The 251373-nt window shown below is 39.7% G+C and overlaps 13 protein-coding genes across 39 annotated transcripts; 6 read left to right on the top strand and 7 right to left on the bottom strand.

The window, feature by feature from the left end:
• The first annotated feature begins 6250 nt into the window (after nt 1-6250).
• LOC102685614 (archaemetzincin-2) lies at nt 6251-16949 on the top strand. 3 transcript variants are annotated; one of them, XM_015356116.2, is made up of 7 exons: nt 6251-6812; nt 8393-8688; nt 9449-9622; nt 9867-9995; nt 12435-12598; nt 14768-14944; nt 15505-16949. In XM_015356116.2, exons 2-7 carry the CDS (start codon nt 8406-8408, stop codon nt 15640-15642), a joined length of 1065 nt encoding a protein of 354 aa, XP_015211602.2. In that variant the 5' UTR covers nt 6251-6812; nt 8393-8405; the 3' UTR covers nt 15643-16949. The 3 variants fall into 3 exon arrangements, with proteins under 3 accessions (XP_015211602.2, XP_006635456.2, XP_015211603.2); XM_006635393.3 differs by having other exon boundaries at nt 6252-6373; XM_015356117.2 differs by lacking the exon at nt 6251-6812 and adding an exon at nt 6860-7647.
• slc16a6b (solute carrier family 16 member 6b) lies at nt 16950-35185 on the bottom strand. 6 transcript variants are annotated; one of them, XM_069194516.1, is made up of 6 exons: nt 35105-35185; nt 27781-28035; nt 24824-24967; nt 22707-22835; nt 20572-21447; nt 16950-20183 (listed from the first exon to the last, which is right to left on the bottom strand). In XM_069194516.1, exons 2-6 carry the CDS (start codon nt 28016-28018, stop codon nt 19900-19902), a joined length of 1671 nt encoding a protein of 556 aa, XP_069050617.1. In that variant the 5' UTR covers nt 28019-28035; nt 35105-35185; the 3' UTR covers nt 16950-19899. The 6 variants fall into 6 exon arrangements, with proteins under 6 accessions (XP_069050617.1, XP_006635455.1, XP_015211591.1 ...); XM_006635392.3 differs by lacking the exon at nt 35105-35185 and adding an exon at nt 31913-32288 and having other exon boundaries at nt 27781-28032; XM_015356105.2 differs by lacking the exon at nt 35105-35185 and adding an exon at nt 31913-32287.
• On the top strand, nt 32406-52420 carry LOC102685202 (arylsulfatase G). 5 transcript variants are annotated; one of them, XM_015356110.2, is made up of 12 exons: nt 32406-33200; nt 36981-37520; nt 39592-39779; nt 41115-41162; nt 42020-42131; nt 43245-43382; nt 45536-45732; nt 46863-46943; nt 48556-48664; nt 49534-49672; nt 51275-51365; nt 51550-52420. In XM_015356110.2, the coding sequence occupies exons 2-12, from the start codon at nt 37294-37296 to the stop codon at nt 51825-51827; spliced, it is 1608 nt and encodes a 535-aa protein (XP_015211596.2). In that variant the 5' UTR covers nt 32406-33200; nt 36981-37293; the 3' UTR covers nt 51828-52420. The 5 variants fall into 5 exon arrangements, with proteins under 5 accessions (XP_015211596.2, XP_015211595.2, XP_015211594.2 ...); XM_015356109.2 differs by having other exon boundaries at nt 36876-37520; XM_015356108.2 differs by having other exon boundaries at nt 36862-37520.
• On the bottom strand, nt 50254-75942 carry wipi1 (WD repeat domain, phosphoinositide interacting 1). 6 transcript variants are annotated; one of them, XM_015356112.2, is made up of 14 exons: nt 75583-75942; nt 74164-74246; nt 72012-72181; nt 69819-69915; nt 69087-69184; nt 68647-68739; nt 68176-68246; nt 66999-67106; nt 66125-66289; nt 65083-65190; nt 64415-64545; nt 63399-63499; nt 51407-51562; nt 50254-50592 (listed from the first exon to the last, which is right to left on the bottom strand). In XM_015356112.2, exons 1-13 carry the CDS (start codon nt 75657-75659, stop codon nt 51434-51436), a joined length of 1431 nt encoding a protein of 476 aa, XP_015211598.1. In that variant the 5' UTR covers nt 75660-75942; the 3' UTR covers nt 50254-50592; nt 51407-51433. The 6 variants fall into 6 exon arrangements, 5 of the variants coding, with proteins under 5 accessions (XP_015211598.1, XP_015211599.1, XP_015211601.1 ...); XM_015356113.2 differs by having other exon boundaries at nt 50255-50592; nt 72012-72178; XR_001479420.2 differs by lacking the exons at nt 50254-50592; nt 51407-51562 and adding an exon at nt 58786-59350 and having other exon boundaries at nt 61339-63499.
• A 4266-nt stretch (nt 75943-80208) lies between these two features.
• LOC102684806 (actin-related protein 2/3 complex subunit 1A-A) lies at nt 80209-89379 on the bottom strand. The gene is made up of 10 exons (XM_015356303.2): nt 89249-89379; nt 87806-87919; nt 87144-87248; nt 85730-85958; nt 85374-85481; nt 84742-84948; nt 83122-83197; nt 82333-82526; nt 80843-80933; nt 80209-80515 (listed from the first exon to the last, which is right to left on the bottom strand). Exons 2-10 carry the CDS (start codon nt 87867-87869, stop codon nt 80510-80512), a joined length of 1080 nt encoding a protein of 359 aa, XP_015211789.1. The 5' UTR covers nt 87870-87919; nt 89249-89379; the 3' UTR covers nt 80209-80509.
• A 980-nt stretch (nt 89380-90359) lies between these two features.
• prkar1ab (protein kinase, cAMP-dependent, regulatory, type I, alpha (tissue specific extinguisher 1) b) lies at nt 90360-102417 on the top strand. 3 transcript variants are annotated; one of them, XM_015356302.2, is made up of 12 exons: nt 90360-90490; nt 91525-91573; nt 93712-93894; nt 94352-94519; nt 94845-94936; nt 95026-95087; nt 95240-95286; nt 97011-97169; nt 97938-97998; nt 98332-98453; nt 98767-98848; nt 99192-102417. In XM_015356302.2, the coding sequence occupies exons 3-12, from the start codon at nt 93721-93723 to the stop codon at nt 99362-99364; spliced, it is 1140 nt and encodes a 379-aa protein (XP_015211788.1). In that variant the 5' UTR covers nt 90360-90490; nt 91525-91573; nt 93712-93720; the 3' UTR covers nt 99365-102417. The 3 variants fall into 3 exon arrangements, with proteins under 3 accessions (XP_015211788.1, XP_015211787.1, XP_006635204.1); XM_015356301.2 differs by having other exon boundaries at nt 91525-91611; XM_006635141.3 differs by lacking the exon at nt 91525-91573 and having other exon boundaries at nt 90361-90490.
• A 3166-nt stretch (nt 102418-105583) lies between these two features.
• fam20a (FAM20A golgi associated secretory pathway pseudokinase) lies at nt 105584-125570 on the bottom strand. Its single transcript, XM_006635388.3, has 11 exons — nt 125017-125570; nt 117184-117377; nt 116475-116525; nt 114367-114445; nt 113546-113638; nt 109801-109916; nt 108662-108842; nt 107979-108088; nt 106716-106797; nt 106553-106612; nt 105584-106137 (listed from the first exon to the last, which is right to left on the bottom strand). The coding sequence occupies exons 1-11, from the start codon at nt 125403-125405 to the stop codon at nt 105882-105884; spliced, it is 1611 nt and encodes a 536-aa protein (XP_006635451.2). The 5' UTR covers nt 125406-125570; the 3' UTR covers nt 105584-105881.
• A 5136-nt stretch (nt 125571-130706) lies between these two features.
• Nucleotides 130707-156216, bottom strand: LOC102684414 (cilia- and flagella-associated protein 337). The gene is made up of 21 exons (XM_015355964.2): nt 155819-156216; nt 151516-151783; nt 149911-150057; nt 149138-149260; nt 148283-148454; nt 148141-148187; nt 147206-147343; nt 146344-146532; nt 143955-144146; nt 143189-143449; nt 142724-142888; nt 141101-141250; nt 140571-140755; nt 139890-139994; nt 139403-139542; nt 138851-138996; nt 138097-138314; nt 135968-136164; nt 133755-133852; nt 132511-132657; nt 130707-131608 (listed from the first exon to the last, which is right to left on the bottom strand). The coding sequence occupies exons 1-21, from the start codon at nt 155890-155892 to the stop codon at nt 131426-131428; spliced, it is 3345 nt and encodes a 1114-aa protein (XP_015211450.2). The 5' UTR covers nt 155893-156216; the 3' UTR covers nt 130707-131425.
• Nucleotides 156217-162234: 6018 nt separating this feature from the next.
• On the top strand, nt 162235-177096 carry lrrc45 (leucine rich repeat containing 45). 2 transcript variants are annotated; one of them, XM_015355917.2, is made up of 19 exons: nt 162235-162401; nt 163399-163672; nt 164182-164243; nt 164665-164735; nt 165040-165218; nt 165970-166098; nt 166349-166461; nt 166558-166614; nt 166712-166770; nt 167090-167167; nt 168939-169074; nt 169326-169403; nt 169896-170007; nt 170434-170504; nt 171468-171560; nt 171990-172082; nt 174260-174433; nt 175175-175322; nt 175762-177096. In XM_015355917.2, exons 2-19 carry the CDS (start codon nt 163441-163443, stop codon nt 175956-175958), a joined length of 2082 nt encoding a protein of 693 aa, XP_015211403.2. In that variant the 5' UTR covers nt 162235-162401; nt 163399-163440; the 3' UTR covers nt 175959-177096. The 2 variants fall into 2 exon arrangements, with proteins under 2 accessions (XP_015211403.2, XP_006635203.2); XM_006635140.3 differs by lacking the exon at nt 166558-166614.
• Nucleotides 177097-178674: 1578 nt separating this feature from the next.
• LOC102686683 (Rac family small GTPase 3) lies at nt 178675-196684 on the top strand. The gene is made up of 6 exons (XM_006635139.3): nt 178675-178873; nt 187815-187886; nt 188832-188949; nt 190852-190914; nt 191907-192066; nt 194116-196684. Exons 1-6 carry the CDS (start codon nt 178839-178841, stop codon nt 194244-194246), a joined length of 579 nt encoding a protein of 192 aa, XP_006635202.1. The 5' UTR covers nt 178675-178838; the 3' UTR covers nt 194247-196684.
• An 830-nt stretch (nt 196685-197514) lies between these two features.
• On the bottom strand, nt 197515-207820 carry dcxr (dicarbonyl/L-xylulose reductase). 3 transcript variants are annotated; one of them, XM_069194515.1, is made up of 10 exons: nt 206811-207820; nt 203671-203750; nt 202345-202442; nt 201245-201399; nt 199746-199788; nt 199561-199660; nt 199022-199086; nt 198316-198433; nt 197796-197932; nt 197515-197688 (listed from the first exon to the last, which is right to left on the bottom strand). In XM_069194515.1, the coding sequence occupies exons 2-9, from the start codon at nt 203720-203722 to the stop codon at nt 197829-197831; spliced, it is 735 nt and encodes a 244-aa protein (XP_069050616.1). In that variant the 5' UTR covers nt 203723-203750; nt 206811-207820; the 3' UTR covers nt 197515-197688; nt 197796-197828. The 3 variants fall into 3 exon arrangements, with proteins under 3 accessions (XP_069050616.1, XP_015211985.1, XP_006635201.1); XM_015356499.2 differs by lacking the exon at nt 206811-207820 and adding an exon at nt 203882-204118; XM_006635138.3 differs by lacking the exon at nt 206811-207820 and adding an exon at nt 203971-204117.
• Nucleotides 207821-207907: 87 nt separating this feature from the next.
• Nucleotides 207908-219560, bottom strand: rfng (RFNG O-fucosylpeptide 3-beta-N-acetylglucosaminyltransferase). Of its 2 annotated transcripts, XM_006635386.3 has the most exons (9): nt 219184-219560; nt 215898-216499; nt 212381-212429; nt 211741-211843; nt 211074-211227; nt 210496-210581; nt 209969-210134; nt 209481-209566; nt 207908-209063 (listed from the first exon to the last, which is right to left on the bottom strand). In XM_006635386.3, the coding sequence occupies exons 2-9, from the start codon at nt 216417-216419 to the stop codon at nt 208997-208999; spliced, it is 1233 nt and encodes a 410-aa protein (XP_006635449.2). In that variant the 5' UTR covers nt 216420-216499; nt 219184-219560; the 3' UTR covers nt 207908-208996. The 2 variants fall into 2 exon arrangements, with proteins under 2 accessions (XP_006635449.2, XP_015212260.2); XM_015356774.2 differs by lacking the exon at nt 215898-216499 and having other exon boundaries at nt 219184-219558.
• Nucleotides 219561-221764: 2204 nt separating this feature from the next.
• Nucleotides 221765-239618, top strand: gps1 (G protein pathway suppressor 1). 5 transcript variants are annotated; one of them, XM_015356664.2, is made up of 16 exons: nt 221775-221850; nt 222605-222702; nt 223662-223862; nt 227607-227699; nt 228487-228668; nt 229070-229234; nt 229765-229900; nt 230714-230791; nt 230894-230954; nt 232156-232241; nt 232812-232906; nt 233326-233431; nt 235692-235772; nt 236738-236875; nt 238418-238569; nt 239025-239618. In XM_015356664.2, exons 2-16 carry the CDS (start codon nt 222685-222687, stop codon nt 239083-239085), a joined length of 1653 nt encoding a protein of 550 aa, XP_015212150.1. In that variant the 5' UTR covers nt 221775-221850; nt 222605-222684; the 3' UTR covers nt 239086-239618. The 5 variants fall into 5 exon arrangements, with proteins under 5 accessions (XP_006635200.2, XP_015212149.1, XP_015212154.1 ...); XM_006635137.3 differs by lacking the exon at nt 222605-222702 and having other exon boundaries at nt 221765-221850; nt 238418-238552; XM_015356663.2 differs by lacking the exon at nt 222605-222702 and having other exon boundaries at nt 221765-221850.
• Nucleotides 239619-251373: the final 11755 nt, after the last annotated feature.

Raw genomic sequence — 251373 nt, 5'->3', positions numbered from 1 at the left:
GACCTGTATATGTGCTGGAGACTATCTGTACAGTATATGCGTGAATATTCATTAATATGTGATTTTTTGTAATGGTTATATCTGGAGGAGCAAGACAGTCAATCAGACATATCACATTATGTGACTGAAATCGCAATTTTAATATGCAAGCAGACAGCTACTAAATTATCAGCATAGCAACTTGTGGAGCTCTACTCACAATGTAAACGTGTATTTTTTTTATATTAGGGACAGATATTTAAATATCCCTCCCTGTGCCCATATGACCTGTATGCACCAGGCCAATGATGGCAGGAAGTCACTTTGGCTGGACACTGATTGTGACTGGTGAGTGGTCATTGAGTCAGCAATGGTTCACTGTTGACTAATTTCAGGATTAATTTTGAATGTCCTGTTTTCAATTTAAAGGACAATTAGGGATATTTTTTATCCATTCATTTTCTAAACACTTTGTCCATTACAGGGTGAAGGGGGAGCCAGGGCCTATCCCAGCAAGCAATGGGCACAAAGCAAGGCACACATGAACACACACACTCACACCAGGGCCGGTTTTCCCAGAATGCCAACTAATCTTCTTGTAGTACAGCTTACAGTACATCTTTGGATTGTGCAAGGAAACCAGAGCATCTGGAGGAAACCCACACGAACACAAACTGAACCCAGGACCCTGGTGCTGTGAGGCGGCAATGCTATCCACTGTGCTACCATGATGTCTGCCTATTTATTAGATCTCATTTATATATCCATGCTGAAATTAGTGTCTTTAAAAAAGAAGCATGTTAAAGGATGATTTAAAGGAAAAAGAGAAAAATTGAACTGTCTTCACAGTGCACCACAAGGCTCTAAGTGATGGTTGTCTTTTTAAATTCATATGTATAGACTCCCTCTATCTGAAAATCTATACTGCCAATCTTCATTGGCTCATGGTTTGGGATGTATTATTTCAAAGATCAAAATTACTAAAACAAAAAGCTTTCCAGGTACCAAATTTCTCAAAGTGAACAAGCAAAAAATTGAGAGAAAAGTCAGGATTTGTCCATGTAAAACCTGCTATTGTTGTGTCATTTCACCACAATATTCTCTCTCTTTCTTTGCCATCTTACATTATAAAGCCTGCTACTAGATTAATCCTCCTCTGTTAAAAATGAAAGGAACAAACAGCTGTTTTTGAAGAATCACAAGAGAAAAGATCTGCTCTACATCGTGATCCCAATCTCATTACCATCTGTGCAATCCCATTGCTACGTGTCATGTTGATCAGTACTGAGGGTAAGTCAGATTAACCTTGTGAAGTGCACCGTCCTTCCTGAAGGACAGTCTCCTCAGATGCTATCTGGCTAAGCTGGGAGGAGAGGACAAGAAGAAGGGGTAGACAAATAGGTAGGTAGGTCCCTTTGCAGGCTATAAAGGCCCATGGGGGGATGGGGGCAAGGGCCGCCATTTTTCTTTGACCATCAGACACTGGAGGTGGAGGTGATGTGGTCAGCATCACGCTCTGGCCAGCCTCTGAATCCCGGTACTCATTTGGAAAGCAGGCTGAGTGAACCTGGGAGCCGTCTGGAAGGAATTAGATCAAGATAAATCACTTTAGCCCCTACCTGGGATTGAACCCAGGACCTTCCGGCCAGGAGCTAGGCAACTATCTGACTGTACTGTTTTTTTATTGATGTCATATGACTGCGCATAGTCACATTAAAGATGGCAGAAATCAAAGAATTTCTCACTTGTTTTGTTTTTTAATGGCTTTTGCTGTTGCGTATTTAGAGTGACCGTCTCAAAGACTTTACTCCTTTGTGTTCTTCAGTTTGGAAGTGTGTTCACTAGGCCAACTGCGGGGATGTTTCTGTAGACCGAACAAAAAATAAAACAAGTATCTTACAGTATGTAATTTGATGCAATGGAATATCTAACTATGTACACTGTACAGTATATATTTGCACGTCTGTAATTTTCCAGAGACGCATCTAAACTGTACTTCATAATACTGTACTATACATGTCCTTACTGTTAAAACTGCTTGCAATATAACAGGCCACATATAACATTTGAAAACATCAGTGGGCTAATATTTCGTTTTGAATTTAAAAATGATGAACTATTATATAATAAATAATACAGTTTACATACAGTATTACAGTGGTGAATAGTGATGGTGCTTCACAGATCCTGGCTCCTGAGTTTGATTCCAGACTGGGGCTCTTGTTTCTGTGGGTTTTGCCTGTTCTCTCCATGTTTTCTGTGCACAGATTTCCTTCTTCCTCTCAACAACTTGCTGATTAAAATGTGTCTCTAAATGGCCTGTCTGTGCAAAGGTGAGTGCCCTGCACTGGACCAGTATCGTGCCCAGGAGGAAGTCCTACCTTGTGCCCTGTGCTTCCAGAATAGGCTCTGGCTTGCCACGACCCTTATCAGGAATAAGGAGCTGTGATAGCGGATTATTAATTACTGTTAGAAAAGTCATCATTTTTTATTTCATTTTCATTTCTTACTTCTTTCTGTTGCCATAATAATTGCAGTGCTGTTGCTGTAAAAGGTGCATGAGATGCAATCAGCTGTACTAGGAAGTGTGCCTCAGCTTCTGAAATTGACCTCCCAGCATCCACTGGGAGATTTAAAGGCCCTGGAGCACAGAAGCAGGAAGGAGTTGAGTCATCACTCACATGAACGCTCAGGAGACTTCACTGTGACACCATGTCCAGCTGAACAAGTGTCTTCAGATTGCCTATGACATAGATCCATTTACTGAAATAGTACCTATACCTTCAGAGCTGACTCCTGCTCAGCTATACAAGCATTTGAATTTATTACAGTTTGTTTGCATTGACGTTCTAATTAGTTAATGTTTAAATAAAGCCACTTATAACTAGTATGCGAATTCCTGATTTGCTATTCTTATTGCAGTTAGGATTCTCATTTCCATTCAAACTCGGGAGCTAAATTAATCTCGACAGTCGAATTAACATCGGGGTTAATTTGGGATGTATTATTAGAAATGCTGTTTTTCAAGTAATTGAGAAGGTAGATTGTATTTGTTTCTGTAATAGTCTTTAAAACATCATCTACAGTCTCAAGAAATGTTTTCACCGTCACTGTTAGCCGTGTTGCGCGTTTTTGCCTGCTTGGCTGTTGTTCAGGATTATTCAGGGCTGGCTGGGTTTTCACCTTTCATTAAAGCGAAATCAGGGAATGGGGGAGATCATCCCATCTTCCACGAATGAACGTTATCGCATCTGGAGAGAACTGAGATGACCAAAAGACTTGTGTAGACGTCGGGAGAGTTCCCGGTCGTAATTTTCCGTAATAAATCCATATCACACACGATAACGCGGATCATCTAAAGCCAGGACGCTGGCCACTTTACCAACGTAAAGTACTTAAAATCTTACTTAAATCTTTGCCTTTAATAATGCTATTTGCATAATATTCGCAAGGGACCGTCTGAAAATATTGTTGTTGTTTTTTGTCTAATAAGCACACACCGTTGTTATCATTGTCACTATATTATTACTAAATTTACAATTTAATAACAGTATTAGTCGTTGTGGTATTATTACTAGTATGATTAGTATTCGTCAGGCGGATGTCTTTTTTCAAGGTGATTTACAGTTTTTAGTACAACTGCATGACGCGAAGTGAAGCGATGTCAATTGAAAGGTTAGCTGTAAAAACGCCTAAGAAGCAAGCGCAGTGGTCTAACTGGGAGCAACATGGAACATGGGAAACAAAATTTCAGATAGCTTCACAGAGAATCAAAAACGGAACACAGGATACACAGATGGCAAACAAGGTGCATGATTATAATATAGTACACGTTAAGACAGAGCCATATAGAATAACTACGGGCAAGCTGTCCTTTAATGGTTCCGAAGTATTCAGCAATGTAAAATTGGTAAAAGTGCCCTTGATTGTTGTCAGAGCCTCTTATCATCATGTTTCAGTAATTAGTATTAAAAGTGATTAGTATTGCTGCCTCACAGTACAGCCTTCAATTTCAGACCTGGGGTGCTGTCTGTGTGGAGTTTGCATGTTCCCCATGCGAGCACGAGTTTCCCCCATGTGCTCCAGTTTCCTCCCACAATGCAAAATCATGTCTGTAGGATAATTGGCTTCTGGGGAACTTGGCCCTGCTGTGAGTGTGTGCATGTCTGTGTTTGTGTCTGTATGTTTGCCCTGTGATGCACTCGTGTCCTGCCCAGGGTGTACCCTGCCTTCCACCCCTTGCCAGAAAAGGCGCCAGCTCCCTTGTGACCCTGAATTGGGAAAAGCAAGTTAGAAAATGGATGGATGGACTTACCCACCATGCAGGTTAATTTTTAATGAATCACAAAATAACAAAACAGACATCTTCCATTTTCCAAGCACAGGGCATGGGAGGCATTACTGACATCAACATAGATCAGAGAACACAGATGACTGCACTGTGGTCTGTAACTTTACCATATTTCACATGAGAAGGACTCATCCTTCCATAAATATCTTAAATCGGAGTGTTTACCCGTTTGGTGTCCTGGCTAAACTTCCCCCTGGGCTTTACCAGTCATGGTCTCCTAATAATCCCCATTTACGAACTGGCTTGGTCACTCTGCTCTCCTCCCCACTGAGAGCTGGTGTGTGGGGAGCGTACTGGTGCACTATGGCTGCCGTCGCATCATCCAGGTGGGGGCTACACTGGTGACGGTGGAGGGGAGTCCTCTTTACCTGTAAAGCGCTTTGAGTGAAGTGTCTAGAAAGGCGCTATATCAGTGTAAGGAATTATTCTTATTTATTATTAAATCATTCAGTTCCATTCCTGAGGGTACAAGTGTGCCTCTCAGAACCTGTAGAATATGTGTGCAGCTTAGCTGCAGCTGCCCCAGTAACCAGGCTTTTTCATTTGTTTTTACATGTGCAGCTTAAGTCATGTTCTGTCCTTTCTCCTAGGGGCATGAAAAATTTGAGTGCAGACAGCATATGGAAAGCTAAAAAAAAAAACAGGATCTAAACTACCTTAGTAGCATATGTTGTTGGCAGGTAACAATGATTACTTTAAAACCTCTTGGCCCTTTTGAGAAGCTCAGATTATTTTCAGTTAAATTTGTGTTTTATTCAGAATGTGTTCCATGACCTGCGATGCAGAGCTCATAATGATTCATACTTTTAGAGATAGCCATTCCGTACTTGGCACCATTGACCACAACACAGCCTGTCACTGAGCCATCTTACTGTACATTCACATTGATCAGAAACTTCAAAAACATGATCCTAGTAATTCCAAGAATAAAATATGCAGCCAATATGAAGTGTTGGTAATCCATCACATTTTTAAGCAAATTAATTTAGGCTCTGTATTTCTCATCATTGCCATAATAAATTCCCCCATACACAACCATAAAGGTAGAAAGTAGATTTTTTACTACAAAATAGAGATATACTGTATCAGGACTGACTGTTCCAAATGTTTAATAGAATAGAATTGTTTCCACATAAAGACAAAATTATTGAGTGAAAAACGTAGAACAATGTAGAACATCTAAGACACCATTATTAAATTTTAACATACTGTATATTTCCGCCCAGCACAGATCATACTGAAAGCATAAACCATACAAAACTTCCATCTCAAACACCAGAAGCGTGCGACTCGCTGTAAAAGCGAGACTTGGTGGAAACGAATACGCGCCTAGGTGTTATGTGCTGAGGTACTGCTGCTACATCTGAACTCTTGAACACCGACTTGTGGGGTATTGCACGCACAACTGAAACCGTGCTCACCAGCTGGAGTACAGTAAGCCGTGTTTGATGTGGTATTAGTCTGCCTCTTATTTCCAGTAAGCTAACGTTTACTCTGAATATCAGGACACGGCGCTACTAGAAGTTAAAAACCGCGAATTTTTCATATTATAGAATACCTAAATCGATTTTGGCTACATTAACACAATTTTCTTGAAATTGTGAAGTAAAGAAAAATAAGATATTTGTAAAAAAAAAATGGGAATGTTTTTTTTAATCTCAAACCGAGGGAAACAGTACCTTTATTTCCACATATTTAATTATGTATGTGGTTTATGTATTTGTTATTTGTACATTAATTGTATTAATATTGCTTATAATGAGTATATTTATATTTACATTTCACAGATCTATAGAAACATTACCATGCTTACAACGTAAATCACGTTACTTTTATTTTAAAAGTTAAAAGTTACTTTTATTTTTAAAAATTACTGAACGCTTTCAACGTTTTTTGCACAGGCAGGACGTTTAGAGACGTTCCCCAATCGTAATCCGATACGGGTTCGCGAGACAGTTCTCACTTCTCTGGTTTGCCGTTCAGCGTTTCAGTTCACAACCCGGTCAGCATTACGGTTTTACGAGAAGACTCGACTTGCAATAAGTAAATACGATTAATGCAACAGTTTTTGTTTTGCCTTATTTGTATCATAGTTTTTGAAAGTGGCTGGTGTCGCATAATCGGTGAAAAGAAGTGCGTCACTGGTCACACAGGAGGGGACTGCTCTTCAGTGCTGGATGAAGTGGCTCACCTGAGATCATCGAAAGCGCTTTGAGATCCTTTGGGAATGAATTATTGACTTTGCATTGTGGACAAATTAACGGTGGTTTTGTAGATATGGCAGTTATTGCAGCACATTATTTAATTTTTTTGAAGTATTCGGGCGTCTTTCGTTTCGTTTTGTAGTATTATTTGGGCCTCAGAAACCATTGTACCCTTCGAATTAAAACGGAAAACAATGTTTGGTTTTTCTGCTTGCTTCTTTTCTGCTCTGGCGTTTTTGCTAGGTTCAGACTGATTCTCTCGATATTAAAAAGCAAAGGTAATGTTATTGTTGTTGTTGTTGTTGTTGTTGTTTTTCAAAACAAAGCTTTTTTAGAATACCATGTTTAAATTATCATGTATTATGCCGTCTTTGGGTTTGCAAGCAATTGCGCAATACCACTGATAAACCGACGGAAAATGAAGAACACAAAAGACGAGCTATTTCTTATTATTTTAAGGGAAGATTATTGGAAAACGGAACAGTTTTTTCTTAGAAAGTTGGAAATGGCACAAAAGTTTTCAGGTGGAACAGAACCTCAGCAGGATAATGTAAACAGCAGGGCTACAGAATACCATTGCTTTCTGTCAGGTGTACAGTATGAGGTCTGTTCGCTGGAGAATCCTCCCCGCATATGAGGCACCACTGTAACGAATGTTCCCGTTCTGTTGGCAATCCTGTTTTGTCTTTAATTGTACTGTGGTAAGATCACTTTTGCACGTCGCTAGGTGACAAGATCTGTCGCTGTTTGCTACAGGGCTCCAGATGTTGCTGTGGTTTCTTCGTGCAGTTTCACCCCAGATATGGTTTTTCAGAAGTTGCTGAAGTAGTTTTGGCAGTACTTCCGTCATGTAGACGTGCGTGCCAGTAACATCTGACCCGACACTGATGCGGTTTGATTGCGGTGGCGTGTGTTTGTAGCTCCACGCCGTCTGAACTCAGTATCATTGAAAGGAAACTCCCAAGAGGCCAGCTGGTAGATAGCATTTGTTTAAGAAGAACTGGAAGAACAGTGGTCCACTGTTATTTTGAAATATCACTGGGTTTTGGTGGGTTATGAACATGAGGGAGGACTAATGCTTTGGGATGGAATAGATAGCTTTTCATACAAATGGTAAGACTGACGTACTTAAGCCTGAAACAGTTTTTCCTTGGTGGGTGGTGTGCTCCGGTTTTCTAACACCTTTCAAAGACATGCTAACTAGGTTATTTGGGTTGTGTAAATTTTCCCTGTCCACGTGGGTGTCAGTGCCCTGTGATGAACTGGTTTAATCCTGCCTTGTTGCTTTGTGAGTCTGGGATAGGCTGCAGATTGGAATGACGTAGACTGCTTTCTGATGAGGGATGGATGATTTGTGCATGCTGTTTCAAGACAGTCATCCATAGAAGATGCTTTACAAGGTTCGGGGATCATTGCAGCTATAATGGGCCCAACAACAACCTAACATCCATCTGTCCATTTTCGAACCTCTTTTTCCAATTCAAGATTGCATGATACGCTGAGCGTAATTCGGCAAGCAACGAGCGCGAGGCAGGATGCACCCTGGACAAGGATGCCAGGCCATCACAGGGCACGCGCAGACACAAACACACACTCACACCAGGGTAGGATTTCCTACTGTAGAACTGTACCAGTTATCCTACCAGTATGTGTTTGGATAGTGGGATTAAACCAGAGCACCTGAAGGAAACCCATATGACCGTGAGGAGAACATAGAAACTCTATGCAGATTATACCCCAGGTCTGGAATTGAACCCAGGGCCCCAGCTCTGCAAGGCACCTGTACTCACCACGGCTCCACCATGCCCCCCACCTCCTGATTTTTCTGAGCCCATCTGTGGTCCTGTGTTCTCTCTAGAGCGGCAGTGCAGATGCAGGTGATCCAGCACTCAGCAGAGAGACTGCGCCTGGCTTTGGTCTCTAACCGGAAAGACCTGATCCAGCACTTCCAGAAGTATACCAGGGAGGAGAAGCGACTTCTGGAGGAAGGCCTTTACCCTGACAGCACCCTGTTCAAGCCCATCACCCTGCACTCGGACTCGGACTGGATCAGTTCGCACCCGGAGCCGCCTCAGGACTTCCAGCAATACTACTGCAACCCTTACCGCAACACACCCGTCAAGGGGCGCAACACGATCTACATCCAGACTGTGGGTGAGATGCTGGTTTGATCACACAATTGATTTTTTTTTTATTGTTGAGTTTAAGTTCTGTACGTTCTTGAGCAACAAGTAGCTATATTGCGATCTTGCCACTGCTGTCCTGCCCACGTGCTTCAAACACCCTGATCTGTACATGTATCTAATCTTGCTATAGTTGTAGTTTAGGAGGTGGAAGCCAAGCATCCAATGGTGTAATGCATTTTCTGATCAGGTTGGTTTATTCATCCATGGTAAATGTTGTAGTACTGTACATGGGTGTTGAATAGGTAGAGCTGACAGCTGTCACTATGTAATCCTACCACACCTGTTGGCCTTTAGATGTCTGCTAAACAGCTAAAACAAGATGAGTAATTGTTTTGAAGAAATTAATTTCAGTCTTTCAAGAAACAGCCAAACGCAACAGCATCTTTTCCAATGTAAATGCATGGTTAGTCCCCCACAGTTGCTTCTCTGCAATTCCTGCTATTTGCTGGGTCTAAAAAGGAGCAGCTTCACACAGGGTGTGTCTGGTCGTTGAAAAGTGAAAGTAAAGTGATCTGTTTCCTTACTACATGCGCATGAAAAAATAATTTGAGCTGGATTCATACCCCTCAGATTATCGTGATTAAAGCAGAAATTGAAAGTGGTTTAACCATTCTGATTACAGCTTTTAAGAGCAGGTAGGGAGGGAGGATGGCAGTCAATGTCAAAAGCTGATAGCACTGCATAAGTGGCAGATGTTTTGTTCTTCTGAAGCGTCTGTGCCTGTGCAGGCTCGTTTGGTGAGGGTGAAGCTGCCACACTCCGGTATGTGGGCTGGCTGCGAGAATACTGCGAGGCCTTCTATTATGGGCTGTCCGTGAAGCTGCTGGAGCCTGTCCCTGTGTCCGCCACTGGCTGTGCCTTCAGAATCAATGAGTACACCCACAATCTGCAGATTAACACTGGTGAGTACCTTTCTCCTCACAGCCCTACCCGTGTTTCCACCTCCCGTCTCTTGTTTTCATCCATCACCCTTACATTTCCTTTTCTCTTTTTAACAGTAGCATCAAGTTTGGAGACCCCTGTGTTAACATACAGATGTACTACTCAAAATCTGGTGCACATGTTCACATGCGTATACAAGGCGTACATAATGATAGACAAGTTATAAGATAGACGTAGTCCAAAAATGGCAGCCTTTTCTTCCAGGTGATCTGCTGAGCTACTTGAAAAAGAAGAAACCAAAAGACGCCTTCTGCATTGTGGGGATCACCATGATTGACCTGTACCCCGAAGACTCCTGGAACTTTGTGTTTGGCCAAGCATCGCTCACTAAAGGTAACAAGGATCGCCTTTCACTCATTGTGCAGACTAGTAGGGGGGAGACAGAAATGGGATTATAGAGCAGTAACTTAAAAGGCTAATGGGAGTAAAAAAGACTCAAAGGGTTGTATCTGAGTTGGATTGATATTTCTTTAGAATGTTAATTACCCTTTACCTTACTTTTTAAATTTTCTCCTTTTTTGTTGATTAAATACATAAAAAAGTAGAAACAATAACAGGGTTTTTATGTCACTGCTTCCACCAAAAACCCCTGCACCCACACAGGGAGAATGAGGTATAGAAAGTGGAGTGATGTACAGAAAGCTGGAGCTCTAGGATGATAAACTTGCAAACATAAGAGATACCATTCTAGTCAGCAGTAACCACTATTCATAGTCGAACATGTCTGTTTAGAGCTGATCTGGGGGGCTGCGGTGGCTCTGTGGCTAAGGATCTGCGCCTGTGGCTGGAAGGTTGCTGGTTCATATCCCTTGGCTGGCACAGGAATTCTACTCCATTGGGCCCCTGAGTGAGGCCCTTAACCCCAGCTGCTCCAGGGGTGCCGTATAAATGGCTGACCCTGCGCTCTGACCCCAAGCTTCTTTCCCTGTCCATGTGTCTCATGGAGAGCAAGTGGGGGTATGCAAAAAGACAAATTTCTAATACAAGAACTTGTATATGGCCAATAAAGTCATCTAATCTTATCCGATCTAAGCTCGAGTGACAGAAAAGGATTGGTGGTGTTAGTCTCTTTGATGCTTAATTGACACTTTTTAGCGTCTTTATCTTTTTGATTTACCACATCCTTCCTATCATTTAAATTAGAAACTGAAGACTGGACTGAAATCCTTCCAGTGTTTGAGACGGTATAAAATATTCAGAGAAAGATTGTTTAGAAAGTTAAGATTACCTTCTTTCATGTATATAGTATAGGGAAACTGCTATTTTAACGGTAGTAATGCTGGATCTTCCCATTACTGCCAGTTCACACAACTTCTTGAGATAATGATTAAAACAGCAGAATGTGCAGAAAATGCATGAGAACTAATCCCGATTTCATTAATGCACTTCTCCGGTTACACCACTAGAGAGCAAAATAAGACAGTAATGTGCGGCTAAAGTGGATAATTAAATATTGACTCCAGCAAAGAGAGTTATAGATAGATACTCATCTTTTGAACTCTCTTATTTGTATGTGCTTTAAAGTGAGGTCTGTTAGCTAAAGCACCATGACTTCGGAAACGTTGGAGAAATTTTCTAATGAAAGATCTGAATATATCTCTTATCACATAAGCATTACTGATCAATAATCGATAGGTAAATCAACATCAGTGGTCGTATCAATGTTGATGAGTGAAGCATATGTGATGTTAGATGTACAGTCCCGTCAATAGTCGCTTTAATAAATCGTAAATTACTTGCATTCCTCACACCTTTAAGACAAATGTTGAGTACTGTTAAGCTACTGAGGGCAAGATACTAGAGCTCTTTTACATGAGGTGTGGTACCGCACATGGACAGGAGATGGAGCTATTGTCAAACAACGAGACTACTTGTATACACAAGGGACTTTTTCAGTGTGCTGGCAAATTGTAATTCCACCTGAGCTCTCAGATACTTAACTGATCTCACTTTTGCTTAATTAGTCAATTTCAACACATATGGCCAGTTTTCTTAGCTGCTGCAAATCCAAATACACCTTTGAAACCTGCCAGAATGAGACCCTCCAGAGTAGACGTTGTTCATTCCTCATTTTAAACATAATGTATTCCTTCAGGAGAACTTATTACAGTGCATGTTTCTGATATGCATTCAGGAAACAGCTGTTGACAGGTCCAAAGAGCATGGTGTCATAAAGGCTTTGATTGGCTGGCAGTGACTACAAACTTAAAGTAAATTGTAGTAGGTTGTAAAAGATCTGTATAGAATTGAGATTTTTTTTTTAGGATATCACTTATTTTTTCTGAAAAGTTAAATCAGCAATACACTCATTCCTAGGGCAGCACAGTGGCACAGTGACTTGGGGCATTCAGTTCTGGACCTGGGGTGCTATCTGCTTAAAGCTTTTAAATTCTCCCAATATTCCCAGTACTCCGGGTGCTCCAGTCTCCTCCCACAGTAAAAATAATATACTTGTAGATTAATTGGCATCTGGGAAAATTGACCCTTTTGTAACTGTGTACTTGTTTGCGTCTCTGTGGCTAGCCTGTGATAGCCTAGCATCCAGTCCAGGGTGTATCCTGCTTTGGGCCTGTTGCTTGCTGGGATAGGCTGTGGCTCTCCTGTGACCCTGAATTGGAAGAAGCGGTTAGAAAATGGATAGATGGACGCTTGATCCTTTTCACAGATTTCCTATTCTGCACATCTGTCTTCAGCCACTGTGCAGTTCAGAGACCTGTACCATTGTGATTTCCACAAGAGCTTGTTGAGTTTGTGCCATTTCCTTCTCTGCAGGAATGGGCATCTTCAGTTTTGCCAGGTATGATGACAACTTCTACAGCAGGAGCTACAAAGGCCGCCTGCAGAAGGGCAGAAAGGTGTCTCCACAGGATTACTCTGTGTTTGATGGCTACTACACTCCACCAATCACGAGCACCCTGCTGCTGAGGTCATGCAAGGTCAGCCTGCCCCCAAACAGTACTCTTCATGTTTAAAAGACATGAAGAATAACACTACTCTTAGAAGACATTCCTAATAACACTACTAAAGGTCTACTAAAAGAGCTATTGTGAAAGCAAGTTAGACCAGACGTTGATAGCTCAGGTTCAAGAACTGCCAGTTGTGCCTTCGGGGGTTGGTTGGGCATGAGTTGACAGTGGTATTGGCTTGCTGCACAACATAGACATCTGGGAATTTGTTCTCGGCCACCAGTTCAGCCAGTTTTAACTGTCCTATGGATTCTTCGAGTGGATAAGTGATTAGTTATAGGATTCAAGTGAGAGTCTTAAAATAAAGTGTACCTGTTCTGCCACTCGTCAGTATGAGGTTCATTGACATTGAGCCAATTTAGTTACAAACGTGTGTTTTTTCTGGGAGCGGTAAAAAATATATCAATATGTGGAATAAATAGTTGTGTCTAGTCTTTGCATTTTCTCAATTATCTGTAAGCCAGTAAGAAACCTTAAAAAATGTTTGTTTTTTTTAATGACAAAATAAGATTTCATTCCTTTTATTTAATTATGGCAGAAGGGGACCATCCTATCAGGGTTGAAGAAAGCATTGAGCTGCTTTGTTCCCAATGAAAAGAGCTAATCTGCCATTAGACAGTTCAGAACAATTTCGCTTCTAGTGATCTCACTTCTAAGTGTGGTGGGGAAGCTTTTCCTCTCCATTTTTGCCACAAAGTTGGCAATATACAGGACCTGCCGGTTGTCTGGCTGGACCTGGCCAATGCATGTGGGTCCATTCCACACAGTTTGAATTTGGGTTGCAGTGGAGCACTACCATATCCCACTTCAAAGTAATTATTACCAGTTGTTTTGGGGGAATTAAGCTACAGTTTATGTCAGCACGATTTACATCAAGATAACAAGAGTTAGAGAAAAGGAATTGTAACAGGCTGCACAATCTCCCCTGTCTTCATCATGGGAACGAACCTCATATAACAGCAGCAAGATAACAACCCCATGGACCACAAATGCAATCAGGTACCCACCAACCAGTCCTTACTGGGTTCATGGATGATTTCACTGTAACAACTACATCCCATGTGCAAGTGAAGTGGGTTTTGAAAGCACTGGAGGACATGAAAACCTGGGTGAAAATTAAGTTGAAACTAAAGAAGTTAAGATGCATGGTAATCAGAAAAGTACTGTAGGGGTACTCTAGATACAGTTAAATGCTTGGGAAAGTGGTTCGTCAAGACAGACTGAGAAAGTATCAGAAACGCACAACAGCACCATGGCACCAAGACAAGTTCTTGATCACACTCGTAGAGAAAGAGAGACAGATGACACAGCAAACTCAGGGAGGTCTAAAAATAAAGTGGCAGCAATCTGGAAGGAGAGAAGCTAACAAGGTCAAGTAAAATCAAAGATTCTGTCTTGCATAAAGCTCCCTTGTGGGACATGAGGTTGGACCATGGAGGAAGGCTGCAGTTTTCTGAGGTTCTTTAAACAATCCTGAGGCCAGGGTGAAGCGGTCCCCTGAGGTGACAATGATCATCCTCATTGAGCTGATGGTGATGTGGGAGGAAGGATGTGAGGAAGCTTTTCGGTGGAAAAGTGTCGAATATGAAGGTCTAGTACAAGACTGTAGAAGGAAAGGGCGGCAGACATTGTTCTTCCTGCTTGGAGGTTAGTGCAGAGGAGTCCCCGCACAATTAGTATGGAGAATGCTAAGTGCTGTTGGGCTGACTGGGAGGGACAGAAAGACAGCCTTTCGATATTTCGGAGAGGCAGAGGAGAGAGCCTCATTCTGGCTCTGGAACAGGAGAGAGGAGTTAAGCTGGAGGCTAGGAGGAGAATGGCTGAGACTGGCTATCACTGCTGACCCGCCAGCAGGAAGGAGTTATGGATAAGGGTCAAAATGCCTGATGAAAGCTGGCTTCCATCTGTCTACATCAGTTTCTGGCCAACAGCAATAGTCAGTGAGGTTTGATCCCAGAGAATTTAAAAGCCATTTCATTGGCAAGACACCCTGCTTTTGAGAAAGATGTAATCAATCAATTACCTTTAATAAAACCTTTAAATACGATGTACAATTTGAAAGTTTCGGTGTATTCCTATTTTTAGCACAAAATTATTTTGACTTATTGCTGTTCTGGTGTGCCTCTGTGTCCCTGATAGACTCTCACTCATGAGATTGGCCACATCTTCGGGATTCAGCACTGCCAGTGGATGCAGTGTGTGATGCAGGGCTCCAATCACCTGGAGGAATCAGATCGCCGGCCACTGGATCTCTGCCCTGTGTGTCTGCGCAAACTACAGACAGCCATGGGATTTAAGATTGCTGAGAGGTACAAGGTGGGTGACTATGATAGAGAAACATCAGAGCATCAGACAGTCCATCCAATGCAGTAAAATCAAATCTGGTGTGTAACTGATGGAGCTGATTCACCACCAAATCAAGTTTTATTGATTTCTTAACAATAATCCACAATTATTGGATAGATATTTATTGGAGCTGATGTGTGTCCAGTTTTATAGAACTGATAAGTCAAAGGAACGATAGGTCTTGTTTATGATTTGAATTTTATTTTTAAATCTTATGTGGAATCGTTTCATGCCGTCTTTGAAAAATGTTTTCCTTTAACATTCAAAATGAAGCCAATGTCTCCTAAGTCTTTCAGCTCTCTTATGTGACCACATGAAGCAAATAACGTTAGCAATGAAGTGACTTTGTGGAAACAGTTTAGTTTCTTGTATGTGATGGCAGCTTCAGTTCTATGCTGTTGTGAGAGAGATGAGGAAGCTGTCTGTTCTCAGTCACACCCTTCCCTGTTCTCATGGCCAGTTTGAAGGTGTGGTAGTTGGTAGTCACAGGGAACTGGAAGCTATGTTTGTGCTGTGGTATTTCTTTGCAGGCCCTGCTGCGATGGATTGAAGAGGGCTCCAACACAGGGGAGGCAGGGACCTCTTCGGCAAAACCCACAGAGGCTTTTGAAGCATCCCGGCAGTGGCTGATGAAGTGCTTGTCAGTGTTGGAGGACGAAATCTTTTAGCACTGTTTCTGTGTTTGAAATGTGCAGCACGTTTCCCAGTTCTGAGTCAGTCGGTATCCAGCTACAAGGTGCAGCGCTAGCTTGGCCACTGATGTATGAGACTTAGTAACATCCTCTTTTTTTCTCCTTGATCTCCCATTGGTCTGTGTGCTATGCCAAGGAGTAAGCAATCCTTATTTTCCACAAATGGAGAAGAACCAAAGATGAAACATCTGGGAAACAGCTTGAATTGCAAATTGAGACCTGCGTGCTTCAGTAAAAATTAATTGGACATCTCAGTCAGAAAACTGTCTATATCCGAATGTTTATATGATATGACACATTCAGACCTTACTACAGGAGGTCTGTAGTAAGATCAGGAGGTCTACCCATGAGTAATGAAGGAAGAATGCTGCTTTGTTTTTTTAGCCAGTTAAGAAAAAAAAACACTACTTTTGAATTGTAGATGTTTCACAGGCCACTTCACATATTTTCCAGTGGTTTTATGTGCTGGTCTGTTTTCTTTAAGGGTTTAGATCTCTGAGATTTGTTATGCCTATATCCTGCCGGAAAATGTGATTCACTTTAGACTGGAGGTAAAGTGATGTTCAGGGTGATTCAGAAATGACCTTGATTGCTTCATTTTATTCTAGTTGCTTATTACCTCATAAAGCTCGATACACATTCTGACAAATCTGGATGATTGTCCCCACCGACATGTAGAAACTCGGCAAACTTTCCAGCACCACAGATGTAGAAACTGCTCCCATGTATGGAAATTTAACTTCCTTCTTGTAAAGAATACATGGCTGCCAAAAATCACAGTAGCTAACTTCAACATAGAGTATTTGCAACTCCATAAGTGCCACTGATCTATGAAGTAAGGACTCTGTGGTTGTTCCCAACATAGGCAAGCAAGATAATAAATGTTTATTTATACAATTCCTGCCAAAGAGATGGAATTCTGAGTGGAAGAAACATAATGTGAGAAATTGTATATATTGCTTTTTGGGAACAGTGAACTCCTGATTTGTGTTTTATTTTAGCAAACTAAGCGCATCTGTAATTTATTAACTGGGTCTATGATTGTTTTCCTAACCTCAGGATCTCATTGATGTTTATCTGTGGATGTTTGTCTGGAGGAAACATCCACTGTGGAAATGGAAATAAGTGTGTAGTGTGAAGTCACACGTGAGTTTTTCTCGCTTTTATTAAGTAGGTAATTTCTAGTCAAAACTCATATTTGCTATTACATATGTATGTTATGTACCCTAGTTTTTGATTGTCTTATGTTGATTATGTTAAGTAAAAGAACACATCTCTTTGGATCTGTTTTTTCATTTTTATTGGAAAAGAAAAAGTTCAGTAGTCAACAGTGCAGCATTATGCCAGGTCTAACACATTTTACACTTTTTACAAATAAAAATGCCCATGACATAATGTGCCTGTGTTTCTGAATTGAAATCTAGCAAAAAAGATAAAATCTACACTTGCCACCTTTTATGCACAGGTACAAATAACCCATGAGGAAAGTTCAGCTAGTAAAGAGTTTGCCCCTGTGCCCGTAGACGATATAGACTTAAACACACATGGTTTATTTGGTTTGAACTGTAGATAAAATACTGCACCCAAAAAGAGTTAAAAAAATGTCTGGGAGTTGATACTCTAATCTCTCCTTATTTCTACAAAACCTGCTTGTGCGTTTCATTTTTGCATCCCTCTCTCCAACCCGTTTTTGCTTGTGCAGCAGTTGCCTGCTCATTCTTAGTTATAGGAGGCCGCCGACAACCCCTTCCTTACAGATGGGAAGTCACCTTAGTGTTTGGACTACTGAACCTAATGCTCTTACGTCTTGCTGTTCTTATTAAAAATGACTTGCAACACACAACTTTTCTTGTTGGCATGCCTTGTGGAGTATGGGATATGTGTATACAACATCTTCTACTACATAATGGCAGCTGCAGTACTTTAATACTACAGTTCAAATCTGTGGATCATAGTGAATGCTAATAAATACACATTTGTTCTTCTTTAGGGTGACGGCAGTAGAATCAAGTTGAGCACAATTAAAAAATATAAATTAAAAATGTACAATTTTTGTATGAACTAATAATACTGTTAAATATATTGCCTCATAGTTTTTGTCCAGTGTAGTGTAGCTTATTTCCTATGCAGAAGGAAAGTTACAGTCAACAAGACAGAAAAAACATTTGGCTGTAAAATATATTTAAAAAGATTAAAAAATGAATACTGAAGAGTTCTTATTGGTCCACTTCAGTGCTATAATAAATATAACAGAAATTAAATTCAAGTGCTGCATATTCAGAGCTCGGTGGTTAACATTAAAACCAAAAAAGAAGACATTTTGTTTTTTTCACAAATTACCTGCTTTTTCCTGTTCACAATACCTCTGAACTTTGTGGATACATCATGAATTTACTTTCTTTTTTAAACTATAATCTGACATAGTTTTTTTGTATTCATGTAGCCTACTTCATTCTTAGGCAGCTACAGTCAATAACAATTATCTTCCATTTTAACCTTAAAGTGAATGGGTTCATCTTTAATATGACCACATGTTCACTTTGCTTGTGTTGTTCTGGATAATGTTCCTTTACTCAGGTTATAAATACAGATGTCTGCACGAATGATACCCAGAGAAAATAGAGCTGGTTTTTCAGATGGGCCATGTTTGTTGGTTCAACCTATTACCCTGTAAACGATTACAAAAAATTACAAAAATGCAGCAATGAAGTCAGTCAGCTTCACTGTCTAGAAGACTTCCACTTCTGTGACCATTTTAGTAGAAGCCTCCTTCTAGTACAGTAACGTGGATAGTCAGGCTACATGACAACTGCTTACCTACCGAATAATGAGTTCAGTATAATGCTTCAGTTCTGAAAAATATTGTGAAACCTCTTAAGAAAAAGAATAAAATCATTCACCATCTATATAGCCTCCACTGGACACCTGTTGTTGAAGTTAAACCATTACTGCATTGGTCAGCTTCAACACTAAACTGAGATATTCAGGTAATACTACACTGAATTTCAACACATATGTTTTGATTTCTCACAAAATAACCTTATTTCGAAAGTTACGGTGTGTCTGAAAATGAGGCATATTAAAAGCAACACATCTGAACAAACACAAGTATTCAATACAGATCAAATTCAAACACCAGATACAGCCTTTCCAGGACACACTCCGCACCCAGTCTTTTTCTGTACTGTTACAGCGCTAAACGGGGGTTGGTCCAAACAACTTAAAAAATAAATAAAAACCACAACACTGCTGCCTTTACTCACACATTTCTCACTGGTTCTTTTAGAACAGAAGAGGGATTTGAGCCTTTTTATAAGCTTGCTTGGTTCCTAATGTATCTCACTCTGGCCGTAGTGCCATTAAGATCACATTCGTCATGAAACCAGTTTTGGTATCTGTCAGACTGCACCAAGTGAAACTCTCGAGAGCTGTCAGTGGAATAGAGAATCAATGGCCTTTATCCTCTTCATCATGGATGTAAATTAATTATAACTACCACAGTGTGCAGCCTGTTTGTTTCTTCATTTACTTTAAATCTGCCTGTCTGTAAAATCTACAGCTTCAAATGGCATTTATTGGATTTTTTGCCAGGTCTCTATGAGATATTTGCAAGGTCTTCCAGAGAGTGTTGCTCTCCTCTGAAATTATTTTCAGTAATGTAAAATTTTCATTTACCTTCAAGCAGTCAAAGAATCTCTGACTGCTTGTTGTTTGGCCTGCAGCCCTACAGCAACCACAGGGAAAATGTAGGCAATAAACAGGTCACCATGGACCGTGAGCTGCAGGCATGCAGCAGACAGTGATTCTTCAGGGTCCCCTTTGGTCAGTGTGTGCAAAATAATTGAGGCAGTAGCCTCTCTCATACTTTACAATGCCTTTGGTCATGTGCAAAACAGTTTGCCTCAGCAGCCTTAATTCCCTGAAAAATTCAAAAACATGTAGATTCAGCATTTTATACTTTAAGATCAGTGACCAAATGGGGCATCCTTCTACTGTTTTATCTCTTACTTATCCATAAATGCCATTTGAAGCTGTTAGTTCTGAAGTGGTACTGTAGCTTGAATAAAACAGCATTTTGCTGCACAGGTGGCATGCAAGTTCTGATTTCAAGTTCTTCCTAAGAATTGTGCACGATTTTGCATGAAAGGTTTCTTTAGATGGTGTTTTCTTTTCTCAAGGCTTCTGGAGTCTTTCTGTGTCCAAGGGAGTCGCTCCTGCAGGTCTTGAGCATCCTCAGACCACACTGTCCTCCGGCTGAATTTTGCGAGGGCTTTCCTCTGAGGCGAGGTCCACTTCCAGGAAGTCCTCGGGCACGTCCGTGGAGACTTGACTGTCCTGAGAAACGCCATCACGGCTGGGAGCCCTTAGGCTCTCCTTCCGTCGTCGCTCTCTCCTCGCCTGGCACATACCAGTCTTTGCTGGACGCACAAAGCCCAGAAACACAGCCCCCAGGCCCATACCCACTGCACATGAGTAAAATGCAGACCCATAATTCTGAGTTTTGTCCACCAAGAAACCTACATGAAAAGGTAAGTAAAAAAAAACTGTCAGTTCTGTTGCAATCAATAATAGCTTTAGTTAAGCTGCAGTCAAACTTAAGATTTCGCTATTGCTATGATTTGACTGTGTTTTTCTGTAAAGTAGAATTATCATTAAATATGCATACACCATACTTGGAGGTGAGATCAATTTAAATGTTATGTTAAGATTCCAGGATACAGGAAAATTGCAATCATAAGAATCTTATCTTCCTCTTGACTGTTATGCATTTTACTGGAAATGTATATTATCTTTCCTGTGAATTCAATCTTCTGATTATTTTTACATTTTTCCTCAATGCTGGGGGTATTCTGAGGAACACGTACTCGAGAAACAAGAAAAGCAAGCTGATATCTGGGCTCTTACCTCCCAGGGGTGGACCTGCCAGCCCTGCGAAGCTCTGGATGAAGACATAGACCCCTACAGCTGAGGGCATACGGTCAATGCCCACCACATCGTCCTCTGCCAGCATGGGGATGTGGGTGGATGCCACAGTACCCAGTAGAAAGCCATAGAGCATACAGCAGATCATCAGTCCCCAGAAGTCAGTTACGAAGGTGAAGATCAGCAGCACAAGGGCCAGCAGCACCACGCAGATCAGCAGGATGTAAATCTTGCGGATGGGCCTCTTGTTGAGGACCCAGCCTATGGAGATCCGGCCGAAGATCTCCGCCACGGCCATGGCACACAGCATGTAGGCAGCCTGCTCCCTCTCGATGCCCCTGCTCACACTCAGCTCGATGACGTACAGCTGGGGGGCGAAGAAGCCCAGCGTGGCGAAGAGCCCAAACAGAGCGTAGAAGATGAAGCTGCAGTCCTTCAGCACGGCGAAGTCCAGCAGCTTGGCTTGAGGGGGCTTCGGCTGCTCGGTCTCCTCCTGCTTCACTAGCACTGGGGTCTCAGGAAGCATCCCCTTCGCTTCCTCGTCCAGCTCCACCTTCTTCCCCTGCACCTCCAGGCCCCCTGATTTCTGGCTCCCGGCCAGATCAGTCCGTGAGGTAGATAAGGACTGGACACCAGAGTCCACAGAGCCGATGGAGGACCGGGTGTTCTCATTTTCCAGCATGTACTCCATCTCCATCTGCTTTACTGTGGGGTCCTTGGACTCCTCTTCCTCCACAGGCTTAGGCTTAATGGTAATTGGTCGCAGCAGCAGCCCACAGAGGATGATGCTGGACTGTAAGGCTCCAATCACTACCAGACAGTAACGCCAGCCTATCTGGTCTTTCAAGGCGGTAAAGGCTGAAAACCCACAGGGAACTGAGTTAAACAAAATCCAAAGCACATCCTAAAAACATACTGCTCTCTATTCTCTAACTTTTTATATAATATTCGAGTATTATTAAACCACAGGTGACTCTGAGGATACATACTTAAAGAGAGGTCTAGGCATTTGAAAGATGTTGTGTCATGTGAAAATTGAACACTGCTTCCTAGGATGAATCAACATATAGTAAACTTTGGAAAACTATGAATATTTTAATAAATAATACTTAATTAAATGTATGAGTTTAATAACTGGATCAAACAAAGGGTGGCAACGGTAATGACTGTAAGTGTTTTGCTAACATTCTGTTTGTATGGTATGCATGAAGACAAAATTGTTGTATCCGACGACAACGGGACAAAAGCAAATATATGTAGACTCCTTTAACTGTTACAGGAAAAGGTTTGAGAACCACAAAGAAAAGCTCTAGAATGTGCTTATACCTTTTAACATAGCTATTATATATACAGTAGATGGGTCTACTGAGACAATTCTTGGAGCACACATCTCAAAATGTGACAGTGCTTGTACTCCTTATTGCCATTTAAGATAACAGAGATATTTAAACCACTGGTGCAAATGTATCAAATTGCATATATATATATGAAAATACTTCAGTTAGAAAGTCTCTCAGAAACTATCCTTATAAAACACCATTTCGATGATCAGATCATTTTATATAATAGATAAAAGAAAGAATAAAACCTTAATTTAACAAATGGTTATTTGAGAACATATTGTAAATGCTCATTTACAGTTCTGACATAGAGAGCACCCATGTATACGGCCGGGTACACAGAGGTATAAAGCTAGAAACAAGTCATGCAGAAAAACGTAGAGAAAAGAAAGTCAGGAGCCTATCCCAGGAAGAAACGGAAGCAAGGCAGGATACACTCTGGATGGGATGCCAGTCCATCCTAGAACACACACAGACACAATCACACACACTCTCACACCTGGGCCAGTTTCCAGGAAGACAACCTACCAGCATGATCTGGGACCACGGGAGGAAACTGGAGCACCCAGAGGAAACCCACACGAACTGCTAACCACTGCGCTCCTGTGCCTACCCCCATATGACCTCAATTTTCAGAACTGTTTTTTTATAAATTCATGAAGATGACTAACAGGCATCACATGTACACCCTTATTTACATGTAGGAGTAGCGCAGTACTTATTTGTAGGACTTCCCCCTGTGCTGAGTCTCTAGCAGTGCCGGAGAGCTGGTCTCACCTGGAGCGAACGCAAACACGGAGAATGACTCTCCGGTGGACGCGACTGCTGTAACGAGGGAGCGGCGCTTTGTGAAGTACTGGGAGAGAATGGTGACGGTGGGCAGGAAGGTGAGGCAGTATCCCAGGCCTGTAAACAGACATGAGAGAGCAAGGTGACAGCCACTGCGCCGGCAGGCAGGCAGGCAGCGCATCTACTTTATCGCTAACATGTCTCTACACAGGAACACAGGATCACACTGGGGCTGTAACCTTGGGCTGTGGGGCTGCTTCCCAGTACAGGCGAACAAACCCTGAAAGAGAATTATATTAAAAGGAGACAAAAAAAGAAAAAAAAACAAGAAAAGTCTGTTGTTAGGAATTAGCCATTGGAGGAAACAAAAAATCAGATTCCTGGAAAATCTAGCAGTGCAATGCATTGTAACTGCAAACTCCAAAGAGGCTATTAAAAAAGAACAAAATGAACAGTACAGGATTGAGGAGACAGGTCTTATTCTTTTAAATTAGGCTTCGTTTTAGCATATTTTTTAACAGTTAAAACTTGCGGCTTTAAAACCAATGTCTTGGTATGTATCCACCCAGACCTCTGGGTACTGGCCGCAAGGAGTTAATTCATGTGCATGCAGGTTACGTTTTTTGATTGATAGTAAGTGATATCCACAAATCAATACATTCAGAAAAGACAGCTGCCAAACAAAATCAGCCCACAGCACTGCTAGGATTCCCATGAAAGACATTCATATAAGGCAACTTTTCTTCAAATTAGAAAGCGACTTTAGTAGGTGTTAGATGTTCTCATCTATATCTGGGTCTGTCCACCAATATTCTAAGCTGGTGCTATGCACATGTAGACCCAGACCACTGAGAATCCCCAGGATGCTTTGTCAGCTCCTCCTTTTCTAATACATGAATCCTCAATCTCCTCCAGATCAAGCTAATGGCAGGTAAAAAAATCTATACCCTGTAAAATTACTCTTAATCTTTTGAGCTTTAAATGACTTTCAGATATTGATCATCCCATTTGATCTCCCTGGCAGGCAATTAAAAGACATCTGCTTACTCTAACACATTCTCTGTCACACTTGGACTTCCCAGAAGTACTGGGCAGATCAAGAATTGACAATGTGCCTCTTCAGTGTGGTCTGAACCATCTACAACTTTCTTCACTCATGTCTAATCAATGGCTTTTTTAGAAATAAATTTTAAGGCGCTCATTCCCAAGTATTAAGGGGGAAAAGATAGTCCTTTCCCATTCCTGTTGTTTGTCGCCTTTGAAAAAAACAAAAGTTGTATGTTATTTAAGCAGGACTCTGAAAAAGAATTATTTACAGCCATGTCAATGCATACTATTTTTAGTGCACAAAATGCATCATTATTTATATTAAAAGGGATTCAAATGAATAGTGATCTACAAAAAAGAGTAATTTGCACCAAATTTAATGACAAGAAAACATTTTCAAACTTCCCAATAATAATAATAAGCAATGCTGATAATGGAATTCAAGACGTTTAAGGTTGTCTGTTTTTTTTTCAAAACGTTGTTGGTTGCTTTTTAATTATTTGTTCTATGCAGAAATGGTGCACATTACACTTGGAGCACATTTGCTGGTAAATCTGTTCCATCATAGATGTGCCGTTTCATTCATATGCTCTTCCCCTACCCAGGGGTTATTTAAGCAAAAATATTCATCAAGAGCCTTTAGAGCCACTGCATCTCCCTTACATGGCTGCCATGGAACCTGTAAATGTGTTTGAGACTGAAGACTTGATCATTAGTTAGTCCTGCAAAACATGGGAATCAGTTTAAGTTTATCACTCAGAGATCTGCTGTAATGCTACAACAGATTATGTCAAAGTTAGCCTTTTGTGACCAATTGGTCTGTTTGTGAGTTAAAGCCATTGCAATGTACAGACCACAGAGGCTGATCGAGTGAGTAACAGAGATTGAAAACATACTGCCTGGAGTATTTGCCTATCATCCAGAACCTCTCTCTATGTTCTAATATATCCACCCAGCCCACAATTTATTGATGAAGTTGATGATTTCATTTGAGATTGCTGCCTGTCTAACATAATATGGTCCCACTACAGTAGGGTTGGGCATCCCAGTCTATTTACCTGAAATGATTCCTACTGCGATGTACATCTCCACAATGGAGTTGGTGAAAGCAGCTGCAATCGTGCCCAGGCTGATGAGAAATCCTCCCAGCATGACAACTGGCCGATATCCAAAACGATTGCTCATTACAGAGGAGAGGGGAGCTGTAGGCACAAGACACTTCAATTTAGACTCTTTCATAGACTTATTAGACTTCTGTTAGACCCATTCTAACACAGTAGGAACTCACTGCCATAAGAAAGCTAGAAGTAGACACATAAACAGCCTTCATGGTCATCTTCCCAAAACGATCAGTATTAAAATACAATAGCCTTTGCACAGTTCTTTTAAAACTGCTTGTATGTAAGTATGAGGGTTTATACTATACTTCCTACTTGCATTACAGTTTTACTCACCAGGATACAATTAAAGTAAAAGCATCATCTATGACATTTCGAAGAACTTAAGATTATCAGATATCCTTCCTTAAGTACTATTATGAAAAGAACTGAAATACTGAGACATGATAGAACATGATGTTTTTTGTTAAAGCTGTGATTACTCAAACAATCTTGACAAAGAAAAATGCTGAAGGAAGACCCTTGCAGCTCAAACTGGGCCCTCTAGCTTATTAGCAGTCCTGACAGTTTCGTCTAGTCTTTCTTTGTATATTGGCGCCGACAGGACTCCTAGTTCGATTCTAATTCCTGCAACACTTCACAGGAAGTGACCTGTATTCAAGAAGTCAAGACTTCAGACTTGGACTGCTGTGAAGATCTGCAGTGAAACAAATGATGGCTCAAATAAATAACCAAACAACAGGTTAGACCAATCCTGTAAGTTTTAAGTCTCTTGGCAGTGTTTTTTTAAACACTTCCCACACAACCCATCATGTCTGAACATTTAAAATTTGTTTCCAAGCTACAGGTATAATTTTGTCCTGGAACTCGGGAGTCATTCAAGGGAAATTCTCTAAAAAAACACAGCTGTATCTCTGCTGGCTGCTTGCTGGCAGTAGATACAGCCTGCTAGCACGTGCTGACCAAGAAATGACATCAGCCGTGACCTTTAAGGCAGAACATGGGAATGGCTCCAAATTTCACAAGAAAACTAGTTTAAACTGGTGTCTGATGTAGAACACCGGGCTCCAGGAAGAGGAAGTGGGACGTCCTCTTCTAATCCCTTGGTTGCTATGGCTGCCACCATAAGAAAGTTCATCTTTGGCAACAGGAAGTAATGACAGCTGTGAACAAGCTCCATAGTCAAATGCTGACCTGTTGGTCCCAAGAAATAAGGGTCTAGAAAGGAATCTGCTAAATGTAAAGAAATTATAAGCTTTCCAAGCTTAATGAAGTAAGTGCAACCCTCAGATTTACTCACACTGAGAATGTGAAAAACTCTATTTTATAGAGTTTGTTATTTTTATTATTTTTTTAATTGGTTATTTGTTTCAAAAAGCTGTATGACCAAAATCCACTGGTAAGGCTTGATGGATTGTAAAACATTTGGAACTTTCTTATATATATTAAATAAGTTTAGCTGTTTGTACATTTTAAAGTATACGTACACATATCTCCAAAGCGTACTGGATTTTTCCTGGAAAGTGGTCTGAGTGTAATTTAGCCAAAGAACCATGTTTTGCTTTGAGCTATTTATTTCTGCAGGGTGACTGATTGTGCACAGTGGCTGTGTAAAAACATTGTAGCTGTTGCCTGGCAGCATGAATATGCTCTATGGAGATCAATTATTTCTAAGAGACACTCCTGTTTTCACATTGACTGTGAAAAACCCTAGATGTCGCTGTTCTGTAACACGTTGTGAAAACTGCACTGTGAAAATTACAAACAATTGGCTTTGGCATCTTAAAACGTGTCTCTTCTTCGCAGGACTGATGGTCTTACTTATAGTCTAACACCCAATGTCCAAAACCTTCTAAAGTATTTTAAGGGAAATCTAAAAATGTGTTGAATGTTTGGATGCGGATGGAAGGAAACAAAGCCAAGAACAGACAAACTTCTGGAAAGGCAAACTGTTCTTCTTGTTTAAATTAAAGCAAAAGGAAGCTCATACCAGGGAAGAGATGACATGCATGCCTGATAACTCTTCTAGCTGTTCCACCTACACTGGGTGTATGGTGTCATCGATGATGGAGGCTTTTCAATTCTCTACTGTCCTGACGCTAACTCTGGGAAACTTTGGCTTATGTAGTCAGCGTTTCCCACATGATTCAGCTGGCATTACTGTTAGACTGAAGAGAAAAGGATTCACCACAGTCAGCTGGTCTGAGTGCTTATGTCTTTTTAAACGTGAATGACCCTGAAAAGCACTTTGTGTGCCTTGGGTGAGATCAGCAAGGCTCTTGTCTGACTTAGATCAGCTTACTAGGGACAGTGAGGGTGTACTTGTGGTCATGCAAAGAATCAGGTTCCCTTGTAGGACAAACCCCTGTGTATTCTTATAAGCTTGAATCATGTAAATAAACTGCACAACGTTCAATACATTTTAGTTCTTGTTTCTGTTCAGGTTTCACACTAAGCTTTACCAAGATCATTGGGTCGAACTGCACTATTTAAGACAATTAAACATCACATGTATGTTCAAGGACCGCACTGAATCACTGAAAGATTACAGGATAACAGGATAGAATGATTCACCAATCCACTCAGCTCAAGTAATAAGATGTATTCCTGCTCCACCCACGATCCCCTAGTGCCAATACATTTTAAATGTAATTAATGCATGCAAAGACTGCTGGTCCTTAAGGTGGGGAGACTCACTGACCTATAAAGAGCACAAAAGCAATTTTGTGTTCATCTAAAACAAATAATGAACTCATCTTCCTCTGGAAATAGCAGACATACTGTGGTCCAGTTGATGAACTTCAGGTACTGAAGCCAACATGCTCTGATGATCACGAAGATTTCCTTGCACCCGGAGCTTATTTTGGAAAAGAGTCTTTAGTTACTTGGTGACTCACCTGTGAAGGTCATGACGAAGACGCAGATGGAGATGACCCAGGACACCCGGCTGTTTGACTCGTTGAAGTGGCTCATGATGTCCTGAAGGAAGATCCCGAAGCTCTTGATCACACCGTAGGTGAAGACCTCCACGATGAAGAAGGCCACCGCCACCACCCAGCCCCAGCCTCCATCAGGGACCTCAGAGTACACTTGGGTCCCCATGCCCACCTTCACTTTGTTTATCCACCCCGTCATGCTTGGCTCTTCAACTGCTGGGGGAAGAAGACACAAAGAACAGGGCAAACTGAAGGTGCTTCAAAAAGGATCAAAACAGATTTCCATACGGAAAAAAAACCCACATCATTTCTAATCTCTCAGAATTCCTACTTCTTCAACATTTTTTAACACTACAGTGGTCGGCTGTGCTCTGTCCTATCCCACATTCCTAACATCTTTTGTCTTTTCTGTAACAAGTATAGTAAAGAATGATAGAAATCACACCTGAAGAAGGCTCCACGGCCGAAACGTTGTGTTCTCTTTCTTCTTTTTTTCAGCATGGAATAAATCTATTACTTGTTCCTAGTAAAGAATGATCTATCTACTTGTCTTGTTACTAGATAAACCAAGGGTATACAGGTATATCCAACTATTATAGAACCATGGCTACGATTTCATATCCAGCTTTGTCACTGCCCTGCATTTCTATACTGAAGGCAATTCAAGTGTTTCTTTGCTTTTTCCAATGGCATCAATCATATAAGTATATGTTCCAAACGCAAAGCTATGTAAAAATCAAAAAGTGCCCAGCTTGTGAGGGCCTGCTGCAGCACAGTGATCTATCTGTTTTCCTGGAGCTACTGCAGTCCAGACCTGCCAGTTTGAGTAAAAGCCATTAGTGCTGAGCACAAAGGGTAAGGTGAGGTTATGCAGTGAAAGAGCTATTATCTAACAATGCAGTGTTCTGGAGCCTTTTACCCAGCAAGTCACCACAAGCATGTGTCACAAAATGGCTTGCTCACATAAAAGTGTCCATTTGCAGTATGGCTTCTATAGAGCAGTAAGTTGCCCCTGGAGCAGTTTCATAAAACCTTCTCCAAGTAGTAAGCTCCACAATTGTATTACAGAACACAGGCAGATGATGTAACCTACAATTTGTCACAAGCAGCAGAAAGATTGACTTCCTAGAAAACATGAATTCCTGTACTTGCATACCAGTTCTGTAGTACAGCAGGTTTTCTCCAGAGCTAAACTCTGTCAAGCCAAAGACTTCAATTATATCAAAGTACCTGTATCAGGATATCAGGGAAAACAAATGTTCCATTTTTTGGGAATGTGAGTAATGTGATCAACTGAAATGTCTCATAAAAATTGAAGCTGTTATGAAAATTTCTGAGTTCTGTTTCTTGTGGTTCAAGGAATGGCTCTGACCAACAGATAATGCTAAGAAACCCCACGCACTATTTTTTTATTTTGATCTGTGAATATGTGTCATGTAACTAATGAAAATTGCAGAAATTGAAGGAGACCCTGGATTGCAAGTTAGCATTTTGGTGCATTTAAAGTTTTTTCAGACCTGTTAGGACTATTTAGAGAGATACACTGACAAAAAAAGAAGAAAACCTCACAGAACAATGGAGTATACTGGCCATTTTTTGAAAATGTGTATAAGTAGTATAAAGCTTCATTCATAATTTATCTATTATTTTTCAAAGTCTTAAATGGCACATTCCAATCTCCATTCAGATCATTATTATTTGAAAAACCAAGTCACTTATTACAGTCTACTCTATTTAAAAATGCATCAGAGCACCAGTTTTCTAATTAGCAGAAAACTATATGAGAACATTATACATGAGCTAAATTCATATTTAGCCAGGGGACAAGAATGGAAGAAATTCTGCTGTCATATATTTGTATTAATGGGCTGTGACAGTGTTATGTTAATGTGAAAAAAGACTTTATTCAGAACATAGCATCTTGCAAAAAAAGGCAGGGAGCATGCCAGAGGCTATTCAAAGAAGGGGCTAAGAATACCTCCACAATCGTCCCATTTAAACTGCTTTATTTGATGTAACCAAGCTCCCTTTCCCCAAATTACGGCACAACCTGCGTTATAGACAGGAGTATTCAAGTTTCTCCAATTCTCAAGCAGCCTACGCCTAGGGCTGTACTGTAATATGTAAATCAGGGCTCTTCTCCAATCCTGACAACAGTTTTTCATATCACTAATTCCCTTATTTCCTCCTTTGTCACAATGGCTGAAGTAAAACAGTCTTTCTCAGCTCTTAAAAGAGACAAAGGGTATACCTTACAGTAATGGAAGTGAAGGGAACAGACTATTAGTTGCTTTTAGAGTCTATTCATAAGCAGAGAATGCACTCCAGTTTTGCCACAGGGTGCGAGGGGGGGTGGGGGGCACCACTTTATACCCTCCTACAGGTGAATTTACCCATACTGTGAGACACGTAAGCAAAGGACACACAAGAACAGCTCACTGCCTTCTCAAGCCACATCTTTCCTCTCACTCCCAAGGGCTCCAGCATCCCACAGTTCTGTCTTTCTGACACCCTCTAGAGAGCTGGTCCCGCACAAGCCCGAATACCAAAGAGAAATGGGGATAGACCATTCCACCCAACAACCTCGTGTGGTTTAAAAAAAAAAAAGGTGACAAAGGAAAAACACAGGTAGACAGCTGCCTCTATGGGAATGGCGTTCACAATTCAGTCTGGACCCGACTCATAGTTTAAGAACAGGCACTACAAGGAATCGTTAGTTACGGATCCCCTGTACAGGTAAAGTGGCGCTTGGCTTGCTGGTCACATGAAGCGAAAGTGGCGCCCCCAGGTGGCCAGTACTTAATGCGACAGACACGTGTCGAGCAAAGCTGAACAATGGAATGTATTGAGTTCATACAGCAGATACCTTCCAATTAAATTGAACGTTTTATAATTGCACGAATTCATTACAGTAAATAAAAATCATCAATCACAAGCATTAATCGATTACCCTCCCTGCTTGCTGAAAAGACCGGCCACATAATTTTTAAGTGTAAAAACTTATTTGCAACTCATTTCCTACACATTGTTAATGACCAGATATTCAATTATGGAGCCAACAAATTTACGTTACACAATACCAAATTTCAGATTGAATCAAATGAACAGGATAATAATATTTCGTTAATATACGAAGGTGTTTCTTCGTAAAGATTGTTGTAATGTGTACATCAAAATAAGTTAATAAAAGGCCACGTTAGGCAACACGAACGAATCACTGTCCTTTTTCATCACCATACTGGTGATGAAAATCCCTGAAAATATGCTGGCGAAAAATAAAAGTGATAGCATCTTACTAATACAGTAGATTCAATAAAAAAAACAAGTATCCTGAAACTGAAATGTGTTACATGTGATGCAATAGCAATCCTTAAAACACACCCCACGCGGTCACTTTTATATTCAGCGGGACGAGAGGGCTTGCACGCTGTTAAAACACGAACATTTTCGGTATTGCAGTGTTAAAGGGCTCAAGTAAGATAATCAATAGACGGGTCCTCTAAAATCATCCCTCTTTCGTATAAAGATGAGTATATTTAAAGGCAATATTTGACGTCTGCGGTTTATAGTCACTCCGGTTCAATGACTAAATGCAGCAACGCGTTGCTGCGGCAAAGCTGCTCTGTCCTGCTGATGATGTCAAAACTCCGGCAAGTTGCGCCACTCAGCCACTGCGGGACGAAACAATTATAACACAACCGGCACCGCCGAGTCTGCTCATACAGCTGCCGGCTCCGCACCAGTACAATTCTGAACATTTTCAGCCCATCATTATTTCTAAATAGCAACTGCACTTGGCTTGTCATTTCGTTAGTAAAATACGCTGAAATAGCCATGACAATGTAAACTGCTTGGCTCCCCAAACAGCCTCTCGGTGAAAGTACTGTGGCCAGTGCCCCTCAAGAACTTTTGCTTCACACATTTTGCAAACCCGTCTTCCGTAGAAAATAATCTAAAAAAAAATACAGACATTTTCATAAGAACTGTGATTCTAAAACCTTATTGGAAGAATTAGATTGAAAAAGAAACCTTAGTTCTTATCTCTTTTTCTGTATATCGCAGAATCGAAGTAACGTTCAGTCATTTAACTTACCTCTTCGGGAGAGAAAGGGTAAGCGGCTTCAAAATTAGCAACGAAGTGCACAGTGAGCCAAAATGCCTTTATACAGCCCCTGCCTTGTATTAAGTTAACATTTTACCCAATTCTGGAGTAATTTTAACCCCTTCCTTTCCAATAAAAATAAGGATGCTCTGGAGATTTTAGTTTTAAACTACCAAATGCCGCAATTTCACCCCAAAAAATCATTTAGTTATTCTTCCAGCTTGCACCTTTCTTCTTTATAATAAACCTAACCTCCCCGTGGTCTGGCTTCCCTTCAATGTCCCCGAATTTCTGTTTTCTCTCTTGTTTCATAGCTTTTTATACCGGCTCAAGCCGGTCCAACATACACGCGCGGGAGCGCGCCTGTGATGCTGTCTCCGCAGAGCGCGCAGCGCTGTTCACAGTGCGCCACAGCGCAGTGTAACCCGCAGTTCGGCCACCCCTGCGATTCGCATACCATAAACCTGAATTTCCACTGCCAGGAGCACCGTTTAATGCCACAGACAACAAAATTATCTCATATAGCAGCGTAGGGAAATAACGAATACCTAGAAAATGCAGTATCAGTACCAGGGACTGCTAAAAATGTTCCTGTTGTTAGTTCAGCAACCATGTTTAGTCACAGTGGGCTCTTTACAGAGACCAAGGTTTTCACAGACCCTGTTTAGCACAAGTCGTGGTATCGGACTAACTACCCAATGTAATATCGGATAAACAAGCCTGGGAACTATACCTAATTATTGAATTATTATCTTAAAGAGGAACATATGAGAATACCTGCAAGCTGGTGGTGTTCATGATATCAAGTCGCTGTTTATTCATTTGACGTTTTAAGTGGAGGTGTACAAGGTTTCGGAAAAAAAACGCCTTTTTTATTAATGTAATTTGTATTATCCCCTTTGTCGGAGTTCGCGTGCAGTTTGAAATGCCTTCAAATTAAGTCGATGAGAAACTGTACACGTGTCTCCTCTAGGCTAGAGCAAATGGGAGTTTTTCCCATTAACACGAATCCGAACTTCCTCCACCGTGCAGCAGGAAAGGGTGTACGCGTTTGTTTTGGGGCAGCGTTGACACATGGCCCTGTGGGAAGAAAGGGGGCCTGTGAGAAAGTAGGTCAGCCTTATCCACAACGGCTACACAAGACATCTCCAGTCAGACACAGCTAAGGCGACTCTTCCCAGCGTGGCGCGGCCGGGAACGCGCATTGCGAGTGGGAGGAGGAAGCCGGTGCCTGATGTTTGAACGAGCGAGGCGGTGAGCTGTCGTCCGGGTAGAACAGGTTTGTTCCAGTTTGAGATACTGTACAAGTAAATAAATGCGTCGAGTGAGGTTTAAACCCCTCCCCGTTGATCATGTAAAAAATATTGATAACGAATTTCTTCGTTTATATGCCGTAGAGTCGATTCTGAGCCTTTGTGTGCTGCTGATGGTATATTTTAACGTCATGTATTGTCTCCGTGGTTTATAAACACCTTTGCAAAACTAGATTTGAATGGTCCGCACTCCAGTCCTCGGCGAAAAGCTTATCGACGTGTACTGTATTAATAAAAAGATACATTTTCCCCCTTCTGTGCAGTTATCAGTTTGTTACTTGACCTGTTCCATGTTTGCACTTGCCGTGCTCGATATTTTAGCAGATGTTGTTTCCTTAATGCAATCTTGCAATTTCACTGGTGGACAGCTCCTTAACTGGAAGCTGGTGTGTGAAAGACAACATTTAGCAACGATTGTGTAAATAAATTGTAGCAAGAAGGAACGGGAAGTCTGTGTTACAACGTACTTTAAATAAAGGTTCGCGTTTCTTGTTTCTGTGTACATCTGAATCGCCCACAGTGTTTTTTGTGCAATTCGAAAACTGCAAGGATTTATACTGATCAGACATATATCGTATCGTTAAATACGATGGTGGTCTATATTAAACATGTTTCAAATCAGCCTTAATTTTGATTCTTGCAAAATTATGTTGTTGTTGTTTTTGTTGTATTATTGGTTGTATTGAGGAATCCTTTGTAATTTTAAAAATGGTCAACCTTTAAATTTGTATTTACTGACGGTCAACAAATATGAATTGAAGAAGCCGTAAAGAGGGTTTAAAGGTTGTGGAAAATGTCCTGTTTATGAAATATTATGATACCTCTAAATCCTGCAGGACAATGGCTCTCCAACACCAGGGTTTGAAATTCCTGTTTCATAGTATTATCGTACCATCAGAAATATACAACGAGTTTCGTACAGTAACGTTTACACCCACATTATGAACAGTATCGCATGTACTACAGTACTTCCTCAGGAGACAAGTTCAAAGGATGCAGTCATGATGAGTTAGCATGTTAGCTAGAGGGAAGGTTCAGTATGCAGGTTGTCAACCGGAGTTGTAAACAGAGATTTCTTAAGAAGCGTCCACTCCTTCCTGTCCTTTGAATTTAGCAGAGGGAAGGGTGTATGATGGATGATGCCAGTACTGGGAAGCAGACTTCCTTACATAGATGAAATGAGAGATTAGACAGTTAAAATAACTGAAGTTTGTGGCAATAATACTCATTAAGGAAAAAGTCAGTTGCTTTTACTTAGGCCGGTAATACTAGTATGGGAATTCTGGCAGTTACTGTATATGTCCTATAGAAAATGGGCATTCCTGTGTTTTGTATTGCAGTGTACCCAGTGGTGAATTACATATTTACATCCATCCATTTTCTAAGGTCCTTATTCGATTCAGGTTTGAGGGAGGAGCCACAGCCAATCCTGGCAAGCAACGGACATAGGGCAGGATAGACCCTGGATGGGATACCAGACTATTACAGGGCACATGATGTACTCACACAGACATGCACGCACTCACATCAGGGACAATTACCCCAAAAGCCATGTAACCTACAGTACCTGTATGTCTTTGGACTGTGGGAGGAAACCCACAGGAACACAGGGAGAGCGTGCAAACTCCACACAGCTCCCCAGGTCCACCGCACTGTACCGCCCACTATCACAGCTGCATGTGTAAAATAACCATTTTGCCATTTGACAGACAGTTTTACAGAAATGCAGTAAGATGCAGGAAAAAAATATCACAAAAGATCCTTGCAGTGCATATTCTGTGAAACAAACACAACCTAATTTACAGGATTAAACAAGAATAAATTGACATGTAAGCTCCAACGCTACTGTACTGTGTAAGAGCCGGCTTACCAGAGCAGGTGACGTCACCGCCCTTCCCTGTGATAGCAGGACTACAGCTACTGGGCTGTAGAGAGATCTCTCTTTGGCTCACCGGGCTGGGTCCCTGTTGAGTGACGTGGGAGTCCTGGGTTTGAGCCCCCGACGGTGGGGGGCTGACCTAATGCGGCAAGGGCGCCCGCCTGAACCCCCGTTGCGTTACACTACATTAGAGAAAACACACCAATCAAGATTTTGTACAAACCTCCACTCTTACTGTAAACACTAAACCTAATATAGTTCAAACTTTTTCACCCAGAGGTGCCTAGTTATATACTATCTGTGTATTATTCCCAGGCCTTTCTTTGTAACCAGAAGACATGAAATGCCTATTACCATTTATTTCTCATTATTGTCATCTGAATTTGAGCTCTTACCTTTGTTGATGAATGATAGAAGCAGCTCTTTGCCCGGTTGTTTAAAGTCCTCGCTAGCTGTCTGATTACTTGAAGGGGGATCAAGTGTGGGGTTGAGTAAAGTAACTTGCATAGGGTTAAAAAAAGTAACTTCATTTACATGGAGGATATGTTCTAGAAACTGCTGGGGTCAGGTTGCAGTTGTGCACTTTCTCAGTGAGAAGCATTTAACATATGCTTGGAGCGGTCTGATGAAACAGTCAGAGGTCACTTTGTTCCATAAGTTATATGTCTTTAAAAAAAGGGTAGCTTCCGTTCAGCTTGCTTGTGCCTGGAAAACCTAACTAGAGGCTGTCACACCTCTTCACTACAGTTCAGAGGTATTATCAGTATTTTATTATTATTTTGTACTCCAATCACCCTTTGCTATTTAGTACAGTAAGTGGAAACTGCAGTTTTAACCATCTTTATTCTTAGCGATAGTGTATTAGTAGTGTAGTCTAATACGGTAGTGCATTAGTATCTAGCATTAATTAGAGCTACTTTAATTTGGACACTAATACACTACTGTATTTACTTGCACCAAATATAATTTTTGTAAAATAATCAATTTTGTCTCAGGTGGTTTTCTGTGTTTGCCTCAAATGTACATGGCAACTGATTCCATATGGCCCATGATGCTATTCTTTATCTTTCCAAGCACTACAGACTAAATAAACAAACCAGACAACAGCAGAACCACAGACACACTAGTTCACTGCAGAAATTCATACTATGTGCTGATTATTTAAACAATATTTCACTAAAAAAGATAGTTTACACTTGTTTGTTATTGCTTGCAGTTATTGTTTACAATAATTGTATGCTAATTGCTAATATGCTAATTCTGTTACATGTCTGTTTTCAATTAACCATTGAAGGCTAACTGGAAACATCTGCAGTTGGTTTCCTTGTTACATTAAATTGCCAGAAAATTCTAGGAATATAACCAGTAATTAAGAAGAGTACATTTGAAAAAAAAACATTGGTGATTAACAATGAGTGTTATCATGAGTGGCGACTGTATATTTAACTGTTACAAATTTAACTTAATTTAAATTGTCAAGACATCATAATTTTAGTAAAGGAAATACATTTGACACAATGCAATAAAATGAGCTGTAAGCATGAAAAACTGAATGGAGCTACAAGGGTAGTTCTATCCTTGAATTAAATAGGTTGTTAAGTTGAATTGTATTCTTTTCTGTCATCACTAAATCAACTGACTTTTTTGTGATATGAGGTAATTATGTATTATTACAGCTATTTTATGGTTAATAGAGAGTTCCAGAATTGAGTGTAAAAAATCAATGTTACTAAACATTGTTATCTGAGAAAATATTTTCCAGGGAGACAAACCTTAAATGAGAGCGCCGACCTTCAGCACAAGAGATGTGATCCTTTCTCCTGCCTGTCAGACTTGTCTCAAAATTCTACATCCCATGTTTTCCAAGACTTCCTCATTCTGCACTCTTCCTGATGAGCAGCAATCCTACAGAGTAAAGAAAGAGAAGTCAGTGTCAGTTACTTGAAACATCTGACATCTTCTGATGTGAAGTTCCTTCTGTAAAACAAACCTTAACCAGCAAAATCATCTGACCGATGGCCTGAGGCTTCATCATTATCTAATGATAATCATATGAGGGGAGACTGGTTTGTTTCACCCTACTTAAAGAAGTGGACCAATATCAGAGTGAAAGAAATATTGAGGCAGAACAGTGTGTGACAGAGCAGACTGTTCCAGTGCTGCTCAGAAGAGAGAGAGAGATGCCAGCAGTTTCAGTACCTCTCTTGCTCTCTGGAGCTGTGTTCACTGCACTTGTGTACTTTACCACTAACCACCTTGGGAGACGAGACACAGACAGCTACCTGAAAAAGAAACCAAACTTCATCATTGTCCTGGCTGATGACATCGGATGGGGAGATCTGGGACTGAACAGGCCGGGAATGAACCACACCCCCAATCTGGACCGTATGGCCCAGGAAGGCATGAGGTGAAGTATTGAACACTAGTGGGACTCATTGTGTTAATTTCAGTGTCCCATAAACTTACACCTGTAGTTGAATTTGTTTAGGGGGTTATTTTATAAATATACTGCTGTGGAATTAAGTTAGGGGTTTTTGAGTTGCTTTTGGTTTTATAACCAGGAAATCTGCAGTGTCTTGGTCTATGATTGTTTTCCTCTCTCTGATATTCAGCTGCTGGTTTTCAATTGCAGCTGTGTCTTTATTGAAATATATCCTTCATTGAACTAACAACCTGCTTGGTTAAAATCTCTGCAAGTTTTTTTTCTGCCCAAAGACTAGAGATTTTAAGAAACACAATAGTTAAAAGGCAACTTCCCACACGTTTAGGAACTGAAAGTAAAAGGGTTCAAAATAAACCTATTATTAAGCCTTCAGTTATTAAAAATAATTATTATAAATTATTTTGATAAGGGATCTTCCAGGTCTGTTGGCAGGGTTATCTGAGTGAATGTGTGTTCTATATTAGTTGCAAACTCACTCAGTGAGTTTCTGAATGAGTGCTTGGGGTGGGTACTGTTCTGTATACTGTTTCATTCAGGACAAGAATAACCTGTAGCTGCAGAGTGCTATATACAGTACAACTGATTGCTTTTCACACAGTTCTTTAAGTTCATCCTCAAATTGTTCGAACTGTTCAAGGGCCTTTTTGAAAGAGTAAGATCTGGCAAAGAGATGTAATATTAAGACACTCCAGGGAATGTTTTGCTAGGGCTTTTCAGTGTGTTTTGTAATGCTTTTCACCATGGTGACCAGAGAAACAGGGTGTTTTACTTACCACATCGAAATACTGTAATTATTCACTGAATCTGACAATTTCTTCATGTTTTATAAAGGTAAAATAGATGCTTCTTTAAGAAGAATATGTTTTGGCTTCTGTGTTGGTAAATGCAGATTTGGCTGTGCATATTAAAAAGATAAATGGATGTGAAGCTGTAATTTACTGCTAAATTCCTTTTATCTGGTTATTTTGTATCATGAAAATATTAGACTTTGTTTTCAAAAGTGTAGTTTTCTCAAGTGTTGATAGCCTAGCTGTTGTGTTGTTCATTGCGAATTGATAAGTAATAGCAATATAGAAGCAGTATCCAATTTAAGTTTTATCTTGAGGATACAAATATAGAGAACCCCTAAACCTTAGTGTTGAAGAGGTAAATCTCAGGTCTGAAAGTCTTGATCTGCATTTGAATCCTGGTGATGCGGTGGTGCCGTGGTGAGCACTGCGGCCTTGCAGAGCTGGGACCAGGGTTCAGGGGTGTCATCTGCGTTTAGCTTGTATGTTCTTCAAGTTCCTCCCACTGTCCAAACATATACTGGCAGCTTAATTGGCCTCTGGGAAAATTGGCCCTGGTGTGGGTGACTGTGTTTGTGTCTGTCTGCCCTGCAATAGACTGTCCAGGGTGTGCTGTGTTTTGTGCCTGTTGCTTGTTGGAATAGGCGCCGACTCCCCTGCGACCCTGAATTGGAAAAAAACAGTTACAAAATGGGTGGATACATTTGAATACAATGACGCATAATTGCCCCTTTTAATTTTTTGGGGCATTATGCATGCTGTTCACTACACATGTGCAGGTCCTCTTTTAGGGCTGCTGCTTTGCCTTAATCAACATCCAGTTAGTCCAGAGTGCTACCTGTGTGATAATGCAGTCTTCTAACAGTTTTGTTTCCAAGGATTCTGTTACTTGTGCCTTTTTATTCCTGAGGCATCGATCCTGGCTTCCATTAACCCCCTTCTAAAATCTCAACACTGAAACTGTAATACTTCGTTTTGGCAGAAGATGTTTGGTGTCACGCAGAAATGGTTATTATTTAACTAGGTTTGGTGTAAGCTAGGTTTGGTGTAAGCTTGTGATCCAACAAGGATTCCAGGGCTGGCTGATTTGTTTAGCACTCTGTAAGTTAGCCCTTCATAATCCCTTGCCGGATCTGCTTATGCTTAAAACCATTTGTCTTTTCTGAACTTGGGATCCGTAGCAGCTGCAGAGCTGTTGACCTGCTGGGTAGAACTCAAGCATCCCTCCTGTCCACTTGTCCTTTCAGGTTCACGGACTTTCACTCCCCAGCCTCCACCTGCTCTCCCTCACGAGCCGCTCTGCTGACGGGGAGACACGGCCTGCGCAATGGGGTGACGCACAACTTCGCTGTGGGGTCAGTAGGGGGGCTCCCCCTCAATGAGACTGTGCTCGCTGAGGTCCTGCAGGCTGCTGGGTACTACACAGCCATGATTGGTGAGAAGCCAGCTGCTGTGTAATACAGTGCATAGAAAATGCAGTGGTGTTAAATATAAAATTGCAGGTTGTAGTTAACAGAAATAAACTAGTCTGACAACACTGTCTCCCTGTTTTTGTGACCTTTTCCCACCCTCCTTATATTTCACATTGATGTAGCTCTATAGCTGAGATTTAGTTTAAGGAGTATAATAATGTTTGTGATAGCACAATGCAGAACAGCACTCAAATACATTATATGAAATCTTTTTCATGAACGCAAAAGAATGGTATGGTGGTGCAGTGGTTAGTATTACTGCCTTGCAGCGCTGGGCCCTGTGTGTTTGTTTGTGCCCTGTGATAGACTGGCATCTTGACCAGGGTGTCATCTTGTGCCTGTTGCTTGTCAGGATGGGCTCCAGCTCCCCTGTGACCCTGTATTGGATAAAGACTTTAAAAATGGATGGATAGATTAATCCAAGATCCTGAAAAAACTGAAATACAAGGATCTTTAGAGTACAAATATTTTACAAGACAATTTGGTTTATTACACGGTGTATTTTATTTCAGTAGTAAAGTAGGGTAACATTCAACACAGATAATAGAATTGTAAGAAAGAATTCAGAAACAGAAGCACCAGTGAAATGTTGAGTGGGGAAAAACTATTGTATCACAACATGATATTAAAGTTGATGTTGGCTTGAAAACAGTTGTAAGTCAAGGCAATAACTCTTGGGTTTGCTTTAACGAGTGGTGTTTTAAAAACAGCTGGTTTAATACTAGAATTGGCTTGATGAATGAAAAGGCAGAGTTACATTGACATCCTTTTCGTTTTTTTTAAATCTAAGGGCTGCATTGAAATCACTGTGATGTCTGTTCTCTTACACAGCAATATTAGCAATACACTGCTAATATGATATATCAAGTCGATGGGCTTCAGCACCTTGGATAGCTCACATACAAAAGATTCTGCTTTTGTGTTCATCGACAGTCCAGATGTGCCGTGAGAGATAAAATCCAGATTAAGTCCTGTGTCTTTAAAGAGCTGATCACCCCTATTTCAGTGCCATCAAGAAAAAAAAAACTGCAACACAAAGAAGAGCAATGCATCAGCCCATTTCCAGCGTATCACATTTCTTTGAATTTGACTTACTTTTTTTGTCATGTGATTTTTGCATGTTATTCCCGATTCACCCTTCTCTGTTTGAGGTCAGTGTGATCCCAGTGATTCTGGCCACAGCTGAGCAGTTAATTTGATTGGAGATCCCCCCCCCCCCATGCTGCAACATGGACGTAAGCAAGTACACGCATGTAGTATTAAAAGAAAACATCTTTTGTATATTTTTATCTCTGCAGGGAAATGGCATCTAGGACATCGTGGCCCATATCATCCAAGTCACCGGGGTGAGTGAGTTAAAAATTTGAGTGTGTAATTCCTCTCTCACAAGGCAGTGCTTTTCCGATAAACCTATTTTTTATTTAACATTGTTAAAGGAAATATTTTTTTCTTTATGCAATCAAAGTCCCTTTTTAAAAAATTGGCACTGGCTTTGGGCTTCAGAACATAATTTAGTTACCAAATGAATGCATGTTAAAATCCAGTCCTTCACTTGTTTTGTTCCCCAGTGTTTTTTTTTTTAAGACACACTTTCTGATTGGTGATAGAATTACCACCCTCTTTCAAAATAAGTGTTTGGAATTGTTCCGGGAGAAGGATGATATTGACAGTGGCCAACGTTTTTGTTTTTATCTGACTGGTGTGAGGATTGTTTTTGTGAACCGAAGGTTTCTATTAAAGAACTGCTTATCTTTTTTTTTTTATTTGTTTGTTTTTGTTGGAACTAGGACAAAGTCTTTTGGCGTTTGAATTCTGTCCTTCATCTCAGAATTCATTCCAACAAGGCAGCACACCAACAAAACATTTGTTTAAATTGTGAATTTCTTGATCTGTCTTTATACTAAATACTTCAATGCCAATACTGTATTTTTAAGTTTAATGTTTTAAAAACCTATGCATATTTAATATAGTAATGTCCACATTTTGTGTTTGAAGTCCCTCAAATTTGAACAATTCCTCTATAACAGAGAGTGAATTTAGAGGTTTGAAACTGCCAGTATAATGTACTGTTCTGTGAACAGCTTAGCCTTTAATTGCAAACTGTTTATGACACAAGCTCTCCTCATTTGTTACTTTTTCACGTTCTCTTACTCGTTCTGTTATGCAAGTGACAGTCACAGGAAGTCTTCCATGTTTCCTGCAGGTTTTGATTACTATTTCGGAATTCCCTACAGCAATGACATGGGCTGCACAGACACTCCAGGCTATGACATTCCGAGTTGCCCACCGTGTGCCAGGGATCCACTGTTAGACGGGTACGCTGCAATAGACAAGCCTGCTGATTTTGGAAATATTCCTGTGGAAGAATAGAGTTGTACTCTTAATGGCTTGAACATTAGTACTCCTCAGCTGAATAGTGTGGGCCTCTGTGAGCAGTCAGAGCAGCTTGAAGAGGCTGTGGCACACATTCCACCAGATTGTGAAATATTTGCAGCCCAGTTCTGCTCAGTTCATCTTGTAGGATTGCGTTCAGTTAAGGTTGTGATGAATGAAATGGTGTATGAGATTGCAAAGCACATTTTTTCAGTTCCAACAATTGTCAAAAGCACGGAGATTTGGGAATTGTATCCCGCCTAGTAAATAATGGTGGACATCTCTCCCATTGATTCCACTGTGCATTACCTGTCACGGAGAGAGAATGACAATTTATTATATTGTGAGCATGCATTCTTTAGAATTCTGTAATTGGTGGCCAATTAGATGTCTGTATCATATAACTAACACAGCAATGCCTCCATAGTGAGAGGAATTGAAGTGTTTTTGCCACATGGGTTTAAATCAGTTATTTTATGTCACAGCTGTTTGACTAAATGCCAGAAATTCAGGAGGCTCTCAAGTGTTCAGCTAACAGGAGTACTCTACAAGAACCTTAGTGAAAAGGGCTGGTTAGGAGGTTTCCTAAAAGGCTCTAATTAAAAAAGCACAATCATTTTCCTAACTACTGAATTATGAGACTGAATAAATGAAAATGTAGACATGTAAGTATATACCTTCCTTTGAAACACAATAGTAATTCTCTGATGTACCCTTTATCAGTGTCTTGTTTCTAATCCTATATTTAAGATCTTCCTCAAATAGACTCACAGTATTATGACCCATGATTTCATTATCAAATCTTAAGATACCCTGTTAGTTAGCATGCCTGTGTAATGATTGTATAACTCAGAATTACATGAATTTTTATAGTTTCTATAGTTCTTATAGCTAATAAAGTTTAAGGCAGTTCAAGCTGGTAGCTGTGTCAGTAGGTTGCAAAGGAACAGGTAAAGGTTTATTCCATGCTGAAAGGAAAATAAAAGAGACAACATTTTGTCTCACCTGAGGCAATCAGTCAAAAAATAAAAAATACCTTTATGATTTTCTTCTAGTGATGAGCACAAAGAATGTTATTCCAGAATCGCACTTCCTCTGTTTGAGAATTTGAGGATTGTGGAACAACCGCTTAACCTGTGGACTCTGGCAGAACAGTACACACAGAAAGCCATTGATATAATCCACCATGCCAGGTAAGCTTGTATGGTAAGCAGCCATCAATTCTGGGAAATCATCTGTATTTTTTGTACTGGAGCCAAAGGCTTAACTTGTCAAAACTCTGGAAAAGATTTATATGCTGTCTTTCATCTCCAGTTCTGGTGTTCCTGTACACTTTATAGTAAACCTGCTCAGGTTAAAACAACATATATGTAACCCACAAGTGCTCATTTGTTTTGCTTTACTATATATAATTAACCTATCTTGTTTGGTTAACATCCTTGTTCAGATCACTTTTGAACTTCAGGGGAAATCACTGTAGAAAACAACAACCCAACTGCTTTCCTTTTAAGTTACATTTTTAATTCCAGTTTTAAAGGGGGAATAAATCATGTTTTCATTCATGGTAAATGGAACCATTTTATTACAATAATAGTACCTTAATGGAACCAACATTAATGTGCTATTATTGTAAGGGGCAGGTACATGAAGATTTTTATCAGCTGGAAAACATACACTATCCTGATATACTGTACATTTTTAATTTTTCAATAATATCTAATGCTCTCATATTCCATAAATATGAGGCATACATTAAGTAATATGTTCATTTCTGTTTTAGCAGAAATCAATGGCTTTCATAGTTTTTGAGTGGTGCTCCCAATATCACCAACAATACAACACAGCAATTTGGCTGTGTTCCTGTACAGCCTTGTACAGCATGTCCCTGTTCAGTGTTTGTAATTTAACTTTGATTAAGAAATGCAAAATGCACACACACCACAGTAAATTAAACTGCCACCAAACCAATATTTGTGTTTCCAGATGTCGGTAAGTCAGTATGCACTATAAAGATAGCATTGCCATGGTTTCACAGCATTAACTAATCTTTCCAAACCCCAGCCAGGAAAGCAGTAAAAAATAGGACCTGCTTCAGGTGGCACAGGTCATTTTGTGTAGCTTTTTCTTTTTACTGACCAGTTCAATGACTGGTTAAGTACTGAAGTTGGTTCTGTGAGAGAGGTGCCTGCTCACAGAAAAGAATAGGCTCTAAATACAGTCTAAATAAGTCTGCCTCCAGCTGAAATAATTTCCTAAGATAAAGGAAACATGGGCCTGAGGCAGGAGCGCTCCTGCACTTGTTGAGACCTCAGCTGTTCACTGCCATAAACGGTGATGAGAAACAGAACCTGATTGTGGAATCTGCCACAGTCAGAGCTCTGGTAGAGGATAGAAATCCCCATCAGAAACAACATCATAGAAAAAAAACTTTATAGAAAATCCCTTAAACATTTTATCATCTTTTCCCCTAGTTTAATGAGACTGTAAATGCAGACTGTACATTATTTTTCCGTCCTGAGTTATTAACCAAACACAAAACATTACACTGTAAAAACCCTGGTGTGTATTTTTATGCATTATATCATGTTTTTCCATATAGTGTAATGCAGAAGCAGGCGGTTTCTGTGCTTAATGAAAAAGGAAACTTGGCCTTTAAATGTTCCTAAAATGCTGTATGTATAACTTAGTTCCCAAGGCTTCGCATGAACATTTTGTTTGAAGGATCTAGAACTAAAGCCTCATTTAAGTGCTGATGTTTGCAAGGAAACTTAAACCAGCAGCTGAATAAACCCAGGTGCCTTTATTAATTCAGGGAGGCAGACGTCATTGACATGGATTTCATGCAGTCTTCTATATTCGTAGAGCACATTCCGATCCAAATTGAAAAGGGTGAAAAGCTTATATGTGTAATGAAGTGTTAAGCAAAACCAGCTACTAGTGCACCCTAACCTCTTTTTTTGTCATTCATTTAACACCTTTATTCAAAGAGGCTGTTGAATGACAACAGTGAGACTGCCACGGTGCCCTGTGTCAATTGAAGTCTCAGATCAGTACAATACAAGTCAGAAGGCCAGTGGGAAAATAAGATAGTGACAGAACTAAGCCATGATTCATTCCCAGCTGGACCTTGCTACCACTTCCTGGAAAAATTGGATGCAGCCTCAGTGTATTCTGTATATTTTCTACAGCTGAAATTTAGATACTTGATCGTACACAAGCTATGCTGTGATTCATGAGTGTGAAATCAAACCAGCAATGCTCCAGAGATAACAGCCGTCCATTTGTTGAGAATGTGGAACATGTTACAGTGGTTGACTGGGAATCCCTTGGGATCTGTTTCCTGCAGGGCAAGTGGTCAGTCCTTCTTCCTGTATGTCGCTCTGGCCCACATGCATGTGCCTTTGTCTGCAGCCTCTCGAGAGCCAAGCATAACCCATATAGATCCCTATGCAGCCAGTCTGGAAGAGATGGACAGCTTTGTCGGCAGGATAAAAACAGCCTCTGATGCCAGCGATAAAGAAAACACGCTCATCTGGTTTACTGGTACAGTGTGTGTACATTAACAGCCCACATCTTCTTTTGCTTTTGAGTCACTTAAGGTTTATTGGATTAGAAGACCAGTCCTGGCCATTCTTATTTATTTTAATCTTAGTAAACCCTTTGAGCTTTTTACTGCTAAAAGAGAAATGGATATTTTCGTTTTGGGTTAAGAACATGTGTTCGCTTCAATTAAGGTTCCATTATAGGAACCAACAAGACTTGCTGGAATGAAAACTCAGCAGTCACTGGGGTTATGAAAAGTTAAATTAATGTATTTATCCTTTGAATTACAATTTTTTTTTTGCAGGTGTGAAAATAAACATATAAATCTTACAAATCTGCCATGTCCTAAGACAATGGGTGTCACTACAAAATTCTAAATACTGTCATATTTTGATAGATCCCACTTTTATGGGCTACAGAATGAACAGTGGAATTTCTCAATTTTTTTAATATTTATTCACTAATGTTGAGCTTCTTTTATCTAATGCAGAATATCAACTTAATTTAGATGTTTTCATTTCCACCTCCGTGCAGTACTATCATTACCCTTTGTTCGTGACAGTGCTTATTGAATGATCTCCAGTGGGAACATGTTATAGAAGATGTGGGGCACATTTTGAGACTGTTTTCCATTGCAACAGCTTTTTTAGTAAACCACTAATTCATTTTAATCTGGTGATATTTGGTAGTGATTAAAAAATTAATTACTTGAACATTCATTCTTCAGTCATTCTTTTTGGGTTTATTTTAAACAGAAGCATTAGGACCACTGCCTTGGAAATAGTAAAGTGAGTTGCCAAGGTAACAAATGCTGGATTAAGGGACTTTTGCATTACTTAGTTGTACCCCCTGAAATAGATTTTCTACTAATTCTGCTTTAATGCCTAAATAGTAATGGTTCAGTGAAATATGGTTACTTTTTTATATGAACTCATGCTTTGTTCATTTGGTAATTTTTATTTATGTCCGTAATTACAAAGTATACAAATGAACAAAGTAGTTGACAATAACTATTTAAGGATTTTAAGCGCTTAATTTTAGTAACTAAAACTCATTTTATAATCCTGATACATCACAAACAACATCATAATATTCCTCATCTGATTCTGCCGTGTCTTTGTCTTTCCCAGGTGACAATGGGCCCTGGGAAAAGAAATGCCAGTTTTCAGGAAGTGTGGGCCCTTTCTTGGGAAGGTGGCAGACAGATAGAGGTAAATACTGGAATCCTGCTTTATGAAGTGAAAGCTGAAAATCTGGGAGCCATTACCTGTTTGCACCCTTATCATTATTCTGTATTCATAGTTAGAGAGAGTACTATATTACAATTTATATACTCATACAGTGATAAGTGAAAATTGTTTTGTAAAATTAAGCCTTTATTTCCTTGTCACCAATCAACATTGTTTTTTTGTGTTGCATATGTATTTAAAAATGTTTGTGTTACATATATATTGGAGTATAAAAGCTGCATTAGTATCTGTTTCATTTTGATTGTGGGCAGAGTTCTTGTTAAAATAAAAATTGAAAAAGATTATGATAATCTCTTCTTTATCTGTATAAGTAAAGTACAGAGGTTGGGAATTATGTCAGAGTACTTTGCTGAAGTGCCTTCAAAGTAATAATCCAAAACACAGGGCTAGCGCAAACTCCGCAGACCTATTAAATTAACGTTCTTGTGTGTGTATTTTACATCTAACCAGAATGAACAGTTTGCTTGACTTATTTGTGCCTCTTGTTTTTCCTTTGGGTTCGGTAAGGAACTTCTCAATCGATATACCCTAGCTTCTAGCTTCTATACAAATTACAGTGGAACAAGTAGAGGTTTATACCGTGAAAATACGTTTTCTTTTCAGAAAAGTTGTTGTATTTCCAGAAACCTTATTTACTGATCTCTTCTTGCAGAAAATGCCCAGCTACTTACTGTACATTAGTGAGACAGGAAGGAGACTGGGAGACCGCTTCAGGGAACCTGTCAGGGCTGTGAGGATCAAAGATCTCTCCAATCCCATAGTCTCCCATTTCACCTCGGACGGCCATGATCATACTGATCTCTCCGTCTGCATTTTCACAGAGGGGTTTTACAACTCCTATCGCAGAAAGACATACAAAACCAAAATTATCCTGAAACTAGGATCACACCTTCCCCCTTCTCTCATCAACAGGCTCGTTTCCTTCTAATCCTGTCTATTCATTTGCAGGTTTTGACTTCACACCTTTCTTCACTGCTCTTGACTTCACACCACCTGAATGTCGATACTCAATTTAATTCAAGATGCTTTATAGGCATGACCAATTAGTAAAATCAGTATTGCCAAAGCAAAACAAATACAGTGAATTCCAAGTTCTAAGAAGAAATGAAAAGACAGAAGTTAAATGATTTAATAAAGTTTTCTTTGACTTTGACTGTTGACCCACAAATTCGATAAAAAAACTAAATCTTTCAATGAATGAGTCAATGAAACAGCAGTTATGATGGACTGGTGGGATAGGCTCTGGTACCTCCCAGACCCTGAATTGGATAAAGCAGTTAGAAAATAGATGAATGAAATTACAATTTGAAGTTTAGAGCTTTCTGGGGGATACGGTGTAGCCAATGAGTTTAGTTAAATATCGAAGATGGTGCTTTGATTTGGCTGAATTTTCAGGGAATGGCAGTTACACAAACATTTTCTTTCTTTCTGATTGAGACAATCTGTACCAGACTTGCCTTCGAATACTCAGTCATCATATGTCAAAAATTTGAAATAAATTATTGTGTCACAGAGACATGGACTTCCAACCAAATTCTTATTTTTCATTTTTTGTTTTTTTTTTGTTTACCAGGTGGGAGTTCAGCTAAGCGAACTACATGGGAAGGAGGGCACCGTGTGCCCACAATCGCATACTGGCCAGGCAAGATACCAGCCAACGTCACCAGCAGTGCCCTGCTCAGGTAGTGAGCTCAGAGTCTGGATAAGGGGGTCTGAAACTGTAACACTTAGCATTCAAATCTTGCAGATAAGACATGACAAGCATGATTTTCTTGTTCTTTGCTCGGTGCACAGCACGTCAAATGGAGAAGTGACAAATTGCTTCACCGATGATATTAAGATATAAATTTAGGGAGGCCAGATGCTATTTAGCCAGGACACCAAGGTTAGCACTCCCAGTCTTTTGAAAAATGCTGTAGTATCTTTAATGACCCACATAGTCAGGACTTCGGTTTAATGTCTCATCTGCCATACAGCACCTTCTGCCACATCTGCAAAATGGTGTCCCAAGTTACCGTACTGTAGAATTGGTTTTATAAAAAAGAGCGCCACCTACTGCTACACTGTGAGCAGCTGGCGGGTTTTACTTAGTGGTCCCACAGAGCTGACAAGGTCAGCCTTCCTTTGCTTCATAGATCTGTTCATATATCCGATTAGAATGTGGTAAAGCAGTTGCTTAATATGAAGATATGTATCTACCTATTTCTGTACTGTAGATTGCCTACAATTATTGTTTGATGGTAGCTTATTTTTTAAAAACATTTTTGTAAAACATTATACTTTAAGAAGGAGGATTTTTCTTTTAATAAATCAAAGACTGGACATTTATCAAAAGCATTAGAATTCGGAAACAAGGTCTCCTTGGAAGATGGGAATCTTGGTATGTCCAGAATCATGGTTAAACCTGTAGAAATACAACTTCAGTAGTACTATTTGCATACATCCCGGAGGAGTTTAAATGTAGTGACATAATTAAAAAACTTTATGTGGCCTGTGATGTGAGTTTGTTTTTTTTTGTCTGTGTGCATGTCATCACCATTTTTTAAGACAGGACACTTCTCTCACATAGCGGTCTGGATATCTTCCCCACTGTGTTGTCTTTGGCTGGGGAAAGCCTACCCTCGCAGAGACAGTATGATGGGATTGATGTGACTAAAGTCTTACTCCACCAGTCAGATACCGGACACAAGGTAAAGCTCATGGACAAACAACACCCCAACAAGCTCATTTGCTTTAAGACTGTTCCGGGTTGTAACTGTACTGAAGTGCAGATCATAACACTGTGTTTCACCTATTTTGTTTAAGTTATTTCCCAATACTCATGTGATCAGGGTGCATTTATTTAGGGTAGGAAAAGCCACAGCTAAAGGTCCTGTGATAACAATATACTGTACAAGTGGTGGTGATATTTGATCTGTGTGGTTTTACAAAAATAGGGAGTAGCAGCTCCTCTATTTATTAGTTAGAGAAACACCCAAACTACAGTTAGGAAAAGGCTATTCAGAAGATTATGTGGTTTTCATATAAAATTACCTGAGGGAAAGGTTATTGATTTTACTGCCTCATTAAGCCTTCCCTTAAACAATACGGATAAAACAGCCTTATTTTTCTCAAATGCCTCATTTAGAAGAACCTTCTCAATTTTCTCTTGTGTCCTCAGGTCAAAGCCTCCTTTTTGAGCTCAAAGCACAATAATTATTTTTGACTGACAAAGTTGGTCTTAACAGTTTTATTCAACTCAAAAAGGACACTGGGCGAAACTGAGAAGGACAATGCTGCAAAATTGAAGAAAGAGACACTTCAAACAATTGTGGAGCAAATGCTTTTCTTTTCATACATTTATGTAGGGAACTCTAGGGCAATGCTAGGACCGTGCCCAGAGATACAAATGATGTATGTTCTTTGGAATTTGTTTCCCTTTTTTGGAAAAAATGAACAAAAAAACAAGGTTAAGTTTAATTGAATCGATGAACAGAGATTTTGGACAAATAGGGACATACGTGATGTCTATCTTAGCTGTAGTGCTGAACCTGCTACATGAAATAAAGAAATGCAGCCATTTAGTCTGTGGGTCAGGATACAGGTAGGTAAGAGTGAATGAAAACAGCACCTAGATGGGAAACAAGAAGCAGTTTAGTGACCTCAAATCACATTAAATCTGAATCCTCAAAGAGTAAATTAGAAGGGTTCTGCACTAGGGATCATGTAGTACAGAGCCCTGGAGCAAAATTTGAAAATGTGCTTTGTTTACTTTTGATAAGTTCTTCACTGAAGTAAAAATCTCCTTAAATTATCTGGCATCTCAGACACTTGCATTTATTAGATTTTTAAATCGCTTCTTACTAATTAATTGTAATATAGTTTCAGTAAATTTCCAAACTGTAAATTTCCAACCCACTTTAATAAATTACTTAGACCCCCTGCATTTCTAAAAAGGTTTGAGCTTCATTGGTAGTTTTTTTCTTAATTCAAGTTACATTGTTGTGCTAGATAAAACTCTGTTGCACCAGATTTTCAGGTAGAACATGTTTAAAAACATTGAGTATTGCATGTGACCTGAATGGAATTATTTCTGTTTCATAACCTGTACCTTTGTGACCATTTTTGTGCAAGTTTTTTATGCACACCAAAGTCTGAGGTGGACATCATGTGGAATGTACTGTAGATTGAGTTGAAGGTCTTTTTTTGGAATCAGTCCTCTAGCCTATCTGTTGTTTTTCCTCGACATCATGCACATGTGTTTGAGCTCCATTTAATCTGTGCTTTTTTCTCTCCCCTGTGTGCCCCCACAGAGTCTTTTCCACCCCAACAGTGGTGCAGCAGGGCACTTCGGAGATCTCCAGACAGTCAGGCTGGGGCAGTACAAGGCATTTTATATTACAGGTACAGTATGGGCTTTATTAAGGCTGTCCATTTTAACTCACCTGGAGAAGTGTGAAGCAGATGTTGATTTAGGGAGCCCTCTTAGCCTCAGGAAGTGAAATCTGGAAGCCATGAATACGGTCATTGGAAGAGAAGAGGGTAAAGGCAATCCGGTGAGCGTGACCAGGTGACTTCTCTCTTTCAGGGGCAGCAGAGGCCTGTGGTGGGGGGACAGGACAGGAGATGGTTCATGACCCCCCTCTTATCTTTGACCTGTCCCGGGATGAAGGGGAAGGTGTGCCCTTGGACAGCAGCAGTGCAGAGTACAGCATGGTCCTGGAGAGGGTGGAGAAGGAACGGCAGGCAGTGCTGACAGACATTGCCATGGACAATGTGTCCAGGGCCGACTATGCCATCGACCCCTCTGCCGCACCCTGCTGTGACCGGAGTCATGTCGCCTGCCGGTGTCGGGGACTGGAATGAGGGCTTGGCATGGTACTGGGCACTGGTCAAGTGCTTTGTTTAGGAAGTTTCCTTTTTATGCGATTCAGCAGTAAACTGGGATTTTTAGTGGTGAATGGACACTGTATTGGCAATTTAAGTGCCTGCTTGATGATAAATAAATCAGCTCTCTGCACTTCTTATGCCCAGTGCAGTCCGGGTACAGTCCTCTTAGCAGAGCCAGTTTTCTCTGGTGCCGTAGCTCTGCAAACTCCCATGAGAAAGTTGTTCTTCTGAAAAGGAAACAGTCTTCAAATGTTAATCTTCCTTGCTCTCTGTGGCTTGCATTAGCAGTGCTGACGATAGCAGGCTGAGAGAGGCGTGTTAGGGTTAGGTTATGAAACAGGAGATTTAATGTGACCTTTTCAAACCTACAAACCCTGCCATGCTGTGATAGACCCAGTGTTCTCAAGTAATCTGTTAACTCAGTATTGACAAAACGCAAATATTTAAAAGACTTCAGTCACTTCTTCCTTCAGTCCTTTGCAACATGTTTTTAATTTGACAAACTATTTTTCTACTTACTCAAAATTGTGACTCCTCCCTATATAAAATAAAGCATGAGCTGAAAACAGGTCATAACATTGTTGTACTTTCTTAATTAACAGCAACTGAAAGAAATAATACATTAAACTTGATACCTTTGCTTCCTCTTTATATAAACTGGTAGGAAAAGGAGTAGACGGTGTTTAGCATGCATATGAGACAGATGATATTTGGGTCTTTTGTGTGTGACAGTACAGTGTCAAAACTCTGATTATGGCACAAAACTGTTCCCAGGTTCTCAAATTCTTTTGTGATAGAACAAATGTAAAAAGGAAAAGAATCTTTGATAAAAGGCTAAATTGAACATTTTTCTACGCATGAGTAGAAAAGAAGGTGGGTTTTAGTTTTTTTTTACTCTTCACTCTGTGGACTTTAAAATGTTTGCTCCTTCATTTTTTAAAATAAAAGCACCTTATAAAAAAAGTGAAAACTCTGGCTGGATTTACTGCCTCACATTCTGCACTAGGAGACAAAGAGCCTATATGTTAAGAACAGAACTATCTATATACAGAATACATATCTCATAGAATAGTCTTGACATACAGACACAGCTGGTCAGTGTCACATTTCAACCAGAGGCATTCTGTGAAGCTCTTAATAATATATAGCTTGTAATATTTCGGCTATATATATAGTACAAAAATATTCAGTTGTGTCTCCGAGTTGGAACCAAGTATAACCTTTGGACCACTGTTTGGGAGGTACAGGTCTGGTTATTCCAGTTTTATGATTAAAGTTTATTTACCAGTGCAACGAACCTCCCATCAAAACAGCTTGTTTGCATGGAACAAACAAGATGCAGGAATGTGCCAATCTGAGGATGGCATGTGAAGGATTGTGAGTTATGCTTCTGGAGTTATGAGAGTGCCATGTAGAAGGTGAATCATAGGAAATATGAGATATGAGTACTAGAGGGTTTGGGAAAATGTGTGTGAGTGAGGTACGACTGCACATTTTCACATGGGATTTGAGCAACACAATTGCAAATGCAGACAGTGCACTAATTTGTTTGTGGTCTTTGTGAACAAGGCATGGAGACAGAAAGAGAGACAATTATCTGAGGAGAATCTTATGGAGAAAATACCCATAACTAGATCATCGGTTTCGAGAAGCGGGTAGGCACCTGTGTCTGTAGCATACAGAAAAGGAGTACAAGCATCTCTCGGTTATGAGAACAGAAGTTTGTTTAGCCAACATTCAGGATTTAGCAATCCCTAAGGACCCAATTGGATCTGACTGAAATGAAGTCAGGCAAGGCCATCTGTAGCTCTAAGTGCTTTAAAGCTCCTGTCTTTCTTTTCTGTGGTTGAAAAGAAAGCAACTATCTGATATTTCCCCCTGATAGAGGAAAAAGGTAGCAAACTCTCCACTTATTATCGAGCAGTAGCCCTGGCCAAACAAGACCTGTTTAATAACAGCTTACACAGTTACTGTTATGCCAATTAAGATCACAGAGACAATGTAAGGTGATTCTCTCAAACCCTGGAATGGGAATGGTTAGTAACGTCTGCTGCCTATAAGTCTTGAATGGGATTTGTGCTTACCCCAAGAGGGAGTTTAAAATGGAGAAGTACTGTACAAAGGATCAGTCTCGACTAAAGTACTACAAGTTGGCAATGTTATCTTGTCTCTGATACAGACTGTGTTAGGAGATCTCCAGGAAAACGGACTCAAGTAGCTGGGTGACTCCGAAAAGGTGGAGGAGCAAAGGTTAGCTCTTCCCAAGACTATTGGGAGCTAAGGTCAGCAAAGCAATAGTGAATATTAGATGCTATTAAATCCCTTGAAAATGGGATACTTCTGGGAGAAATTCAGCGAAATCACTATACCAGAGCAGAGCATGAGACAGCTATTTCTCTTAACCCCGGAAGGGGACAAGGTGAGATGAGTTATGGTTACAAACTGCATGGTGTGTAGGACAGGGAAAGTATCTTAGTGAGACTATATGCCGGAGGCGACTGTCAGTACCCCCAAAACTCTGAGTCTATGAGCGAAGGGTTAAGGGATTCCGCAGTGGGTAAGCCCTTGTGAAGCGTTAGTTGGTTAAAAAGGAATTTTCCTTAAATCAGTGACCAAAGAACCTAAAGCCCTGATCTCAGGTGGTACAGTAGCTGAGAAGTTTCCTGGAAGGAGTTTCAGGCTTAAATTTGAGTAACAGTAGGACATGTCTCAGGGCTTCCTACTGATAAAGCCATGGTATGCCAAGTTGCAGCAGTATATGAATGCCTGAGCACGGAGTCCAAGAGGAAAAGGTTAGAGGATCCCATAGAGTTTGAGCTCTAAGGTGTAGTTAGATTAGTTACAAGGGAGCATTAATATCAGATAATCAAATAATCTCAGAAGAGATTATTTAACATAGAATAAGGAAATAAATAGGTAGTGTATCCAGTTCCATGCACAGTATGGTAGAGTATGTGATCCTAGAGTAAGCAAGATTTGGGAAGGAGTTCAAGTCTTAGCTGACATTTTCCCAAGAGTCATGCTCTGACCAGACCAACGAAGAAATACTCCATTTTAAGTCAGCCAAAAGTGCAGCAAAATGAAGTCTGGTAACAGAAATACCATAAATCTGTCACACGATATGAAAAAAAGGTGTCGACGTGGTGACGTATTAGATCTGTTAGATCATCAGGACTTGGACTTTGTTTCCAGATTCCCGTTGTGGACATAAGCCTTGTTAATTATTAAAAATAAGTCTTCAGTGTATTAACTTCTTGGGCTGTTGTGGAGCAGTATAAATATGAAAGTGAAGGCAATTTATTCAAACTAAGAAGTCTTGAAAGAAGCAGTTTACGTATAAATATAACACAGGTTGAAAATGTTTAAATCCTCTTTCTGCAAGACAAGCAGCTACCTGGATCTTTTACAGGTCGCTTATTGTAGGAAACATTTCTGCAAAAGGTTCCATAGAAAAAAAATAAAATGTCCTCTGTATTGTATTTCTGTCTTATAAAAGTGCTTTTAAAAGCACAAGTGTATCTACACATCACTGTTTTCAAGGGAAGAACCCAATGAAAAATAAAACAGGACTACAAATGACAGCTTGTACCTGTAACAAACCTTTTTAATTTACAAGTTTTGTTAATTATTCTAGTAAATATTGAGTAGAAAATATCGTCTTGTACAATATTTGCACAAATGCATAAGCCATGTTGATGAGACGTTCTGCTTTGGCATTTGAAATAATAGTAGAAAACTGTAAGAAAGATTATACTGTTATATTACTTGAGTGTTTTGAACCTCTTGAGTCTATCCACATACAAATTTGAATTAACTGTTGTTTACTCCCAGATTGTAGTTTAGTTTCAAGGTTGCATAGTTCAGGGGTTTGGGAAGTCCTTGACATAATTTGATAGGCCCTGGGTGTTTTGTGTTGATAGGGAAGATAGCTCCTTTTTTCACAGCACTTAGTGAAATTCATGTGAAAAAAAATAAGCAATGTGTCATAACTTTAGGAAGAACCAATGATTAAGTAAACTGGACTTTGCTTGTTTCTAAGTGATCGCTCATTAACAAAACACATTCAGAGAAAACCTGAACATTAACCTGACCTGACATTGTGTTAAAAAAAGATCTGGAATACAGGGTTCTGTGAAAGAAACAGACAATGCAGAGGTGTTCTGGGATGGTGAAACTATGGAGGGGACCTAGGCTGATCAAATTAAGGCTACGATTTTGCAAACTTTTGTCATAGGATTCTTTAAAAAAGCGTTTGATATACAAAAGCAAAACAAACCACACATTAACAATTATTGTTTTAGTTAAAGTGTGCAATGTGTAATGTAGTCAGTGGTGGCTTTGTGATAGATTTGTGATTCATTAATGATGAATTGTGCTGCTTTATAGGCATGTGAGGCTCAGTGAGTTAAGGGTACCTGAAAAATTACAGCCTTGCACTGTACTGAGGTGCATCACAGGTGCTGTCAGTGTAGTAGTGTGCTTTTCTCTTGCAGGCAAGAGTGGAGCCTAGATGAGAGAGGTTGAATCTTGGATACTGCCTGCACCTTGACAGAAGAGGGGCATTCACAGTGTGTTTGAATGCACTCTTGGTGCAAGAATTAACTAGAAGAGTAAGTGCTTGGGAAAACTACTGGTCATTAAGGTTAATGCTCCATTGTCTCCGAGTTAGTAACTTTTATGGACAAATACTGTAGGTGACATGGAACGAATTGATTTCTCCAGTATAAGAAACAGGTAGAACTGAGTGACTACAAAAGAACTCATGTTGGTTGTTTTAGTGGAACAGTGTTAAAAAGGCAACTGGAAAGGAAGATAATTATGTAGCCTTCGCTGAACAAACAAAAGTGACTTGCCGGCAGTATTGGACTCATGGGGCTGAATGCCAGCATTGTCCCACAGCAAACGACATGGCAAGACTATGGAAAGTCTTGGCAAAGCCTCATTTTTTAGAACTTTACAAAATATTGAGCTCCGAATGTGAAAAATGGGCCTGGAAAGCCTTCATTTTCAATGAGCTAGTCAAAAACGTAACCGCATGAACATAGCAATCAAGTTGATCTCAGCGGCCTCATGTTTCTCAAAAACTTGCCAGCAATGATGCAATTTTACATGAGCTCACCACACCCTATAGTTCAGAATGGTACCTCACTGTAGGACACCCATGAAATGCCAGGTTTACAAGAAAATGATGGGTAATGGATGGCACTACTAGTCTTTGATAGACTTGATAAAAGAGATATTGAAATAACAAAATTCCTTTGATTACATACCAGATATTAAATGAAAAAGGGGAGAAACAGAATTCCCAAATATTGTTTAAGATCCACGTCTCTTATGTCCAACATGATTCTTGCCTGTTGTGGTCCATTTTTGCCTTGAATGTGTTCAGTGAGACTCTCCTATCTACTATGAAAGAATTGAACATTACCCCTTTTGTTTGTATTAAGCATATTATTTTTATCTGTAGCTATGCATCAGCTAACAATTCATGCCCTACCACGTTCAGGAGAAAATAATCTGCAGCATACATTTATATGGAAACTGTGCATAGCATGCAAATTGTCTTGTTACATTTATTTGTGTACTAGACTAAAATGTGGACCAAAGAACACTTGTAGAGTCAATGTAAACCAGCTGTTAATTAAATCTGAATTTATCTGGTAACTTTAAAAAAAGACATGGAGGCAAAAATGGCTGTTTAACATTAAAATATATGAGAAGGACACTCAAGACCACTGTCCCCTAGTTAAGTATTGAGTGCTTAATAGAATGTCAGATTTTGACCTAAGGAAAAAAAATAACTTTTGTCTGTATTTGCATTTGCAAATCATAACATGATGTAAGCTTCCATGGTCACACACAAGGAGAAGTCTAGTATGAATGAAGACCACTTTTTACATCATCCCCTAGTATTAAATCCATCTGAATAATCTAAAAATGAAAGAACTGAAAAATGTTCGCAACACTGGTCAATACGAACTAAAGCTTTAAGTGTTCTGTATATCTTGTGAATGTGTTTTCTTTTCCTTTTTAGGTTAGCCCAGTATCCCTTTTGACCCCTGCTTCTCCACACCCAGTACTATGGGACAGTTTTTAGGTGGAAATAATGTGTGGTTTATAGTTTATAGGACGAGAACTGAGATGGGTGTTTGTTTCTAAATAACAACCCCTGTGTCAGGAAGACTCAGTGTAAACAACTGATGTCAACAAGTTAATCAAAAGCTACACATTCATGAGGGAACTGTTATCTTTGCTGGTCCTGCTCTGGCTGAGCCTGTTCACGCTAAGACATCAGGGCTGAACAGGAAACCCAAGCCCATTTCAAGAGCCATGTTATCTGATGAGAACACCCTGTTCACACGAACACGCCTCTGAAAAGCATATGCCTACAATTACACATGTTGTGAAATACATAGCTCCTAGGAAGAGAAACTCTTTTGCTTTTGGTGCTAGGCACGTTTTTCAGGTTCTGTATGTTCTTTTCCTGTATACTGTAGGTCACGATGGATTCATATTCAAATATCAGGAATTTTGTCCAAGTAATTGTCCATGTTATTTGTGAAAATCAAATCACATGAAACGGTCAAATGGACTTATTGATTGTAGGAGCTAATACTTTGTTTTATAATGCACCCAGTATAGATGTACATCATTCTGTATTGTAGCACAAACACCTTGGTAAAGCTGACCCCATCTGTCTGGGACCAGTATTGACAGACACAAACCAGGACCGATTTTACAGAAGCCAATTAACCAACCCATTTGTCTTTGAACTGTAGGATGAAACCCCCACAAACAGGAAAAAATACAAACTCCACGCAGATTGCGCCCCAGGAACTTATCACAGTTCATTCAGGTCTCGGTATTGATTCGCATTTTTCATCTTCAAAGTAGTTCAAATAGGGTACAAGACAAAACTCAATCACGGCGAACAAAGGATTTGCATCATTTTATTTCTATTTTGAGCTCCACGTTTTTTGGTTTTGTGCAACGTCCTTGCAAAACACTTTTGCACAGTTACAAATAACATTGTAGACATGTACAAAACAATCCACCAGCGTGGTGTACAATGGGACATATGGAAATGTTACCAAAACAGGCTAAAAAACACATACAGAGCAAAAACAGAAGTTTAATTCCTTATTCTTTTGATTAAATACTATTACAATATCAATACTATCTAATTATAAACATATTGGTCAAGTAACTCTTAACACATGGTTATAATTCAGTTCAGTCATGCACCTAATTCATATAACACACCCGTCTGGAGTTGAGCTAAAAGACCCAGGTCTGGTCTTAAAAGATACTATTTTTCTCTATTTTCTTGTTTTTTTTTTTAAAATGTAGCACCCTGCAAATTTGCTTTTTTTTCCCCCTGGCTCATGCATAGCCAATCTTCTGGCTTCAGGTTTAGCCTTCTGTCCGGTGTCAAATGTCCTCTAATCTCACGTCCATCTCGCTTTGCCAGCCCGAGTCCCGTCACGGCACGAATTTATCTACCAAAACCAAAACAGAGCTTTATTGTTCCTGCAGCCCCAACACGAGGGTGTGTTATAAACAGATTAGTGCACAGTAGTGAAATCCTACCCACTCTGATTTTGCCTGTTAGCACAGTGGGTGTGCTCATTTGCTCAAGGAGAATTAGTGCCTTTTTCTCCTTGATAGAGACTTCACTGAGCTGTTGCCTGAGAGACTAAAATTTATTTTTTCACATAGAGTCTTAATCCCTGGATATTGCAATCCAGGACAGGCTTCTTAATAAGACCCTAAATAATAAATAAAACACTAATAACCACTCTCATAAATTAACATAATGGCTGATAGTAAGGGGTTAAAAAGACAAAAATGAAGATACAAAAATCCTAGTGTATGTCTCATTGAAGTTAATTCTCTGTAAGGAAGGGTGATATAGATTCACATTGTAAAGTCTGGTTTAGATTTTGGGAAATCCTTTACGCAGATATTTCCAGCCACAAATGCTGACTGGCCCTCTATGTTCACAGACGGGAGAGACAATATGAGTCAGGAGTAAAACATCACTATTCCAGCAGCTGGATAGTTTTTAACAGAGATTACACAAGTTTTGCATTTTCAAAAATGTCTTTCTCTTGGAATACGGATGAATTTAAACCACCAGTTTTAGGGTTATACAGACATGTTATAAACACTGAGAGGCCTTGGGCTAGCACACAGTTTGAGTCTGGTCGAAAGTAGGACAGCAGCAGATTTCCATCCCCCCTTTGTTGTAAACATGAGGAGTGTAACCTTGACTTCTTCCGGCTCAGATGTAAAGCCAAGCAACAGTGTGTTGCCTAGAAGCTTTGGTTTCAGTACACATTGTCTGAGCACAGTCTGTTATGGAATGACAAGAGATATTATCCCTGTCCCATGCATGAGTGCTGTTCTTTCACTGAAAAGACATTTGCATCAAATATGTGGCCCACAAGAGTTTTCTTTTCCCTTTAATACCATCTTATTGATGGTAACGTACCTGCCTCTTCTGCAGGTAAATGAAAAATATATTATTTTTATTATAAGTATGATACATATGTTACAAGCATTCAAGAAATGACTTTCATTTCATGCAAAGAACATTTTTAATGTTGCTTTAATCTGAATGTCCTACTTTTTGTTCCCAGCATGTGTATACTTTTTATTTTCAAAAATAATAAAAATGGTGATAATAATTGTAAAGTTTTTTATAATAAGGGTGATGGAAAACTTCATTATCAGATTGATTAACTGAACATGAGCGTTAATGAAGTTCACTAACCAATAACTTCCTCTGATGAAATCTGATGCAGGTGTCTCATAAAATAAGAATTAGTGAACCCTTTTCTTCTTATTTCAGTGTCTATGCTAAACCACATCTCTTTTTACATCTGTGCAGTGTGTCACATTTATGACTGAATTTGTGGTAGGGGCCACTAGTCTTTCTATTGACTCAAAACCCCTAAAGGCCAAGTTATTAGCCTTGTGAGTGTTCAATGAGGATAGCAGGACTTTCCTATGGAAAAAATTAAAACATCTGTCTTTGCTCTAATAACAGATATGGCTTAGTAGTTCTAAAAAAAACCCACAAATTTAAAGAAGCATTATTTATGTCCCTCATCTCTCAGGCCCAGTCTTTAAATTCTTAAATATTTGTACCAAAATCCATGTAAAATGGCTGGGATATTTTTAATAGGGTGCTTTTTTATTACAACCACCACTTTTGAAGTACATAAACCCTTTTTTAATGCTTGTTTTAATCATCTAGTTGCAGTTTATAGTTCTCTCATGAGGTTTCTGTGAAAATAGGGGAAGAGATTAATTAAAAGCAGTCTCTAAGATTAATATATATAGGAATCCATTCTTCATCTTGTGAGTAAATTGAGTGTATACCGCAGCGCCTTCTAGTGGCTTTGCCAAGAAAATAAGACAATAGGCTGAGTATTACAGAACTTCATCCAAGAGGTGCAATAAGAATAATGACAAACTTAACTTGAAAAGTGGTCGGATGTTTCTCATGGTCACAGACAAACAAACCAAAGGATGAAAACAAAAAAACAAATTAATGTTCACATTTAGTTCATGAAATGTTTTCCTGAACACATTGGTTTTACTGACCTTTGAATTTCACCAGAGAAAATGTGGAATTTCCCTTTCTGTATTATTTGGTTGGTATGGAAGATAAGTTCCACAAAGACAGACAAGATGAGCATGGCGTTTTTTCCTTTCCTCATGAATGTTTACTGTTACTTAAATCAACTAAGTACTGTACATTTTTTTAAAATATTTTTTTATAAGTGCCCACAGTAACATGTCAGTATACCAAAGGACTTTACAAATGGGATATCTTTTACAACTAAGTAAAACTTCCAAATCAATATTGAACTCAATATTTAAAAAACCTTAAGTTTCATATATACTGGGTGATTGTGATATGATCATGCAATACCTCTTTGCAATCTATGAGATCCTAATTTAAACACTGCACTGTAAAAATTTTAATTGAACCAATTGTTTTAAACTCTTTTTTAAAAAAAGGATGAAAATATGGTGTCTTGACATGTGAAGCAGATGTAGTGAATATTTCGGACTTGGTACCATCACACAAGCACGAGATGCACATAAATAAAAAAAATCCTCCCTTAGACGAGGAGAACTGTTTAAATTCCAGTATTTTGTCACTGATTCAGGAAGTATAAATGACATGTTTAACAACTAATGAGCCAAAAGGACCGTTGTTCTCCAGTCCAGATTCCAGTCAGCTGCTTCCTGCAAGCTTATGAAGCCTTTCAGTGAAAGGGGTTCACCTGAGAGATGGTGCTCAGGATAAGGAGTTATGTACTGGCCTGTCTCGGTTCCTGACAGGTCATAATGCTTGAGAAGGTTTCAGTTCTCAGGAGCAGGAAGTGCACTGTCCAGTTCATCTCTTCTAATCCTGTCCCTATCCTAGGCTCTTAGTGCATAAAGGATTCAGACCTGCAACTTCCCGATAACACAACTCACTGTGCATTCCATAAAAACTGCTTAATCTGCTTTCTAGCTGAATACAAATGACAGGTGTGCATGGCCTGTTTTTGACTCTCCAATAGTTTTTAACATGCCCACTGAAGAGGAGGAGTGCCAGCACTCATGAACGGCTTTCCTGGTGGAGCGACTCTGAAGCCCTGAGCTTGGTCTTTTCTCCAGCCTTTGGCGTTTTGCTTGAAAAAGTCAAAGAAAAGGCTAACGGGTTGTCCTTGCTGTGACCTCAGCTCCTAACTTACTGCCGTTCGCCTTCACCCTGTGGGAAATGTTAGCTAGATTAGCTGCCTGACTAATAAACTAAACTACAAAAGCAAGTATTAATCAAGCCCAAATAATCCCTTTAGTTATTCCTATACATATAATGCCTTTTTCATATAGTATGCTTGAAAAAGTAAAAATGTTAATCACTCTACTTTTATGATGTGCATTTTCATCACCTAAAAAAAGGTTTGTTCACCTACTGTATGCTACGGTACATTGTGCAGCCTTGAAATGTCCTGCCGCAGAGATTAATAATGTAACATATACAGTACCAACACGAGCACAATTCCCTGTATACAAACACTGCTGATGGACAGCACTGTAGACAATGGCACTGTAGCCATTGGCTTCCTCCGTCCTGTACCTCTTCATTTCTTAACTCTAATGCAAATTAAGTCTGTGATTAGTTAAGTCAGTTAACCAGCCTCAAATATAAAATAGTATTTTTGGGCTATAGTATAAAAAATAATATAGAGAAAACAAAGAGGTCAGTAGGAGCTCAGTACTGTACATTTCACCTTAGGGTACATTGTACAAAGGAAGCCGAGGAACAGCGCTGGTTTTCTGTGCTGGTCTGTGCTGTGCGGGCAAGAGGGGAGGGGTGTAACTACAAAGGCCAGGGACAGAAGCAGTCTGGGTATGTAGGTCCTCTCCCGCCCAGCTGTAGCTTGGGGTATGGAGAGCCTCAGGGCAATGGGGCTCTGAGAGGGGAGGCAGTGTTCAGCAGGCTGGTGGACACAGGCAGGGTTAGTTATTCAGAATGCTCACAGGAGGAAACTCATTCTCATCATCCAGGCACACCGGGCCAGCGGCGAACTCATGCTCCGGGATCAGCTCTCCTTTCTTTGTGCCTCCATCCTCCGAGTAACCTGGGCAAGGAACACGGCTTAATCACCTGAGGCTAGGGGCAGGATTCAAGCAATTCCCCTCAGTCATTAATCATCACTTTACAATACATAAACCAGGCAAAACACTGAATACTCCCAGGGCTTTCTCTGTTTTTTTGTATAACTATATAACTAAGAAGTTTTCTTTACTCAGGTTAAGTGGAATAGAAACTCTTTATTCCCAGTTCAGTTCAGTTATTCTTGCATAAACATAGCTGCCTTTTCTACTTTATTCATTTAGTTTTTTTCCCCCTTTTAGAATTTTGAATTTGGAATCACCAATTATTTTTTTCATGTCTCTGCTAGGAGCTAGAACCCGCAATTGCACACAGGAAAGAATGAGGGAGAGTGGGTGGAGTCCATGAAGATGTCCACCTACCAACCACTTGTCTTTTAGCACAGCATAGGCAACACAGCCCTGCAAAGGTGCATCCACTGGAGAAGAGGCAATAAAAGCACCCCTACAGCATTGTGGGTACTGTGTTGCTGAGGGAGCCCAGTCTAATTCCACCCTACTCTCGGCAGGATCTAGCCAACTGTACAACACTGTTAGGTGAATCATGATCAAGCTAGTGACGTAACCCAGGCTCGAACCCATGACACCAGAGCACAGCCTGCAGTTAGAAAAGTGCCTTTACTGGCTGAATCACTTGCATGGCTCCTTAGATTTGTCTTTCTGATTGAATTTGTTGCAAATTGAAGTCTGTTGAAGTCTACTGCGGCCTGTTTCCAGATTTCTTTTTTCATTATAGTTGGAAGCACATCTACCCATGATCATAAAAATCAAAACTTTCTGAAGAATAAAAAACATTTGTTTGTCAACCGGTAGCTATGAACTGCCCTCCTGCTACTGCGTGTGGGGATGCAGGGGTCAAAGGTCAACGATCCCGGGCTTACCTGTGAGGGCTGTGGAGGAAGGCACTGCAGTGGGGATGGCGACAGTGGCAGCATAGGACTGGCAGGCTGGAGGTGCCACTCTGCTCTCAGACTCCTCAGACTCTGCCCAGTCCTGGTCTGAGCCAAGCAGCCTGGAGGGCAGACATTGATGAAACTGAGCTAAAGAAGCAACCAATGATAAGCAAAGAAGCTAGAACATAAGAGGGATAGATGCGTAGAGGAGCCATTTAAGGAAGTTTCGTCTCCTCTGTAAGCTTACAAGTATTCAGTTAGAAACATACATGAAAACAGAAACAAAAGGGGGCAATAGTTAACACATCTTTACACAGACTTGGAGGAAAAAACTGGAGGGTGAAGCTGCAGTTACTGATTTGTTCTTTCAAGGAAAGGATTTGTTAAATGACGAGTGAATAGCAAACTGGGGTTCAGGCTTGCTTTCCTGACCGCTTTCTTCAGTAACTTTTCTTGTTTTCCTTTATTCAAGTTCACCATGGTACAGTGCAGCAAAAACAGCTTAAATTGCAATAAAGCACTGTGGTGTAACACCAGTTTCAGGAAACCACAGTGCTGACATTAAAAGGCATGTTACAAGGGCAGTAGACTCGGGTAAACTGTGACAATGCTGTGGACTTCTTCACTCTGGCCATCATTTCCTGTGCGAGTTTTACCTGTGTTTCTTCACCAGCATGCACTCACCCCCGTCCTGGGGGTCTAGGTTGTAGATGTACAGGTGTCCGTCAGAGGAGGCAACCAACAGGCGTGGCAGCTTCTGGATCCTGAAAATCACAGAAAGACCTTTACAACCTTCAACCCAAGACAGGAAGCTGCCACCTTTAGGAACTGCTACATGGTCATTTAGAAAGAGCAGGTCAGGCTTTGACTGAAAGTAACACGTGTTGTGGAAAGCATTTGACCAAACCAGATTACATCGTCAGTTAAGTGAGCAGCAATGCCAAGTAATCAGAGGAACCAAAAAAAGGAAACCAACTAGTAGCAAACATTTCTCAAACGGGCATGACTTAAATGTTCCACAAGTTATGAAGAAATTTCCTCCAAAATGACTGATAAGATAAGGTCATAAGGCAGATAAGGCAGCAGCTTGCTGTGTGGTTCCAGATGAGAGTAGCAGGTTCTAATGTGGTGCACTTCGCTCCCATCTCATTAGAAAAGCCAGGATAGGCACGCTCAGGTCTGCCATTATTTCCTTGGGTGAAGGGACCCCTTGTTTCATGCAAAAATGAAAAAAATAGCAGATAGAAGGAGAAGCAAAGTGGGCACAGAACATGCGTTATGAGGCATTGTGTCCTGACCAGGCCCAGCCTTGCATAGCTTCTTGATTACGAGGTGGTAATGTAGCTGTTTAAAAACTATGCAACATGACACAGGTTGCATAGAGAGATCTATACTGTATATGTTACAGTATGATGACTACTAAGGAGCAGAGTTTGGCTGACACACTTCGGAACAGGTCACTGAAATTCACTAAACTGGACATGTGTGTGTATGTGGTAGTACAGTAAGGGTCAAGGTCACAACAGCCAACTGTCCTCTCGGCTGTTGGGAAGCAGCACAAAGAAAGCAGGGCAGGAAACGCCATCAAAAGGATTTGGGCCAGAGATGGAGGATAAATAGTGGGGTGCTTGATTGATGAGGTACAGGCACAGACATGGGCGCGTGGAGTTCTAGCTTGGATGAGGGGGGGTGACTCACGTGGCGAGGGCACAGACATTCTTCTGGCCAAAAATGTTGAGCCGCACAGTGGCAAAGGCGCGGTCTTGATTCATCATGTCGGACACCTGCGCCGGGAGGTAGTTGCTGGCCGCTGAGAACATCTTGCCCACGTAGGCAGACCAGGTGGGAGACTCTTCCTCGCAACTGAAATGACACGCGGCCAGTGACAGGGCAGGTCAGCGAGGAGAGAAGCAGCAAACCATGGAACAAGGGCACCTCACTCATAACAAGATAAGACGGGGTGCAAAAACGAGGTGGCCATTTGAACTACGGGGTCCATCTGATTTCTAGTAGAAGATTGGTCAGAGGATCTGTTTTTTTAAAGAAGCCAGAGTATCAGCTACAATTAGCTGACTGGGTAGCTTCTCATATGACTGAGACCTTCAAGCAAAAAAAAAACAATTTTTGTGTGGAGGAGATTTTTTTCTTTTACATTGTGCAAATGGTGTGCAGGTTTCAAAGAAACTCTGAAAGGTACCGTTCAGGGTTCTTTTTCATGCTAACTGATAATTATAGGATTGGATCAGCCACCCAGAGTTTGGGCTTGGGTTTGATGATCTCGACAGGCAAAGAGTTATTGCAAATATTGTATTTACAATAAACTGAGCAGGAAGAGGCAGTTTCCCGGGTTTTCCCAGAAAGAACTGTGCCAAGCCTACTCATTCCTGCCCCCTTGTGGCTATGAAACACACCATCTCCATGTCAACGCATATAAGCAACACTCCTAGTCTTATTCAAAATGATCTCTTGCACATAATTCTGATTTATTGTGCAGTAAAGGACACATTACCCTTGCTTGGATAAATAAAAACAAGCCAAGGCAGAGAGAGAGAAAAAATAGGGAAGTGTCTACCTGGGACTGTGCTGCTCCAGTTTGAAAATGTGCACGGTCTCAGTGTTGCTGGAAGCACACAGGAATTGGGCATCTGCGCTGAAGGATAGGGAGCTGATGTTCACGTACCTGCAGAAACAACTACTGATCAGCTGGGCTTCTCCTGCTTCTCTTTTATGTCATACTGGATCATAACAGTAAAGGACAACAGAGCCATGGGGACTCCTCTCCACCACCACCAATGTGTAGCCCCCTCCTGGATGATGAGATGGCAGCCAAAGTGCACCAGTATGCTCACCGCACACCAGCAATCAGTGGGGATGGAAACACAGAAATGAAGCCAATTCATAGATGGGGATTTTTAGGCGGCCATGATCGGTAATGGCTAGGGGAGAATTTAGTCAGGACGCTGGGGTAACACCTCTACACTTTTGCCTTAGGATTTTTAAAGACCACAGAGAGTCAGAACTTTAGTTTTACATCTCATCTGAAGGATGGCACCTTTTTTTACTGTATAGTGTCCCCTGTCACTATGCTGTTCCATTAGGACCCACAGGGGTGCAGGGCCCCACTAACACCTCTTCCAGCAGCAACCTTAGGTTTTCCCAGGAGGTCCCCCATCCAGGTACTGCCAAGGCTCACAGCTGCTGAGCTTCAGCGGGTTGCCAGTTGTGAGCTGCAGGCTGAAATAGCTTCTGAAGCTCAAAAGCTCAAAAATGTCTGCAGACAACAAACCACTAGAGCAGACTAAATAACAGATTTCCACATCCTACATCAATCCAAACAATGAAACACTCACCACGATTGTTTTTAACTCTGCAGTTTATATTGGCTGTTAGCCAAAGCGTTTCCCAGGGTATTTCTCGAAAACAGTAAGGGTTTTAACCCCGGCCAGTGCCCTGGCCAAATCCCCATTTATGAACTGGCTTCATCTGTTCTCGACCCAATGATAGCTGGTGTGTGGGGAGCGTACTGGTGCAGTATGACTGCCATCTCATCATCCAGGTGGGGCTACACATTGGTGGTGGTGGAGGGGTCTCCATTACCTGTAAAGCGCTTTCAGTGGAGTGACCAGAAAAGTTATATGTAAGTGTAAGAATTATTATTATTGTTATTATTGTAACCACATATAGAAGTCAATCTGCAGAGAGTGTGTCTAAACTAGTGTGTGTCCACCTTTTATCTCTTGTGCACTGACCTTTTCATCCCTCGACGGAACTCGAACAGCTTTTGTCCCTCGGGGATGGTGAAGACTCTGATCACAGTGCCCTGCGACAGCAACGCAGCAGTTACAACACGCTTCTTAACACGCTAACGATCCGCCACCAAGCACGCTGCTGCATACTGCTGGGGAGCACTTACTGACCGTGGGGTTTACGGAGGAGACAGGGTTTTAATGGGTGTGGGGGAATAGCTCATGAAGTCCCATATATCCCTCCTTCAATGTAAAGCAGTAGCAGCACTTTGCTTCTTAAATCAGGGTCAAAAGGAGAGAAGCCATTAGCCAAAGGCTCTCTGTTAAATCAAATCTCAGGGCCTGCAAATGCAAAAAAAAAAAGATGGGAGAAAGGCCTCAACAGGGTTGTGCTCCAGCGAGAAAGCAGAACAAGGCCGAAAGATTGAAGATGAGGAAGAACAGAGGAAAGGAAGGGGCAGGGGTCTCCCTTACCCTTTCTGAGGCACTGCCCAGCTTGGTGCCCGAGGAGTTGAAGGTCACAGCAGCGAGGGGACTATCATGGGCTGGAATCATGGTCACAGTGCTCTGTGGAGACAGATTGACAACCCCAGAGACCATCAGTACGCAGGTCCCACTGTCTTTGCACAGAATTACTCCATATATGGCTTTTTAACTGTGTCAAATCCTGAGTTCTGTTTGGATGATACTGTTGTTAGTTTTATGTTTTACAAGAGCAAGGCACTATGGCATTTGTCATGAATCTCGCAGCATATTGCAACGCAAACCTCCATGCTTAATTACCAAATTCAGCCGCTCTCCTTTAAACCATTTGCACAGTGCCAAGTCCATTTCCTTTTTCTACTATATCTGAAGGATTTTCCAGGAAAGCCTCAGCTGCACGGAATTTCTATACCCTAGTAAGCCACACTCACCAGGTTGTTGGCATCGTACACGATGATCTCTCCAATGGTGGAACTGCCAGGGTAAGCCAGGTAGGAGTTGGAATGGTTAGTGGAGAGAGCGCACAGACCTGGGGACACAAGAAGAGGGCTCTCACTGCCAGGAGGGGAGGGTATCACATCATGATGCGCATTTTTCCCAGGTGCACTCTGAAGCTGAAGCAGAGGGAGGCTTGGCCTGGTGCCCCCGAACTGGAGCCCCAGTGTCTATGTAGTGTATTAAATGTCACTGATGTCACTATAACAAGCTGAGCTGGGGGAGAAAGGGAGCAACTTTTTTTTTTCATTAACAGATAATTCTCACGTCCAAGTTGTCTCACTCTTAAACCAGGAGTGATTGATGTAATAAATGACCAAAAAGTAAGAGATTTTTTATTCCCAACCTTCTGACATACAACTTCAAAATACCAAGGTGCTACAGATTCGATAAAGGTGGCTTGACAATTAAGGTTTAATTCTTTGTAATGTGGTATTTGAATGCCTGTTTAATCTGAACCCTGGTAAGTGTTATGCTTCGAGCATGCTTGAGAATGTTTTTACTTGCTTCTCATGGTTTAGCGGTTGTGTTTGACATCATGACTTTCACAATGTCCAGCGGGGGCGTTCTGGCAAAGCTTGTTGGGATATTTGCTTACAACCAAGCAAGCGGCCTTCATGTTGTTTTCTGTTTGACCGTAGCAGTGCAGCATGGGTACAGTTACATACCTGTTGGATTGGGAGGAGTGTTGAGGAGGGTTTTCAGAAGCTTCATGTCCTTTATGTTGTGAATGTAAATGGATTCTTCCAGACAAACTATCAGCCTCTGTTACAAAAAGAACCCAAAATAAAGTGTTCAAGCACCCAACAATCTGAAACAATATAATAAAAGTAATGGGCTCTCTTAAGGAAAGTGTGCCTCAGGAGTAATTTAAAGAATGCTCGGATTTGCACGTCTGTGTCCCTCAAAGTGCCAGCTCTGCTGTGAGACCTGTGAGACCTGTGATATTTGGTTATTCAGAGAAAATGCCTGCTGTAAATGGCTACCTGGACCTGACAGACCTCTGGGGAGTATATACTACAGATGGGGCAGAGGTGTAATAAATTCCTGACAGAACAATAGATATCTTCCAGATTATTCAAGGCTGAAAAAAAAATTCAAACTTCCATTATTCGCATTTTCTTGTTCAAGTTCAGTTGGAGAAAAAATCCTGCTGGAGATGTGCAGTTATGGGTCATACCAGTTGTTCACAGGAAAGTGAAATATTGTGCACCATGTTCAGTCTAATTTTAATGGATTCCACAACAGGTCCAGACACAACTTTCCTCTTACTGACTTTGGAATAAGCAGGGAGATTGAGAGACGTGTCTAACCAAGACCTCATGTTCACAGTCTGCTACAGCAGTGAGCAGAGTTATATGCAATTCACAGTACTGCCAAAGTGCGCTGTTCATATTCTCAATCTTCACCAAAACAGATTCATAGCTTTTCTTTAAGATAACATAGAAATATTACCAAAAACCACTTGGCAGTGGCCACTAACTAAATCAGGAACCATAATAAATGCCATGATGTAATATGAATACTTGATCCGGAACAAGTGATAAGTCCAGGGTTTTTCTGAATAATATTCTGTTTTTAAGTTTAATGTCAAGTAACAGATTAGAAAATATAGATTTTTGAAAAAGCAGCCTTCAAACTAATAACTGACAAGCAGTTGGTTTCTCTCCCCACTGCAGACACAGTTGATGTAACTTGAGTGAGGTACTTAACCCCATTTGTCTTCTTAGGACCAGCAAAATTGTGGGTAACCCCTGCCTCCCACCCTTGAGGTAGTCATGTGATCTCTAGTGCACTTAACATGAATGAAACCAGGATGAGCTCTAGCCTAATGAGTCACTCTAGTATTTTACTTTTTTCTTTATTAAAATAAAGTGCACTTGCTGCTTTTAAGAGACTGTACTGCACTGCGTGTTTAAGTAAATGTATTTTTAATGCTACCAGGATTAGAAATAGTCTTAAATTAGGACAAAAATAAATTAGAAAACGTTTCTGCAGGTGGGTTGGACTGGGTAAAGGAAATGGTTCAGGGGGACTTCCTTACTTTCGAAAATGAAACTGTCGTTATTCTTGATCTGGATATTTGAATACCAGTACTAGGTAATGCAAGAGGTTTTACTTACATTTCTCTGTTAGTGTGTACAAGCTGTGCTGTGCAAAATAAACAGGCCCTAAGAGCTGAAGTTTTCTTCCATTTTGACTCAGTAGTTAAAGGTCTGGAACGGCTGCAGCGGTGAATTGCTAATCTTTTCCAGGCAATGAATCTACTTTATTGGAATCTGTTTCAGCTGCTTGTTTCAAATGATTCCATTTGTGGACTGAAGTTAAATCTGCTCTTAAGGGCTGGGCCATCTGTATTTCAGATAGTCAGGAGATTCATTTGAAAAAGGAACTGCAGGTCAATAAAGCTGTCATGTCAGCATGACAATTCAGTTGCATCAATGAGACAGAACTGAGTTAAATTTGGACATTTAAAGCAGTATAAGCTTGTCAATGCCTAGACTTTGGACATGGTAGAAACTGTTTAAGAATGAATGAAGCCCTTAAGAGGCCAGTGATGTCCCATATCTACTATTCACATTTGACACACAAGTAAGTAGTTGCATCTGATCATTCAAACAGACAGGCCATCATATGTAGGTAGCTTCAAATGTGAAAATAATTAACAGTAAAAACAGTAATCATTTTTGGAATTGGGTAGCTTTGCTTTTTGTTTAGGGAAGAAACATAAAATATCTTGTCTCCTAAAAAAAAGAAGCACAATCGCCATGTCTGGTGTGTGCCTCACCCATGGTAGAGCACCGAGACCAGCTAAGAGATGGCATGCTGCACAGAGTGACTCCGGACTCCGGAGATCCTACCTGCCGGTTCAGCCTCACAGCCAGGATGTTGTTGGAGTAGCTATAGTTGCAGATCTCTGTGCCTTTCTTGAAGTGATAGACGTTCATACGGCGAGGCATGGACAGGCTGACCACCACCACCAGACTGCTAGAGAAGAGGCGCTCCACAATGTAGACCTCAGGGGTTTCTGCTAAGCAGGGAGGCAACCGACAGGCCATCAGCCTCAAATACTGCATACCATCACCACATAGGCACGACCCACAGCTTCACACAATTCATTTTAAACAAACTTCAACTCTGGTTCGATACAGGCTACTGTACTGTCTGCATTAACAGTTTTAATTACTTCCATTTGCACAGTACTTTCATTTGTATAGTACTGTTAAAGCCTAAAGAATCCCCAAATGCTTCACACGTAGGAGTGATCCCACTGCTTCCACCAGTGAACTATGGCACCCATCTACTGTACTGTAGGTGATGTGCAGCAGCCATTACATGCCGGTAGTCCCACTACACAGCACTACTCAGGCAGAGAACTGAAAATTAATTTCACCAATTGAATTGGGGACGCCAATGAGGAGTTTAAGCAGGAAGTTAACCATCCCACCCTTTTTGAAGATTACCAGGAGATCTTTAATGATCAAGCACTCAGAAATAATTTTAAAGTGTCATCTGGGGAATAGTACCTCATACACCACAGTGGCTTCAGTCACTGCAATGGGGTAGTGATCTGGAAGTTCTAGCCCAGGGCACAAAGTACCACTTACTGCTCCACCTACACCACAACAGCAGCAACCTGATCTCCCATCCTAGTACTAAACAGAGCCAGCCTTGATTATCCTACCAGGTCTGACTACCAAGCAACAATGCTGTACATGACATAAACCCCACCGACCCAACCAGAAATGAAAGCAGGAACCAAAGGCACAAGTGGAAAACAATGTGCATTTAGGATTGAGGATGCAATAGTTCTTTACATGCAGAGCTGTTGAATCATCTATTCAACCATCCTGTGGAGGCCCATTTCCTCAGATCCTTCAGGAAATAGCTAGATGATATCCTCGAGTCAATCAGCTATGTATGTGAAATCAAAGGAGCCAGGCAGATCTTTCATATGTTCTTAATACAAATCTTGGTAGAATCTATAAGAGTTTACATTAGCGGTGCCCAACTTCGGGCCTTAAGGGCAGGTTTTTTAGGTTTTCAGCTTCTCAAGAACAAAGAAAGGCTTCAACTGTCCTGTTGAGGATAATAATGAGTAATTAAGTAATTAAGGACTCAGGTGGAAGTAAGATTGGAACCTTCTGGCCATCTAGCACTGGAATTGTGCACATCTGATTTATACATTTTTTTTTTCCACATAAATATTTATGAACATGAGTTGATAACATAAATGAATGTAAAACACATGCGGAACAATTCAGCACTCTCACACAAGTTAATTAGAAATGGAAGGCACAAGAAAACTGTCTTGCAAAGTAAGATGTACAACACAAGATCGACCTCTGAGCTCAGAGCAGCATGCCTTTGCTATAACGTAAAAGACACCCGCAGAGTGTACAACCCACAGCAATAAAAGCCACAGAAAAACAGATTTTCTAAAGAAAGTGCAACACGAATTAAGCCCACAAGAATCTCCCTCCACAGCCTGTTTCACACCTGCAGCCGAACCAAGAGGTGAGGGTGCATATTGTCACCAGCTAAACCAACAGCCCATCCACCATGAACAGCTTGGGCATAGTGTCTTAATGAAAAAGACTTCTGTTGATCTGACCTTGTCTCAGTTTTCTCGAGCTAAGGGCAGAAGGGAAAAGTAAAATAAAATGATTAGTTTGTGTTGTATCGATAATGAGCACATCACTGGTACAGCTGTGAACCTGCCGGCATCCAAAGAACAGAGGCTTTTCTGTGTTCTTATCATAACAGTGTTGTGAGTTAGAGGGTGTCTCTCTTCCAGTGGCAGAGCCACACTCCCTTGAGCAAGAACTCTGCAGCTGGGCCACATGTCACTTCGAAGGGGAGACCTCCTTCATCAACAGCTGCCATACTGCACACTGATGCTGCCTGCCACTTGAAGCCAGTGTGGAAATATGTAAAAAAAACGTGTGATTAACCTGATATCGAAGGGGAGGGAGGAAGGTTGCAACTTGTGAAAGAAGCAGAAGTACTTACTGCTTTCATGAATAAGGTCCAGACCATCCACGGCAGTAACAGAAAAGAGCTTGTAGCCATCCTTGGTCCCAACAGCCAGCGATCTAGATCAGAAGGGGTGCAAACAGTCAATGACCACTTCTCCAAGCCCTGAACTTCATAGCTATTGAATCCTTTCATGACTGGCTACTCCTATTTTTTATTACAGGAACCTCTTGTCTTTTCTTCTTAGATTCTCGATGTTCATGGTAAAAAAAACAGATCCAGAAGAAAATACAGTATTTTCTTTAAAGATCTTCTAAAACTCTGTCTTTGGCCATGTACGTGCTAGAGAAGTACTACTATTGAAACCACAGTGCCTACTGAAGCCAGCACAGCACTGAGATTCTCCCCTGCCTAGTTTTATCAACCTCAGGCAGAAGGGATCTCCTCAAAAAAGCATTTAATTTTTTGAGAAGCTAGTAACAACCCCACTGTTTCATATTATAAGCATTACAAAAATTTGCTATATTTAGATTTAGATCTTTAATGGAAACACTTCTTTTTTGTTGTTTTTTTGCCTCAGGTATCCCTCCTCCACCTCATTTCCTTCTTTGTAGTTCCCCCTTGGTTAACTCCTCACCCTGAAAGGGGATGTGCTTCCTCATCCTATAACCAGGAAGCTGCCCCTTAGTCAGGCAGGTCAAACCTAAACTTTTATACTTAAATACTCAATAATCATTCATAAATCACTGATTCCCCTGGTGAAGTTTACAATGTGCCTTGGAAAGGCAAAAAAAAAACCAATAGAAAATACACAAATGTTCCCATTCTCCTCAAAGATCTGATGTATGGACTATTGGGAAGGTGTGAAATCAGCCCACATCAGAACTTAAAAAGTTCTAGTGGGGTGTGAGGAAAAAAGCCCCATCAAGCCTCAGCAGAGAGGTTTGATTTCCCGTGCAGAGAATACGATTAGACTTCTATGATCAGTTAATATTTGGAAACGCATAACGTGACAAAACTCCCATGTACGGAAATCCCTGATCGAAGCGCAGTCGTGAGACCTGGCATGCATCTTATTTCAGAAACGCTGACAGACAAGCCTCGGGACGGTGTCGTACTGTAATACAGAGTAAACGAAACTGCATTTGCGTTGCTTCTAACTTTCAGACATCAATCTAACAACGCGGCAGTGCGTTAGGAATCCGAACTATTAATCCTTTAAAACAGGTTATGTAACAATAGTTTTCTTCAGGTTTATGCATTGAATCAGCCAATTCCCCTACAAGACATAGCAATAGATTTTGACCACTTAGCCATTATAGAATAATTTCACACTCGCGGTTATGTGTACTCTGTAATTAAATACAGAATTTTACTGTCTGTATTATGCAACTGCAGTCTAAACTAATGAGAATCAGCTGAGTCTGTGTCAGCACTAGCGAAATTGAGTCTTACGTGGTGTCTTGATTGAAGGAAGCGCAGATCAACCCCGCCACCCCGCCGGGACCTGCAGCCCCCTCTCCTGTCTCCATGCCGATTCCCAGCTCCCACCCTCCCTACCTCCGCCTCGGATCGGAGGCCTGGGATCGGTTCGGCTTTTTTTCAAAATCACTTCCAGTTGGAGATCCACCTATGACTAGCGATCTTACGTTACAGACCCTTGCTTTCTTCTCTTGTTTACTGGAGCCAGACAGATACGGTACGAGAACGCCCTTATTTTTGGTCTATATATTTTTTTTTATTTCAGAACTCCAGAAGCATAACTAGAAGAGGCGAAAATGAACTGCAGCAAAACAAAAACAGCTGACAGCTTGTGACATCACTTTAAGGGTCACGCTGCTGTTGGCTGGGGAGGGAAGTCACCCTCCTACCTTTTTGCGGAGGATTCCGATTGGCCAAGCCTAACCAAACGCTGTTCCGATTGGCCAAGGTGTGACTACGAAGGTAAAGGGGGAGTTGAGTTGGTTAGCCCCGCCCATTCCAGCAGGGCTGATTTCGATTTGCTGAGAATTATTCCAGTCCCGGCACGAGGCTTTGTTTTGGTTACCTGGTATCTTTGAAGCCGACAAGTTTAAAGATAAGTAATCGAAGAGCCCTGTAGTTTGACCAAGCATTAATGAATTAAGACATTTGTCCTGGGGAATTTGAATGCTCTGAAAGAATCAGATGGGGCCTTTTCACTGCATCTCAATTTGTGGAACCTGAAATTTTAGACTTAAGCCAAAGAAAGCAAAAATGTCGGAGCGCTACAGTTGGCCATCGCTATTTCCGTAAACGTGTTGCTTTATAGTGTCAGATACAGCCGGACGCTTTAGTTGCATCAACAGTAAAATCCCTTCGATTACGGAAAGCGACTTGCACGCTACGTGGCGACTGAAAATACTTATTTTTAAGCAGTATCGAGGGTGCAGTATTATAAGCAACAGCGGACATTTCTAAAAAATAATTGCAACTGAGATCTAGTACTCCTAAGTAGGGAAGGGGATCCCCTCGGATTCAGGATGCAAGCGATGTTTTGGGGGGCTCCCTTCGCGCCATTTTTTGGGGTTCGGGGGAACAAAGGAGACACTGAATTAATATGCCGGTGTTTTATTTAAACTGGAAAGCGGTATCCGCCTTTTTAAATGCGCTAATGCAGTGAAAATCTTTCTTCCACTGTCGGGGGCGCATGATTTGTCTGTCTGCCGGTGCACAGGCGCAGTATTAAAATGATATGTAACGAACAAGAAAGGGAGACACCACAGCCTGTCTGCACTCTTTCGGTTTTCCCCGTCTTGAAGAAAGATAACTTAAGTTTTTATTCATAGGGAAGACTTACACCGCGAGACAGTTTTAACACGCTCGCTGCCTGTGTGACTCTGTAATCTTATTATCCCGTTATTTTTATTGAGAAAATAAGTAATAATCAGTAATTGTTCTTCTGTTTTGTCTTAATTATACAATCTAAATGGTAGAGGGAAACCTAAGTAAACAGGAGAAGACAGTTTGCTTTGTTCTTGCTTTGTTCTTTTTTTAAAAAATAATTTAACCGTAAGCATAAAAATTAAACTAGTCTCATCGGCATACATTGTTATCCCCTTCAGATTTAAATACAGCTCTCTCCTCCAAATGAAACTCGCACACCAAATACAGGTCTGATCCTATACATGCTCACAGCAAATTTCAGCCAGATTGGGTCTGTCAGTCCTAAAATACTCATGGGATACGCTTTCAGACAGCTGCTAATATCGCACAGTCTGCCTGTATAATTGTTACCTACACTACACCTTAGAAACAAAACAGAATTATACTTTGTTAATTGTTTTCTTTATTTTTACAAGCTGGCTGCTTAAGTTGCTTCAACAGTAAAATCCAAAAAGCTGCCGTTGGTTGTACAGGATTTAATTCCCAGACAATACATGTGGTCCAAGAAACTGCAGGCATCACACACAGCCTGTAACACAAAAATGGAAAAAGAAGAAGATAAGTATTGTGCAGTGTTGCATCTCAGGAAACAAATCCAATATCAAATGTGCCAAGAACACACCCACTTTCTTTCCAAATCATGGTGCAGAAATGTTTTGTTGGTTATTTAGGTTTATTGTTTTTGATGCAAAATACAAGTCTTTTTCGGTGATTTCCTGTTTTTCTGTTCTACCTGTAATGAGTTATTGACACCTCATAAAATCATAAAAACAATTAGCTATGTTTTCAAGTACTGAAGTTGTAAGATCTTCAATAACGTTTAATTCTCATAATTTAATCTTACAGTATTTTGTTCATGCGTCTTTTCCTGTGCCTGATGTCTGCAATTGAATTTTTAGAAATGGCAAGTTCCTATTTTACTTACACTGTTTGTGGCTCCTGAAATTCCAGTCTTCCACTGAAGCTGAATCATACAGCTGCCTGCATCCACTGACCATGTGTCACACAGCTCCTGGTTACAGAGACTTCCATTGATCCTGTGTCTTTTGTTGCAACCTTTAGTCTGTGAGGAATCCTTTTGGATGTTTCCACATAATGAATCAAATGCTCAATGATTAACTTAATATATACTTTCCCCCTTTCTCCTGTAACAGGTCAATATATTTCCCACCAATGTTTGCGATGACAAGAAATCCTGATCTAATTTCCTTCCTTTTAATAATAATAATAATAATAATAATAATAATAATAATAATAATAATAATAATAATAATAATAATAATAATAATAACGTTTCTTTATTAGCCCAATACAATTTCTTGCTTTAGGAATTTGTCTTTTCTTTTCTTTGCTGAACTCTGGCATCTTGTCGATGCACCTTGTCTCCAACTTTAAAAGTTGTTCTTTTTCTCCCTCCGACTTCTGTTTCTTTCTCTGCCCTGTTCAGTGATTCTCTCGAATAAAGAACCCACATTTTCCTGCAGTGCAATGCATTGAGCTACCAGGTCTTCTAATGGCAACATGTCTGCTTCTGAACCAACCTGACAAATATGATGAGAATGTAACATTTAATTGGAAGTGTAAAAAAACGTGCACAAGATCTAAAATATTGTTACAGCTTTAAGCCCGTATCACACTACATTACTCGACACGGCTTCTAGTCGGACAGCATGTCAAATTTAATGACTGCGATTGCGAATCTCACTGCCTTTCCTTTCCTAGAGGGTGTCAAATTATACGACTAGGAATCGCAGGGGGTGACTACGACTTTTCATCATGGTTCCAAATCCAAATCTCGTATTGCACCACGAAAGTACCGCGAGGTGGCCTCGTTTTGGCAGCCTATCAACGTGGAGCACCGCACTAAAGTAAACAAACAACATGGAGAACAAGCACGTAACATCTTGAAAAATGTAACACCCACGTTGTTAATCATCTTCAAAAATGTCATTCTTCTTTAAAAATATAGAACAAGTTTACAAAAATAAAACCACAGTTAAAAATGTAAAACACCTTTAAAACAAATATTGTAAAAAAATTAATATTGCACTATAATATGTAATATAATGGGTACATTATCTCACAAGTACACATCTGGCTGACTGCCCACCCCTACGACTTGGGACTCTCTACGAGAAAATCAAACCAGAGTCGCAGAGAGTCATAGGGGCTATTAAGAGCGCTTTGACTGAGTCGCTGGGGGTGTCACACTACACACTTGATGGTAAAGGGAACGCGCTGCTACTCTCTAAACTCTGTGATTTTCTTACGATTATGTAAATGAAGGCTACGACTGAAAATCCTAGGAAAAGTCTTGTAGTGTGACACCTGGCATTAGGTGACCTAGGAGCGTCTCATAGATTTAAGATAGTGACACTGGGAAGAGAAAACAAAGAACATGGTTATGTTATGGCACTGAATATACAGTAAGACAACAACATACTACTACTACTAATAATAATAATAATAATTGCTTACTTATATAGCGCTTTTCTGGACACTACACTCAAAGCGCTTTACAGGTAATGGGGACTCCCCTCCACCACCACCAATATGCAGCATCCACCTGGATGATGTGACAGCAGCCATAGTGCGCCAGATCGCTCACCACACACCAGCTCTCAGTACTGTACTTTATATACAATATGTATTCTATTATACACAGGTATAGAACAATTATGAAACTGATTATAATGTGACATGAGATCCTCCCATTAACATAAGCCAAATTCACATTCGTTATGTTTTATCATAGGTTTCTACAATGAGTAGATGAATAAAAAAACATTTGTTATTGTATGCAAATGTTTTAAAAGCAACATACAATAGTAAACACTATTATTTAGCATTTGGAAACCTTGTTATTTGATCTCTTATAATATCCAGTAAGGGAAAATGTGGCTCTTTTTGTGGTTCCTTTCCATTTTGTTTTGACTGTGTTTATACTGTAATTACTGATAACAAGATGGTCTATTGACAAAGGTAATTGTGTAGTCCTTAAATTATTTATCTCATTGTTAGATTTTTATGTGAGATTTATTGATTTATAAAAGCTATCAATCAAATTTCCATTGTTTTATAGAAAAAATGCTGACTGTAAAAGTTAGAAGCATACAGTGAATGCAAGATTGATCAGAATAGTGCCGTGATCCAGTTAAGAAAGAAATTAAAGATTACTTTTATGTTTGTATTGTCTTTGAAAGTTTTTTTTTATTTTTAGTCTTTGGAGACATTTTCCTTGGACAATATTAGACATTTATTTTTGTAAGCATATTTCGAAAAGCAACAGAAAATGTACAATTTACTGTAAAACTCCACACTCATAACAAGTTCAAATTTCCAAAAACACTCTATGTTGTTCCTCTTATTTCATCAAAGCTATAATGCCATTCTTAGCTTCTAATATTTGTAGCCTCAGAAGATGGAATTTGGCCTCTAGGAGTACAGCAGCATCTCATGGATCGAGCCTTTTAAAGGTTCAGTGCTGTGGAAAAAAAGAGGTGGGATTAGTATATTCTGAACACAAGTGCTGTGATCATACGGAGTGTATCACACCATTTAATCCAAAGTAAATTGCAGCAGAGCGGCAACACAGTCTCTCGTAAGCAGGGTTTCATGTCATGTTTAATGTCATGCTTTTGAAAAGCAGGAGTTTAAAGTTAACCTTCCCTTTCCTTTGAAAGCGAAGTTTCACTAATCAACGAGCTGTGGACAAACACGTACACCTCTAGCTTGCCCAACCACTGCAACACAAAACTTTAGTGCAAATGTGTGAACTCACAGGGGTGTCATCCATTTTAGGAGAGTTTACCTTAAAATCCCAGACCACCATGGCTCCATCCAGACCCACACTACTGAACGTCTCCACCTTGGATTTTTCCCCCTTGACAATACACAGCTGACTGCAACAGAGAACCACACCAGTTATTTTTTATCCAAAGTGATGCACAGTTAAATTACTTACTGTAATCTGCACACAAATGATAGCACCAGTTTACACATCTGGGTTTGCTGGATGAATCTGGGTGAAGTACAGTACCTTGATCAAGGGGACAGCATCAGTGTCCCTACCTAAGATGCAAACTTGATTCCAATCCTGCAATGTTGCCTTTTTAATTTGATATAAAACACTTAAATGTCCCCTAACAGGAGAGCCATTGCAACACTGGTGGAGCCACGGATGTGAGCAAGACAGGATTGGCTGGGACCCTTATAAAATTGCCTGATTGCCCTTGATGTTTCCACTGTAATTACAGGACAGTGCCTGGACTCTCAATTGTTGAGAACAACTGCTGCTTTAGAAACCAGGCGAAAATCGCAGACTGACCAGACTTGAAAATGGTCACAATGGGCGTTGCTTTTTAACTTGTACATTTAATGTTTCAAGAGTAACTTGAGTAACATGAGTGTTATTTGTACTCCTGACAGTCCCAAACATGTTGATTTCTATTTGCCATTCTAGCAGCTGGTAATGTGTAGAAGAAATACAGGAAAATGAAAGCAGATTCACAGCAGTTACTTTTAAAAGGTCATCAAACTGCCATTTAAAGCCTGTTGGACTACTTTGGAGTCATTTGGGTAACGTTTTGAACACAGTTTTTCAAGGCAAGGTTTTTGATATACAGTACAGTATGTTGTGGAAGTGCCTGAAGTAGGGTTAGGGTTAGGTTTTGAGCAACACCTAGACATTTTGTGATGCATTTGCTGTGCTCGGGGACACACACGAAAAGCAGTAAAAGTGTTGTTTTGTTAATTCTTTGAAAAATTAATTTGGCCCGATTTTTGTTTTTGCTAAGCCGCGCACCTGTCAATCAAATCTGGTCAAAGGTCAAAAGTTTAAAAACAATCTTGTAGTGAAATGCATTCACTGCTTAAATCAGCTTTGAGGTTGTCAAATGCAAAGATATAGAGCATCAGGAAAAGAAGAAGGGAGAAAAACATCAAACCAATTTTGTTTTAAACCAATATTAAGTCCAATGTGTGAATATCGTATGCGAATGTGTTTGGCATACACTTTACTCTGATTTTTCTGCTTCATCAAAATCGTTTTTTACTAAACAGGGGATTTGTAAATTTGGATTGAGGCACTCATGTCTTTTCTGCTGGAATACTTTAATGCATCATGTTTCTTCAACTGACCTGAATGAACTTGACCTTTACTGATGAAAATTTATGGAATTCCATGCTCTAAGTTGCTTTCAGTACATATTAATTTAAATGTATATAAATATAACTTGTGATTGTGAATCTTTCTTTTTCTTTTTAAAGCAATGTGGTAGAAAAAGACATGCTGCCTCTCACGTGATGCTATTCTGGTGCAGAGTCTCCTGTTCGTTATTGTCCTCCTCAGCGGTGGCTTTCTTGTCCAGATTGCGGAAGTGCTGCATAGCTGACATGCTGGCTTTGGAGCTCTGTTTGGGGACAGTCAGCTTCTTAACAAACTTCAGGGAGCCCACTCCTGTGTAGGAGAACTGATGAGGGTAGCAGTCATGTCCCTGGGACAAAGGAAAAGAGAATTATGACAGATAATACTTTGCATACTGGATAGATGGAAAAGAATTAGGACAAGTACAGTTTTATCCCATGTATCAGTAAGAAGCAAAACGAAGGTAAACACTGAATAATGAGTGAGAACTGTTACTGACCCCAGCTTCCTCTTTTCCATCTTTTCAGATGGGAAATAAAGTGACTAGAACTGTTTTGAGTCTAGAAACCTTTAAAGAAGTGACTTACGACAAGTTGTCCCTGTGAAACAATTATAAATTTTAATAGTAATGTTTAAGAAGACAGAAGTTAGTGTATTAGTTAAAAACCTGTTTGCTGATCACACTAGAGAAAATGTCCCATGCCTTTTGCATTGTAACAACTACAGAGAGACTGATTTTGCTTTTATCCCCCTTATGCTGTGGGGTGTTTGTAGTTTTTCAAGTAACAATCCACACAAACAGATGATGGTACATATGGAATGTTTGTACATCCACCTGGACGAGTGAACTAACCATTTATTAATCTGGAAGCCTGCTTACAATATTTTAGTGGACCCAAAATAGTGAATAGCTGCGCTAGATCTAGTGTTTGAGTCAGTCTTACCGCAGCCACAATCTCAGTCTCACTGAGGTACAGCACACTGAGAAGAGGGAGGTGTTCTGTGTTGAGCTGGGTCACCCTGAAACACATAACGCAGACAAAGAAAATCATTTCAATGAAATCCGGTAAAAATAGACACTGGGAGTTGAATATTGTAAGTGCTGCATTTTTAAAATGTGCCTTCAGTGAGAGTCTCTGTTGCTTTTGATTTTGGTGTAAAGTTTTATTTTTCAGTTTTGTTTTCTATTCCAATATATACTGTACAAGGAATGTAGGATGGATACTAACTGTTGTGTAGCAATGAAACATGTCCTTTCCCTGTCCTGAGCTATTTTAATTGTTTATTTAAATCTCTACTAGTAAGTGATAAACTACTTGTTTCTTATCACTGTACTGATGTGCTGATGTGTACTGAGTGTGTTGTACCTCAATTTCCCTTCGGGATCAATGAAGTCTTATCTATATTCTATCAAGACGGGAGAGCGCCATCTATTGGTCTGCCAACATAGTCCACACACAGTTATGCTACTGCCAGCAAAATAATGTAATTTCCTTGCCAAGACCTCAATCAGAGCTTTAAGGTTTCTCTGGTCTACTGCATATGCTCTTCCAACATCACATGAGAGAAGAAGAGTCGGGAGTCATCAGAGAATGCCACCCTTTGCCAGCATCTAGGTGGATGTCATCTGTGTTGATGTACAAAGTGCATTCCCAGAGTGAGCTCCCTCTCTCTCACAATGAGTCAAGGCATAACTACAGCCTCAATACAATTCATAAGTCTGCATGTCTTCATCTGTATATGTGCAGACAAGTACTCAGGACTGCCGGTGTTCACACATTACCTTTGAGCATGCAAACGTTGCATTTCTTAAGTGTTTTGGTATTCAGGGCATTTCTGAAAAAAGTAGGGTGTCCTGGTCATATTCCCCCTGGCCTTTACCAATCATGACCTCCTATTAATCTCCATCTATGAACTGGATTCATCCCTCCGTTCTCCTCCCCACTGATCGCTGATGTGTGGTGAGGGGACTGGTGCCCTTTGGCTGCCATCTCATCATTCAAGCGGGGGCTAATAAACAGGTGTTGGCAGAGGGGAGTCCCATTAACTGTATTCTTTGAGTGGAGTGTCCAGAAAACTCCCCTTCTGATTCAGGAATTTAAAGGGTTAGAAAATAATGAGCCAAGTAAGACCAACTAGGATGTTAAACAGAATGATTCTATTATGGAAACAAGTCCTTGGAATACGCTTGTTGTTTTCTTGAAAAAATAACCTGACTAGATTCATCATTCCTGACATTTCTTCCTAAATTACAGATCGGACTTCAAATAACATGTTTTGTTCATAGTCCCCTTAGCTTATCCTGTAAAATAGACACTCACTTAAAAGAAGGGGGATTTGACCTCCCACATGATAGGAAAGCTTATCAAAGTTGAGAGATACAGCCTACTTTCTGCATGTGTGTTCATCACACCTGTTACTCTTTCAACTCTTTTGCTTCTGTCTTTGAACAGTCTGTCATCTGTTGTTGATAATTTAGCAGTGAAATAAAAGGAAATGCAGCATCAAGCCTGAAAGCTGAAAACAGGTCTAATTGTAGGGAGAAGAACAGTGCCTGTACTCACTCCTTGCCCTTAGATGCATCAGCCACACTGATGTTGCTGTTGTGACTGACCCAGGCCAGGCTATCCCCAGAGGGTGAGAAGCAGACACTGTGCACCCATCCCCCACAGTCCCTTTGGTCCAGGAGCACCTCCCCGAATGGCATCTTGGAACCCCAGGCTGTGGGGCTCGGCTTTTCCTCGATGTCCTTGATGTAAGCTGAGAAAACCCTGTCAGTGTAGCACAGAAGACAGAATCACCAGTTACCCTCATCACGTTGCAAATCCCATTAAAAGAAATCAAGTCACAGGTGCTGAACACTCCTGTGCAATGAGGGATGCAGCATCCTGTCCTCCAGCTTTTTTCACTAAAATGCCTTTTCTGCTTTAAAACCAAATCTGTGGGTGATCTTCTGCTGAGATTTTAGCCGTTTCAATGTATAGCCAACCTCTTAATGGCAATTAAAGATTGCTGCATGACAAGCTTGTTTTGTTGATGCTCGTAACACATGTAACCCTGTTTGTCAGTAAGATGTCTAAGACTTTGCACAGCAGTGTGATTGAGCACTTAGCAATGGTGCTACGGCAACAACATGAATCTACATTTCCTTCCCTGTTTTGTGCTGTTGTGGTGGGGGGGGCTCGGAGACCCTGACCTGCAGTGAAAGTCTGCAGAGCCAGCAGCCAGGAGGAAATTATTGGGGTGCCAGTCAAGACTCAGAATGGTGGAGCAGATAGGTTTCTTGATGTGCTTGCTCAGCCACCTGGAAATCAAATGAAGACATTATCTGTGAATATCAAGAGCCACAGATGGCTAGAATTTACAACAGCAAAAAAGAAAGACTGAAATCACAGCTAGAGGTTTCTGGTTGGAAACAGAATGCGAGTTCTTCTTTGTGTGGCAGTACAGTATGTCAGAACACAGTAGCAGAGTCTGCATTTCTGCCAGCTTAAAAACAGGTGACAAAAAACAGAGGCGAAGAAAATCACACACCCTCTTCATCGCACTCACCAGTTGTTCCCCTTATCAAAGTAACAAACGGAGATGATTCTCGCCCCACTGCCCAAAGCAAATTTGTTCCCTAGTGGAGACCACTTGACACAGGTGGCGGCCCTATTGATCCGAACCAGCACCAGGGTGGGCTTCCATACCATACCCTCCTCTTTCAGGGTCCACACATAGGCATTTCTGTCAGAGGCACAGGTCACAATGAGGTTGGACTGGGGAGCCCAGTCTATACCTGAAAGCACACACACAGGCTAAACCTATAACATTGCCCCAGTACTATGATCATAGCTGATCATGAGTTGTTCCCAAAAACTAAAGCATTCAGATAATGAAATGTTACATACAATCATGATACCAAAAGAAAGCTTTTTGACGTTAACATGGCAATGATGTTAAATTATGTAATGTATTTGAAAGACCTCATTTAGAATACTGTACACAGGGTTAGTCATTACATTTCAAAAAGGACATATCTACACTGGAGTCAGTCCGAAGAGGTTAGAGAAACTGAATTTCTTCAGTCTCGAATGAATTCAAGTGTGAGGGTTCTTGATTTAAGTATTCCAAATTCTCTAAGGTAATGACGAAGTCAAATCAATGGACGTCTTCACAGACAACTGTGAAATGTGACCCAGAAGACATCAGTGAATACCACCAAGGGGAAGTTAATGTAAGAAAGAAAAGCACTTGGCTGTACACAAAGCGTTGTGGGGAACTGGAACAAGCCATCCAACCACAAAACTTTTATTTCATTTCAAAACATAATACACTCAGCAATATTTATGTTAATTCCCTGATTTCCGTCTAGAAATGCGTGGATAGGGTCCTCTGATCTATCACCTGCTAGCAACCAAGAAGTTACTTGGGCCAAACAGACAGCCTGTTCTGAAAGTCTTATGTTCTTGAAAGAGTCTGTTTCTACCTCTTGATCATTAACATTTTCTATATTATCCCATGTTTACAATAAAGTGCAGTGAAGACTTGAAATGTAAAAACACATGCTGTATGTACAGTATGTGTGAACTGATTGAATAGAAGTCAAAACAAAGTGCTGAAGAATGTACTCTGTGCAAGAGAGAATGCTGTGTCCAAAACTGACAGAAAAGGAATTTATGTTTTAAAAGATAGCAAGGTTATACATAATGAGAAACATTACAGTCCTGACTTCCATGACTATTTTTAAATTTTGTTTCTTTATTTAAAACTTGAGACTTTAATCACAATTGCATATGTACTGTATATACAGTATAAAAGTGTTTCAGTTACCTTAATACAAGGATGCAACAGCTGCATGTTTTGATTTTCTATGTATTTGGTTGCTGCTCTGTGATGCACAGAGGCCACACTGCTTCAAACAATTAACTATTTTAAAGGTTATGTCGATTCAGTCATAGATTCTTCTCCAAAGTTGCACTACCTGTGATGCGACCACTGTGCTCTTTCAGCTCATGGATCTTATTCCATTCTTTCCCCTTTTTCTGGTAAATGTGGACCTCATTATTGTTGGGACTGATGGCGATTTCTGCAAGGGGAAAAAATATTAAACATATTGCATTGCTTACATACAGTATAGTATTTACTGAACTAACGATTCTGGCTCTCACGTCGTGGCATTTTAGCCCATTAAAAGTGTGATATCAAGTTCACTAATCACCGCCCCACAAAAGAAAGATGAGACTTTTAAACACTTTTCCTCACCAACAGAAAAAAATCTATTCAGTTTCAGGCTATTTTTCCCTTATAAGTAAACCATCTAAACTTTTTCATGAGAAAACATACTCAAAGACCTCCTGAATGTCTGTTAAGGCAGAAAGACATAGGCATGTAACAGAAACTATTTATGGCCCAAATAGAAAGATACAGACAAAAGTGTTGAGCAAAGACCTAAAATGGTGGTGCTGGATATTACGTGGAATAGGCTCAGGTTCCCTTGCGACTCTGTATTGGATACAGCAGTTAGAAAATAGATCGGTAGATAGATATTACACAGGCTTGACAAAATCATTGTACAATGCATAGAGGATGGACCCCTAAGACTGGAGTAGGATGAAGCTGCTCGACCAGTTTTTTTTTACTTACGAGTTCGGTCTTTATTCCAGGCATGACATGACAACGGATCAAGTCCGAAGCTGTACAGAGACATGTTTCAACAAGGGAGGCTCTTGGAATGTGTTGTCCAGGATTTTGAGCACCCTGCAGCAAGAGCACAGAGAAGCACATCAATAAAGCAAGAAACCCTGCCTACTTTTGACAGCACCCTGCATAGCCTTAGAACTTCATGAGCATATTTTTGTATTCACTGAGTCTTTCACATCAGCATGGAAAATATAACTGTTTAAGACTATTGTGTGTAAAGTTAAGCTCCTTTTGAGGGAAATTAAAAGTTTAAGAAATATAAAAAGACCTTTATAGTGGTCTATTTATAAATAACCTGAATAATAAGCTTGTATTCCATTCCATGCAAGTGTAATCTGCAGTATTCTTGGCTCTAGTGACAGTGGTATAGCTGTTTTTACACAGTTCTTACTTTTCATGACAAAGCAAAAAAAGTTGGGTCAATTGGGTTATAAATCTTTACTTGAATATCATACATTGGGTCTTCATTCCAAATTTACATTCAACAGATCTTTAGTGCAAAGCTGGGAGATTGTGAGGCACTGAGATCGAGTTGCCTTTAAGACAGAACGACACACCTGTTTTTTTTCCCTGTGTTTTTCCAATGATAAGATTGTGCCAGTTCTTCTCAAACTTTGCTTTTTCTTGCACCCTGTTAAAAAGCAGGCTAACCACCATTTCGTAACTGTGAATTTAGATTTCAGAGCATTGAATGATATATCTATATATTTTTAAATTAGTCAAAGCTGTGTAGCTTAAATCTTCATGGTGCTTTCTTATCTCACTATTCTCAGATGTTTCTTTTATATTGATCCTTACTTCTTTAGAACTAAGACCCTAATGTATTGTGTGATAAGATCATTTAATTGACACAAGATCCACAGAAAACACTTAATTGGTCATATAACATTTCCTGTATTAGGAATTTGTCATTTTGCATACCCCAACTTGCTCTGCATGAGACACACAGACAAGGAGAGAAGCTTGGGGTCAGAGCACAGGGTCAGCCACTTACACAGTGCCCCTGGAGCAGTTATGGTTAAGGGCCTTGCTCAGGGGCCCAACGGAATAGGATTCCCCTGCCAGCCGCGGGATACGAACCAGCAACCTTCCAGCCACAGGCACAAATCCTTAGCTACAGAGCCACTGCACCAAACTGGGTATTAATATAAATACAGTACACTGTGCTGCCTTATTAGCCTGACAGTCCCATAAAGATGTCCACTGTTGGACCTGGTAGTTCGACACAGTCACACTTCACTAAGGGAACACAGTACACTGTAAGTAGGTGTTTTACATGCACCTAAGATAAAAAAGAGTATTGTTCGTGTGGATTTAAAAAAAATGCGTACCTCCCCAGAAGCAGACACAATTTACAAAAGAACATGAAATGGTAGTGGCACTCACCCTGCAGGGACGGCGGCTGTATGGCAGTGGAGTGACTGAGTCAGTAATGCTGAGGACACTGGTTTGCCTAATTTCCCCACACCTGAGAAATTCTGTGGTTGGGCTGTATTTCTGGACTCCAGACAGTCAATAGGAATGGAGGTGTGTTCAGGGACGGGCCAGCACAGGCAGCCGTGAGGGAGGAGAGAGATGGGAAGAGAAGGAGGGGGTTGTGTTTTCAGCCCTCGGCAAACTCCTGGAATTTGCCAAGAGGAGGAGTGGTGTGTTTAAGTACAAGTAAAAGAGTATAATTCTGACAGGAATGCCAGTAGCAACATGGTAAACGCTGAAGACTAAATCAACTCTCTGTTTATGAACTTCCTCAAAGTGTCTATTTATAGTCTCTGGTATGTGTTTCTGTGTTGCTCTGTAGTCCATTGGGATGACTTTAAAAGCATGTGAATATTTCAGCCTGGTCTCTTTGTAGTTTTCTCTGTTCAAAACTAAAAACAAAATTGTTTAAATAATTTATTTTTGCATTTTAGAGAAGAACACTCAGAACATTTTGGCCTGGGAACATGAATCACCCCCAAGGAAGGATTTTCAAATCTGTTTAAGAAAAATTGCTTCTTCCGAGTAGATTGAAATAGATTCCTCAGATGTAATTTAATAATTTGACACACAAATGTGGCTTGAAATGTTGTAAACATGCATTAAAACATTTTTAAAGAATAGGTATATATTTCATAATGCTGTTATCCAATGGTTTTGTCAGTAAGTAAAGGTGATATCTAAATTTCAACACTACCTCAGTTAACCTTGATCTGTTATTATGGGATTGGGTAAATGGTTAAAAGAGTCTTCTTTAGAGTTGAATCACAGCATATGTATTTTAAATAAAATGAGAGAGATTAAAAATACATATTTCCAACGGAGAACCACGTTTTTCGTCTCCACAAGAAGGACAATAATAATATACATTAACCATTGCTGTGTTTTACCACTTCCGGTACAAATCCTGACGCCAGATTCTTGTTCTGACGTCATGAATTCGTTCAAACTTGCCCTTTAAGGTTGCTAAGGGTTACAGCTATCGTGTCAGAACGAGGCCAATTGACGTCAATGGTCGCTTGTGATTGGTCCTGCCACGTTTCCGGTGGGGCAGCCATCCAAGGACTGGGGAAAAGCGAAGCGAGGAGTTTTTTTCAGTGTCAGTGAGAAAATATAGGCCAACGAACGGAAACGTAAATTCTAACGGCTTGGGTAAGTCGTTGGCCGTCTGTTTTGTAAGGCTTCTTTGTCAGATACTGGAGTTATGTACGAGAGCGAATTGCGAGAAACCGCTAGTCGTGTCGTCTGCGCCTCCCGTTTGTTATGATAGCTTTTCAAGATGGCGTCACTAGGAAGAGGGCTCTGCGGCCCCAAAATATGTTTACGCGACTCTCAAAGTTCTCTTTACCCTCGCGAGCCTTCGCGTAAGAAACTTCTAAAAGGATTTGTATATTTATTGGATAGTTACGTGTCCTATTGAAGATGGCGTTTCTTCCGTTAATTTGATACCCCCTCGTTTGATGGCGAGAGCCTGCTGTCAGATGCTGTTTACAGACGCTCACCGCTATGTTGTCAGTTCGGTCAAAGACTCTCGACTGTGCCCCATTTTATTTCGGAAATCGCGACAAATTCGGAAGGCAAAAGACCGTTGAAATTACCTAACGTTTATACTGCCTTGGAGACCCTAATGTCTCCTGTTTTATATTTGATGTGGAGTGATCTCGATGTTGATGATTATCTTACATGCACAGAGCAGTGTGTCGGTTAACTTTTTCCTCGTTTGCTGTATAGATTTTTATAATGGCATCAGTACCCATTGAAATGTAGGAGTGTGTTTTTTCCACTCATAACCAAAAAAAAATAAAACAAGTACTTGACAAGTCGTTGATGTTTTAGCTTATCATGGGTTTACATTTTATGCTAATTATTGAAGTTTATAATCACTTTAAATGTTTTGTGACAGTCACATAAACGCTTACAGCTGACACCGGTTTTGTTGAAATTATAAGATAGAACCCAGTTTAATATGCAAAGTCGAGTTATACAAACATGCAAGCGACGTATAACTTTTGATATTCTGCATGTTGTGTGTTTCAGTTTTGTTGTATGGTGTTGAGATCATTTTGTCAAGCTTTGATATACAGTGCAGTGCTGAGACAGTGGCCTGTCTGATAGATCATTAAATTCTTTATTCGTTTGGAAAAGTTATATCGTGCAATTTAGTGAAATATTTTGTTTTTAAACAGATCCTGATTTGCAGCTAGAGGTCTGGCGGCCAGGTCCTGTGATATCGTGGTATAACACAGATCGGAGTTTTATTCAGTAGCAAGTCGGTGAGATAAGAAAACAAAATTGGAATATTTAAAACAACACAGCCCCCTTTACTAATAAGATGGAGCATGAGGTGCAGTTAGACAGTTCAAACTGTAATGACCTTTACTTGTTTAATAAAAATTGTTTCTAAATATAACGGAGAGAGGGCAGAGTATCTGTATTTAAATGGATTTTCAACAAGTTTTAATCTATTTTCAAGATTTCCATATTTTTTTCCTGTATTTGTCGGGTGTTTTAGCATTCCGGCTATTTTAGTTCTTTGTTTTTTTGTGCAGGAAAACTAAAATTGATTTTAAACTGTTTAATGAAATTAGCAGAAAGTTGTTTTAAAAATTAACTTTTTGATATTTAGTAAATCAATAGGGTTTGTTAATATTTCTGCAATGAAGGAATCCTCTATAGTTTCCTAATTTACTACTGACTTATGTGGCTTCCATTTTTATCCAAAGCAATTTATGTTTGCACCTGTTTATACAGCTGGGTATTTTGCTGGAACAGTATATATGAAATACCTTGCACAAAGGTACAACAGCGGTGTCTCACCTGTGTTGAAGTGTACATAATGATCTGGAACAAAATTATTTTTTTCTTTACAAAAATAAACAGCAGCAAATGGCAAGATTGTGAATATTTGAAAATAGAAAATATTTAAAATTTAAGTGTCATTTTTTGTCTAGATACATCTGTGAATATGATCAACTACCACAAAGGCTTATGAGTAATTTATGTATACATAAATTGAATTCTACTTTTGATGGGAGTTTTCTGCCAAGTTTTACCCACTCTAAGCAAGAAACACAAGTTCAGAGGAAGCAGACCTTAGATTTACATGTGCTTACTATGTTGTATTTGAACATGTGACATTATATACACATGTATATATATTTATTCACTTGCATATATCGTTACTGATTGGCATGGATAATTATTTTGTGTAAGGCAGGAAACTGAGCAAAGATTTAACATTTTTGCAGCCCTGCTTCAACATTTTTCTATACTCATTTCATCCTCTCTGTAGTGCTTTTAATCTTTTGTAACTTTTTAAGTTTCTTATATTTGATTTAAGAAAATTGGTTTAAGAACTTTTAATACATTATCTTAATTTTATTTTTGACTATGTACATAAATAGGCAAATCTTAAAGAGATTCGTATTGACCTGAATCCAAGCAGCAGTGCACTGTTAAGCAAGGTGGTGCTCTAATAATGATCTGTTGAGGAACAGAATGAATTAGTACACTCGCTTTATCTGTTTTGTTTTAGTAGCATGTTCAAATAAGTAATTTCTTAATATCTGCTTAATGATTTAAAGTTATGGAATTATTTTCATTGGTTTTAAGAAAGTTGCTTTTGGGTTTAAGTATTAAGTATATTAAGACAAGCCAATAAAGACAGGCAGGTCTTCAACATTTCTAATGACATTTCAGCACAGTTCACTTTGTTGCAAACAAAGCTAAAATGTGAAAAAGAGGCCTTCTCTGGCATATGTTCAATAGCTTACAGAGATCATGGGTCAATAGTTGAGGCCACCATTAAATCTATCCTGGTATGGAGCAGTTAAAAAAGAGCTGTTTCCTTTTTTGGTTGATAGTAGCTCCGGATGTACTGCACGTTCATGCTGTTGGTTGACTTCTGTGGTTAATAGATAGAAGAGAGATGTTCAATGGAAAGAAACTTTGCATTTATTAACATGCTGATCTGAAAGCCACATTTTTGATAGTATTTTGTGTTTAGGTTCTCACCAAAGATCTTGCAGTCTAAACAACAGGAGTATGTTTCAAACCTGAGCAAACTTTTACACTTCATATGTAAGGCTACATGAACAGTTTTGTCTTAAACACTTTCACTCTTTGTATGAAGGATTTAAGTGTCTTCACTTACATGTTTTGTGCGTTATCTTTGAATTTAAGTAAAGAAATAAGTAATAACTACATTTGATTTTGAAATAATTGTTCTTGCATTAAATTTAGAACTGAATTCCTTTCTCCCATTTTGAATTATTGTGTTCATGCAAAGAGAAGGATACAAGGATGCCAGGCTTGTTGTGGATTTCCCTTTAACTCTTTGGGTGTTTTATTTGTTGCTGGTCTGAACTGATCAGGAGGCAACCATGGCGTCTGGCAGCACGAGCAGCGATGAGGAGAGGAGCCTGCGGGAGTGTGAGCTCTATGTGCAGAAACACAACATCCAGCAGCTGCTCAAGGACTGCATTGTCCAGCTGTGCACTTCTCGGCCCGACCGGCCCATGGCCTTCCTCAGAGACTACTTCGAGAGACGTGAGAAGGTCAGCACTCTCGTTGTGCTCAAGCTGTGCATGAATGATTCCTATTGTCAGGCTAAATGAATAACCAAATGAGTAAAAAGATCATAAAGCAATCTTAGAAGTAATACGTGTAAGCTAAGCTAATGAGTTTCATTTTTTTTGTGCGGAACCTTTGTGTCACTGGCTAAAATTCTTTTAAGGGATTATCGGTAGGGGGAAAAACATGTTGAGCATGCCCTCTCTTTCAAATACATGATTTGAATTTGACTTTCAAACTCCTTAATTGTCAGTGAAGGTTTCCATTGTTGTGTACTATTATTTGAAAAATGTCTGTATATTAATTTTATCAATTGGACAGGCAAACTGAATAATAGCTTTTCTTTATGTAGTTGGATAAATTAGTTGAACATAAGAGCACAACAAATTCAAGAATGTTCTAATTCCTCAGCTGAGCTAGTGGCTGTTTATCGCTTTTTAGGAGGAGGCGAAGCAGATTCTCAGCCAGCAGAAGTCAAGCTCTCGCTCAGATTCACGGGAGGATGAGATTTCTCCTCCGATGAACCCTGTCGTGAAGGGTCGCCGACGTCGCGGGGCTATCAGTGCCGAGGTCTACACCGAGGAGGACGCTGCCTCCTACGTCAGAAAGGTAAACATGATAAATGACGGTCAGTAAGGTGCAGACTTGCTTCCTCAGGTGTGCTGTATGTACAGTTAACCATCAGTGTTAGATTCATTTCAAATTACAGCTCTCACTTTAAAATTATCATTGTAAATAAGCTGTGTGGTAGGTTTTCAAAATAAGTGTTACTTTGGAACCCAAAAGGCAATAAAACAGCATTTTCCCTCTATAGCATCCGAGAAAGTAGACATGAGCAATATAATGTTTATTACCTGACAAAAAGGAAATCTGCAATTGAAGACTGAAATTGTGTATTAATGTAGTTTTTAATTTGTACATTTAACATTTTCAGGTTATTCCAAAAGACTACAAAACAATGGCAGCCCTGGCTAAAGCCATTGAAAAGAATGTACTTTTTGCACATCTTGACGATAATGAGAGAAGGTAAGTGGATGCTGTGTTTTAATAAGAGTGCAAATACTGCCTGTAGTGATACTCATTGCAATAATTCATACTGCTTCACTTGATTTTAGTGACATCTTTGATGCCATGTTTCCAGTCACCTATATTGCAGGAGAGACTGTTATTCAGCAAGGTAAGTTGCTTTTTAAATGTGTGGACCCTGTAAAGTTCATTCTTTATAGTTTGGTTGAATCCCTTTCAAATTCAATGACCAAAAAAAGTATTGGATTATACATTTGCATAGCCTGCACAGTACCGTTTACCATTTATTTTTATTTCCTTTAGGCGATGAAGGTGATAACTTCTATGTCATTGACCAAGGTGAAATGGATGTAAGTTTTTTTTTGTTAGCCAGGCTTTTTAATAAAATGGTTTTCCATCATTTCACATGCTAACTTTTCAAGTTGAAGAAAAATGACACAGGGCTCATAGAAATCCACTGTTACTGCTGTGGTTTAAATACTTAATGAAATCCCATTTTAAATCTTGACTCAGACCTGTTCTGTTTAGATAAAGGTGTCTTTCCTGAGGTAACCGTAAATCTTATGAACAGTTTTGTCATTTCTCTGTGTAGTTATTTGTGGATTGTAAACAGAAGTATTACTTTAAAGCAAAGTTGTCAATACAGAAGGAATTTAAAATGCTCAGAATAATAATAATAATAAACTTTATTTTATATAGCGCCTTTAAAGGTGGCTTCTCAAAGTGCTTTACAGGATGACAATAACAATAAATAAGAAGACTACAACAAAAAATAAGAAGATTTCACAAGATAGGACACAATTATAATTACAACAATAACAATAGAGGAGACCGTGGAAGGTGGTATTAAGAAGAGCAGAGGGGTGAAGAATGGAACCTGTTAAGTAAAGGCTTTTCTGAAGAAGAAGGTTTTGAGTCTGGATTTGAAGGAGTTTAGAGAAGGTGACTCTCTAATATCCTTGGGCAAAGAGTTCTAGAGCTTGGAGGCATAGCAGGAGAAGGCCCTGTCGCCCATACAATGTAGACGGGCTTGGGGGACAGGAAGGAGGGCAGAATTTGAAGAGCGGAGGTTGCGAGGTGGGGAGTGGGGCGATAAAAGTTCAGACAGGTATTGAGGTGCCAAGCCATGTAAAGCCTTATAGGTGAGCATGAGGATTTTAAAGTCTACGCGGAATTTGACCGAAAGCCAGTGCAAGGACTCCAGGATAGGAGTAATGTGAACACTTGCACTAGACCTGGTCAGGATTCTGGCTGCTGAATTTTGGACATACTGCAGCTTGTTCAGAGTAGATTTAGATACCCCGGGGAGTAGAGCATTGCAGTAGTCAATTCGAGAGAATACAAATATGTTGATCAGCTTTTCAGCCACAGTTAGTGATAGCATAGGGCGTAGTCTTGCGATTTCTAAGGTGAAAAAAAGAGGTTTGACAGTATGGTGTACATGTGGGTCGAATGTTAAGCCAGAATCGAATATAACCCCAAGGTTTTTCAATTTTGATTGAAGCTCAAGTACAGAGCCATCTACAGACAGGGTTACAGGACTGGCTTTACGAAGTTGATGGGGGGTACCAATAAGCATGACTTCAGTCTTGTCACAGTTAAGATGAAGGACGTTTTGAGTCATCCAATTTTTTTTATGTCAGAGATGCAATTATATAGAATAGAGACAGCCACATCAGCGTCGGGTTTGGTATGGATGTATATTTGAGTATCGTCAGTGTAAAAATGAAAGCTGAGGCCATGTGATCTTAAAAGCTGACCAAGTGGGAACACGTAAATTCTGAAGAGCAAGGGGCCCAGTATTGAGCCCTGGGGGACACCAGACATGACAAGACCAATTTCAGACCTGTACCCATTGAGAGAGACAAAGTGACAGCGATCAGTGAGGTAAGACTTAAACCATTTGAGGGCAGTGTCAGAGACTCCAAACACAGTCTCGAGACGAGAAAGTAAGATGTTATGGTCAACAGTGTCAAAGGCAGCACTGAGATCAAGAAGGATGAGTATGGAAAGAGAACCAGAATCATAAAAGGTTCTGTCTTGGATGTCTACTAATTCTTTGCTCTTACTGTAGGTGTATGTAAACAACGAATGGGTGACCAGCATTGGGGAGGGAGGCAGTTTTGGAGAGCTGGCCCTGATCTACGGCACTCCCAGGGCGGCCACTGTGAGAGCAAAGACAAATGTGAAGCTATGGGGCATTGACAGAGACAGCTACAGGAGGATATTGATGGTAAGGATTTAATGCAGTCGTTAAAAATTTGTGCTAGGTCTTTTATGACTTTCAGTTTTTTCAGTCAAGGAGTGTTTTTAAGCAGCCTAACTTTGAAGTTCTCCATTTTGTTTATGCTGGCAGGAAGATGAGAGAGCTTGTAATATCGATCAGATATACATTAAGAGCTTCTCATCATGAAACGGACGTGGCCTTGAATCAGTTTCTTTAGTTGCTCTGGCAAAGCAACAACCTTTGGGGTCTTTGTGATAAATGCTAGTATAGCATTGATACAAAATGGAGGTGATTATTTCATCTAAAGCTCACTTAAGTAGAATTTTTATTTAAAGTTTAGGTTTATTCTGTAATGACCTAGCTGTTTTTTTAACAGCTGGATGTCTGGTTTTTACTTCTTAGTCAAATGTATTGGATAAATAGAAGATTTGTGTGAATCATCATCATGCCTTTGTTTTGTTATGGTACTTTTGTGTTAATAAGTTGCAGACATTGGAAAAGGTCAAAACTATATATAAATAATAAGAGCTTATCATACATTGACTTTATTGGAGTTGTGCAATTATATCAGGAATTGGACCATAAACCATAAAGTGAGGGTCTGTGTCTCTGACTGTTTGTGGAAGGATATTATCTAAATGAAATAAAGAGACAATTGAGAGATTTACCAGATGGGTTTAATGGTAGGTCAAAATGTGAAATTTCTAAATACTGTTTTTTTAACATTAGGACATCATTGTTTCCGTTAGGTTGAATAAAATGTTCATTTTGCAGGGAAGCACTTTGAGAAAGAGGAAAATGTATGAAGAATTCCTTAGTAAAGTGTCAATTTTAGGTAAGAATATACTCTTATAAATATTGCTTTGGCTTTGTGTGTTTAAACGTGTAACAGAAATGCAGTGAATCAAATGAAAGCTCAAGTCTTAAGTTTTCTTCCTGTTCATATGAATAGCTGTTTTATGGCTGTCTCGGACACGTGATTTTTAATAGCAAAAAAACTTTTATGCTAATAAAATATAAAAAAAATACATTTTGGTATAAATATTTAAAAAATCATTTCTGATACAATCAATGCCAGCTGTCCAAGGGGGTGCTGATTGTATTACACTCTAGCATCAGTGCTATAGATAGTACTCTTATTTATAGCTCTTCTCCTTTTTTTCCACAGAGTCTTTGGATAAATGGGAGCGCTTGACAGTGGCAGACGCCTTGGAACCTGTACAGTTTGAGGATGGACAAAAGATTGTGGTTCAGGGAGAGCCTGGAGATGAATTTTTCATCATTCTGGAGGTATTGCGTTTTGAATTGAGCATTTGTTTTTCTCACTAGCGAATTATAAATGTTCTCTTACATGGTATGTATAGTAGATTCTTTCACTTTTTTTTTTACTTGTTTTCCCCTTCCATTTGAAGTTAGGCTATCAATCATCCTGTATGGTACTGTGTGTGAACAAATTGGTGATCTCTGACATATTGTAGTGCTGTGGGTATTACTGATTAATTGGCTCACTGGCATATGTGTAAATCACAGGGATTATTTTATGTTATGGTTGAGAATCCAGTTTTAAAATGTTCTTTCTTTTCATTTTGAATTGCTTTTACAGGGTACTGCAGCTGTGTTGCAGCGCAGGTCAGAAAATGAAGAGTTTGTGGAAGTCGGAAGGCTGGGCCCTTCAGATTATTTTGGTGAGAATATCTTTGAGTATACTTCTTTTTGTTATTGGAATGCTTGAATTTTATAAATGGCAGAAAAATGAAAAGGATTTTCATCTTTTAATGGAAATGTATTTCACATTCCATTATACTCAATGTTGACATGTGCATATATACTTGGTATATACCATTTTTTAGTACTTAAAGGCTGTAAGTAATAAGATCCACAAACTCTAAATATTAAATAAATACTCTGTGAATAAATACCTTTGTATTAATCTATGAAGAAATACATGAGTGGTTTAAAATGTATTCCTTGAAAGTGCTTGTATCATCCACTTTTTCAAGGCTTAATTTTCTGTTTTGTTAATTACAGGAGAGATAGCTCTGTTAATGAATCGTCCTCGAGCTGCCACTGTGGTTGCCCGTGGGCCTTTGAAGTGTGTGAAGCTTGACCGACCTCGGTTTGAAAGAGTCCTGGGTCCGTGTTCAGATATTCTAAAGCGAAACATCCAACAGTACAACAGCTTTGTATCATTGTCTGTCTGAGGATAGCTTCTTCCCTTCATACAGGGTCCACCAATGCAATCTGCTTTATTTTTGTTTGTTTCACATTTTTCGACGCCCAGCTTTCCACCAGCATCACTGCTTTGTCTGTCTGTGTTTACACGTACCCAGTGCAACATAATACATTTATATGCATTGTGTCTTTTCCACATGACCGCATTTCTAGCATTCTTTAAAAAATGAACAAAACCTCAATGAATCTTTCCCACCATTTCTTTTCATCAATGTGCAGATGAGTGCAGTGTCAGATCTGTTTGACTTGGTTTGAACGAGTGATATTGCTGATAGAAGCTACATTAGAAGAAGCCGACATAGAGAGGGACAGGGCAGATATTTTAAAACTGTTAAGTGTTTCAAGGCTAAAAACTTTTTAAGAATCTTTTGAAGTAATGTTACTGTTTAGTATTTTGAAATTTGGCATCTGTAGCTAAAAGCAAGTGAACCACTGTCTTTTCATGTTTTATAATGGTTTGTTTTAAGGGTACTAGAAGTGACACCAGTACGACCTAGGTGACATACTCTGCCATTTTATTTTAATAGTTGTGTGCACACACATATATATATATAATGGTTTAAATAACCATAATCAATATTTTTGCACAGTTCCAGTGGTATAAAAAATGCATACAGTGTTTTGCACCTGCTTATTTTCATTTCTGCAGTTAATATTGTACTAATGTTGTGTCATCTAAACGCATAAATGTATGCTTTTAAATATTCCCTCCTTCATGTCATACTTGGGTTCTTCTTGTAATTTGTTTCAACAAGTTACCCATTCATTTTTTCTATTCATAGATCCTGAAGAGAGAGGAAAGGGTGTCTAATTTTAATCTTTCCTGTATGTTGTTTTTTGGCTTGAGTCAGTAACATCTAACCGAACAGAATATTTTAGGTATAAAATGTATAGCTACCATGCTAGTGCCAAATATTAAATGATGGTTCTTAGCAATGATGCAAACCAGGATCTGATAGAAAGGGGCAATATATATATTTTGCTCTCCTGTATTTATGGCAGAAGAACAGATGTTAGAAAAGTAGAGAAAATATTAAAGGAGTACAGTAAGTTGGCTGATGGCAATAGTTCCTTTACTGTAATAAACAATGAGCACCATACTGTAAGAATAGAGAACTGACACCTTATCGTGTTTCTGTGGCTTTGGCATTTGGTTGCTAAGGCAAATTGGCAGATTTATAATGAAATAATGTGACCGAGTATAGTGAGGAAAAGATCAAAGATTAAGAAAAGAGGCACCCCCCAGACTTATCATTGACAACAATGAAAAGGTTTTACACATAAGCTTAAGAGTAAAAACTTAGAATGAAAGTTTTTATTAAATGTTTAAGATGATTAATTTAATCTTACTGTTATCAAAAAGAAGGAAAAACTCATCATTGAGTCTTAAATGTTATTTCAGTATTTACCGATTTTTGTGTTACTTTTCTCAGTATGTACCAAATGATGAGCAGTTTTTATCATATTCCACAGTCCTGTAATATGTGTAATCATGATATATACTTTTATTATTGCATATAGAATGATTTAGAGTAGGATTGTAGTTGGGAGTGACAGCAAGCTATAAGCAACTCAGTGAAAAGTTTAAAGTTTTTTTTAAAAAATGCTTATTTTTCCATAAATTATATTTTATGTGCCCAGTGCCATGACTTTACTAAACAATATTAGGTCTGTTATTAGCAAAGGAAAATCACATCATGTAGTTACATCTTTGTCAGTCATGGGTCAATTTTTATGCACATTTATTCATGATTTATTTTATTAAAACTTAACCTCCAAGTGTTTGAATATTTTTTCTTGCTAAATATCATAAGTGATGGAGAAGTAATAAAAACTGTGAAATTAGCATTTAAGTAAAACAAAACTTCGTATTCCACCAGATCATGTTCTATGTAGACAGTATGTTGTGTGCAGAATAGGATGATTATTCTACTGTCAGAACTGAAGAAAACTTTTACCAGTAAAGCGCATTTATAAGAAAAGGTCAGTTTTTTATTATTTTTTATGTTTATTTTCTGACACCAAAATTTGAACTAAACTGTGTTAAAATAAATGAGAATTATCCATAATAAATATAGCATCGGTTGAGAAATGTTGAAATACATTTCAGTTGTTCTTCTGTATGTGATCTAGACCCTTGTGGAGATTGGGCTCTACTGGGAAAAGTGTTTATTATGGCAAAGAAAGATGTCAATTAGTCCAGAAGTCATCAGATGGAACAATCTAGAGTTCTGTTGCATAAATACTTTTGTAAATGTGAAAGTGATATAATTGAGATAACAGCTGGATACAGTTTAATGAAAAGCTCTTCTGAGTATTCAAAGAGGGTAATACTTGAAGTACCTTTACAAATGATGGGAGAAATATTTCTAAGTCTCTGTTACACAGTTTCAAGAATTAAAATACTTTTGTCCAAAGTAGTTTTTATCAGAAATCCAAATTCTTACCAAGTTTTCCTGGGATACTTGTGGTCCTGATAACTTGGTTATTATATTGGTTTTACGCAGTTATATTTACCTCCTTTTATATGAACAGATGTGCAGTAAAATAAACTGTAGAATACAATAAACATGACAAATTGAAAGATGATTATCATGAATATTTAAGCATTTTTTCCCCACAGTGGAATATTTTCATTTTCTTTTGTCCTTTTTGTCGGCTTGCTAGTCTTTATTTAAACAATTTTATGATGAAGCAGCCGTTGCATTTTTTAGTTAATTATTAATCGCAGTTATAGCTTTACCAGTCTGTGCAATCCAAGTATGTAAGTACAAAAACAAAAATTGACATAGTTTGCCTTAGCTAATGTAATCAGGGCTTAGAAAATCCTGCTAGCCCATCCTTCAACAAGTTTGTGAAGCCTGCAGTCCTGAGAGCTGCTGGTAATCAGAGGACCATTTTTTCTATTGTTATCCAATGACTGTATAAGGTTTGATTAACTGTATGTGCTCAAATTATAATCCTTTTGGTATAGATTGTCCTAATGGCAGGTCAAGCAATAAAAAAAGATTTAAATTCTTAAGTCTAGACCGTGTTTATTTGTTCATTTATGCATTATTCGTCTTTATGGTGTTTTTATGGTTAGTGTGTAACCTGTACCATGATTCTCACACTAAAACAAGTTAGTATTTTTATTGTTGTCTGGGATGTTACGTGACTGCGTGTCTTCTTGTTAAAATATTTTCATATTTCCCATCTGTATATGTCTCCTTCATTAAATTTCATGTTAAGGCCTGGATTTTTATTCTGCATACTTCATAGAACTAGATTTTAAGTGAACTTTGCATATTTGAAGTTGTAGTGGTATGTGAAAAACTAAGGTTGCTGCTGGAAGAGGTGTTAGTGGGGTCAGCAGGGGGCGCTCACCCTGCGGTCTGTGTGGGTCCTAATTCCCCAGTATAGTGACGGGGACACTGTACTGTAAAACAGGTGCCGTCCTTCAGATGAGACGTAAAACCAAGGTCCTGACTCTCTGTGGTCATTAAAAATCCCAGGGTGTTTCTCGAAAAGAGTAGGGGTGTAACCCAGGCGTCCTGGCCAAATTTCCCATTGGCCCTTACCAATCATGGCCTCCTCATAATCCCCCTCTATGAATTGGCTTCATCACTCTGCTCTCCTCCCCACTGATCGCTAATGTGTGGTGAACGTTCTGGCGCACTATAGCTGCCGTCGCATCATCCAGGTGGGACTGCACACTGGTGGTGGTGGAGGGGAAACCCCATTACCTGTAAAGCGCTTTGAGTGGAGTGTCCAGAAAAGCGCTATATAAGTGTAAACAATTATATTATTATTATTATTATGTGTGCACTCAGGCACACCACTAGATGGCAGCAGAATATAAGCGTTGTATGCTTAATGTGTACCTCTGGTTTTAACAATGAGAAAAATATTCTCTAGCTCTGTATATTTGATTTTTTTTATCTATATGAAATGGTTTTGTACCTTTTCTCATTTTTCAAAAAAGGATAAAGCAATAACATGCTTTTGTTTCTGCATACATGCTTATGAATAAAATGTAGTGGATGAATCAGCAATTTAACTTCCAGGACAGACATTTTACTATGATGTTTTTTTTTTTTTTAGTTTAACGTCCACCTTTTTAACTAGTGCGAACGGTAATAACGGTAGTGATATCCTTAGATCTTTTAAAGCATTTGACCTCCTTTGTTAGTATTTTTCAGGAAAGCCACTTTTAAAATAGCCTCTCACAACCACAATAGAAGCAAATAAACAATTAAATTCAAAAAGGCTTTGGTCAAAGACAAAGGTATCAAAAGTGCTTCCTACAAAATGAAGACAATATTAAGCCTTACTGTATTTAGGTGTGATTAATGAGGTCTAACTACATTAGCATTGTTTTTATTCCGAAAAACGCTAACAAGTATGAATATTATTTGATCATTTTTTGGTGAAAAAAGTAAAAATAGCCGAGACATTTCTGAGATCCAGAACGGACTACAAGAGAAGACGTTTTTTAAAATGTTTTTTGCTACACAAACGGGTTACGTTCGTAAAAAGTGGTGACATCACATAAGATTTTATACGTCAAACTTACATTACAATATTCAGATGTCGTATAATTCAGTTTGGACTCAGTGTTCTGTTCTGATAAATGGCGTTAATGTATTATTTCTGTTCTGTCAGAATTAAGACTTTCTGCCCAGTATTAAAGCATTGCTAATTTTCTTGTACATATTAATAATGTTTCTTGTTTGAAGCTTGCTTTATTAGTATCAGTAACATGTTCATTACTTCCACAGCCCACCCATTCGCAGTTTTAAATGCACATCTTCTGGTTCGTGTTTGCTTTTTATTTTGAAGAAGTCCATTGGGCTGAGTTTGCTAGTGTCTTTTCAGTCTTCTACATTCAAGCATAAAAAACATTCAGTTATTTTAATCTCTCAGTCTAGGGTGTTACTTTTAAGATCAGGAATGTGTCTGGTTCATATTTGAACTGATTTTAGAACAGTAACATCTTTTTCATGACATGACCAAAATTGTATGCAGTATTCTGGTAATTAAATGTTAATTTAAACAGTAGCAACACAGCTTGTATAAAGTAGGCTCTTACTTGTTGAAGACAAAGTTGCAGTAACTGTTGTAGTGGCAGCCCGTGTCTGAATTGTTTCTTTCATTTTTCCTTATGTTCATAACTTTAAATATCAGGAATTAAAAAATGGCAAGGAAAAGAGTAGAGCTCAGCTTTTGTTCAGAGCTTGCATTGTAAGAAAAAAGCAACCACCACAGCAGAAAAAAAAAACATTGAGAGACTTTTAGGACCTTGGTTAACAAACAGTGCTTGTGACCAGTAAACAGCAGTGCTTGAACCACAGTTTTTCTGCATTGGAATTAAATGTTTTGCAACGAGGTGTTTTTGATACCACACTAAACCCTAGGGCTCTTTTTTGATGAGTCAGCTAGGAATTAGCGGCTTCAGTCTGTCTGGAACCCATAAAACATTAGACTGCAAGATGTTTAATAGGTATCACTTTCCCAGGGAGACGAGACTCTTAACTAATGCTTTTATACATTTTTACCTTTTCTTGCTTCTTGTGGAGAAGAGCCTGTAATAATTTTTAAAAAGTCAAACTACTGCGTTTTATGGTTCAGTAACATTGAAAACCATGGCAACATGGCAGAAAATGTAGTTTAACAGTATGGAAACAAATGTAGCCAGCTGCACTTAACTGAGATGTTTCATCATGGAGCATTTTGTGGAAATCTATTTTTTGGTTTTAAGACTTAAAAGTATTTGCTGTCACCTCAGGTTAATGTCTTCTGAAAACTCTGATATTCTACTCAACTGTTTTTCCTGTTTACTACATCTTGCCCAAAGCTCAGTTGCTTTGTTTGGGCAATGCAAGAACCACAGTTTTTTGGGTGTGGTTTTACTGTAATAGTATGACGTGCTGTAACAATTCTGTTTCTCCAGCTTATTAAGAATTACTGTGCCCATAGTACTTCTGTAAACTGCAGTGATGAGAGAATAAAGTGGCTGCTTTTTGTTTGTTCTATTGCTTTAGTAGTACTTTAGTTTTTGAAATTGTATGTTTTGTGTAGACCATTGCATAACAGAGAAGAATTGAAGTATGGCTTATTTCTTTGGACCCCTTGGGCTGGCATGTGAAAACCTTTCTCATTAGAGGTGAAGGAATTCAGAAAGCATATTAAATGGGCACAGACTGAACTTAAATTGACATTTTTATTTTATCACTTCCTGTTCCCACTTCCCACATCACAGCCTGCTCCCAGAACAGTAAGAAACTGTTGACTGTGCTTTTAAAATTAAATTAAATCTTTCTGGGGTTCCAGGCTGCAGAGCAATTGAAAAATCTGAAATCCAACACATTTGATAAGGGTTCGAGGTAATAAAAATTAGGAAAAAATGGAGACGTCTTAAGTTATCCAGTGCTTGTTCTTGGTGCTTACTAACAAAGGGGATAGTCCTCTTTCCCACGATCCTCCGCTTCTTCCTCTTGGTCAGTGCTATCTGCTGATGGGGTTCACTGTCCTCTTCGATTCAATGAAGTCCTCAGCCACCACTTGTGCCTCGCCCAGCCTTTTCACACACTTCTGCACCGTCCTGAGAACATACTGCAGACGGCGGTCCAGCGCGATGAGGTGAGGCTCGGTCAAGATGGGGCGGAGGCCATCCCGTAGCAGTGACTCCCGCATGACGTCACTCAGCCTGTACTGCGGCTGCGACAGTAGCTTCAGGCGGAGAAGAGTGGACCGCTTGATTCTGGCACACAAAGGGCGGGAGAGGAGGTCACACCAGGAAGGCTCTGAGGTTGGTTCACGTGCTAAGAGCATAGTATTAGTAATCTCTTAAAGAATATGCTTCTGTTTGAACACCTGCACTTGAGTGCCTTACGTGACAATTGTAAGAGGTGAAAGTCGTGTCCATTAAGAGTCACACAAAGGGATTATTTAAAAAACAAACCATTAATCATTCCTTCCATTTTCTAGCCACTTTATGCAATGAATTAGCTTCATCACTCTGTTCTCCTCCTCAGTGGTAGCTGGTGAGTGGTGAGCATACTGGCACAATCACACACACACACACACACACACTCCCAGAAGCCTTTCGAAAAATGTTCAGAAAATTTTCAGTTATATTGTCATAAATTAAAAGAGCTTAGAAATACAGTACTTACACGCAGCACTGAATCAGGGGAGCTAAGATTGAGATCTCATCACGGGAATGTCTGCCAAATCTGTAATCAATACATGTCAGTACATCACAACAGGGAGGCTGTAGGGTATTTGAAAACAAAGCAGGCAAAGAACATTGGACCATGAGTTTATTGATCTACATACCCTCTGGCATTGTCAAAGTGAAGGAGAAACCCGTCATCTCCAAACTTTGTGAAGATCTCATAGTGGTGGCGGTCCATATTTCCTAAGGGAAAACAAAAGAAGCCAAGGTTAATATGACAGCCAACTAAAATGTTACTGCTTGTTGGAGTTGGAATGGAAATGAAAATTAACTGTTGCTGGCCACAAATGACTGACATTAACCAAACAAAGGAACAAGTAATAGGTTTATTCCATGCTGCAAACATGTTTTCTTTCTTCTCTTTTCAGCATGGAATAAACCTATTACTTGTTCCTTTGCAGCCTACGCATGCTGACGCAGCTACCCACCTGAATTAACTCAACAACATGAAAAACATTAAAATAAAAAAATATAATGTAAGCTGGTATATTTCAGTGTTCCTATAGTTATGTTCCATGTTTTTGGTGTTTAATGTTTTTAGCATATGTTATTCCATTAAATTCAACTTTGAATTTATTTCAAAAAAATATTTTTTTTTTATTTCAAAAAGATGTTAAATTCGGATAATTATAATATGAGAATAATTTCACTACTATCTTTCACTACTGGTCATCCACTGTGTTTTGCCTTCTCAATCCCTTACAGTGCTAGAGCAACTTTTACTCATCCTGCTTGCTAGTGATATGTTAACATTTATTTTCACAAAGTGTTGAACGAAGAGTCCCAGCAATATCATTTTCACCAGAATAGAAATGAAGGTATGGTACACTAATCACAACTACAACATTTAAAATAACTGACTGGTTAAGGGTAGCACAGTGGTGAGCATTCCTGCCTTGCAGTGCTGAGGCTCTGGGTTCAGTTCTGGGCCTGAGGTGCTGTCCTCATGGAGTGTGTATGTTCTCCCATTCTCCCTGTGTATGTTCTCCAAGGTGTATACTACTGTGCACCTGTTACTTGCTGGGATGGGCTCTGCCCCCTCCCCAATCCTGAACTGAATAAAGCAGTTAGAAGATGGAAGGATAGATAATGGATAATGATAGAAACCCCATTCTGTGCACAGAAGCTAATCAATATACCAGATCTAACACACAGTGATTGTAACTACCATTTAAGGAGAGGAATATCATTTCAGAATGAACACCAGTAAATTACTGGTAAATAACACAGAGAAGCCAAACTCACTTTTTCAGTAAAACTTTTACTATACGCTATGTTCAGTGGTTGGTTTTGCACTGCACATTATTAATAAGTCTCTTGGCAGATGATTGAGAATCATCTACAGTTCCTGTCGCATTGTGTACCTATTAGGAAGTCAAATATGGCCATGTCAATGATGTTCAGCAGTCTATTTCCAGTGTTGTACGGGTAGAGTTGCTTGACAACATCACAGTAGAATGGATTCACTTCCCATCTGGAAAAAGACAGGCATAAGAGATTTCAAATGCAGTGATGCAAATATGACTTTTTAAGTGATTCCAAACAGACATCAGGGCAGGTACATTCATGGAGGTGCTCAAAGAGTGCAAGCTGTGACATAATTGTACCATCAAACAAGAATAGCTGACCTCACACTCAACCCCACGTTTTTTCTTTTGCAGAAATGGAAAATGGGGATAATCTGACCCTGCAACTGGTTCTTGAGGTTTGTGAATTGTAGTGTGCTCGTTTTGTATCACTTCAAATAAATTCAGGAGTAAAAGCAGGACTTTCAAAGAAATGTTACTCTAAAAGTCAGAAACAAATAAAGAATAAAAGTATAGCATTGCTGTAACATGAATGTGAAGGCTTACTTTAAAATGTTCACATGTTAAGACCTGGTGATCTCATAATGTGCGAGAATACAAACCATTAGAGCTGTAGGCTGTGTTCCCTGCAGGAGTTCGTATGGGTTTAGGATTGGTGACATGCAGGGAGTGTTTGCTGAAGCTTCTTGTGAGGAGTGCTTTTTAAGGCGATAACTTCGCTGTATTTTGCTAGCCCTTACTCTTCTTTTCCTGCAAAGTTATAGGATCTGATCCAGGGATTGGGGATGGAAAGGCGGGGAGCGATGGTCAGCCCAGGCAAGTAGGCCGACAAGGAGCCCTCCAGCATGTCGGGATTCCCACACACCGCGTACTCCGTCTTGCACACGTACAGGCACTTCGCAAAGAAGCAGGTGTTGTTGGCTGTAAGAGGGGGCGTAGAATTAGACAGTGACTGCACTTTAAACTGCTTTGGGGCCAATCAGGGTAAAGTACAGAAGGTCTGTTCTTGCAGGCTTCTATTTAGACTGCTGTTTTAAGTTCAGCTTTACCACTTTACAAAATGGGCCCAGAGAAGCATGGAAAGTTGGGGATTGGTGACTGATTTCTCAGTTTGTCCCCTGTCCATGGCCATTTCTGAGTCACGGTACTTCATCAGATGATCAGGCATAAATTGTGATCGCCAGGTCAACCTGTTTCTGGCTCATCCAGCTACGTTTTTCTAAATGCTCGTTCAGTCAATGCAAGTCTAGCCAACTACTAATCTTTTCTGCCCCAGTTGATTAAATTACAGAACCAAGGTCAGCCTTCAAACCAAAAACTACAGTGCAGATTTGCATGAAATTATTTTTTGGGGGATCTGAGGTTTTCCTAAAATATATAATCTTTCTATAATCCTTCTGCTTGAGGCAAAACATTGCACATGTCACAGATTTATCTGTGGGTCTTTCAAAGCACTTAACACTAAATATGTATTGCTGGCCTTCATGTAATTCTTCTGGTTATTCTTTAACTTCTCTGTTTGCTCTAAAGACTGTATCAATTTGCTGAGGTCACTCAGTCTTTCACCACATCAGAATATGGTCAGAAATGGGCCAGCTGAAATGGGATTCAGCTGTACTTTAGTAATGTAAACAAGTTTATTTGCAAAGTAAACCTGTTTATCCATGAGTCAGAATTCAGGGTCTTTACCAAAGGAGACTGTGTTTTATAGAAGCCAATGAGAACCCATTTGAGTTGCAAGAAGAAAGATTAATCAGTAGCACGTAGACGACCTATAGCTTTGTGTTAGAGCCCACTGTGTCCTACATTGATTAAGCACACGTGAACAGAGGGAAGGGGAGGTGGCTGTTAACATCCAGATAGATTTGCCAAAACTCACCAGGAGAGGTGAAGAAGACACTCCTCAGGTCTTCGTTCCGTGTTGTGTAGAGGATTTCTTGAGTAATGTTAACCAATCTCCCAGCCACGGGCGGCACTCTGCGAAAGTCTAGTATTCTGTCGGGGAGGAGAAAAGAGAAACAACAAAGACCTTAGTCACCTAAAGACATCAGATTGTGATTCTTTTTCCTTTACTGACATGGTGATGAGTCCTAGGGTAGGGGTTGTGTGTTTACATACTGTAGGTCAATATATGTCCTACCTGTCCCACCGGAGAATTAGAGAATATCCTTAATAGCAGGGATATTACAGTAGGCGCCATTATACAGTATGTACTGCGACAGACTGCCACATCAATACCATTAAATCCTCGCAGATATCCACTCAGCCAACAGCAGCTGATGCAGCTCTTCATGAGATGTGGATAACAGTACAAAAGCTTCATGTGGTCTGAATTGTTTTTAATCCAGCAACCACTGTCCATGAACATTTGAAGTTGTGCAAAGTGACTCATTTCCTAGGTCTGCTATTGTGTTCTATGTTTCTCCAAAGGCACACGTACCTACAATAAGGCCTCATAAGATCTCTTAACTCCGCCATTTTCTCCATGGCACTGCACACTGACGAAACTTCACTGATCTGCTGCTGCTTTTCCATTTACAGGAATCATGAGACACAGCACATACTGGCCCTTTCCCACTATTTTGGGCAGGATGGGTCTTGTGGAATTAAGCATTCTCTAATAGTTTGGTAGGGTATACTTTTTCCAGATTGGTTTGTAGACAGTTAAGTAAACTGGAAGCTGAGGAGACAGCATTCAAATCTTAAATTACATCCATGTAGTCCCTTTGCGAATTTCCACTTCTTAGACTGTACAGTATAGGTTCACTTAGTGCATGCTGACATTTTGTCTAAGACTTTAGATATTTTTTTTCATGTTCCTGCTATAAACACCAGGGATGTGAGTTGCATTGTGAGAGCTGCCAGTCTGAGAAGTTAATTAGATGCTGCCTGGCACAGAGTTCCTAATCTCTCTCCTCATAAGTATTTATTCCAGCCCTGAGTGTTGGTGTGGAAACCTTTGCCTTGGCTTGCCTCTTTAGTACCACTATTGTAATTCAGTGCATGAAAGTACAAAAGCCATTACACCACACTTCCTCCTCGCCATAAATCTCAGTCACATCAGCCATGCCTTCCAGTCATGTTCTATTTTATTTTTGTAGGGTGTGGGAAGGGGCAGATCTTGAATAGTGCTGTAAATCATGCCTGGTTTTACACTATGTGGTGGAGCATTTGAAAACCCTCATATTGTATATTTATGTATCAAACCTAATCCAGAATCCTGGATGCTGTGACCAGTGCATTAGATCAAATGTATACTGATTTCTGACTTTTGCACTAACTGGTTGAGTCACGATCATCTAGACCTGGAACACTATGTAAAGAGTTGTGCTTGATCTTTAAAATCTAGAGAAAATTGAAGTATTGAAAGGACAACATTATTTAGGCTGTAAAGCAACCTATCCTATGAGAAACGATAAATGATTTCCTGAATTCACAACAATTAGAATTCCACCCATTGGTCTTAAGAAAATAAAAGTCATATCATGTACCAGACTGCTTTAAACAAGGTCAAGGCAGGGCACACCAGTCCATCTCAGGGCAAGTATAAGCCAATCATACATGGGGACAATTTGGAAGTCACAGTAAAATCCAAGGGGGGAAATTTGGCCCGGGCTACGCTTATCGAGAAATGCCCGGGGATCTTTAAAGACCACTCAGAATCAGGACCTCGGTATAACATCTCATCTGAAAGACGGCACCCACTACAGTATAGTGTCCATGCCACTATACCGGGGCATTAGGACCTATACAGACCTCAGGGTGGGCGCCCCCCACTGGTCCCACTAGCACCACTTCCAGCAGCAACCATAGTTTCCCAGGAGGTCTCCCAAACTGTTACTGACCAGGCTCAACCCTGCTTAGCTTCAGTGGGTAGCCAGTTGAGAGCTGCAGGGTGATATAACTGATACTGTAGGTATCGGAAGTAAATAGATAGTGGAGCAATTGTAAAAATCATTCCATGCATGTCCTACATGCCTGCTGTATGCCATCACTTTTGAATCAGGAACGTTTCATCCGACTTACATGATGGGCTGGAGACCTCTTGACACCAAGGTCTACCTAACTACTGAGAGTCACAACAGCCTCACTCGACTAGTAGTATTTGTTCATGATCAGAGTGGTTGGATAGGTATAGACTGAGCTGAAAAGTGGAGTGGTGAGCAACTAAGTGTGCCCACTAATGGCTTTTCTTCTGTCATATTCTTATATTTATCATTTAATGAAATCCATTGTCTTTTTAGTTTTTGTCAAGTTTTGTTTTCTTTCATTCTTCATCCTTAGTGCTGTCTTTTCGTGCTAGTGATGCTTGCCAAAACTGCAACTATTGCTGAATTCCCCGTGGTAAAATAATGGCACTGAACTTCTGAAAGTGTTTCAAGAAACACAGCCATAAATTAATTGCTAACAGTTATTGATATTAAGTGTTCCTGGTAACACTTAACCCCAAAAGATGAAAGCCCCAAAAGCTTTTAGATTCTTTTCACCTTATTATCTAACCTTCTTAATTCTTATATTGGCCCTTTAGTTTATTTTCACAAATGTATAATTGTGGTATAGCAAAGAACCAGAAGTCTGCTAATAAAAGAGAAGTGTATTCAAAATGGCAGGAAATGGAATAAAAGGGTACCTGCTCCTAAAAATCAAGGATTTATGCATGCATAACAAATCTGTCTTATTGCATAGATTTAGTGCACAAAAGTTCTTTTAAATATTTTTAAGTGTACGTATTTGCCTTTGAATGCCAATTTATTTTATCCATCCATTTTCTAATCACTTCTTCGAATTTCAGGATCATGGAGGAGCCAAAACCTATCCCGGCAAACGACAGACGCAAGGCAGGATACACCCTGGACAGGATGCCAGTCCATCACAGGCCACCCACAGATACAAACACAGAACATGCACACACTCCCACCAAAAGGAAAGGGCCAGTCTTCCCAGAAGCCAATTTACATACCAGTATGTCTTTGGACTGTGGAAGAAAACTGGAACACAGGAAGAAACCCATGCACACACAGGGAGAAAATACAAATTACGCCGGTTATTTTACCACACAAATTGGTTTTACTGTGTCATGCTGCAGTAACGTTTTACCAGAAACATTAAACCCTTAGTTAATGTGTAACAAGTGGCAGTAGATGCCTAGCTCATTTTAATAATTGTAGAAGACAATGTAATAGAGACCAGCCATTTAGCAATTTAGCAATTGGGTATTTAAAACCCAATATTAAAATGGCATTTTGAAGGATATGAATGCCTATATACTGTATATAGTATGTATTCATTTGTATTCCAAAAACTTAAATATAATATACTTGTCCATTATGAACTACTGTATTGTGATCAGGAATACCATTCTGAGTAGCAATTTTGTTTTGAGATTTTGTATTCAAGGTAAGTATGAAGATGCAATAATGACCAGCACATTTTCTGGGGTAGCAAATTTTCATTATTTTTAACCCCCTTATGCAAATCAGAAATTAAAACTTGAATGATTTTCAATTACTTTCCAGTGTATTTCATGAGAGAATTTCCTAAGAATATTGTAAAAAGTGAAATCCATAGTACAAAATCTTTTGGAAAGTGAATTTGGGAATAATAAAGTGTGAGAGGGAGATTACCTGTCCAGGTGAAAAGCAGCTATTTCAGCATTGTGTCTTTGAAAGTCCACAAAATAAAAGAAATCCTCTGGGGTCTCCTCATCTCTTTCCTGCCTGAGTAAGAAGAGAGTCATGAGGCCTTGAGCACAGCAGGTTCGATCTATGGTGGTTGGTGCTCATATCAGGCAGCAGTAGACAAATACGTCCAGTTCTGATCAAGGTAGCTAGCATTATTTGTTATTGTAACGATTCAAGGTTCGGCTGAACTGTTTAACGGTTGAAACATCATCCAGATGCCCTACGTTGGATCCCTAACTAACAGGAGTTTGTTCCTCAGGCCCTGGCATCTAACATGCTTACTGGGTCTCTTGAAGTTGTAAGCAGTTTTGCAGTTCTTTACCAAACAGTGAAAGCCATTTACTGGATGTTCTGACTGGATTAGTTTATCCTTTCTTCACAGCCAAGTTCTGGTTTAAGTCTCTAAAATGGATTTGGAGCACTAAGGGCTGGAGGTGGGAGCCTTATGAGTTGTAACCAAATTCTAACACTAATTATGAAGGCTGAAATAAACCTGCCAATGTGTGCTAGCTTCACAAGGGCTCCAGAACTAGTAGTTATGCAGGACTACAATATTTATATTCTGGGAATAGTAGACTAATGAAGTGCCTATATTACTTGCTTGAATTGGCTGATTGTGTTTCATAAATCTGAAGATCGAGACTTTAATAGTGTCAATACATTTAAGGATTTAAAGTTCCATTCTGAGTATTTCCTGACATAAGTCTGACCTCCTATATCTTTAGGGCAGAGATAAACTGGTTCTTTTCTCAAGGAGAGCGTACCTTCTGGGTTTGAACATGGCCTTGCTGAAGTCCTGGAACTTCAGGGCCAGCTTCAGGTGGTGCCCACTTGGCTTCACCACTGGGGGAAGAGACGATGAGACCATAAGAACAGGTTCTCCTGACACTTGGTCTCCTGTATTCATATCCATTCAGCTCTCTTTCAGTATTTCCTGTTTTTAAAACATTATGTTACTAATCAAAGAATATAATTCCAATGTTTTATTTTTAATTCTAGCTATTGCTTTATAATACTGTATTCAACACTCATTCATACACAATAATAATAATTGCTAACACTTATATAATTCTATTCTGGACACTCCACTCAAAGCGCTTTACAGGTAATGGGGACTCCCCTCCACCACCACCAATGTGCAGCCCCACCTGGATGATGTGACGGCAGCCATAGTGCGCCAGAATGCTCACCACACATCAGATATCAGTGTGGAGGAGAACAGAGTAATGAAGCCAGTTCATGTATGGGGCTTATTAGGAGGCCATGATTGGTAAGGGCCAATGGGAAATTTGGCCAGGACGCCAGGGTTACACCCCTACTCTTTTCGAGAAAAGCCATAGGATTTTTAGTGACCACAGGGAGTCAGTTTTACGTCTCATCGAGAGGACAGCACTCTTTTACAGTACAGTGTCCCTTTCACTATACTGGGGCATTAGGACCCACACAGACCACAGGGTGAGCACCGCCTGCTGGCCCCACTAGCACCTCTTCCAGCAGCAACCTCAGTTTTTCCCAGGAGGTCTCATATCCACTGCTTAGCTTCAGTGGGGCTGTCAGTTGTGAGTTGCAGGGTTAAACCTGTATGGCAGCTGGCTGCTAGATTATTATGTAATACAAACTGTACTTGCTTTTCACTAGATATGGCCAATTTAATGGAACATTCATTATCCTATTCTTGTACCAGACATGTCTAAACTTCACAATGATAATCACTTCACTCACTGGCGTTTTCATTTGTTTGCTCTTTTTTTGGTTTTGTCAAAAGATATTGCGTGCTTCTGCTACTTACCACATAGGGGCCTGGGGCTGTGGTGTTGTCTGAACACTTTATTGCCTTGATAGTTTACATACTTGATTTAAAAGCAAAAAACAATGTACCAATATGCATTGAAATGTGCATTACTGCTTGGTGAGATTGGATCTCAGCTTTGGTTGAAGGGTGAAAGACATCCTCAAAAATACTCATCAGTCTTTGATATAACTGTGGCTTGGAAGAGGGACTTTAACTTAAGGAAAACTGGCAGTGGAGCTAAACTTCTCAGGCTTGGAATGCCTTCACATGCTCAGCTCATATTCATTTGTGCATGACTGCAGTTTGAGAGATAGTGCCAGCAGAGTTTTCTCTTGTGTGGAAGACAGTGCAGGAGAATCCTGCATAAGCAGGAGGAATTGTCCTCTCACACGCTCACACTGATCAGGGTCAGGATTTAAAGACCAGATTTCCGGAGGGGGGAAATAAAATCTTATAGCTACCATTATAATCATGTGGGCACTTCAGCAGTAACCCAATGTACAGTCACATTTCAGGGCACATACAGTACTGTACAGACACACACACTCACACCAGGGCCAATTTTACCACAAGCCAGTTAACCCACTTTATTGAACCAGGACCCCCAGAACTGTGAGACACTAATGCTAACCACAACACCACTCAGAAATAATATTAAGTATCTTATTCAGAAGATGCCAAGGATATTTGATTTTAGGTCATACTTAACGTCAGGAATGCTTACAGTTGATTAATGTATACAACAGTAGTATTTCTATTGTTTCACATTTCCCTAGTATCTGGATACTTTAAATATTCTAACAGAACTCTAGATTTTGTCTAGGCCTTCTAGTGAAAGTTGTTCATGTTACACAAGTGATACTGTTCTGCTAAAGAAATATAAATCTTATTTTTAAATAAAAAAATAAAACATTTTTCTGAAAAACAAACATGCAATCTGTAATCTAGTTAAAAATTGAAGAATTGGTTTGGTTTCAATTTCTGCTTTAAAATTAAAGAATGTTTTTGAAGACAGTATCTAGATAATCTAAAAGATATGAGTTTCTCTGGAAACCTTAATGTCTCACAAAGGCTTTTTACCTTGAGAGCAGTCACACATGCCTTTGAGAATTTTCTCATCTTGAGTGTAATCTGTGTGAGAAAGAAAAAAAATATTTGGAAAGGGGATCATTGTTAATGTGGACCATGTTTGTTTTGGATACCATAGAAAACTAACCATGTACACTTCTTTTGAAATACAGTCTAGTGTAACCTGTAGGTGAACACTGGTGTATATATCTAGATATGGGACACCAGTCAGATCACCTTGCTGACGACAATCTCAAACTCTGACTCCTACAGGAAGCTGAAAGAGGGGTATTTGTATTACAAAGTACCCACATAAACTAAGAATTTAATCTGGCATGTGAAGAAAATCTGTCATGCTGCCTCAGAGACATGTATTTTCATATTTTTACCAAAAGAAAGCATGCTTCAGTATGTTAAAATATACACATAAATGTGCAATCTTAAATTGACTGCTGTATCTGATACATTGGAAAATGTGTCTAACATTTAAGAGAAGTTTAAATTAATCAAAATGGTTTAATGGTTTAAAACAAAGAGCTGCCTGAAGTAACTGCAGAATGCTGTAAGAGTATAATATCAATATTATTCTATATGGTTTGACCTGGGAAGTGTGCTGGGAGCCGGGATATTTGTTTTTCAGGTGAATTAACCTCGCTTTGTTCCAATATGATTCAGTGTCTGTTTCTCTCTGTTTTCGGCAGGGCAGGTTGGACTTTCTCACCTGCGCTGATAATGGGGGTGCTCCCCAGGTCTCGCAGCAGCTGATCAATACTGGGATCATCACGGGAGTACAGAGCATAGCGGTTTATTCCCAGGTGGAACTTTACCCAGCTGGCTTCGGGGTCAAAGGTCACGGTATTAGAGGGGAAGGAAATATTGATAGCTGCTGCCGCTGCACTGTAATACTTCTGATGTCTGTTGAGGAAAGAGAAACACAAGAATATTTCCACAGGCGGTGTAAGGGACACTGCTGTCAGGGACCAAAACTTTATCTCATTTTGACAAAGACCTGTGACGCTAGAGACTTCAGAAACAGCAGGAGCACACAAATCGTAGGACGTAAATGGAAACTAACTCAAAACTCAACACAGGAACCATTTTTTAACACAAAGGGTGGTGGGCATTTGAAGCAAGCTATCCGGTCATGTTGTTGAAATTTATCTCCTGCTTTTTGCAAGTCGTGGCTGGTCAAGATCCTTGGATCAATTACTGTACAGTGGCTGTTAGTAACCAAACAAACTAAATGGGACAAATGGCCTCCTCCATTTGTATAAACAGTCCATCTTGCACCTGCATTTGAAGATTGCTAGTTTATGAGAGATGCAGTGGCTACATCAACGACTGTGCTTGATTTAACTAAATGACAATCAGTGAAATGAGGAAAGACTAATTGACTTTAGTAATGTTTTGAAGAGCATTGATTTGCTCTGATTTTTTCATGTGCCCTGCCATAGAATTGTTTTGTCCTCAAGTCCGTGCTAATTTTTAAGGCTGCGGTACACTGTGACTTGTGCCCAATACTTTTATCTTGATTTAGATTCTTGTACTCTGAAGCTCTGAAAGCCTTTCACCCTCAATGTACATTCTTGACATTTGTGGTGTTCAATAACTACTACTCTGAGCTGTAGACTTCACAATACATTTTCCCTCTTTGCCATTACAAGGCTAGATTTGTTCTTGGATTTCTTGGGTCTGCAGTTAAACACGATTGTAAAATAATCTGTTGTCGTTTGTACTAAGCCCAAAATGCTGATATATCTTTTTACATATTTAGTTTGAGATTTCTGGATTTCTAGATTTTGCAATGCAATCCACAGGCTGGCCTCAGGGATAATCTCAAGGCAGACTAGCACTGTTCACATCTACTGTGATCTTTTCCCCCCTATACTATTAAGGGTAGGAAGAGTTCAGTCTGATTACACATTACCTGGGCGCAATACCGCAGACAGATTACAAAAATTACATCTATGCTGCAACACGTTTATTATGTCCTCCAAGTAAGTGCAATGGAGTGAGTCACAAAATGACTGGTTGTACCCACTCGAAACAGGACATGGCCTGCTGCAGTCCTGTCTTCATGGCTAGTCCTAATCGGCACAGCTCTCTCTGTCAGAACCACAGCACAGTGTGGTCACAGTGGATTTTACGCACACATACACACCAGTTACTGGCAGCTTCTTCTTAAGGTTATTTTTAAAGGGTTTTGCTTATGCTGTACCTTAGCACAATTGCGATAATTATATCAATTAAAAAAACCCCACTGAAGATAAACATACATTTTTGCACGGGATGTATTTTTAGTGGCAATGTATTGGGAGCCCACACAGAAACTGAAACACTTAGAAAGGTGCTTTCCCTGGAGTTCTCACATGTATTCACAGAATACATGTTTTCTACACAGAGACTACACATAGGTAAATGCTTATGAGCTCTTTTTTAGAATTTGTGTGTGGTCAAAGACATGGTCAAGAACTTCCACAGTTTAACCATAACATTATTCTTTTATGGGGTTTGGAGACAAACTGCCCCCCTTTCACTTTCCATGCAATTTCTTTGAAGTCATTCAGTTTTGTTTTTCTCAATCGATCACCTTGTGTGATTTTACTTCAAATACTTGTGGATACAATCCTAATCTTAAAATCACCAATGTTCCTGATTCAACTTCTAAACCCTCAGCTCTGACTTCTCAGAAAGCATTTCACCTTCTCCAGGATTACCTTAGCTATATTTTCAATTGGAAGGGCCAAATATCTAATTTCTCCCTAGTTATTTATTAACACTATTTTTGAACTTCAAGTACTGCAGTGGGGAAGCATTAGAGAGTGTGACAAATGTAGAAGGGAATAAGTTCAAAATTCAAATTCAAATTTTTCGATAATGTGTTTTTGCTCTTTTGCTCTGTTTGCATGTTTGTTTTGGAAGAAGTCTAGCCATACTGCTTTACAGTCCCTTGTGGCTGCCCTGGCAATTAGAAACATTTTTGCCACAGGTCACAAAACAGGCTCCTCTCACAATACTGAGAGATTGCACAACATGTCCTAATTTACATGTTTATCCAGATTCCCTGCTTCGCAATGGAAAAGCATTCCAATACTTGTGTATTGTACTATTGCTGAAGCCAGGTCTGAGGTTTAATTTACTTGACTTGTGTAAGTGGGACATTTTGAACTACAATCAGCACACTGCACATGCGTCTTCCATACATGTGCTGTGATTCCAAAAGTACCACTCTGAATGTGTTGGGTTATTCCTGTACTTTTGTAGTATATTTTCAGTTTGGAGTTGATCATAGCACTTTGTGAGAGGGGATTTAATTCCTGATATGACAAGTCACAAACTGAATTCATTATGTGTTTGTATTCTGTAGTTTTGTAACTCATCTCTATATTATAAATCCCATTCTAAATCTTTATTTTAAATCCCGAGAGTGTGTGATTGTTAAACTGATGCTTCTGCCTTTTGTGTTTGTTTTAGTTACTCCTAACACAGTGCAGAAATACTCTAACGGGACTGTTAAGAGATGTCTGAAGTGCAGGATATATCCCATTTGCCAGATCTGCTATCTGCTGTACCACACCTGAAGAAAATTTGACATTCTTTCAAAGGAGACAAAGTGGTCATAATCTCCTCTTTGTACAGAATGAATAACCCACAGTTATTAAAAACGTCAGATACAATTTCTGAATGAACCTAAAATGGGGAAAGTGTTAAAGATCTACCTAGTTTGTTTTGTCATCTGATCCTTAAATGTATCACATGGGTTTTAGCTCCCTTCCAAGATCGTGTTTTTTCTCTGTTTATCCATATCACGCAAACTTTTAGGATCCCTGGAGAGGCGAAATCAACCTAATTCCCACCCTTTCCTGCTCTCATGGTGCAGCAAGCTGTGTAATTCTAAAGCTCTGGTCAGGGTTTGGTTTCCTTGTGCATACTGGGTGTGTGAAATACAGAGAGCCAAAGGCATGCATGGAGACATTGCTGCATCATCCTTGTGAGCACAGTAAGGCAATATAAAGTAGTCAGAGTTGAAATCAGGGTCCCAATTAGACTAAAGTGCCCCGGACTTCTCCCCTCAGATGTTATAAGTTATCCTACTTAATGGACACCCTCATAGCGTTGAACAGAGAGGGTCAAGGAGAAGCTTTTCTTAGCCCATTTCTCTGCAACATTGGAACATCACCTAACAAGGTTCGTTGAAAGAATGATTTCCTGTAACAGGACAATCCCCTGCTTTTAATTTTACAGTCTTCACAGTTGTTGCTTTATTCCCCTATTGTTGTTTTTCAAGAGCAAGATGACAAGCAAACCGAATAACGCTGCGTTTCTTTAAAAATAGCAGAGACTACAGAGAGCAGAGATTGTGAATCTTTATGGTATCTTGTTCTGAACTGGAATGCTGGGATTCTGGCCAGATGAGTGAGTCCCTGCTTGGTGACCAACATCACAGCTGTGTAACATACGCCAGGAAGGAGCCACTTCCTGAGAGTCAATGCCCCTGCCCTCAATGGCTCCTCACCACAATGAGAAAGCATGTAAATGTATTTATTTTATTTATTAGTACTTTTCGAGAAACTCCAAGCATGGTACAATAGCACACAACATACTGTATAAAACAGAAGCAAAAAGAAAATGAAAGAAAAAGTGCAGTGAAATGACTTACTGAAACCAAGGGTAACTTTGTAAATTGGTTTTGAGTGGATGGTAGGGCACCTTTTGTGTGGAGCCTCCTCCAGACTGGTAAGTAAATCCTTCATCTTGTTCTAAACCATCTAGCACCTTACATGTACAGTATGCCAAAGAACTAGATAGGCAATTCCAGGTTTTCCTGGAACCCCGTTAATGTTATGGAGACATGTGTTCATGCAGATTACTTTAAATTAATACAAAGATGGTTGAATTCTGATCATATTCTGAAACCTATTTTGTACTTTAGGTAGAGTATACCCGAGTAAACAACTGATAACAGTAGTAGACCTTTAATAAAGTCAATTAAGACAAGGCATATTTCGTGGTCACACCATGGCTTTTACTGAACAATATTATGTAAGATGCCCCTGTGATATTCCTAATATTCACCTCAAATTTCAGCACAGCCAAAAACGACATTAAAGAAAGCAATACTGTGATGCTGATGATGGGAGTATTTGAGGAAAACCTTGGTCTTTCAGTTTACCCTAAGACTAAGAGCTTGGCTGCATCCTCATCTTAATGTTAGACAGATCAGCAAATGTTGCGGTGGTAAACAGATACAGTATTAGTATATAGATGTTTTGGAATTAGATATGAGAGTCATCAACATAGCAGTGATACCCAAATGATAACAAATAATATGACCGACCTGGGGGCATCATGTAAATACTGATGTTCCAGCACAGAACATCCTGAGTAAGTGAAGAACATCAGCCATGATTAACTAATTAGCTGCTGGCTTTCAAACAGAACCAAACCAATGCCAATGAAGGGGACTGCTAGTATCACTAATGTGCTCTGACCTTTTAAGAGCTCATTGAGTGCACAATAAGATTATAATTGAGCTGCTACCTCCTGTGACAGTTTTTTTTTCACGAAAAGGTAAATGGTGGAGGTTGTTAAGCACTTGGCTGGACTGGCCAGTTGTATCTCACACCAGTGTGATAGCAGGAGACTTCAAGCCTGCAGGCACAGGATGAGATTTTAGAAACTCGTTGATGAGGCTAATAACAAATAGATAAATAGCTGGTAAGATAACTTCGTGTAGGGATATAGGAATAGTGTCCAGGGTAGAGGGAGTAGATCACATTTCAGCTACCATCGCAGATAAATAAGCGGAGCAAAAAGCAGTAAACTGGGAGATATGCGTGATTATGTTACAGTGCCTTGCGAAAGTATTCGGCCCCCTTGAACTTTTCAACCTTTTGCCACATTTCAGGCTTCAAACATAAAGATATAATTTTTTTATTTTATGTGAAGAATCACCAACAAGTGGGACACAATTGTGAAGTGGAACGAAATCTATTGGATTTTTGAAACTTTTTTAACTAATAAAAAAATGAAAAGTGGGGCGTGCAAAATTATTCGGCCCCTTTACTTTCAGTGCAGCAAACTCACTCCAGACGTTCAGCGAGGATCTCTGAATGATCCAATGTTGTCCTAAATGACTGATGGTGATAAATAGAATCCACCTGTGTGTAATCAAGTCTCTGTATAAATGCACCTGCTCTGTGATAGTCTCAAGGTTCTGTTGAAAGCGCAGAGAGCATCATGAAGACCAAGGAACACACCAGGCAGGTCCGTAATACTGTTGTGGAGAAGTTTAAAGCCGGATTTGGATACAAAAAGATTTCCCAAGCTTCAAACATCCCAAGGAGCACTGTGCAAGCGATCATCTTGAAATGGAAGGAGTATCAGACCACTGCAAATCTACCAAGACCTGGCCGTCCCTCTAAACTTTCAGCTCAGACAAGGAGAAGACTGATCAGAGATGCAGCCAAGAGGCCCATGATCACTCTGGATGAACTGCAGAGAACTACAGCTGAGGTGGGAGAGTCTGTCCATAGGACAACAATCAGTCTTACACTGCACAAATCTGGCCTTTATGGAAGAGTGGCAAGAAGAAAGCCATTTCTCAAAGATATCCATAAAAAGTCTCGTCTAAAGTTTGCCACAAGCCACCTGGGAGACACCCCAAACATGTGGAAGAAGGTGCTCTGGTCAGATGAAACCAAAATCGAACTTTTTGGCCACAATGCAAAACGATATGTTTGGCGTAAAAGCAACACAGCTCATCACCCTCAACACACCATCCCCACTGTCAAACATTGTGGTGGCAGCATCATGGTTTGGGCCTGCTTTTCTTCAGCAGGGACAGGGAAGATGGTTAAAATTGAGGGGAAGATGGATGCAGCCAAATACAGGTCCATTCTGGATGAAAACCTGTTGGAGTCTGCAAAAGACCTGAAACTGGGACGGAGATTTATCTTCCGACAAGACAATGATCCCAAACATACAGCAAAATCTACAAAGGAATGGTTCACAAATAAACGTATCCAGGTGTTTGAATGGCCAAGTCAAAGTCCAGACCTGAATCCAAACGAGAATCTGTGGAAAGAGCTGAAAACTGCTGTTCACAAACGCTCTCCATCCAACCTCACTGAGCTCGAGCTGTTTTGCAAGGAAGAATGGGCAAGAATTTCAGTCTCTCGATGTGCAAAACTGATAGAGACATACCCCAAGCGACTTGCAGCTGTAATCGCAGCAAAAGGTGGCTCTACAAAGTATTAACGCAAGGGGGCCGAATAATTTTGCACGCCCCACTTTTCATTTTTTTATTAGTTAAAAAAGTTTCGTTCCACTTCACAATTGTGTCCCACTTGTTGGTGATTCTTCACATAAAATAAAAAAATTATATCTTTATGTTTGAAGCCTGAAATGTGGCAAAAGGTTGAAAAGTTCAAGGGGGCCGAATACTTTCGCAAGGCACTGTATATTGTTCAGCAGAGAGAGGAAAAGCAGACCCACTGGCTGGATTTAGGATGTGCAGATAGTGGAGAAAAAGGCTACAGGACTACTGCAAATCATTCAAAAAGAGTGGAATACAGAAGGAGGGTCCTGCCTCCTGAAGCATCCTTATGGCCTGCTGATGTTGGTGCTGATGTAGGCCTATAGATGCACAGCCAGCCTCATCTTCCTCCATCAATGCTCAGAACTCATAAACTGCAGTTCTTTTGTGTGCAGAGAAAGAACCAACCAAAGAAAGGTGAACTTTAATAAATCTACCTATGTATAAACGTTATCAATGAATCTATATTTTATTCTAGGTATGGTTTAGTTTTACAGATTCCACATCCATCCTTTTTTTAACTACAGTACACCATCCAATTCCAGGTCATGGGAGAGCTGGACCCTATCTGGCTAAGCAACAGGCACAAGACAGGATACACCCTGGATGGGACGCCGGTCCATCACAGGGCACACACTCACACCTAGGGCCAATTTTACTTTCACATCCGTGGTACATATATTAGATTTCTACAGTATTGTCTAAATGAAATCCTGCAGCAAAGAAAAGCCGGATCCTGATGTACTTCTCTTTTGTTAAGAGTCATGTTATCTGTTACACCAGTTATACCAGTTCTTTCCTGCTCCCACTCCCTTGCTGTACCTACAGTACCAATGTGCCGTATATGTATGCATATTCTACTGACAGTATTTTTGGGCTTCCAGCTTTGGGTAGACATTAATACAGGAAGTGTAATTGTATTGCCCAAATAGAGAATTATGAACCCAAGAATGATTCACCTTCCAGAAAAGCAAAGAGTTAATATTTCTCTTTAGTTGTGCTGCTGCTTTTATCAGTACTGTTTGAACATGGACTAAAGTTTGGAGAAAAGGGTCTAAAAAGCTCTTTTTATTTTCTTGATCAAACATCCATTACTGTGCACTCACCCTTCATGCTTAAAGCGTTACTCGTTTCACCTGCTTTGGAAGAGCTGCAACCTGTGGAATGTATTGTTCAAAGATTCTCCCTGGAGAATTAGAATGAGGTTGTTTTAAGAGGGTGAGAATGGCCCTGTACCTGTTCCATCGGGACACTTTCCTCTTGTAGTAGCTCATCGATTCCTGTGGCTGGAGCAGGGTCTCGTCTGGCCCTAGGCGCGGAGTGCGGATGTTGTATAATGGGTGGGTGAAAAGCTGCTCCAGTTTGGATCCCGATCTCACCGTCTGAGACTCGGGGGAAGTTGGCATCCCATCTGATCCCCGTGGAGGACTTCTGGCAGTCATGGAAGTGTTGTGCCAGTGACCCGTGAGCTTGTCGCCAGTGCTGCTGGCCGGAGAATCCCGACAAGTGCATTCATTCCCAAAGTACTTCTCCTGCAGTTTGGGTAGAAGGACAAAGTAAATGTCGGCAGTGAGAATGGTCGTGAGGATGGCAGACACCAGCAGCCTATCTCTTCTCATCCACATGATCGTGGCGTGTTCGGCTCTCTGCAGACTCTCTGGCTTCCCCCTGCTAGCATTCCTGATCTGGCATCCAGTGCTTCTGTCCTGCCAGACTGTACTGAGACAGCAGCAGCAGCAGCAGCATTTCGCAGCTCCTAGGCAACATTCCAGCTGCACCTTCCCACTTCCCTGTAGACTCAGCCCCCGTTCGCACTGTGAGCCAGTCAGAGAGACGGCAGGAGGAACCAGGCGAAATCAAAGGGCTGGTGGATTGCAAGCAAACAGGGAAATGAGCAAACCAGGATCTCCAGCGATGAGGGCAAAGTTTTCCTTCTTTGTTTTTTCAGCATGTTTGTGGAATCCAGCATTGCCTCTGGTTTAGATTAGCACCTTCTATTCTTTCCTTTCTACTCATTTTTTTCCCTCTTTAGCTTCCTCAGAAGTGTACGCACTGTACAAATGTTCGTTTTTTGGCAACTGAGAGGCACAAAACACACTTCTAAGTTTGGAATGCCATTTGTCATCTGGGGGGTGTCAAGCAGAACATGTACAGAGGTGGATCTTATGTTGTCATTGTTCCTGGTGTTATAAAAAAAGAATACAATTGATCTTCAGCATACCATTTCTTAACCTTGTCAAATGTTACTGTAGTATTGGGACAGTTCATAATAATGAAGGTATTGAATGGGATGGTTAAGATATGTATTGTAAGATAACATAGTATTACATTTTCAATTAAATTCAATTTATTTTTATATAGCGCCTTTCACAACAAGGTTGCCCCAAGGCGCTTAAAGTACTATAGCACTGATAATAAGTAAAGTAACAGTAATAAGAAAAGAAGCATGATTTTGTAAATATTCAAATTAGAAAAGATCATGACCTTTTTACAATTCATAGCACTTTCTGTTAAACGTTAACCCATTAACACAAAACAATTTTAAGTAGAAAATTAATATACGTGTATCGCTACATATTTTACTGCAGTTTGGAAGCATTAAATATGCTAGTAAATATTTTGTACCTTATTGTATTTTTTAAAATGAAATACAAATGTTTATCTTCTGATGAAGAAGGAAATTCCTTTATATGATGCAATGATTTCCCAGTCATAGATCAAAGAATAATTCATAATTGCCAGGTGTGCAGTTTGGGTAGACCTCTGATTATCAAGTGCTGATCGTGAGAGCTGTGGCAAGTCTTTGCAGTGTGGAATGTTTCATGGTTATTAGGAGTCTATTTTCACTGAATAGTTTCATTGTCAAAGTCGATGACAAGTGCCTGGGACATTATTCTTCTTCGAAGGTTTCTTATGAGGTCAGAGACTAACACTTTATGCAAAATAGATTCAATTTCGGCCACTTATTTTCAGGATCTCAGAATGGCACACACACGGAGGAAAATTACACAGACTACAGGGTCTCACCAAGACATTTGCTGCACACAAAACCAAAGCAGCATACAAAAGTCTAGTGTGACATTTTTGTCACTGCTTTATGGCACTGACACATTGATGGATCTCTCATTTCACTTTTAGATGTCCATCAACGTGGTGTCACTCCTGGGTTGGGAGCTGCCCACTGCCTGCGGTTGCCATGGGTAACTTCAACATTCCCATGAGCACTCACATTCCATCCCAGCCCCTGAGGACTAGGTCAGGCTGTCTATCTGTACATCCCTTGTCTTTCACTGATACAGTGCTCTGACATTGAGCTACCTGGAACAGTGGAAATCCCTGCCTGCTTCATGCACCTGTCTTTATGCGACTCTGATTCTCCGAAATGCCACTTTTATTTCGACTTCCAGAATCTCCTGAAGTTAGCGCCATTTCTGTCCTGTCAGCTACACTGCAGCAGGCTGCCCTGTCTGCCTTTATTCTCCAGGCTTCCAGTCAGCCTCACAGCTCCTGGCTTCCCAGGCCACACATTCCAGTCAGCCATTTTCCTGACTGGACTTTATCCAAACAAACATAAAGTTTGTTTGACAGGTGCTCCTCTGCCCCTTCAGGGATTCGATCACAGCCACTAATCTAAACATCACTCCCAAGACAGCTTCAAGGCTCTGCTGCATCCAAGGGTTGTGTCGAATTATAGGGGTCATTTCAACACTATCCAAGATCCTGAGGGAGGTTTTGTCACCTTCTACTACACATATGGTCCCAGGAAAAAAACGTTTATGTGTAGTTTCTGAGTTCACATGGGCTTTCTTCGAAGTTCTTCCTCGCAGCTCCCAGTGATACACTGGCTAGGTGTGACAGGCTGTTCTAAACTGTCCACTACTCTGTAATCCTGAGGTCCAGAGGTGGTGCAGCCATCTGCTTTCAAGCCCATCCTGCATTTGATGCTTTTGGTTTCCAAGACCCTGATCAGGATAAGTGACTCATAATGGATGGACATCAGGACTTGATGTTAGATAGGAGGCCAATTTTTTTTAGTGTTTAAGCTAAAAGGATTTTACTTAGAGGACCCCCAATTAAATTATCTGACTTTACCATTCACTAACTGGGCATTACCTGAGATTCTTGTACTGTACCTTTAAACAAGATACCGTACTTCACTCCAATTGCTCCAGTAAATGCCTTGCAAGATAAATGCAGTCTCCTGGTCATCCTTGTAAATGAGAAATGATTTAAAAAGGATTTTTTTAAACCCTTGTTCTCAAGGCTGGGTGATCAGTTGGATAGCAGCTCAATGGACACACTCCAGCTCTTGAGGGCACCTTCAGCTGCGTTTTTTTGTGACTTCCCGGGGTTTTTTTTCTTTTGCTTTCCCACTTTGCAGTATAGGCTATTTTTATTTAGAGAAGTGCTGCTTTGAATGATGTTGCCCACTCTCATATCAGTTCATTAACTATTTTTTTTTGTTTTGGATAAATCTATTGGGGTTCTCCAGTGGCTCACACATTAAACGTTCTTCCGACTACAGGGTGAGGCCAGGTTTCAGCCTGAGTCAATAGGAACCCCCAAAAGTTGCCAGTGAGCCTAAAAGTGTTGCTGGTGAAAGCTGCGTCATTCCTCCAGTCAATGCTAAATATGCTGTAGTGGCTGAGGATCTCGTGATAAATCACAGATGGCACAACTGAAGAGAACATCCAAAGCCTTCATTACTACCCCTTTATGTGAGGAGTTTAGTAGTATAGCTGAGCTGATTCCTTATTGCTTGTTCTTGATCCTGATTGCAAGATTACTATCGATTTTCAGGCACGATCATTTTTGCTGTGTGGCTAAACATCTGTTTCATGAGGCTGGGTGGAGACAGAGATTCCCTTAGATCATGCTTTTTTGTGTGTATTTACAGACAATGTTCTCATGGAAAGAAGTGCTACCATTTCATATTTTTCTAGTGCAAAAACTGAGACAGAACAGTCTGATGCTTTGTGTCTTAATTAGCTCGATTCATTGCTTTTTACTATACATTGGTTGTACAGTACCTTGGAAAAGGCAAAAAGCAGCAAAGAAAATAAGGCAGAATTTTTGTTTAATTGTGATTCTGAATGGGGGGGAGGAGTTTTAAAAAATGAACTGGTGATTCTTGCTTTTGATCAATGATGATCAATGTTTTTAGACTGATTATTCAGTCAGCGTGGCCTGGGCATGATAGGTGGATTAAGGACAGTGTTCCTGTGCAGTGCTGTCATAAGAAACAGCTTAAGAAAGAACAGAGCGAGACCTGGTCAGGAGGGTTTTGTCATATCCTGGGGGGACTAGGGGAGACATTTCACCTTCTAAAATGGTTTTGCAGCAAAGGCATCTGAAAACTGAATCATATGTATGTATTCCAAGAGTGGAAAGCAAACCAACATTCTTTTAAACTACAGCCCTAGATATAAAAAGCCAAAAATATTCATCGTCAGAGGTGCTGGCAGAAAAAAAATTAAACTGGGATGAAGCCAGCACAACATATTTCATCTTGGCTGTTTCCACCAAAAACGCCTGTGTCTTTTGGGGGATTAGAAATAACATCCACTCAGAAAGAAGAAGCTGAAGAGAGATCCATATGAGAAAGAGGTTTAAGATACTGCCTATACACAGTATCTTAAGATATCTTAAGTGGTTTAAGATACTGTGATGTACTTAAATATGCATTTTGGTGCAGGTCTGTATAATGTTCTTCACACCAGCCATGGGTCACCTGCTATTAAGAGTGTCTATTTGTTGGGCTGAGACCTCCAATATTTTGTTCAGCAGATGAATTTTGCTGTAACTTGTAATTAAGATTTGGACATGATGTACAATATCAGGAGCTGTTTGGTGAACTGCTTATTTATGTGCAATTTTGTAGAGCTCTATTGAAGTAGAAAATCCCCATCTGCTGAACCCGGTGTTGAGTAATAAATCACATTTTCTCTTTTCAAGTGTTGCTAAAAGACCTGTCACAACTAGACAAGAATTTTTGTTCAAGTGTGTTACTAAGAAAGGCATAGAAAATATAATAATCTTATAGTAAATGACTACTGTTTGGCACCTGTTACTGCGTCATTGAAAGAAACACATTCTGCACTTGAAATTGTACATTATGAAATTATATGTTACAAGCACAGCACCAAACAGGCAGAAGCTTGTAAACAACATATTAGCGTTCTGTGAACTATATTTCTGCAGTGCATTTGTAATCATAACCATAATTTTTTTTTTTATCAGCCGTGTAGAATGTGATTTCTCTCCCATGTGGAATCTTGCAGCGTGGGTGGGCAGGCTGTATATTCCGTTTCAGTCTTGCTTGGTTCCAGCCACTTCCATCTTTAAATAGACGCTGGGGAGCAAGTTCAGGAAAGTCAGACTGGCTTTGGTTCTGTGCAAGACCACATGCCGGCAGTAGTAGTTGATCTTGTGGGTAGAACACATTTAAAATCTCCAATGAGCTGCTACAGCCTTGAGCCTTCTGGGTCCTCAACACCTGTCTCATTTTACCCCAGTCAGGTACCCTACATACCACCTTCATAACAAAGTGGTCAAGACCATTACTGGATTGATTGGGATTGTGCCAGTATTAGAGCTGGTTTATAAGTTGACCTAATACAACAAAGAGTATTGTTAAAAATGAGCACTTTGGAGGATTAATATGTGGATCACAGACAAATGGCACCATGGGGAATTTGTTGAAATGGACAACTACAACACAAATCCAAGGGAACTACATCGGCTCGGTCTGAACACTGTGTATGATGGCTTATGTGAATGGAAGGACATGGTACACTACTGTAAAAGTGAGTTCAGGTCCACAGTCATTGTCCATGGTTGGATCATGGGGAGGAAAACTACTTGTGTATGAGATGTCTTTGTGCTGCGGTGCATAGTTTTCACAAAACAGTTGTTTGAAGTGGGTCAACTAACTTTTATAAAAACCTTGTACTTAAACTTTAAATTACCATATAATCTCATAGATGTGACACAAATTTCAGACTGCCACCATGTTTGTGAGATTCTGAATGACGACTTTGTCATTAATAATTCTGTTTGAGCTCACTTGATCTTCCATAAAATAATAAGACAGGAAAGTATCTGTGAACATTTCAGATCTACTGCATATGAAAAGTAAGGATATTGCTAGGTTTATATCTAAAGCAGCAACTTCAGAATTCATTTCACAAATCTTTTATCCTAAATTTAATTGAATTGTATATTTGCATTTGAGGGGCAACTGTATTGGAATACATTGTATAGTTTGTTTTCAGGTGTTTGGACCACAACGTCGGCAATCAACTGTTGTAGAGTAATGTGATTTTCTTACCAAATGTGAGAAGTGTTTGACTCTTCAAACATGGCAGCTCTTAAGAGAGTTCCAAAAATAGAGTCCCTGAGGAATTTCATGACAACAGATTTGAAACTGAATATACTGCTGAGGAACCTCAGTCAATAAAATACAAAATACTTTTTTTTTAAATCCACCGCTGTCATATGACGAAAGACAGCGGTTCTCAGAGTTCATACAGGTTTTCTGTGGTGGATTGTCTGCCATTGAAGTGGTTTACTCTGCTTTGAGCCAGCTGCTGAGGTGTGTCCATAAGGAAGAGGGTGGTGGAGTGGCTCAAGACCTTAGCTTTCTTTAGTCCAGAGGCAGCCTGCTCCTGACAATGGTTCTGTCCGGGTCTTCAGCTTGGTCATTATCCGAGCTACGACTTGTCAGTGGTAGAGACTTCAGATCAGCCTCATTTACACACTTCAGCCCTTTGCTCAGCATCCAAGGGCTCATGGGTAAATCACAGGGCAGCTGCAGCTCCTGGCATTCCTAATGGAAGAAAGAGAGCAAGGGGGGAATTACCTTGTGCTGACCCCCTGTACAGCATGTCCATGTATTCTCATACAGGCTGTACTTTCTTTGCTCAATTCTCCTTTAAACGCGGCAGGATTTCAGATCTGGGCAAAGTTCTTCCCAACAGCCTTAATGTTCCAAAATCAGAGACATGTCAACAGGAAAGATTTCAAAATACATTTTAATTTCTGTTTGTGCATTTCTGTTCTAGGTTTGACACATGTAATTATTCTATTTTATTATATTACGCCACAGCAATGCCCGAATGGATTTTATTGCAAGACTTCGGTGGTGGTCTTATAGCTGACTTCAGTGCTTGCAGACGCAAGCAAAGGCTGAAGAAGAGCTGAGAAAATGGATCAGAAATTTGTCACATTCATTCCTCTTTGCTCACAGCCTAGAGAATAAATCTTTTATCTGTTTTTCCACTCTCTCTTTCTCTGCCAGTGAGACCAAGATTTGCCCTAGATGTACATCTAATAAACCAGACCTTGGCTTGCATAAGAACAACAGAGGCAGCAAAAAAGATGCAATTTGCCCCCTCTTGCTCATGTAGTAACCTATAAATCTGACAGTCTAATCTAGCCATTTCTTATCAGAGTGCTGGACAAATAAACCTTTTGTGTATGGAGCTACAGCAACAGATAGACAACCAGCTAGTTCTGGCCCTGACAGTCCACTAAATTAGTGCATTTCTTCTGACACTGGTTCTCAGTCCATCAGTTATTTGCTGTGTGTGAAAAAGCATAGAGCAATGCTACACCTCCTCCTCCGCAGTCTTTATGGTCATTATTATTGACAGGGTTACACAGAGGAAACTGGATTGGTGAACAGATCAAGAGGAAACAAGAGATCAAAGGTTCGTTCGTGGGACTCACTGGAGTAGCCAGAGCTTGGAAGGGCGTGCAGACACTCCCAACGCGGGCGAGCTTCCTGGAGTCAATGTCTCCGAATGCCAGGCGACGCTCAAGTCGAGCCACTGTCTTCCTCAGAAGACCCTGTTCAACCTGCACTCCCAGAGCACTCTGGGAAATGTGACAGCAGAAGGCCTGAGTCTCTGGCCCAGTTCTCAAGGTATGAATCAATCAGGACTGAAATAGCACTCATTCCACCTTGAAGCTTCTTCCATTCAATATTACTACTATTTATGTATTATTATTGAATATAATAACTACTACTAATTTACCATAATTTAAGCCTTTTTAAAAGTATGTTAAAGCCCTTAGTTTGTACAATGTATGATACAGTGTAGAAACGTAAGATTTCATTAAAATTTCAATATTTTACATCCCTCATTAACATGTCGGAACACATTTTTATGATGATTTCATGATGTTGTGGAAAATGTGTTGCAGATTTAAAAATAAGTACATTATCATATGTTAGTACTCAATAAAGAGCAATGACTCTTTAAGTAATAACTGTATTCCACTCTTTATTTGATTTATTTGATCAATTTTTACCTTTAAAAGGAACAACGAAACCATGCCTAACCACACAATATTTATTGAGTGGTTAGGCATGGGAAGTTTTGGCTTAACTCACTTGGTTGAGGGCCAATGCTGGCTGTAAGACGAGGAAATTAGAACTCCCAAACATGATAGAGAAGCTGACTAAAGGGGAGATGCAAATGTAGCTGGGTGGAGGAGGGATGCATTTGACAAATTTGAGGAAGAGAAGTTTACTTAAGGTATTTATAGCCTTTGGGAAATGATGTCAAGGATGATTACCAGTTAGGGCAGCTGAGATGAAAGAGACCTTGGTTGTTGTCATCCCTGCCGAATGTTCGTTGAATACTCTTTTTAAAAAATGTATTTTGAAAATTACATATAGTATCTCACTTTGTGTTGGGCTGAAGTTGTGAGGCATTTCATTGATGACGCTAGAATCTCATTTGGAATTACTAGCGTCTATCAGGCCAATCAGAATAGCATCACGTCTCTCACTGACATCATTCCAGGCTTGCAGGAACCTGGGAGTCACCTCTGCACTGAACTGACCCTGGGTTAAAGACTATTTAAGCAATGTTACCACACTGCAATTTGGGGTTTATGCTTTAGGGCACAAACTGTGCTAAAACTGTGCTAACAGCATTATAGGTGGAACCAGGCTGTATTCTCACCTTGGTGTGTGGTGCCTTGGCAGGATTGTCCAAGAGGCCGGAGGCTGGGCCTTCTGCCTCCCTGGAGTCCAGTGAAGAAATGAAAGACTGTGTGAAGCCTGGAAATTGTAAAACAAACCTTAGCTTACCATAGAAATATAGAATTGTGTTCTGATGTCACCCATTTTAGCAACTTCATGGACACTGCATTCATTAATCAATGAATTAAAGAATGGTGCATATCGTATAGATAAAGCTACTAGAAAAAAATGTTTTGCAAACTTTTTTGTCATTGCTTAATCTAATCTGAGTAGGCTTTACTGTGTCCTGAGCTGTGCCAGTAAGACAAAAAAAAACCTCATAAACCTCCCCCATATTTTTTGCTGAGCTGCCTCGTTAGACATTTTAACACAGGGTTTTGCAACTCTGAAGTAAACATCCTGCAGTTGGGGCTGACTAGGATTATCTGTTTAAAAATTACACACATCACCCAGTTCTAAGAGGTAATCTAAACCATGAACCCAGACACCTAATTCACTCCAAACTGTGTCTAGACATTAAAAAGCAGTAGTGCACACCCTGCTAATTTCATCTCTCTGCCACGAATGTCGTTTCACAGTTTTTCTCCTAACCTGCCACTCTCCTTCCAGGACTGTCTCGGCTCCCACCGATAGCTTTTTTTGGCAGACCAAAGAACCAGGAAACAGCACAGGAAGTTCCCCTACAAACCCGTGTCTGTCTGATGGGGGACTTAAATTTGCTTTTCACCTGAGGCCATTACAGAACATCACTCGCAGTTGAAGGAGTGACAGAATGTAAAATTGATGGCTAATATTCAGCCTAGTGAAAACCTCTCTTGATAGCTGTATTATTTATATTTAGCTATAGTTAATTATAACTTACTCCTTATAACTTATTGTTCTTTTTCATTTGTGAAATTGGTTTAGAATATAGTGTTCTTTCCAATGAATGAACAAAAAAATCAATGAGTGTCTGTTAGGCCCATATCCTTTTCATACTGTAAAAGTAATCTACACCTGGATGTGCAGGAAATGTGTAACACACAACAGGCCTGAAGAAGATAGAGTATGCTTGGTTAGTCTGTATCAGTGATGAGGTTCATTAAGGACAGTAGTTTCCCCACCCTGTCACTGTGACGCATTTAAAATTGCACATGCTGCCTCGAGCCCCAACTTCAGCATCTTACCGAAACCAAATGAGTTGTTAGTGTGGTTGATTGTAATGGTAAGTGAGCACTATGCTATTGAAGACATTTGCGGTTCATGTTTCCCGTGAATGTGGGACTGTTTATAAAAGGCCAGGCCTCTGAGCGACTGAAGGGACCTGACTGGCCAGGAGGGAGGGGTCCCAGTTTTCCCTGCAGCTGTCACGCAGATTGTGGCTGGCAGTAATATTTTGACAGACTCTGTTTTTCACATCCTTCACAAACACTTTGCTGCAGTTTCTATTACACACAGATGTTAAATGTAAAAAAAAATCTTGAACTCTGAGTAAAAGATTGAGCAAAAGCTTTCCAAGAACAATATTGCTGGTTTTTGAGCTGCTCCGATGGTTTTATTAATTCCATATCTTGGATTGCCTTACTGTTGCAGCTGGACCCTGTGGGATGCCCAATAGGAAATGGTTCTCTGAGCTGTCAACATCTTTTTCCCGATGTTTCAACGGAGCCCAGTCAAAATACTTTCAGCTCTTCCTTTTTTTGATCTGTATTTTTCCAAAGCTGCGTATTTCTAAGAAATGTTATTATGTGTACTGTTGACATTTTTTCAGATTGTAAGATTCCTCCTAATGCTCTCCTCGCACTGTTTGTATGATCCTATGATCCTGACATAAGCAAATGTGAACAAAGATTTAAACCGAGGCTTTGATTTTGTAACAAAGCATTACTCCTTATACTGTATATGTAAATAGGTTTGTGACAGTATATTCATGTCATGGTTGGGAAGAGCTGGCGTTAATGTGAGGTTGTCAGAGCCTCTTCAGTAAACAGTCCTTTGTTAAATTCTTTTTTTTTTGTGATCAGTTTAACGTTTGACCAAATACTAAAACGTCAAAAATTCCCTTTGTCAAGAGCAAAGCATGGAATAACAAAAATACTTTGGCAATATAGCCCAGAGATATACACAGAGAGATACACAGAGAGATGAAGAAAGGTAGAGTGTTAGTAAAGAAAGTGGAAAAAAAACACATTTGTCAGATCTGTTTTACTGTGCCTGCACAACGTTCAGAGTCTTCTTCTTGCTGGGCTCCATCCTTCCAGATTGTCTCCCCACTCTGGCCTGATGCCTCCTCCTGAATCAATCTTTGCTCTTTGCTCGGAGACAGGCCACTGACAGACTGCTGTCTAACACCAGTCTTCTCCTCTTCTTCCTCCTCTTTCTCTATTTCCCTGGTATCTCTCCAGGGGTCTCTGCAAGATGTACAGTAGCAACGATGAGAAAAATAACCATTAAAGAAAAGCCTCAAATATGACCAACTATTTCATTTTGATACAGCTTTCGGTTATGTTTTTCCCTGTCTTTTCTAAAAACCTGTCTTTTCCCAACAAGGACCTTTTTTATCTTCCATCTTCTCACAGAGAAGGACTGAAGATCATGAGGGTGCCCTCCAATTTCATACTCCAACCAGATCTTCCTGGGTAATTCTGATGACCTATATTCTAGAAGCTAGTAAAAATAAAATGAGGTGATCCTGCCTTCTTTTTTGTTCTTATACATAAGAATTTGACAATCAATTTTATTTTTCTACCAATCCAATCCATTTTGGATCACAAGTTCTATACAACTCAGATTTGTGACTGCTGCTCCTGTAACTCTTAGATGGCATTGTGGCACACAGATATGCTGCTTGATCAGGCCCACCTACAAACCCGTTTGATGCTTTGCAGTCATTGCAAGTTCCACAATACCTGAAAGTATCAGTGCATTTCTCAGTCACTGCAAGGATGAAGGTACCCAGCAGGTCTTTGCCAGAAAACCAAGAGAGCCCTGGCTGACTAACCCCTCTCAACCACGTGTGCAGAACCACTGCAGAAATCCTCATCATAGTCACTTGCTGACATATCCCAGACTTGGACCAACAACCTCTGGACACTGGGGCTCAACCTGTATTTTGAGCAAGCATACATGTTGAGTCATGAGGGAGACAAACCATTCCTTTCTCTGCCAAAAAGTGCTCTGCTTACAATTCTGGGGGTTTATTTATCTCCTGGTATAAGTGCTGTTGATTGAGGGGTAATAGTCTTTGATACTGCACTTTGTGGAGTACAGGTACGTCTAGGTTATTTCATTTCTTCACTTCATTGCACCATACTCTAGGCTGCCATAACCAGGAACTTTTGTCCCCGAGGGGCGCAGCTGTTTTCCTGCTGTGGTCAGTGCCCACATGCTGCAATCACTGTACCTCTCAGGCAGTGTGGACTGATTATCTGGGCCACCCGTGGGTGTGTGCGGTTGAAATATTAAGTTTTTATGTGGACCGCAGGTACCAGCAGTTGTGCTTTTACTCCTATCAGACAAGCCACAGAATTGCAGGAAAAAACTTGAACATTATACCACATTAATAATACGGCCAGTTACAATGGGTAACTTTCTCCATCCACACCTACTGACAGCCTCTGCTCCCCCATCTGGTTCCAATTAACTATAATTATTGCTAGACCATCACAACACTTACAGTACTCTACAAGTGTATTTGTTTGAGTCGTCTGGCTGCAGTGACAGGGTTTTTTTTTCTATTTTGGCAGCTATCACGAAAGCTCTGCTGTCTGTCACTCCCATTGTTCGGGGTTAGATCTGTTTTTGGGTTGTTTTTGTGCTTTTTGCCCATTTTGACTCAAGTCAGACAGAACATTCCCACAGCAGTTGCAGTGATGCAATGTAGAGCTGAGCTACCAAGATTGAAACCACGCCCAAAGATTCGATCAGGGAGTTTAAAGGATTAGTGGCCCATTATCTCATGAGTCATTCAAATAAGTTTTTTTTATTTTCACACTAAACTCCCAGTTTCATGAACTCTTTATCAATTACCTACAAGAGATAAAAGTTGCATTTTTTTTCTTATTTGTCGTTACAAATGAAATTTCAAGAGCATGTGTTGTTCAATGTGGCTGAACATGATTAGGACTCAAATACTACTGTGTATTTGTACTGTTTGTATTTATTTTTTTCTAGCACAATAATTTACCGTCTATATAAGTGGATTAATGCCTGCAGGTACTCACAATCTTTTCCACTGAGGTCTAAACCCACTGGAGTTTAGAGTAGATGTAATGTAGTTAAATAACTGTTTAAGCAGCAGGTGAGATGGCAGGGAATAAGTGACTGTGCTATAGTCCAAGTACCTGGGATGTTGATATGTAGATGGGTTATTCAGGTTCCATTTCTTCTTCTGTCCAAATGTGCCCACGTAACACCCATTGCAGGACCACAGCCGAGCAGTCTGGTCTGAGGAGGCACTGACCAGGAAGAGCTGGGAGCTGAAGAGCAGCAGCTCCATGCTGACCACTGTGCTGTCATGGGCTCTCCAGCAGTACAGCAGGGGAGGGCAGCCATTGACTGCCTGGTGGGAACAGGTCAGGGTTGTTTAATGACAGGGGCTTGAGTTATACTTTTGTTGCTACTAAGATCTGCAGAGGCATGCTTAGGGGAAATACAGTACATATTGTGTAGGAAGGTAGCACTTTCATCTTTCCTATGGAGTTTTGTGTATGGTAGTAGATAAACTCAAATATTAAAGACACTTAAAATGTACTAAATTATAAAAGCAGTTTACCTCATGACATGAGCTGCAAGCCTGTAAACATTTATTTACAAACACACACACATTACAGAAGTTGATCTTACTGTGTTAAGCCAATTAGTATAATTCAGTGTTCTTGAGGAGGTATATGTGTGTGATGTACATTATGTCTTAGGTAAAGTCATAAGCTCTTCAATCTCATGTAGATGACCATCCCATTCTGTTGTAAATTGTTATTCTTCAGCCCACATGGGACAGTGTGACACATACAGACAGGAAGTAAATTGAGAGGACTAAACGTTTGTTTTTTTTACATTAGCCATATTTTACTGTATGTAATGACTTGTGAGCTTTACCTTATCGCCAGGCTGTAGCCTGAACTCAGAGATGTCCCACACCTGTATGAAGCCTGCAGTGTCCCCAGACATGAGGAGGCTGTTCTCCTGGTCTGTACACAACCCCAGAACAGACTCATCTGTTCTCTTTGGGGCATAGAACTGCCCTGAAATAGGATATCATAGTGCCGTCAGTGACAATATGTTTAAGATGCATCTTGATTTACTGAATCAGATGAAAGCAGAAACTTAAAATTTGAAAAGATTTTCTTCTGTTTTATAAAGTGGGGGATAACAGGTGAGATAGGGGCAATTTCAGAACTTGTAAAATTTAACTTTAAAAGAGGCCAAACCAATCATTGCAGAAATTCGGCAGTGACATTTGTATCACTCCCTGCCTCTCTTATCAAAAAGAGGACTAATCTCCTGTTGTTTTTCATTGACCTCTTTTAAACTTGACCAGTCAGTTTATTCATGGGGTCCACATCTTCACCTGTGTAGAGCTCAGTGTATTTGGCATTCACTTTGGTGTTGACTCTGCAGTCTTCAGTGTGCAGCTTCTCCATGAGTTACCGTGTTTACGAGGTGATCCCATCACGCTCCACCAACAGAGGAAGCCTGCCTCTGAGCTGACGAGGAGCGGCCCATTTCTGCACTTCCTGTCCTCGGCACGGAACTTCAGAAACAACAGCTTATCCACTGGAGGCTCAGCCCTGACAGCAGAGAATCACATGAAAATGGAAAGTATGGGAGGCTGAGAAAGTGAACAAGGTGCTGTATCTTTGACTGCTTCTGCCATCAATTCAGTATTTATTTTCCAGAACACTTAGCAGGCTTTATATTTAGGGGGTTCGGCCTATAGTAGCAGATGGGTTACTTCTCCACTTTCATTATTTTTTCAGTACAACACAGGTGAATTAGTCCAGTTTAGTGCCATTGTCTTTCCAATGTGTGAAGAACACAAGAGGGACCTCCATGTCTTTTTGTGACAAGCTGTGTCATTTATTTTTAGTCATAAGTGGGCTTCTTTCTGATTTCAATTTCTTACTCTTTACTTTACCCCTCGTCCCAGGCGTGAGCTCTTCTGTGTCTGGAGTTGGGTCTGGGCTGCATCGTTTTGCTGGTGGGCTCATCTGAGGTGTTGAGAGTCACGCCAGGGCTGTCTCTGTACAAGATAAATAGAAGGAGGTTGTGGAGCAGAGATGCTCAGTAATGGAATAGGAGCTCTGTGTGGAAAACTAAGCTGCTGCAAGTGGTGTTGGTGCACTAGTAGGTGACAATCACCCCTCATGACCAGAATTTCCAACAAAAGCAAAGCCCTAATAAAGCAATGTGTTGTAGGAGGTGATGTCCTTTGGATGAGACATTTAAACTAAGGACCTAAATATTTGTTCTTTTAAAAATCTAATTGATTTGCATTATCCACAGTATCCTGGTACAAATTCCATTGTGTGTTTGTACATCCCTTTTAACATTTATCACTTAATTCACTGTAAAATTTCTAAAATGTACTTCAAATATATTTCAGGATTGCAATTTATATTATAAGCAATGTAAAGTTCTAGATTCTAGAGTGGCACAATTATAGTCTGCGGAGCAAAGGAAAAATCTGTTTGAATTTAAGAATGTAATGTGAAACTGTAGAGCAACAGAGTACTTGTACTGCAGGAGTCTGATCCCTGTAAGCGTTGAATGCAGTAGCTGTTCTGCAGTGATCTTGGTTGTCTTGTGCCACACTCACGCTGTGTGTGGTGCCCTGCGGAGGTAGACAAAGGATCTCTGTGTATCCAGGGTCCAGACGATAAGCTCTCCATCGAAGCTGGCTGTCGCAAGCAGCCCCAGAGAAGGACAGTAGTCCACAGCCAAGATATCATCAGAGTGCACCTGGCCTCCCTTCCAGGACAGGTCTGCAGGCACATAGGTCTTCTGAAAGACCACAGAACAGAGACGTTTCCCTGTGTAGCCTGGTTTTGCACATCAAACAGTTAGATGGAGAGAATGTCAATGTTTTTAATAAATCTGTCCACTTCAACAAACCAAAACATATATTTGGTAAACCAGAGAGGAGTGTGAGTACTGCTTGTTTTCCAGTCATGCTTTGATGTGAAATACTGTTGATGTGTTTATTCTTAAACATTATTTTCTGCTTCTTAAACATTTGCCACTTCCAAGACAATGTATATTTAACTTAACATTAACATCAACATTACCTTAACGTTAACAAATCGACAATTTTGAAAATCTGTGCTGTATACAAGTACACTCCCTCACCCCAGGGTCTGTGATGCTGTAAAGGGCTAGCTTTCGACTCCATCCCACAGTCAGGAGTTTGTTGTCCTGGAAACAGATGACCCCTGTGACTTCTGCTTCAGCTATAGCCTCCAGTTTGTGAAGATTGTGTCCATTCTGGATGTTCCATACCTGTAAGGAGAAGAGGGACCACTGACATAAATTATTTCTTATGGCTAGCTCTCCTGTGCAGTATACTTTATTCTGACTGGAAATATAAGTGCCTTTGCACAGCTGAAATGCCTTCTATTTGGGATATGGAATTTGGCAGTGTTGAGTAACATTGGCTTATGCCCAAAAGTCTGAAAATTGTTGTCGTTTTTTTCATGTGTACTGTATTGTCATTAGCGTAAATACATTTTAAAGTTGGATCCCAATCATGTTGTTGCAAAGGGGTATTTCTGAAAGGATTTAGAGATGGATGGTATTAATTAAGACCTCAGTACAGAAAGAGCTTTCATGAATAAATTAGAATTTTTATGTTTTTATCTAGGGATCAGACATCATACTCTCATTGTCCAGAAGGATCCAGAATTTGTGAATCACAAAACATTTTCTACACTTTTGTCATCACGGGTTTTGTAGAATTACATCTGTACTCCCGTGTTAAGACAGATGCATTGCAAGCTACATTGGAAGAATATGTGTTTGTCTTGAAGCAAAGTGATCATGGATGTCACGGACGTCCAAAGGGACTAACCGTGGGGAGCAGGAGAGCAGAAAAAGACCCATATGCGTAGCGGTGAGACGGGAAAAAGGCCCGGGCTCATTAGTGCAAACAGTTCAGGAATGCCGTATAGAAACCTATGCCCTCAGGGAGCGGACGTGGGGCGCCCTGGTGCTAGGCGGGGTCTCAGGACATCCGAACAACAATGCTGAGTGAGGACAGAGTGCAAGACCCGGAAATATATAGCCCAAGGAAGAGAGGGACAGGAAGGACAGCAGACCGGAAACTAGGGACAGGACAGAGAAGGAGCGCCCTCTGGCTGCAGAGGGCGTGACAATGGATCCCGGCACGTTTTAGATACTATAAACTCATTGAGAGCATCACAAGAGGACTAGCTGAAGCATTGTAAATTTTCAAAGGTGCAGACAAAAACAAACTTAATGGACCTCTTCAAGCTCAACAGTGAAAAACAAGTGTAAACTAACAGGGACATCATTTTAAGATGAAGCACATTTTTACCCAAAGAGTTGTAGGAATCTTGAACAAGCAAACCAGCCACATTGCTGAAGATGACACCTTGGTTTCTTTCAGAAAGTGACTGGAATCCTTGTTCCAGGACTCAAATCACTAGGTCAGCCATCTACAGTACAAGCAACCAAATATTTTAGAAGGGCTGAATGGTCTCCTCTTGTTTGTAGGTTTTTCCTTTCCTTTTATACGAAGCATCTGTATTATATAAACTCTCATAACAACCCTCATTAAGTTTAGCAAAACAACCTGTAGTATAGTATACAGTGTGGATATACATGTACTGTATTTCCCATGTTCTTTATCCCTTTAGTAAAGATAGTGAGCAGAGTAGTTTGAGCAGGACTGCAGGACATCTTGTTTGTTGTGGAAGGGAACAGGGATGGGGCTGGGGGCAGTCAGTGTTGTACCTTGATGGCCCCATTGCGTGCCCCAGTGATCAGCCTGCGCTGTGTGGTATCCAAGGCCATGCATGTGATCTCCTCTTGTCCATGGACGTTGCTTAGCTGAAGACACTTCGTCCCAGTCTCCACATCCCACACAGCAACTGTGGAATCATCACTGCCTGTAACCACCTAGCAAAAGCACAAAAGACACTTATATGGCTTCTAAAAAGGACAGAATTTTTCTTTTTATTGCCCCAATTAGGAATCATGAAGTCAATTCAGTTCACTACTGTATCCATTATACCAGCCCAGTTGGGATGTAAACATGCAGTCCTACCTGTACATACAAATGTGTCATTGTCATGCCTTTTTTTGTACTGTGAGGCCTACTACATCTCCAGCAGAGTTAACAGTGGAGATGTGAAGCAGCTCTCCCTCCCAGCTGCACTTATCAGATGGAGAAGGGATTGGCATGGGGGTGGTGCAGACCTGTTTGAAGAAGGGGTTGTAGAGAGCGCAGGACAGCGGTGCACTGTGTGTGAGGAGCCGGTCTCCCTCAGCACCCCCGCTCTGCAGTCGCAGCAGGGCCAAGTAGTCCCCACATGACACCAGAAGCACATGGGGTGCAGATGTCAGCAGCAGGAAGGGGAAGTCTCCGTGCTCAACAGCGCGGCCAGCCTGCACACAGGGGAACTTCAGAAGCAGAGTCCGCAGGCAGCACAGTGAGGAGATGTCCCAAACTTTCAGCACCTGCCAACACCAACAACAGAGAGACATTTTTGTCAGTGACAAGGGTGATTTTTTCCAATGTACGTTTTTGATCATTCATGTCTTCTGATCAGCAGGTACTTTGAGATATTTAGGCACTAAATATAACAGATATTGACTGGCTGATTGAGTCATTCATTGACTGGTTGCCAAAAGCAGATTTTACCCATGAAACCCATGTATGTTTGAAGCCGGTGAATCACTTTAGTTTGCAGATAATATTCTTTTTTATTAATAGATGCATGAAATCAGCATGTGATTTCAGCAATGTGAATAGAATAGTTCAGGTTGCTCATTACATAGTAATGTATTCATAGCAATGTATTGGTACTGTATATTAGGAAGAAGTGACTGTTATTGCTTGACTTCTGAAACCAGCTTCTCAAGATCAACCTGGGCAATCTTATTGTGTTTGTGTATATTTGTTAGTGTTAGAGTTTACAATAGTGTGCTTAAAGTGTGTAAATCCCAGGAACCAAAACCTTACAGCATCTTTGGAGTAGCTAAATATCTGGCCCAGGGGCTCGTAGATGACCACGTCCAGCACCGCCATGTAGTGTCCCTGCAGAGTGGCCACAGGGCGACTTGTCACGTATTGGTTCCACAGGCGGACAGTATGATCCACCCCCCCTGTCACCAGCAGATTCAGGGACTTACAGAAGTCAAAGCATGTGACTCCCTGAAAAGACACAGGTAAATGGTTAGATTTTCTATGACTATCGATAAGAAAGAGTAAGATACTAGAATCAGAGCACAGTGCAAGAGAATCTGTATTTATTATCTTTTTCCATTTATTATGTACTGTAAGTTTCAGAACAGTTAGGTATTCCTGCAGCATTTACAAAAAGTCCAAGAGAGTGCCTAGTTTATTCTTTGATTCTTCTTTTATTAAAACTGCAACACTTATCCTCAGGATTTCTGTTTTTCTCCTACTCCTACTCAAAGTGAAGAAAGTTAAAAATAGATTGAAGGACTGAAATGCATGTTTTATTGCTAACATTTTTACTTCCCATGGCTATTCCCTCAAGGAGCAATACACAGTTTAACCTGCGAGTGTGTTTCTTATTAAAAATATAGCTCAGTTTTAATTGATCTTGGTTGGTGATGTTTACCTATGCTGTCTAATGGTTTTAAAGGATAATGCTGGGAACAGCTTTGGTATCTGAGTCAGACTGATGATTTATTCTCATTGGAAATTGTTTTGCTAAAAAAGTATCTCCTGGCTGCCAGCAACATTTTTTTTTATCCATGGAAAAACAAAAGAATGCTTTTGTACCATTTTCCATGTCCAAATAAAGAAAAATGATTTCCCAGTAAACAGCCAACAATTCAAAGAACATGTCCTTATTTCCCCCATATCGCTCTTCTCTGATTTCTCTTGCTCTCCTTTCTCTAGTCCACTCACAGAACAATTATTTGACATCTGGAATATTAATAACAACTAATTGAATATCTTTATGACTTTGAAGTGTTCTGTGCTATTTAATTCGTTTTGCCTTATACTACAGTATGTGATCAGGTATCAATTGCTTGAGTAAAATGCACAGCATGATCAAGGTATGTTTCCAGTTAGTGCTCATTTGCCAACAGAAAGCAATATTTTGGAAAAAGTTCAGACCCTCAGGATTCCTTATAGTTCCCAGAGGAGGTAATTCAAGTATGTGTGCAGCACTGTATTTTGCAAAAGAAGAATTTGTGTTGGAATTATTCAGTGTCCCATTTATTTGAGTTGCATATGTATGTGTTTAAAAAGCTGTAAGAGCCATAACGAAACAATGCAAATATTTTCAAATACTAAATGATAATTACAGTAGATGCACTGCTTACTTGACTTACTACTGTGAGGCATTAAAACTACAATTAAAGCTCTTGTCTCAAATACTCATTAGTTGCATTTTTAATGTCTCTCGGTACAGTTTTCCTGTATTAAATGCTTTTTAAAATCACTTTACTACAACAAGGTAATTGTAAAAATGTGCTCCTTTGTTACTGCATGAGTACTACTGTGTTTTTGTCTTGTCTTAACTGTTATTCACTGTACAAACCCAGACATAGTTTGCATTGCTTTACTTGCAATAATTCATGATGTTATGGTTTGATTATTCATGATCCTTCCTATGTTTCTTTTTGTTTCTTATTCAGTATCTGTTCATGATTTAGATGAAATGTGACCGAGCTTGTTACTTTTCAGTCACTGATGTTACTTGCTTGTCAAGTGCAGGGTGCCCTTGTGTGACCATTTCAGCCTTGATTGACGTCCAAATGTCAAATGTTTTCAAATTGACTTTTCTGGCAGTGTGAGATAGAAAGTTATTTGTACCACTCTTTCCCCAGTCTTGTAAGTATCAATGCCAGAAATGTGTAGGTGGCATCATGAAAACGAAGGAAAATTTAGTAGTTATAAAAAGGCAGTGTCTGTCCAATTCAAACGAGCACTCCCATAAACTGTCCAGTTTTCCAAGAGCACTGCTGGTGTGGCCTATTGTCAGCCTATTGCATGGCACTTTGCATGATATGCAAATGTATGCTCAGCTGCACACTGGGAATTATCTCAGTATCTCAGTGTCACCTACTGTATGTCAAGACAGTTATTAGTGATTTATTTAGTTGAAGTTTTTTTTCTACTTTATTAGTGGAAGTGACTTTTAAAACCAAGAACATGGCATTCTTCTCTATCCAAAGAGTTGTGGGATTATGGAACAAGTTAACCCACCATGTTACTGAAGTCAATATCCAGGCTTCTTTCAAGAAATAGCTGGATGAAATCCTTGGATCTACAGTATTACTGTAGCTACTAACAACAAAACAAGCTAGTTGGGCCAGTTGTCTTCCCCTCGTTTGTAACCGTTTTTATGTTCATGTCCTGCCAAGCTCACCTTGTTGATTTTCCAGGTGTAACTCTTCTTTTTGCGGGGAGCGTCCATGATGACCACCGAGGTGGAGGAACTCCCTGATGACGTGATGATTAGATCGCCACTGCGCTCGTAGCAGATCCTGCGGATGGCCTCCCTGTGAACCCCAGGAATGAGCTGATAGGAGACCAACCGGATGTGATCGCGGATATCCTGCATGAGGCCAGTGACAAACATTCAGCCGTGATCAACCAGAGGGATTCTTCACACCTTTTCAATTTTTCTAATGACATATAAATTGCTTAATCAGTGAACTTGAACGGCGGTTTATGGTCAAGATCAGAGAGTGCCTGCTGTTGAGAAAACCCTAGCAATGTCATCAGGTTTGCTGAAATGATTTTCACACCACGACTAAACGCTGTAATGTGCTCTTCCATACAGTGAGGTTTAGAAAATGTGATCTTAAGGAAATACTCAGGAAATAAATGGAATGGCTGACTGGGAGCATTGATAGGGTGATTCTCATTGGCTAGAAACATAATTCAAGCTTGAAATAGGGAGGTCTTGGGCCATGTAAAGCTCAGTCTGATCACTGCTTTACTGGACAAGCCCCTCAGTTATTTTTCATTATTATTTTTAATATCATTAAGTGGAATTATTCTTTCCCAAGTTGGAGTTTCTATCTGCATGGATACAATGTAAAAAGATAAAAGAAGTATTTTCCAAGCAGCAGATGCGACTGTATACTATATAGTTTATATTCAAAAGTGTTTATTCTATATACGACAGTACACACAATGTGTTACACACTATATGCAACAGTATCAGTGATAGGGAAAATCCACAGGTTACCCGCTGTGTTAAGGGTACAATTGCCTGAACTCACCTGCATGAAGACTCTCTGAGGTCCTTTCTCCTCAGTGAAGGGAGTCTCAAACATGCCTGAATGGGGGTGGAGGAACCACAGTACGTTCACGTTCCCTACATCATCCCCCCACAAGAGCACAGAAGGGCTTCCTGGTGCCTGCGAACCCAGGAAACACACCTGTTAGCGCTTGAACAGTTGTCAAATGTTTCATAGCAGATAATATGTCAGCAACCATTGTATTTTTCATACAATTAATGCAGCCTTTCAGAAAAATAGAAATAATGGTTGCTATAACAAGACAATTTTACCTGGAAACAAATCAGTTTAAAACAATTACAGGTTTATTCTGTGTCACACCCAAAGAAGGCTCCACAGCCGAAATGTTGTGTTTCCTTTCTTCTCTTTTCAGCATGGAATAAACCTATAACTTGTTCCTTTGCAGCCTACACATGCTGACGCAGCTACCCACCTGAACTACTTAAAACAATTATTTCTCATACATATACTATTGTAGGGTGAATGGTGGAGCAGTGCTGCCTCTCAGCTCTGGGGCCCTGGGTTTAATTCCAAACCTGGGGTGCTATCTGTGTGGAGTTTGTATGTTTCCCTTTGTTCGTATGTGTTCCCTGTGATGGACTGGTGTCACATCCACGGTGTATCCTGCCTTGTGGCCATTACTTTCTGGGATAGGCTCTGGCTCCCCCATGACACTGTACTGGATAATGTGGTTATGGATGGATATACTGTTTGTACTCTTAATACATATTGCCATCTTTGAAAGGTCTCCTAAAAGTGGCTTGTTTGAACACAAGGCTTGGCATGTTCATTGTGTTCATACTGTTCAGAGTTGTCCATTTTGATGTTTGAAACATCTTGCAACAGTAGGTTTAAGGATGAGGCAGCACTAGGTACCCTGAGACATTCCCTGTCAAAGATCGACCAAAGGGCCTTACCTTGGTGTCACACCAGTAGCATAAGCAGGTTGGCACATTGGCAATTCCTGTGACAAAACCGCAAAGAAACAAGAATGGGTATCAATTTTGAAACACCTTTAAAAAACATATTTATTTTGCATCTTCTGAAAAGAGAATATACCAAACAAGTAAAACTCCTCAAAACAGCTGGCTGTAGAAATGTCAAAAAAGTGGATGTCCCTGCTGGACGTTGCCAGTGCAATCTTGTGGACATCGGGCATGCAAACAGCATCTGTAGTCCATTTCCTGATCCTGCTCCTGCTTCCTGCGATCTCACTGGACTCCAAAGAGACCTGGATTTCAGAAAATACTTTTAATTTTTCTGTTACCCGCATTTCAAATGAAGAAGCCTTTAGAAGAGAGTAGACATTAGAAACATTTTTGTTCAGTCCTCAAATAAAAACAGGGTATCGCTGTTGTATACAGTCTATATTTGTTTATTACAGTTATATACTTATTTCTAATTCTACATTTTGTTTTTGAAAGAGATCAGAATTTCAAAAGAAGGTGAGAGACTTCTGCTCATAGTGTGGTGATTATAACCACTGCAGCAATGAAGCGTTAACACCCAGGTGCACTGTCTTCTCGGGAGGGTGATGCTAAAATTGTGAGTTGGTTTCAAACACCAAGCACCAAAAACATTCAATGTCCATGACTTTCATTCTCAAGACATCAGACATTATTTAAAAAATACCTACACAATAATACACAGTACACTAAAACAGGATCATTGACCCTCACCTATGTCTTCAAACTGGATTATATAACTCATCTAAATAGTTCATCACCTTGTACTTTTTGAGTTTGGCCTGAGTAGCAAAAACTGTATAAATCGTGTTTCACTGGTACTTGGATTTCTCTGCACAAAAAAGCATAATAACAACATGTCCCTGAGCTGGGAATTCGGCATAAAGTAACCATAAATCCCAGTCTGGCTTTGAAACCCAGGTCAATGAAGACAAGTGCGGTAAAGCACCTCCTGTGACTTGAGAATGCGCAGGCTGCTGTCCCAGATGGTCAGAGTTCCCTCCTTGCTGACACCGAGGAAGCGCAGTGGCTGAGGGTGGGGCACTGCCAGCATTCGGATGGTGGGCTCTTGCTACCGAATGGGAATTCAAACAAAGAGGTTGGGAATGATGCGAGGGATGTCCCTGCTTCCTTTCTTACACTAGTATGTGTGAATTTGACCTCCAAATTTAAAGTCGGACCTTTTAAAACACTTTGAAAAGCAATGCCTGTAAATCGGGGTGTTGAATGTTTCCTGTGAATTACCATGATAAAAGCATGGTAAGCATAGTACAGTCAGGATGACATGATGATGTAACATAGAGATGTACCAGAAGGCATGAAACATCAGAATGAACGTAAATGCATGGAATCTATGTAATAAAACATTTATATTTCTTCGGGAGAACTATATCCTTAGTCACATTTCAACTGCATGGAAAGTGAATGCTGAAGGGGGCTCCTTTTCATTTTATTCTTATTCTTTTCTTTTGAGATCTTAAAAGATTACATTAACAAGATTCAGCTTTGTTTCACCTGAAGATGTTTTCCACCACATATTGTACTTATAGGCACCATGATTATACTGTTTGTGTATTTTCAAAATCAGATATCAACATTTTGAAATACATGTACTGTATGGATGGAAGACTCCCAAGTAGTTCTTTTCTTGTGATGGAGTGTGCCAGTTTTTGTAACATGTGTGTGTAGTGTTTTTAATGTCTGTGTTCGTACCAAGGTTACCTTGTTGTACAGACAGTGTCTAATGACTGGCTGTGTGCTGAGAAAAGTTTCTCTCTGACGGCCGGTGTAGTCTTTCTCCTTGTACTGTAGCAGCAGGTAGGTGCAGAACTCTTCCCAGTCCACATAACCATCACAGGAAGTATCGACCTGCCAGCAGAGAGATTTAAAATATGCATCTATCATTTTTATAAACTCTAATTCTTATAACTTGGAGTTGGAGTTTGGAGTTTGGAGTTTTGGAGTTTTTTTATAACTCCAATTCAGGTTTACATGGGACTCAGAGCCTAGCCCAGCAAGCAAATTGGTGTGAGGCGCCCCGGACAGAACTCCATACAGACAGAAACACACTCACACCAGGGCCAATTTTTCCCAGAAGCCAATTAATCTACCAGTATGTCTTTGGATTGTGGGAGGAAACCGGAGCACCCAAAAGAAACTCACCCAAATACAGTACATGGAGAACATGCAATGAAAGTTGAAATACTTCATGCAGTTAGCAACCCAGATCTGGAATTGAACCCAAAGCTCCAGGGATGTGAGATAGCAATGCTAACCACTGAACCACCACACCAACCATGTTAAAGGCAAACTGCAATGTTATTTTTAAATTTTACAGTTAGAAAAAATTGGCATTGATGAGTGCATTTCAGACCACAATGAAAGTAAAATGTACACAGTAACTTGTAAAACCTCCAATTCACATTAAAAAAAATACATTTCCAGGTATGCACAGAGCCACATTGCTGTCATTGTCAGTGATTTAGAATGAGGCAAAAAACATCCAGTGAGGTGCAGTGGCCCTATTACTTTATAAACAAGCAGGCTTGTGAATACATCTCTTTTAATCAAATAGAAATATTGCTCTCAACTTTAAGACTGTTTTGCCGACAAATACTACTTAATTGTTAACTCTGCATGCAGATCATGTCAGAATCTTTCTGTGACGAGATGTCTGCTGCACAATCTGTACTTATTCATTTGGACATTGCATTTCACTAATGATTACAGTGACTAGTGAGCAGGAAGGGCCGCTTTACATCACAATTTGAACGCTTGAAAGCATGACGACTTTACAGTATTTTCACAAAGTTCACTATTTTGTGTTTATTTTGAAAATTGTAAATTCAAATTTAGAACAGCTGCTTTAAGCTGACTGGAAGAAACAAAACATAACACCGCAAAAGTGTTTGAAGAACTGTAATATTTAGAAATTTCCAATGCAAAGTACAGGGTGTGCATGTGTTTCATGTGCCTGGGGATAAGGTTAATTAATGCTTACAGTATGTCTCATATCTTGCACAACATAGTACCCTACTCCCTGAAGACATTTCAGTTATTGAAAACCTGTTCTGCTACCCTTCTATTGGGAGGTACTCTGGGGTTCCTGCTTATGATGGAAGGCCTTATATCTGTATAAAAGAAAATGTCATTCTTCCTTGAGAGCTCCTTTTTAGACTTAAGAAATGATACAATTAAAACTGTCTTGGAAGAAAATTGAAGATGTGTACCAAAGTGCTACACCAACAACAGTAAACACCGAACCCAAAACATCAAAGGATTCCTATGTCTCTTATCCTGTGGTGTTGGAGCTACCAGGCTCCTTACCTTGTTAAAAAGCAATTCCATCTGACTGGCCCAGCGCTCCGAGCCCAGCATGGTACCCAAGGCAGACTGGAACTCTTCCAGACTCATACTGCCTGCCTGTTGCTTGGGTCCGCGGCTCGATCGCCACCCCCTTCCAGCCTTCCAGCCTGCCCCTACCTCGCCAGACCTGGGATCTCTAGGCACGTGACTGGCAAACGCTTCCTTTAGCCATTGCAGGTGCTCCAACTGCAGCTCCTCCTCTAGGCCAGTGTTCTGCTCCTGATCGAAACTGGACAAGAATACAGCACTCGTGTTAGAAGGGTTAAATGATAAGAGTTTAAATAAGGTTCTAAAGTAGAGAGAAGTTCTTGAAAGCTGTCTGTTCATACAGTATATACAGTAGCAGCACAGTATCGCAATAAATAAGAGCACAAATCACATTAGTATGTCACTGAATCCATGGACTGATTCAGATATAGAGTAGGAGGGAACTGATTTTATCCACTACTGAATGGCGGTCCCCATCTGGGTGATGCACAGCTGCTAAGTGAAGTAGTGACTGCATGTTCAACTGAACTGAGAGCTTTAGACAGGCCAAGGCAAGCCCAGAGAAATTAGCCAGGATACTGGCAGCAATTCAGCTAGTCAAGCAAGTGGAAGCTTTAGTGACCACACAGTTGGTTTAACATCTCATCTGAAGGATTGAACCTCCTACAGCACAGTGCCACACTATGTGATTTTGTTTTAGGGAATTTCTGGACCACAGAAAGGTGTGCCACCTACTGTACTAGCCCACCAACAAACGTTACAGCAAAAGCCTGGTTTTCCTTCAAGGTCTCCTAACCCAGTACTGACTGGGCCCACCCTTGCTTATCTTCTGACGTCATGACAAGGTCTGTCAAGTTACGCGGTAGTAATATTGCTATCAGTGTCTTCTAACATGTATCCAGTCTCTGAATATATGTTCATTAGAAAAAAATCATTTTAGATGCATAGATGGAAAAACAATGGCCATTTAGCACACTCTAGTGGCATTTATGGAAATACAGAAGGTTTTGTTCTGGTTTCAGTAGAACAAACACTCTTTCTCTCTCTGGTACAAAAAATGTTTGCAGTTAAAGTAATTGTCGGCATCATTGCTAGATACTAGATTTGAGTATATGTAAATATTCCTAATCCCAGTCTCACACCTAATCCTAAAATTGCTGCTAAAAGTGCCAAAATTACTAGTTACACAGTAAGTGTTCCAACATGCTACAAGGATGTTGCCTGCACCAATAGATTGGCCATCTCATCCCCTATACACCTTTTTAAAAATACAGAGCAGCATTTATTGCAACAAGACCTTTTGAAAATGCACAGACTTCAGAAATTCTGCATATATAGAAATTTCACTGGAAAATTACAGACCAGATTGTCCAAGGCTTTTGCACCAAAAATATAATTTTCGTTGAATATTTTTGTTTTATTGTGGATAGATTGATGCTACAATATTTGACTAGAAATTAGGTTTGACAATAATTGAAAAGAATCAAGGGCGGTACAGTGACGCAACAGTTAGTGCTGCTGTCTCACAGCTTTTGGGTGCTGGGCTCAATTCCGACCTAGAGACCCTCCTGTGTAGAGATTTACATGTTCTGTCTGTGGCCTCATAGATTTTCACTGGCTGCTCTGTTTTCCTCCCACAGTCCAGAGATATGCTATAATTCGCCCCTCTAAATTGCCCTTTGTTTGCATGTGTTCACTAGTGTCCTATCCAGGATATTTCCTACCTTTACGCATTTTCTGCTGGGCTAGGCTCTGATTCACCATGACCCTGTATTGAACTAAAATGGATGGATAGATCAAATTAATAATCTAATGTGCTTTGTACTATAATCAGCAGCTGTTATTAATCAGCAATTATTTATTATTATTCACTGCTATTCAGCAATCCTGGAAAGGTCTAAACAAATTATTGTGTGTGACTTTTAAATCCCTACTGTTTCCCTGTTTTTATTTAACATAAAAGTAAAACTTGCAAAAAAGCCAGCATAAAGGAAGTCTTAATTCTTTATCTTAATTAACTTAAGATAAAGCTGTACCTCCAGTCTGGAGGGGTGTCTCATTTACATTACTGTAAAAGGAAGCAACTTCTGGATCTGGTTTATTCCAGCAGTTTCCTGCTCAGTAATACTGACAGTGGTATTAGGATAAGACAAGCCAGGTTTGACCCTGTTCTCCCAGGAGTCTGGAAGATTTGACCAGAAAGTAAGAACATTTGTCTTTGTCCTCCACTTAACATGTGAGCTACAGCAATGGTGTGTTCACAATTCAAGATGGCATTTCAGGTTGGTAGTTAAGAATGTGCAAAATAACCCATTTATTTTTTTTTTACAGAGAAGAAAAGACCACACACCCAAAAATCATGAAGGTGAAGTCCAGAGGAAAGGTAATATTAAAGGTAGAGTTGGCTGAATGTTCTGTTGACTCTACTTTTTATATTTATATTTTTAAATGAATATAAAAGCCACCAGAAATCCAAGACAAGTAAACCTGAGTTTAAAACATTCCTTTCTGCAGGATCTGTCCCAGTTTCTACATAGCACCTCGGCAATAAACATCCTTCCTGCTGTCCTGTCTCCATGGGTACAGCAGCTTGGCTTGCTCAGACATCCTGACTTCCCAGGCCAAAGACAGGCCTGCTTCTGCAGGCCTGTTTCTGAGTGACTAACCCCCTGGCAGGGCCCTACACTGATGTCACAGTGGTGTGGTTTTGTTGCCTCTGGCAACGCCACAACAATTGACCCGAAGTCAGACCTTGGGCCTGTTGTGCGGCAATTGTTGTTTCTCACTGATCAAGACAGTTTAATCAATCAGCAGATAATCAGTTACATTTGTCTCCTGCACACAGACATTTGGATAGGTTCAGATATTCACTATAGCAGCAAGAGGCTTCTAATTTCCATAGTCATATTTGTCTCTGTCAGATGAGAGAATTGATTCTCTAAAATAAATATCTGGCATTTGGTTTTCCAATCAACTCAATTCATCTAGTCAAAAATGACACCAAAACATCACAAGCTGTAACTACAAACAGCAGGGACCTAACTCCAGGTTAGATTTCAACCCAGTTGCGTTATGCAAGTCAATATACGGTAACCCCAAGCTGAATCTACAACCATAAATAAGCAGAAGCCAACTTTGTCAGGCCAGTTTGGAACCATGCTGGCCCAGGGCAACTTACCAAGTATACATGGGGAACAGCTTGAGGAGGAAATATGTGGGAGAACGATGCAGAGTTTAAGTGTCGCGGGATGAGTTATACAAATGCAAGCAGATTATATGTCTTATTGCAGTAAGAGGTATTTTAATCGAATTTTCAGTTCTATATTTTTGTAACATTGCAGATCAAGTGAAGTCACAATTTTCTCATGAGGAGCTTTTCTTCCACAAGATCATGATCATATTAATTTTACTAGCCCACGAAAAATAATTTATGACAGGGAAAACATTGCGGCTGTTATTGTGGATACACTTGAGTTTTGACGGACACATTGATTAAGTACTTCTTATGCTACACATGCACACACCTCACAGAGGTTTCTCCATGAAACATGTCAGATATCTCACAGAATTGTCCAAGAAGTTGCAATAGATATATAATAGTTTTTCTATTGTCTGTTGATCCTGTTCTCAATACTTGAGTTTATATACCATATACTGTACCGTGTAACACATTACTAATTTCAGGAATGATTTACTTTACTCTTGTCTGAGCAAGGCAATCAAATGAAATGGCTTTACAAAAATAACATATTTTCAATTATATTCAAAAGGATGTTTTATGTAATTACAAAACAAACCGATTTATTTAAAATCTTTGTCATATACTGTATAACAATTAAAACATATATTGCTGCTACTCTATATTTGCAATTGTCTTTTCTGACAAGTCATGGTCACAGTGCCTCATTGCAAGAATATATTATCTTATATACTGTACTCTCTCGCCACATAAAATGTCAGATGATACTCATTGCATAATGTGTTGTTTTTTTCCACTAATTAGCCCCTTTCTTTACACTCCTATGGTATTTCGAAAGATAGGTAATTATCAATGGATTTTTTACAGTTTGCATTTTTAATTACAAAACATACAGAATACATAAAAAATAAAGTAGACTGTACATGACTGCATGCTTGGTGTGTTTGACATTAACTGGATTTATTTATGTGCACAAACAAGAAAATATCCACTCACAAAGAGAGGTTTCAGGTAGCCCAAGCAGTGATTACAATGAGAAGTTCTGATCAGAAGAAGTGTTTTGTATACTGTACTTACCCAGTAATAGTGACAGGGATCTCCTTCTCATATATTTCCCAGATGCCACTGTCCCAGTCTCTTGTGGCACACATACTGCTAGTCTTACTCCTGTCTCAGGCACAAACTTGGTAGATTTAAGGAACCAATTACATTTATTTCGGCATTTCCTGTTACAGAACGTTTGTACAGAGCATCAAGCTCGGCTTTTATCCATCATCAAATCACATTCATTACCTGGAGCTCAGAAATTAACTGGTAATAAACCAATAAAACCAAGGCAACAGCATTGAATTATTGATTATCCCAAAGATAACATCAGCTCTTACTGTCTACTCCCAAACAGTCTTTCTGCTTTCTCCAGGAGCTCTGACATTATACTGTATGACCTGGTTATTACACTCTTCTCTGTGTGCTCACTGTCAGTGAAGAAATTATTGTGACTAACATAATCTTGTGGCTGGAATTGCACATTCATGCCAGAAAGATCATTAACTCAGTCAGAAGACAATCCAGGAGTAATTTATGATTAACCAGCTGGTTTTTGAACTAGTGAAATCTTCAACAGTGCTGGTGTTTCTTTCGTGTTTGCTGTTGTGCTCTTTACACTTCATTTTCACCTAAACCTGGGGCAGTGTCTGTATATTTCAAAAACTATATACATTGTTCATATAACAAGCACATTCAGGAATAGAGTGATTAGGGTATTACATAAAAGTGATGATTAAACTGAAAAGAGGAGAATCTTCATTACACAAGGGGCTATATCAGGATGGTAACACCTACCCAGCAATGTTGTTATAAGCTATGATCCTGGCACCTTTATGTTCTTAAAATAAAATACAATATGCATTTTTTTACGTTTTTGTTTTAGACATGCGTGTTTTCATAGAGTATGAATTTATAGTCCTGTAATAAAAGAAGAATTACTAATCTAAATATTTTGTGAATGAGATCTCCCATTAGTATTATTATTTCTGCTTAAGACAGCATCTGGCCAAGGCTTAAGCAGATCAGCTGCATAGAACCATCATAGAAGTGATAAAGTGATAAAATGTGTCCCCATATCTGTCCTTCACCCATTATTCTGGCTACACACCTATACTGATTGCATTTACTAAACACAATATATCTACCTGCGTGCTATATTCTTTTACAAACATCTGCAAAACCATCTTTTAATTTGTTGACATTTCATTAGAGAGGATTTTACACAATTTGCCTGGAGGACACACCACACAGATATTCATTTTTAAGACATGTTCTATCAGTGATTTTCTCTGCTTCAAATCAAACTAGCACAATGTATTACTAAACATAATATACAGTAAACAGTATGTATTTCTTTTGTATTTGCTTGTAGTAATGAATGATTTTCCCTTGTTTTGAGCACACATTCTGAACTGTACCGTATATTACTAGGATAATGTTGTATTTCATCCACTGAAGCTCTCAAATTATTGATTACTTCAGTATTTCCTGAATTCAGCTTCAGTTGATAGGCATTTGTGTTGTCATAGTAACAATTTAATTGAACTTCACTTCATGCACTGCTGACTGTTGTATGGTTAAAAAGTGTCCAGGGAAAACTTTCTAATTATTTTTAGTTTTGTTCCAAAATATCAGCACCTGTTACCCTTTGATGGTGTTTTAATATTCAGTATCCCTACATCTGAAGTTTCCTCAAACTAAAAGTTTGAGGAGTTTAATGTCACTAGGGTATCCTTAGACTCTGAAGAAGTCTGTAAAGTCTTCAAGAATTCCTGCTGAGCTTGCCTTTACTCAATTCACCCTCAAAAACTGCTCTCCTGACTTTCATCTCTTATTCTCTTTCTCTGAGGTCTGGCACCCCAATGTCCAGAGCACCCCATGTGGGTTTGCGGTCAAGGGAATTTACCATTGAGGCTATAACAGAGGTATGTGGATCAACAATAATGTCTGTAGTGAGATTCCATATATTAGCCTTGTGTTACATAGGACACTACACTGAAACACATTGAGAAAAGGGTGTCTTACTATTTTACAGCACCAGTTATCTTACAGTACATCACTGCTTTGAACAGGACTTGTTACTTAAATTAAACTTCCTGTTCTCTATTATTGTCGTGTACAAGCAAAGTCTATTTTTTTTTCTGATACATGGAAAGGGTTTCTTCCTGGAGAATTCTGTCAGAAGGCTGTTAGTGAAGACTATGATTCTCTTTTCTTTTCAATTACTTTCCTAATTTCATGACTTCTAATCACTCTATTAATCTTCTACAGCAAGCAACATCATGTAAACGGACATAGTCCTCACTGACACAGTTGCCTTGTATTGCCTGCATTTTTAACAGGGCTTTTAAAAAATGCATTAGGGTGCTTGCAGTATTCACAATGTCTCAGTTTACCTTTCCCCTCAATGCCTGTCAATACTGACAGCAAGAGTGAAAAATGGCCAGAGTAGCCCACCGAACACCTTCTGTGTGCAGGCACAAAAGGCCACCCGTCAGCTAGGCTTCATCCTTGTTTCATAAGGCCTAATGCTGCAGTTGCTGTTGCTTAGCAACACAGAATATAATGCCTCAACAAGACATTAAATATAACTTTCCTTTAAAAGTGTGTCTTTGACAGCAGTTTTGAATAAAAAGCAATCTGAATATACAACACTTTCATTTGTGACACATTTTAAGAATTACACTAAATGTCATTTCGTTAAAAAAAATGTTTTTTGCCGCAAATCTCTAGGGTTAGAGTACAACCGTTTATTAAAAAGTCCTACTATCAGCAAATCCTTATAAGTGTAGTGTGTCCATACAATGTTTGGTAATCTACAGAGATCAAACATTCAGATATGACAAAGCAAACAAAATACTTACGTTTTCTACAGTACTGTATGTTTAAAAACACTAAAAGCAGGTCCATCTTGTCAAGGCATACTGTATGTTATAGATAAATTCACAATTTCTTGTATTTTGCAAAGGAAAATTTAGTTTCTGGCTTAGAGCAAAGATATCTAAAGAGTTTTTCCAATTTTTCAACCACATTCTACAAACCATGCTATTCTGTACAGCAGAGTATATTAAAAAAACTGCCCCGAATTCAGTGTGCTAACAAACAAAAAAAAAAACTAACAATAATGTGTGTTCAATTTTTTAAGTTGCTAGACATGAGAAATATTTGCTTGTTAATTAAAGTAAAAAAATCCCAGGGCGTTTCTCGAATTGTTTACTGTAACTGTGCTAACCCTGGTGCTTTGGCCAAACGTCCCCCTGGGCTTTATCAATCATGGCCTCCTAATAACCCCCTTCTATGAATTGGCTTCATTACTATGATTTCCTCCCCTCTGATACTGTAGCTAAAGTGTGTTGAGTGTACTGGCACACTTTGGCTGCTGTTGCATCATCCAGGTAGGGGCTACACATTTGTGGTGAAAGTGAGTCCCCATTACCTACAGTATAAAGCACTTTGAGTGGAGAGTCCAGAAAAGCACTATATACTGTAAGTGTAAAGATTATTATTATTAGACGTAGTATTAAAGCTAATCCTAGTCAGATCTGAAACTTGAACAACTCCCAGAGGAAGGGATTTTCTTTCACCTTAAGGGTTATCGGACATGGGAAATGCTGATTTAGAAGGGTATTATTTACTGTACCTTAGGACATTCTGCTCATTGTTGAAGCTCTTCCTTCTTGCGCCTTCGTTCTGTACCTCCTGAGCAAGAGAAGAGAGCGCAGTGTCTTTCCAGTGAGTCTCATCTCTTCGTAGTGTTTGCCTTGTTTACTTTTATTGTTATTTTTTTTCCGCCCTTAATTGTGGTTTACAGTAGTTTGTATAAGAAACTAACACTAAAGACTTCACTGAGTATAGTTTGTGAATTATTTAGGCCATTAGTGGTGCACTTCAATAACCACTTGCATACAACACCGAGTTTACTTTTCCCTCAGTTTTTTAGTTTGTCCTTAAATGTTGAAATCTGAGCCCTAGTTATGGAATTAATCCTAATTAAGGAATTACAGTTCCGTAATTATTACATAATGGACAGGATCGTGTGGTGGCTTAAACTCTAGATTAACTGAAAGGCTATGCATCCAGGAACAAGAGTCAACATACTGTACAATTAACTAGCAGCCTGTCCAGAGTTAGATCTGCTTAATATTACAGAAACTGTAATAACCTCTAACAATGTGAACTACTGAATTTGGACTTACAGTATGTGTTTCTGGCAATCAGGTTTTGGATTAGAATTGGCCCAAGCAATAGACTCTCAAAGTCCAGGGTGTCAGTTTACATTACAAAACCACAAAAGAAATAAAATCGCTTAACATTGAGCAATTACTGCATGTATTATTTACATGTGTTTAGAATGCAATCTACCATACATTATATGTGGTATACAAGGGCTGAACTGCATGTGTCACATTTGTGCCATGACACCTACTGTACTACTGAGACAAATATTATATGTATCATTTACTGGGGTTCCTGCACAATATGGAGCTGAAGTACGAAGGGTCAGAATGTAATGTCTCACACAGTACGAGGCTGTTAATGTGATATAGCCCTCTGGAGCTTGAAAAGCACTCCAAACCTGCTGGCCAGTGGGTTTTGTTTGCTAGTCCCTTGGCTTGAATCCCAGCCAGGTTTCAAAGGGATGAACTTCACCTGCCACACCATCAATCTTACAGTAAAGCATATAACCGGTTTCACAAAGTAATCAATTCAGGACCTCTAGATTTATGAGTTGGGACATCACAGTGAAAATGTTGAGTCAAAATAATCTAAAATCATTCAAACAATACAGTGACAAAAGGAAATGAAGACCTCACTATGGTATAGGCCATTTTAAAGAAAAGATCAAAGTAGTTACAGATTATATATGTAACATACAAATTAGTACGTTTACTCCTAGTCACTGTTATGCAGACTTTTACAACCTTTCAAAATCAGGACCCTGGGGCTCAAAGCAATGCCGAGCACTGAGACCTAAAGAATTCCACGGGCGAAGAAATTGACTTACTTTTTTCTTCAAAAACTCCTCCAGATCCAGCAACAGGTTTTCAGACAGGAGCTGTCTCTGGAGTGCAGTGGCTCTCTTCTGGAGGAGGTGGGGGAGAGGCATCTTACTTGGAAGGTATGAGCTGTGCCTTGGTGAAAAATACACACAAAAACGTCCTGTATCTATCCTGTGGAGGTGCACAAGCCTTGGATTTCAGTGTATCCCAGGTGAGATGGATAGTGTGCTTGGAAATGTACTCCTCAGTTCAGTTATAGCTGACTTCATGCTGTTTGTGTCCAGAAACCAAGTGTATTGCTGATTCAGTGCGCTAAGCAAGACCCTCTGACAGAGGGGAATTCTTGACATTCAAGTACAGATGGAGAGCACACTTTAAACTATTAAAGAGATAGATTGTTTTGAAAAATTAGTCTTTTCCCTACTGAAGGAGCATTCAGTATCAATGGCAGGATCAGAACCGCCGATGTTTCTGACTTTGGCTCCGTAAAATCTGTCGCGTTCTCCTTTCCCAGCCAGAAGAGAAAAGTTTGTGATCAGGAGTCGTATCTCCAAAAGGCTGCCAGCCCTAATTTTTTTTCTTTTTGTACTGCCTCAATGAAGTATGCTTTTACTGTAACCATATCCTTGCTGTGCTGGCTGCACCTGCCCATAGTCAGCCTATCCCAGTTCTCCCCCTCAGGAACAGAAAGACCGACTCACTGACTCATCAATGGCTTGTTCTGCACAAGCTGTACCATTTGTTTAGGCACGAGTCTCTGCACAACCACAGCAAACACGTCCAGAGCTGGTACAGCCCAGCCAGCTCATCTGAGGGCTTGGCACAATTCTGGGAGCTGGAAGTGTAAATAGCAGACAAACATGATGGACAGGAGCCTAGAGCTGTCTTCTTATGACTGAGGGAGTCCAAGGTGAGATCTGAAAAAAAGCTATAGAAGGTGGACACTAACAGTTTCTTTCCTTTGCAATATTTGTATTTGCCAATACTCCTGTTGGATTCCTTGTTTCCATGAGGAGCTTGCCTGGCATGTGCCTCTCTTTTCGTTTTTCTGTGGAGGTTTAAATAAAACTGTTATATTGACACCGCAGTGTATCTGTGGCATTTCAACCCTCTGAAAAGAAAAAAAAAACATACTTTGCATTATCATACTGATTGTCATTGTTGAGACAACTGTGAATACTGCTACCCCTTTTTTTAGATTAACACAAGGAGAGAAGTCCTGCATTAAATAATTAACTGGCTGTGATGTGGGTTATACATATAAGCCTTATGATTGTAGATGAAATTATATAAAGAAAACGAGAGTTAAAGTAACCCCTTTGTTTGCTTCTAATTATTTTATTTAACTGATAAAGGACTTAACATTTCTTGTCTCCCCTTTCAGAATTAACAAAAACTACTTGTACCATAATGCATTGCAAAGATTTGTGGAACTGCACTTCCCGTCCTCCACTCCGCTTCCTGGTTACCTCGTACAAACTGTCAACGAGTCACTTGCTGCAAGTAACTGAAATCTAAATAAGCGAATTTGCATCTATCAAAGAGTTCTGTAATAGTTCATAAGGTTATAAATTTAAGAAAAAATGATAAGCAGCTGATATGCATTTTATCTGGTATGTAGGCATCTAATTTCCTCTTTATTTCGATAGTTGCAATGTATTTAGTATAAGTCTGTCATCAGCTTGTTTTGAAAAAGTGATATTGCGAAAAGAATAAACATTCAACTTAAAGTATTTTCAGTTGTGTAAGGAATATCAAACTGGCGTAAAATGGTGAAGCTAACCAGATCATAGAAGGAGTAAAGACGATATATTTAAGTGTATGGGTATGGTGGTCAGTAATCTAATGACGCTTCATGGCTGCAAATTTAAAAACGATTCGTCTTTAAATGGACCGAACTCCTAACTACAACTGATAAAAGCGATCTATAATCTCCTTTAAAACAAAATAATGCAGTGTGAAAATTGAGTAATCCAATAAACAGTTTTTCATGAGATGAACGTTATTGCGTCAAATATGTCACTTCGTTCATTTGACGTATATTAATTTCTAGGTGGTAGATCGCCTTACTGAATCTAAGCTCTGTCAGTGTTGATTTAGCTTACTGCTGATTGCGACTCGAAGCCCTCATATCACTAATGGAAAATTCTGACGCTTCAACTTCCATGACTGGTGACGGGGAAATAAAACCATGTGATTTATTTTCAAACCGAAGAATTCAGTTTCTGTTGTTTGCGGGTTGATTCAGTGGAACTGTACATACTGTAGTAGTTTCCTGTTATACTGTTATATTGATTATAACAAACAGGTGTAGCTCGCCTTTTTTTAAAAAATAGCTTATTGGTTCAAGAACCTTATCGAGTTTTATTCAGGAAATGAGCAAAACAAAAAATCTTGGTGATTTCTAGCTAGCATTTGATTTAGGACTCTCATTTGTTTTAGAGCAGCACAGTGGAAGGAGAAGTTATGGTACAATAGACTGGAAAGGAAAGAAACCTACAGATAGGGAGTTAGGGCATGTTTTTGCTCTTAATAGTGGGGTGGGTTTTTGTTGGGTGTTTACTAGTTCTTTTGGGTGAGAGTGTTGTGTTTCTTTCATTTCGTTCTCAGGTGCTCAGCTGAGTAAAGTGGTGGAAGAGCAGAGGGGGGCAGATGGAGGATTTTCGCCGCGCGTTCCTGCTCCTGTGCAAGGAGGGCGGCGTGGAGCCTCAGGAGTCGGTGGTCAGGCAGCTGCAGGAAGTGTGGGGGGCGGCGGGCAGCACGAGGCTGGACCTGGCCGGAAACAGCCTCACGACAGACACCTGCGCCGTGCTGGCAAAGGTGCTCCGCCACGATGTCCTCTTCACGGAGCTGGTGCTCAGCGACTGCATGCTCAGCGAGGAAGGTGAGCCGGCTTGGCCCTGCACTCCTGTCCCTCTCACTTGGCACCACGCTGGGGCAGGTTTTGTTCGCACTGTGGGGCAGAAATGTCGAACTTTGTCTTTCTCGTATTCTTTGACACATTCAGTTTAGACCAGCAGTTTGTTCATTCTTTCTGTGCTGTGTGGATAGGGAGCAATGGAGTGGCAAAGGGCATCGCCGCTGTTTTGATGCAAGCCCAGAGTGAATACAGAGAGACTGGTTTTAAGTTTTGCCCAAGGTTTTAATTTCCAGTTCCTCCCCTTAAATGGTGTCACTAATAACAGTTGTTTTTTTCATGCTATTCATCCTCATGCTGTAGAATCCCCACTAATAATCTTGCAGTAGATGGCGCCTGTTTGTTCTTAACCTCTGGCTCTCTTCTACTGTGGAGCCTAACCTTAGGAGGGAGACAAATGTAAATGTGAGAGAGGCTCTGTAGGGTTTTATACCATCTGTCTGTGTCACTGACATTCCTCTTCTTGTCAATCTCAGGTGCCAAGCTGCTGTTGCATGGTCTGTGTTCCAACACAACGGTTAAAGTGCTGGATCTCAAGGTAAGCAGTATAATCTTGACATAGTAACTGCAGGCTTGTTTCCAAAGAAGATGAAGGTGGGGTGCCTGTAATTTTTCTGCTTTAAACTGTTGAATGAAACACGTGGTTCTTTCTGTCATTCTGGGTAGTTAATTATGAAACTGTCCTAAATGGCTTTTTATAGCATCACAAAATAACATTATTCAGACATCACAAAAAGTTTTCCAAACCACATTCTCATTTCATAAATGCTTTACTTGTTTAATACATATTCTTACTATGAATTCCTTTGTAGTTTTTTAGATCATTTGTTTCATTCTGCATATTTTTAACAATGCAGTTGGTTTCACCTTTAACATCCTGTGCAATTGCAATGATGACCATGTAGAGGTCATGGTCCAGGGTGCAATGCTAAATTAAACACAGACTGTTTGCGTTGTAGGGCAACAACATGAGAGCAACAGGATCAGAAGCTCTGGGGAAGTTACTGGCACACAACAAGTCACTGCGCAGGTGAGGAGAATGTAATGAATGGTAAATTGAGAAATGAAGGTTCCTTGCACTGCAGAACCAACAGATCCAAATCTTGTGGTTAGGGTGGTCTCCTAAGTGTTTTTCATGCTTGGAGGAGAGATAAACTGATTACTTCTGCCATTGGTCAACAAACAAAAGCATGTTAGTGATACACCAACTCTCTAGAGTCTAGACAATCACTTCCCTTAAAGGTTTGAACACCTATTCAAAATTACTTCACATTTAGAGGAATGTTGCTATGCGGTCTTCACTGTGGTTAGCGTGGATTGCTGCTGTGTTGCAGGCTGGTTCTAGAGTGGAATGCCCTGGGGATGTGGAATGAAGCATTCTCAATATTCTGTGAGGGGCTCGGCTCCAATGGCTGTCTGAAACAGCTTGACCTGCGCAACAACCAGATCAATCACCAGGGGGCAGCAGAGCTAGCCTTGGCTCTGAAGCGAAACAGCACGCTACAGGAGCTTGGTGGGTTTGTTTTGGTCTAGGTCTGTCCACTCCATATACAGTAGGTCCTTAATATCCTATATCAGTTAGCTGTTAACTTAAATTGACCAATTTATTCACTTCTCCTGAATCCTACAATGCTGCTGCTTTAGAGACGTAGTGGTAAGAAAAAGATTGTGAACCCTATAGAATTTCCTGTATTTCTGTGATTTGATCTTCATCTCTGTCATAATAATAGATAAACATAATCTGGTTAAACAAATAACACACAAACAGTTGTACGTTTAATGTCTATATTGAACAAATTGTTTAAACATTTGCTGTCTGTGCTGGATAAAGTATGTGAACCTCTTTTAGCAGCAGTGACCTCAACCAAACGTGTCCTGTAGCTGCTGATCAGTCTTGCACATCGATTTTGGCCATTACTCTTTACAGAACTACTTCAATTCATTGATATTTCTGGGATGTCTTGCAGGAACAGCTTGCTTCATGGCATGCAGCAACATTTCAATTGAGTTAAGGTCAGGACTCTCACATAGCTATTCCAAAATTCAAAATTTCCTCTTTTTAAGCCTTTCGGTTGTAGCTGAAGAAGGCTCCATGGCCGAAATGTGTTTTCTTTCTTCTCTTTTCAGCATGGAATAAACCCATTACATGTTCCTTTGCAGCCTACACATGCTGACACAGCTACCCACCTGAACTACTTCATTTTACTTTTATTGTTGTTTGAAATGCACTCATGCCTAATTGACCTCTTTCAACTTGTTTCCAGATCTGCGGTGGAACAATATTGGACTCCTGGGGGGACGCTCTATACTGGAGTCGTTGCAGCACAACAAAACACTTCTACAGCTGGAGATGGCAGGAAACAACATTCCCAGCTACACTCTTAAAGCTGTTGGTAAGCAGAATAGGACGCAAAACCTCCTTGTGCCGCCTTATTAAAACAGAACAAGACCAATTTTTCGTTCTTTTCCTGTAGCAACATTGAGATTTCCCTACCTGTCAGCCTGAGTTTCAATCAAAAACTAGTGACCTCAGGGTTCTGTTCATCTTCTCACCTAGACAAAAAATCTAACTGACGTGATGTGTGTTTTAATGCAGTGTGTGAGTGTAATACCGCCTCCTGTGCTGTTTATTTGTCTTCACAGAGCAGTCCACAGGCCATAACACGGACCGGCAGTCCACTCTGAGAGAGGCTCGCAGCAGGACCCAGGTGCTCACCAAGGAGATCCAGAATCTGAAAGATGAGAAGGGCCAGCAGGTGGGTGGGTGTTGATGTCAGTGGGGCATTTTGCATTATGCTACAGTACATTTACCATGGGGTTAATGCACTTGTAACTCAACCCCTCTATCCTAGGCACTTAATATACTGTCATTGTGCCATCAGGCCCACCTGAGAGGAATGAACAGTTCTGTGAGTGATCCTTCTCAGAACTATGTTCTTGTTCCAGTCTGTGGAGATGCTGTGATGGATTTGTTTGTAAAATGTTTTTCTTGATTGATCTCTACAGTTCTTAAGCCTGATGGAGACAATTGATAAGCAACGAGATGAAATGGGCAGACACAGCAGGTGAGGTGTTTTGGGGGGAAAAAAAAGGAAAAGAAAACTTTCCTGATGATACCTATTGCACAGCATACTCCACCAAGAATTAGATGGACCTTGAATCCACCCTGTCTGGAAGATCTCTGCTGTAGTGCCAACCCTTTACAGTAGTAGGAATAAGGTTCAGGTGAAGAATGACAATACTGAGGAGTCACCTGCCCGTTTGCTTTGAGGGCTATTCAATGCCAATACAATAGAAGTGCCAATACAATAGAAGGTGCGAGTTATCCAGAGCTGCATTGAAGTTATTCAGTTATTTTCATTTCCCTTGTTATTTTTCTTCTAGGACTTCTGCATTACATGTCAGTCAATTACAAGAAGCCTTGAATGAAAGGAAGTCTGCGTTGAATTCTCTCAAAGCCAAGTAAGCTACTTGGAAAGCTTCTGCTTTTTGTATCGGTTCCATTTCTTACAGTTTAATTATTTTATGGTCTGTTTCTGTAATTGACAAATGTATGGTTTTAGTTGGGTAGCCCAGTGGTTAGCTTTTCTGCCTTGAGGCGTTGGGACCCTGGGTTCAATTCTGGACCTGGGATGCTATCTGCATGGAGTTTGAGTGTTTTCTGTGTTTAGTGTGAGTTTTCTCTCAGTGCTCTAGTTTTCTCCCACAGTCCAGAAACTGGCCCTGGTGTCTGCTTGTGTCTACCTTTTCTTTTTAAGTAGGAAACAGACAAAACAAAACTAAAAAGTAGTATTTTTTCTATGCTGCCTTAATAAAATGGCTACTTCTTGGGGGACATTTTAAAATGTAGTGCTTGTATGCTTCAGTTCATTTTGAATTTACATCATGAATCCGTCATGCGCAAACATTTTATTTTAAATTAATTTCATTCATGTATTTCAACTGTTTTAATTTTTTGTGCATATTATGTTTTAATTATACTTCACAAGGTTAGTCAAAACTATGACTCTGCTTGAAAACCTGTGATATAATGTTTTTATTTTCCATCTTGTTTTTTACAGATTTTGTGCATGGCCTGCAAAATAAGTGATATTTTTAATTGCACAAATTATGCCACTAAATTGAAGGTCAAGAGAAGGGTTCTACCCATTTCCTTTTTTGCACTGCTATTATTTCAGTAAAAACAGCAGCAGTTGTCGGTATATATCAGTGAAACTTAGTTGGTAGAGGCAGATCTCTGTGGCCGGACGTCTCTCTTAGTGGATACGTAGATATTAATAGGACCGAGACAATTGGCTGCATTCTTTGGATTAATCCAGGGAGTAGCATCTGAATGATATTATATTACAGTGTGGTGCTGCAGGCATTTCTGTGATGGGTATCCGGATTGTATCACACAGCTGGGTAGGGGGAGGGGAGAGGAGAGGAGGGGGTGGGCAGGCAGGCAGGCTGAGGGGGTAATCATCACCTGCTCTGTGGAGCTGACATGTGGTAATTAAGCTGTTTTGTAGGGGCTGTGTGAAACTCTGCTCATGCTCCCCATTGGATGGTTAACCCTCTCTCTCCCAATGTTTTGGGAGTAAAAACTATGTACAGTATTCTATTCTGTTGTGACCCTTTTTTTCAGCATGTATAATATCTAAAGCTACAATATGTCTACAATCCAGAATGATCACTTGGACTTTTTTAAATTAAGTTCTTGAGTGTATGTGACATGGAGCCATTGTCAAAACTGTTGTTCTTTTGGGTCCTTTCTCTAAGTACACACACCTTAATGTAGTTATCTTCAGCTTTCTCTGCTTAAGTATCTCTTTTTCAAGCTGCTACTATAACAATCATGAAGGTGGGCCCTTCCTGAACATTTTTATAGACTGCTTCCTGTGAATCATTCTTCCAGCATGACAATGAATGAACACATGCAGCAGATTTCAAATTAAATACAGTCCTCAGTAGCAGGAGACTAAGGTTGTGCAGAACAGGGTCTGTGGGGGGGCCTGCAGGCCTACAGACGACAAATGGTACCATAGATGCAAGCCACTGTCCTAATGGATATTAAAATGACCTATTTTCTATCCTGTGTGTGTTTTCAGATCAGTTTTTTAGTAATATGTGTTATGGGGTAAAACGAGGTATTGTCATGAACTGTTCAAACATTGTTTCAAGGAACGGTACTGTGTGAGCAACAGGCAACAGGTGGGCTTTCAGCCTTGTCTGTGCTCCTGTTTCCACACAGACTCCAGATGACTGAGGCTGCTCTGGCTCTATCAGAGCAGAAGTCACATGACCTGGGAGAGCTGGTTGGCCGGATGCAAATGGAGAATTTGGAGCTGAAGGAACGTCATTCCCGTGAACTGAAGAAAGAGCAAGAGGTATGCAGGAAAACCTTTTTCCTCAGTTAACTTTCCAGGTCATAGAAAAGCCACTAACAAACCTGAATGAAAAAGCTATGGGAAACAATGACAACGTATGTTGTCAGAATGACTCAGGTAATCAGCAAGCTGCTGTGTGTTAAAACATTGTAGCATGTGCATTGCATGAACTGACTATATTAAAAGAGGTGATTTAAGGCATTTGATGTTTACATTAAGTAGTACCCCCTTGGGATTCGTGTGTCTTACAGGAAAATGTTTTAAGAGAAGGAAAACGTCTTCGTGAGGTGCACTCTGTGACCGAGAAGAACCTTCAACTGAAAAACAAGGCAAGTAGGCGATTTATGGGAATATCTTCCTGTGTAGAACCCTGCATTAATTAACTTTCTTTGTAGCAGAGACATCCCAATTGATTATTCTGTGTTGATAAGGTACTGTAAAAGAGTAGGATCTTGAAGTGTAGTTTTGTGCACATTGCCAAGAACAGAAGTGAAGGATTCTTAGTTTCTGATTGATTGGGAAATGTACCACAGGGGTCAGCCCTTTGGGAATCCCCATGCACATACCTCTTGTTCTTGATTTTAAGTGCACTTTCGGATAGTTTTCACTTGTGTTAAAAGTTTTGTGTTTTGTTGTCATTGCACAGAGCAAAGTTCCTGCTGGTAGTTTTTACTCATTTCTAATGGCTTTATTGGTCATTTCATTTTGCATGTGTACCCTTTGTACAGGTATAGCAGGTTTAGTAATCCCCTGGAGGAACAGGGGATACTGAATATGCAGTGTGTGTAATAGAAGTGCTTAGGTGCTGTGCTGTATACCAGGTGGAGGAGCTGGAGCGCAGATGTAAGGCCCAGCAGGATCAAATCTTCGAACTCAAACAGGAGCTAACCAACACGAGTGCTGAGCTCAAACTGCGTCTGGCACAGGCAGAGGGTGAGACATCGGCATAACTCACCTTCTTCACATACTCCAGCAGTCTTGTCTGGATTGCATTATCCATCCTTGAGGCTTTCTTTGATCAGTTGACTCTTTGCTGCCTGTGTGTGCTGGGCACAGTGACAATTGACAATAAGAGCATATATATAATATGTAATGCTTTCACAGGAAAGATGTAAGCTTGCCTTAGTTCTGAGTAGAAATATACAACTTAATACAATGGTGATGGGGGCTCCCAAGGGTCACAACAAGTGGTCATGCTTTTTCAAACCTGCGGTCAGGGTACTGCTTGTTCATGATTATGCTGTGTCTTATGTGGAATGGCATATTATTCAAAGGCCTGAGGGTTTCAGATCCGCAACTTCGTAAAATGGTCTCCTAAAGGGCTTTTACAAATACTGTTTATTTCTGTTGTTGCTCAAGAGCGACTGGGCATGGAGAAGAAACGGTCAAAGCAGGCTCAGGACGATCTGGACAATCTGCATAAAAAAGAGGTACTGTATGAAGACTTTTCAGGCTGGAAACAAGGTGTAGGCTGAGTGATTCCACGTAATTCCACATTGTATACCTTGGACAACATATACTGTACATTATACAGTATACATTATAAAGTCTTGATGCTGTGTTGGGGTGATTCCAATCACAAAAATAAAAGGGTCTTGATGCTATGCTACCTAGCTATTAGTACCATGTGTAAATTCTTGTGAATATTGTAATATTGTTTGAGATGTGAAAAAGTAAGGTTTTCCAATTTTCTTTCATTGTAGTACTTACTGTGATTTTGTTGTTTGCACTATATATTAATTGTGATTATTTGTAATTTTATCTGTGTTGCCTGAGATTGGTATTTTCAAGTAAGAATTCTTCAGAAAAATCTGTCCATCAGTCCTGAATTAGAAACCCAGTGTTTGATAGCACCATTTTGTTCTCTTCAGGTTTCTTATGCTGTTGTGTCAAAGTTTTGAGTCAAGCCAATGTCTTGGTTTAAATTAAATGTCTATCTTTTAGTCAAATCAATGCATTGTATTGTAGTATAAGCTTAGGTGAAATTGTACTGATTTTATTTATTGGTCATCTTGTGTGCTACAGTTTTCCATTTTAAGAAATAAATGGCTATTGAATATTAGAGATGCGTTCTAGGTTAACAACTGTTGTTTCAGAGTATGTAGCACATGAACAGCAACTGAACTGCATTACAGTTACGGTTTCCTGTCATTGAGCAGAACAGTGCTGTATTGACACATTCATTAAAAAAATCCTTAATGTGTAGACATTTCTATAGTTACAAATGCAGTTTTCCTGCATGCCTATTTGTAAATTTGATACAAGTTCTGAGTTCCTTGATGTTGTGTACGCAGAAAATACAGTATGGTATGTATTTTCTGTAACATTTATGTCTGAGCTAAGTATAATAGAACTGTCATTTTAAGGTGACTCAGTTATTTGTTGTGACACAGGTGGATCACCTGAATAGACACCTGGAGGAGACTGAGAGGACACTGCAGGACAGGGTTCAGAAACTAGAGGCTCTGCGCATTCAGCTAGAAGAGGTGAGGGAATGACAGAACTACGTGTTACATTTATGCACCACAATAAAAAGTGAAAGTCCAGGGGAAAAACATTTGGGAGGGGTTTTTGGAAATCTTTTCCGTATCCTTAATCCTATCCTTATCCTTTCCTTAACATTATTGTAGTTTACCATCCAGTGACTGAGGAGATTTAGTCCTTTAATAGTTATAGGTAGTGATGTTCAAATAAGATAGATACATCAGCCGTGTTCTATAAATATGTATTGTATAATGCATTTTTTTAAAAATATTTGTGTGAGGAAAAAATTGGTGCAGTTTTGAAATTGATTTATAAACGTTTCATTGAAAAATGCCAAAAGACATTCTTCGTTTCAGTTTTACGATTTCTAGTCAGGAAAGTGCCAAAATGCTTCAGAGCAGAACAGTACTGTAGAAACTTTGTTCCTTCAGGAACTGAGTCGTGTGAAAGCGGCCTGCGTGTCCGAGAGAGCGCTGGCCGACGAGGAGCTGGGCAAGGTGCGCACTCAGGTGCGGCTGGAGGAGGTAAGATGTAGCCCGAACACTGAAAACATTATTACCTGACTGTGACTGGGATGCCCAAGTGGCTCCTGTGCTGGGCATCTGCCAGCCTGCAGTGATGTCACTGAGACACTCGGCACTTTTTCAATAAGCACTCACAGTCAGGATGTGTGTCAAATGGTGAATGGGTCTGTAGGCGGGTATGTCAGAGGAGCATGTTCATGTGTCTCACTCTCTCCTGAGCTGGGACACATGGGCTGCTGCTGGAAATGTGTGTTTCAAATCAATCTGCAATTCCAAAAGTGGTGGTGGTTGTAATAAGACCACTGGTGATTCCAAATGTAGAATGAACAGTGAGAGTAATTGTAAGCATTTCAGTTGTTTGACTTTTGCATAAGAAGGATACAAATTGGTTGTAATTTGAATGTACAGTATTCTCAGATCCAAATGGGGGTGTAGGGGAGGGTTTGTTAGGCAAATGTGAGGAGTTAGTTCAGAGAACATGTAGAATACTTTTGGAATTGGTAGTTAAAAGTGTTATTTATCTCAAATGAAAGTGGATTATGGTTTGTTGCATAAAGAAGATAGACCAAAACAGGGACTGTTGTGGCAAGAAAAGCCATCTCTAAGAACCCTGGCTCTATACATTCTTGCCTGAAGGTCTTTATGCGCTGCCACAGGAAGCAGCTTCTCTGTGATAAAGCTGAAGAGACACTCTGTGTTTTCTTGCCCTTAAGTCTGTCTGCTTAGGAGACGGGCCTGTTAACTATTATAGACAAGAGAGACTGTATTACATTCTGTTTTGACTCTGGCTTCTCAATTTACCAATATAAAGTTTATAAAACCATAAAATTAATTCTGCTGGTATTACTTAATTTTGTTAGTAAGCATTGTAGCATTGTAGCATTGCTTATACGAAGGTGAATTAAGAACATGCTTTTGTGTTTTTTTTGTGTTTAGAAAAGTGTAAATATGTATGTTAACAGCAAATGAAAGTTTAGGTGTGCAGCATCTAAAACATAGTCAGTCAATAGTTAAAGGGTAAAAATGATTGTTAAAAATGATTGTTAAATACAGTATGTCTCTGTTTTTAAGGGATTCATCTTTAATGATGATTTAATATTAATTGAAACTTACATTAGTCAGTATGTTGTAGTGAAGTAACAAATTTAAGACACAGGATACCAGTGTTTATTCTAAACTTCTTTATATGTTTTTACTGAGTGTTCTCTGGGGTTAGGGGCTCTGTTGCTGATGTATTTAAGGTAGGAAAGTGATCGATATGCAGTGTCTGTGGTAGAATTTAGAAGCCAATAATGTATTAAGCTAATTGACCAGTCTCAAGTACAAACACTGAGCCAGTGCAGGTGTTGATCATTACGCTGGAGAAGCAGCTGGCGAGGTCCGGAATGCCAAAGCTGAACATATCCATTGTATGGAATTTTGAAATGATGTCACAGAATGAAGAGTCAGAACATGGCAGTGAATGGAGTTGAATGTGAAGATCATTCTGTCCAAGTTCATTTCTCTAATGTTTCCATTGTAGCCTGAAGTACTGAAGATAACAAGAGTGATATTGTAAGATACTGTATCTTGTATAATGGTATAGCCAAGTGAACCAAATAAAATGTCTGTTTCATTTTATCTCAGTACATCTACATATAATGATTTTTACATCAGCTTGGTAGGCTGATTATTAATCAAGGTTTCATTTTTTGGGTAATCTACCCTTTTGTTTGTAAAAATAGATTATTTAATTTGAGTGATAGGTCTTTTTCATTCTGAGATGATAGGGGGACATATATTCAATTTAAGACATGTAATTGTTGAAATAAGAGTAGTTGTCATGCTGTATTTAAAAAAGAAAAAAATGTCCTTGAGCTGGGTCCAGAGTGGACTACAGTGCTGCTCTGCACTCACTTTTATCTTTTAATGTTTGTTTTGAGCTCTTGTTCTTTTTGTTCACAATGCAACTTATCTTTTTATATGTACCACAAAAAACACATTTACGCTGATAACAGTAACCATAACAGGTAGTCCTGGGATAAAAGCCATATGAACGATTACTAAGAACAAGTTGTAAGTCTAGGGTACACTGTATTGATTGAGGCACTTAAAATCCCGTTCTGAACCTTCCTTCTTGTGAAATCTCAGCGTGTTACGGACCAGCAAGACATACCCTGCCTCTCTCTGCTCCCCAGCAACAGCGGCTGAGCGCTGTGGAGGAGAAGTTGCGGGCCCTGCGTCAGTCGCGGGATGAGGCCCAGGGGCTCTGTGCCCAACAGAAACAGACCGCGGCAGAGCTGCAGGCCAAGAACAGCCAGCTGGCCCTGGAAATGGATGGGCTGAGGAGGAGGATTGAGGAGCTGCAGCAGGTGAGTTAATAACTGCCCTGGCACTCTGATTCAGACACGACTCACAGCTGTGTCTCTCCTAAAGAAAAAAAGGAACATTGCTGAGGAGACTTTAATAACTTAATCTAAGCTTGTACTTTTTTACTCTAGGTGGATTTTTACCCTTTTCTCATTTGTAAATTAATCTGTAGAAAATATTGTTTTTCACTTGACAGTGAGGAATATAATATACTAATACTTGCTGAATCTTGAAATATTATGTTAATTTATGTTAATATATGCAGCAATGTTTTAGGATTTAGGATTTGATGTTCAAGATAATTAAATAACACCTTGCTTACAAGAGCACTAAAATTAAAGTGCTTCTAGAATTCCTTGGCTGTTTTATATTCATCATGGAAAGAGACAAAAAAGATGGTGACCTTTTAAGATCTTTTAAGAGTTACTCTGACATTTGAGGTTATTAAAACACCTTTTAGAAACACCATTAAAAACACTAGCTCATGTCTTCCAGAAACCTGGAGAATTTCAAACTTAATTGCCAGACTTGGAGGGTTGGGAGAGAATGGTGAAATAAAGATAAAATGTATGCTAACAAGTGAAATTGACATTTACCATGTATTTTAATGTGTAATAAATTTGGGGAAACTAAAAATAGATCAGAATCTCTTGGTATTCTTGGGTGAAGTCCAGGCTGTGTGTAAAGTACCTTGTACAGTACAGTACGTCACAAAGCAGTGACAGGGTGCCGTGTGTGTCCAGGAGCTGACAGGAAAAGAGCAGGAAAAGGTGGCGGAAGTAAGCCGTGTGCGGGTGGAGCTGCAGGAGCAGATTGGACACCTGCAGGCCGAGAGGACCACCCAGGCGGGGCTGAAGGAAAAAATTGCCGCCCTGGAGCGGGAGATGAAAGGTATGTATTTCTTTTAAAGAGACATTCGAGCTCCTGACAATCAAAAACCCTGGTGAAAGAGCAAGCCACAGGGCTTGTCATACTGTACATTGTATATATTTTGTATTCAAGAAGGAACATTGTACACCTATAAGAAGGATATTAGTAAATTTATAGTCATCATCTAAGGCCCTCCTTGTGGCGATTAGATATATATACTGTATATTTTAAGTAGGAATTTGTGTAAAATGTGTTTTGTGATGTAATTAATAGATCTGTTCATCTAATGTCATCAGATGTTTCTCATACTCCAGAAAGAAGTGTCCCATCAAAACCATAAGTGTCATCTTTCATTTGTTAGCTACTTCACATAAGCCAGGCATTCTTCTTTCCTTCCATGTGCTGGCTGTGTTACGGGTTTTTGGTGGTGAAAAGAAAAACTGTTTTGACTTTTCTGCAGTGATAGCAAGCCGCCACCGAGAGGCGCTTTTGGATAAAGAGAGTGAGATCGCCTCCCTGCTGGAAAAGCTGAGGCTGCGGGACGCGGAGATCCAGCGGATCCGCGACGACGAGGCTCAGCGGGCCAGCTTCCTGCAGAACGCCATTCTCACATATGTGCAGGGCTCTTCGCTGAGCAGCTACAGCCCCAAGAAGTAGAACCGCTGCCCCCACATGAGACCTCCCAGGCAGTAGTGTCCTGCTGATCTGCAGAATGAGCAGGTCTCCATGGGAAGTGCAAGGACAGCTGTGAAAGAGGGACACTCCAGGAGGCAGGATTCCATCAAAGATGGAGCATTTAAAACAAGCTCAGCTGTTCTGTAAGCTTGCGCAACACAGGGCTCTAGCAATAAAAAATGACTTTTTCATTATCAGGTCACTATCTGATTTCTGTTGTGCTACACTTAACTCAACAGAAGATTTCGCTCTCGGTTTGAGTTTGTGACTGGCTGAGCAATATTTGGTTCAAGATGGTTGCTAATGCCAATATTGACCCACTGCACAGTTCTAGTCTGGTTTGATTCAACTGATGGGCAGGGAAAAATCAAAGAGGAATGTCTGCTGATAAGCAATGGGATTTTATTTCTACACGTTTAATTTAATACCTGGTGCTGAATACGGTTATTTACTGTATGTGCATAGCATACGTTTTGTTTGATAACAGTATATCTTCTTAATTAGCCAATCATTGCCTTCTTTTTACAACTGTTTCATTTTCAGCAGTGATATGTACAATTATGCAGATCTGTTTTCATCTTATTTCCTTGTTGCAGAATAAAGTAAGAATTGACTAGGAATTGACTTAATGAAAAGTTCATCCGAGACCATTTTGATTCCAGCCTTAACTTTAATGTATTTTATGGACAGAAGTTTTTATGTTTTAATTTTTGACAGTATTATTTGGCTTTGCATTCCTATTACATACAGTATGTATGTCATTTTGAGTCTGTTTAAAAAATGATATCCCAATCTGTATACAATTTGTGCTATTGTTTAACAGTGCAACCAATACAGGGTCTTCAATGGATGTAGGATGAAAATATTTTATCAACACTTTTTCATGCTGTTAAGTACTTGTACTGTATCATTTCTACAATCACAAAATAGATTCCTGCTTTTTTTAAAAAAATGTAAATGAATTGTATATGTCTTAACTATATATTTTTCTAGACTTTTTCAAGTTTTGTATATTTTACAATTAAATCATTTTTTGAGTTTAAAAGGGTTTCGCAACGTACTGATGGCCAGGCAGGGAAGGCACAATTCAGAAATAAAGGTGTACTTTCATCACAAAATATTTAACAGATTCATTCTTTTTAAAAAAAAGCTTTCTCACTAAATATTTAAAAGCATCATTAATTTATACCTTGAAGACTTCATTCAAACTTCTAAACACATTTAACACTAAAAGACAAAAGAGTGGACTTTTCAGAATCAACTATGAAACATAAGGCTACAGATCTGGGCCTGTGGCTGGAAGGTTGCCGGTTTGTATCTCCCGGCCGGCAGAGATTCCTACGCCGTTGGGCCCCTGAGCAAGGCCCTTAAACCCAACTACTCCAGGGGCGCTGTACAATGGCTGACCCTGCGTTCTGACCCCAAGCTTCTCTCCCTGTCTGTGTCTCATAGAGAGCAAGCTGGGGTATGTGAAAAGACTAATTCGGGATGCAAGAAATTGAATAGGTCTCATAAAGTGATGTTATGTTACAAATGGAAACTATGTGAAAACCTTTATGGGAGTTTGGAAAAGCTACCCAGTTGAAGCCCGTACTTTGCTTCCAGAAGCAGCTGAACAAGATTGTTGTGCCAATAAGCTAATAACTTCCAAACTGGACTGGACTGGATTTCAGAATGTTCTGTCTACTGGACCCTATGAATGTCACTCCAGAGTAATGTATAGAGTTGACCGAAAGCACACTGGGTGGTGGCGTCCGTCCTGCACTTAATTAGAGCCAGATTGGCCTAGCTAGCAGTGGATGACTCTTGGAATGCTAATTATTAAGGATTCTGTGTTTTTTAAAGAACTCATTCATTGTGTATTGATGGTATCTCATTATGTGGTGGGGGGTGCTTGTGTGTCTGTATTTTTGTAAGTACCCCAGCAGGTTCCTCTAGACTAGAGCTAGACTAGGCTAGAGCCTCTCTTTAAACACCAGCCTCTTCCCTGTTGTCTCTGTATCCAGTTAGCGATTTTAGGGTGATGTTTCATAGGTCAGGAAACCACTATTGAGTGCAGGCTGAGATTTAACTGAACACGTGTTCACAATTGCCTTCTTTATTGTGGCGCTCTTGGGTTCACGTGGCTATGCACCCACGCCGCTGGGGACTTGAACCCGAGCCTCCGGCGGCACTCAACAGGGACCCAGCCAGTTGAGCTAAAGGGAAATCTCCCCCTCAACCTAGAGGCTGAGGTCCCCGCTATTCACTAGGAAGGGCGGTGACGTCACCGCGTTGGTAAGCCGGCTCGCACAACCTGCAATGTCGCCCGTACGCTATTAACTCACAGGAGCCTTATCCAAATGTAAAAGTCGGATTTCATTTTCATGATAAATCAATTCACATAGCTAGCTCCATCTCAGTGTGGTTTACAGTGTACAATCCGCTAATTAAAAGTAATTTTAATTATAAACAATAGTTGTTGGCTGAACGTATTTTAAAATTAAAACATTTTAAAAACTTAAGAGTTCGTATTAAACAGAGAAAGTAGGGTACATCAAACGCATGCATTTATGCGAGATCAAAAGACATTAAAACCACCAAGAATAAAAAGTAACCGAAAGACTTTGCGAAGCAGGAAGGACAACATTTTCAAAAGCAACATTTTTGGGAGGGGGGTAGTGATGTAAGGTCCCTTTAAACGGGCTCGCCTCTTTCCGGAGAGAATCGGCTATTGTCGGCATTTGACTCTGCTGCTGCAGCTCTGTCGCTTGCCGAACCAGCCCCGTTATTATTAACAGAAATCTCGAATCGCAGTCACAATCGGGCGAATTTAAAATATCTTGGGGAGTCCTGTGTGTGTAAAAACCTCACTCTCTGCAAATGCAGGCCATTAAGTGCGTGGTTGTCGGCGACGGGTAAGTAAAAATATCTCAGACCGCGTTTGAAATACATTTTCTTTGCCCCCGTGCGAATGAAAGGCATCTGTGTGAGAATGCAATTGTTGCAAGAAGGGCTGGGGCTTGTCTCTGGGCTGAAAAAATAGGTAGAATCTCTGTATTCCCCGCTTTTCATCATAAAAATTGTATTCAGTTAAGGTGATTTGTAAAAGATGTGTGTTTGGCTCGAATTCCTTGCGCTGGATTCATATTTTAGTCATTTCCGAAATTCCACGGAAAAAAAATACTTGAAAGAATGCGGTTGATGTGGAAAACGTGCAATGAAAAAACTACGGTATTTCCACCTTATTAACCGGTCATCTTCTGGGGAAGGAAATTTTAAAACAATGGTAGTGTGAGTGACAGTTTGCATGTGATGTCCTTTGGAATGAATTTAAATAAGCACAATCGTGGCATTTTTTTTGGAAAAAAAGGGGGCCGAGTTCTAAGCTGGATTTAGTACAGTAGCCGCTAGGATTTGAAAGCTGGCTGTACATACAGCTTCGGCAGAGCTATGCATATTTTATGATGTAATGGTTTCACACCTATATGATTATAATTGTGAAGGCAAATGTATCGGTCTCTGCACTCCTGCTTCTGGGTGCTTTTCAGTAATGCTGGTTTCAACTTGGTTTAGTGGGCGTTGATCGGTTATTTTTGGGTCCAGCAAATGCAAAATGCAGGCTATAAATCTCTCTGTTCAGATGGCTGTGAATACGGCAGAATTTGGTGCATTTCGGGTGGGCAGATCTGGGATAATCTGTTGCTGGGTGGGGGTATTTGGTTTGGCCTCAAAATAAGTTAAATTCACTGGTAGTAGAAAAAAAGATATTGTCGAGCCTGGATGGGTGTATTCGCCCTGACCTTTAATGGGAGGCTGAAATGGACAGTCACAATCCCTAAAACTAAAGATCCAGTGGCGACTCCACAGATAAATTGCTCTGAGGTCCTATAGAACCTGCTTCACCTATTTTTTTCTTCTAAATTTGGTGAATTGTTTCCTGTGCAAATAATATGTATTTATATTTCATTAAAAGGGAAGGGGTGTTTCCGTTTGCACCCTTCGATTCTGTGTAGTCCATGGCGATATACTGTAACGGTGGGACAGAACTGTTCACCACTGGATTCCCGTACTGGGTTCTGGTTTGAAAGGCTGTATTCACACTTGTTAATGGCAGCTGCTTTCACTGACATCCTGTCACTACTGTCAACGTTTGATTGTTTTGTGAATAAGTTTATACTTCTTTGAATGTCTATTAGCCTCTGTCATGTAGAACAGGGCCATCATAAAAGGTTTTTATAGTCGTATTTTTTCGTGAGATTTAAAACAATCCGGAATCGTTAACCCTTCGTAAAAGTGAAGCACAATTTTCAGCATAAACAGGTTTTGATTAAGAGGGTTGATGCGGCATCGGCTGTCATTCCTGTCAGTCTGGTAATGCTTTGGGATCTCTTAGCATTTGTGGTTGGGGTTTGAAAACCCGAATTTCGTTACCATCTGTTATCAGAACAAACTCTCCAATATAACACGTGACCCGTCGATTTCAAAGAAAATTTCTTCATGCCGTCTTCTCGAGCTGCTACTATTGCTTATTTTCTAAATTCTCTTTTTGACTCCCACCCTCCCCCTTTTTATGTCTCTCGAGCTTTGCGTCTTCTTGGGCTTTCCTCTGGTGTGGAAATGTAAGCTCAACCTCTTGTCCTAAAGATTTCTCAGTTCCCCGGCAGAGAGATTCTTCCTCAGTCGCGCTGGGAGTGGCTGCCCTCACCTTCCTCAGCCCAGTAGCCATTACTGCTCTTGACACTATCAGGCTAATTTGCAAAACATGTTTACGGATTGAAGCCTTGTGTCAAAATTTAATTTTTGTTGGGGAGAAAAGTATGTGGTTTCTATTGGGGAATTGGGATGATTGCTCATTATCATCTCTCAGAAGTGCCTTTTCTTTATCGCCAATTAATGAGCCGTCACTTAAAGAATTTAGATATTTCTGCATCTAATTGCATTTTCCTAGTTTAACCTATATACATTGATTTTTATTGATTTTTTTCTTCCCTATTCTTTACATGGTCTTTACCTGTTGAAAAAAGAATTTGTAGAAATAGGGAATTATTCAGATGTACACTGAAGAATGAGCCTCGTGACAGGACTCTACCAAATGTGAATGGAAATAATTCTTAAAAAGAGTGAGAAAGCTCGGTGCAAAATACTACAGAAGTTTCTGTTTTCCAAGGGTAATGTTTACCCAGACCTCAGTGATGCGCACACAAAACCAGATGAAAAGTGGAAAATAATTGTGGAGTTGAGCCGCTTGGTGACACCTCTTTCACTGTCACTCGGTCCTGTGTGTCGGACGTCGTCGGTCCTACTGAAAGCAGATGGGAAGCCTGAGACAGCAGGCAGCCAGTCAGAGAGACGTGGGTAATTTCTGCTCTCTCGTCTTGTCTCGCCTTTTGGTTTGGGCTGTTCAAGGGTGTTTCTGTAGGAGGCAGGAAAAGTGCAAATCCTGCCTTAACCTCCGGTCGTAGGTAATGGAAGAAATTCCTTATTTGTTCGGTCAGGGTAACTTCCTGCCTGGCACCTCGAAGCATTTTCTAAAGATTCTGTTTAGATGATCCTCTCTGTCGCAGAGTGTGTTTCTGTAGAAGGCAGGAAGAGTTTTGCCTTCACCTCGGGGCTTTAGGTAGAGGAAGTCATTGTGGTTTTGGGAAGGCTTGTGGGGATTTCCCTCCTTCAGAGCGATTGCAGCTTGTTCTGGTGCACTGTGGACATTAACTATGTTGCATTCATAATCTACAGGCCTATATACTATGTTATAATCCTATAATCAGTATGAAACTTGAGTGTGACCGTAGTGCTTTTGATGTCAATTATGAAATTTGGTGTGTGTGCTTGGCTGAAGTTACCACCTGTTGGATTATGACTGAATGCCTCTAAGGCAGAATCCAACAAGGTATGTATTACACCATACTGTAGCACTCATTGCTGCAATCCCATCATATCTTGAAGTAAGGGCTGGCAGGGAAGGAGTGGGTGAGTAGAGCCTGGGCACTGAAGAGTTAAGAATTCAGCCTGGATCCAGCTGTCACATGACAGCAGCCTTGCACCTCCCACAAGCAGCTTCTTCAGGCAGCTCTTTATTAGTTACCGGCCGGATAGCCGCCTTTCACAGCTCAGTAGTCCAGACAGTTGTGTGGTGGTTTCACGCTGCCAAGAAAGGCCAGCCCCTGTGGCTGTGAAGCTTTCATGCACACAGCTCTACAGTTATTGAACCCCCCTCCCTGCAAGCACCTCCCCATGGTTGCCCCCTTTTCCGATTTATTCTGGGTCTGTGTTTGTACCTCTCGCAGAGCTGTCACTTTGCATTCCTCCATCCCTGTCCTCCCACTGATCTGAACAGATAACAGCGACAGGGGGCTGGGAGTCTGCCCCCCAGCTAAGTCTATGTAGGACAGAGTCTGTCACATTGGGAGAGAGAGCAGGAGGGGAGATTTCAGCAGCAGGCAGCCAGCCAGACAGACATGGCTAATTTGTCCTTTCGTTTCTCGGTTTGGGTTATGCATGTATAAAACGGAAGAAGGCAGAAAGTGTGAGGGACCTGCCTCAACCTCAGAGCTTTAGGTAGTGGAAGACATGCTTTTGGTTTTTCTCTCCTTTTCAGGGACTTGATTTCTTTTACCAAAATGCTGGTCCTTACTGTAGAATGCTTCATAGAAAAGTATATCTGATTTCTCCAAAAACGTACTTGCAAACTCACAGGTAAATACAGTTGTTTAAGTACTTGTTATAGGACTTACAATGTGGTTTCTCGTTTGGAAACACCATGCACATCTTGGGGTGTTCGTATACCGTGTGTGTTATTTTGTTAGTTTTCTCCAGACATTAATGCTTAAAGTTATTTTTCAGGGACCACACCCCACTTCTTGACATACAGCTTCCTGGCTATAAAGAGGACACAGTGGGCTTTCATTACACTTAGATATCAGTGTCTATAGTATTGTATAAAAGAGGAAACTGTTGTCTATTCAGAGATGTAAAGGTATTAATCTAAGGATCAAAGGAAAGCATAAACACTAATATTTGTGGCCAAGCCTTCCTGTACTCTGTGTTTCTAATCTTGGAGAGTGTTGTCTGCTCCTGTGTACATACCTGCACATGCAGAAATCAGCTGAAACTGTCATATTTGCCTTGCTGTCCACCTATCTTGTCAACCTTTTTTATCACTCTTATGTCTCTTGAAGTTAGTATGTCAGGAAGCAGCTGCCTTTTTATTTAATGTAGTTGAATGTCTGCATATGTCACTAGCCAGCTGTGAGCAGGATACCCCAAGAGGGGACGGACAGTTGGCCGAGCACCATGAAGGAGGGCGGGATTAGTAAGCCAAGCCTCCTGGCTCTCTGTGGCACCCCAGACATTGTGAGGGTTCAATTCAACTCAATTCAACTTTATTGTCATTAAACTTACACAGGTGCATAGCATAATGAAAAGTGTTTCTCAGTAGTCACTCAGGTGCAGTATATAAATAGGACAGAAGATGAGACAATAAGACAGTTACACAATAAGACAGTTACACAATAGCAATAACGGTAACATGTAATAACATAACATAAATAACATGTAATCAAGTAATCGAAAACTGTGCAAAATTCCGCAAACAGAGAAAATTTAACAGGACAAAAACAGTGCAAGGTAATTCTTGGAACAGTGCAAAAAAACAGTGTGGTTAAAAGTAGTATGGTTAATTAATATTAAATATTATTATGCCTGTTACAATTTTACTGGGCTATCGAGGGGACAGTACAATTTTGGCTTACATGTGTGTGGTGGTGTAGGAGTACAGTGGTTGTGGGTACAGGAGGATGTTAGGAGAGATCATAATAAGGTGGAAGGGAGTGGGGGCGTCACCAACTTGACAGCTCTGGGGAAGAAGCTATTTTGGAGTCTAGTTGTGTGCGACTGGAGTGACCGGAACCTTCTGCCAGATGGTAGGGGAACAAACAAGTTATGACTGGGGTGAGTGGGGTCAGACATAATTTTGGTGGCTTTTGTTGTGTGTCTGTTCCGGTTGATGCTGAACTTCTGCTACAGGGCGACGCAATCTGCAATGGTTCGAAGGTGCAAGGGTTAGAGAAGTCTGCCTACACTTCCTTATTATTTTTATGTACAGTTGTGGGGTCCATTGCTGTGGGCCAAGAGAAGCAAAAACACACAATGAGGTATTCTGAAACGGGTGGGTATATCTAAAATAATTGCTTCAAATTGTTTCATAGTAATGATTAAGCTTTTCTCTTGTTAACTTTTACAGATGGTATTTCCTGGATTGGGTATATTTTCAGCCAGACTTTGCACTTGATTGTGTAAAATCTATGATCGTACCTCTATAGTTTTAAAGAATAAAACTGTATATTTATATATATATAGTATAAAGTAAATTTTTCCATCCGTGCTCACTATTTGTTCCACAGTGTTGTAGGGCAGTGCAAGTTGGAAGAACACATTTAAATACCAGACTTTTACTGGTATCGGGGAACTTCATAATGAACCCTGATAGTTTCTTATATAACTTTGTCTACTCCTAACAAATTATTGCTTCGTAGTCCCCTCCAAGGAAGAATTTTGTAAAAGAAAGCATCCGATCTGCCACCTATAGCCAGAGATTTGTGCTGGGGAGTTCTTCCTGTTTCACCACACAGTAACCACTGACCCCTTGGTCAGCTGAGATAAGAGTTAACACCTGATAAATGACAAATGGTCTGAGGTGCCATCAGTCACGTTGAGGGTTGTAAGGAACACTTGGTGGGAACAGAATGAGAAACATTGTTTCCTTTTATCATGGCATCATGTGGATTTGAGAAGTTAGGGCTGTCTTTGAATAGCAGACTAGTGTGCCCAGATGACCCTTGCGACAAGGGAAGGTAACATGTTCCTGTTACTTCTGATAAAGGCTGTAAAGAAGGCTCATGATTATAGTTTCTCTTGTATCTTTGGTGTTTATCAATGCCAAACTAATTTCAATCTTAATGTGGTCAACACAGGCAAACGGAAGATTTTGTCTCCTGTGTTCACAGTGAATGCACAGTGCCAAAGGCAACAGGGTTCTGCTTCATGTGGAGGCAATGTTATTAGTGTTATGTAATCAAGAAGTCCTTAAGAAGTGGCAGAAATGGCGGAACTGTTGGGTAGCATTCTTGGATCCTGTTTGTTTGAGTTTGCAGTTGTGCTATCCCTGAGAATCCTCCATCCAGTACTGTACTTCACTGTGTTGTAGATCTTAGACTGCCAGAGTGGGCCAGTATAGTCATAAAAGAAGTCTGAATTTATCTCAGCCTTTTAGATCTTAGTTATGTTTTTGAGATGAGCCCATTTCAGATTTTATCACCTTTAGGTCTTTTTCCCCTTGGCTGGAAGCTCTCTCTAAAATCAAGCCAAAAGCTTTCATCCTCAAGACCCTGGAGAAGAAACACTGATATTTCTGGACCTTTGTGGCTGCCATAGTCATGTCAGAGAGGGTTATACTTTAACCCAGTTAATCGTTTATGACTTCTCAACCATTTTTTGTAACAAAATGCATTTTACATTTCTTGATGTTGGCCTGGGTTGTTTCTCTTATTTGATTTTGTTTCATAGAAAACTATTAAATCTGAAAGTGATTTTAGCCCTTAGTAAAAACTTGGGAGAGAACACATGGCTGAATATCGCGATGTTGTTAGAAGATGAGACCAGTTTTCATTCATGCAGTTCTGTTGTGTAGAAGAGCGTAGCTGAAGACCAATCTCACCCACATCACCTGGATTTAGGGCTGGGCGATATGGCCAAAAACATTATCACGATAAACATTTTTGTATCAGTCGATATCGATAATTATCATGATAAATGTCAAATCATTATTTCTTTCAAGTTTAAAGGCAGATTCTTTCTCCTGAGTGAAAGTTGAAGAAACCAGACAGTTAATTGGTAAATTAAACAACTCTTTATTTTAAGAACACAACAAACACTTGCCAAACAGCAGAAACTTTAAACAGATCTGTTAGCTGCCCGGTCTGCAACACGTACGCGCGGTATTTTGTGCGCATGCGCCAAGCATAAACATATATATTGAACGTTTATCGAACTTTTGATAAAAGTATATCGAGGAAAATTATATCGCGAAATTATCGTTATCGAATTACCGCCCAGCTCTACCTGGATTCGCCACCAGGACACTCAGAGCAAGAAGTACGATGTAGCGACAGTAATAGGAGTCTCCACAAGCCATGAAGTGGCTTGGTGCAAAGTTGCGGCAGACAAGAGTGTGGAAGCCATTTTCTGGTTTGTAAAGTGTCCTGTCAATTGTCTGATTGCTACACACTATTATTAAAAAGCAGTACAAGAGGAAGGTGTACAAGGTGTACGGTAAGGAAGTGTTCTGCTGCTTCACTTACGATGTCACTGATATGTTCTGTGAAATAATGTCACTGTGTTGGGGAAGGTCACTTGACACAGCTATGGGGCACAGTATAAAGGGAAAAAAAACGTATGTAAAATTCCAAAATTCCCCAAATGAAGCAAAAATTAATCCACCAAAAGAACAAAATCTATGCTTGGGAAAACTTAAGCTTTTGTGCATTTTCATGAGAACTGTTTCAGTGTGCTTTGCCTTGGTGGGCTTGCTGTACAAATAAGTTTAAACAATTAAGAGATGTTGACTGGGTAACAGATCAGAGAAAAACACGTCCTTCACAGCTTGCACAAGGCTGTACTATCGGAAGAATCAAAAGCACAGTTCAAATGCACAACAGAGCAAAAAAAAAAAATAGGTTACAAAGAAGAGATTCTGTTTCTTTGCTGAAAAAAAAATATTTTTGATTAAAAAAGAATCCTTATTTTGCATGCCTGCAGTATGCAATACCAGGTTAGGCAAAAACCAAATCCACGTGATGACAGTCGTGTTGTCACATGCCAAGCTTTGTCAGGGGCTTTAATTTGTTTATTTAAAAATGATCCTTTTCGGCCTGTTGGGGGGGGGGGACAATTGATTCATGCAGGACTAATTGAGCAGCAGTAGCGATGAGTAGAATACTGAGGGTCACAGAGAGGCTGGGTTGGTATTGACTGAATTTGCTTACGTTGTGTGGGGGCGGGAACTGTAGAGATGTTCTACAGTAGCATTATCAGGGTAAATTTGATGAGCACTGGGCTAGACCCCTATAACTCACACATGCTAATTTCATGGGTCACGTCAGCAGGTGTGAGAAATCAAGAGTAAGTTTATTCCCTGCAGTATTCAGATGTCACAGATTGACTTCAGTTTCCGATGATTTTCTTTCTTTCCCTGCGGATGACCTGATAAGAGCATCTCATGTGTCGGGGCTTCCTCTTTAGTTGCCAGAGCAACATACTCTACAGGCAGGAGGCTGGTGATCGCGAGAGGACGTGTGTTCCTTAGAGGTGTGAATATCAGATGCTGCAAGGGTCAGGTCACGATGGCACGTGTCCCGAAAGCAGAATGGCTCAGCAAGCATTCTTTCCAGCCCATTGCACTGCATTAGCTCTGTCCTCTTAATTGCTTAATTGATTCATGACTCTGTTCAACTTCATGAAAAAGCAGCAAATTGGAACAAAGTATTATAGATCGGAGAGGAGACGCATTAAGTTGCCTGGGCCTAAGATGGCGCGGGTACAGTTCATGGTGATCCAGAACAAAACCTGCCCTGATGCAGTCATTCACTGCTGCACAAGGGATGATGTAATGCTGTTTTCCCGATAGTTCCCGGGCACTGTTGCTTGTAATCCTCTGCATTGCATTGCTGCTTTTGCTAGGGAGAGGAGCGGCAGTGAATGTCCTCCTTGCTAACACAGGCCCCCAGAGTGGAGCTCTGTCCTAGTTTTGCTGTTCTCTTTTTGGTATTTTTAACTTGATTTACTGCCTCTGCTTTCTTATAGTGCTGTGGGTAAGACCTGCCTGCTCATCAGCTACACCACAAATGCCTTCCCTGGAGAGTACATCCCCACTGTGTGAGTACCAGCAGGATCGGATGGGTGACGATTGGGGCTCCATCAGAATGCTTCTCAGCCAAATATGATGTACTAGGGACATGAAGGGCCAGCAGTACATTATGCAGTGTTTGTAACTTAAACAGTTTTCTTCATAAACTGAAACAAATGGAACAATATACGTTATTATAGTGCCAGCAGCCATATCACTCTGCATCTCACAACTGGCAACAAACTGAAGCTAAGCAGGTGTGTGCCTGGTCAGTACCTGGATGGGAGACCTCTTGGGAAAAACTAAGATTGCTGTTGGAAGAGGTGTTAGTGGGGCCAGCAGGGGACACTCACCCTGTGGTCCATGTGGGTCCTAATGCCCCAGTATAGTGATGTCCTCTGGATGAGACATAAGACCGAGGTTCTGACTCTCTGTGGTCATTAAAAATCCCAGGGCGTTTCTCGAAAAGATTATGGGTGTAACCCCGGCGTCCTGGCCAAATTTCCCATTGGCCCTTACCAATCATGGTCTCCTAATAATCCCCAACTATGAACTGACTTCATTACTCTGCTCTCCTCCCCACTGATAGCTGATGTGTGGTGAGCGTTCTGGCACACTTTGTCTGCCCTTGCATCATCCAGGTGGATGCTGCACACTGGTGGTGGTGGAGGGGAGTCCCCTTTACCGGTAAAGCGCTTTGAGTGGAGTGTCCAGAAAAGAGGAGTTTTGTTCTTGGATTTTCATGTCGGGGCCTCAGGAAGTCCTAACTATGTGGCTCTTACTGCCACACTTCAAACTGCATGTTCAGAGGATATGAATAAGAGCAGGAAACTGGAATGAAGAGATAACTCAGTGGTGTAATTCTTTGCAAGTTCAGAAGCGGAAAGTTATTTCGGGACCATGTCGCAATTATCTGGGCTTCTCCGTGGACTGTTGCTTGGTACAGTTTGACAGTGCCATCCCCTCTCTTGCAGTTTTGATAACTACTCTGCCAATGTGATGGTAGATGGGAAGCCTGTGAACCTGGGCTTATGGGATACAGCAGGACAGGAGGACTATGACCGCCTGAGACCACTCTCCTATCCACAGACCGTATGAGTTCAAGTTCCCTTTTCTTGTTTTATTGCCATTTTTTGTTGTTGTACTGTTTGTTTCTGTTTAGGCTGTTCACCTGAACCCCTGGGATAAGTACTGTAAGTGTTCAGCCAACAAGTTATTGCTGGATGAGAGTCACATGGGGGAAGTGTTTCGTTGTTGCACATTCCAAAGTTCAGAATGAGCTGGTGCAAAATTAGTTTCCCATGCAAAACCCCAGTAAGTCAACATCATAGAACCCACAGAGTACACAACAAAGAAGAAATAATGTAAGACAAAGCACAGAAGCCACTGCAGTAAACTTAGCACTGCTAAACAATAATGTGCCACTTGTTTCATGTTGAAACTACAGAATTTGTTTTAGAATACTTCCTACTATGCTTAAAAGGTGCATGAATAATGCTTATAGCTTTTACAGAGATGAATTATGTAACCAAATTGCAAAAGATACAAATTATTCCAAAGAACACTCCAACTATAAGCAGAATATAAGAGTTTTAAATTTTGTGTTCAGACCAATATTTATATACACAGAAGGACTTCTGGTGTTCAGGTGTCAGGTTGAATTGCTCTGTTCAGGATTGCAATGTTCATGTCCAGTGTGTAATGTTGTGCACGTGTACAGTACGTATACGAAAGGAAAGTTATTTAATGTGACCGCGCTGTCCACGAAGAGAGTGAAAGATGCATTTTAACATGGTGAGTGACCTGACTGTGTATGAGTCACTTTGAAAACCAGCCAGGGTAAGTACAGTATACTCTAGATTGTGTTTCTCTCAACGCAGTTATACTTCATTTGGTTTAAAAGCTGCCTTTTATGGTACTGTTGTGTATTGTGTTTTTCTCTGCAAAATTCCACCACCAGAAAAGCGTGGAACCCTATGCTGAAGAATAAATGTATGCACGCTAGGATGTGTATAGGATCGGAAGGTCTTTTAATATAATCCCTGTATTGTGCTGGGGCTGACTGTTGTCTCTTGCCTGACGGGGTGAGTCAGGTGGTACAGCTATTGTTCACTGTGCCAGGTATTAATCCCCCGTCCTGACCCTGTTACCCTCCCTGCATTTCAATTAACTGGAACCGGAGCCACAAGGTTCCCTCCAGTCTCCTTTTATGAGTTAGTGCACAGGAATCTGTCAGTCAACTGCTATTCTGTAATCCCACTGCTAAATAGACGCCCTGTGCTCCACTCAGTTTGCGGTTTGCTTGTGTTTGGTGCATTCTTACACAGCTCACAGACAACAGCTCCTTCTACCAGGGCCGAGGCAGAGAAACACGGACACTATGCTCCCTCCTTAGTTTTCTTTTTAAGTGATTGGTACAAATGTCCACTAAAGAGCAATTTGAGCGCTCAGACCTTCTGCTCGCTAGTTACAGGGGCTCAGCTGAAGCAAAAGCCATTACGTCTGCTTTTTTCCAGTAGTGGAAAATGATGTCACAATCCCCACAGGCAACGCGTGCCTAAAATAAGGAGCCAGAAGTAGACTGGTGTAAAATCACCTTCTAAATATTCCAGTTCTGTTCCTCATTTCAATACAAGTGATGCAGTTTTCCGTGCCATGGTCTTAATATATCTGTTGTCGTGTTCCTTCAGAAACGCTGTGGTAACCATGTTTGCTGAAAACAAAAATCTATCACTTTTTCCTAAACAAAAACCATGTTTTTGAACATTTATTGCAGTAAATTAATACCATCGTGCATTGGACAAACATAAAAGGAAAAGCATAGTGCTGTAGTCATTTTTTTTCCAAAGTCCTAATTTATGGAATTATTAGAAGCATCCAGGGCTCCTGATTTGTTTCTATCAGATTGATTGATTGATATAAATGGTTGGTTATTAATTGCTCACCAGAGTGCCTGGCTTACATTAACTGGCTTTTCTCTTTGCTGTTTAACAGGATGTATTCTTGATATGCTTCTCTCTGGTGAGCCCGGCTTCCTTTGAGAATGTCAGAGCAAAGGTCAGTACTGGTCTTCCTGTATCCTTGTGGTTGTGTGCTGAAGCCAGGCTGACCGTGTGCTGTTCCTGCCTGTAGCTCCTGAAAAAGCTTTCCCTTCTCTGGATTGTCAAAGGCATGCCTGTAGAGTTAAAATCATTTCTCCTGTTATTTCCAATGAAAGGAGATCAAAACATTGCTTCATAGACCTCTTCAAAAGTTCTGAAAGGCACAGGGGGTAGATTTAACCGGGGGTTCCATGATTAATTAATTAATAAGGACACATAATTAAAATGACATCATCATTGTATACTGACAATTCCCTTACGTTTAATTTCTTGTTGACGTGTGTGCTTTTGTATGTGATTTTGTCTCATATGTCTGTGAAGAAGTGGTAAAGAGTGAATATAGATGAGTGTTACAAAGTGAACCGTCCTGTGTTCATGTGTTGGGCTTTAGTAAACTGTGCAACACAACAATTGTTCCCCTGCAGAGTGCACTCCGTCATTAGCTGAGGCTGAGCTGTAAGGGTTTGTAAGTTAGAAAGAAGAATGTAGGAGGAAAGTCAGTAATCATTGGATATAAAGTGATATGTTTTAAAATGGGAAGGAGTATATATGAGTTTTGATGAACTACCTAGAACGCCAGCTGCCTTGGAGTCTCCATAAGATCTTGAGGGCAACATGGTGCTCTGGATTTATTCCTCCTTGGACATTCACTGCTTTATTGAACTGATCTGAATGTGAAATTCATGTCCCTGGGTTATTTTGTAGGTGTCAATCAATTGCTTATTAAAAAATACCTGGGAAGCTGGCAGGAATCTGTCCTTGAACGACTGGAGTTGCCCCTCATTGCACTAGAACAATGTAATTTAATTGGAATAGCATTGGAGGAACCTGATAGCTGCACTAGACTTATATTATCATGTTCACTGGTCATCTAGAAACCCATATTTATGGTCTGGCTGATTCTGTGATTAGATATATCTTGCAACCCCTCCCTTTCTTTGTGAGTAGTGGTACCCTGAAGTGCGACATCACTGTCCGAACACCCCCATCATCCTGGTGGGCACTAAGCTGGACCTGCGAGATGATAAGGACACCATTGAGCGCCTCAGGGACAAGAAACTGGCACCCATCACCTATCCCCAGGGGCTGGCGATGGCCAGGGAAATTGGTAAGAGCAGGAAGTCTTTCCAAGGAATCACAACAGCAACAAATGTCGAAACCTCTATGTTAAGATTTACTTCTCCAAAGAAAAGAATCAGACAGATTTCACGTGCTTTTATAAATCAGAGGACTGACTATTTGCATGTGTGTATTGTGGGGAAGGGGCATTACCTAAGACATCTTTAAGGTTAAAAAAATTAGGTGAAGTTACGTAGATGTTGTCTTTTTATATTGTTTGAGATGGAAGACAAATAATTTGAGTTAGGAGGCAGGGGTGAAAGTGAAGTTGTAAAAGTGTGTGTTCTTTCAAAACATTTTACAATTAAAAACAGAGGCAGGTTGTTACTAAAGAAATTTCCTGTCCTAAAGGGAAACCTTTAGTTTTTAATTTACTTGCTACGCTCTTATAAGGGATTTATACAGTTGCATTTCTGCCTTGCGCTAAAGAACAAATATTCAGTTGAGAGATTTCTGGTGAGTCTTTTAATTTTCAATAGTGAATCGCTTCTTCTATCAAAAGGCCTATTCCACGACTTTTACACATCTGGCATATTAGCAGTGTACTGTCATTCACATCGCCTATGTCATATGTCTGTTTTTCTGGGATTTGGGTTTTGAAATGTGCCTGATTGTTGTCTTTTTGTTGAGATGAATTAGAGGTGTTTTTCACCTTTTATGAGACCAATTGTTCTGTGTAAGTATAATACAAAAACCATAAACAAAAAGATATACATCGACATAGAAACAACCTCACTTTGGGATTCATGGGGGGTGTAGTTTCTTTGGCATCTGTTTTCTCTCCGAGTTTCATCATTTCGCGGAGAGCACTTTCTGTATGACTTTCGTTGTAGTGGGTTGTGATGGGTGCTACCCCTGTGGTACTGAAGTGGAAGAGAGCTACTTTGTGTGCCAGAGTAGTGGTAGCGGTGGGGGTGGGGCAGTTGAAGATGCCATAGGAATAAAGTGAGCAGAATCAGACTGAACCATCAGTTGCTATCAAAGGAGCCTTTGTTTTCTGCATTTGTGTACTTGTGTATGAGTGTGCGCACATGCACTTGTTTCTTTAATGCAGTCAGGAACACAAAATCCTCCAGTTATACCAGCACATTAACTAAACTCATCTTGGACACCATGGGAAAAAAAGACAAATAATATTTTAATAATTTAATAACACTGAGTGGAGTTAAAGACCTTTCCCTTTTTACCCTTAATGCTTGGAATCCATTCTATCAAGCTCTATATTCTCAGATGAAAAGTGCCTGTGGAATTAACAAGCCAGTGTCATTCCTATCTCCCATTTTTCTTCCTGCCAGAGCTCAACTTTATATAAAATAGGGAAAAATACTTAAAGAAAACCCAAAATTCTAACTTGATGAAGTTTGCTGTGACCTGTTAGAGTGACTTCTTCATTTCCTACAGGAGAGTGTGTTGTTTGGACATTGTGGCGTCCTGGCAAATGGCACCACTTCTAAATATAATCATAAACCATTTAACATGGAGATGTTAAATTTGCTTAGTGGCATGGAGGTGTAGTGGCAGCCATTGCTGCCTCAAGAGCTGGGGCCCCAGGTTCAATTGCAGACCTGAGGTGCTATCTATGAGGTGTTTGCATGTTTTCCCTGTCTTTGACTAGGTTTTCTTTGTGTGTTCTGGTTACCCCCCAAACACAGTCCAAAGATACACTGGTAGGCTAATTGGCTTCTGGGAAGATTGTTCAAGGTGTGAGTGTGTGTGTTTGTATATCTGTCAACACTGAATTGGACCCCCGTCCAGTGTGTATCCTTGTGCCCATTTTTTGCAATCCTGAATTGGAAGGTTAGAAGGTGGATGGATGGATGAATGTTAAATCTGGTTGCCATATTCCAGTTTTTTCATGTCTCTGAAGTGGGAGGGCTATTATGTAGACATTTCTTTGAGTCATAACCAGACAAGCTGAATTCTCTGCTGGACTTCCATTATGAAAACTCCTTGCCTCTTTCTATTCATGTGTTGACTTTGTGGGGGCCGGTGTGCCGGGCATCTGCTCATGTGTTGTTGTGTTGCTGTCCACTCCCAGGCGCTGTGAAGTACCTGGAGTGCTCCGCTCTGACTCAGCGCGGCCTGAAGACGGTGTTCGATGAGGCCATTCGCGCTGTCCTCTGTCCTCCCCCGGTGAAGAAACGTGGCAAGAAATGCACCGTGTTCTGAGAGGCGGGGGGAGAGCACCATCTCAGGAAAAACAAAAACACACATTCAACAGAGGGAGGGTTGGGGGTGGGGGGGTGGGGGGGGTTGTGTGTGTGGCGCCGACAACGACCAACAAATCCAACAACAATTACTGGCTGTCTTTCGAGAGAAATCCATACACACAAAAAAAACGGTACTTGAGGGACAGAGGCCGGGAGAAGTGAGGGGGTGAGGCGGACTTGGCGCCATGGCCCCGCCGTCTTCGAAAACGGCAACAAAGATTCCAAATTTGCCTTAAGAATTTGTGAAATTGAGGAAAAACAAGGCATTGAGATAATGCATTTGCTGCATGAAAGTGAGCAACGACAGAACCAGGAAATGTATTGAAATTGAACAAAATATAATGTCCTTTTAAGAAAACCTACGAAATATACATGTATATACTGCTATTAAAAAAATACAGTTGAAATATTCCAAATCTGTAGCCCCTCAACCCCCCCTCCCCACCCCCATCCTCTTTTATCTGAGAGCTGATTTTGGTGGCTTTATTGCAGTGCGAACGTGGCTAGCTGTTTTGCAGGTGTTTTCATTTTTTTTAATTCATATTTGTGAATGTTTGAAAGGTGTAACAGTGTACACTTCTGATGTGAAAACCTTTGAGCCTACACTGCGGGACTGGAGTGAACACGAGTCCCCCTTACCTGTTTGACTTCCTCATTAAGGATGGCTTCCTGTTGTCCTTCAGTTCGTAGTGAAAGGCAACTGGTGACATTTGTATTATATGCTGAGAATTGTCACATGAAATCCATGAACAGCAAGTGCTTTGAAGAAACTGGTCCAGCACGCGAGAAGTGAGTTTTTCTTATATGATTTCCGAATACACATTGGGGACAATCTACATTGCTATGCAGCAACCTACACTGCATTTTGGGACGCAAAAGAAGTGAAGATGAGTATAGAATTCCTTTCAAAATGTGAGATGTGCTAAACTAGTGATTACTTTAAACATTGGCTAATGTTAAACGTCATTTTTCGTCAGACATTGGGAAGGAAGTGCTTCAGTCTTCATTGTGTCATCTGCTCCATTCTAAAGGGACTCCCCTAAGACAGCCTACTCGATTACATTTTGACTTATCAAAGTAAGAACACAAGTTTTAGCATGTAGATTCAGTAAAACTCAAAGGCCTTTTGTTTTTGCTCATGCAGAGATTTAATCTTTTTTTCACTCTTAAATGAATGGCAGGGCTCATAAATACTGGCGCATAATCAGAAAGGAACAGTGTTGGGACTCTGTGTCCTTTATATTCTTGAATCCTTTTTTTCATGCTTAGACTTCAAAGGTCGCCCTGCTTGCCTCAGTTTGTACGAACTGTTTACTCAAAGGTCCTGCATCATTTTTGGGGAACAAGTAATGCTGAAAATGTCGCTTTGAAGTAGTATTGGGGGACTAGCATGCCAAATTTAAAAACCGCAGAACCCTTTGCCTGAAAAGCCCCTTTATTAAACTTGGGGTTCGCATGGGCATCAAGTCTTAATTTTCTTTTTCAATTAATTTTTTTTTGTAATTCCTTTTGTCTTCGTTTTTTGTGTGCATGCCTGTGTGCAAGGGTGTGTGTGCGCGCGCGCGAGCGTGAGTTTGTGCGTGGGGTTTTGGGTTGCTCTGGTAACAAGCGATCTGTGTCTGTATCAGTACATCTTTGGTGATTCACTTGTCTGTGCGAGATAGACATTGACACAAGCAAAAGAAACACATGTAACATGAAAAAACAACACTTTATTGGGTTTGTTTAATTGCTGCCAAAAACCCTACATTTAAAAGGTAGTGTATAAAAGAACTGTTTAACATTTTAGAAAAAGTATGCATTAATAAAATTTTTGTTAAGTATCTAAATAAGTACCTTTTTATTTTATTTCAAAGACATAGCCAGGACTCTGGATTGAGGATGCTCAGGTCTTACTTGCTTTGCCATTTGTCTTACTGGAAAAAAGTTAAAGCACAGTAGCTAAAAATATAATGAATTGCTGTGCCCAATATGAAAGATTAGATTTTAAGTTTGCAGTGATACGGTATGGTGCTCCCCTAGTGGTGTATCTTGGTAGTACAGCTTGATAGTGGTTTTGAAATACAGTACAGTACTTGATGGTAAACTCTGTTGGCATGGCAACTGCATCCAGCTGGTGTGTCTGAGCATGCTCAGGGACTGGGGTCTGGGTGTCTCCATTAAAGTTTCAGAGTTCTTGAACTGCATGGAAACTATTTGGAACCTGTGGATAGAGCCTATTTGTCTGAGGTCTTGGCCATTTCCAAGGAGAGTTTGGCGAGATGCATAACTCATTCAAGACGTGTTCCATGTTTGTTTGATTGTCTGTCTTTATTTTTTATTACTATTCATGTCATAAGAGTATTGTGGGAAAAAAATAAAACAATTTTGTATAATAAATATGAACTTATAACTAAAGCTATGTTCAGCCATCCTATGATTTAAAAAAAAACTCTTAATCCAGTCAAACTTGTTCACAACTGCTCTGGTGAAAATACAATAGAAAATTTGACCTGGGCTGTTACATGAATGTGTCGGTAATTTGTGTGAAGGTGTGTTGAATGCAAACTAAATTACAATTATAATTCATTTTTAGAGGCCAGCTGGGAGCAGGGAAAGGGTCTAGTATCTTTAAAGGATTAGTAAACACAAAGCACACAAGTTTTGACTTTGATTGAATACAGACCAGATTGCAATGTATTGAGTCATACATAACACCCGTGGTATCTGAAGTGTGATGTCTCTGGTGCTGGGCTTAGCTGATAGCTTCACAAAAGGTTAAAAATTACTTGGTTATTTTGCACCCTCTGCTTTTTAAGTAGCTTTCACTTGAATCCTACATAACAATATATCCTGTAAATTTAGTATTAATCTATCAACAAAGAACCTTATGTTTAATCCTAAAGTGTTTGAAATTAACTTTTTTAAAGAAAATAGTTCATTTCCTTTTCCCCCCTATGGAACATACAGGATGACAACATTTTAATCTTCCTTGTCTAAATTAAACTTCAGTAATGTCTCCTAGTGCAGCTCTTGAGAGCATCTACTTCCACTACTGTAGAAACATCAAATGCAGAAACACCCATTCTTCCTGTGTCCTGTTTTTGCTTTCCCAATTTAGATGCAATAAAAGCAGTTTCCTCTGGTTTTACATCTCCAGCCAAAGCATGTATCACAGAACAGATTTCCTTTCTTTAACATGTGAAGGAGCACTATCAAGGCTTCAGTTGAACAAAATGATCCAGTAGTCAAACTGACTCAATTTTATTTATGTCAGTCAAACAGATGATTTCATTTACAGTTATGTTCAGTCAATATCTGTTCCATTTAAAGGGGAAAAAAAAACAAGCATAACATTTTTTCTGTATTGGATTCCATTCTCCTTCTAGGGTTCTAGTATCAGTGAGGGAGGATCTTTTCATCTGTGAAGGAAAAAGTGAGGTATTGGGTATTTTCTTTAGGTGTATGAATTGCAAAACCAAGAGTACACTGTGAAAAGTATGAAATCTAGACTAAACACATGCCTCACCTCTTCAGTTCACACTTGGGTTGAGACTGGAACTCAGCATGCCAGGAATCCACCATCAACTGGCATGATAATGCCGTTAGTCATGGCACTCTTATCACTGAGGAGGAAGAGGATGGAGTGGACCACATCTTCAACCTCTGCAGAGAATGCCACAAACACAGCAAACTAGGATATCAGACTCTTGAACCAAGACTGACATTTTCTCTGCTTGCTTAAATGTCCTCATGTTCTTCTCTCTATCCTGAGGATTTCAATACAGCTAAAACCTATTCCAATCATCTAAGAGGAAAAAACACAACACAGGAAATAGTGCATCTTCAGGAAGGAAGGGCAGGTTCCTCCTACTAAAACTCAAGTTTACCATCTGTATGATTGATTACATCTTGGTACAGAAGTAAGTTGTGATACATATAAGGAAATCCAGAAGTGATAGGGTTTCAATGCAGTTGGACCTTCTAGAAAGAGGCAAAGGTACCAGGTTTTCCCCAGCAGTGGTGTGAGCCTTAAGCAAGAAGCTGACCTGCAAATTTCCCCAGTGGAATGTGTGAAATCATAGTCTTGGCCTTCTCCGGATCACTCCAGCCTGTACGGCCCATCTCTGTCATGACCACTGTGGGATTGATGGAGTTCACGCGGATCTGAGAGAAAACACAAACTGGTGATTCCCAGGTGCTGACACATGTCAGTTCACTGGATGAGGAAAATATTTAGGGTAAACATCTATGAAGAAGAACCTGAAAGGCTGTGGATGATCTGAAAACCTGGTTTTCAAACCCAATGCCATAAACAAAACAGGTCCCTGACTTTTTTTTCAAATCTCACATCATTCCATTTATTTTTTGTTTGTTTTTTTTCCCCAGTATTACATTTCATCATTTGAAATTATACTATTGTACAAACAGCTAATATAAACCACTACATATTCCCTCGTGTGTACCTGCAATGTGCAGTTAAGGCTTTTTATCTTCGAACACCTACACCACTATTTGAATTCAACACACACCAACAAAGTGCATTTTCACAATTGCTATCTTTTAGCAAAAAAGGACTGTATTGGCAGATACTGTTTAGAATTTTTTATCCTATTTTTTTTTAGTCTATACATTTTATATCTTGCCGCTCTAGATTTGTGAAAAATACATTTTTTCTGTTTATCATTTACACCACATTGTACACAGTGGCAGCGTGAAAAAAGCAGAATCGGGATGCAGTCATGAGCTATATACCTGATGAGGCCCCAGCTCAAGAGCCATCACCTTGGTCAACATGTCTAGTGCTCCTTTGGTTGCACCTACAAACATGAAACAAAGGTCTTGTAAACTAAGACGAGATCCTTTTCAAATGTTACATGTAGCTGAGGTAGGGGACAAAATGCTTTTGAAACAACAGAACTGTATATGTGTGTAACCAACCAAGTGATAAACTACTGATTTTTATAGCATGAAGATTAGCGATTTACCAAACTCATTATCATCAAATGTTATCCATTTCAATAATTTTGATCTATTTAGAATAGATAGTTAAAGAGTTACACAACTGGGGGGAGGGAGCAACTGGGATAAGAGAGCTCATAATTACTAAATGCCAACAGTGTGCCACTGGTAGAATAAGGATGTGAAAGATGCATGCATGCTCTCTCCCCATGTGTTTTTTAACATTTCAGCCTGGAAAGCATACTTATTCAACATTAGCCCAGGATCATCAACATGATCTCATATTTCTATGGAAGTAGACCTGTTTATTTGGAGGAGTGATCAATACTTACAATAGACAGCGTGGTCTCTCAGAGCACGTTGGGAAGCCTGGCTGGAGACATTGACAATGGAGCCCCCTGACCCCCTGGCCTTCATTCCTCGAGCCACAATCTGCAGGAAAATAGTATGCCTCCTGTATCCATGCGGAAAACCTATAAGGAACACCTCAAATGGTCCTGCTTAACACAGCTCTTACCTGAGCTACATGTAGTGCTCCTTTCACGTTGATATTAAAACATCTGAAAAAATGAATGAACAAGAGGATGCCTTGTGAAATTTATGTTTAAGGAATCGATAAAAAATCTGTTTCCACAAAACAAAAGACTTCTAAAAACATGTACTCATACAGCAGTTAAGGTTAGTAGACCTCATAAGCATGATTTAAATCCTAACTCAGAACATGCAAACCTGAGTCTTCTCCCTACGTCAGAGGAAAATGCATGAATGCAGGAGGCAGGTTTTGCTTCTCTTACTCCAGATAGAAAGAAAAAAACTAAACCTCCGATACACAAATAATCATTGTGTCACGAATCGCAATCAGTCGCACAAGCACCATCGCATTCCCACGCGCACTGAACACTCACGCCCTAATTAAGGCCACACACGTTTCCTACTTAAACCCTCTCTTCACATCTTGCCCTTGCTTGCTATTGAGAACTCCTCAAGAAGAGCTGCTCCACACTACGCCCTAAACTATTCTTCCTTTGAGAATTGCTGGCTTCGACTCCCTGCTTTCGATTTCTGGACTACTCTTTTGCCTCGCATCTTGGATACTCTGCTTCCACTGAACCTGTTCACCGTATAGACTTCACTAATCGTCTCTCCGGCAAGGCACAGGGTACTGTTTTTACATCTCTTAGGGCATTGTCTCTTTCTGGAAACATGAAAATTAAATGATGAGACTGAGGGGGTTAAAACTCGTGTCTGTACCTCATCTACACTGGAAGACATTTAAACAAGTCACTCACTGACTTTGATGGGGGACTCCCAAGTGGCTGCGCATGATTGGGCAGGTACTGCTGGTGTTGGATGTGCTACAAAATGGTGACCCAGGGAACGTAATGGGTGCCTGTGAGCTTGCAGTTTTGTCAGTGAGAGATGCACAGTGTCTTTCTCCTCCAATTGGGACTAACTCTCCTGTAAGGCACTACGGAGCTTGCAGGGTGCCAAACGGCAGACGGCACTGATATTGAGCCGAAGAGCAAAAAAATGGGTATCTATGAGTGGCTTACCAAGTGAACATGCTCATTCAGAGTTCAGCTTGAGCTCTGTGGCATAGTCAACTAGAGACTAGCTCACGTGTCTAGTCAACACTTCTTGGGTTAGGTAGGTATTAGTAAGCCAGCGTGGCATTGTGGAGCTTATGGATTGTAGTGTGTTCAAAGACATACTGGTAGGTTAATTGGCTTCTGGGAAAAATGACCCTGATATGAGTGTTTGCGTGTCTGGGCATGCTGGACTGGCGTCCCCTACAGGGTGTTTCCTGCCTTGCGTCCACTGCTTGCCAGGAAAGGCTCCAGCTGCCCCGCAACCCAGTATACAGTAGGATAAATGGGTAGAAAATGGATGGATGGTAATTTAGAGTTTAAAATAAGTTTAATTATACCATGAAAGCCTGGTGGAAATCGTGCACCCAGCCCTGGCTCTGTGTATCCTACATGTATGGAAGTGAGACTTTTATACTTCACTCTTTACTTGTCAAACTCCTCCTGGGTGACATCCAGGAAAGGCTGCTGTCCTCCATAGCCTGCATTGTTCACCAGCAGGTCCACCGGGCCGATGCTCCGCAGTGCTCTTTCTGTGGCGTCCCAGTCAGAGAGATCCACACAGACCGGCTGGATTGATGGACACTGGAACAACAGCACAGGCTTCACTTCTTTTTCACAGGCTTGTGCACAAGCACACTCCCTGATGCAGGACCACTCATCAGCCCCCCTCACAGTGGAAAACCCCCTGCCCTGTCAGAACACTCACTGCTTTGTCTGCCTCATCCCCAGTAAAGAACTTTAACACAATTCCACGGCTGCATGGTGTTTCACACACCAATAAGAAAACAGGCCAGTGCCCACTTCTCGTCCATTAAGCATTTCCTACAGTGAATGGATGGCAAAGCTAATGAGTCAACACATTGAAGCCTGACAGGGAGGCAATACTTACCTTATGTAAAGAAAACTTTGAGAAGATCAGATCACTTTATTGCCCATATACAAGTTCTTGTATTAGGAATTTGTCTTTTCACATACCCCAACTTACTCTCAATGAGACACAGACAGGGAGAGTAGCTTGGGGTCTGAGCACAGGATCAGCCATTAATACGGCACCCATGGAGCAGTCGGGGTTAAGGGCCTAGCTCAGGGGCCCAACAGAGTAGGATTCCTCTCCGTTGGCCGCAAGATATGAACCAGCAATCTTCCAGCCACAGGCCCAGATCCCTAGCCACAGAGCCACCGCATCGCCCCATATGATTCCAGCTTCTTTGAAACATTTTAAAAAACACCTTGGGGACAAAATGTTCCATTCATAACTCAGATTGGTGAAATGTTAAGCATCTGTAGAATTGCGTTTTATAAATTGTTTTTCTTGCTTTCAAAGAAGCAAATTTTCAGCAGCACGTAAGACAGAAATGACCAATTGCGGAGCTTCACTTTTATGTGCTACACATCTGTAAGGGGAGATCTGGAGTATTGAATCAATATCTAGAACTGTCCTAGGACTGCTATTAGTATTGTCAATCTTTGCCCTTCCCTGACATGCCATTACAGGGATTTAATTCCAGTGTGGGGAGATGTCCGTACCTCTTTGACAAGAGTGTCCAAGTCTGCTTGCGTACGAGTGACTGCGATGACTTCTGCTCCACACTTCACTAGCGCCAGTGCAGTTGCCCTGCCGATACCTGAAACAATGTCAGCCCACTGCTTAGAGACGTGTACACCTTTGTCAGAGGTATTACAAACCCTCAGGTGTCATTCTATTCAGAAGTCAAGTACACTGTATTCATAAAAGGACAGGAAGGAAGCAGAGCTCAAAGAATTAGAAAGAAACAAGGCTTTCATAAAAAATTGACTTTCGGTCATCCTTATAATACCATGTAGTACAGATAACTTAATTTGACTAATGTAGATAATGTAACTAGGATTTAAAAAACAGAAGAACTTTCTAACCCTGATTTTGGAGAGCCCCAATCCATTATGTCTTAAATAACCCCTTAAATTGACTGTTTCTAAGAAGTAGGAACATTTGTGACTCATGAATTAAGCAAGTAATGTGCTTTAGTAGGAGAACTCTGATCTTTGAGGGATGATATGTTCTAATTTGTTAAAAATTGAATTGGTTTAATGTTGACTTTTAAAATCTGCTGGGGCTTTCTTGGAGAGCAAGGTTAGAGATTCCTGCATTAACGTTTTAAATGACTTTTAGGGGAAAACAATCTGGTATCACAAGGACAAAGAAATTAGTTGAGGATCACAACTAATTATGGCGCATATGAAGTTACTGTTTGCATGAACCCCTTAGCTAATTTGAAACAACGTCATTTCAGCACATTAAATCTTTAAATTTTGCAAATGAATCTCGTTTCAGGCACGGTATTTTCTTTCTGTGATGAACTGCTTTTTTTAATGGGACTTCAAAAAACGAGAAGTATTGAAAAGTTTTAAATACACTTTAATTGTTGGTAAAACGCGTATTTGTTTTATTAAACGTAATGATAACTAAAAATAATTGTTGGGTTATATTGCGGTTAAGCAGCAAAGTCTTTTCACAGATGAACACAGATCCTTCCTACTGGGAGTGAACCCTGTACTCTGAGATGTGGGGTGATAGCTGTTAAAAGAGATTCAAGAAGTTATTTATTTACTAATTGGGGAATAATTTGCAAATATAACAAATATTTGATCGTGCATATTTTTAGTACCATATTTTGACCACACACTAGTTTAAGAACAGAATGAGTCTGCTCCTACAAAGTACATTACAGTTGTCATGTCTTAAAAGTCAAGGTAAAGAGAATAGTTCGTTTTTAGATTTTTATAAGATTATAGACCTTTGAGTAACACTGCGTTGTTATACTGGCTAAAGCCAGGTGGTGTCGCTGTCGCTTAATAATGAAACCTTACTCCTACCTTTGCCAGCGCCAGTGACGAGAGCTCGTCGGCCTGTGAATGATATCTCCATACTCTCCGCGCAAAGCAGTAATGAAGTGCTATTTGTAGAAAAAAACATGCAACACCGGTAACTCTAAATGTCAGTACAGTATTTTCAAACATATCCTAAATTGTTTGTTTATTTTCAGTAAAACATAAAGGAATAAAACCTTAACTACAATTTACTAACCAGAGTCGGTCGCTTTACCCCCCAAGAACTAGAGCAAAGCAGAATCTATCGGACAGACAATGCATTAGATATGTCTTTGCAACAACAACCTGATTGTTTCTGGAATGAAAGTTCGCAAAATGTTGAACTGATCCGCAGAGCGACGCTCAGTAAAGCAGCGAAGAGAGTCAAGCCTCAGCTGATTCGCACAAAGTAAAAAGTTCCTGTGGATAACGCGAAGCACGTGACGTTTCTTACCAGTGGAAAGGAAATGTAGTTTGTGCCGGTAGATATTTACTGTTTCTTCAACAATCCTTCACATGCATGTCAAGCAGACTTAAAGGGAGAACGTTAGCAGTGTTTTAACATTGGAACAATGGTCTAACTAATAAAACTTTGCTCATTTTAATTATAGGCCATTTACTGTCAAACAGGAGTAAATTTTCTGCTTTCAGTCAAAAAACAACTTAGATAACTATAAGGTCATCGAACTTATTTTTGTCTAGTTCTCGTCGAGGAAAGAAAAATATTAACAAACAAGACGAATATGTTTACTTTCGCGGAAATAAAGTTTATAAACGAAACTATGTGCTCTGTATAGGATTGCATTTTTGTTTCAGAAAAAAAAAATGATAGGTTTATGCAGTAACCAGTGCGGTTGTATATTCATGAAAGTCAGTTTCGCACTATGGGTTTACTAGACGAGAGACGTGTGCGAAACACTGAATCACTTATACTAGAACTGGCTGCTAAGATTCCTCTGTTTTGTTTCGTCTGCAAACTGTAGCTAGGAACCACAGATACTTGGCAAGGTATTGTTCTTTATGGGACGGTTTTATTATCAGTTGAAACATGCTAATTTTAACTTGCTGCTACTGAATATTATTTATAAGAATAGCAATGCAATCAAAATTCAAACTACTGTAAGTGAAGTTTTTTTTTATGTTTAAACAGTTTTATATGTGTACTGTAAATAATGGTATGGTAAGTATTAGTTCTTTAATTCTTACTGTGTCCCACAAATAGTACATCTCAAGGTTAAATACTAATCTTCCAGGTAGAGTGGAGTAGGTATTTTGAATTACAAAGTCATATTCTCTTTGCACCTAGGAATTTGCAAATCTATTATCTGATCATTGTTTTTTATTTTGGAAATATAATACTATATAACCAATAATTACACATAGAAGCAATGCCAATGGCCAATCTGAAACTGTGGGGCTTAATGTATAACTTTTTATTTACTTTAATTACTTAATTAATTTTCTTTTTACCTACTTACTTATTACACTTAATTTATAATTTTGCAGTGGTGCATTAGGATATGATGTTGTCAAATAAGACAATCCAGTTGTTTGTGACCAGTTTCAAGACTGCATTTGCTTGCTCTTAAGGTATGTTAGTAGACAAAATGGAATTGCCATTGTGTGATGAAAAACCTGTTATATAATCATTATTAACTGGGTTGCAGCTCTGAGTTTAATTCCTAAAAGAAATGAAGCATTGAAGAGATTGCAATGCTTATTCACCATGTTTCTGTGGGAAACATGTAGAGTATGAGAAAGTTAATGTTATGCTCATTAGGTAAAGCTGCATGAAGCTGTTGTGCAATGATATCAGCTTTAAGGGTGCAAATTAATTTCCTGACCCTGTAGCGGAAATAGGCTGCTGGTTTTCAGAAAGTATATATTGAGTGTCGTATCTGATCTGATCACTAACCTGATCTGTAATCTATGAAGTCATTCATGTGGGCATAAAGCGTGGTTAGGATAATGCATTGGCTCCTGAGTACCTATTTTTATCAAACTAATTCATTTTCATCATGCTTGTTGTGACATGTGAAGATAACACTCTTCCAGCTAAGCAAGCTCTGTTGGCAAAGGACAAAAACAAGAAATGTGTGGCTGACTCTTCACTGTCTCATGCGTGAGCTGAGAGATTTAAAGATGAGAGTATATACGTCTCTGTGTATTTTTATTGTAACTTTAGCCTTTATACGCCATCTGCTTCTTGATTTTAAACTTTTTGAGCTCTTGGTCTGGATTTACTGTAGATTATTCTTTTCTGATACATGATGCATGCCTTTCAAATCCTCAAGGTACTGACAAAACCAATGCAGTGGACTTTTCAGAACATAAATGAACCAGAAGGCACAAGTAGAACCTACATGGAAGTGCATTTAAAACTGAGAAGAGGAGGCACTTCTTTATGTGAAGGGTTGTGGGTGTATGGAGCAAGTTACCAGCCATGTTGCTGAAGCCAAAAATCTGCATTCCTTTAAAAAACATGAAAATGTGGGGAAAATTTGTTGTGTGCAGCACAGCCTTTCCTTTATTGGTTTTTGACTGGAATTTAAAGCGAGACTGAAAGTGATGCCCTGAAGCTATGCTGGCCAGCTGAAGAGACAGATGTTTTTCATTAGGATGCCCCTGACAGATGGTGCTGCACAGCTGGCCAGCACTGCACAGGTCACTAGATCTATTCCTTTACACTCAGGCTTCTGTGACCACAGAAAGAGTCCTCTTTGGCACTGCCTGTGTAATTGAATACAGTTCTTTCCACTTCTGCAAATCCTCAGAAGACTACAATTAGCACATTGACTTGATTGCCAAGAAATTAGTGAAAAATAATATAGTTCTGGCACATTGTTTACCAAATTCCAAATGTCTCGCCACGCAATAAATGTTTTTTGTTCTCATCATTTTCATTTATGTGGAAGTGAGCGTTGATATCTTTTGTGAGAGTTCTCCAGACTAGTTAAAGCTGCTGAGGCCTTCTTTTGTCCCGTTTGAAATGTTTTATTCAGCTGTAATTTTACACATCGAACTAAAAGTTTCAGTACTTTAACAGATTAAAAAGCTTTTAATTCATTACTAAAAAAACATGTTTTGATGAATCACCAGCCTGTGACAGCACCTGTCATTTTTACAAACTAGATAAAATCCTTTACCTTGTGTTTGGCACAGTGTTCCATGAGCAAGACAGACGTAGGGAGCGAGAGACAGACCCACGTTGAAAAGCACAGGAAATGCCACTCCCTGCCCCTTCACCCTGAAGGCCTCTTCCTTTTCACTCCCCCCACTTGTAGTCAGTCTGGGACACACACAGAAGCTGTGGCCACAACACAGTCGTGTTGCACAGTTTTCCAAATGCTGTTTGCAGTCTGAGCAGGTTCTCACTTCTGTTAACCTCAGAGCAGTGCGGAACAAGAGGCTGGGGCAAGAACCAAACCACCTGCCTTATCTCACAAACCCAGCAAGGCAGGGTCTAGTCATACTGCAGTGGGGGACATCTAATTAAAACTAGGTTACTGCTGTACATTTTATTGGTAGACCAGTAGGTGGTGCTCTTCCCCGTGAACCAGGATAAAACGGGAGAGACTGTGCTGCAGAAGGTTTAATCCTTCAGATGACATGTTAAACTGAGGTTGTGACAATTTGCTCATTAAATCTATTTGAGCAGTCTCATGGTGTATTCCACTCTGGGCTTCCACAATTATGCCTCCATACAAAGCAATCCCCCTCAATTTTATTGGTGAAGTAGCCTCTCCCTGCTCCTGGTCCATTGTAGAAGTGGGCTGCTCAAATACGATGGCTATCGAGCATCAGCCAGGAGGGTTTAGTGACTCCATTGAGGATGGTTCCCTTCTGTATGTAAAGTGTTCAGGATAGAAAAGTGCCCTATAAATGCATTTACTAACATCTAAGGTACTGTGCATAATTAGACATTATGGCCTAGTGAGGTGAGTGATTTCATAATGTTACATAAATCTCAAATCTCTTCCCTTTTACTCCAAAGTCTGGAAATGCCCCATGTGCCACTCTCTGTAAATGGAAAATGACTCTTCTGGTGAGCTCCGTTTTATACCTTTAAATTCTTGTCATGATTTTGCAGAAGTCATTCGATTTTCTTTTTCTTGCCAGCAGAGTCCACAGAGGCTGGGGAGAGTGTATGCCAGGGGTTTTCTGAGTGCCGTTTTTATGGTTATGAACTGGGATACAGTACGTTATTATTCAAGTAATGCACAAAGTAGAAACTGGCTTCCTGTTTGGGGTTTGTGTGTTCTGCTGCATGCTTTATTCATAAGACAAATCCATAGCAAGGAAAGAAAAACAAAGGCAAGCCAAGAGCAAGAGACAATTCGATCCCACACTGGCCAGCAGTGAAGGGCTAATAAACAGTGAAGTTAGAATCCTTCTTAGGGAGCTGTAGAACACTCTTCACCTCAGGGCCGAGATAAAAAAAAGCTTCTAGAACTCTAAGAAAAAGGCACTTAATACTTGGACAATTAAGACCAGAAGCATGAGAGAATTTTGTATCAGAGATAGGCTTGACCCAACGTTATACAGAGGAATGTGGGAATGTGTAAATGCTTCCACTGAATCCCCTTAGATGTACACTTCGGTTACTATGAAAATAAACATTCCAGTCCTGCCATAACCATGATCAAAATGACCTGTTACAAAGACAAATCAAAATCCTTTTGATTTGAAAAATATTTTCAGCACATTCCATTTCAAAACATCTTCATATCCAGAACTCAGAAATGAAGTGAAGGTATTTATGACCATCTTTTGTGAAAAACACAGTGCCTTTCAAGGCACAATGGACGAGAAGAGAGACTTTTCAAATGAATATCATTCGTACTTCATTTTGTAAATTGTAAGAATGGGGATTATTTAGCAATGAGACCAATGACAAAGGAAAATAATAAAAGTGTTCTAAGGGTAAAACAACAAACTGCTAAAGAGGATGCTGCATCTCCATTAAGCAGGAAATAATTTTCGGGTTTGATTTCACATCTACTTAAAATATTTTCCTTTGCTCTTGGCTGCTGTGCTAAAAGCAGCCTACACCTTCACAAACGTACCTTTGTTTCCTCTGCTTGTAGCCATTGTGCTCCAACTGCAGCAATGCAGCTCTTGAGATGAAGAAACGGGTTTTTGAAAAGGGCAAAGTGCAGTGGGTTTGTAGCTACATACAATTCCTTGCACACGGTGCGCTCTTCAGGAAGCAGCAGAGGGAGTGCATCTAAGCTGGGGTGGACTATTGAAAGGCCACAATGCTTCATGAGCCCCCCATTAAGTTAGTGTCCAGGTAAGAAGGCCAAATACTGAAATAGGAAAGCAAGGAGTGTCAGTGGTGTGTCTTGCTGGGACACCATTCTGTGTCAGGGTAGAGGAGGCAGTGGACGGTCTTGAACCTAGAAAGGCAGGAGAAGCTTTTTAGACAGTTTTCAGATGTGTATGGAAAATGAACAATTATGAAGAAACACCACTGCAGAAAACCTACAGACTCTCTTTATTAAGGTATGGGTATTCTGTGTTTTCAATAGTATGTTTCAACAATTGTGCAATACTAACATAAGGTACCACTGTAATTTTGTAGGTATTATCCAATAAATCAACTGCAATACAACATCTAACGCAGCTGGGAAGACGAGAGTAAATTTTCTGTATGAAAAACGTGATGCTTCAAGACTTCTAATGAATTGTAAAGAAGGCAGCCAGACCAGTTTTTATGTTGTTTTGAAGGAGTGGAAAAAGTCTTAAGGCAGCTGTGTTGATGTCACCCAACTTCCCCACCATGATGTGTGTCTGCATTGTTAGAATACCAGTACCGTGATGGGTCTTCTGCCAGGGAAAAGCCTCCACCAATACTGACCACGTTTCTCCGATTCTCATATCCACCATAGCTCAGGGTCACCTGCAGGACAAACACAGTTGGCACTCACACACACTCTAGTTTTGCAGTTTCCTGCTTTCCTAGGCTCTGCAAAGAGATACAATGGCAAAATCGAGATCCAAAAGCCCAAAACCTATGCATCTGGGACTTCATGAAGCAAGTCACTTAGTTTCAACCTCTTAAATTTAGTTGTCTGATAAGCGCCGAACAGGGCTTGATTAAATTTTATTTTAGAAAAAAAATTCCATTCAAGTGACTGCATTCTTATTTTTAACATAAACATCAAGAAGTAAGAATTAATACGAGCTGAAATCATGAAAAACAGTATGTGAAAGGGGAGAAAGCAAAGTTTTTGACCATTTTAGGCCATTCACAAGGCCTATCCTTCTGAATGAGGCCCTGGTGTTTCCTAGGCTGTCTGACCTGTCCGAGCACTGTGTCGGTGGGCAGCCTCTGGAGATTCTCCAGGTGAGAGTGAAAGAGCCGGGTATGTGTCATGCGGACCTCCAGCAGTGCCTCGATGATGTAACCGATGGTGCAGTCGTCAGGGAGACGGATCTTCTCAGCGGTGCTGATGAAATTGCCCAGGCTGAGATGATGAATGATGGCAAGGTGAGTGTACTATCCTGTAATGGTGGTCCAAGTCACACCTCCTTTATTTCTAAATGTCCGTGGCAGTACACCCAGCACTCGGTAGTACATCCTACCAGGTATGGGTGGAATGGCAATGGAGGAAGTCTTTTTAAGCATTATATTCTAGGCATTATCCAAAGACGTGCTCATTTGCTGTATATTTTTCTAATACATCCAACAAAGTAGAACAGTTTATGGATGTCAATGACAAGTAAAATAAGACAATTACTAGGCGAGTATCAACCCAGTATAAGCTCGGATGCAATCTGCTTTTTTCCCCATGATGCCCAGCCTTGAAAGAGCAGGCCCTCACTCACCTGGCCCAGGGGCTCATCTTGAGTGCCAATCCTCGGCTGATACAGAACCCAGCTCCTCCTGTGGCAAACCAGAACTTCACCGATGTCTGCAGGAGACAGGGGGGGGCAAAGTATCGGACAATGTGCTGAAGTAAAACCTCATTCACCACAATGCAGTCAAGGCACACATGGCGCAGACAATGTACAGGAGGGCAGGAAACACAAAGAGCTCTCCCAAAACACACATGCACAACCATGGAGCCACAGAGAGTACACCCCATCTGTATGACAACATAGTAGAGCTTGCTGCCCTAGTGCAGGCTGGGAACACCAACCAATCATACATCTATACCATTCAGCAGCTACCCATTCCATAGCCATGTACAGTAGACTCTTTTACAGGAAGGCATGGAGAGGGTAGCACATCTGTGTCACTGTGCAGATAGGAAAAATCCCCATTGTTAAACGCAATGCTTTTATTTGGTCACACATCCACTTTTAGGTCACCTAGGTAGTGGCCCGAAAACCTCAGTTTCGCACTAAAACCATATATGTTGGAAGATGCAAAGAAACAGTGTTCAAGCACAACAGGAACGCACCAGACCATCACTTTTTACTCTCTCAGGAGCCTCGATTGGGTGGTCCAGGCTGGGCCGGCCCAGATAGACGTCCTGCGTGTGGGAGTAAGATGACAGCAGCCTCATCAGGCTGGGAAGGATCACGTAGTTGTCGTCGTCCACATGGCAGAACCACCTGGGCGCACAAGAAACACAACGCAGGGCTCAGATGCCACAGCAGTGTCTTACTGCACAGCATCCCCAGTCTGCTCCACAGGGTTTAAATGGACATTTTCAATATAAACACCCTCTAAACGTCTTCACATGCATTACCTACTGCACCCTGTGAAAACCCATTGAAACAAGCCACATCCACAAAATATACAAAGATGAAACTCCAGTACAAAATATGTCTGGTTTTGTTGAAATAGCAGAATGTTTTTTTTTTACTGAATATACACTCCAAACAAAGGGACATTGCATAAAAATAATGCCCAATAAAGAATAAAATGATGCACATGGCTTCTCTCTGCTAATACCAATATGTTTGCAGATACATTTTAAAATGTTTTCATTTGTTTTACTGACCAGATGGAATGTTGACATGAGGAAACGTGCTCCGTTACAATTTTGTAGTTTTGAAAGTAGAGCAGAAGTAAGGCAATGCAGGCAAGACAAACACAGTGTGAGGACACTTGGGAGTACTCACTTTCTCTGGGACTCGATGAACTTGTCATACTCCACCGACATCTTGCAGCACAGTGCCTGGCGAGTGTGAGCTGCCGAGCAGTTGGTGTTGATCATGTGGGACCCTGTGAACAGAAAGAAGAGTATTGTTTCTTCTAGCAACGGCTAAATTCCACAGGTGTGTGTTATCTGAAGGTGGCAAACCTACCATCTAATGTGCAAAACCCGAAACCAGGATCACGCCTTCCCTCTTCTCTCTACGACAGACTCGTTTCCTTCTCATCCTCTCTATTCATTTGCAGGTTAAGTCACCTGGTTCACAGATGTTCAGCAAGTCTTAGAGGTCAATGCAGTATTGCAAGCTCAGGATAGCTTGGGCAACTCATACCTGGTTACTATTGGTCAATTGTGCTTCACCACTCTGGAAATCAACAGGTCAGTGAAGAAAGGACTGTTTGTCCTTTTTGAATAGTGCCTTTCCTGATCTGATATTATATCTCAGATCTAGTGTCCTCTGAGTTTCTAAATATTCTTCATCATGTTCCAAAATCAAAATCTCCACTTTTTGAATGAACCTTTATCACAGCTTTTGGGGTCCTACTGCAAAATGCAACTGTAATAATGCAACTCACTCATGAGTTGCTCTGTGCTTGTTGTATTACCTGCTTTCTTTCTCAGCTCCTTGTCCTCCCCATCTGTGAATACATATGTCTGAAAAAAGAAAAGAGCAAGGATGAGTGCTACAGTAAGCATTTATTTCCACCCTTTTATGAACAGCCAAGAAAAACAGTGAAGACGTTGTATTAATTGTGTGACGCACAATGCGGTTCTTTTTGTTCGGGGATTTACATAAGTGCTTGGATCTTAAGAAGTGCTGCCACACCCTTTCTTATGAAGCAGGCTCAGGTTTTTCTGAGGTAGGGTGGATCTCAGCCTTGCTGAACTTGCTTGTGGTTTTGAAGCAGGTCTGCTCTAACATTGGCTTGTCAAGCTACAGCTATAAAGCCAAGACCTCTTTGGACAGCAGGTTTCCTACAAATTTGACAACATTGGATTTCCACTGGATACTGCTCTTCCTCCTTCTCTTTACCCGGAGAATAAGACACCAGGAATCTACAGGAATCTGAGCTGGTATAAACCAAAAGAGCAGAGGGACAGATGCCAATATGCAAGATGTCTTCATGGAAGCTAAGGAGCAAGAAAATATTTATTCTAGGATGAAAAGAGACAAAAAGAAACAATGTTTTGGCTGTGATACCCGAAGAAGACTCCATAGCTGAAACATTGTGTTTCTTTTATTCTTTTCAGCATGGAATAAACCTTTACTTGTTCCTTTGCAGCCTACGCATGATGATACAGCTACCTACCTGAACTACTTTGTGGAGGTTAATACAAGTATCTCAAAACATATGTACTTATGGCCTCCAAGTGATTTCAGTAGACACAAATTAGGTAATTTCCCCAGGAGGAGTTATTGGTTTCTACTGGTACTCAGTTGATGCACAATTTTATTTGGCAATGAACACTAGTCCCTACATAATCTGAACCTTGAATGTACTATATCCATAGTTCAAATTTCCACTAGTAACAGGTATCTTACAGATGATTTCTTATTGTAATTCATCATAAACTGTTATTTCTCATTTGTACATGCAGAAATAATGTACGTTCCTTGGGTATTGCAAACCAAAACATTCCAGTAGCAATGTATTTTGTATTCCTTGCAATCAATTTGTCATTGCATATATTTAATGTACTTCATCACGTTGTGTATTAATATTTAAATTTCTGAATCTTCAGTTTAGTCGAATTATGCTCTCCTACATTCTTGGAAAATGCTTATTAGCAATTCTTCTGAAAAGCACCTGGTGTTTCCTGTAAGTTTATATTGGAACTACAGCCTGCTGTAGCCTTAACCTACCTATAATCATTTTTTTCATGCATTTTAGTTTTTGTTACCACTTTTGACTTAGTTGCAACCAACACTGCTAAATTCTTTAAATAATTTCAACATTTAAAAAAAACAAAGATCATGATAGATATACAGAATGCATTAAGAGTACAACATACTCAGGGAAATAACCTAAGATGCACCTAAAGTGGTTTTCACACCCTTTCAAGCTAGTTGTTAGTCTAAGCAGGTGCTAAGACGTTTTAAGGTTTCAGAAACGGCCTTTCACTTAAACGTACTGCATATTGTTCTATATTTTTGACAGACTGCATAATCCCTTAGGGAAACGCATTCAGATTTTTACTTTGAAAATAAACATTTAGGCTCCCATTTCCTTTACTCACATGTAGACAATCCCTCCTTTCAAACCTGGAGCCAACCTTTGGCACCGGCCTGAGGCCTACCCAGCTCACAGACTAGAAACCGTATGTTCCTTCAAGACATTTTAAACACCTTAAAGCAATTAAACAGTGGGTTGTCTCGCTCTCACTCTGACTGCCGACGTGCAAACCGATATTGTAAGGAAATCAGAAAAGTACTGTTCCCCCGTCTCTCAGCCTACATTTCCTTCGGCAAAAAGCTTTCAGTTATGTTTCTTTAATTCACTAATAAAACAGCCTATTTAACATTTTATTTATACCATCTGAAAGCATTTTCCCTTTGTCCCTGAAAACAGTCATGAGCCTCTCAAACCTGATAATGCAGGCTTCTATGGTACAAAACATTCTTTTCTATTTTTTTGCCATTGCTGAGCATTAGATCCTGTTTTTTTACAATGTACTGCTGTAAAGCTTTCCAACATTTGCACTAAACAGAGGCTACATTTGCACTGAAAATCACAACCCCCTCATTGCCCTCCTAATCCTTAATCCTCATTCAATGTTATCAGCCTCCCAGAGAGCAGGCTATCTTGTTTGGGGCTCCAAGACAGAGAAAACTGGGCAAAAGGCAGCTTCACCTTAAGTGCCACAAAAGAAGCTGGTACAAAACACAAACCACTGAGAAGCAGATCAAAGTTCCTCCGCCATCTGAAAGAAACTACGTGGGCTGTCGGCTCAGCAGCAGCACACACGCAGTGGTTTCTGCCTGCGTCATGCCTTGAGAGAAAAAAGCCCATATTCCTTGGCTGAGGCTAACAGTAGCCCTGGAGGCTGGGAGACGTGGATCAGTTTCAAATTCCCGAAGATCTTCCTCCCAGGCAAGAGTCTGCTGGAGACCTGGACCTTGTAGCACAGTCTGTCAGCAGATTCCATGCTCCAGGCTTGCTAAATGGTTTCTTTTACAGACACTTTTACTTGGTGTCCTAAACAACTGACTCTTTCATACGGCTCATTGTTTTACCACACAGTGACAGGAGGGGATGTACAATGAAAGGTGCTATATAAAAAAAAAGGTTAGTAGTATAAGACTAGCACAACTGGTGTTACTTTTTCAGATGACAGTACCTCTTGGATTTTAAAAGGCTGAGAAAAGACTGATTTTCCATGCATTTCTAATAACTTTTACCAAGTAAAGGTATTAAAGGAAAAGTTGCTTCAAGCCATACAAGCTTGAAACAGTCTTAAAGATCTAGTGCTTTTGAGATCTAAAGATATTTTAAAAATATGAACACAACTTTTTTATAGAAATTAGCATTGAATTCCTCTTAATTTCAGAGAGTGCTTAGGACCTAATTGCAACATATATATGTGAGCTACGTGTAAAGAGCAAAATATGAGCTTTTTCTGAATATAAGCATCAACTGAAAAGCAGCAATAAATGTGAGGCAATCAGTGATTAAACCTGAATTTTAGCTACATTGTTATATACAAATAAGTAACAAATGGCTGTGTTTTTGGTAAGCTGGCTTTGCTGAAATGTGGTTTACATAAGTACTATGGGGTTTTCAGCATTCTGGGACTGAACACAATCCCATGACTAAGAAGGATTCCAAATTGCTTCCAAACTGTTGGAAGCATGTTATTATGGGGGATGGGATAACAGCCATGAGACCATAGGACGACTTTATCTTGGCACAGGTACAGAGAGTGGGAGAGCAGGCTTCTTAAATGTTACAAAAACTCCTCAGCACGATACACTGACATTTCAGTGGGGTTTTTGGTAAGTTTTAACATTCCTCCTTTTCAGATTCAGCTCCAAGGTCTGGAACTTGGAAACTGGAGCCGGGCAAAGGCGTCCAGGTTGAGAGAGGCCAGAGAGAAATTTGTCCTTAAAGGGATTGTAGTTACCTGGTCCTTGGCTCTAGAAATCCAGGTCTGGAAAAGCAGGTTCAGTCGAGACTTGTGGTATTTCCTAGTTGTTTTCACAGCAATAAATATGTCCCCCAGCTCCAGTCTGTCCCTAGGACGAGGGAGTCCATGGAGATCATGGAGACTGTTGCTCCCAGAAAACGGTGCAGAGTCTTTGTGACCCACAGCCATGTTAATCAGGGCGGAGCTCTTAGCTTTGGGTGTCTGGGCCTGTCCCCCTAGTGTGTCCACGTCTTTTGTTTCTCCTTTTGCACCGTGGCCCCTTGTCCTGGGATTGCCCACCTGAGCTTCATGAGCTTTTTCTAAAGCCCCCGAAAGGCTGGGCGGCTGGCCGACCCCTCCCTCCCAGCCCGCCTTGGTCCTGCCATGAGGTCGAGGCTGGGGGGGGTCAACAGGCCGCTGTGGGGGCTGCAGCCCTGGGATCAGCAGCAGCAGGAAGGCACAGAAAGCAAGGGACAGCACAAAGCACAATTTACTGATCCCAACCCGGGACAGGTGCATTGTCCTGCGGCAGGACTCAGCCGCCAGGCCCAGCCACAGACTCCCCTCTGCTGCCCATCTTTGTCACGCCATTGTGTATCCTGGAGAAGAACAGACAGAAAGACTCCTGAGCGGAAAGAAACACACCATGCACGGGGTCTGCATGTTTAGCCTTTCAACTGCCCTCTCATCTTCACGTCACCCCTGCATCACCCTTGTGCTCTCTTCAGATCATTTTTCAGCCCTACCCAGTCAGCTAGTAAAAATGGTCGTCAAAACAGGGCAACACAACAAATTCCTGGGAAAGTGGGACACAGTAAAAGTCTTCGACATTCATACGTGTGTCTGGTGGTTTTCATTCAGCCTATTTCCCTGAATAAATACAAGGGATAACTTGCTTTAAAAGCATTAAAAAAAAAGATTACAAGGCAGAGAAGGCCATTCTATCCACACGCTTGCTTTCCAGTTTCCCGTAGTTAATTGATCCAAGGATCTCATTCAACCAAATCTTATTTTAACTTTCCCATTTAATTCAAGTTATCTCCAATAAAGCAGAAGCTGTGGCCCTTATGAAGCTGCGTTTTCCTTTGTTCGTTGCAAATCTTAAACATCTGAGGTAGTAGAAAATCAGATACTTAAAAATATACCAAGTATAATCATGTTTGTTCACTGGTAGACAGCCCAAAACTTTAAGTCAAAACACACACACAATCCCTAGAACTCTTGCCTTAAAAGGATACAAGGCGTTTTCATGCATCAAAGCATGAAATGTACAATAACATCTTTCACTATATTTCTTTGTAAATCTGACTAAACAGTTTCCTAATTCAGCTGTTTCACCCACACAAACACACAGCTGCACAATCATTCAATTCAATCCCTGTGTTTCCAGCAATCCAGCAATTGCAGTTGTACTTATTTTTATACAATCAAGATGCCCAGAAACCACATAAAACTAACAGCAGTGCCTCTGTTCTGGTTAGGCGACAGTATGTTTTCACTTAGTATGCTATTAATGTTCTATTATTTGCCAGCAAGTTCTGATGTTACACTTAATAAGGAACCTTGCTTTCAGTGTGAGTGCAATTTCCTGTTTTCTATTTTCAGTTTAGCAATGACACTTAAACCAGCAGCAGACGGTGTTCTCTGACAGCTAAAACTCAACTGAGGCGTTGCACTCTCATCAAATGAAGCATCCTGGACGGCGAACTGATTTTAAGATAAATCCAGTACAGGCTGGGCGATGAACTGAAGGGCCAGTGACACAGGGAAGTCCCTTCACCTTTATAAACTGTAACTGATGTTATGTTGGTAACTGCAGCTTTAGCAGACGGTGTCAAGTTCCAGTTTGTTTTAGTTTATCCTGAGAAATGTTTTCAAATAATAGTCCCCGTGTGTTTGTTTTAAGAGTTCCTTTCCATCCTGCACAGCTGGCACAATTCTGAAAGCATTATCACAGATTTGGCTGGTTTTTGGATCATTAAGGAGACTGAGCACTAGGGAAACTGTACTATACTCCTGGGATATAACAACTCCATCTTTCTTTAATCTTGAGTGATATGGGTTTTTTTCTTTAGGGAAACCCAACCCAGTACCCCAATATTGGCCCCAGATGGAGTGGCAAATGCCAGCTGCAGTGGTTATGTACTGCCCCCCTAAAAAAAACTCTGGTATTTGATGGATATTTTGCACTGCTTAAGGAAGACATCCCTTTATTGAATACAGTAGCTTTCTTCAAATCCCTTGCCAAATTCTCTGAAAATAGGCTATTGTACTGTAGCTCTATGATGTACTGTATGTATTGCTTTAAATGCATGTACTGTATATACACTAAACCTACATGTATTGTAAACTGTAAGTACATACAATACTACAATTTCCTTACATGCAAAACATATATAAATATCAAGTAATAGGTTTATTCCATGCTGAAAAAAGAAGAAAGAGAACACAACGTTTCGGTCGTGGAGCCTTATTCAGGTGTGGGCCTTCTCACACCTGAAGAAGGCTCCACGACCGAAACGTTGTGTTCTCTTTCTTCTTTTTTCAGCATGGAATAAACCTATTACTTGTTCCTTTGCAGCCTACACATGCGGACGCAGCTACCCACCTGAATATATAAATATCGATTCGTATACATTTAATAATCGGGAACTGTATAAAATGCATGAAATACAATAACATAGTAGCATTTTTAAAATGACAATAACACAAAGTTGTATGTCAAGCAGAGGCAAATATCACACAGTACCTATACAAAAAACTAAGACTGATATTTGCAGCCTATACAGACAAAACATTAAGTGAATAAGTCATGAAAATACATACATGCTTTTCGTAAAACGTAAGTGAATTTTTACTCTTCTTCATATACAGCCAATAAAATATATTTTGGATAAAATGCTGTAATTTAATAGCATTAATCACGAAAAAGCATATTACGGCCAAAATCAACACCACATACAAATGATAATAAACAAAATGTTTCTCGCTCGTGAGCTCTGCTGCAAAAGCGAACGTCAAAAACTTAAATATTACATCGGGAAATAAGCGTGGCAGTACAGCAACTAAAATTCCCTGTTTTCAAAACGAAACAATTTATGTTAATTTGAGAGAAATACATTAAAATATAAAATATGACTTTTCAATGAAAAAAATATTTAGTTACCCGTTGATTTAAAAAAAAATCACACCGCTTATTATATTACGGTTATTATGGCTATTTTAACTATAGTAAATAGTGTTAAACAGAAAGTAAAGTAATGAGGAATTATAGTTTCCTTACCCAGAAGCTCCCGGTTATACATTTATACGTACAGTTGTCCCCACCATACATCAAAAGTTACAATCTGACTCCAGTCAACAGAACTTTCTTAACTCATTATAGCCAGAAAAGGCGATGCTGATATCACGGCTTACTGATCAGTTCCATCCTCGTCGTTTCCTTTTGTTTCCTCTCTACTTTGGCTCCTAAACCACAAGTTAAACTTCTGCCTTCACTAGCACGCAGTTCTATCTTAATGCGCCAGAACGATTCTACTCTGTTCACTCCCGACGCCTACAGTACGACAAGAAAAGAACAGACTGCTTGCTTTACTTTTCCAAGTGTTACACTATCTCCGATTTTGCACTGACCTCTGATTCTCCGATTATAAACATTTGGGATTCAAATTATTAACCCACTGTGTCCTGTTGGGCAGTAGAAGCAAGCGCGTTCAGCTTTGAAACTCAGCGCCCTCTGTCGGTATCTTTTCGCGAATCATCCGTCCTAAAAGGCTTTTAAGCAACCATGACCGTCGTCTGTATGTACCTCCATCACTTTATTTAGTGTTTATTTCCATGGTTTTCAAAGAAAAAAAGGAAAATTATTTTTGCCAATGTTTGGAAAGCAAACGACAGTAGAAAGAAATGTATGTGGCATGCCAAATTATGGCTTGATCTTGTCAGATCTCTGAAGGTCTGACAAGGTTGGGACTGGCAAGCTTTGGAAGACCTCCAAAGGAAATCCAGGTTGCTTCTGTGGCTGGTTTTAGTGGACCAATTCTCTAAGTGGCTCTATTCTCTCTGGACATTTCAAAATCAATGACCCAGTAGGGTCAGTAGTACCAGTACCCAGTAGTACCAGTAGTACCCAGTAGTACCTGTCTTTTGAGGTAGAATTTAAACTGTAGTCCTATTTGAGTATATGAGAAAGTTTCCATAGCACCTTTTGAAAGAGGGTGGGTGTTTACCTCAGTATCCTGCCCAAGCTCTGCTTTCAGGTTGCACAATGTGGCCAATCTAAAGTTCCCCATTAATTCAGTTATTGAAGTTACCTCTCACTTCTTCACCTGAGCTGCTGTCTCGTGGAATTACTGTCCCTCACACCAGTGAGTTCTGTTTCAAAAGAGAATGGTGTGGGTCATCTCCTGTCTCCAAAGTGCTTTGGATTCCTTTGGGGTGAAAAGCGCTAGACAAAAGCAAGGACTTGTTATCATGGTTTCAAAAGAAGATGTCACCACTGGATGGGGTGTCATTTCAGAAGAAGTGTCAGCACTGATGTAGACATCAGGACACATCCAATACAATATCAAGACCTGTAAGGTTTGTTTATTTATAAAGAGAAACAGCAAGTGAGAAAAAAGCAAATCTTTAGGACTCCAAATTAAGAGTTAAGTTCAAGTTCAAGTTTATTGTCATTACACTCATATACATGGTATATGGTATAATGAAATGCTATTTAGCTTGCTCTCGGACATAAGTAGTACAAAGAGAAAAACAACAACAACAATACAATTGTGTAGCAAAAGAAAGACAGAGACAACTGGCAGTGTGCAAAAAAACAACAACAGACAATGTGCAAAAAAACAACAGGCAATGTGCAAAACAACAAAAAGGTGGCAGTTACTGACACCAGTTTACATGATTAGTTAATTCTGTAACATTAGAACTTTCTTTCCACTTCTTAAATAAATTGCTGTTTTATTCAGCATGATTCAGGCCAAATGTACTAGCAAAATTTGCATAAAATAAGGACAGAGCAATACATAACATTTACTGCATCTACTGGATACTGCATCTGTTATGTAAATTTCAAAACGTCTACAAAATTCTGAATTCTGAAATACCTTTCTTCTATGTAAACTGTTGTATAACACGCTTATGTATTCATAGGTCAAAGTCAAAATTTGCAGGCACTATAATCAGGCCGGTCAGTCATAGCCTGTTTTAAACCCCAGTGAATACACAATTTCATGAGTGCTTTTCAGGCAGGGCACCTATGTCCTGTTGGGTGCTAACAGCAAGCGTTACAAATGTGAATTCCTCCAGACTTCGTTTAATAACATAATTTCAATGTGTCTTTAATTAATTTTTACATCTGGAATTTGTTAGGTTAGGAAGAGTCTCTAGTTTTAATAAAGAATAACAGGCTCTTTTTAGATATGTGCTATAATAAAAGTAATACTTTGCACCATAAATTTGAAGAGTAAATTGGTTTACCTTAAGGCAAAGTATACACTACGGTTTCTGGCTGCTCTTCCATTCACGCTACGTATTTACGCTACATGTACATAAAATATGTAAATAATTTTATTTTCTGTATTCATATAATATTTTAAATAAAATAATTCACAAACCTTCTTTTTTCTGTATCTTATTTTATTCCTGTCTATTAAATGTTTTATTCTTTGACATAAAAAGTTATCAAAAAAGCCAGCACTTGCTCCATATAAAAACAGTAATCATATTACAGTATATGCCTTTCAAATTCACTGGGTAACATTCCCTTTTTCATCATACAATGAACTCCCTGTGCAACACTGCGCTTGCGTTTGCTGCAAGCCCCCCGACATGACGTCAAGACGTTCAACACTACGTGTTGCCCTGTACCCCGGATGTGTTTGTGAGCGCTTGTGTTTCTGCATAGAAGGAGGAGGAGATGCCTCTACCCGTGCAGGTCTTTAACTTTCAGGTAAACTAATTATTAAAATTTTGATATCCACAAGGCGTTTATTAGTTGCAGTACCAACTAGATACATGTTGGTAACGTTAGGCAGTACGTTGGTTTTGACTTCTCTGGTTCGGTCATCCCATTGAAATGAATTGGGCCTCCGGCTCTTGTCAATTTTGGAAGAGGTCTTGTCAACTTGTCTAAGTTCGGTTTAAGCGGGTTCAATCACGACGGCGGCATTTCGTTTTCTTGATATGTGTTTTGTTTATCTAATTTATGTGGGAAATAAGAGGGAGTGGGTGTTTTCTGTGATTTGAGTAGATATCATTACTAGAGGTGCACAGTGTGGATAGTCTCTCCCAACTTTAGGTGCATTTGGTCACTTAGCTCCAACCGGTACTGAGAACTCGGTGAATTCTATTGCTAGAACAAGTCTAATTTGGTCGTTTTTTAAATGTTGCATATAATTTTAATATTAAATCTTTATGATCGTTTTATTTTCGGCCGTGCTTTGGAAACGGTAAAAGAATAGGCTTAAGATGCTGGTGGGCCTCTTGTTGTTATTGAAGCCCATTGCATCATATAAACCAGTGATTAGATAGCTTGATGTCGTCCTCGTCTGACTTCAGGTTTTAGCATCCTTTTTATACTCTGGATTATACATTGCAGTATTTTATAAGCTATTTTTAAAATGTACAGGTCAGAACTGCTGGGAAATAAATAAGCTTGCTAAAGCAAAATCTGATTGAGGTTTTCATTATTTATGTGTTTTTAGGTTGGTGTCGATGAACTTACATCACTTTCACAGTTTGTTCACCTAGTCACCGAGTACAGTGCAGACAATTCAGAAAGGTTATGTGTGCATTAGCCAAGGTAACAGCAGTTATATTGATGGGAATAGCAAAGGTGTAATTAACAGTTTTGAGTAACAGAAGTCGTTTTATAGATGTTTAGATTGACAATTTGTCGTGTACAGTTATGCAAATTGTTTAGCCTAATTTATTGAAAACCTTCTTACTCTTGTATTTTACAGTGACCTTAATATTATTTTACTTCCTTGGCTTTTTTTGGCATATTATAAAAAATTACAGGTTTGCTAACTTCACAACTTTAGATTTACCTCAAGTGTTTTATGTCTAATAATTGAAGATTTATTCCTTTCTTGGTTTCTGTTTGTAAAATTGGAACACTGGTAATGTATCAAATATTATGTGACAATTCATCTGATGGATATTACACATCATCATAATTCTGATGTAATATTATTTTTTATATTGATGCTCAGAAATAATGTATGTACGTTTAGGGGGTCCAAATATTTAAGAACATCTCAGATGCATTGAGCTTTGCAGATTATTTTTTCATTCACTTTTCTAAGGACTCATTTGGTACAAAACACTTTCAGTGTTTAAAGTGCAGCAATGTCTGAATTTAATATTTTGTCACATTTATTTTTAATATCAGCTTTTTAAGCCGGGAGTTTTCCAATGCTGTTTCCCAAGGATTGGGTTTTCTATTTTTTAATAGCACTAGCACCTTAATTTAAGTTTTAACATGGTCCAGTTTTTGCAATAACAGGCTGATTCTAGGCTGATTCTTAAAATATTAAGAACAATGTCCCTAGTCCTGGAAACCAGTATGTCTTCTTTCCCAGAAGCTCGGGTGTATGTTATTTGTATGGTAACTGTAAATAAGGTATATTTAGAGTTGTCCATTTTACTTTTTAAATATTCTGCATTAACAGTTTTATTTGTTTTTGTACTGGTGATCGCTTTATTTATAATTTGATGGTACATGCCCATGTTGTTCTGTTTCTGATGTCCTTCTTGCAGGAAAGTTCTATGTCAGGGACAGGGGGTGTAGAGCAAGCTCAGGAAAGGATCAGGGATAGCTCTCCTCCCAGCTCAGCCTCTTCCTCAGTGACAGACCTTTTCTGCACTCCCCACAGCAGTAGGTCTGACCTCTTCCTTTCCTATACTGCGGGGGACAGCGTCCTTAGCGCCAGCCTATCAGCCTGTGCGCTGCTACCAGAGGTATAGTGTAGGATATAGTAGTGCAGAGACAAAATGTTTGAGGATTGAATGCGGCAGAAGCTGTGACTTAAGCACAGGCTGTTCTTGAAACACTATGAGAACAAAGTGCTTTTGTCTTCTTTTTTGAAGGCTCAGGGTTACATTTTGAGACTAGCACCGAAAGTCAGGATTGGTGCAGTAAATACACTAAATGCAATGTGTTAGTGCTGCAAGTAGAAGCTTTTTCCAAAGAGTTAATTTAACCAAAATTGGCACCATATGCATACCAATATGATCTTAGTGTAATGTTCAGAAACTGACATTCCCTTTAAAGGTAAAATTGAAAGTGAAACGGAAATCATACATAAACCATCCTAAACTGGGGTCTTGGCTCGGTTTGTGTGCTCCAGAACATCTGCATGATATCACACTGCCAAAAATAAAAAATACCAAAAATCAGTACTTTGAGGGTTGCCATCTATACCAGGAAAGATGTCTTCTGCATGTACTACAAGGAGAGGCACTTGCACTGACAATGTGAGTCTTGGCCAATGTAGTATCCATGGATACACTTACAAATTCCTGTGGAAACATCAAGCAGTTTCATGCAAGTCACTAGGGGGCGGCAGTCTTCTGTTTACTTAAATTGAATTTTGGGCTTTAAGTCATTGATGGTTAAATATGGTGTTGCATTTATACCTACTTGTACCTTTCTTGGCTTAAGTTCTAGTTTTAGGACATTGCCAGTCTGCAGATGTTCTGAGTATACAATCACTTACAGCAACCTAAGATGTTTGGAATGATTTGTTTTTCATTCTTGATTAATACTTTCAAGAAATTAAGCGCACTGGTGTCGGGATGAATTTGAAAGAGATATAAGGATGTCCTACAGTCATCTGTTTCCAGTTCTATTTAACCTCATGTTAACCTCACAGTTTCATATCAATGTAAAAAAGGCCAAAGGGGAGTGAAGGAAGACATGTCATACAACTGAAAATAAAATAGTACTTTAAAAAGTACAGGGTCCCATTGTAATACATGGTATTTTGGTTTCTCTACGCAGAACTTCAAGTGTTTTTAATATTAGCCACAAGGCATTTTCAAAGCATATTGATGTTTTGGGAATAAATAAGTTGGCATGGAAGAAAAAAAAACAGTTAAAATAAATGAGACATCGTGTAAAGGCATTTTTTTCATGTTTCGAATAAGAACAGTGTCCAGTGAATCTTAGTTCATAAAGATTATACCAATTTTATTAGTTTGCTCCTGTGTTCCTCCACAGGTTGAGGATCTTAAATTGTCTTCTTTCATTCCTACTTTTCTGTAAACCTGTTATCTGAACTCTGTACAGTTTCAAAGTATACTCAAACATATCATGCAGTAGTCTTAGTTTTCTTATTCTCTGGTAAGTTTTTATGTTTTCTTTTTAAGGTTTTCATCTCCTTTCCAGTATATTTTGTGCATCACTAATCAGCATGTTCAGATTGATTGCACACTCATTTTGCCTGGTCTGAGTAGGCATGTTTGAATCTAAAATGCATACATCTGTTCCAACTATGTGCCCTCATGAAAATCACTATCTCTAATGTTAAAGTTCAAATGAATGGTGTATTCTTTCACACTAGAACTAACATTGCATTACCTTATATTAGTGCTTTACAAGGTTTTGCCCACCTTTGACTTTTCTATCACTTGAAGTCCATTAGAGAATAGAGACAGATTCAGTGCAGGGCCTATTGTGTGTGAGTTAATTTAAACATTAGTTCCATTCTAATTTTATTCTCATTAAGTACTGTACAGTATGTTGTGTATGATGTAAGCCAGTGTTTTGTACACATTTCAATTTAATTTTTCGAGTATGTGCTTTTTTTTTAAATTAGGTTCTTTAGTTATTGCTTGCCGATAGAACAAGCGTCTTTGACCAGATTAAATTTCCAAGATGTGTATGTAGCCTGTACACTTTACAACTTAGATTATCTGTGTCTGGACTACAAATTTGTGTTTGCTCACTCAGATTAAATACTAAGTGCAGCCTTCAAAACTGGCATTAACTGAAATGACTTCATAATGCAAAACAAATCTTTAGCACTGATATGCACCTTGTGTAGAATTCTGCTTTTAAGTCAGGCTTACTAAAAATACAATTTAAATTCTCAAAGCAATGATAGAAAAACCTGATTTCACCATAATTATCACAGTGTTTTTGTAGCATCATCCATGGCGCTCAAGACTCCAACATTTGTTTGACAGCCAGATTATTTTGGTCAAGTAATGCATTTAATTGCAGTTTAACAAGTTCTTAAATATGAATTTCATGAATTTTAATTGTAACAGAATTACTAAAACATCCAAATATTAAAAACAAAACAAACAGTTATTTGCAACAGTCATATAGTTTACACAATGGTACAGTAACAGCAAAACGCGTGTCGGTATTAACCTAAATTAGCTGTAAAAGTTTCTCAAGATCATCATGTTTTCTTCAGTATGCATCTGTATAGAACTGAAATAAACAACTTGCAAAATGACTTGCTCCACTTAATAAAATCTCAGTGCCTCAACTTGCCTAAAATGCTAACCATAAGACAACTGGAAATTCACTACACATGTATTTCTCTAAACATGCATCACAAAACAATCATTTTCTCAATTTTTGTAATTCACGTTTGTGGTCTCATTATCAGTGGTAAATAGCTTAGCAAATACACAGAAAGAATGGCCGCCCTTATTACCAGAACAGTGAACTTTTGTATGAGATCCTTCTTTCGGTAATTCTATTAATCAACTGCCAGTTGTGATTGAGGAGACTGAGAGGCAGCATGGCTTGTAAAGTAATCCAAATGCTGATCTATTAAATGTGAAGTGGCACAGACCTACCTTTTCTGATTGAGGAAATGGGTTGATATTATAAAATACACAAGTTATGTGTACAAGGTAATTGAATCCAAAAAAGAACGTTTTTGAAAACAGTGTTGTAGTGCGTGGTCTGTGGAGACGTCCAGACATCAAGGTAGTCCCTACTTTGGAAAGGGCTGGGATTCAAAGTGTGAACAATTAAAAGGTTTTGGTGTTTCTCAACAAATTCTGATACAGTTTTACAGAGCCATTATCAAGAGCATTGTGAAACACCTATAACTGTTTGGTTTGGCAAAATGTCTGCCCACTCCAAAATCAAACCGCAGTGTGTTATTTGCTCTGCAGAGAGGGTCACTGGCTGTCATCTGCCCTCCACTGATGTTTTGTACAATTCCAGAGTAAAGAGGCAGGAAGGAAAGATTGCTTATAACCCTTCCTACCCAGGTTACCACCCGTTTCATAATTTCCCTCAGGAAGATGCTGCCAGCTGATTAAAATCTTAACCACCCAGTATTTGAATAGCTTCTTTCCTAGGGCTGTCTTTTTGATTAACCAGAATTCCTTTCGTTATACAGTATGTGAACTGTTTTAATGATATACTAGAATAAATTCCTTTTACATGAATGTACTTATTACTTATTGAATACATTCTGAAATAGTTTTCTAGTTTAATAATAGTAATGTGTTGTATTCAGTTGTATCTAAAAATGTTCATGCTTGGGCTTGGGTATCTTAATTGATTTCAAGAAGAATTTGTGTTCAATTTGTTCTTCCATTGTTTGTTTGAAGCACTCATTTACACAGTTCACCTGTAAAATAGTGGAATTACCTGAGATATTTGCCAAAATGGCTTATCTTCTGTTATATACATTGTTTTATCAGCAAAATCATTTTGACTTCCACTTTTAGGGGGCTGTGGAGCCCATGCAAATAGATGCTGACCCGCAGGAAGACCAGCAGAATGCACCTGATACGAATTATGTTGTGGAAAATCCAACACTGGTACGTGAATTACCTTCGTATAACTTAAAAGTTGAACTGAAGTATTTGGCATGAGAAGATTAACCGAGATATTCTCAGAAGCAAACATTTGGCACATGGACATTTTTATCCAAATTACACTGAAGCATATGATGCACTTAGATTATAATTCAGGAAAGGCAAATTCAATTAGATCTTGTTTTCTAGTGCTTATCTGACAACAACAGTACTTATCTATCATGAAATAGTAGTATGAAACTACTTACTCTTGTAAGTAGTCCTCATCTCAGTTCATTTAACTGTTCCATATGATGCTATATTGATCTTTATTGATGTAGTGATGTTTTTGGTCTGGATGAATGTGCATTAAGTAGTCATCTTGCTCTTTAAATGTATATTTTTTTAAATAACACATCTTCAATCATGAAATTGGATTTTCTAGCTCCCTAAGTGTATTGCATGAGAAAAGTAGAATTTACAAATATTGATCCAATCTACTTCCCTAGAAGAAGAAAAAAACTATATACTAGACATTGTCATTTTCTTTTTCACACATCAAATGAAACAGTAGAGGTTTATTAATCTTATGCCTCATTTGGATCTGTGTCCTTAAAGGCATCTTTAAATTAGATTACATTTTTTTTGCTTGTGCGATGCCCTTATCCCCTGGCCATAAATATGCAGTTTAATAGAGACTTGTTTTATACTTTTGGTGTATTAGCACTTTAATGCCTAAAGTGCCTCCCTTAGCAATAGTTAACATAGGTAATATATGATATGATAACAATAGGTAGGTGCTTTGTTTTAGGATCTGGAGCAGTATGCTTCCAGCTACAGCGGGCTAATGAGGATTGAGAGGCTGCAGTTTATTGCTGACCACTGTCCCCAGCTGCGTGTTGAAGCTCTCAAGATGGCTCTCTCTTTCGTCCAAAGAACGTTTAATGTTGATGTCTATGAGGAAATCCACCGCAAGCTTACTGAAGCTACTAGGTATGACAGCCTTCTTGCTTTACATCTTCATGTTAATTTCCGCCAGGCCTATCTGGGCAATACCTGAAACAGCTTAACTGTATGTTGAATTTATTAGTTCATATGACTGCTGTTGTATTGACAGATAGAATTGCAGTTTGTGATATATATAATGCACTAGTTCCAGATTTGAAGCAGTTCCAGTGTAGCAAATTACTATGTTCTTTCTGAGGAACTTAAATCTTGACTTGAAATATGCTTTTTTTGGATTCTGCACAGTGACATTCTCATTCCTCTTGTGAGTGTTTAATTAATTATAATATAGGGTCTTTAAAGGTAATCTATATACCCACTGTATATCTTATCTTATATGAGATAAATCTAATTTCTGTTTAGCTGTAACTGTTTTTGCCTGACCACAGGGATGTTCAGGGAGTTCCGGATGCAGTTCCAGAGGGTGGGGTAGAGCCCCCTCCTCTTGATACAGCCTGGGCCGAGTCCACAAGGAAAAAAGCTCTACTCAAACTGGAGAAACTTGACACAGACCTGAAAAACTACAAGGGAAACTCCATCAAAGAGAGCATCAGGTAAATGTGAGCAGTGAGGCTCTAGCTGAAGCCTTGTTTTAGCGCCATAGGATAAAAGACAGGTGCTTAAGGATAGTAATGCACGTGTTATTGGAAGTGAAGACTGAGGAGCATCTCCAGTACACTTAAGAAGAACTCAAATGCTTTTCTCTTTGAGCTTTAACTTCCTTAAATTAAAAAAAAAAGTTACACTAAGAACACTTAACTGCTGTGAATTGCATCTCAAATACATGAGGGAGTCTCAGACTAGCCTTTAGGGCACATGTAGCCAGTTCAGTAACTCAAAGCAGTTTGTCTCATATTCTTTAACTAACTTAGCAGATGCTCAGCAGCAGTAGACTGGGTTTCTTCAGAACACAAGCGAGCTACATCCTCAGAATAGTTAAAAGAATACCCTTTGCTGACAGTTTGCACCTTCCCTCACAATAGGTACTGTAACTGACCTTTGCCTTTTTCTTGGATTTTAAACGCGAGTGCTATTTAATTGTTTCAGTTTTTACTAACTCCTTGCTGGAAAAACTTCGTTCTAGGAGGGGTCATGATGACCTGGGAGATCATTATTTAGACTGTGGTGACCTCAGCAATGCCTTGAAATGTTATTCCCGAGCCCGAGACTACTGCACTAGCGCCAAACACGTCATCAACATGTGTCTTAATGTAATCAAGGTATGTAGCCTGCATGTGGTTCAAACCTGCGATATTAAAATTGTTAAGGAGATCATTATTAACATTAGATATTGGTGTTGGTTCAAATCACCTGATGGTTAACTTTTTGTTAGACAAATCTAAAAAACATTAATTTAAGGTTCAATGACTTAATCATTTGTGAAATACTTGTAAAGGAAAATAATGTTGCATTTCTGGACCTTGAGTTGCATAAGGTACAAAGGCTCTGAAGATCTCTAGGCTCTAGTTAAGCTGCAAATATCCTAGCAGAAATAAATTACCTTGAGAATGTGAGCATCACCTAGCTTTATGAAATGAAGGAAATCCAAAGCTTCAAGCCTGTTATAAATATTTTAGATGTTTTGACACCAGTAATTCTGTGTGTAATTTTTCACAGCAGTAGTTTGTTACTCTTGACTGGTTTAATAGATCTTATGTAAACAAAAGTAATAGATCAGGATGGATCATCTTTGATCATTAGCTTTTTTCTCCCATATTTGATGGAGTAAGACTGAAAAATATGCTGAATGGAAGGAGGGCAATTACAGCAGTGACAGGATGAGAAATGACAATTGTTTATGAATTTTCTAATTTGTTTCTACATCACTATTTAGATGGGACTCTAAAATAAGTACTTTTGCGTTCTAGTGCTATTTAAAATGTGTGATGTATATGGAAGCAAGAGCCATTGTAAAAATAAGTTATTGTTTGGGTTTAATCGAATAGATAACACAATATTTAATGTGTGTGGATTATTAGGATTGAGAACACTAGGGGGCAGGCTTTAACATTTGTTTCCTTTTCTTTTTGTAGGTTAGTGTTTACCTCCAGAACTGGTCCCATGTCCTTAGCTATGTCAGCAAGGCTGAATCCACTCCAGAAATAGCAGAGGTATGATCCTTACTTTTTCAGTTTTAATTAGTTTTTTAACTTTCCTAAAAGCTGTACTGTATATTTGTTTTCTTGTAATTAATTCATTTTCTTGCCCAACAGCAAAGAGGAGAAAGAGACAGTCAAAACCAGGCAGTCCTCACCAAACTAAAATGTGCTGCAGGTATTTTAATATTTATTTCTTCTTTATACGTTTAAGGATTTTTTATTTAAGTGAATCTCTTGTCCATATGGACTGTTTCTGTACATACTTCGAGGTTAACACAGGTAATTTAGATCAAAGATCATTAAAAGAAAGACTGAGAAATATCAATTTCAATTAATTATTGGCAAGTTAAAAATTTTACTTTATTACTCCCTGGAAAAGTGCTACTGTATTTCATCTTGTCATCATGATCAATCTATATCAATTGCCCCTTTACTGTGATATATTAATTATGATATCTATGAACAGTTTGGATAGGTTAATTTAGCATTTCATTTGTGGTTTTCTCCTTTTTGAGTTTGGATAGCTGTAAGATAATTTTATATGCATTATACTTTAAAAAGTAATCTCTCAAAATTCTAAGTTTTGTATAAGGATATAAAATTTAAGTTTCATTCTGTCTCATTTACATTAGAAGGGAGGCCATTGTTAAACCAAAATAGAAAATGGTGCAAGCAGTGTGACTTTTAACACACAGGATGTCATTTGCTTGTTGTTTGATGTTGGAGTTACGTTTTTAGTAAACATTGTTAATCTCCTGAGCTATAGGCTTCTAAATTTGAACAGTTTTAACAAAATTTTCTTTAGGGCCTAATATATAGACATATGTACTCAAAGTACATGACTGTGTTCTTGAAAAAAACAACTCTAAACTAATTCAAAATGTGTTCCCAGTGCAAGAATCGTTACATGTATGTTTTTAAGATGGAGAGGTCCATGTATGTTCAGTGAGTGGAGTGTATATTACATGGTTAGTGACTAAGGTGTGCAATTTGCCTACAGGGAAGATTAAGCTGAATATTGCTCATGAGCACTTAAAGTTGGGTGTCAGATGTTTACAATCTGTTTCACTTTTAAAGATTCAGCCGTTGTGGTGCTCATCAACTAAAAATACATATTATATGTTGTTTTGTTGAATATCCATCATACTTTATGTGCCGTGACCTGAAAGAAACACTAAAAAATAGAATTGTAACTAGGCAAAACACATCATACATCAACACGGGTTTCATGGTCACAGAGTCAAATAGTAGTAAAACCCTGCATAAATGTATCCGTTATATTTACTTTTGCTGTAAAGAACAGCATTTCAAAAGGCATTTACCCTAGCAGACAGCCCTGCTGCTGTTCTGACAGATTTTACTTTCCATCACTCCAGGCCTGGCGGAGCTAGCCTCTCGAAAATACAAACAGGCCGCCAAGTGCTTCCTGCTGGCCTCATTCGACCACTGCGACTTCCCCGAGGTGAGCACAGCTGCAGAGAGCATTTCACTTAGAGGCTGTGTCCCAGCTGCTGGGAAATGATGCACCATTATGGCACACCCCCAAACACAAAGAACACATAGTACAGCAGGGGGTTGTTTCAGCATTATCCAACATTATTAAAGCAGACAGATTTTGATTCCATTAATATTATCTAGTTATTTCTTGGGATGTAATAACTGAAATTAGGCATTCCTGTGTCGAGAATTTATCAAAAACCCAAGATATTCCTTTTTTTGTATTTTTCTCTTAATAGCTGATGATGTTTGGAAACAGAAAAATAAAACGTTTTTCTGAAGTGAGAATGGAACGTACTTTTTATTTGCATGCTTTGGACAGACAGATGGCACATGTGATAAATATGGTTGTAGAACCTGAAGCAAATTTCAGAACAGTAAAATGTTTTCCATCTGTTTGCTTCTCTGTATTTCCAAGACAAATTATATTTTCGTTACATATATGTTCCTGATAGTGTTCTAGTGATCAGTGTGTTTTGTAAAAAAGTTTTGAGAATGTGAACCTAAAAAATAACCCTTTGTGACCCCCTCCCAGCTTCTATCCCCTAGTAACGTAGCAGTTTATGGTGGTCTATGTGCACTGGCTACTTTTGACAGACAGGAACTGCAACGGAATGTCATTTCTAGCAGGTAGGTCTCTCTCTTCATTAAGAGGCATTGTCATTAGCATGTGTCTATTTTTTTTTGCTAGGTTTAGAAACATATCTATGATATTTCCTTTTATTTTTTTCAAGATTCACTGTAAAGATAATTGATGAAATAGTTCAATGGATTACCAAAATGCGAACCTTTTTATTTTAATATGTATTTGCCTGTGGAATTACCTGGGACCCCTCATATAACATTTGTAGAATGTGTAATATGATTTTTGTTTACTCAGCTAAAAAATAAACCTTGCCTTAAAATAGCTGTCAGTTTCTAGATCTTAATAATTATCTCGGAATTCGTATATTTCTGCATAAATAAATTTTGCAATATCTTTAATGTAAAGATGGGGATTGGACATATGTCGTCTATCTGGTAATAACATCTATTTTCTTTTGCATCAGCTCCTTTAAATTATTTTTAGAACTGGAGCCTCAAGTTCGTGACATTATCTTTAAGTTTTACGAGTCAAAGTATGCATCTTGCCTGAAAATGCTGGATGAAATGAAGGTGAGTCATTTGATCTTACCAATAGTTTAATGTTGCCTGCAGGGATATCTTTTTGTCAACAATTAAATATATAAAGCTTACATTTATTTTTTGCTTGAAGCAGTATCATTATTGATGTAAGTGGAAGATATTTGACGCAATAAGGGATGTTTTTATTTGTGGTACACAGAGAGAATTTGCAGTACAGTCAGTGCTCTGAATGCAAATTGTTTCTTCTATTGCTGTTTTATATACTGTATGAGCATCTCAAAATTGAAATACTTCAGTTAAAAATATTGAGCTACTTTACATTTTAACACCTAAACATCCAGTACATTCATGTTTTTTTTAATATTTTTGAGTCTTGAGCATATGCACCATTTTGATTATATGACGATTTGAGTTGTAGTTACTGAGGTCTAGGTTCTGGGTTCTATGCAGAGGTTGTGAATTTTTCCTGTGGGTTTTCCCTAGGAGCTCTGGTTTCCTACCATCTTATTAACCCAATCCATTAGGCTTATTGGTTTCACGTAATTGCCTATTAAACAAGGAAAGAAAGTTGGGCACCACTGTCCCATTGAGTGACTTTGCTGCAGTGCTTACCCAAAAGGCATGAAGTGCAGCTAAGTAGAATTCATGTACCATCTAGGAAAATCTGTGTTGATATAATGTTGGATTTCTTTGCAGATATTCTTTGCAAGGCTAATTTGAATCTGCTTTATTGTAGATGGCTCATATACCATCAGAGATATCATCTTTTTTATCTCAGAATCCTGGTAGATATTTTTATATGCAGAATTTGGAACTAATTGAATAATGTAAAGTTTGAAATTTCTATTACATTATCTTTGGGGAAAAAATCTTGATTTTTGCTTGTTGGTAGTTTGAAGACGAATTTAGTTGTGCATTTTTAATTAATTTTTAAGGACTTTGTGATAACTTCATGTGGATTGATCAAGGTCTTAGTGATTTGCATATTTTATTTTGCCTTAATCAGTGGACTACCACTTATCACTTGAGGTATTACTTGAAACTGATTTATTTTAATTGCTTTTTTCTGTGCCTCCCAGGCACTGTGGGTTCTGTCTGGTATAATACTCATTAAAATAATGCATTATGAAACGCTCTTTAATAGCTGAAGTCACCCGTACTGGAATTATCTTTGTGGTGGGTCATAGCACAAAATAGTTTGCATATGTGCTTTTATGAATGTTTTTTTTTTTGGTGTGTTGTGCTGAAATATCTTAATTTCTGCAGTCAGCATCCATGTTTCAGAAATTGCACACCCTCAACCTCACCTTCCAGTCCATAAGGGCATTCAGGTTGTTGTTCTAAATAATCCCTTAATTACTCAGTGTAACAAATCACATGCTTAATTGATCACAAGTAACTTGTTCCTAGTTTTTTGTAAATTGATCATTTTTTCCTTTAAAAAAACCTGTTGTGCTGGGGCTTTTCTTGACTAGTATACCTTCATGTACTGTATTCTTCCTTTTGTTTTTTTATAGTATTGTTTTTATTTTACTGGTAGTGATGACACTGGTTGTACTTGCCTAACAGGTAGAACAGAATCCCAGTGAAGTGAGTGAACCTGCGTATTTTGAAGCTGAACCTTGTGGATTGTTTGAGCTAGTCTTTGTTCTCCATATATTTCAGGTTTTTAAATAAAATGTATAAAAATTTAAAAATATCACAGAACAGCAGGGTGAACTTGAGCTGTGAAATGAACCTTTTAAAATTAAATAAGCATATGTTTGAGTATTAAGTATTGTGTTGGGTTATATTTTACCATCCCTTACATAGACTTTACTGACTTAGTCTGCAGGATCACTCTTTTTTTTTGCTCTTAACTCTCACTCTAAGATTCTTTTAAACATGTTTAGGAGATGAGAAGGCTTTGTCTTCTAACTTGAATATCTGTAGAAACTTGTTGAGCATCACAGCACAATACTAGCTGAGATCTGTGCAATAACCTTCCTTTCCTCAGTGCCCCATTAAGACACCCATAACTTAAAAATACTCAATAACACACTCCACCCTCTCATTTGGTTCAGAGCTAAACCTCTGCAGAATTTGGTTTGCTGAATTGATTGAATATAGTAGAATTAGAAAAAAAGCACTTAAATGTCTTTATTCTGCTTTATATTGTTTGCCTGTGTACAGCAATTGTTTGATTTTAATTTTAATGTATTTATTTTTACTTTGAGCTAACTTTGAAATAGTGGCACTTGTACATTACTGCAAAACACTTGATAATTATTTTCCTTTTATTTTCTGTCAGGATAACCTTCTGCTAGACATGTATCTGGCACCACATGTAAGGACACTGTACACGCAAATCAGAAACAGGGCTCTTATACAGGTGAGAGGGGTTGTTCAGGACACTTTTATAGTATGACCTCAAAAATAGGTTTTCCTGATTTTGTTTTGTTTTAGTAGTGGTATTCACCTGTCTTTTTGAAGCTGGAACTTGTTTGATTTTAAGTTTTAGGTTTAGTGGCAAAGTAATCTGTAGTTCCATGTTTGAATTTGGAAGAAAATAATTTCTGTAATCCTTGTTTGTGACCAGTTTAATCCTTATCAGGTTACACAACATATTGGAAGTGATGAAGTCCATGTGGAAGAAATACATAAGTTAATTACCTTGGGTCTTCAGGGACATTTTAATCATTTTATTATATATTTATAAATCAATTTTTAACCAAGTTTCTAATGGTACCAGGTTATGTAAATTTTATAGTTAATATTTGATAGCAGTGATATAAACATACCGCTGATTTTCAAGGTATTTTAGTGGTTTTATAACTTTGGGAGATATAAAGGGTACACAAGGAATATTTCTATTGATTTATAATATTTAATAGAAATAGCAGTATATGTAAAATGTTATGCCAATTCTTTGTTGTATTACTGCAGTTAAAATCTGATGTTTCACATTTTGTGATATTAGTTTCCTCAATGGCATTAATCACAAGCATTAGATATATGGACTTTAGGTCAAGGAACGTAGCATTAAGACTATTTTTCTTCTCCGAAACATTTGTTCCTGGGTGACATATTACCATAATACAACCATCTTATATTTGCTGTCCCCTCTGTCTTTAGTAAATGTACAGGAAATGTTACCAAGATTTACAATTTTGCAGTTCTCTGTTTGGATCAATGAAGGTACTACTGGGAACCTGATTATGTCATTGACATCTTTCCCATTACCTTTAGCTTTCTTATTGTTGTCCCAATAAGAGAACCTGTGGTGTGGTGAAGTGAAGGGTAATCATTGTACTTTCAATTGATTTAATGAGATGTGTGTTTTTTCTCTTCTTACAGTACTTCAGTCCCTATGTGTCAGCAGATATGAACAAGATGGCGATCGCCTTCAACACCACAGTGGCGGCTCTGGAGGATGAACTGACACAACTGATTCTGGAGGGCTTAATCAATGCAAGGATCGACTCTCATAGCAAGGCAGGGGGCTCGCTCTGTATCACGCACTCTCAAATCTTCTGTCCTGAGGAGTTCGAAGTGCAGATCAGTAGAGACAGGGCTAAAGGGAGCAGTTATTTTTAATCCAAACCTACATGGTTTGCATTTCAATGGGGAAGGCCAATTTCATATTTCCTAATTCAGATTAATTGCTCCTAACAGCTTGCTTAAAAATAAATAGTTCCTATGTAAATCCAGAATATCAGTTATTGAAAATACAAACATTCAGAACTGTATGTAAAACAGATTCAGATTATTATATATAGCAGGAGTTATGACTGTGACATTTAACTGGTATATGCATGGCTGTTAGAGATACAAAGTTTCAATGAGGACGGATGTTTGTGGGTCCTTTTTCCTTATAGGTTGTGTCTAAAGTCACAGCTGATGTATAATACCACAGTGGGGATCACTGCTCTTTCTCATTTATATCAATCATTTAGATTCCGACTTAGTAACTCAGAATTCCGACTTTATATCTCACATTTGCGACTTCAAAATAGCCCATATTTTATCGAACCCAGGTCTTGTCAAGGTGGGCTTTTTAAATTAGTTTTTATTTACGGAGACAGAATATGAAATAAGATACAGAAATAGGCACTTCACATCCAGAGGAATTCACAATTATAAAAGCTGAAACATACTTTTTACGTATTTCCATTGTTTACTTAAAAAATAAGGTGTTCTTTAGCTCAGATGGCAAGACCTGGTTTCGAGCCCATGCACTGAGGCACGAACTAGGGTGGGAGCGGCGAGGGCACAAGCCCTAGAACCTGAATCCGTTACAATAACAAAAGGACAGACAATGAAGTATGGGCTATTTCGAAGTCGCAATTCTGAGTTGCTAAGTCGCAATTCTGAGTTGCTAAGTCGCAATTCTGAGTTGCTAAGAAGTCGCAATTCTGAGATACCATAGCGCTTTTTTTTTTACTCCCTGGTGGAAACGGGCTTCCATACTTTTTAGTCTTAAGGTATGGGATTGATTTCTGATTGAACGATGTTGTTAAATGTTGTTTTGTAACATGGTATTGTAGTATTTTTGAAAGTGTCATATGTTTATGAGCTCTTGATGTGCAAGACAAAATTTGTAAACTAATGATGTTTGCAGACAATGCAAAAATAGAAAGATTAACATACATTGAAGAAGCTGCAAAGGAAATTCAGAAGGTTTTAGATAAGATTCAAAACCAGGCCAATGCCTGTTAGGTTTGAGAAGTGCAGAGTATTTTCACACAGGTAGCAAAAACAAACTATAGGTTTAAAATGGGAAACACTGATATTGAAGAAGCCACCTTTGAAAAAGACACATGATTTATGTTGCTGTGTCATTTTAATCTTTTAGCAATATGGGAAAGCAGTAAAAAGGCAAATGGAGGATGAGGATTTATAGTTAGATATATTGATTTTAGGTAAAGGGACGTTAAGATTGAGCAGTTGGATTTTAGGAGCATTCTGAAGATAAACCTGTGCAGGGACCTCTTGAATAGAATTACAGAGAAGAAAATTACATTTTATTTTTTATAGATTCTGTATGCAAGGGATGTGGACCAGAGAAGCACAACTTTTGAAAAGTCTCTACAGATGGGAAAAGAATTCCAGAGACGAGCAAAAGCCATGATCCTGCGGGCTGCTGTGCTGCGTAATCAGATTCACGTCAAGGTAACAGGGTCCCCAGGGTAAAGTTTGCTTGCTTCCAATCTGCTTGCATTTTGTACAATTTTCTCATGGGCCATCGGGGCTACTATCAATGTAAAAGTTTTGTTTCCATATGCCAGTTTTAATAAATGCATTGCATGATATTTAAGGTAATTAAGCGGTCTCATTTATCAAGAACTTAATTTAAGCTTGCTTCAGTCATTGAAAGAGATTCTTTTTGAAAAAAATTAACACTAAATTCAGTACCTTAAAAGGCTCCATGTAAAGGCTTAATGTGAAAGCCTTAGCAACAGATCATTTATGTATGCTTTGGACAGGAAATGAGAATGTGTTAAAACTGTTGTGAAACTTATTTTGCCTTTTAAGATTCTAGATTTACTAATTCACTACCATAATCTGTATTGCAATCATTCAGATTTTTATTTTTTTTCTTTCGCTTTCACAATTTTTGGTGGAATTGATTTTTCTTTTGCAGTCCCCTCCAAGAGAAGGTAGCCAAGGCGAACTCACACCTGCCAACAGCCAAACACGAATGAGCACCAACATGTGAAGATTTTAAACCGGATGCCTCTCTAAGGAAAAGTAAATGGGGTCTTCAAGGTATCCCCACCAATGACCCTATTAGAAATCATTTTCCCTGTTGGAGTAACAAAAATACAAAAAGACTTAAAGTGGGAAGACGAAGTGTGTTATATAGATTGAGGACAAAAAACAGAGCCTGTCGCTCAAATAAAAATGTGTTAGAAAAGAAAAAGGTTACAGCTCTCAAGCTGTATTGTCCCATTGTTCTTTGTAAGATGCACTTTCCTTTGTATCTTGTGACAAACACATTGAAAAACCTCATTTACTGAAGTGCACAGAACAAGATAATTGATTTTAAATTCCGTGTAAGTATACATGAACATTGGGGATCTTTGGCAGGATTTTCTTTTCCTTTTCATTCATCTTAAGGGTATGCTATGGATGGTATAGTAAGTCGCCAGTACTAGCCATCCCCATATTCAAGCTGTTTGTATAAGGAAATATTTAAGAAGCCTTCCAAATAAAGCGTCTCTGTTCCTTAGGCTAATATTTTTGTGTGTTTTATCTTCTATTAAGCACATGAAAAGCTGGTTTTACTGCATTGTCAATTCAGGGGAGTTTTTTTATGATGGGTTTCTTCATGAGTGTCTTTGTTTTGGTATTCATTTAGTTACATCATCAAGCATGTTGAAAAATCAATTACAGGGTCTTGTAGGTCACAGCAAATGGTCACAGCAAATAGTGCTGAACAAGTTATAGCTAAAAAAGGCTGTAAAAATAGATTAGAAAGGTATTCAGGATGTAGTGTGACATAGTGATGGAGGACTCTGGAGAGGTACCATATTATTTTCGTTGATCTTTACACTTAAAATGGAATGCTATGCACTTTGCATTTAATTATTTTCAGAGTGCTAAAGGTATTATTTTTAAGAAGGACTTGAGAAAATTGAAACCCTTAGATTTTATTTTTGTTCATTACTATTTTTTTTAACTTTTTTCCTGAATGGTTTCTTTAATTTTTAATTTTGCTTTGACATTGTAAAGCAAAATGTCTCAGACACACGCTTTAAAACTCGTAACAGTTTTTCTCCTTTTCTGAAGCGAGCAAGGTTATTGTGCTGATCACATCTTCCAGAATAATCAAATCTCATGTTCGTGTCAAGCTTTACTGAAATCTGCCTGATCTTGAAAAGAGGTTCTTTATAAAAGAAAATCCAGTTGTTTTGGGTTACTACTGCACAGTCAGGATAGTCTGTTAAAAATTCAGTTGCATAACAGTCTAATCCATTTTAATCTTTACTACAAGATTCATTATGGACTAGCCCAGTGTGAAAAAGTTGTAGATATAGCAACAGAGTTCCTGGCAGTAGAGTCAGAAGTATAAATTAAGATTTAACCTTTTCTCTTAAACAGTAAGGATTTTTTTTTACATTGTGATATTATTTTTGGAAAAGTAGCAAGTTAAAGGCTATATTAATTTGAACAAAGCAGTGAGTCTATAAAGTGTTTTTGTTCATTTCAAAACCTGATTTTTCTGATTTCAGAGATTTTCAAAGGCTTTTGGTTTGGGCTGTGAAAAAGAATATTTAACACCTACAGTTGTACATGGAATGCCATGCCCTTTGGGGTTCTCATATTTTTATATATGTATTTGTTTTCTTTACTTACCATATAATTGCACTCGTTGGTAGTCTTGATTTCTGAAGAAGAGTTCCAAGACAACAGTTCATTCCAACAAGCCTGTGTGTCCGTTGCTTTTAAAATTAGAATTTGATTTTCACTTGTGTCAAGTGAATTGAGGCCATCTGTTGATTAAAAGAAACCTTCTAAACAGCTATTCACTCCTGTCTCAATTTCTACATTATCTGTTCCTCCTAGTCTCAGTAAGTGTCTGAATTTAAGAACGGGGGACTTGCCTTTGTATGGTTTTGGGTATGTGTCCCCAACTTTTGTTTGTTGCATTTAGCTCCAGATATCTTCTGCTTTGAAGTTTACTTTGGCATGAGTTTATTGGGAGTTAATGTTTCTAATTCTACTTAAATTTGAGCACTCTACGAAAAGGTACTGTCAGTACCTTATTTTGGATACAAAATTATATATAAATATATTTTCAGTATATTTATATACCTTTACCAAAAAGGCAAACCAAAGCCATTTCTAATTTAAAAAGTACTATATCATTTTAAGTGTTTTTTTTCCCTTCAACAGTATAAAAAACCTATTTACAACTGCATCAATTTGGGGGGGTAGAAACATATAATATTTTATTGAGTTGAATATCTGTGATGTAGGCATTTACTGATGTTGTCTTGTGGGATTCTGTCAAATGTCTGTCATACTTCTTGGATATGTGTGTGCCTGTTCAGTTTTCTCTGAGCTTTAGATGGCACGGATTGTCCCAGATCATCTCTCAGACGTCTAGATGGTTGGGCATCCATGGCATGACGTTTGCGTTCTTCAGCTTGCATGAAAACGTTGTACGAGCAGCATGAGGACGTGTTGTCCTGCTAGAATGCTACTTTAATGTTAATTAATTCCACGGTAAGCGATCTTCCAGAGCTTAAGAAGTGTAGCCCCCCCTATGGTCAGCCTGCCATCAATCACTACAAGTGCTACCCTGTAGCAATAAGATACGCCTTCCCAGAGCAACACACTCGGACCTCTCCAGCAATAGGTTCGTTACAGTCGATCATTAGTGTATCATTTTGCACATCTGCTCCATGCTTGCCAACACCCAACAAGCAGCCTACACTAAATCTTGATTCAGTGCTAAAGAGGACTTGGCTCTACTGCTGGTGTGTCCAGCTAGTGTCATTATCTTTCTCTAGGGGTTCTAAACCTTTGCAGTCTTACTGTATATATTCCCTTTCTGGAACTAGCTCACCTGTTTGCAGATTAGAGTAAAATTAAGAAACACCAATGGTATGAATTTGTTGTTCTTTTGATAACTGGGGCAACCAGGGTTATTTTATGATTTCCTCCAGGCTTCACGTTACCCAGATTAAATCACCTGAGCCCAATCAACTTTATTACTAATGAGCTGTCATTCATTAATGATCTATTAATCAAAATGATGCCAATTTACCATTTGTACAGTACCCAAAATCTGCCAGCACAAATATATTTGTTCACTATCGCACTCTGAAAATGGGCTAGAAAGGCAGATCATTTGCCGTTACTCTGCTGTGGCTCTGTCCGTGTGCCTCTGTGAAATTGTTTACTGAGACTTTACTGGCGACTTGGCAGGTCTTCCAACTCTAGAAACTGCAACCACTTAAAAAAGAGCAGTGTCATGTCGCCATCAATGGCAGAAGAATTGTAACGGTAAAACTGCACAGCATAGATTTAAACTGACAGCAATTAACACCCTGAAATAGAGTTCATTTTTTGAACATGAATGTTATCTTATAGTTGAAATTATTTCAACAGCTGATGGTCGCTGGAGCCTGACTCCCTGTAATGGGATTATTAAATGAAAACTAAAGAATAAGCCAATACTCTCCACCTCAGATCATGTCATTTCTTTTTCCCCTGCTTACGATGTGTTGCTAGATTTCCACCCTAATGTGTAGAAAATGTCATACTTGTTTCAAGAGAAACACTGAAATCCGGTAGATGCTGGAATCTGGCTAGATTTGCAAATGAAACATTTAAAAGAAAATGTGCTTGATGGAGACCTGATTTTTATGCTGCTCTAATACACTTGATGTAAATACGTGGATGTATCAGCAGGTGATCAGAGACACAAACGAGTAATGGAGTATATTTGTTTGTTGTATGTAAGGCGGCACAGTTGTAGGTCATTTGGGAGGACTTGTTTTTGGACATATCATTTGAAATAACGCATACTGAGAAAACATTCCTTTTTTTAAAAGAAAGCAGGAAAATCCCCTGTGAATAGCTGTAGATGCAGCAGAGTACTTGCACAAAATCCAGGAGGTGTCCTGTCACAGGGTTGTTCATAGTAGTTCTTAACTTGTCTGCAATCTACTTTCATTGGGATATTTAGTGTCCTTTTCTCAAAATTATATACTAATGTAAAAACCCTCTTTTTTCCCCGAACATGGGTGACAATTGGCATTTTTGCTCATACCTGCTGGTGTCTTCACTAACATTAAGCAAGAGATGGTCATGTTGTTGTCAGGGTTTAGTTCATTTGACTGACTACAGAAACTTTTTGCTCTGCTGCTTCTCATTTCTCTAATATTCATGAGAATATGTTCCTATATTTTTTCTTGTTCTGAGACCCATACAATAATGAAGAAAAAGTGAATTTGTTGGGTTTTTTTCCCTTAGTAACCAGTGTAAAAATGTAACTAGATTCTAATACAATTCACAAGGCCTTTTCTTATTCTCCTCACCCCAAAAGTAGTCTAGATTCAATTATCCCTTTATTAAAGTTGTGTGTATTTGCTTATCAATGTAGAATCCTTAAAGGGTGGAAAATGGCATTGGGAACACAGTGTTCTCTTAGTGGAATACAGCATTATCTCATAGCAACATTATTTTTGTTGAGAACATTTTCTACTGTGATAAACACATTTATTTTCATGATGAAAAACCTAATCATATGCAACTTTAAATTCATGTGTTTATAATGCTTATAGGTAATACTCACAGCTTTTGTTTCATTAGATGCAAGTGCATAATCCATTAATGTGAAATTGTTTAGCCTAAGAATAAATGTTTCCAATGAAGGCCATCTCTTAGTCACAGTGGGGGATAGCTTAAGAAATCATGAATTGAAAAGGCTGCCTTGAATGGCAAAACTGTTTTTTGTTTCTATTTTTCTTTGGATCAAAGTGAGTCTGTAATTGTACACTGAGCTTTGAAAGTTGAACAGTACTGATCAAATATATTTTTCCCCCTTACCCATCAATCTGAGTGCATCAACACTTAGAGGTTGTAAATGATATATCATTCTCTAGGGGGGGTTCTAAACTTTTTTCTGTCTTGACTCTTTTTCTGGAAGTGACTTGCCTGATTTTAGGGTAGACAAATTTTAAAAGAAATACATAATTTAACAGGGGTGGTCCTGTGGTTAACATTGTTAGCATTGGGCCCTGGGTTCAATTCCTGAGGTGTTATCCTAGTGGAGTTTGCATGTTCTCCCTGTGTTTGCATGGGTTTCCTCCAGGCACCCTGCTTTCCTCCCACTGTCCAAGGTCATACAGGGAGGTTGGTTGACTTCTAGGAATTGGCCCTGGTGTGAGTGTCTGTGTCTGTTGGTCCTGTGATGTGTGTCCCATCCGGGGTGCACCATGCCAAAAGAGGCTCTGACTCCCCAGCAACCCCTAATTGGAAAAGGTTGTTAGAAAATGGATGTATGGATACATAGTTATATACAGTACAATAAAGGCAGAGAGCTAATCTCCATGTGTGTGTGCTGATTTTGCATACTCTCTGGGAAAGAAAAAATTAACTTTGCTTTTGGGAACCCCTCTGCTGTGAACCCACTCGGACTGTAGTACACATCTGTTTGAGAACTTCAATACCCAGCGGACTGCTATTTTGGTACAGCAGATCTGGCTCCTGGAGGGTGCCTCTGACAGCCAGCTGAATCAAGCCTCATGTGCCACTGCTGAGAAAGGTGGGTTTATAGCGCAGCGGTCCTGAAATGCAATCTTTCAGCAGGTGTGATTTCAGACAGCTATTTAATCTTAATGTGGTCATTAGACGTTGTTTAGGGCTCTAACTAATATTAAAACTGGTATTAGGTTTTATGATGACTCAATAGTGCACTAAGCTAAAAATGTAAGCAATTGAATATGAAATGAATGTGGAAAAAACAAGTAACTATAAAAAGTGACTCCAACTGATATATTTCAACAGCAATGCACAGTAGAACTAGAGTGTCTTTACTTCAGTAGCTTATTGGTATTAAAGATACTATTTTAAATAGGATAGTTTCAAGTTGTGCCTTAGGATCACATTGAATTCAACTCAAGCCATTTTATTCCCTAGTTGCTCAGTGTTTGGTATTTGAATAGAGATGAAATGGCCAAAATTAAGGATCTTGGGATACGAATAATTAAGTAAAATGTTTTCAGACAGCAGTTGCTTCACAAGAAAATCAAGACAACAGAACCCCTACGTCAGGAGAATGATCGTGACCTGCAACTAACAGACAGCTAGGAGACAGAATCAGCTTCCTGTGGGACGATAATATCTGAAGTGGTGGCAGAGAGACTGGAGTATTTTACTCACTGATGGTTTACCATTGATAGCTTTGATGGAAGGTATTGTGCGTGCAAAGGTGGCATGATGACCATAATGTTGTGTTTGTGGGAGGGAATCTGTTAATACAACAATTCCTTTGGGGCAGACTGAGTGACGCCCACGCTTGACAATATACATCCATCCATTTTCTAACTGTTTTATCCAGTCTGTCTGGCAGGATCCTGTCCTGGCAAGCGATGGACACAAGGCTGGGAACACTCTGGAAGGGATGCTAATTCATCACAGGGCACACACACACACAGCAGGGCCAGTTTTCCAGTTAACCTACCAGTAGCCAATTAACCTACCAGTATGTTTTTGAACTGTGGGAGGAAACTGTACAAACTCCATGCAGAGAGCACCCCAGGAATGGAACAAAGGGAGCCACTGCTGTAAGATAAGATCACTTTATTGGCCATATACAATTTCTTTTATTAGGAATTTTTTCGCATACCCCAACTTGCTCTCCATGAGACACACAGACAGGGAGAGAAGCTTGGGGTCAGATCACAGGGTCAGCCATTTATACCGCACCCCTGAAGCAGTTGGGGTTAAGGGCCTTGCGCAACCATGCCACCATTGACAATATACCATACATAAAGTCCTTGAGCCCACAGTTTTTCTGCTCATGCAAGCTGAACAAAAACTGTTCCACACAATGCCACTGTCTTTCATGGCCAGCTTTTTCTTGTAAGAATTAGAAGTTCTGTGGGACTAAGTTGCCAAACCCATCGTATTTCATACAATAAATGACTCTTGATCTATATTTTGGCTCACATTTGCTATGATTAGGTTTTATATCCATGCATAAAATATTTGCATAAAATAATTACACCTCAATTTTGCATTTCTTTTGTGCACCGGTATATTAGTGCCCAGTCTAATTTTTTTCCCAACAAATTTAATAAATTAAGCTAATGCACCACAAAAAAAACACCACTGTTCCTCTTTAAATTACACAAGGGTGTATTGTTTTTGTTTTCAAGCACATATGTTTTCTCAGCCTCCACTGCCTTTATTGACCTGTTATTGATTGAAGTGCTCACATCTTGTTACTTTGCCAGCTTCACCAGAAATTCTCTGAACTAATCCAATGAACCTGAAACGAGTCTTTGTTAAACAGATCAATTTCGCCCAAATATTCTTGTGACCCTGCAGGTAAGACGGAAAGGGAATATGAGGTAAAAGTTCCGTTCAAACAGTAAAACAATTTTCCCCTTTAGACAAAGCTACAGTAAATACCAGTGCTGGACTTATGCAAATTATGTCAAATTAACACACCCCTTCCTTCAAGGAATTATCATTGCTCATTGTCTGCTACATTTGTATTTCTACCAAATCAAAAATGGATTGTATTTACTTTTCATCACACTTTTCAATTTTAATTCCTCTGAAATTCAATTGAAAATTAACAACTTTAAAATGACTTCAAAATCTAAAGGTTTAGATCCTTATTTTATCCTTAATTAAATGTGTTTAGTCTTGTTTTTACAATGACTAAAACACCATAGTTGAAGATTCAAGTGGCAGAGAGTTGGCACAATAGAGTGGGCATTGCCAGGACAGGTTACAGAAGGGTGTATTTGTACTTAAGTAGATTTTGTTGAATTTCCCCCAAATACTAATATTCCCCTTTATCTGAATTACTGTAAACTGCATGGCAGAAATGTCAACACAGCCAGAGAGCAGGCAACTAACTAAAATAAGAGTATCAGCATTTTTTTTAAATATGTGAAACATGTTTACTCAATATAAGGCTTTGTGTAAAATAACACTTCTAATAAATCCTGTATTGGTTATAAAATATTAACAATCTGAAGTGCTTCTGCACCTCAAAACTATATGAACTAAAAAAGGGATATCACAAAAGGCATATGTTCTGAATATGTCTGTTGTCTCAGTTTTGAAGGATTAGTCAATTCTGAAGTGACAACCCTCAGATAGGATGAAGAGGACTGGCAGTTGCATGCTAATGTAATGTAAGCCTACATTGTGATTATGCTTGTTAGGGTCTAATATTGAGCAATTAATTTTGCATGGGAACAGTTGTGCAGACAGCTGCAATGCTAATGTTGTTCCAATTATACTGATGAGGACCGCAAAGGTATTTCCAGCTTTTAAATATTGTTAGTCTTTTCTAGTAATCAGCTATAGAAAAAGAAAGAAGTGTTGTCCCTGTAAAATACAGGAAAAAATAACAGATTATGAACAAAGAACACAAGGACATGCCCTCTCCACTATAGTACTGTACCTTGTACATTTTAGAAGAGAAAGTTTTTATATTTGATGTATATTTTACTGTATATTCAGTACTTTCAAGAGGTCAGTAATTTTAGCTTATTTTTTTAACAAAGTCTCCTGTTTATTGTTTTTTCCTCTTTTGAGTGATCTGTTTTTTAGCTATTGTATCCTTAAGGGTTATATTAATTTCCCTCTGGTCTGACTCCAGCAAAACCAGTTTCTGGAAAACAGTTCTGCAAACATTCCTCTGTAGTACAAACTACAACCAAACAAAAGTGCCGCTACTCAGGTCTCTGAAGCCCATAGATGTCTCACTGTAAAGATCAAGCAATGTCTGCTTCAGAAAACCAGCCCCTACATCTCATTTCCTGACATTCAGCCCTGAGAACTCTTTTCCGAGACGGCTCTTAGTGTATAATTCAGTGAGGACAGCAAGCTGCCATCAAACCAGCTGAAACTAATCAAAAAATCTCTATGATTGTTAAGATAATAATGAACAACAGCACTTGCTTCCACATCCCTATTTCTAGAACAGCTCTCAGCGGGGGAACATCAAGACACATGCTGGTACTGTACATACTGTATTTGGTCACTTGTAGTTTTGGGCAGTTGGCACAACTGGGTTTTTTTAAGTTGCACTGCCAAAGTGCAGAGGTCGGAGGGGCTGATTTGCTACGTGCAGAGTGTCCTTGATTCCAGTCAGCACAGGTGGGAATGATGGGATGCTTCTGATGTAAGTGGTCTGAAAGTGGGAGTTGAATAGTGCTTCAGCCAGTTTTCATGCAAGCTGCTTTGCAGAGAGACCACTTTCATCAGCAGAGAGACAGAAGAAGGGATGCACTGCAGAGCATTAAAGAGATCCAGGGCCTCTTGTCAAAGCAACAGGACTTCATCTTCTCTCCATCCACTCCCAGGAAGCACATTCTGTAATATCAGACCCTAATGGGAGTGCTATAGACTAAACCCAGACCCTGCTGGGAACTGGGATTTTTTAATAGAGATCTTACACTAATTTCTTAAATTGACCTGGTACAGCAAATTGACTGTTTCCTACCTTCTTTTTTAAAAAGGCCACTTGTTTAACTGTGGCCCTTTGATGGCTTGGATATGTTGGTCTTTGATTTTTAAAGACAAGAAAAAAACAAGCTGAGAAAGGACTTAACAGCTTATTTGTGGCATATGCCCTCACCACTATTAACAAAGAAAGAAAACAAATCTATTTTCATTTCATTGTAGTACTCCCACATTTCTCCCCAACGTGGCTGAAAGAAGGGGATTTACTCTGCTCTTCCTCTTTGTTCTAGTGGGTTATCTCCACCTCTTACTCATTGGGGCAGAGTGTTACCCCCAAACCACTGTGGTTACACCTGAGCTCTGCCTTGCTGCAACAGAGTGGGTATAATGTCATTGTTTGGGCAAAGGTCGTGGTTCTCTGCCAAACTGGGAGAATGACCAGAGCAACATTGTATTGACAAACAACATACCTTTGAAGTGATGAAGCCAAACAGATGTCAGATTCCATAGGGCAGACATGCACATTAAGTCATTAAGCTGTTCTTGTTGTGCTGTCTTTCCAAGGGAATGGAGAGGAAAGATAAAAGTTTGCATTATTGTCACTGATGGTAATGGAAAACAAAATGCCCAGGAGATCTAGGCTGCCAAAAAAATCAATAAAAATACTAAAATGTTGTTCCAAAGGCAAAGCAATTGTGTGCAAGTGTCCTTTACAGCTTGAGAGTTTCTTGGGCATTCTGATGAAAAGTCCAGAAACACAGAGCTGTCTGATTGCACATGGCTGATAGCCATTGGCTGAGATTTCAGAATCTTTTTGAAAACTAAAACAAAATTTAAGAGCAAACTTCTGGCATTCATCTTGTCTCATCACTTTAGGTTTTAATGAATATTCACAATGTTTTTGTTTAGTGCCACTTCAATTATCAAGAGAGGTAATTGAGATCACCACTTCACATAATGCAGTTGATTCACTGTCTCACTGTTTGTCTCACACTGTTTTTCTGGCTCTGTTGTTGTAATGTTTTTGTATATTGTGCTCTGCATTTTGTTGCTTGAGAGTGTGGGCAGCTTACTTACATTTAATTCAGACTCCAACCACATAATATTAAAACGTTTCTAGGTACAATTACCGTAAATAAATGAATACTGTACGTTGTATGTATTTCTCGTTTTGTGACCGTGACCTAAGTCTTCCATTACCTGTTTGTACCTCCATTTTATGTCTGTGTTACAGAACATGTCTCATTCCTAGTTCAAACAGAAGCTACCTGTCCATCAAACAGGATCTGGGCTGGAGCAAAGGGTATTTCACTAGGCAGCCATTATATACTGTAGGAGGTGAGTCTTTGTATCAGAGTGACTTGTGCATTATACCTTGTCAGTGTTGCTAAATAATTTTTGAACAGTAGCAGGAACTTTAAACACAGAGCACTTCAAGTAAAAAAACAACAGTTTGCACAATCCTTTTGTTCATGTTTTTAGAACATCTGTGATTACCCTCAATTCGCTGACTCCACAACAAATGTTCGAGTACATTTTGATAGCAACAGCGGATTAATGTCCTGTGAATTTATATTGTAATATTATGTAACAAAACAAAGTTCCTTGCAGCAAAGTTCCATGTAACGCAAGGTGTAATTAGCACTCTCCCTAGTTGTTCACAGTTAATCCTTGGCTTTACAAGTATGCTATTCTTTACTGTCAGTCAACAGGCACCTTCTGATACATAATTAGCATAAATGCTAATACAAATATTTAGATTACAGGACACAAGGGAAGAGACAGTGAACTTCTCAGACAGTGCAGTTTGCGAAAAGTCCATCATTAAATGATGCCAGTGTCAGAGAGGAGATAGAGATCATTACAAATGAATGGGTGGAGTTTTATTTCTAATTTCCTATGAATGTGCTTTCCAGCCCTAGCTCTCTGAGCTCAGAAACCATGTCACAACTGTGCAAAATCTGCACAGTGTAACGGGGAGTATTCCAAAAGTGAGAGACATGAAAATACCTTTTGATTTTTCCTTGCAGTTTGTACTAACATAACCAACTTTCAGCTAAAAAATGTCAATTTTGAGCTTTCCCGTTTTACTTTATTCATAGTAATAATTACGTTATAATACTCACTCTCAGGACAATGTGTACACATGATTTGGAATTCAGCAAAATGGGACATGATTGAAAGAGAATGGTATGTGAGTATTCAATGATTGTGAATACATTTGAAAGTCACTGTTACTAGATAAGTAGAAGGACTCTCAAGATGATATTTCAATACTTTCACCTGTTCAAAGAATGACATTTTATTATGGTTATTGCTGTATTTTTATTCTGTTTGACAAGCAAAAATCATCAGCAGCAGTAGCAGCATCACAGTCTCACTGGGAACAGAAACTGAGCCATTAGCTCGATACAAATTCTGACAGTCCTCATCATCACTCTTCAGAGACTTTTTCTTGCAGATGACACGAAAGATTAACTCCCTCATTCACTGTGGCACCTTGTCTGGGCTCCCTTGAAACTCCTGTCACTTTTTTTTCCAAAAACTGCGTGGCAAGGACATTGGCAGTGCAATGAATGGGTTTTGATTGCATGGGCTGGTAAACACTGGGTAACAGAGAGAAGGACATAGCGTGACTGAGAAACAAAACAGCTTTCAGGTATGAAGCAACTGCCAGAGCTGTTATGACAAAGCAGCTACTGAATTTGGGTGTTCATAGGGGGAAATTTTGCTCTAATGTATTGCAATCTCCATTTAGGTTAAAAGAACCACATGCTATATACTGCAGATGTATACACACTCTTCTGTAGTGTTGTGGCTGAAATTGT

This window comes from Lepisosteus oculatus, chromosome 9 (genome assembly GCF_040954835.1).
Source record: "Lepisosteus oculatus isolate fLepOcu1 chromosome 9, fLepOcu1.hap2, whole genome shotgun sequence".
Lineage (NCBI taxonomy): Eukaryota > Metazoa > Chordata > Actinopteri > Semionotiformes > Lepisosteidae > Lepisosteus > Lepisosteus oculatus.
Note: the sequence above shows the minus strand (reverse complement) of the source record. Positions and strands in the feature narration are given on the sequence as shown.

Coding starts and splice junctions, on each gene's coding strand:
- lrrc45 (XM_015355917.2), top strand. CDS start 163,441: ATGGAGGATTTTCGCCGCGCGTTCCTGCTCCTGTGCAAGGAGGGCGGC. Junction 166,462..166,557: donor AAGATGAGAAGGGCCAGCAG/GTGGGTGGGTGT, acceptor CCTCTATCCTAG/GCACTTAATATACTGTCATT. Junction 166,771..167,089: donor GAAATGGGCAGACACAGCAG/GTGAGGTGTTTT, acceptor TTTTTCTTCTAG/GACTTCTGCATTACATGTCA.
- dcxr (XM_069194515.1), bottom strand. CDS start 203,722: ATGGAGATATCATTCACAGGCCGACGAGCTCTCGTCACTGGCGCTGGC. Junction 202,443..203,670: donor CGTCACTGGCGCTGGCAAAG/GTAGGAGTAAGG, acceptor ACATTGTTTCAG/GTATCGGCAGGGCAACTGCA. Junction 201,400..202,344: donor TGGACACTCTTGTCAAAGAG/GTACGGACATCT, acceptor CTGTTGTTCCAG/TGTCCATCAATCCAGCCGGT.
- prkar1ab (XM_015356302.2), top strand. CDS start 93,721: ATGGCGTCTGGCAGCACGAGCAGCGATGAGGAGAGGAGCCTGCGGGAG. Junction 93,895..94,351: donor ACTTCGAGAGACGTGAGAAG/GTCAGCACTCTC, acceptor ATCGCTTTTTAG/GAGGAGGCGAAGCAGATTCT. Junction 95,287..97,010: donor TTGACCAAGGTGAAATGGAT/GTAAGTTTTTTT, acceptor CTCTTACTGTAG/GTGTATGTAAACAACGAATG.
- slc16a6b (XM_069194516.1), bottom strand. CDS start 28,018: ATGACGGGGTGGATAAACAAAGTGAAGGTGGGCATGGGGACCCAAGTG. Junction 21,448..22,706: donor CGTGTTTGCGTTCGCTCCAG/GTGAGACCAGCT, acceptor GTGGGTTTTCAG/CCTTTACCGCCTTGAAAGAC. Junction 20,184..20,571: donor GGCAGGTCCACCCCTGGGAG/GTAAGAGCCCAG, acceptor CTTTTCATGTAG/GTTTCTTGGTGGACAAAACT.
- LOC102685202 (XM_015356110.2), top strand. CDS start 37,294: ATGCCAGCAGTTTCAGTACCTCTCTTGCTCTCTGGAGCTGTGTTCACT. Junction 41,163..42,019: donor ATATCATCCAAGTCACCGGG/GTGAGTGAGTTA, acceptor TGTTTCCTGCAG/GTTTTGATTACTATTTCGGA. Junction 46,944..48,555: donor AAGGTGGCAGACAGATAGAG/GTAAATACTGGA, acceptor TTTGTTTACCAG/GTGGGAGTTCAGCTAAGCGA.
- fam20a (XM_006635388.3), bottom strand. CDS start 125,405: ATGTGGATGAGAAGAGATAGGCTGCTGGTGTCTGCCATCCTCACGACC. Junction 117,378..125,016: donor AAAGTGTCCCGATGGAACAG/GTACAGGGCCAT, acceptor TTTCCTCAACAG/ACATCAGAAGTATTACAGTG. Junction 114,446..116,474: donor CATGTGTGACTGCTCTCAAG/GTAAAAAGCCTT, acceptor CTCTTCCCCCAG/TGGTGAAGCCAAGTGGGCAC.
- gps1 (XM_015356663.2), top strand. CDS start 221,818: ATGCCTCTACCCGTGCAGGTCTTTAACTTTCAG. Junction 221,851..223,661: donor TGCAGGTCTTTAACTTTCAG/GTAAACTAATTA, acceptor TCCTTCTTGCAG/GAAAGTTCTATGTCAGGGAC. Junction 232,907..233,325: donor CGGAATGTCATTTCTAGCAG/GTAGGTCTCTCT, acceptor CTTTTGCATCAG/CTCCTTTAAATTATTTTTAG.
- LOC102684806 (XM_015356303.2), bottom strand. CDS start 87,869: ATGTCTCTGTACAGCTTCGGACTTGATCCGTTGTCATGTCATGCCTGG. Junction 87,249..87,805: donor CTGGAATAAAGACCGAACTC/GTAAGTAAAAAA, acceptor TTCCCCTTGCAG/AAATCGCCATCAGTCCCAAC. Junction 83,198..84,741: donor GATGCATCTAAGGGCAAGGA/GTGAGTACAGGC, acceptor TATGTGTTTCAG/GGTGACCCAGCTCAACACAG.
- LOC102686683 (XM_006635139.3), top strand. CDS start 178,839: ATGCAGGCCATTAAGTGCGTGGTTGTCGGCGACGG. Junction 178,874..187,814: donor TGCGTGGTTGTCGGCGACGG/GTAAGTAAAAAT, acceptor GCTTTCTTATAG/TGCTGTGGGTAAGACCTGCC. Junction 188,950..190,851: donor CACTCTCCTATCCACAGACC/GTATGAGTTCAA, acceptor GCTGTTTAACAG/GATGTATTCTTGATATGCTT.
- LOC102685614 (XM_015356116.2), top strand. CDS start 8,406: ATGCAGGTGATCCAGCACTCAGCAGAGAGACTGCGCCTGGCTTTGGTC. Junction 8,689..9,448: donor GATCTACATCCAGACTGTGG/GTGAGATGCTGG, acceptor GTGCCTGTGCAG/GCTCGTTTGGTGAGGGTGAA. Junction 14,945..15,504: donor AGATTGCTGAGAGGTACAAG/GTGGGTGACTAT, acceptor ATTTCTTTGCAG/GCCCTGCTGCGATGGATTGA.
- LOC102684414 (XM_015355964.2), bottom strand. CDS start 155,892: ATGTGTGCCACAAGAGACTGGGACAGTGGCATCTGGGAAATATATGAG. Junction 149,261..149,910: donor GACACTGTCTGTACAACAAG/GTAACCTTGGTA, acceptor CCCATTCGGTAG/CAAGAGCCCACCATCCGAAT. Junction 138,997..139,402: donor GGGATCACCTCGTAAACACG/GTAACTCATGGA, acceptor ATCCTATTTCAG/GGCAGTTCTATGCCCCAAAG.
- wipi1 (XM_015356112.2), bottom strand. CDS start 75,659: ATGGAGACAGGAGAGGGGGCTGCAGGTCCCGGCGGGGTGGCGGGGTTG. Junction 72,182..74,163: donor GGACCTTATTCATGAAAGCA/GTAAGTACTTCT, acceptor CTCCCTGCTTAG/CAGAAACCCCTGAGGTCTAC. Junction 64,546..65,082: donor ATGCTGGTGAAGAAACACAG/GTAAAACTCGCA, acceptor TCTGCCCTCCAG/GCTGCTTGGCTCAGACCAGG.
- rfng (XM_006635386.3), bottom strand. CDS start 216,419: ATGCACCTGTCCCGGGTTGGGATCAGTAAATTGTGCTTTGTGCTGTCC. Junction 212,430..215,897: donor TTTCTAGAGCCAAGGACCAG/GTAACTACAATC, acceptor TTCTTTTTTCAG/ACATATGTATTCACAGATGG. Junction 211,844..212,380: donor GGAGCTGAGAAAGAAAGCAG/GTAATACAACAA, acceptor TTCTGTTCACAG/GGTCCCACATGATCAACACC.